Source organism: Phodopus roborovskii, unplaced genomic scaffold (genome assembly GCF_943737965.1).
Source record: "Phodopus roborovskii unplaced genomic scaffold, PHOROB, whole genome shotgun sequence".
NCBI lineage: Eukaryota > Metazoa > Chordata > Mammalia > Rodentia > Cricetidae > Phodopus > Phodopus roborovskii.
Window position 1 is genome coordinate 23,754,541 of NW_026126460.1, and position 288,358 is coordinate 24,042,898.

At 43.0% G+C, this 288,358-nt stretch overlaps 3 protein-coding genes across 5 annotated transcripts; 2 read left to right on the forward strand and 1 right to left on the reverse strand.

Annotated features, from left to right (window-relative positions):
* Positions 1 to 67,234: 67,234 nt before the first annotated feature.
* Sgpp2 (sphingosine-1-phosphate phosphatase 2) lies at positions 67,235 to 117,745 on the forward strand. The gene is made up of 4 exons (XM_051190537.1): positions 67,235 to 67,414; positions 93,938 to 94,117; positions 96,343 to 96,432; positions 116,722 to 117,745. The coding sequence occupies exons 1-4, from the start codon at positions 67,403 to 67,405 to the stop codon at positions 117,271 to 117,273; spliced, it is 834 nt and encodes a 277-aa protein (XP_051046494.1). The 5' UTR covers positions 67,235 to 67,402; the 3' UTR covers positions 117,274 to 117,745.
* A 9,012-nt stretch (positions 117,746 to 126,757) lies between these two features.
* Farsb (phenylalanyl-tRNA synthetase subunit beta) lies at positions 126,758 to 187,867 on the reverse strand. 2 transcript variants are annotated; one of them, XM_051190538.1, is made up of 17 exons: positions 187,756 to 187,867; positions 180,740 to 180,795; positions 177,788 to 177,942; positions 176,143 to 176,212; positions 174,967 to 175,082; positions 171,669 to 171,819; positions 169,973 to 170,081; positions 168,126 to 168,196; positions 166,764 to 166,825; positions 165,857 to 165,908; positions 161,019 to 161,080; positions 160,592 to 160,799; positions 160,056 to 160,136; positions 155,879 to 155,971; positions 152,156 to 152,273; positions 141,711 to 141,866; positions 126,758 to 127,037 (listed from the first exon to the last, which is right to left on the reverse strand). In XM_051190538.1, the coding sequence occupies exons 1-17, from the start codon at positions 187,811 to 187,813 to the stop codon at positions 126,886 to 126,888; spliced, it is 1,770 nt and encodes a 589-aa protein (XP_051046495.1). In that variant the 5' UTR covers positions 187,814 to 187,867; the 3' UTR covers positions 126,758 to 126,885. The 2 variants fall into 2 exon arrangements, with proteins under 2 accessions (XP_051046495.1, XP_051046496.1); XM_051190539.1 differs by lacking the exon at positions 180,740 to 180,795 and having other exon boundaries at positions 187,756 to 187,838.
* Positions 187,868 to 190,057: 2,190 nt separating this feature from the next.
* On the forward strand, positions 190,058 to 223,948 carry Mogat1 (monoacylglycerol O-acyltransferase 1). Of its 2 annotated transcripts, none has more exons than XM_051190185.1 (6): positions 190,058 to 190,120; positions 203,915 to 204,093; positions 204,808 to 205,012; positions 208,752 to 208,926; positions 210,493 to 210,692; positions 223,779 to 223,948. In XM_051190185.1, exons 2-6 carry the CDS (start codon positions 203,935 to 203,937, stop codon positions 223,931 to 223,933), a joined length of 894 nt encoding a protein of 297 aa, XP_051046142.1. In that variant the 5' UTR covers positions 190,058 to 190,120; positions 203,915 to 203,934; the 3' UTR covers positions 223,934 to 223,948. The 2 variants fall into 2 exon arrangements, with proteins under 2 accessions (XP_051046142.1, XP_051046141.1); XM_051190184.1 differs by lacking the exon at positions 190,058 to 190,120 and adding an exon at positions 196,809 to 196,909.
* The last annotated feature ends 64,410 nt before the right edge of the window (positions 223,949 to 288,358 follow it).

The window sequence follows — 288,358 nt, forward strand, 5'->3', positions numbered from 1 at the left end:
GCACCATATGGATGCTGGGAATAGAACCCATGTACTCTGGAAGAACAGTCAGTGCTCATAACAGCTGAGTCCTTGCTCCAGTACAAGAATTTGTGATGGTCTTAAACACTACCAGATGTATGAGCCACATGAATCCCTTCTTTCCTTCAGAATGACTACATCAAGGTACCAGTATGGCCTTTCTGGGGGTAGCCTATGTCTGGTGATTGACACGAGGGATCTCAGTCCCAAAGAAGATGCTCTGAAGAGCCAACCATGCCTGTTTTAGCCTCCACAGGCTTGGCTGGAATGTACCCAGGCAGCATCACAGTTTGACCTCTCCATCTGTCCAGTCCTACAGAGTGATTCACTGAAACCCCAAATTCCACACATTGATTGGCTCATCTGAAATCACACTGTGCATTAATAGATATCAATCACATGGCTAAAAACATTCAAGATCTAATGGGGAAGGATGAGTTTGTCCATAGGGAGGCCCACTGGGTTCACTATTCTAGAAAACACTCCCAGCACAGTCAGGACCCAAGGTACCAGCTCCACCCAAAATGCTTGATGATCAGTGAGAGCAACAGCCGTAGAAATCTCAAAAGAACTGAACATTATCACCAAAGTTACAACACCTAGGACCTCTGATTGACTTTGAAAGGATTCTCTTATCTGTGAACAATTAACCATTTTATTTTGGAAGAAGCAAAACACTACAGTATTCATCATCGGGCAAATATTTACAACCAATTACTTGTTTTATATTCAACTCAATTCGAGATTAAAAAAGAATGAGCCTAGTTTCTTTCCACCTTACCTTTTATAGACACAAAGGCTAGGACTCAGAATAGTGATGGAGATTTACTCTCTATGCAGGTAATACAGCTACCATAGTAACTGTATTTTCTGAATTTTCTTTGTGTACTCAGTGGGATATTCCCCATGTCTCTCTTAGTGGATATCACCATACATATACAGGCAGTACTAATTCGACACAATGAGTTAAAAACACACATGCACATGCATACACAAATGCACTCACAGATTTGGAGGGAGATAGGATAGGGAATCCTGAGAGAAGGAGTGAGGATAGATATAATCAAGATACATTGTATATACATGTATGAAATTTCAGAGAACAAATAAATGTAAAGCTAAGATTTAAGAAGATGTAGTGACTAGTAATTGAATATGTAGTGACAATAAACCATAAGCTGCTGCATCTGGTTTTATGGTATTGGCGGAAGTGCTCCTGGCTACAGTTATCCATTTTGAGGATAACCCACCTTCCTTGATTAGCAGATCTTGAGTTTCATGAACATTTCTCCCACTGTCCCATTGATAGCTTCTTGTTACGTCTTCTGATGTCCTTAGTAAGTGGGAAAGCCATACATATGGAGAAGGGATCTGACAGCCAAGAAACAGTGGTCTGCTGTTCTGTCTCAGGGCACCTTGCTGCAGTGATTATGTGAGGTATTATTAGCTTCACGCATATGCTCCTGTGTCAGCCCATTTGTTACTCAGTAGCCAAGTGCTGATGTATATTTTTGGCAATGTGATGATGTTTCTTCCTTTATATGCAAAGGATATGCCATTAGCTGATCAGCTGTCCTATGAGCTTTCACCTGTCACTCGACAACTACACACATTTTCCTTAAACAAAGTCCTGCCAGACAATACACCTAAGATAAACGATGCACCTGCATAACCTTCATTTAACTCACTAAAACTGACAGAGGGAAGAGTCCCCCCAACCCGTATATTTTAAGGTTAACATGTTAAGATTGGCCATGAGCAGAAGGCTATGGTTTGGATGTAAAGGGTTTCCCCAAAGATTCATCTGTTGAAGGTTTGGTCCCCAGAGCTAGCAGAATTCAGAGATGGATCCTTGAGAAAGGGACTGCATGTTGGAGATGCTGCATTTGTCAGTGGATTTACCCACTGGGTAAGCTATTGTGAGAAAGAAGAAATCCAAAAGATGAGGCCTAGTTGGGGAAGTAGGCCACAGGAGGCCTACAGCACCTGCGAAGGCCTTTGCCTTCCCTGTGTCCTGTTGTTCTCTCTCTGCTTGCTAGTGTAGTGAGGTTTCCTTTATGTTGTTTCTCCATGATCGTTCTGCTTCATCAGAGAGGCAAAGCCCCAAGCGCTGTGATTCTGTGAGCTCAAATAAACCTTCCTTTAAAAATGTTCAGATCCACGCCATCTGAGGGAAAGAACTGATATTCAGTCACTTAATGGTGTATTAAATGCATGATCATTTTGCTAAAACTACTCTGTGTGGGCCTAGAGAGATGACTCAGCCAGTGAAGTGCTTGCTGTATAAACACAAAGATCGAGTTCAACCTCTGAGAACTAATGAAAAGAAGAAAAAATGTGTTTATAATGTCAGTTCTGGGGAGGTAGAAACAGAGGTAGAAACAAGCTTCAGGGCTTGTTGGCCAGCCAGTCTAGTCAAGCTGGTAAGCTCTGGATTCGGTGAGAGACTCTTCCTCAGAAACGATGCAGGTGATTGAGGAAGACACCTAACACCAACCCTTGGCCTTCACCCATATGCATGCTGTGGTGGTTTGAAAGAAATTGGCCCCCAAAGGGAGTGGCACTATTAAGAAGGGTGGCCTTATGGTAACAGGTGTGGCCTTGTTGGAGGAAATGTGTCACTGTGGAAGCAGGCTTTCAGGTCTTATATATGCGCAAGCTATGCCCAGTTAGACAGACCACTTCCTGTTGCCTTTGAGTCAAGATGTGGGACTCTCAGGTACTTCTCCAGCACCATGTCTGCCTGCATGCCACCATACTGTCAGCGGTGATGACAATGGACTAAGCCTCTGAACTGTAAGTCTCCACCTCAATTATATATTTTCCTTTGTAAGAGTCTCCATGGTCATGGTGCCTCTCCACAGCAATAGAAAACCTAACTAAGACACATGTAAACTCATGCACACTGTGCATCCACATACAAATATGTGCATCCACAAAGAAAACCAAAAATAACTGGGGAAAAAAAAAGCCACACCGTGGTCATCACTGCCAAACAGAGGAGAATTTTCCATAACATATTCTAAAGTTATGTATGGTGGTGCCTGCTAGTGATCTCTGGAAACTGAGGAAAGACAATCGTGGATTCAAGGCCAGCAAGAGTACCACAGTAAGAACCTGGAAATAGATGGGACTGGAGTTCAGTGGTTAAGAGCATTTGCTGCTCTTTCAGAGGACTGGAGTTAGATTCCAGTACACACACGGCAACTCACAACTGTCAGTAACTCCAGTTGCAGGGGATCCAATGCTCTCTTGTGGTCTCTGTGTTCACCAGGCATACATGTGGTGCACAGACAAACATGCAGATCAAAAGGTCAAACATAACATAATTTTCTTAAGATACTCAGTTGGTACATGAAAACATAGTCTGGCTTCTAAGGTCATTACCGTTTTTACTTTTATGATTTTTAAACCAATACACGTAGGCTGGTGACTATGCTGTGTTGAATAGCCTTTTCCCCTGAACTACTACTTAGTGAAGAGATAGCAGAGTCTTTCTTCAAAATTAAATTTATTAATAAAAAAATTACTTGAACTATTGGGCATGAGAAAATAATTTACTATTTTAATCTCATCTGCATCACCTTTTACTGAGCACCTATTATGTACTAGGTGATGTTCTAGCAGCCCAATCGTGGATGGTCCTGCTAGCTCGGAAGATCAGGGGAATAAATGCAAACAAGCATCATCTATGATTGCCACAGAAACTGAAGAGTTAGGAAAAAGCACTTACCCTATTTGGTAGATGAGAAAACCAAAATTTGAAAAGGCTAAAGTGAATGCTATATAATATCATTTCGACCCATTATCAACCATCATCAACTCCTTTGCGGCCTAAGCATTAAAGAACACTCATACTTTAGAACAGAAATAGCTTTTCTTCCAGTAGGTTGTTATTTAAAAATCCCTTTTAGCCTTCCTATTTAGCAACCACCTATGAAATTACTGGGAAGGCCAATGGCATGTGCTGGAATAGTGAACAACTTTGAATGCGAAGTGAGGTAGTAGGTTGCAACATTTGGTCCATCTCAAATGGATGTCAGGAGAGAGTTTTATGACTGCTTCCCTGTGTGGTGTTGAATCCCTTCAGGATGTAGGACCAGCTCAGTCCATTTAGTGAACTTGCTCTCATCTGGTAAGACATACTCACAGAGTTTTTAAAATGCTATTTCAGGCATTTAGCCTAGTGGTAGAGAACTAGACAGCACATGTGAGACCCTAGGTTCAATACCCAGAACCACAAAAAGTAAAATAAAATAAAAGCCATTGCAACTTCAGGGTTTATTAAAAACATATAATGGAATTCAAAAATTCTACTAATGGTTTAAGGACAGAAGGTTGAAAGAAACTAGTCAAACCAGATGGCTATGAGCAGGCTGTTGGATACAGGCAGATACAACAATGAGTATAACCCTATCTCTGATCTAAGATGAAATACAATGGGGAGATAAGACAGGCAGGTGTCCATTACACCTGGGAGATTAAAAACAAAACAAAACAAAACAAAAAAAAAAAAAACCCAAGGCAGAGGAGCTAAGGATGGAGGAGACCCATAGACCCATTAGTAGTGTAAAAGAGTCTGCAGAGAGATTGTGGAAGAATATGATAGGAAGAAGACAGAAGGCTAATCACTAAACACAGACAGGGAACCATGTGGTAAGTCAACAAGGAATGTGAAAGGAGGAAGTGACATCAGATGAGGTAGCTGGGCCTGGTGGCACACACCTTTAATCTAGCACTGAGGAAGCAGAGGCAGGCAGATCTCTGAGTTCAGGCTAGCCAGGTCTACAGAGTGAGTTCCAAGATAGCTAGGGCTATACAGAGAAGAGAGAAAGAAACAAAGAAAAGATGATATAAGATGATCTCATTAAGGTCTGATGAAGATGCAAAAGGAATTCTTTTCACCGAGCGTGCTAAGTAGCTTCAGTAGCACAAACTTCCAACTTTCATTAAAGTCAGGCATTAACCAGAGCTACAGGAGACCTAGAGACTATCTTCCTCTCCATTGCAAGGTACAACACAGGTACAGACATATATCCACACATACATCATTGTCTTCCTGAAAGCTAAACGGATGACTGAACAGAGGTGGATCAGCACTCTTAGAATCTTAGGAATTTCATATATACTTTGTTAGCTTGCAACAATTCCCTAAAAGACCATTGCCTGGGGCTGAGGAGATGACTTTGTGGTTAAGAGCACTCATTGCTCTTGTAGAGGATCAGAGTTCAATTCCAGTACCCACAATGGCCAACTCACTACTGCCCATAACTCCAACTCCAGCGGATCTACATACTGGTTTGGGCCTCATATGTACATACTCCCACATGGGTGCAGGTGCATGCACACACACACACACACACACACGAGAGAGAGAGAGAACCTTTTAAATAAATTTTAAAAACCATGCCTGATATATAACCATTAAAGCCTAGCCTGAGACTTAGACACGTTCTCCTAGAGACAAATTCCCCTTGGACCTGGGGATTGAGTGGCAACAGCAAATTCTCTGCTAGTAGAGATTGCTGAGAGACTAATTAGGGGACTCTGACCAATGGATCCTTCTGAAATGTCCAGGAACACATGGTGGGAAATGGGACCTATAGCATGAATGAATGTCTAGTTCAAGTGTCAATCTGTGCCTGTTGTGCATGGATCCATTCCTGTTTAGTCTCTAAAGAGCTTCCCCTCCTTTTTATTTTTTTTTTCTTCAAAGGGGCAACCCAGGAACAAAGGCAACAAGGACAGAAAAGGGGACTTAGAACATGGCTCTCCCGTTCCCTACTTGCTTGCAGGTCCCTGAGCTGAAAACCTGCTCTTCTCCTCAGACAGGGTATTGGTACTGAGGTTGAGTGTTGGGTGATGGGGGATGTCCTTCTGTATATATGTTTCTCATATCGGTTGATGAATAAAACACTGATTGGCCAATAGCCAGGCAGGAAGATAGGCGGGGCTACCAGACCAAGAGAAAGTTGTGGAAAGGAAGGCTGAAAGAGGTGGCGAGAGAGACACCATGCTGCTGAAGGAGTAGAATGCCAGATTAGGGGTAAGCCACAGCCTCGTGGCAATACATAGATTAATGGAAGCCCTAGCCATTGGCCAACAATTTATAAATTAATATAAGTCTTTGTGTGTTTATTTGGGGCTAATCAGCTGCGGGACCAGGCTGGAAAGAAACTCCAGGAACAGTTGGGTTCATAAAATCATGTAGATACATCACAGACAACATGTCTTCATTCTACCTGCCAACATTATTGCAGCTAAAATCATGCATGTATGATGAATAAGGATATTGTGTTGAATTGGCAGAGATGTGGTTTCGCCCATCCTTTCTTTGCTCTTGCATTTTCTTTATGATGCTCTAAAACTTGCCCATTTTAATGCAGGTACTGGAGGCCTACAACTCTGCTGCCCAAACTTTCTAGTTTAGATTCCCCCATGAGAGATGCTGATTTGATGACACCGCCTGCTTTTAGCTGCATAGCCAGCTATGTATGAGGTTCCTGCAGATGGCAGACACATGAGGCTTAGCCAATGGCTTCCTGGCATCTTGTATGACTCACTGGCTTCCCTCTGACTCATCCAAGGATTCTATGATTCCTTTCTTTCTGAGGATGCAGATACTAGGGGGCGGGTTCCGTAACTGATGTACTCCACACCCTTTTATGTGTAATGAGTGCCTAATCCTCATGTGGAAAGAACCTCTTGATATTTCAAATACCAAGAGCAGTGTGTTAGTCAGAGAAACAGCCCACAGAGAAACAGGTTGCACTTAGAAGGGAGTTTATGGTAAGAAATTGGCCCTTATCATTTTGGAGGCTGCCAAGTCCCAAGACCTGCAAGGGGAATTGAGCCAGAGGCTCAGGAGAGCTTAAGAAAGTGTGAGCTCTTGTCCAAACGCCTGGAGCTCAGAGAGCGGGGGCCTGCAGTTTCAGTGTGAGCGTAACAGGCATGAGTCCCAGGAAAATCTATGATTCAACAGCAGGAAAAGCAGACACACCTGTTTCAAGGTGGTCAGGCAGAGATGCAGCCACTTTGTTTTGTTCAGTCCTTTAACTGAGTGGATAAGCCTCATCCTGCTGAGGAAGGGTAATCCCTCAATTCAGTCCACTAATTTAAATGTTAATCCCTTTCATAGAACACCTACACAGAAAAGCCCAGAATAGTTGGACTGAATATGAACCTGTGCTTCAGTCAAGTTGGTGCATAAGATTAACTAACATCACCTGGTCACCTGTAGATTCTAATGTAGCCAGTCTATAGTTGGTGCTTTTCTCCTGTACCACACAAGTAAGCCACTCTCCTACCTAGAATTGACTTTTTCCCTTACCCCGGATGGCTACATTCAATTTCTGAGAACTTAAAAGAAAAACAGGAAAAGCCCAATTGACTTTATGTGGAAGTAAAGGGTGACGGTGACCAGGAACATATAAACACTAATGCATAGTGCATTTTCTCTTCTAAAGGACTGTCACACAACCATGAAAGCCATCAAAACCCACTTGTCATGCTTACCTTTCCCTTTCCTCACAATCCTCCTCAGCTCAGTGAGAGGTGTATGCCTGTGTAGTCTGTGTAGCATACTTGGCTGTCTTCTAATCAACAAAATTATATATTTAGTATAAAGCATGTTTTGAAATATGCATATGATGTGGAATAGCTAAATCAAGCTAATTAAAATATGGGTTGTCTCATATCATTATTGCTTTTGTGGTGAGGATATTTAAACATACCTCCAGCCATTTTTCCAGCATATACTGTGTCACTGGGAGCCATAGGCATGTACAGTAGACACCTTGGGTTTATCTTAGCTCACGGCTTCAAGGGATTTCAACCCACCAGAGCAGGGCAGGTATGGCAAAGCTTCTCTCTTGTGGGAGCATGAAGTAACAGCTAGTCCCACCATGGGGGCTAGGAATCTGACAACACCAAAATCAGAAACCTAGCTGCAATTTCAAAGGCCCACCCTGAGCAACTTAACTCTCTTCCAGCTTGCTTTTTGCTGCTGTGATAAACACTATGACCAAATACAATTTGGAGAGGAGAGAGTTTATTCCAGCTTACAGGTCCATCACGAGGGAAGCCAGGGCAGGAGCTCCGACAAGAGCTGAAGCAGAAACCAGGGAGGACCACACTGATCCTGGACTCCTTCCTGTGTTGCTCAGCTCCTTTTCTTACACAACCCAGGTCCACTTGCCTAAGGATGGCACTAGCCTCACACAATGGCTAGGCCATCCTTTAGCAATTAATACTTAATAAAAATGCCAGTCTGATGGAGGCAGTTTCTCAGCTGAGGTTCTCTCTTCACAGGTGACTCTAGCTCGTGTCAAGTTGACAAAAACTAACCAACACATGATCCATCCCACACTCTCCCCAGACATTGTCTCCAGGCATCATGAGTCTGGGAACACATTTGAGGTCCAACCCAGGAGAGAATGTTTGTTGAGACTCCATCAGTTTCTTGCTCCAGAGGCCTTTGTACTGGGTCATATTTCCATTCTATAGGTCAATGACTTTTGGACAAATTTGTTCTCTGTAACACTCCAAAGGGGAGAGTTAACTGAGCAGGGAAAGGGATGCCATTTTCAGTCATAGGAAGGAGAGTTTACAATCACCGAAAAGTAGGACAAGTGCCTAGTTCTTGTGAACTCTCAGCTCATTTCTGTGAATGTGATCTGAGAGACAGCTAGAACTCTCCAGCATTCAGTCTTGGGTTTAACATATCCACATACCAATTACTATGTGAATGCATATGATATTTATAACGGCTAATACACTCAGCCCGTGACTATAGTATAACTTTATAAGGCTCCACAGTATTTATTAATGAAGCAATATAGTGGTATTTTAGTGGGAAATATTGTTAACACTAAAATACCTGTAGAAGCCACAAACATTCACGGGCATGATGGCCCACACCTTTTATCCCGGCACTCGGACACAGATGCAGGCAGATCTCTGTGAGTCTGGGGATAGTGTAGTGATATATACGCCTCCACATCTATAGCACTGACCACACCTTTTGGGCATGATCACAGGTTAAAAGAAAAAGGGTCAGGGTCAGAAACCCCTTCAGGTCTGGGAGAGCATAGAGGAGCAGGGTCTGTCTCCTTGGAGCAGGAACACTGCAGCAGTTATCTAATGCTTTCCATATAAGTTATTTACTAATAAACTCCACATCAGTTATACTGGGCCTGGTGAATCCTAATACCCACGCCATCAGGATAGCCTGACCTACATAGACTCATATACAGTTCAGAAATAGAAGTATGTCTAATTGTTCTGTTAGCCTGTGCGTATTACTATGCTGATTAATGTAACTATTGTATTCCCTTGCCCTGTATGCTGCTGGCTACAAATGTCAGCAGAGTTTCGTGGCATTCAAGTGAAGCTTTTTATCTAACAGGGTGGCTTCGACTATCAAGCCAATGCTTGAGTAGCATGCTCAGGGCTCTGGGTCAATCCCAGCACCACAGAAGAAAATGGAAGGAAGAAAGAAGCATCTAATGAACTAGGTGAAATAGTCCTCAAAGAATACACTCTGCTAATGCCCAACCTTGCAGGTGGATAAGTAGGCACGGAGAGTTAAATGGAATTGCCTGGGCTCCATGAGACCTGCTTTTGACCCAGGGTACGCCTCACTCAAGACTACACTGTCAGAGCTTTCAGCTCCCAGAATAACTAGTCACAGAAAGGGATTATTCTGCAATAAATCAAGTTATAGGTAATGAGAAATGCAAAATTACAAATCGGAATTCTGTTCATTATCTGTCCTGGAAGGTAGATATTTATTGTTTAGGTCAGACAGTATACCTCACCAGCACATATGCTGATATGTGCTACAAATGTCAGTATAAGTAGATTTAATTGCCTTTAAGGAAATTCAAATACACGATCACTTGCCAACCAACACCAACCTAAGGAAGGCAAGAAAGTTAGGGCCACATGCAACTAAATTGAATGATATAAGGGCTTACTCTGTCTCCTCCAGGATGCTCTAGGTTCCTAAGGGAGGTGTCCTGTGATTTAGTTTTGGACTGAACCCTAGAAGCATTCCAGATGACAGCATTGCTAATTGACCTTCCATGTATTAGATCTACTATTTGCAAATGTAAATGTTTCTGAGGCCAAGAAGGCAGCGCAATGAGTGACAGGTTGTACAAAAATGGAGCATTGAGGGCGTCAGAAAACCCGGGAGAAATGTGTTAAAGAATAAAATAGGTTCTCCCCTCTGGGGATTGTTCATGATGAATATTGGCCCAGTGATGTTAGATCTTCCAGCTTCTATAGGGTAGGACCACTATTAAATACACAAAAGCATCTCAAGTATTTCATTGATAAAATTATATACATATATAATTTTTATATGCACATGTGTGGAAGAGCTGAACTGAGCTAACTAACATAGACACTGTCTCATATAGTTAGTTTTTTTTTTATGGTGAAAAAATCCATTCTCGGCAATTCCAAGTACTGTGCGTTGTGAAAAACAGCCATTTAATATACAACAGAATCTTTGAATTTATTATTCTCATACGATCAAAAGTATTTTAAAACTAAAGTCCTTTCTTTTTTTAAAAAAATTGCACCTTTCTCTCTCCCTCCCTTCCTCCCTCACTCTGTGTGTGTGTGTGTGTGTGTGTGTGTGTGTGTGTGTTCACTGTATGGGTCTATAAATTGAACTCAATTCATCAGACTTGCCAGCAGGTCACTTCACCTGATAAGCATCTCACTGGATCATTTAATTGAAATTTATCAGGCTTTGATTCCTGTCTTTCCAACCTGTCTCTCCCTCAAAGGCCCTGGTAGCTACTACTCTACTCTCTGCTCTTATGAGTTTAACTTTTTCAGGCTTGACATAAAGTGAAATATGTGTATTTATCTTTCTGTGTCTGGCTGAGTTCATCCATCACAATGCCCCCCGTGGTCACTCATGTTGTTGCAAATGGAAGGATTTCTCTCTTTGCAACAGCTGACATGTATTCCAGAATGCTTGATTCCAGTAAATCTCAGAAAGCAGGAAGTATAAATACTATCCACAGATGAATCGAGTCCCAGGATCTCTCAGGAATTCTGGATTGTTCAGCCTACTACAAGTCCATAAGGGCTGAGGTAGAAAAGATTGGGCAGTTTGCATTGTAACCAAATGAAGGCTTAGGGCTAGAAAGATGGCTTGGCTCTTACAAAGGACGGGGACCCAGCTTCCAGCATCAGTGTCCGGTGACTCAGAACTGCCTACTATGACTCCAGGTCCAGGGGATTTGAGCACCTCTTCTGTCCCCCCATAGGCTCTGCATTCACGAGGCATAAAAGCAAACAGAAGATATAGCAAGATCTAGGAAGGGCTTTGGAGTTGAGCAACTGAGAAACACGGGATGTGGCTCTGATTGGTGCCTTAGAGTTTCATTTCTAAATTTCTGCCACTTCCTGGATGGCTGATTTAGGCCTGTTTGGGGCATGAAGAACAGAAGCTGGAATTTGGCTTACCTGGACTTGGAGGTAGCTCAGGGAACCCAGGGGAAGCGAGAGCCTCGTGGTAACTGGAATCAGGTCCCTAGACGCCTTCCCATAGCATGTCCTCATGCTCTCACATTACTCCTCCCCTAACACCTGGGAGTCACCTGCCTGACAGTGTAGCCTCGAGTGCCTGTCATCCTTCTGATTATTATTTCAATAGATACTGAATGGGGTCTCTGAGTTGGAGAAGGAACACTCGTGATCCCGAATTTGGTCAAGTGTGCAGTACAGCACCAATTAGCTCTGGCCAGGGGTTCAGGCACGCAGCTGAAACCTGAAGGTCATTTTCCTTTCTTAATGCCTTTCCCTCCTATGGGGAAACATTACATCATAAGACTGTTAGAAGGATAAAAGATGACTGAATAAATTATGGTATGAAAATATTGAGGCTAGACCTTTAAACCCACGACTCAGGAGGCAGGTGGATCTTGGTAAGTTCCAGCCTGGTCTACAACATGAGTTCCAGGATAGCCAGGGCTGTTACATAGAGAAACCATGTCTTGAAAGAAAGAGAAAAAAGAAATGAAGGATGGAAGGGAGGGAGGGAGAGAGGGAGGAAGAGAGGAAGGAAGAAAGGAAGGAATGGAGGAAGGAAGAAAGAAAAGAAGGAAAAAATTGAGCACAGACCTGACACACAATAAGAAAATAAGTCTTAAGATGACCTAGATAGTGTCCTTAAAGTTCAGGTTCACCAAAACATATGCATGTGAACTCATTATACATAGAATTTTGCAAGTGAAATCACATTAAGATGAGGCCATACCAGATTAAAGCTCGATGTGATTCAGCGATTAGTCTCTTTAAAAGAGGATCATCTTGTGGTTGTTGTTTTGAGACAGTCTTGCTACCTAGTCTTGGCTAGCTTCAAACTAACAAACACCCCACCTCTATTTCCCTGAGATTGTAGGTGGGACAGACAAATGCCTGGCAAAGGAGGGAGATGCTATATGACACTAGCTGAAAATACTGGAGTGACATTGTCACAAGCCACAGGATTGTTGGCGACCAGACACAGCAAGAGGCCTGTGACAACCTCCCACAAGAGTTAATGCATCACTCTTGTTTCAAAACCTTCAGTTTACAGAAACTTGAACAGTAGTCCTGCAAAACTATAAACTTTGGTTAATTATTATTATTATTATTATTATATTGTTTTTCAAGACAGGGTTTCTCTGTATTGCTTTGGAACCTGTCCTGGAACTAGCTCTGTAGACCAGGCTGGCCTTGAACTCACAAAGATCCTCCTGCCTCTGACTCCCGAGTGCTGGGACTAAAGGCGTGCACCATCAACACCCAGCTAATTAATTTTTTAATCAGGGTTTCTCTGGGTAACAGCTCTGACTGTCCTGAAACTTGCTTTGTATACCAGACTCTCCTCAAACTCACAGAGATCTGCCTGCCCATGCCTCCCGAGTGGGATTACAGGCACTACTACTGCCTAGCTTATTTCTTTTTATTTTTTGAGATTAAAAAGAAACTACATAGTTTGCCCCTTCCCTTTCCTTTCTTCAACCCCCCTCCACATACTCCCCTTTGCTTTCTTTCAAATTCATGGTATATAAGCAGATATACACATACTCCCAAATACGTAAATACAATCTGTTCAGCCTGTATGTTACTGAATTTAGCTTGTCTTATGGAGAATGAGGCAAGGAGTCAATGAATGCACAGTCTCCTTTACTGGGAGGACTCTCCACAGCTTTGAGGTCAGCCTCACCCAGTTCACCTGGAGTTGCAACAGGTTTCCAGACCACATTTGGTCTCTCATCCAACACCCAAGGTTGAACTGTGGCTCTGAAAACACTGACCCTGACACCTTGGTCAACAATGGGGTGAAGCTTCCTGGCATAGCTGGATAAATGTGTCATTAAAAGAAAAGAGAGAGAGAGATGTCATAATGTCTTCCTTGCTACTGACTGAACAAAGTTGATCTTCTTGTCAAGATCTGTTGTCATTCAGGGATAAAAGCAAACCTAATATTTTTATACATCTTACACACACACACACACACACACACACACACACACACGAGGAAGGGAGAGAGAGAGAGAGAGAGAGAGAGAGAGAGAGAGAGAGAGAGAGAGAGAGAGAGCATGCAGAGAAATGCCAGCTTGGTATGGTGGTTCACACTTGTAATTACCAGAACTTAAACTGCAGGTGTAAGAAGGGCATGGGTTCAAAGACAATCCAGAATACATACAATATCTAGGCCAGCCTGATAGCTACATAGCCAGACACTGTTACAGGAAGAGAGAGGTGGGGGGAGAGAACAACAAAGAAGAGATGGAGGAGGAAAAAGAGAAAAGAATGAAGAAAGCAAGAAAGAAGAGGGAAGAAGGGAAGAGAAGGAGGAGGAAGAGATGAAAATGAAGAGAGGGAGGGGAAGAAACCCCAAAGCTGTCCATCCTCATTCATAATAACAGATGTAAAATTAAAACTACCTTGAGATGTGTCTCAGTTAGGGTTCCTATTCCTGCGAAGACACACAATGACCACAGCAACACTTACAAAGGAAAACATTTAATTGGGGCTGGCTTACAGTGCAGAGGTTTAGTTCACTATTGCCATGGCAGGAAGCATGGCCACATGGCAGGCAGACATGATGCTGGGAAGGTTGCTGAGAGTTCTACATCTTGACCTGCAGGGAGTGACTGTCACTAGGCTTCGCTTGAGCCTGTAAGACCACACCTCCTAGTAGAGCCACTCCCTATGGGCCAAGCATTCAAACACATGAGTCTATGTGGACCATTCCTGTTCAAACCTCCACTAAAACCATCTGCTTGCCAAAGACCATAAAGACACTGTTTGTATGGCCAAGAACTTAGAAGGATAGGCAGCTTCTCTGAGTAAAGCTGGCACAGCATTCCTAAGGGTCAAATTAACAACATCTAACCTTGACAAATGCTATGCTAAATGTTATACTAAAAGTGGCATGTACCTTCTGACCTAGCAATCCCAGTCCTTGGTACAGTATATACTAGCAACCCAGGTGAGAACAAAGGTTACTCAGTGTACACTGTTTGGAAACAGTACGTTGGACACCATCCAAGTGTACATTGGGAACTAAATTTCAGCTCATAGAATGGAATGGTGTACAACTGAAAGATTTTAGTTTGCAGAGCAAGAATGTAGGAAAAAAATAATTCTTGCAAGCGGAATATAGAATACCATAAAGAATGGACATTAACATGGGAGGAAAGAACAGAAATTATGAGAAAAGAAAGGTTACTATGGTGATGGGGTTAGTGGTTATGTGCTAGACTGATCTTGTTAAATAGGGCTAGTTACAGCCAAGAGAAAGTCAGAGTATGAAAGAAGTTTCTCACAGGTCTTGGCCCTCTACAAGGAAATAGGCCCCCAAACCTGGAACAAATGATTCCAGATGAACAGCCCTGTTTGGGTCACTCCTGGCCAAGGGACAGTCTGGGGACTTTCCAAGTCATTCTATGGTTTATCCCTTGAATAAGAACAGGACATACCTGGGTGATCTCTCAAACATGAGATCACACTTCGTAATCAATCACCTTGTGCCCCATGCATTTTTGCTGATTGTGGTCTTTCTCTATAAAAAGAGAGCATGAACCCTTTGGGGGGTGTGCAGCTTTCCCCAAGATTGCTGACACCCGAGTGCACTCGTTCAATAAACACCTCTTGCTTGTTGCATCTCCTGGTTTTGGTGTTTGTGTCGCAGGGTTCTCCCATCGGCCCATCAGGACCCCGGAATTAGGGTCCAACACAACCATAAGAATTATACTCACACTGGACAGTGGTGGCACAAGCCTTTAATCCCATCAGTTGGGAGGCAGAGACAGGCAGATCTCTGTAAGTTCCAGGCCAGTCTGGTCTACAGAGTAAGTTCTGGGACAGGCTCCAAAGCTACAGACAAACACTGTTTGGAAAAACCACAGAAAAGAAAAAAAAAATCATACTTACATGGACTATCCGCTGAAAAGAAGAGAGATACTCATATGTTTGTATTTGCTTATGTGTGAAACTCTTTTCATCAGAAAAAGTAGCATTTCAGTTCGATATGGGCTACTGTATATAGGCCTCGCTCCCTTCTGTGTCTTACTCGCCTCCTCACAGGGCAACTGCCATCTCAAAACCTCACTTGCAGAAGCTGATCTACAGAGACTGAAATTGAATCTTAAAACTGCTCTAGTCAGAGAGCTGACAATCATAGACAATGGTGGAATGGCATCCCATAAAAGTCAGAAATCATTTCCAGACAGGGGATTATATAGGCAGAAGGTGGGTGGGGCAGTGGGAAGGCAATCTCATTCTGAAGATCACTTACCAGGCAAAGGCAGATGGACTTGGGCATCTGAAGCCAGTTTGGGCTCCATAACAAAACAAAGCCCTGTTTGTAAAAATAAAATGCAAGGGGCCAAAGGGAAGGCTCAGTGAGTAAGAGTACTTGCTGTGAAAGAATGAGGACCTGAGGATGTGGCCATGTGATGTTTGTGATCCCAGCACTCTGGAGGGCAGAGCCAGCCTCACCCCAGGGTCAGTGAGAGAGCCTGCCTCAAAGGAAGGAGACAGAGAGTATAGAGCAGGACACACAGCACAGTGCATGATGCCTCATGATTTTCGCAAGAGCCTTTTAAGAAAGACAAGTGGATTAGTATTTCATCACAAGAGAGAGAAAAAAAAAAAAAAAGCAATCCACAGTTCAGTTCCTGATCCGGGTCTCATGAATCACTGACAACTTGAGTCAGGCAAAAAGGCTATATATGAAATTTAATTTGGTACCACACTAAATGTGTCATATTTTATACCATTTTTTTCCTTCTAAACTAGAAGAAAGGTTGGAGTGACACATTTGGGAGACAGAGATTCAAGTGTTTTCATGGGAGAAAATATTATTTTTTAATCTATAAAAGCAACAGGTTGGGAGCTACTGTAATGCCAGCTGATAAAACCAAACCATAGGATTTGGTTTCAGTGTCTATAAATGACAGCAAGTAGCACTGGGGAGGGAGGCTACTGCCTGCCACCTGTGCTACAGGTGTCTGGGTGTGACATCCGCAGGTCTGTGACAGCAGCCCCATGCTTCTCTGTAAGAGGAAAATGGTATCAGTGGTATCTCTGAAGAAGTCACTGCCTCGTTCATCATCTTGACCATGTCTTCCAGATAGGACTAAAGAGCGAGGGAAGCAGAAAGCAGTAATGACAGGAGACCACACCATCCCCTTGGGCATTGGGAACCAAAGACCTTCAGCCTAGATGGGCAGCTGAATAAGCAATGTGGTGGCAGATGTTCATCCACGCCATTTATTCACCCAAATAGCAGATTTCACAAGGGCAGGTAGGAATACCCCCACCCCCACCCGGTAGCTGTAGCTGTAGCTTTCTCCTCCCAACTAAGTTTGGATTATAGTTTTGCTGCAGGGCAACCACCTGGGACTCATTTAACTGTTGCTTCTCACTCCTGCGATGAGGTGCAGAGGTCATGTTAGGATCTCAGAGACCCGGAAGAGAGGTTTAGGAGGGCTCAGAAGAAGAAAAAAAAAAAAAAAAAACAAAAAAAAACAGGCACATCTGCACGAGATTTCTCTTGCTGTTCTAAAGCAACTGGTCGGGGCAGGGCGCCTTGCTCCCTTTGGGTCTAAAGTCTCACCAAGGCCCAAGGTGGGGGCTGGGGGATTTCTGTTTTTCCATGACATCACTCTGGTTGACCCTAGCCTTTTCACATTTCTTCGATTCTTGAAGTTTGAAGCGGGTGACTGGCCTGTGAGGAGAAATATTGCATCAAGCCCAGTCTGGAAAGCACTGGGAATTTTCCCTAGGAGATAGATTCCTGGAAATTAATCTTGCAGGAACCAGGCAAAAGTGGGGACAGGAAGCTGAAGTGTGTGTGTGTGTGTGTGTGTGTGTGTGTGTGTGTGTGTGTGTGTGTGTGTGTGTGTGTGTGCTCAAAATTTGAAAGGAGGGTCACAAAGCTCCCAGGCTTCCCGCAGGGTTTGGAAGGATGCTCAGGGCAGGTGCACACGCGCACTTCCTTAGTGGTCAGTCTGTACTAGCCCGACAAAGCAGTGGGCGCGCAGGTCACGCACCTAGACTCTTCCAAAATATTGTAAGAGCGCCCTGGGGGAGATAGGTAGGGGCCTGGGGCCGCCCAGGTGGCGAGGAAGGGACCACGCAAGGCGGAGGTCTCACCTGGGTTTCCCAAAGTGAAAGGCGGGCGCTAGGACCCGGGCGGCGCACCTGTTGGCGGCCGCCGCGCCCCGCCCGCCCCGCGCTGGGAGCATCCGGCTGCGGTTCGCAGCGCCAGGGCGCACGCCGAGGACACGGACGCGCGTGGCTGCAGGTCGGAAGAGCAGCGGGGTCCCGACTCACCATGGCCGAGCTGCTGCGGAGCTTGCAGGATTCACAGCTCGTGGCGCGCTTCCAGCGCCGCTGCGGGCTCTTCCCGGCGCGGGAGGACAGTCCTCGGGAGAACGGCGGCGCGGGTCCTTCGGAAGGGGCGACGCGGGTCCCCGAAGTCGCGCATATCCCCGCCAAACCTCAGGTAACCGCGGGCAGGTGTCTGCCGAGGGGAGGAGAGAGGCGGCCGCCTGCGTACCTGCGATGGGGACTGGCGGGCGCAATCCACCGCCACCCGGCATCCACCCTAGGGAGGGTACGGCGGGGGCACAGCCACACGATGCCACTGCCTTCTGTCGCTGCAGGTGGCAGCTACGCCTTTTTTCAGACGACATTCAGAGCCTTTGCATGGATCCGTTGAGAGACGTTATACTTTAAATACTTTAATGAGTAAGTTCGTGTTTCAGTAGATTCTGCCCAAAGTGTGAGAGTTATGTAACTGAAAAGCGGAGTGGGGATGTCCTTGGCACTTCCCTGGGACACAGGCTGAGAACTCTCCGAGAGTCCTTAGGTTGTTACCGCATCCTCCTTTTGCTCCTCACAGACAAGAGTGGCACCACCAGCTCTGGGCTCCTCCTCAGAGGATTCACAGCCCCACCTCCAGCCACCCTCAGGGATGGGGGTCCAACAGGGTTCCCTCCCGATATCCCCATCCCTTAGTCTTGGGGCCTTCCAGCCTGGTTGGTGTTTCGCGACTGGCCCTGGTGGCCTTTTCCGTAGATGCTGTACATTCCCAGCGAGGTTACACAACTCTACTGCAGCTTCGCGTTCTGCAGTGCCCAGGGACGCCAGGCTGGAAGGACCAGGCTGGCGGCAGATGGCAGCTACGGAAGCTTGTCTCCCTTGAGCACCATCAGCAGCTGCCCTTTCCCTCAGCTAAGCAGAAAATGACAAACCAGGACAGAAGCAATTCTACCTCTACCCAGCCCCCCTCCCTCAATGCTTTGTTCTTCCTAGAAGATTTTGTTCACTGGAAGGTGACGCATCCTCGTGTATAGATAACTAGTTAAGAACTGTTGTGTAGGATAGAATAGAATACTAGATAGGATAGGATAGAATACTAGAGGCATTGAGTTACAGAATGCATTTGGAAAGGTGGCTTGTGTGTTCTCAGCTAGAGAAATTCTTCTTTACAATATTTTCCACTTTATTTCATTGTGTTGTGTGGCATGTAAATAAATAGCTTTTAGACTAACACTAGTCCCTGTCTTTCCTAGCACCTAGTCCCAAAAGGTGAGGGAGGCAGTGCTTAAGACGAATGCCCCACCCCCGCGGGAGGCATTTCCTGCACAGGCACCGGGCATCTCCTGTCTGTACCTGCCCTTCCTAAGGAAGTTCACGAAACTGAGGACTGAATTTTTCCACCAGTGTTTTTTAAACCGTTTTTGTACAATCCCGGTGATAATGTGGTTGCACACTCTAGGGGAAGGTTCCTGTTCCCCTTTAAAAACAATCTGAGCATACTCCTTGCTTCTTAAGTGGAGGTCTGATTCCCACCCCAAACTTGGATTCCTACAGCCCATGAAGTAAAAGAAAACTGAAAATCCAGAATAATAAATCCCTGTACCCTGTAGTGGCTGTAACAGGGGCAAAAAAAAAAAAAAAAAAAAAAAAAAAAAAAACTTGAGATCTTTTCATAATAGAAGGGGTTGTTGTAAGTTTAAGAGAGTGGGAAGGTTAGCCCCCAGGCAACTCACAGGGCTTTAAGGAGGCAATTGTGAAAACCCTTTCTCTTTTGGCTTTTACAAACCAGGTGGTGGCTGAACAGCCTTCCAGCAATTTTTTTTTTTTTAAAGACAGTTTCATTATGTAGCCCAGGCTGGCCTTGAGCTGGTAGAACTCCTGCCTTAGCCTCCTAAGAGCTGAGGTTTTAGGTGTGCACCATCAAGTAGGACACCCTTCAGCTCTGAAGGGCAAGCAAGCCCTTTGCTCACTCACTCCAGGCTGTCTCTGGTTCTGTCAGTTGTCCTTGCGATGTGTCCCTTGCAGAATGCACTTCATTGTGTAACTGCCTTTGTGTGGGGATCCCACGCAGCCAGCCTCCTCCTGTAGGTGACATCTCCAACCACGCAGGAGCTTTGTTTGTTCTGCTCATTGTCCTTGCTTGGATCTTCACCCAGTTGAAGCTCTGTGAATTTTGTGGCTATCTAAGCATAGATTGCAGTAGGAAAATCAATAGCTTTTAAGATTTTAAACAGAGACTACTAAAGATCAAATTAAAATACCAAATGATTTTTTTTCCCACATAGCCTAGAAGACAGCCCTGGGACATTGACTTAGGATCCTTCAAACAGTTGAGAAGTTAATACCTTCATTGGAGTTACTTTAGTTCTCAAGGAATCTAATTCATCTTCTGCATTTTGTGTATATTGTAACGCTTAGCACTAGGTGAGTAAGGAAATGGATAAGGGCTCCCCACACACTTTTAGGTTAGAGATTAACTATATCTTTTACAAACTAGGGTGTGGCTTGGCTTCCCATCCTTGAGAAAATGGGCTGGGTCTTAGACTTTGCCCAGTAGGTCTGAATCCCTAGGGTTGAATGACTTGTTGAAAACTACCCAGATAGCTTCCAAGTTTCAGGAAGTCAGATCTTTTGATCCTGGAGTCTAAACTTGAAATGTTCCTGGCAGAAATTGCAGGGTTTTGGTGCATGAGAGAATGAGGTGCCACCAGCTGCTGTTTACAAAGTAGCAAGTTTGCAGGGTTAACCCTCAGAGGGCTTTCTTGAATGGCCTTGGGAGGTAGTGTCCTGCTCCATGAAGGGATCCTAGGATCATATAGGAGGCAGAGGCCAGGATGGAACTGTGTCTATTTGTTCTGAGGTCAAGCCAACCTTCAATACAATGGTGTTTTGATTTCTGACACCCTTGCTTGCCCAACACAGTTGTGTTTAGGCTTTGTGTAGCCTTTCTTCATCATTACACTGGACTAGGCTTGGACTTTGCTATGCTCAATAAATACTTTTTGACAATTGCTCACACATAATTCTCAAGTTTGGTTGGGCATGAATCTAACATAGATTATTTTGAAAAATACTTTGTTCCAAGCTAGGCAATGGTAGCACATGACTTTAATCCCAGCACTCAGGAGGCAGAGACAAGTGGATCTTTGAGTTTGAAGCCTGCCAGGTCTATAGAGGGAGTTCCAGGACTTCTAGGGCTACACAGAGAAACCTTATCTCAAAAAGCCAAAACCAAGCAAACAAAAAACCCAAACACAACAACAGACAAACAAAACAAAACAAAACAAAAAAAACCCATAGTTCCAAGATAAAACATGTTATTTAACACATATGCTGATTTTAAAATACAAAAGAAAAATAATGTAGGAGAGATTATTAATATATTGTAAACTATTTAAAAATTCAAAGTGAAAGGACACCCCCATCATAATTTCTGATGAGCAAGAAGTCCTGGAACCAAAATAAATGAAAAGATCAAAAACTCACACGTCTCCCATTTAAAAACCAAAGTTTCACTAACAAGGAGGAAACACATTCTGGAGTAAAGCTCAGACCCACATAATTAAGTTCCAGAAAGACCATCGTGGATTTGTCTTTGGACTGGGTGGTATATTGTTTATTTTTCTGTTGCTGTGATAAAACACCATTACCAAGACAACTTATGGAAGAACATATTCATTTGGGCATATGATTCTAGGTGAGTCCCCATGGCAGGGAAGCACAGGGAGTAAGTTGAGCACTCACATCTACAAGCAGAGAGATGGATATGAGGCTTTAAACCTCAAATATAGACGCTCAGTGACATATTTCCTCCAACAAGACTGAGCCTGCTAAATGCCCCTCCCCCAAGCACAAACTAGGGTCTGATTCTTCAAATCCTGGAGTCTAGGTGGGGAAGTTCTCACTTAAATCACCAGGTTTTGCAGTCTTGTTTTATTTTCAATCCTGGTTACATTGTGAATATATTGTGGTATTTTGAATGAATGAATTTTGCAAAAATGCAAAGCAATGAAGCTTCTGTTATGAAACACCGAAGGAAAGGAGGGTTGTTTAGAAGTCTGTGCACTTCTGTTTTCTCCCTTCTAACTTTCTGGCCCACTAAGCCAACTGTAAGTCTACATAAGGGCTTCATCCGATTATTGGTCTGTTAACCCCCTGGGGACCGGAGCCTGGGACCTGCTCTTATGGTATCTTGTTGACTAGACCTCTCATCCTATCTGCACAAGAGCAGCGTGTGACAGAATTGGGTTTTGATAAGTGGCTTTCCATCAAAGTCACTTAAGGGAATGGAACTTTAAAACCAAGCCACACAAGCAAAATAATGTCTAGAGTAGAGCCCAGCAGGGTGGACAAATGAGTGAGAAGCTGAGTTCTCTTTCCTTGGGACTCTTTTCTTGGGACTGAACCCTTAGGATGTTCAGTACAAGGCTGGAAGTGAGCCAGGCAGGGTTCATGGCACCTGTGACATTTTAACTTCATCACAGCTGGCCTGGCTGACAGGTCAAACTTCAAGTTGTTGTTTTTGGGTTTTTGTTTGTTTGTTTTTTTCTGATTTTTTTTTTTTTTTTTTTTGAGACAAGTTTTCTCTGTGTAACAGCCCTGGCTGTCCTGGAACTTACTATGTAGATCAGTCTGGCCTGGAACTCACTGAGATCCACCTGCCTCTGCCTACCAACTGCTGGGATTAAAGGCATGCACTACCATCCATCCGCTAAACTTCAAGTGTTATCGTTTATAGGATGTTCAGGCTTGAAAGGGTAGAAACACCACTTAGAAAATAGAGATTTGATGACCTCCTCTTCCTTCTCCTCCTCTACCTTGTTACATATGGTATCATTGTTCAGAGGAGAACTTTTGAGAAATCATGAAGGAAAAATTTACCCATGCCGGTGTACTCCCTGATAACTGCTCGAGCAGAGTTCAACATGATATTTAATGGCTTCTCATTACTCTATCACACAGGTTGCCTATAATTCCATTGGTCTATTGCTGGGCCTTTAGATTGTTGCCAGTTTTTATGTGAAAAATAATAGCATCTTCATATAAATGTATTCCCACATAACAATTATAATCTCCTAATTTAAATGTCCAGACATGGATGAAAGATATAGGTACCTGTTGTGATTTTCATAGATTAAGCCAAATGATACCAGAGTCAGGCTATATGTAATAGAGTGAACAGCCATGAGCACATACTTCACTCTCCTTGCCAAGGTGACACTTTAAGGGGCTCTCTCCTCTTTGGAATAAATAGGCCACCTGTACTTATGTCTCCTCTTTGTTTCCCTGTTTATAACCACTTATTGATCTGCTGCTGCTATGTTTCTGGGACATTCATCTAGCTCGGAGACACAGGGTAAATGAAATTTAGACCCTTGGGTCTAAGAGAGCTCAAATGAAAATGGCAACATGAAGAAAAATTAGAAGGTGAATGCAGGGGCCAGAAAGATGGCTCAGCTGTTAAGAGCACTGGCTGCTTTTCCAGAGGACCTGAGTTCTAATGGCAGCCCACAGCAAGCTGTAGCTTCAGTTTCAGAAGAGTCAATACCCTCTTCTGGTTTCCATGGTTACCGGGCATGTGTACTTGCTGCACAGATATACATGCAAGTGAAGCACCCATACACATGAAACAAACAAGGTTTCTTTAATGAAAGAATGTATACAGGAGACAGTGGGAGGTAGAACTTGGCTCCCTAGCAGAGACCTTGATACCTCACGTTAGGGCTTAAAGAAAATAGATCAATGGCTGGAGAGATGGCTCAGAGGTTAAGAGCATTGGCTGCTCTTCTCTTGCCCTGGCCCGCGGGGTCAGTCGATGAGACCCTGAGGGAGGGAGTGAGAAGGAGGGGTCAAGAGACTCGAGAGATGGAGACAAGACAGTATTCTGATCGAGTCCCCTTTATTGAATGCAACCACAGGGTTTACATAGTGGAGAAATGAGGGACTGGGCCAAAGGGAGGATGTGAGGGAGGCAGAATGTCCTTCCAAGCGGAATGCAGCTGTTCTGCTATAAGGTAAGTTGCTATACGATAAGCCTGCAGCTGGGACTCTTCCAGGGTCAGGCTGCCTGCCTCATATGCTTAAGAGGAGAACAGTCATAAGGGAATGGAAAATTACCAGTGTGTTACTATCTAAGAGAGTAGTAGGAAGGATGGCTGTTAAGATGCTAACTTTGCTCTGGGGTTCCTGACAAATTCCAAGCAACAACATGGTGGCACACAACCATCTATAATGAGATCTGCTTATACATAATAAATAAGTAAATCTTGAAAAAAAACTTTAAAGAAATAGACTTAAAAAAAAGGAGAGAAACTCATTTACACAAAGTTCCTCGTGTGCTAAAACTTGACATGTGTCACTTGGGTTAATGACAAGATTAGCACGAGATCAGTGCCACCAGGAAGAGACTGTCCTACTTAAAAGGGGTAATTGAAATACCTAAAAAGTTAGAATGATAAGTCGTATGAATATCTTATCTCAATTAAAAAAATTCACTAAAGCTTTGCTCCCCATTTAGGAAGATAAAACATGCCTGCTTATGTTTTATTTTTTTAACTTTTTGCAGTGTTGAAGTTGGAACCCAGGGTGTCAAACATACAAGGCAAGCACTCAGCTGCTGAGTCACATCCCTAGCCATAGTGTGTGTTTGTGGTGTGTGTGTGTGTGTGGTGTGTGTGGTGTGTGTGTGTGTGTGTGTGTGTGTGGTGTGTGTGTGTGGTGTGTGTATGGTGTGTATGGTGTGTGTGTGTGGTGTGTGTGTGGTGTGTGTGTGTGTGTGTGAGATGTGTGTCCTTGTGCGCATGTGCACACACGCCCTCGCACACGAATGCTCTGGTGGATGTATACATGGGGTTGGGGGTGGAACTAGACAGAGTCTCAAGTGGCCTGGAACTTAGCAAAGAGGCTATACTGACTGGCCAGTGAGCCCCACGAATGTTTCTATTGTTGTTGTATCCCCACTGTGCCCATGCTGGCTTTACAAACAGGTATCACCCATATCCAGTGTTCAAGGGATCAAACCCTCAGGACCTGCAGTTTGCAAGGTGAGCTCTTCAGCTGTTAAGCTATTGCCTCAAACCCCTCCATCCCTATTCCCCGTTTTTAAATGTGGGCTATACAGAGGGGCTTGCAGAGAATGTCCTGTGGAAAGAAGAGCAAGGAAAGGAACATTCCAGTGTAGAAAGAGCAGACGCTATCTTGGCCGGGTGATCAAGGTCAGCGCCAGCAGTGAAAGTCATGTTGACAGTGTAGACTCTTGATGGTTATCTAAATTATATCTCTTAATACACAGTGACTGCCAGTCCGCAAAACCTGCTAGTATTCTTCGGAACTGTAGAGGTCATCAAAAACAAGGAAACCGAGAAACAGTCATAGTCAAGAGGAGCCTAAAAAAATCTGACGTCTGGAGAGAAGCCCTGGATGGGCCTGTGGGGCAGAATGCTAGACCTCACAGGAAAATTAAAAGAGTTTGCATAGAGTATGGGCTTCAGTTACTTAGAATATATCCATTTAAAACAAACATGCCATACTAATTTAGAATGTCAGTACCAGTGTAGATTGGCAGCAGAATGTATGGAGGGAATGTAGCCATTCTATCTGTTTTCCTTTTTTTTTTTTTTTTTTTTGGTAAATTTAAAACTGCAACCTATTTAAGATTCAATACATGGGAGTCTAATGAAAGGAGTTCAGATAGGGAATCCTTTATGAATATGTAGGCAGGTCAGGAAAAAAAAAAATCAGCGTGGGAAAGAAAATGAAGCATCTGAAGACAGCAGCCTCAGTGTGCAAGGGGAAGAGAACAGGGTTTGCTGAGCTGACTGGCAGTACCTGAGAGCCTCTGAGGCTGAGAGCTGAGATGGCCTGAGGTGGGGAATAGTTCAGTGCCTGGCTGAGCACGAAAGTGTTGAATTTGATCCCCAGAAACACGCACGCTCTCTCTCTCTCTCTCTCTCTTTCTCTCTCTCTCTCTCTCTCTCTCTCGCTCTCTCTCTCACACACACACACACACACACACACACAGACTTTGTAGAGAGAGGTAATCATGCACAGCAAAGCAAAGTGTGGGAAAATACATGCTGACTTTATATTCTGTGTACCCCATTTATCATACCCTGTCAGTGCACCCCTTTGGCCAGATTTCATTAGAATATGCGGTGTCTTAGTTAGGGTTTACTGTTGCTACGAAGAGACACCATGACCACAGCATCTCTTATAAAGAAAACATTTAACTGAGGGTGGCAGCTTACAGTTACAGAAGTTCAGTCCATTGTGATCATGAAGGCGAGCATGGTGGCGTGCAGGCAGTTGTGGTGCTGGAGGAGCAGCTGAAAGTCCTACATAATATCCTAAATATGTGAAACCTCAAAGTCCACCCCCCACAATGACACACTTCCTCCAACAAAGCCACACCCACACCAACAAAGCCACACCTCCTAAAAATAGTGCCACTTCCTATGAATTATGGGGATATGGGGTTATGGGGGCCAATTACATTCAAAATACCACATTCAGGGATATTGGACACCTGGCTGATACTGTCCATAAAACTGAGCTTCTCTGGCAAAAAAAAAAAAAAAAAAAAAAAAAAAAAATGGAGGTGGATTCGAAAGAGTGAATGAAAACTCCCCAGCATTGGTGCAGAAAGCATGGTGTAATGGTGTATCCCTTCTGACTGGCAGGTTGGGTTAAAGGCAGAGCCGAGGGCTAAAGTCTTAGGGTGGCTGAATTTGGACTTTGCCCTAAAGGACTCGAGGATGGTGAATCAGTTTCATTCCAGAGGGCAGGTTAGAATTAGTAACATAAAGCAGTGATTTAAGAAGGGATTTCAGGGTGTCTCCATGGAAGAGGGTATGTGATTTATGATAATGTTCAAGCAGGAATTAGGAGAGAGTTGTAAGATTCGAACAGCAGTAGGACTAACCTGAAACCAGACCTCGCTGTCTCTTTGGGGTTCTTTATGGTATGTTGTTTTTCTCATGCAAATGGATTCTTAAGATGTAGGCCATCATGTTTTGGATCACAGGGCCATCATGTTGCAGATTATGGGGCCATCATTATAGCTACAAGCTGATTGGGTAGCGAGCTTGTGGGCTGAACAGCATCTTTTGAAATGGCCAGGCATGAGCTTCATCCATTTGGGATCTGCCTGTTGGATACTGACTAATAAAATACATCAGATTGCTAATGAGAGCAATGGGTTAAATCCCTCTGCTGACTTGAGGAAGCCAGAGCACAAGATCCAGACACAAGGACTTACGAGGTCTTGCTGATGAACCTCGGGAAAGACACGCGGTGGCCAGCCATTCAAGAGGAAGCTTAAGGCCGAGAAGGCAATCCAAAAGCAGGCACTGTGATACAGAAGAGAGCTGTGTGTGTACCAGTAGGGAGAGCAAAGGGAGAGGCTGGGAGTGGAGATGGGGGCTGAGTCAAAGCTGTCGAGGCTGCTGAGAGTGGGGTGAATTAGCTCCATCCAGGACCCATGGCAAGGGAACTGCAGTAGGGATCTCCCTGTGAAACCAGGATGTGTTTGTCCCTGCCACCTGTATAGAGTTGGTTGTTTTTTGAGATTTTTTTTTTTTTTTAATTTGTGTATATATATGGGAACCCTGTGGAAGAGGAGGCAGAAAGAGTGTAAAACCCAGAGGACACCAAGAAAACAAGGTGCTCAAAATCAACATGAGCAAGGCTCACAGGAACTCACAGAGACAGGCAGCATGCACAGGCCGCAGAGGGCTGCACCAGACCCTCTGTGAATCTATTATGGCTTCCAGTTTAGTGTTTCTATGGGACTCCTGAGTGTGTGAGTGAGTGGGTCTCTGTTTCTTATGCCTCCTCTTGGGCTCTTTTCCTTTTGTTTGTTTGTTTTGTCCAAGTCTGATATGTTAGTTTTATTTTGTTTATTATCTCTGAAAAATAAGATTAAGTATATTTTTAAAAGGTGGTTTATAACCCAGTGCATTGGGGCTCACTAAACTTTCACTGAAGTGCAGTTGAAGAGATGTATAATAAGAAGTTGTTAAGAATAGATTTTAAGGAATCTGTAAAATGTAACAACTCTTCCTACCTTTAAGGAATTTCATGGAAAAGTCTTTGTGAAGCTGGGCATGGTGGTGTACTCCCTTAATCCCAGTACTCGGGAGGCAGAGGCAGGTGGATCTTTGTGAGTTCCAGGACAGCCAGGGCGACACAGAGAAACCCTGCCTCAACAGAAAAGGAAAACAAAAAGTCTGTGAATAAATGGAATCCTATGCCATATCCCTGTGAAAAACTATTGACTATAGCTACTGTATAAGAGGACACCCTCACAATTGTCTCCCTTCAGTTTTCTAATCTGTTCTCAGGTCATCCCACCATCACGCACGGTTCTTACTAAAGTCTCTTTCCTCAACCATGTACTTTTGTAATCTAATAATTCTGTAAAACCAACTTCTTTAACAATATAAAGAAAATAAAGATTTATTTACTTTAAGTGTTTGCATATACCTGTGCACCTGAGAGAGAGAGAGAGAGAGAGAGAGAGAGAGAGAGAGTATGTACACTGTGAACCCCTGGAGATCAGAGACTTTATTGGATCCCTTGGAACTGGAGTTACAGGTAGTTGTGAGCTACCAGGGGGTGCTGTGAACAAAACCCCAATCTCCTGTAAGAGCAGCAAGTGCTTTTTCCCTCTGAGCCATCTCTCCAAACCCACTTTATAGCATTGTATGAAATTGCGATGAAATCAGTCTCTCTCTCTCTCTCTCTCTCTCTCTGTGTGTGTGTGTGTGTGTGTGTGTGTGTCTGGGTGCACACGTGAGCTTGAGTTCACATATATACACACATGTGTGAGGAGGCCATGGGATAACCTCAAGGGTTATTCCTTAGGAGACCTCCACTTATTTTTGAGGCAGGATCTCTGACTGGCCTCTAGCTAAACAAGCAGGCGAGACTGGCTGGCTCGCAAGCCTCGGGGATGCATGGTCCCTGCCTCAAACATCTGCCTTTTATCTTTTTTAAAGTATGGTTTCTATGGCTCAAATTTAGCTCCTCATCCATGACATCCCCAGCACTGGGATCATTGTCTCTCCCACTTTTGTTGGGCTGGGCCTAGACTGAGGTGGAGAGGACTAATGGGAATCGATTAGGCTTAAATCCCTCTGCTTACCTGTGTACCCCCAAGCCTAATATGAACCTGCAATGTAGCAAATTCAATACAGGTGTGTGTGTTTCTAGGGATTAAAACAAGGGCATCCTGCATGCTAGGAAAAACTCTATACTGAACTGGGTCCCAAGTTCGATACTGCATAATGAATGGAAGCATGATGGATATGTGAAGCTGACCTTTCCCCTGCCCTCTCCTCTCTCAGTGGAGGGTGGGACTTTCTTCATGCCTGAACACTCCCCTGGTTGCATCTTCTTTTAGCTTTACAGTGTTTCAGGGCTGGTTCTATCTTTTCATCCAGGAAACCAAGGAAAGCTTTTGATTAATGAATGACTCTGAATTGTTTTCATTTCTTCCGTTGGACAGCAGGAAGGGGAGTGTACACATTGCCGAAAGTGGTCGGTGGTGAAACAGCTGTCAAACTGATAGAATGATAGTCAGTGACTATGCTTTAGGAAGTGCATTGATGGTAAGCCAGATCTAATGAGGATTCCCTTCACCTAGAATTAAGGTGTCGAACTCTCTACGTGCTTAAGAAGCAGTTGCATTTTCTGTTGCCATAGTTTTTGTTAATTATTAAATCTCCTGGTGCCCCGATTAGAGTTGATCTTAAGCCAAGGCATTCTTGCATTTGATGCAGCACACAAGTTTCTTTGGAGAAAACTCAGTCTGGGTTTCCAGGCAACTCGTTAAGAGTGTTCCTATCTGTGTCAGAGATCTATGAAAACGCTGGCATTTGGAGCATCCACTGGTCTTCATTATTCTGCTTGCCTGGTGAAATACATTCCACATGTTAGGAAAATAAAAGATTGAAAAAAATTTCCAGTCAAGACCACAATTCACATTTCTGATGTCTTCTCTTGCTTCAGTATGGGATGGGCTGGTTGGCAAAGTGTATTAGAGAGGGAAATCGGCAAGCTTGGGCTAGACGGTATGGGAAGAGCAGAGGTTGATTGCCCAAGATTTTGGGGTCGGGATTGGGAGTCTGGGGAAAGAGAAATAGTGTCTTGCAGCCATCTTGAATATTACTTCTGCATCCCACATCCTTGGAGTTATCCTCAGCTTCCTCATTGCTCCCATTAGTGCTGGTTATGTGGTAATAGTGCTGTTGCAAAGAAGAAGGAGGAGGATGAAGAAGAAGACCTGTCTACATTCTTTGGATATGTTTTGATTTCTCTAAATAGTGAAAAAAAAATGTTTCCAGAAAATTTTATGGGAAAGATGTAAGTAAAGCAGAGATTGCTGGGGGTCTGAAAAAGAGGGATAAAGGCAGAAAAAGAAGGCCCTGGGTGGAATGCTGAGAGCTGGAGCCTGGTGTTTAATTCTTGGGGAAAGGATTGATCCTCTCTTGACAAATGTCTTCAAAGGTGGCTGTGAAATAGAACATCAAAGGTTGTTGGTGTGTGTGTGTGTGTAAAGTAAATGGGTGCTCTGTTAATGTTTAGGGCTTTCCTTCTCTTTTAAACTCTGGTCTTTTGGTGATCGTTAGCTAAGACAATTTTTAAAATTAAGCTTTGCTGTCATTTAAAATAGACTTTGTGTAGCCTAGGATGGCCTCCCACTCAATAAGAAGTCCAGAGTGTCTTCAGATTCTGGTCCTCCTGGCTTGACCTCCAGCATGTTGGGATTGTAGACAAATATTCCCACCATTGGGTTAGATTTAGGAGGAACTAGGGATTGAATCTGGGGCTTTATATATGCTAGGCACATCTCTAGCCAGGAGATTGATTTTCATAATTTTTAGCCACTGAGATAATACATGTTTATCTCAGATATAGTGGAAGACACAAAAATATTCAAAGAACAAAATCAAAGTCCTCGGCACAACCCCAAGGAGAATGTCAGGACATTTTTCTAGACTACTGTTCTAACACATAGAACATATAAGTAATGAGCAACTGTGTAATATGAAATTTCATCTTCTACCTATATCATAAATGTTTGCCACATCATTGACTATTAATTGTATTATTTTATTGGTTTAATGTTTTCCTTTATAATGGGCTCATATGACTTTGAATCATTTCAGTGTGTATCTTTGGATCTCTGCTTCAGACTGGGATATCCGAAGACTTAACAGCTCTGGGCACTTTCACGTCTTACCAGCTGCCTTTTTGAAAATGTCAATCATTGCTCCCAGATGTTACTCAAGTTTGCTGGCTTCCTGTCAGGCCTTAGGAATCATCTTTCCTTGTCGGTTTTACTATTTAAATTATATGGTAACATTCATACAGCAGTTGCAAAGACTGTAGATGGACAGCTTGATAAATCAGCTATCTGTCTTGATCTCTCAGGTGAAGCTACAGAACATTCTGGAGTTTCAGAAGTCTCTCTGACACTCCCTTTAGTCACTGCCACTTTCCTCACCTGGTAACTTTGGCCCATCATTCTGTTTTGATGAATCCATTTCACGTTCTCTTGAACTCTCAAGAAGGGAATTGCAGGGACATGTAGCAGTAGTGTCTTTATTTTCCATGCTATATAGCATCCATTGCATGAATACATTGTCCATTTATCCATGTCACTGTGTGTAGCCATTTGGACTACTGTTACTAAAGGTCATCATCAACATCTTTACCTTTTGTTTGAGACAAGGTCTGTGTAGCCCAGATTGGCCTCAAACTCTCTTCTTAGCTTAAGGTAGCCTCAAATTCTGATCCTCCTGTGCCAACTTCCCATTGCTGGGATTATAGGCATGCACCACAATGTCCAGTTTGTATGATGCTGGGCTTTGAACCCAGGACCTTATGTAACTGAGCTACATCCCCAGCCTGAAGTTTTTCATTTTTATTTTCTTTTGAAATAACTTCAAGATTTGAGTAATTATAAAAATAGTTCCATAATCTATTGACCTAATGTAAAAAATTCTCTTCAAAAAATTTTCACCTCACATTAGTGTTAATATTCAGGCATCTGTGTACTGGCCTGCCCTTGGGGTATATACCCTCAGCTGCAGCCACTAAGAGCACCTCCTGTGCACATTCACTACTTTTCCTTTTAAAAGGGCCCTGCCTACCTCCCATCTCTCTTTGTCTTTTTCTCCCTCTGTCTGTCTGTCTGTCTGTCTGTCTGTCTCTCTCTCTCTCTCTCTCTCCTGCTTTTCTGCCTGTCTCTTTGTCTCCACCCCCCCCTTCTGCTGTTCCTGTCCTCAGAAGCCAGTCTCCCCTCTCCCATCCCTCCATTTACTTTCCCCCAATTAAAAAAAAAAAAAAAAAAAAAAAAAAAAAAAAAACCTCCACCCAACTTTTTCCATAGTGTCTTTTGGAGCATGTCACTTTTTAAAATTACAACAGTTAGCACCATATAAAACTATGGGGCAGGTAGAAGGAGAAAAGCAACTCCTGCAGGTTGTCATTGGACTCCACATGCATTCCCAGGCATGCGCATCCACTCACATACGATACACACAATAAATACATAACAAAGAATAGGAAGTCAATATAATTCCTAAAACATGGTGCAATCATCCAGATAGGGAAGTGCTGTGTGACCTGTGGGCCTTCAGATCTTGCTGATGTCATTTTCCTTTTCTGGGCTCTAATCCAGAATCATAAACCCTGCGGTGCTGGCACAGCCCTCTAAGGAGTGTGCATCACTCCTTCATTGTCTTCTCTGACTCCAATACTTTCAGAGTCCAAGCGAGTTCTCCACAGAATGCCTCTGCGTGGGTTTGCCTGCCACCGCCTCGATATTGCATTTCCGCATATTGGACGAGAGCACACTGGTTGGGACTTGTGTCCTCACTCATGGCATTGTGTCAGGAGGCACATAGTGTTACTTTAGTCTATTGCCAGCAATGTCAAACAACTTCCTACAAGCGACAGTAGTAGCCGTCCAGGTTACTTATTTTTTTCTTTTTGCAATTATTATCTTGTAGATAGGTATGATGAGCATAAAAATCTTTTCTCTTTGCATATTTCTGCCAACTAATTTGGGGATTCACTAGTGAAATATTATTTTTCTTAAAGGAAAGAAATGGGCAATTTCATAGCAAAATAAAAATATCCCATTACTTCATTTTCTTATATCTTTTATTTTTAGCAAGGTGGACTGACTAACTTGAGCAAACACTTTGCCACTCTTGCCATTGAGCTGAGCTGTCAGGCCTCTGCCTTCTTCTTTAAAAAACAAAACTCTTATACTTCTTTTATGTGTGTGGACGGGTGGCCTACATGTATAGTTTGTGTCTGTGAAGTCCAGAAGACAGTACCGGAGAGCCTGGAACTGGAGTTCCGGGTGGTTGTGAGACACTGTTGATTGCTACGAGTCAAACCCACGTCCTCTGGAGGGGCAGCTTGTGTTCTTAAGCGCTGAGTCATCTCTCCAGCCTCATAGCTGACAGTCCCAACCCCTTCTTACAATTTGAATTTTAGACAGAGTCTCTCTCACCAACTCGCTCACTCCAGTGTTGGGGATTGAACTTTGTGCATGGCTCTCTGCCTCTGTCGTCTCCTCCTCCTCTCCCCTTCCATCTGTCTGTTCAGAGTGTGCATGCGGTCCTGGATGCTCATCCCATAGCATCTACTGGCAGCACTGGCACTCTGAAATACAGGACCCACACTGCTCACCTTCGGCCAGGAAACCTCTTAAAAGAGCCACCCGAGCTCTGGGCGCTCTTCTGTTTTTGTACCTGTGTGGCTCTTGCTCATGGCGTTCACTGGTTTAGTCTGAACAACAACAAAAAAGAAAGAAAGAAAGAAAGAAGGGAAGGAAGGAAGGAGAAAAAGAAAGAGAAAAAAACTAGGAGAAAGAATTTAGCAGCAGATATGACCCTGCCCATGTGTAATTTCATCAAGGATGGCTAATTTTAAAACAAGTTATTAAAGAGATCATTGTTCTGTTATACATAAGCCATGGAAGTTGATTCTGCTGTATTTAAACTGAGCTCACAGTGAGTAGGCTGGGACTAGGCCAGCGAAGCTCACTCACCCAGTGAAGGCTTGCTCTGGTCCCAGAGTCGACAGTGTCCTGTCCCCAGATAGCAGAACTTCCAGTTCCTTGTGTCCTATTCTTCCATGGGTAGCTATTATAACCAGAGAGTGTTTACCAAATACCTGCATAGGAAGATTTTTCCCCAACTATATTCCAAATGGTCATGAAAGTACTTAAAATCCAGAAATGTCTAGGCATATAACAAAAAAAGAAAATTAAAAATGAAATTTATCAACATGGCATTAGCATGTGAACGGATGGGATAGAACACAGGACCCAAAACTCAACTCACACAGCTACATCCACTTGTTTATTTAACAAAGGTATCAAAACACACATTGGAGAAAATGGCCTCTTCAATAAATGGTGTTTGGGAAAACCGGATGTTCCCATGGGGAAGACCGCAACATCCCTCACCTTTCCTAAGAATCATATTCAAACTGGACCAAAGACTTAACCTAAGACCCCAAATTCGAAACCATTAGAGGGAAACATGGACAAAACACTTCAAGATATTAACAGAGGTAAGGAAGGAAGATGTGAAAAAGGCTCCAAGACCTCAGAAAATAATTCTAAATATTGACAAATGAGATTGTATGAAATCTATCCCCCACCCAAATCATCTGATCATTAAACAGGCAAATGAACTGAACAAACAGTTCTCAAAATAGGAAATACAAAAAGCCAATAAATATTCAAAAAAAAATAGTTCAACACCCTTAGCCTTCAGGGGATTGCAAACTAAAACAACACAGGGATTCCATCTTATCCTGGGGCAGAGTGACAGTCAATTAGAAAAGAAGTACCAACAGGCAATAACAAGAATGGAATAGGAAAGGGAATGCTCGTGTTCTGTTAGTGGGAGTGTCAACTGACTCTGCCCCCATGGAAAGTAGTGTGGAGACATCTAAAATTTAAAAACAGAACCCACCTTACAATCCAGAGGGAGCACTAGTGGGTGTATATTTCCAAATCATTGGACCACAGCATACCAGAAAGATACTTTTCATGGATACTAAACATAACCATGTTTACTGCAGGACCACTCACAATAGTCAAGGTATGGATGGACCCAACTAAGAGGGATACAGAAATGTGAACACACGCGCGCGCGCGCACACACACACACACACACACACACACACACACTGGAATTTTATTCACCCATAAAAAGAAATGATGTCATTTTTCAGGAAAATGGGTGGAGCTGGAGATTATCATGGCATGAAAAATAAACCAGACTCAGAAAGACAAAGCTTTCCACCGTATGCAGATTCTAGATTTTAAATACGTACATATAAAACAATAAAGTAGAATGAAGATTAAGGACTTAGAGGGAGAAGGGGAACAAGTCAGAGCAAAGGGAAGAAGGCAATGAGAAGTTTAGAATACAACCCAATATCAAACTTATGTAAATATGCATTTATATGTAAACTATTAAGGACTCTGAAATATTGAACTAGATGTTACCAATGTTTCTCTTTGAGTACAGATTATAAAGCTGTTATTTCCTTCTCTATATTTTTCTGTATCTTACATTTTTTGTTTCATATTTTATTTTTATTTGCACATGTATTGTGTGTACATGGTGTGTGTGCGAGCGCGTGCGCACTACGCGCGTGCGTGTGTGCGCATGTGCGCGCATGTGCTGCAGTGCACATGTGAAGGTCAGAAGACGGCACTGGATGCTCCTCACTTTCCACCTTGTTTGAGATAGGCTTTTTTGTTGTTGTTTTCTCCACGTGTATACCCAGTTCCCTGGCAAGGAACTTCAGGGATTCACTTATCTTCTGCTCCCATCTCTACCTAAGAGAGTGGAGATTACAGACATGCACATTTTTTTTTTTTTTTACAAGCTCAATGTTTCTTATGTTTAGGAATATTTTAAGCTATTTTTATTCTAATGTTTTATGCTTTTGAAAAACACGAAGTAAGTTCTAAGATTACTAATTATCCTGGCTAGGTTTTGTTTTGTTTTGTTTTGTCAATTTGACACAAGTAGAATTATCTTGGAAGAGAAACCTCAATTGAGAAAATGCCTCCATCAGAGTTCCTGGAGGCATTTTCTTGGTTAATTATTGATGTGGGAAGGCCCAGCCCACTGGGTGCAGTGTCACCCATAGAAAGGTGGTCCTGAGTGCTGTAGGAAAGCAGGTTCATCAAGCAAGCCATAGGGAGCAAGCCAGTAAGCAGCACTCCTCCATGACCTCTATTTTAATCTCTTCTGCCAGGTTCCTGCCATGCTTATTCAATTCCTGCTTTGGTATTCCCTGATGGTGGAGTGTAAAGCAAATAAACCCACTTCTCCCCAATTGCTTTTGGTTATGATGTTTTTAGCACAACAGAAAGCAAATAAACACCCTAACATCGATGCAGTTATTTTGTTGTTGTTGTTGTATTTTTGTTGTTGCTGTTGTTACCATTGATGTCTATTGTGGTTTGAATGACAAATGTCTCCCACAGTCTGTCATTTGAGTACTGGTCCCCAGGTGGTGGCAGTGTTTGAGGAGGCTGAGGACCTGTGGCCTTGCTGGAGGAAGTACTTGACTGGGTGAGGGCTTTGAGATCGAAAGCCCTCTGTGGCTTCCATTTCACTCTCTGTCATGCTTGCATTGGAAAATGTGAGCTCTGAGCTTCCTGTTTCTAACCCGTGTCTGTCACTTGCCACTGTGCCTCCACACCAGGAGGGGCTCTACTAATCCCTCTGGAATCATAAACTAAAATCAACTTTTTATAAGTTGCCATGGTCATGATATTTTATCACAGCAACGGAAAAGTAACTAATGCAACCTCTTTGCAACAAAGTCTGGAATATGAACTGTGGTCAAGACCCTAACCTTGAGGGAGTATTCCTCAGTCCCTCTGATGTCTTCCTGTTACCCGCTTTAATGAAAGAGAATGGAGCCCGAGGTCTTCACACAAAGACCCAGGAAACATGATGTAACAGTGTGTCTCCCTGGCTCCTTCCAGCTGCCACGGGAAATGCAGACAGCTTAGAAAACATAATGTCCTTCTGCACTAATGGGGATTCTTAATGCACTGAAGGACTCTGGTGTCAGAAAGGAGCTCTCTAAGCAAAATTAAAAAAAAAAGTTCTTAGAGAGCTCAGAAACAGCGTTTTAAAAAGCAGATGTTGATTATACCCCCCTGCCCTCCAGTACATTTTTGGCATGTATTTTTTTGTTGTTGTTGTTATTTCTTTAAAAGTTGCTTTAGGGTGTTCCTTTTTATAGTTGTAGGATCTACTTTAGCTGTTTGCTCACCCGCAGCCATGTCTGACACATGTTTTGTATTTGATCTTTGTCTCTCTTCATGGGGTAACAGTGAAAAAAAGGTTGGCAAAGGACTCAGTTTGGGAGCATCACATCACACTGTCATTATCCAATGTTATTAATTACTTCTTTTATTTTAAAACTTGAATGTTTTCTCTCTAAAAACTTGATTTTAGCCAATTGAGTAATATGAATATATTTTTCTTTTTCTTTCTTTCTTTGTTTGTTTTTCAAGTCAGGGTTTCTTTGTGTAGCTTTGGAGCCTGTCTTGGAACTAGCTATTTAGACTAGGATGGTCTCAAATTCACAAAGATCTGCCTGTCTCTGCTTCCGAGTGCTGGGATTAAAGACCTGGACCACCACTGACTAGGATATTTTTCATTTTTTAAATATAAAATAATTTATAAGTAGTATAAGTTATAATATAATTTTAATTGGAATTGAATTAACACTATGGGTTAGTTTAAGGACAGTTGACCTCCTTTTGGTGGGGATCTTCTGATTCCCAAACTCGGCAGGACTCTTTAATACCCATTAGTAGAATTTAATGTTTTCCTTGCTAGTTTCTTTCCCTAGATACCTTATTTCTGTTACTATTGGAACAATATCTTTGATATTGCATTTGCTATTTTCTGCTGATGTGTAGCAATGCAAGTGAACCCTGAGTCTTGACTTTGCAACCTTGCTTATCTAAATAAATTACCTCTTATTTCTATGAGCTTGCTATGAAATCAAGAAATATGAAAACCTCATTTTTCTTCCTTTCCAGTTCTTATGCCTTTCTAACGCTGTTCTCTCTCTTCTTTTTCTTCCTCTCCTCTTGTCTCATCTTGCCTTCCTTCCTGTTCCCTCCTTCCCCTCCTCTCCCCCCCCCATAGGTGACAACCCCTAGACTCCCACTGAATCATGTTCTTTTTTTCCCCCATAGCAGACAGCCCCTAGACTCCCACTGAATGGTAGCAATAGCAAACACAGATGTCCTGTTCTTGACTTTAAGGAAGTGGGTTAACATCTCACTACAAATATTTATCCTTGATATGTTGTATATTTAGTTTTTTTTCTTGGGGGAGGGCTTGTTTAATAAGAGATACTGCCATGAATTATGATGGTTTTTTATCTAGTAAGTTGTACTTCCATTCCCCTTTAATCTATAAAAGGAATAGTTAAAAGGGACCTTCTACTCTTGAACCAAGCTTCTACATTTGCAGTCCATTCAGTTATATATACAATGGATAATTATAATGCTTATAGGTGATAAGTGTATTTCTAATATACTATTAAAATAATGCTATATTTTAAGTATTTCTTACTAAAAAAAATCAGTTTTGCGCACACGTGTGTGTGTGTGTGTGTGTGTGTGTGTGTGTGTGTGTGTAGAGATTAACTTCAGGTGGTGTTTCTTAGGACATTTGCCTACATGTTTTTTGAAACAGGGTCTTTTCTGGAATACATTTCATTTCATTTCTTGTGGAATATGAGTGGAGGGAAATGAGAGGGCATACATCACACAGACAGTCCAAATCCTTTTTTATTCAACCATCTCTGAAGAGTAGACCCTGACATATGGACCAGTCACATGTTTTAAAATACAGCATTGTAGCTTGTTGAAGCATCCTGCCATACTGTTTTCTAAGGTCCCTGTGGCAGGAATTTCGCAGACTTTCTGCAGGTGGTCCATATCACTCAGTATTTCCATAAAATCATCTCCACAGGTCAAGCTTCCCCTCCTCTGAGTGCATCATGTTATGGAAAGCATGTTTTAGAGCAGTCATGCTCAACTCTCCTAATGCTGTGACCACCCCAACCATAAAATTATTCCATTTCTACTTCATAACTGTAATTTTGCTACTGTTATGAGAAGTAATGCAAATACCTAATATACAGGATATCTGGAGATCTGGATACACAGTTTGAGAAACACTGTTTTAGAGAACATCTCATTCTGAAATAGTCCGTAAACATTCAGCCAACATTTATGAGGTGCCTAGAATGTGCCAGATTCTGGATTAGAACCTGAACCCATGGGGTTCTAATCACTCATGGCTCTTAAAGAACCACGCCCCTGACTCTGTCCATCCAGAATGCCTAGTACAAGGGTGAAAAGGACAAACTATTTCTCAAGGATCATCGGAATACAACTGAACCAGCTCTTCCTTGCTTAGATTCCTTAACTCCCACAGGAAAACACTAAACCAACATTTTGGAAGAAGTTGATGCACAGACTCCTGATGGAAATGTTTAGAGGGTTTAGAGCTTACCAAACATAGAATTAGGTACAGCTGAAAGTCTTGGGTATAGGAAAGAAAACAATAAATGTAGACTTTGTAGGAGGAAAAAGTCCTTGGAGATTTTTTTTTTATTACAGTATGTGACATATGCATTTCATGCTTAGGATTTGAATATGGTAAGTTAAGAGAATTTTAAAGTGGGAAAAGGAATTGTGAGCATGAATAATCAGATAAAGCTTCAAGCATTCAGGCACTCTGCTCCTGTTAATTCTGGCCAAAACTTTCACCCAGAAAAGAATTAACTGTTCAGTGACCAGAAAAGAGGATCCTTCCAGATTCTGGACTTGGTACTCCTGAGAAAGAGGTCACCCTGGATTGTCTTACTCTGGACATGGACATTGCATGTGTGGGGGTGCTATGAAGAGCATAACTCATAGGGGGTGAGCTTCCTTAAGCCACAGAACAGGGGTCACAAGCCAAGGTCCACTGGACCAAAAGATGACCACAGACATATTTTACTCACATGTGGGTGGTTTAGTAGTGGGACCTTGTTAGATTTCTTGGTGGCAGCAGTCACTGCTTCCTTGACTCTGCCTCTTATTCCTATTCCTCCTCCTCCTTATTCTCCTCTTCCTCCTCTTCCTCTTCCATCTCTTCTCTTTTAAGAAAACAGGCAGTGTTGTGGTACTGGCTTATTCTTCAGGAGGCTTGTTTGCAATTGTAGCAGCCTGCTTGCCGTATCACTCCCTCTTGCCTTACTTCTAAAATGGCATTCATTGTCGATCTGCAACAATGCGTGCATGACCTGGGTAGGCATTTTAATTACTTTCGATCTAGAAAACTCTGGAGCAAACAGAATTCCAAGATCAGAAGCCCCTTGCTACACCAGGTGCTAAGGTGCCCCAATCTACTGGTCAAGTGGTTATCTCTACGGTAGAGACTTGAAATTTCTGTAGTATGATTAAGTCACACAAAGCCACTATTGTTGAACTACTGATGAGTACGGAGGGCTCTTTTGCTATTGTTCTGGGACACCTCTCTAGAATTTGGAGCTTTGCACTTTGTCACCTCCTTCAAAATCTTCCCACTGGCCACCTAGATGAGCTGACCACCTACCTGAGTCATTGAGCTAAGGCCTCCATTCTTGACAAGTCTTATGGGACAAGATGTGGGGTGGGTTTCATAGAATTAAATAGTTTAGTAAGCCAGAAAGTTGGAGAAAATATACCAGGAGTAGAGGACTACACAGTATAGGAACAGTGGTAGGAAGAAGTGTGCCATGTGGAAGGAACATCAAAAAGACCAGACTGACAAGGTATCTTTGTTAGGGTTACTATTGCTGTGATGAAACTCCATAACCAAAGCAAGTTGGGGAGGAAAGAGTTTATCCAGTTTGTGTTTCCCTAGCATAGTTCTTCATCAAGGGAAATCAAGACAGGAACTCAGCAGGCCAGGAACCTGGAGGCAGGAGATGATGCAGAGGCCATGGAGGGGCGCTGCCTACTAGCTTGCTCAACATGGCTTGCTCAGTCTGTTTTCCTAGGGTTCCCCCCCCCACAATGGCCTTGGACCTTTCCCATTGATCACTAGTTTAAAAAATACTTTAGAACTGTGTTTTACGGAGGCATTCTCTCCACTGGGGCTTTCTTTTCTTTGATGACTAATATGGGTCAAAATGACATCACACTAGCCAATATACAAGGGTATAGGAAGAGTATCTAGTCAAAGATGGATGTGTTAGATCCATTAACAAAAACAGTTTCCAGCCCTGTTCTCTAGTTAGCATATGTTGAACTTTGTTCCACATAAATAAATGCTCATTTCTAATTACACTGGTTCATCTTCATGTCTGGGTTTAGAATCACTTAGGAAAATGATGATGTACAACTTTTGGTGTGTCTATGAGGATGTGTCTGGGGAAGACTAACAGAGCCAGGAAGACCCCGCCTTAGATATGGAGCTCTTGTATGGGCTTGAGACCCAGACAGAACACAAGGGGAGAAAGTAGAAGCCCACAGAACACCAGCATTCTGTGTCTTGCTTCTTGTCTGCTGTGATGTGAATGCCTGTCCTCTACCATAGTTACTGTTGTCATTATTTTCTGCCCTGGTACCTGGGGCCATGCTACTATGGACCAAAGTCTCTAAAACTATGAGCAAAGTAAACACTATCCTCTTCAAGTACTGTTTCTGTTCATATTTTGTTAAATTGACAAGAATAATTAACAAGATGATGTTTCTAATCCATTATTTATCACACTTTATCTTACCATTCACTTAAAGCCTTCTCTGTCTAACTAAAGTAAACACTATGTGGCAAGATTTAGCAATGGATGTCTTCACTGTTCTTCATATTGAAATATTAATCACTCAATATGTGGAGCCTACATATTTGGGACATGATGATGATGTTGATATAAATGACACTGTTGGGAGGGGAAAGGCAGAGTTGTGGTTGTGATCAGTAGATCAGTAAAGAAATTTAACTTTGGATGAAGTAAGCAATGCCAAAAGTTGCTTGAACTTTTTCCCTATTCAATAACAAGAGGTCTGGAGATTGGTGAGTGCTGAGGTTTGTCCCACTCTTCCACAAAGTCACCAAGACTCAGACTGTTTGCTTTTCCAGCTCCTCTGGACTAGGATGGGTTGTCTTGTGATAGTAAGGAAGCTCTTGTTGCTTCAACATCAGAACTATGATCAGCTTTAGAAGAAGATAGAGTGATAGATGGCAAGCTCTCTCTCTCTCTCTCTTTTGTTTTTAGTTCGTTTTTATTTATTAGTTTGGCTAACAGGCTCTTGCTCTATCACCTTGGCTAGCCTTAAACTCATGAATCTCCCATCTAAGCTTCTTGATTGCTGGGATTATAGAAGTTCACCGCCACACCTGGTGTCTGTATTCTTTTTACAAATGAAACCAAAGCATGACCAAATGAAAGCTCTTCTTCCCGCTTCTCACTGACAAGACTGGGTCACATGGTCCCTGGGTCCCATCCTCGAAAGAAATATGGGAAAGTAAAGGTATATTGTGCGGGATTGACTCAGCACATTCCCTAAGGTCTGGTTTCAGTTTGAGTTCTGCTAGCAAGTCAAAAGGAGATGGGTTGTATCCAGTCATCATTTAATAGTGTCTCTGTGCTGTGCTGAGCTGCTGGGACACTCATGAGGTATGGCTGTACAAGCTGGAACCTCACTATTCAAGAAAGGGGATGGAAGTAGCTGTGACCTAGCTCTAAAGGAACTCAGCTGAGAGGCCAATGTCCCGTAAGAAGTGGGGAACACTCTTCTTTCCTGTTCTCCACACAGGCGCTCTGGTTTAATGCCCCCAGTGAGGACTTAGTCATTCTACAGATGTTCCTTGAGTGCTCACTACATGCCAGATGCTGAGCTGGGCATACGGCACACAGTAGTGAATATGACGGCAACCCCAACTTTGCTGTTGTGCTTCTAGACTAGTGAATATGTTGTGGTCGTCTACAGAAGATCACATAGATAATAGTAGTTCCATAAGCTTATGATGGTGCCGAGAAATCCCTGCCACCTAGAGATCTTGTGGCTGTCTTAGTGGCTGGTGTCACGCATCCCTGGTGTTTGTAATAGTGCTCGTGAATGAACCTCCTGTTCACACGAGAGTACAATGAGACCATTGTAGGCAGGACATAATGCTTAGTAAGGGTAATGATTGACTTGTTATTGGTTATGTGTTTACTATGATCTGTTTTGCAATAGAAATCTTGCTTATGTAGTTCAGGTGGGCCATCCACTACCTCAGTCTCCTCAGTGCTAGGATTACAGGACAGGACCACCATGCCTTATTATACTTTATTGTTTTAATCATTATTTTTAATGCTTACTCATCTATTTACTAAAATGTTGACTGCAGAAGCCAAAGAGATGGCTCAGCAGTTAAGAGCATTTACTGCTTTTGCAGAAGATCTAAGTTCAGTCCCCAGCACCTGTGCTAGGTGCTTCACAACTGCCTGTAAGTCCAGATCCAAAGAATCTGACACCTTCCTCTGGCCTCTGTGGCTGCCTGTGTTCAAGGACACCTCCGAGTATGCAGATACACACATAATTAAAAATAAAAGAAAAATCTTTGGTAGATGTGGTGGTCCATGCCTTTAATTCCAGCATTCCAGAGGTGGAGGTAGAAGCGAATGTGGGTGGATCTCTGTGAGTTCAAGGCCAAGTCTGTCTAAGTAGTGAGTTCCAGGTTGGCCAGGGCTACATACAAGACCCTATCTGTAGCAACATCTTGCCTGTGAACCTGTAACAGTGGCCACACCCCTTTGGGTGTGGCTTCAGGTGCTGATGAAAGAGGAAAGAGGAAAGCGAGAGATGTGGGTCTCTCTCTCATGCTCTCTCTCTCTCTCTCTCTCTCTCTCTCTCTCTCTCTCTCTCTCTCTCTCGGGCCAAGGATGGGCAGAGACAGGCTGCGACAGTTCTTTATTGTTCTCTTTAAGTTGTTCCCCAATAAAACACCCATTTATCATTTATCTTGGGTCTAGTGAAATCATTACACACATGCCTTCACCCCCCTCCACACACACACCCACACCCCCCACAGATTGACTGAAGTACAGTATATAGTGTTATATTAATACATCTGTGTGCACATCAGGCTTATCAAATGTGTGAGGATAAGAACATGTGTGTGTATAAGTACATGCCTATGTATATGCACATGCTCAAGTCACAGGAAGACATCAGGTGTCCCAATCAATTACTTACCATCTTATCACTTTGAGACAGAGTCTCTCACTGAACTTGTAGCTGGACTAGGGGCTAGCTAGCCCTAGCATCCTTCTGTCTCTGCCCTGCACTAAGTTTGGGTTACAGGCATATGCAGCTATGCTAAGTTTATGTGGGTACTAGGGTCTTCACACTCATACAGCAAGTTCTGGCACCCACTCTGCCATCTCTCCAGCTTCCTTATTACTGAATGTCTTGAGGACTTCTGGAGATCATGTCAAGTGGTTGACCTGAACCTTCCAGAGCATTCTATGAATCTATGACCCTTATGGGGTGACAAACTTGCCTAACAAAGTGTTTCTAAGAACAGCCCACTGTTGTTAAGGAGCTCCTTCTAGTCCAGTGATGGGTAGAAATATGTGTAGTAAGGAAACTCAGTTATAGCTGGACAGAGGTTAGAGAAAGGGAGAGAATGTGCCTCTAATACCATGAATCAACTACTTTCACAATGTCACTGCCAGGACACTGAGGCAAGACAGCATCCAAAATGACCAGTTGGTGTCTAGACACACCTAACTTCTGATTCATGTTTGTGAAACATATGCTTGGGAATTCCTCACAGACCTGAAAATTGGGGAATCATTTAGCATCTCCATCTAAGTGAGACTGGGGTCTCTCAATGGATTCTATATGGAAAGAATCCAACACAGCCCTTTTGAATTTTATTTTTGTTCTGTGTAAGGAGCACCACATTTCACACACACACACACACACACACACACACACACACACACACATCCATGACTGCTTAGTTTCTACTGACCAATTCAGGTTGATGAAGCAAATGACTCCATTTCTGTCATGTACTAGCCCTGTGACATTTGCCATCACTTGGTTCTTGTGTTGGATGAGGGATGGTAAAGTGGGCATAGATCTCTGGTCTGAGCGGTTGGGTTGGGATGTTTAAAATCACACTTGGTAGCATATAAATAGAGACAGGCTAGCCTCTTGAAGGAAACTCCCTCTCCCACAAAGTGGGATTAGTCCTGATTCATAGTGTGGCATTGTGAAGAGCATGGGAGATAATGCAGATGATGGGCACACAGAAAACACTTAATACATGCCCACTCCATGCTGTGTACATTGCTAGCATTAGAAGACCCTCCATTATCCTGTGTTATGTTCACAGTGTGGAACAAGTCTCAGAGAAACATGATGTTTTCTGTGCGGGAGTCTCACACTGGAAGTTTTATAGACTGTGAACAGCCTGGTGACATGACGAAGGCTGAGGCTCCCCTGATGGCGTGTCTCTGAAGCTCAGCGTGCAGCATGTTTTATCTCCCTGGTTTACATGCTTGTGCAGACAGCAGAATATGGAACCAGTCAGACTCCTCATTATGACAGCAGTCTAGAGCCAGGAGCCAATCATCCAGTGACAAAGAGCTTGGTGACCAGCTGTTCCCCATCTCCAGTGAGCCGAGAGCAGGAGGAAATGGGTTTAAGCTGCGTGAAGGATTGGGGTTATTTATGGCAGAGTTTCTTGATGCTGAAGGTTGCTCAACATTAGGACTGAATTACAGAGAAAGGCTGGAGAATTCCTGTTGGTGGAGATTGTGAAAATGTGCTCTTGTTTGCGACATGACTACAGAGGCTGTCTCCCAACTGGGTTCTGTCTTGTCTCTCTCCCTTTCAACCCAGATGGTCTAAGTGGACCATCCTCAACAGATCATAGACAGGGATGTTGGTGTGCAGAAAAGGGGAAAATGTTCACATTGAATTTGTTTGTCACAGCATCGTCCACTTTTGGGCACTCTGATCACAGGCTTTTGTATTTCCATCAAGGTAGGCGAACACAAATTAAATTAGCTGACACCTAGGATTGCAAAGTCTACCTACCAGATGAAAAATAAAAGGAGTCAAGTTTATGACTTTGATTAATGTGGATTGCACATTATGCTTTTTTGCTTCACTGCTGAGGGTGAAATCTAGGGCCCCATATGTACTGAGATACACCCTTTGCCCCATACTTCTTCCCTTCTTTTTTTTTTTTAAAAAAAAGACTTATTTATTTATTATATATACAACACTCTGCCTCCATGCCTACACACCATGTAGAGGGCACCAGATCTCATTGCAGATGGTTGTGAGTCGTGTGGTTGCTGGGAATTGAACTCAGGACCTGCAGAAGAGCACCCCTTCTTCTTCCTTTCTAATAGCACAGTCTTGCGCCAAGGGTGGTGACACAGGTCTATATCCCAGCACACGGGAGAGTGGGGCAGGAAGATCAAAGCTTCAAGGTCACCTGTACTACATAGAACATCTGTCTCAAAATAACTAAAAAGGGCCAAGGATATAGTTCAGTTAGCAAAGTGCTTGCCTTGCAAGCATGAGGACCTGAGTTCAATCCCCAAAACCCACATAAAACAATTTCAGCCATCGTTATCATCGTTATATGTGCTTGGAATCCCAGTGCTGGGAAGGTGGACACAGGCAGATTCCTGGGGTTCACTAGCCCACCAGCCTAGCTTGCTTCACAAATTCCATGCCAGTGAGAGAACCTGTTTCCAAAAGAAAAGAAAAGAAAAAAATGGAAAGCGCCTGAAGGTATTCTCTGGCCTCTACACGTATATGTGCACACACATATGGTACCCCTTCCCCATTCTTACACATCTGTGTACACACATGCATGGATATATGCACATCTGCACACACATGTGTACACACCTTCACACACATGCACCTGCACACTTGTTTGCATGCATAAAATGCATAAACAAAGAGAGAGAAACAACCCCAACTAAATAAAATTAAAAATATAGCCCTTATTGCGTCTGTCAAGTCTCATCACAGCCCCTGTGGGAATGCTATTGCCAGGATGCAGCTCTCAAGAGTAACACAAGCTTTGGGGCGCTTTTAAACTTTACCAGTCAGTGTTTTAAAGGTCAGGTTTGTGCACCAGAGTGTGCACATGTGTGGGCTGCAGAATTCCTCTTTTAAAATGAAATCTCTGTGTTTGTGGGCTGACCCATAGCAGTTTCTGTTTGCCGATTAAAATAATCAGATACTGTCAATTTTCATCTGCTTCAATCAAATCCTCATTTGCCCACTTAGGAGAAATAAGCATATAAAGCATTCTGCCTCCTATATTACAAAGCGTTCACGTTGTGTCTTACACCCTGAGTTACTTACTAGTAAGCTGTGCCCCATTACAGATGATGTCAGCAATTGCCTACATAACATGCGTTATCTTGTTTGTGATACATTGCAAGAATCTCTCTTCACGGGCTATCTAAATCCCTGAAACTCTTCCCAGTAGTTTCTGCATCTGAGGGAACTTCCCCACAGATGCAAGAGACTCCCCCCACCCTTTTACTGTTCCTTTCCATCCTTACTTGGTTACTATAGTACTTAAAAATACTGCTAGTTTGAAATGAACTGGACATAGATGAGAATAAGCCAGTTGCAACACACAGACAGGTAGACAGGTTTTCTGACCTCAATGGTGAAAGAGTTCCTAGCTGGAACCCATTATAGAAGTCCAATTATTTACTAGTGATGTCTTCTCTTAGGGGAAAAGTTGTATGAAGGAAATTGGGGGGGGGCAAGCCTTTGTGGGTTTTTTTTTTTTTTTTTTTTTTTTTTGCAGTAAAAGAGACACAAAAAGAACTACTGTGCTCTCTAGTTTTTCTATTCATCCTAGAACTCAGACACCAATGGAAGTATTTCCCCATCCCTCCCCGCCTCCCTCCCTCTCTTCCTCGTTTACTCCCTCCCATATTTAAGGTTGCTTCATAGGGATTGTTTACTCTCAACCCCTGTGTATGTTTCTTTCACAACTTGAAAAGTGCATTTTGCCCAAATGCACAGCGAATTCTTATTCTCCTAATTGGAGTTGCAGCTCTACTCCCTCTGTTTCTTCGATTTAAAATAAACAAACAAACAAACAAACAAACAAACGGGCCATGCTAAAGAGACAAGTTGGGGGTGAACTGAAATTGGGAGGATTTTTTTCTTAAAAAGATCCTACCCCACAGAAGGAAGAATTTCAGAATGCTTATGAAGTGGTATCTATGACGTACTCAAGATCTTCACGTGACCTCAAAATAGTGCAGATCACTCTTCATATCAAAAAGAACACTTTGAAAGTCACATTGATCCCATAGGAAACATTGTGACCACACAGGGCACTCTCTACCTGCCTTGTTTCCCAGCAACAAGGATGCTAAGAATTATCTTGATGCACTAGGAGCCCAAATCTTTTGTGTTCCTATCCATGCAGCTGGCTTGACACTGTAGGGCCACATCTGTAGGCCACTGTGCTAGGCTCTAAGCATTCTGTAATCTCCAGACCCAATGACCAGAATCCCGTGCTTGCTTTCCTGTTCATCACATTCTCTTAGCACTTTTGCTTTGCTGTTTCAGGTAAATGGAAACGAGGGATGGAGAGTGAGAAATAAGGGTGGTATGTTTAAAAACCTGCTTCCTTGTTCCATTCCGTTCGCACAGAGCTGGGCCTTTGTGGAAACCCCTTCACAGCAGCTGCTGTTCAATGAGAACATAATTGTGGAGAATCACCATCTTCCACTTGCCTCTCCTTAGCAGGGTCTGAATGTCAGACGCTATCCACGTGGTTCACATGCAATGATGCACTTTGGGAGATATGTCATTCTGTGAGATAGATACATTGTTGTTGTTGTTGTTATTGTAGTCAAGGCCCAGATAGATTCACTCCCTTGCTCAGACAATTGACTAACCAGTGTTCATTGTACAAATAGGCCAGTTTGGAACTCACCCCACTAGTAATTAAGATCTCAGGAAGGGGATCCATATGTGTGCATATTCCAAAGCCAGTCACAGTCAAAGGAGAGGCTCATGAGGCCCTGCTCCTCCCTGCTGAACTAGTGGCTACTGATGGATTTGGAGGGCTGTCGTCATCTTCAAATGTGTGCCCACTGGTGAGACCACCAGACTCCACTGAATGGCTCCAAACCCACGGTTATTCAGACAGCCCTGGGTAAGCTCACTGGATCACAAAAACCAAACAAAAAGACATGATCATAGGAAAGGAACCTGCAGGGAGGGGAGGGAGTTGACTGGCGTGGGAGGAAGATGAGATGGAATGGGTGCTGAGTAACCAGAATACATTATATACAAGAATGAAATTGCCAAAGGACAAATGAATTCATTAAAAAAAAAAAAAAAAAAAAAAAAAGAGGACAGTGAGATGGCCCTGCTGGGACAGGCACCAAGCCTGATTCAGTCCCCAGGACCCTCATGTGCTCTCTTCACACATGTCTCATCACAGGCACATGCATGTGCATTCACGTGTGTATGAAAGCACACACCACACATGCATGCACCCACACATACATACAAACAAATATGCAGTAAGTAAATATAATAATTTTTTAATGTAAAAGCATGAGGTCTTTTATATTCCAAGTGCACTGGGGTCCACAGTCATACGCCATACAGGGGTAGAAGACCGAGGATCACGAGGGCAGAAGATAGCTTTTATAGGGTTACAACAAAGCCCGCACATTGTAAACCAATCACCTCATAGCATCCAGAGCCCGTGCCGTGCAGACCAATAATTATAATTTAAACCATCCAAGCCCACGCTTTATAGACCAATCAGTTTCCTATAGCCCCGGAGGTTTGCATTCACTCGAGTTCCTGGGTGGGGTGATAAAGCTCACATACTCACAGGTCCTGCCCTAAATAGCAAAGAATGTGACCTTTTGCCTAGTTGCCACCAGGGGACCGGGGTTGGTATTTAGGGCATTTTTGACTTCTTATAATAAGTTTTTTTTTTTTTTTTTAAAAAAAAAAAGAATGAATGGTTTCTATTGACAAAACAAACATGTCACCCTGAGAAATCACAATACGATAACTCAGTGAATGAAAGTGGCTTTGGTGGAACCACAAAGAAATCGTCAACAGCACACCTTGTCCGTGTTCTGTGCCCCTCTGTCCAAATTGGTAACCAATGTCCACATGTGGCTGTTGAGCTCTTGTCACATGTGACCAGCATGACAGGGGAACTGGACTCTTTCTCATAGAATTAAATTTGGACAGTCACACATGGCTACCATATTGGACAGCACAGCCTTCAGCGACTTGAAAATTCGACCTTACCTGTGCTCATCCTCCCTACCACCTTCAGCAGGCCAGCTTCAAATACAATTGGAATTTTGAGGCGTGCACCATACAAATTACTGCATTTAACTTTAATCCTATAAAGAAATGTGTCGTGTTCTCACAAGGAATCCAGATGGCAAGAAAAAAAAAAAAAAAAAAAAAAAAAAAAGGCTTGAGTGACTGAGATGGCATGTCCTGAGGATCCAAGAGTATGAGAATCAGCCCTGTTAGTGCCCAGCACGAACAACATCTCTCTGCTCACAAGGGCAGAAATGACGTGAGCTTGACCATGGCTTCGCTGTTCACAGGCGCAACAGCTATTCTGAAGGCACACAGCAGGAGAGGTTATTTTTCCTGCTTAAGTTGTGGGTTGCATGTGACGACAAGAACAAAATTGCCCCTTCTGGGTCCTGTCACCAAATTATTAGTTGAGAAGAATCAAAGAGCCGTGAAAGGGTCTTCCAACTGTGGCGGTTAAACCCTTCCCAATCCCTGCAATGCTTCTGAGCTGCTGTGATTAAAAAACCAGTCTCCAGGGACCTGCATTTTTTTGGCCAGAGGATTTTTTCTTCCCATCCTTCAGAAGCATAAAAGTAGCCCAGGCGGAGCCTTATATTTTATTAATGCTGTAAACTATTCAGTGGGTTTTCTATTGTTCTCCATTTCCTGTTTCTTTTTTAACTACCATGTTTTCCAAACATGAGGCATACAGGATGGCAGACAAGTACACCAGTGTAGACTCCATGGCTCAAAAACAGTTCTTACTGAACAGCTAACTGATGGCTATGTTATTCTTGGCTTCCTACCTTAACCTATGCAAACTGGAAAGCTGGGTTAGAATTTATAATCCGTGGACTCTAGAATTCCCTGTGGGAATGTCGCTGGCTAGGGGGCCAGGATCACATTTAGGACGGGACATGGAACTCTCCAGTACATTCCTCAGGCAGCTTAGGTCTCAGGTCTAGAGCAGTGCTCACTGGAGCAGAACTGCTGTTCCTCTTAGACCTGACTTGAACTGTGTTTCTTATGGGCTTGGTCATTTGAGCAAGGAAAGCTAGGATCCCAGAGAAAGATCTGGCTGGAAGACTGGCCTTGCTGTGTGTGGAGTTCCACAGGACTTACTCTAAGAGTAGGGTCAAAGTGGAGCTTCTAAACCACACAAAAGCCAGGTTGTACATGCAGGAGAGGGTCAGGGCTGGCTCTGTGGTGTTCTCTAAGGAGCACTGACTGGGTCATCTTTCATCACCTCCCTGTGGAAATGAACTCGGAGTACTGACATTCCCTGTAAACCTACGGTGGAAAAACACTGGTCAGAGTTGCCCTTGAAGATCCACCTCTGATGATGGTGCACACCTTTAATCCCAGTACTTGGAAGGCAGAGGCAGGAGGAGCTCTGTGAGTTCGAGGCCAGCCTGGTCTACAAAGAGAGTTCCAGGACAGCTAGGGCAGCACAGATAAATACTGTCTTGAACATCTACCCCCAATATACTTCTGAAAAAAAAAAAAATACGAGAGAGGAGACTAGTTTCAAGGAGGAAGGGTCAGTCAGAGTGTAAGAGGGACAAAAGAGCTGGGGGCTGGTGAACAAGATAAAAATACATTATGTGCAGTATGAAAATGTCATAATGAAGGCCACTGTCTCCTCTTGCCTATGGACTTTTAAAGTCTCTTCCTGATTTTTCCTGGGAATATGTAAATAATTTCTACTCATCCTAGGTGAGGCATCAAGACAGACCAAACCAAAACAAACAAAGGAATTCCACTCAAGTCTGACTTGATGGGCCAGTGAATTTAATTGAAATTACTCATAGGAAAACGGGTGAGGGGTTTGCTACAGGGGTGTGGGCAGCTAATGAAGGTGGCTGCACTACTAAAGAATCCCACTCCTTGCAATCGTGAACTGCTTATCAGTCTTCAGAAGAGATGGTACCTCCTATGCCCCTCAAGTGCCACCTTATGACCCTCAGGCCAGAAGTCAGCTTTGGGTGTCATTCCTTAGCTGCTGTCTACCTTGTTTTTTGAGGTGGGATCTCTTATTGGCCTCAAGCTCTCTGATTGGGCTATGTTGGCTTCCCCAGCTCTGGGATTATAAGTACCTGCCAAAAAGCCTGGCTTTTCAAACATGGGTTCAGAGAAGCAAATCTGAACATAAACACAAGCCTGAGCTCTCTCTCCAGCCACAGGGTCACTTCTGACAGGGAATCACAGCTTCTCTAATGGCCAACAGAGAGAGCCATGCCATGCCCAGGAGACAGTTACGTAACACATCCAAAGACTGGGGAGAATTTTTTTTAGTATGAGTGGATCCCTGAAGCCCCAGAATGCCCCCCCAACTGAAAATAAAATCAAATGAATAAAACAGCACCTGTAAGCATGTTTGTGTTCACAGCTGCAACAGGATTCGGTGTGTTCTAGAGTTTAATGGGTTCTCCGTGGAGACAGCCAAGTTCTGCTCACAAGCTGGTCTCTTAGCAGGAGAAAAGCACCAGAGCCCTCTTTACAATTCAATCGCCAGGAACTCTGGAGATCCAAGTGGGACCATGACTGTGAATTTGTGAGTGACATCTATGCTACTGTCTGGAAGCCACACTTCAAAGGGACAAGGACTTAGATGTTGCTGAAATCATCGTTTTAACTAGAGAAACCCCATGGTTGAGCAGACATGTAGTTGGCTTAATGTGGCAAGTTCTCTATGCTGTGGAAAGGGCAGGGTGTGGGTGGGGCTCTATGTGCTTGGACCACCACCAGCCATCCTCTGTGTCTTGTTCTGTTTTTGGGATAGGGTCTTGAGTATGTAGACCTTGGCTGACCTGGACCTTGCTATGTAGACCAGGCTGGTGTCAAACTCCCCCAGATCCTCTGCCTCTGCATCCTGGGTGCTAGGATTAAAGTCTTGTATCATCACCTCTCACTCCACCAACCATTCTGACTTTGAAACTTCAAACATCCTTTTTTTCCCTTCCAAGTCTTCGAACCCATGCCTGATTTTTTTTTTTTTTTTTTTTTGGTCTTCCTTTTATGTGCAGAGACACCATTGATAGGGTCACCAAGGTCTAGTTTACTTCCATACCGCCAAGTCACAATACTCTGACCATCCCTGACACATCAAGGTCGTCAGCTGAGGTCAGCCAGGACTTTCTGGAAAGTGTCTTCCAGTGGAGAGAAATAAGAACCACATTTGACACAGTTGGCCAACCCCAAGGTCTGTTTCCGTAGGTGTAGGATGCAGTCTGTGTTTACTGATCAGGAATCCCAAGCTTGCTGTGTTGGTGGAGACAGAGCTTCTCTGAAGCCCAGAGCCTGTGGGTTAATTCAGGATGGGTCAGCGCTCGGCCTATGGCATTCAGTCGCCATGCGTGGAAGAAAGACTCACTTTCTCTGGGTTTCATCAAATTGTTTTTGTTCCTGTGGTTTCTTCCTAAATAACTATTATCAAATCCCACATGGCAAAGCCAAGGCCTGACACAGACACAAGTGTTCCTCATCTTCTCAATGGGCCACGAGGCTTGCTGAGTTCTCAGCTTTTGTTTCAAATAGGAAGTGGGAGGGATCACTCAGAGGTCACTCACAGGCAGAGAGAGAGAGAGAGACAGACAGACAGACGACAGACAGACAGACAGAGAACATTCTTCCCCCTTATGTCAAAATCCAAGTCGCCATTTCAGGATGACTTCCTCCTCTCCTTCTCTTCCGTCCTCCTTCCTTCCTTCCTTCCTTCCTTTCTTCCTTTCTTTCTTTTATTTGCATGCTTACTTTGCTGTATACCCCACCAAGAGCAGATACCCTTTTGAAATCCTTCACTTTATACTGTTAATAAAAATAATGCAAGTGCAGCTGCCATTGATTAAGCGTCTACTGTGTGTCTGATTCCCCACAAAGTGTTCACGGGTGTGTTCACTGTTCACGGGTGTGTTCACTTGGTCGTCCTGAAGGTCTGCCATTGGATTCAAAGTGTAACAACAGTCAGACCCTATGAGGTTCTATTCCCATTTTACTCGTCCAAAGGCTTTTGTAGCAAGTTAAGCAGGCTCATAGATTGCAAACCACAGAGGGCTTAGCCTCACCTGCTGTAAGAGGGATAAGGGTAATTCTTCTGCCCAAGTCCATGTTGTGGCCTGTACCTATTCCCAAGTCACTCTTCATTTCCTCAATAGCATGTCTGAGCTGTGGGCCTTTGATGACCTTAAAGTATATCCCCAGAGTTTTTGCAAAGCAAGGAAGAGAGCAAGTCACACATGGTGGTGTGGTATTGCAATCTTGTGGCTCTGGAGCAGTGGTTCTCAACCTGTGGGCGGAGACCATCAGAAAACAGGCATTTCCAATGAGCATATGATTGGAGATGCTGATTCTCAGTAGCAAAATTACAGTTATGAAGTTGCAATGAAAGTAAGTTTATAGTTGGGGATTCCAGTGGTAATCTGTTTTCCGTGGTCAAGACCCACAGGTTGACAACCGCTCCTGTGGGTACTAAAGCACAATGATGAGTTTGAGCCGAGGTTGGGTTACATAGTGAAACGTTGTAGCAGTGAGGAGGCAGAAAGCCCTGCGGAAAGATCTTAAGTTCTTCCAGGAGATTCAAGCAGGAGACACCGTCAGTGTGGATGTCAAAGAGAGTGAAGCGGACAGAAAGACAAGAAACTGTAGTGTTTCCATGCGCAGCACCAGACGTGGGCAAGGAACTCTAGGTGAAAAAATGCCGTGCCCATGTAACCACTAGTGACTCGGGACTTCTTGGGTGTGTTCCTGCTAGCCTTTGCCTCCTCCAGTACAAGGGTGAGAGAAAGTGCCAACAGCAAAAGTAGAGTCAAAACCAGGATGTAAAATAAGTCCCAGCACCCGGGAGGCAGAGGCAGCAGATCTTAATCCGTATCTTAATCTAACCTGAAGTTATTTTAAGGCTTCATTTCAGTTATGATGCACACTGAAACCTGTGAATATTAATAGAATTAGATATTAAAAGAATTTGAGCCAGCCTGGCTCCTGGGACCCAATTATTTTCCTTAATCATTAACCTGAACTGAGATTTATGCAGCTACTTAGGTGAAGCTCATAAGCCCTAGCTGTGTGATACTTCCTTGTATTTACTTTCAATCATTAAAACTCTATCTAAACTATCATTATTATTATCAATTAGACAGTACATCTTGGGAAGAAATCATCTTCATAATAATTTCACAGGTAAAAAAAAAAAATGCCCATTAGAATGGGATGTTTTCCATGAGATAATCACATTACATTACAGGCATGGGGTCATCCACCCCCATTCACATGAGAGATACCAGAGAAAGATGGCAGCAGCAGACATGTAAAGGCACAGCAGAAGCAAAAGGCATCCTGGCATCTGTGGTCTCAGGGCCTTCCCTATCTGAGTCATCCATCAGTGATTTGCCTCCTGGTGGACTGATACCTCAAACTTCAGTTGCCACCTGCTGCTCCTCTGACATGGCCATGGCCACTGGCAGAGGCCAGCCTGGTCTATGGAGTGAGTTCCCAGACAGCCAGGGCCACACAAGAAACCCTGTCTTGAAAAACAAGATGAAACAAAACAAAATACTTTCATACCTAGTGAAATGTTCAGGGTATGCTAAGTAGTCCTACAACATAGAAGACGAATGTAATCACAACTGTGTGAAAATGCCTATCACTGCACACAGCTTTGCACTAGGAGGAAACAAGAGAAATGTTCAAAGAGGCTAAGTCTGAGGAGTAGGACAATGGGTGATTAGGGTTTTGTTTTTGAATTTTCAGATTGTTTTTTCAAGTGAAATGTGTTAATCAGAAAATAACAAGTGGCAATCAGATACCAGGGAAGAAAATGCAATATGAAGGGGCCAAATTTTCATCTCAAAAATAAAATTAAAAAAAAAAAAAACAAAAAAAAAAGTCACAAAGCACAAAAAAATCAGAGGGTCAGCAACAGGCTGGGTGGAGATGCCATTGTCTGCTCCACCGCCCCCACCCCCCCAACACTGCATGCTGTCTCTTTGGTGTTCTTTTCTGTGTGTACACACAATTTCAAAGCTCTTCCTGAGTTTATTTTTGTGACTAGTGATTTTAAGCTTCCTTGGACCCACCCTTCCAGTGGGGAATGACAGCTTGAAAATGTGGAGGAAGTTGATGGGGATTATCTCACAAGTTTTCCATGGTGAAAAGACTTAGGAGGGATGTGGTTAAGGCCAGACCCTCTGGACAAAAATGTCCTCTCCCATTTCCTTCATGTTCTTTCCAGTCTGCTGCATCCCTGCTCCACCAGGATGCCTACTGCCAGATAACAAATGACAAGTCTTACCCCAGGGAGGGTGAGATGGGCCAGAGAGGGAAAATACTTCCCAAATCATGTGCTTACCAACCTGGGTTCCTTTAGAGCTGTTGGAAGTGGAGGGGAGATATAAGATGTGGGGGAGGGGGTGTACCACAGTGCACCCACCTTTATGCTACCTCCATCTCTAAGGCACACACAGTTCTCCCATGTTAGCCCTGGATAAAGAAAATAGCCAGCTAGTCCTGTACCCAAGAAGGAAGGAAGCAGGAAGTCCTCTGATAAAACCTAGACTTTGGCATTGGGTTTATTAGGTTTTGGGTCTGTTAATATTAATTTAAATGTTTGCTTTTAAGTCTATCACAGGCAAAAGGTTATTAAGGAGAGAAGCTCACATGCGTCTGAATAGCTTTTCTTATATTCTGGTGCCTTCTTTTAAAACTTTAGAAAATGTCTTTGAAGACTGCAGTGGGTGTCATGGCACACACCTGTAATCCTCACTCAGGAGGTTGAGATAGGCTGGTTTGAGGCCAGATGGGGCTTTATTGAAACTGCAAAAAACTGAGGCCAAACCAAACCAAGGAAATAAGGAAGGATGGAGAAAAGATTGAAGGAAGGGAAGAATGGGCAGTGCTCAGTGGTACAGTTATTGCCTAGTATTGCAAAGCCCTGGGTTTGATTGAAGGAAGGGAAGAATGGGCAGTGCTCAGTGGTACAGTTATTGCCTAGTATTGCAAAGCCCTGGGTTTGGTCATTGGAAACTTCTTTAGAGGAATTAGACCAAGTAGGGACATACTTGACATTAGAGGAGAGAACTAACCCTGCCATGTCTGTGTTCTTCATTCTGCACCCCACCTCTGCTCTGTCTTTCTGGGTCTCTCAGGGGTGTGTGTGTGTGTGTGTGTGTGTGTGTGTGTGTGTGTGTGTGTGTGTGCATGTTTGTGGGGGTGGTATTTTCCATATTAGAACTAATGAACCCAAGTTCCTATGACTCCTTCTTGAACATCGTTTTCATCTTCCAAATGTCATTTTGATAAGTTAATATGAATAAATCAGAAACATCTGCAGCAAACCCTCCCCACCTGACACACAGGGGCTTAACAATGAAATGGGAAAATGTTTGGCACAATGTTTTGGGTTTCAGCGGATCCAGAATGTTTTGAAAAATAGTCCTAAGATGTTTTGGAAGTCTGAAGGATAGCCGTGGTGGTTTCTGTTCTGGTCTGTGGAGGGAACGCTCTTGCACAGGCTCAGGCCTCTTTGCTCTGAAAAGTCTGTGCATTTCTGTCCCCTGCAGACACTGATGTCCCTCTCCCCTTACCCACTTCTCCATTCTGTTCTTAAGCCAGCCTAAAGCTCTGGCTTTTAGGTCCCACAGATGAAAAAGTCATGAGGAAGCAAGATGGTGTCCAATAGCAAAGCCCATTCCCACACTCGGGCCCAAAGCCACAGGTGACTTACATCACCATGTCCTCCTGTTGAGATTTTTCCCAGTTGGTAGCTCAGGCTTACCATTCTAATGATGCCCAACATAGTCCCTGTTCCTTGAGGAAAAGGACAGAAAACACTTCAGATATTCAGAAGATGAGCTGAGATCTGAAGGGTCAGCCAGGGAAAAACCACAGTTGGGTTGTAGAAAGGTGATAACTACCATTTTCTAAAGGTCACGCTATGCCCAGACCCCTTCACCCTCCCTGGCAGTCTTGGACCCAGACCAATAGATCTTGATAAAGGCCAACAAAGCAGAAGAAAATGAGTGGTGTGTAGTTTCCTTTCCAGATTTCCTTTGAAGAAGTCGTCCTTCTAGTTTTATTGACTTTGAGTCTTGACACCTGAAATTTTAATCACCTGTGTTCGTGGAAGATCGCCCAACCCATAATCCAAGCTGGACTCATGGATGAGAGGTGAAACCTTCACATGCTCTCATTCCTTCTACTTTGCCCCGGCCTTCTTTTTCTTTTCTTGGTAATCACCATTTTGTTTTCCTTATAGGCTAGAAGGCCTTGATTCCCCAGTGTAAACACACACACACACACACACACACACACACACACACACACACACACACACACAATGGAAGCATGTTAGCAGGTAGATGTGTGTCAGGCTATGACATGCCTGCCTCAGGACAAAATCAATGTGACTCCTCCGTGGTATTTTCCTATTACATTTATTTATTTATTTATTTACATACTTACTTACTTACCACTTTGGTCCTTGAGCTTGAGATCAGGCTCATTTTAAGTGTGCTTTGCTCTTGACCACTAAACTGTGGCCCATGTTACCTTTATTAAATTTAAGAAATAAGAGGAACCTATGGAATCCCACTATAGATTAAGTCACAACCCTTTTAACCTCTTTAAAAATGTTTCCACAACCAGGGTGGGATTACACACACATATAATCCCAGCCAATAGGAGGCCAAGGAGTTTGAAGCTAGCCTGGGCTACAGAGTGAATTCCATGATAGCCTAAACCTTACTCTGGAAACAACCATAACAAACACTCCAGCAAACTTGCTATTTGTTCCTTAAGTGTCAGCATCAAACATTGGCTAGATGTTGCATCTGCCTTTAACTTCATCCCTGTCACTCATACTCATCACCAGCACACAGAACCACCTTCTTTTTAGGGGGCCTTTTACTGAATGTCTACCTGTGGCCTACAGTTCCGGGCAGAGCCAGTGCCTGCCCCCATCCTTTGATTCCTCTAGCACACTGTTAGTGTTAGTCTTCCTCTAGCACACTGTTAGTGTTAGTCTTCTTATAGCACACTGTTGTCTGTTATGTTGTGCTAGGATGGCTAAATGAAACAATCTTGCGTCTTGTCCCCCTCCCATCACTAAACTGGTTGCTGTAAGTGAATGGTCTATAGACATGGCATGGCTTGTAAATGGCTTGCCATCTTCCTTATTTTATTTTATGTTGGGCACTAGGAGCTTGTATCTGGCATATTTCCATGCTAAGTTGGTACCTAATAGTAGCTAGGAGAGAGGGTTTGTTTCACCATTATTCCCTCCCTGTGTGAACTCAGTGTAAGGACTCAGGCATCACGCTGGCCTGCCCCTGTCACCTGGCAGAATGCACTCAGGCAGTACCCGGGCCAGCCCAGGGTTCCATGAGTACTAGTCTGCAGGCAGGTGTAAGGGACCCCTTTAAAAGTCAGACCCCTGCCCACTTACACTCTCTTTTTGTGCTCCCTCTCTCTCCTCTTCTATTCCCGGTGCCTCTGTCTCTTCCCTTCTCCCTCACTCCCCTTTCTAAATAAACTCCTCATTCAAGCTCTATCCGCCTGGCGTGTTATTCCCTCCGTCACCCTCACCTGCTATGGAACCTGCTATGCTCTCCCATGTGGTTCTTTACCTTGGGACCCCACTCACTTGGGACCCTCACAGGGGACCACCTCTTCCCCTTTTCTAGCTTTTATTCCTATAACTGTAACTAAAGAACAACACCCAGCCTCAGAAAAGTAGGAGGGTCAAGGACTTTGTGAGTATCTCCCTTCTCACATTTGACCTTCCCCGTGCCTTTGTTTTTCATAGAAAATCTGGCTGAAAATAGCATGAGTCAGCAAAGCCAGCAATGGAGAATTTCAAAACCCTTGGTCTCCTGTCTTTAGGGGCACCATTTCCCACAGGAAGGCTTTAGTTACAATACCTTGCGTTCTTATCTCCACTTGTAGCATCCTCTATGGCTGAAGGTTGAATCTAAGTCTTATTTTTGTATTTGGAAACCCCTCACACCTGCTCCTTATTACCCAGGATGTGACCTATGCCCACCAACATGCATCATCATCCCTTGGGAACTCAGTCCTACCCCAGGCAAATTTGCATTTTAACAAATGGTGATTTGATTGTCTATTAGAATTTAAATCACATTGCTGAAGATTTCCCTGCTTTCACCACAGACACCATCATCATCACCATCTTCTCAGTCATCATCACTTACAATCATCACAACTAATCATCATCATCATCATCATGGTAACAACTAGCTTTCACTGAGAAATTTCCTCTCTTAATCCTCCCAGCATCTTTTTGTGGCTTATTCAGTTACTATTCCCACTTAATGGGTAAATGGAGGCTTAGTGAGATCCTATGATTGATGTATTGATGTGACGCTATTCAGACAGTGAGCAGTAAGCCAGCCTGGCTTTAATCACAGCATCTTATATTCCTTTGGCCTGGGGTCCTAACCACCTGGGTCAGTGACCTGACCTCTCCCTCACCAGTCAGCCATTTATTTGACATTCTAATAATCATGATTGGGGAAAGAACACTCAAATTTCTCAACCAGGTCAGTGTCAACTACAGTGACCACCTAGATCCTGTTATTTACACACACACACACACACACACATATACACATTCATACACACACACACTCACACACACATACATTCATATACACACACATTCATACACACATACACACTCATACACACGCATACTCACACATACACATTCATACACACACACATTCATACACACACACTCATACACACACACTCACACACACATTCATACACACACACTCATATACACACATACTCAAACACACATTCATACACAGACGCTCCTACATACACACACACTATACACACACACACTCATACACACACATATTCATACACACACACATTCATACATACATTCATACACACACACTCACACACTCATACACACACATATTCATACACACATTCATATACACATACATTCATACACACTCATACACACACACACTCACACACACACACACACTCAAAAAAGCAAAGCACAACAACAACAAAAACAGAAGGGAGAAGTAGGTGTTTTCCTTTGTTCTGTCTGCTTGCAAGGAAAGTGACTGATCCATGTTTGGTTTTGGTTTCTGGCTTCTTCAAGCCATCTTCTTTCTATAGAACAGTGTTTCTCAACCTGTAGGTCAAGACCTTTTGGAGGATCAAATGACCCTTTCACAGGGGTCACATATCAGGTATCCTGCATATCAGATATTTACATTACAGTTCATAACAGTAGCAAAGTTGCAGTTATGAGGTAGCAATGAAATAATTTTATGGCTGGGGGGGCACCACAACCTGAGGAACTGTATTAAAGGATCATAGCATTAGGAAGGTTGAGAACCAATACTCTAGAATGTTCTAGCAGGCTCATGGAGCAATCATTCTTTGTTGTGGAATGAACTGTTAACCTGGTTCTAGAATAAAAAGTAAAGCCCAGTTAAGAATTTTAAATAATAATAGGCTCTCCTTTTGATAAACCATTGTTAAGGACAGAGTGCTGTTGGTGTGTTCTGTAAAAGACCTTTGGGTCTTAAGGTCATTTAAAAACAAGTGTATAATGGGTTTCTTGTCACTCTGTCTCTGTGAGTGAGCTCCTTCTACTGCCCCTGATGAAAGCTTGGACTGACAGACTGTCCTCTCGTGATGGACTTCCTTTAGCCCTGCTGTGATAGTGCAATGTCTTGAACTTGACCTTTGGAAGATGACACATTTATAATTCTAATGTGGGATAGTGCAATGTCTTGAACTTGACCTTTGGAAGATGACACATTTATAGCTCTAATGTGGGAAAAGAATAGACAAGTAACATGGCCTTGCCTCAAGGTTCTTCAAGAGTTCACTTTAGAGACCTCAAAGTTTAGGCTGGAATAGCTACAGCCCACATGCTTGGGGCCAAAGGTTAATAACAGGAAGGTGAGGTCTCTGCCAGGAAGAGACACTAAGCTCAGTGGTTTTCAAACTAATTGCCAAACTGCCCTGAAGGGTGTTGCTGAGGGCTTTGGAGGAGTAAGAGAAACGTGGCCCAAGTCAGCTTCCCCAGGCCCTTCCTCACGCTCAACCTATTAGGACAGACATTCAATTCAGTCTTATATCATTATGTAACAGTGTGTGGGGGGCAACATCTTATTTAATGAGCTCTTTCCTCCTCCCCCCTCCCATTTTAATCAGATAGAAAAAAGAAAGAAAAAAAGAAAGAAAGAAAAAGCAACTGAGACCAGGTGTGGTGGCACTCACCCAATAGTTAGATCAGGCAAAGCAGGAGGATGTCAGTTTGAAATCAGGGTAGATGCTTAAAAAGTAAGTAAACTGAGCCAATCTACTCTGTCCTTTACATTCTTCACCATTAAGGTCAGCACGGGTCAGAATGGCAAACGGACTTCCCCAAGGTCACACTTCAGTTGGCCTAAAAGCCATTTCTGATGTTCCTTCTCTGAAGACCTGGGCAAGCTGTCAGGTCTGCTGGGTATTTGCCTCTCTGCTGCCTGGGTTAGCCCTTCTTATAATTCAGTCATGCTGACCTGGGTGAATATCCTTAACATTTAGGACCCCTGGGTTTGTGTTTAGAAAACAAAATGCTGCTCAGATATTCTGAATAGAGCTGAGTCAAGAAGCCATTCATTCTGACCTCTGTCTGTCTCACTCAGGCAGTCACCCTGGTCCCTTCTCACCTTCTTATTCACTCACTGTAGCCTTGCAGAAGATGGACTGCCTGTGAACACCAGCAGCCCCCTTGTATCACCATGATGGGACCCTGATGGAGGGGAATATGCACTTAGAGAATTCATGGTCAAACAGGAAATATGTGATTAGGAAACTGAGATCTCTCTCTCTCTCTCTCTCTCTCTCTCTCTCTCACACACACACACACACACACACACACACACACACACACTAAAATGCCCTAGGAAAACACAAGCAATCCATAAAACATACTAATGAGAAAAATCAATGACATTTCGCAGTCTGGAGTAATGCCTGTGGGGGTAATTTCTATTTTATCACCCTTGTTTACCAGACACTCATTCTTATTTGGCTGTGTGACAGATGATATACAGCTAAAATGCATCTGGCTTTTTTTTAATAACAGAAAAAAAACCCTAACATGTATTAAACTGGAAGGGAGGGGGGAAAAAACCACAGTACGGAAGTCACACACCAAGGACAAACAGATGCCAAGGACAAGTACTCAAACATTTTAAGAGCTGTTCTCTGTCAGCCTGCATGTTCATGTTCAGTACTGCCTGACTCTTGTCTGTAACATGACAGGCTGATCTTTGTCTCCTAGACCAGGATCTCAAAACAGCGCCCAAACACCTGGGCTAAAGGGCCCCTTACATGAGGCAAAGTGGGAACAGGGAAGCAGAGATCTGTCCTCTCTTCTCATCTCCCTTTACCCACCATCTCTATTTCTAACCCTTGTTATTGCCCCTGTAGTGGTTCTCCAGAGGAGACCCACACACCCAAGAGATGGAATTCTGCTTCTACACACCGATATCTCCTTCAAGGGAAATTCATATTCTCCTACTTTAAAATAACATCTGTGTTTGTGTGAATGAGCCTCGCCCGTGCCATGGGGGTTGAGTGGAACAACCTGCAGTGTCTGTCCTCACCTTCCACTGTGTTTGAGACTGCATTTCTTTGTTGAGCACTGCTCTGTACTGTAGGTTCCCTGGTCCAGGAGCTTCTGAACTCTCCTGTCTCTGCCTCCCCTCTTACCATAGGAGTGCTGGGATTACTGATGTTCAAGAAACGCTTGGCTCTAAGTGGGTCCTAGAGATCTCAACGCATGTCCTCAGGGCATTGGCACAGCAAATGCTTCAGCCAGTGAACCACATGCCCAGCTCAGAAACTCAGATTCTGTTTACAAAAAGATAAGCATTTACCACATTACCTGGGTATCTACAACTAAGACTATAGTGGTAAAACCTGGCTTTCAAGTTATTTAGTTATGTATTCAGAGATGTTACCTGGAAAACTCCTTTCATGTAGCATTGTCTTTCTTGTTTAGAGTTTGTTCTACTTCCATTCTCTCTAAATTCATTTAGAAGTAAATTTCTTTTAACCTACAGGATGTGCTATTGCTACCAGGAGCCATATTCAGGGCAACCTTGATGGGAGATGTCGTTCTGTACATATGTCTGTCTTGTTAGTTAATAAATAAAGCACTGTTGGCCAATAGGAAAGCAAAATAGGATTCTGGGAAATGTAGTGGGAAAGTCAAGATGTAGGGACTTGAGAGAAAGAGGTCCAGACCCTCTCTGTAAAATAAGACCACGTGGAAACACTTAGATGAATAGAAATTGGTTAATATTTAAGATAGCCAATAAGAAATGCTAGTAACAGGCCAACAGCTTTATAGCTAGTACAGCATCTCTGTGTGTTATTTGGAGCTAACACAGCTCTGGGACCAGGCTGGCAGGAAAACTGCTCATAACACAACCCTTGTGCACTTTTTATTTGAGACTGAATTCTCACACTAACCATGCCTGGTTCTGATGACTCTAGATTCCCTCCTGATGCAAAAAGCCTTGAACTTTGCCCCTGGGTTCCAGGATGCTGTTGTGGAGGCTGAGGTGCTAGAATAAAAACCAGAGCCTTTCAGAGAGGAAAAGAAGAGAGAAACAAACCTGGCAAAGAACCAACAGTAATTTATTCAATTTTCAAGGTCATCTTTTTTAAAATGCCTAAAATATAAAAGTATTGTTGACTGTTTTTAAGTTCTCTAAAACACTAGCCTTTTAACAATTTATTTCCTCCAAATTATCTTACATAGTGCCCCTCGGCTGATGAGAATTCCTGCCATACCTTCTCCCAGGTCACAGTGTAAGCAGTGGAACCTTACAGGCAGGGGGTGAATGTCTTCAGAATAAGTGCATAAGACTCCCCACACACACACACAACACAAATAAGTCAAAGACCTCTGACTTGGCTAAAACGGAACAAAATTGCAGGCCTATATGTCTTCATGGGACCTCTAAGTCTAATGCTGTCCCCCTCCTTATGCTCAGTGTTTGCATTTCAATTTTGGAATGTGTATGACTTTCAGTTGCATTAAAATTCTACTTTTTAAATCTGGCATCATGTCTTACACCTGTAATCCTAGCATTCGGAAAGCCTAGGAGGCTCACTGTCAGGTTGCATATTTAGTGAGACCCTGCCACCACCAGAAAAGGGGGAGGGGGAAGACAGAGAAAAGAGATTTTTTTTTTTTTTTTTTTTTTGGTTCACTTAACAAAGTGAAATGTCATTACATTTGCCACTGATACGCTCTAATACAGAAATGTTTACCATGGTGTTCTACTTTCATTTTTTGTTGCTATGACAAAATACTATACCAAAAAGCAAATATGGAGAAAATGGTTTATTTCAGCTTACGAGTCTAGGTTATAAGTCTGTTGTTGTAGGGTAGTGAAGACAACGCCAAGAGCAGAGAGAATGGATGTAAACATCCTTGCTTGTTAATGCTGGGCTCCATTTCTCCACCACTGAACAGTTCAGGACTCCCTGTCTAGGGAGCAGTGCCGCCCACAGTGGACTTGCTTTCCCACATCAACTGATTTAATTAAAGACAATCTCACACAGGCCAACACGGTGTAGCGCCTAGATTGTGACAAGATGACAAATCAGTCACACATTGTATTAAGGTTCATTATCTGCTTAGTCCTGGCACTTTCCCCTTTTACCTGTTCCAGGATGAGGTGATGGCAAGGAGGTGACAAAATGGCAGAGCATTTTAACATTCCCCCACGTGGACTGTCTGCATTTTGACACCAATCCTGTGGTGTAACTTTTTCAGTCCTATTTAAAAGGTGAACCTAAGGTGCTTCTCCCAACACCTTATCCCTGGGTAAGGGATCTATTGCTACTGAAACTAGTTACTACTAATTTAGTGGTTTAAGGCAACAGGAACCTAATCTCTCAGCCATCTGTAGTGAGAAGTCTAAAACTAACCTTTTCTGATGGAAGTCGTGTGTCACCAAGGTCCTGATTCCTCCTGGCGACAGAAGAGGAATCTGTTTCCTTGCTTTAAGCTTTCAGAGAATACATGCCTTGCCCTCCTTGGCTCGTGGCACCTTTCTCTATCCTCAAAGCTAGCTGTGCAGTGTTACACCTAGCTCTTTGATTCTGACATTTCTGCCTCCTTCCTCCTCTTTATCTTAAGTGTTGGAAATAGAGACAGAATAGTAAGAATGGGAAAAAAACATGCCCAACAGTCAATATGGGCTCACGAGCTAGAAAGACAGACCAAAAAGCCTAGTGCCACACCCTCGCTCCATCTTGTGAAGGATCCCTGCGACTTCAGAGCCCACATGGATGATCCAGGAAATCATTCCTCCCTCTCCCCCTCCCCCGCCCTCTTCATTGCCCAATTGTATTTGCAATGCCCCTTTGTTCTATAAGGCAACATATCCATGTGTTCTAGAGCTTAAGGGATGGAGTCTGTAGTTATACCACCCTGCATGTGTCTGCTCTCACCTGATCTCAGAAACTAAGCAGGGTTAGGCCTGGTTGGTACTTGGATGGGATGAATGGACATCTTTGAGAGAAACCCCATTTTTTTCCCTCTGAATTTCAGCAACTCATATGGTACTGGCCCTCTCTGGATCTCCTACAGGTTTCTATCCTTCTAGACACACAAAATAGAGGCTCTGGTTTGTTTTATATGTGTAAACGGATGTATGGAGGGAGAGGGGAGCTTCTCCTGGTACGCCTGCCTTTGGTGCTACATATTTAATCTTAAAAACAAAACAAACAGCAACAACAAGGAAAACCCTACGTCTCCTATGTTTACAAGCCAGGGCTGGCAGATGTTCAGCAATGATACAGGCTGGTGGTAATGAGACCACAGTAACAGGAGGAGGCAGCACCCTGGTGGTGAGTTTCAGGCGAGGTTTTCCCAGACATGCTGAATGAACTCAAGAACTCCTGGCCTTTGTCTTGCAGGCTTACGTAGAAAAGCCCATTGTGAAGAACTATTTCTACTATTACCTGTTCCGGTTTTCAGCCGCCTTGGGACAGGAAGTGTTCTACATCACGTTCCTCCCATTCACCCACTGGAATATCGATCCTTACTTGTCCAGAAGATTGGTCATGATATGGGTTGTAAGTATTTTTGTCATTATTACTATTTACTCAGCACAGACACATCTAAGGTGACTACCAGCCTTGTTACTCAAGTATCTTGCACAGGTGGTCTTTCTTCCTTAAAACTACTTGCAGGAGAATTTGCTGGCTAGTCTGCTTCATAAAATGTAAGTGCATCTTGTTTGCAAGAACCAGAGTCAACCTGGGACTTCATGTTCTTTGATGTACCCCTTCCTGTAAGTAAACAGGCTAGAAGAGAGGTAAGATGATAAGCAGCAAACAAAGGAGCTTTGTAAGAACCTCAGTGGGGTGTGGGGTAAAACCTTCTAAGGCTATATTAATAAAATTTGGTCAGAATCTAACTGGAAGCTGTAGACCAGAATTCCTGAGCACTGGAAAGCAATAACTCCAGTCTTCACACACTGGAGAGATGAAAACATCCTAGGTGGAGTGCCTGCCTAGGGAGTAACACAGGGGACAGCTGTGACAAGTCTGGGAATATAACAAGAACCTCCTCTGTTTCCTTAGTGCCCTATCTCTTAGTCATGTTTTTGAGAAAGTCCTGGGTTGATGTTTTTGTTTTTTGTTTGTGGGTTTGTTGTTGTTGTTGTTTTGCATGGGCATTTGTGGGTGTGGCATGTGCATGTGCTTGCAAATGTACACATATGTGTGGAGGTATGTGTAATTATAGCTAAACCATTTCCATTTTTCTGATTATAGTATAAGCCCTTTGTTGATTCTGGAAGTTTATAAGCAACCCCAACTTCTCCCCTAATGATTCATGACTTTTGATTGTATCTCCCTGATCAGAAGCAAGACGACATGTCCCTGGTGGAGGGAGAAGAGGGTTTGTTCACACTACCATCACAGCTTGTAGGCTGCACCTGGCTGATGTGACAAGGGTAGTGTGGTTTTATTTTCAGCAACATGGGGCCACTCAAACTCATTCAGAGAAGTGGGGTCTGTTCTAAGCATATAGGGAATCCAGGAACCACAGCATCCAAGGACTGACAATAGAGAATGGTTTGGTTGTCAGGCACAACTCGGCTGTGACTGTCCCCTCTTACCTCCTGCTGTCAGCTAGGAATGTTTCAAAACAATTGTAGGTAGCTCATAATATAGTTCAGTCCCACAAAGCCATCCACGTCTGGCCAGTCCCTTAGACTGTCTGTTCTTGGTGCAAACAACTGTGGGTAGGGGTAAGGCAGAGATGACTGACAGGGCTGCCAGTGCTGTGGATCAGGCTCTGAAACAAAAGAGACTTGGATGATTGTCTCAGTTAGATTTTTTTTTTTTTATTGTTGTGAAGAGACACTATGACCACAGCAACTCTAATAAAGAAAACATTTAGTTGAGGGGGCTCACTTACCGTTTCAGGGGTTCCATCAATTATCATCACGGCGGGGAGCATGGCAGCATGCACACAGAGCTGGTGCTGGAGCTGAGAGTGCTGCAGCGTGCAGGCAACAGGAAGTCGACTGACCTCAAAGCCCGCCCCCACAGTGACACACTTCCTCTAACAAGGCCACACCCACCCCGGTAAAGCCACACCTCCTCATAGTGCCACTCCCTATGAGATTATGGAGGCTAAATACGTTCAAACTACCACAGTGATGAAACCCAGAATCGAAACCCTGTTCAAGGCACTTAGTGACTCTAGCCCACAGTCTCCACTGATTTAAGCTGAAAGGACACAGCCAGAGATCCCTGGAGGCTTGTCGCATGGTCACACACATGCCATGTATGTGGCATTTTAAAGAGGACCCTCTGTGGTGTGCAGGAGGAAGAAAAAGCATAAAGAATGGGTGGAATGACATAGATGCTTTTGCAAAGTGCTAGGCCATCATCGCTGACTTCTGTCTCGTATCACGAGTCCCCTGCAGTATCAAATAGTTCTCTTGAAATCAATGCCGAACTTAATGTTAAATAATTTGTGGGTTGTCTGCTGCTTGTACGCAATACAATTGAAAGGGCAGTTTAGAAAAAGCTTGATGACTTGGCAAGTGTACACCATTTTTTTCCTTATTGTCACAGCTTGGCAATAAGGAAAACCAGAAAAGCACAATGTTCTTTCCAGGGAGCCCTTGGGATCCTGAACTCTCTCAACAAATGAGCTTACAATGGAGAGCTCAGGTTAAATTACAGCATTCCTTTCTCTGTCTGATTACTCACACCTAGCTAGCTGATACCAGTAGCACAGAGCAGCTCTGAACCCCACATTTAACCAGAGCCTGCAAGCCTGGCAGGGTCTTACTGCTGAAGGGTGTGGTATGGTTTATAAAGCAGTCCTGCACATCACTGCAGGGTTGATGACGCCTTTCCGACGACTGCCTCCTGATTGTGTCACAGAGGAGCTTGCCACCTGCTTAGAGAGGTGTGGAAGAGGCCCTGCACCACACCCACACCCACCCCACACCCACACACACACACATACACATACTGTCCCCCTCCCCCTCCCCAGCCTGGGGTCAACTTTGTAGAGCCAAAAGATGACTCGAAATGTGCTTGTCTCCTAATCCTCTGTTTAAACTGCTCCCACCAGCCACTTCAAAAGACTTCTCAGCTTGTTAAATTGGTTCTCACTTGAGATTAATGAGTCTTTTAGCGGAGCCAACAATAGCCAGATTGAAACCCCCTATGACCTGCACGGAATGCAATAGAATCAGGCGTCCGGGATTCTGCCCCATCCCTCTGAAGGAGAATCTGTAATTTAGTCTTAGTTAAATATTAAGTTAAAAGTCTTGATGGGGTTGTTAGACTCAGTATATTGGTTTAGTCTTGACACATAACAGAGAAAAGTATTGGTTTTGGTGTAGGCTAACCAGGAAAAACAAAAAGCCTTAAAACTGATTCTTGTGGTAGACAAATACATCTGCCTCTCTGTAATTATCACATTATCTGAAAGTGATTCCTCCCCATTCCTCTTTGTTACTGGCATATACTCACTGTCCATAGTGTTAGATTTCACAAAGACATTTTCATGTAAGTCTGTAATGTACTTTGATCATGCTCTCTCCATATGACCCTACCCTCCCCTTTCTCTGCCTGCCATTAGTCCCTTTAATACCTCTAAAGAGTTTTACTTTTATGTCATGGTGTGTGTGTGTGTGTGTGTGTGTGTGTGTGTGTGTGTACATAAAATCTGGCAAATAATAAAAAACAAACATGCTGACTAGAAGCTGAGCATGATGGTTGTTCTAGTTTGGGATCCTGACCAAAAGCAAAGGGTTTATTTGGTTTACAAGTTACAGGTCATGCTCAAAAGAAATCAAGGCAGGAACTCAAAGCAGGACTCTGCAGGCAGAGGCCTTAGAGGAATACTTATTATTGGCTTGCTCCTCATGGCTTGCTTAGTCTGCTTTCATATAGCACACAGGACTACCTGCCCAGGGGTGGCACTGCCCCCAGTGGACTGGGCCCTCCCATGTCAATCATTACTCAAGAAAATAGTTCCATTGACTTGCCTATAGGCCAGTGTGATAGATGGAGGTGTTTTCTCAATGGAAGTTCACTCTTTAGAGATGACTCCAGCTTGTGTCAAATAGACTAAAAGTAACCAGCACTGTGATATAAAACTGTAATCCTGGTACTCAGAGACTGTAGCAGGAAGACTGAATTAGAGGCTAGTTTAGGCTATACCGTGAGGCCCTGGACAGGGACAGGAAGAAGGAAGAGGAGAGGGAGAAGGGAGGTTGAGCAGGGAAGGGGAGAGAGGAAGAGAAAGAGAAAATATGATGTGAACTGGGAAACAGCCACCTTTTCCACTATCACTCCCACCCCTTAACTATTGTCCTAAGACTTGGATGACAGAGATCTTTGCCCAACTCATTCAACTACTGCTTCCGATGTTTCACTGAACTTATGTGTAGATGGGCAATTGCCTTGAAGCTCAGGTAATTATAGAATTGGTTGAGACACGGAGTGCTGGAGGAAGACTATCTTTAAAAGAATGGCGTTAGGCTAGATCTGCATGAAGATGCAAAGCATATGCTTAGCCACATTTTGATGCAGACTTCTACCTCTTCAAGTTGGTTCACTCTAAGTTGTTGATGCTCTGTCAAGAAATGTAAGCTGAACATGACAGCTCACCCTTGTAATCTTAGACTCGTGAGTTTGGGGCCAACTTGGGCTATAGAGTAAGACCCTGTCTTAAAAAGAAGACAATAAAACAAATAGATGTTGCCAAGTCATATTCATGCCCCAAACTAAGGCACATCCCGACATGACAGAATGTTAGGAATCCTGATTCTCCACCTGTCCTCATCCCCATCTATACAGGCATGTCAGCATCTTTACAAAGGTACCATTCTGGACTGGCTCTTCCCAGAATCGATCCCACTTATTTGCAAGACAAAAGAAAGAAACTTAACTAGTCAACAGGAAAGAAAAAATTGCTTATTTTCAGATAATTTTTGTTTTGTTTTATTTTGTTTTTTCCAGACAGGTTTTCTTCTTTGTAGACCTGGCTGTCCTGGAACTCACTCTGTAGAACAGGCTAGCCTTGAACTCACAGAGATCCTCCTGCCTGTCCCTCCTGGGTGCTAGGATTAAAGGTGAGTGCCACCACTGCCCAGCTCAAATAAAAATTTTAACAACGCTTCCTTAAGATGAATACAAAACAAACAAAAAGACCTCATCTGAGTGAGTTTGGTGGTGATTCCTGTAATCCTAGCACCCGGAAAGTGGAGGCAGGAGGAGAGAGTCAAGGCCAGCTCCATGAGACTTGTCTCAAAATAAATAACCAGTTTTAAAATTTCAACATTTTCTTTATAAAGCTATATTTTTGAGTGAACATGATTCCCCCAGTTGCTTTTCATTGAGCACCTACTCTATGCCGAGTACTGTACATACCCCATTTTACAAAGAAAACTGATACACAAAGAGATAGACCTGCCCAAAGGGAATACAGCCACTAAGTTCAGTCAATAGTAGTCACGACGGTTCTTAACCCCCAAATCCATCCCATTCCTTCAATCCTCCTGTCCACCTCAGCTTGTCACATCAAATGGTCCTTCGGTCCCTCAGAAATCTCTTTACCATTCAGTTAGAGCCCCCCCCCTTGCATCACAGGTGTCCTGTGTGTTCTGTAGCCACAGGACAGGAACGCCTTTCAGTTCTTTGTGCTGTGGTTTCCTGTGACATCTCATCCTCACCACCACCTGCTGACTGCATGTCCCAGATTTTAACAAGCTCGTTGGAAAGCTAGATCATCCCTGAATGTGAAGGACAGGGAAGGTGAACAGCTTTGTACTGTGGCTTCTGAATTAAAGGCCTGCAGAGGGAAGGCTGCCTGCTAATCTTAGGCCCAGCTTCCATTTCCTTATCCTAATTTGCAAAGCAACCAAGTAGAAAAGACTGCCTGAGGCAAAGAATGGACCCTTTGTTCTTTCAGGGAAGTGGAACTTTGACCTGCTGGGGACTGGGCGGGTTTTTTTTTTTTTTTTTTGTGGAAAGTAGACTACTGCCAAGTGGCTGGCCTCTGGGTACCTTCATCCTCCTGTATTCCTGTCCTGTCCATAATGAGAGATGAGAGTGTTTTTAAGTCCCACATTGGTGCTGCTGTAGCCTGTGGGGATGGGAACTGTCACTTATGCTGGGGAGATGAAGGACAAGCTTCCTCACTCAAATGTTCTGCCCAGTCATCACTGAGAGGTTCTACTTCATAGTGCCTCTGGTATTTTCTGGAAACTTGAAAACCCCCAGGCCAGCCCATCGCTGGGATTGTAATGGCTGTCTTCTCTGATTTCCTCTCTCTTTTCACTGTGCAAGATGGAACTTCCCCAGAATCTTTCCATGTCCTGGGAAACAGCAGAGGACCCCCTCTTTAGAAAGAGCATCTTGCCACAGAGGATATCTCCACAGTGTATCTGCTGCCAGACACTAGCCATGTCTTTTTCTCTGCTGGCCTCTGTAACTGTACACGATGGCCAGAGGTACTGGGTTTTCTATGGGTCATAACCATCAGGAAACAGTCTTCCTGACCCTGGCTGCAGGTGTCACAGCCTTCACCTACCAGGTCTCCTTTTACCCCTCTTGATGCCCAGAGTCCCAGCGAGCTCTGTGCTCTCCTTGTCCGGCTGAATCTGCTCTTTACAAAAGAAAAGAGAATTGTCCTCGGCCTAAGGGAGATGGCTAAGGGGATAATGTACTCACTGTGCAAGTGTGAGAACTAAAGTTCAAATCCTTAGAACCAACACATAAGTGAGGCAGGCATGGCAGTGCCCCCTCCCCCCCCCCCCCCCCCCGCCTGCAATCTCAGCTTTGGGGGGCAGAGTCAGGAGATCCCTAGAATAAGCTGGTGTGTTAGACTAGCAGATCAGAAAGCTCTGGGTTCAATCAGAAAGCCTGCTTCAGTATATAAGGAAGAGAGTGGCTAAAGAAAACACTCAACATCAACCCCGCCAGCAACAACATGCACACACACGCCCATATAATACATATATGCACACATACATACATGGAAAAGAGAAAAAATAATTGCCGTGGGTCATCTACATGCTTTTGTATTGGGTTGGCTTTGTAGTCTTCCCCATGGGCCCGCATAAGGAGAAGTTAACAGTGATCATCTCTATACAAGGGACTCTTAGGGGTATGGTGACTGGCCCTAGCCTGGTCTTTCCCTAGGAAAGAAACATTTGTTCTTGTGAATATGTGTAAGCCAAAGGACAGCAGTTCAGTGACGGCACACTTAGGGCTCTTTTATATCCAAAGTTGATGTAGGTGAGAAGCAAGCCCTCAAGCCTTGCTGTCTAGGGGTGACAGAGAAGAGCATGCACATATAAATTCATTGTTTGCCTGGGTCTGTTCAGGTTTAACTGAAAAAAGATGTTGTATTTTTGTCCCTTTTAAAACTAAGTTTTTTCTTGCACTGAAATCAAGAGTCAGGCAAACAGTGGAGTGTTTTGTTTTGTTTTATTTTTGCTATTATTGTTGTTTTTCATTTGAAAGCGTTCTTCGGACATACAGCATTTGGACTCTGGCAGATGGAGAATGGCATTCGGAAGGCTTTCCAGAAACGTCTGACTTGGAATTAGTAGGTAGTGAGCAGTAGTAAGCTTGCTTTCTTTTGTACCCACACTGTGTAAACAAATAATGACTGAGTAAAATATGAGAGATGGCATCCTGGTAAATTTTAATTGTCAACTCGACACAGCCTAGAGTCATCTGAGAGGAGATGCTTTGACTGAGGAACTGCCTACAGGTTGGTCTGTGAGCATGAGTATAAGACATTGCCGTGATTAGCAATTGATACTGGGGCATCCAGCTCAGTGTGGGCTGTATTATTCCTTATACACATCCTAGGCTGTATAGAAAAGCTACCCAAGCATGACCTAAAGAGCAATCTCACAAACAGCCTTCCTCCATGGTTTCTGCTTCTAACACCTGAATCCCTGCACTGGCTTCCCCAAATGATGATTGTGACTTGGGATTGAAAGGTGAAACAATAATGGTTTATCATAGCAACAGACTGAAACTAGACCAGATTCTTTCTTTTATTAGACTAGGGAAGGATGAGAATGTTACACCCTCAACTTAACATAAACTCTACAATTGACAGCATGCTTGTAACCATGTGAGGGTTTCTTAAACAGTTGGAAATAAGGAAAGCCTGAGGGGCCAGAGAGATGGCTCAGCCACTTGTTCTCTGGGCCTTGGCCTTCATCAGTCTAGAGACTGGATTTGGAAATTTAAACCAAAATTGTTCAGAATGTGTTTTATTATGCTATCTCGGAAAGCCTACTAAGCAACAAGGAATGCTTGACTATCATGTAGGGCAGTCAGAAGGGGTTTGTTTTTGTTTGTTTGTTGAGAGGATTAAAGCATGACAACCTGCCAAGGTCTGAGTTACAGAAAACCAGCCGCCTGTTTTTAAATAAAGACATACATCAGTGTTGAAGGGTACAGTACAGTGACCAACCACCTAGCTCTCTCAGGATGCTCATGTTGAGTGCTTATACATTTATGAGACATGTGTCTAGGAGATTTTATGTGAGACATATGAAAACATTTTAAGGGACCCTTTAGGGTGTTTTCTTTAAAATTAAAATATAAAGAGCCACGCATGTGTCAGGCCATAGTTCAGAAAATGTGTGTGATAAGTGGGAACGAAGTCTTTCTTGTGAATGAAATGCTCTGAAAAGCTAAGGTGAATGGCATCCAAATCAAAACCTAGACAATCCTATAACAAGCCTTTATGGTCATTTGGATGTCCGTCAACATTTACTACCTGACATCGATGTATTATTGTTATTGATGATGCTGGGACTTGAACTCAGGGCACCATGCATGCTAAGCATGCATTCTGTCACTGCACTGTACCACCAGCAACTACACTGAGATTATTTGCACTTAAACAGTAAATGCTGATACAAACAAGAAAACACATCTCAGAACATTTTCCAAGTCTTGCGTCCAGATGCAGCAAGTCCAAGTATCTTTCTGTACTTTTGAAGGGGAAAGGTCAGGTGGAGCATGTCAGTTATTCACAGAGACACGTTGTTGCTAGACTCTGTCTGGCGAACTTCCCCTAAGTCTGAAAAAAATTGTTAAGAATATACTGGCCCTTTAAGGCAGGCTGTTTATAACAGGGTGTCCCTGCCAGCTCTTCTACTCCACCTTGGATACAGATATCTGTAAGCAAATTAGAATTAGATAGTGTCGCATTTCTGACTCTCCAGACAGGATGTCAAGAGCCTGTGTAGCATGGCTGTAGTAAAGGACACAGGAGCCAGGAGTCTGCCGGTCTTCTTTGTAAGGGTAATAGTTTAACAACCCGGCAGGAGCATGCACTTTCGAATGTACTCATGTTCAGCACATTTGACCTTGAGTTGTGTGCGTTAATGTTTACTGTGAAGGGACTGAGAATGGAATACTAAGAACTCCAGAGCTTGTTCCCAAGCCAGTCCTTTCCTGCTGTCATTGCCCTCCACTGGGCCCAAAAGAAATATTTCCCGGGCAGAAATGAGCCCAATGCTCTGGTTTCACCTACTTCAGCCTCACAAAAGTTCAAGCCTCTTTTCCAGAACTTACCTTGAACTACTTAGAGCAAAACTTTTTGGTTTTCTTTTAATGCTTAAACATAACAACAACAAGAGTTTCACTGTGTAGCCCAGGCCAGTCTTAAACTAGATTTTGTAAAAATAGACTTTTCCTAGCTTCCTGCAGGAATCCCTCTGCAGGAAGTCACTCACCTAAATCCTAATTTATTTACAGATGGTCTCTTAGCAAAGCATCTGAAATCCTTCTCCAGCAGAGTTGCATACAGGTGACAGAAAGAACCTCCTTAATATACTAGCTGGGAAAATGAAGTAGAAATTGTGAGATCATTGCTCACACCAGAGTGACCTTTGAATTTTACTGTTGCAAACTCATAAGCATTAGGTAGAACTATAATCAAGCAGTGGGAAAAGCATGCAAAATATTCAGTGGTTCCCTGCCTTTCCTCATAATGGGCTTCAGGACTGCCTTTTCCAGCCGTTACTGGAGCTGCCCAGTACCTCCTTCTCAGCTGTGTCTGGGCAGCCTGCCACCCAGCTTTGTTGCTTTTAATAGCTCATAAGCAATATTAATTTTTGAGAAGTACTATGTTGCTTTAAAATACACAAAAATTTAAATTCTCTTCATATATCTTTTGATTAACTGCATCTATTTGCAAATATGTTTTGCACTGGCAAAAGGTCTGCCTCTGAGGTAAACCTCAGTCTTTTCCTATATATGTGTGCATATATATGTGTTTGCAGGCATATGTACAGTCTCAGATGGATATATGTGTATATGTAGATAGTTAATTTGAAGTTGTACAATCTTGTTTCTTCATTTATTTGTATGTGTGTGTATGAGCGCATGGGCATGTGTGTGTGTACAAAATTTAAAAACATCTCAAATCTGAAACATTTATAGTCCCCGGCATTTTGAATACAAATAGTCAGCCTAGAGTAATTCTATGTATTTCTGAAGTGCTATAAAATCTGGAAACCAGAAACCTGGTGTTAACTGTTTTCTAAAAAGCATCAGCCAAATTTTTGACTGCCAGAGTGGTTACACACAGAAACTCTGTCTCAAAAGGAAAAAAAAAAAAAAAAAAAAAAAAACAGAACAAAATCATCACACAAAGTCCCACCCTGTGCTAAGTGCTATCGCTGGAGTGGGAATTAGCCATGCAGGTGGGGGCCACAGGTTCCATCATGCTCTCCTGGGACCTCAAGTAGGCAAGACAGACAGTGACAAGACGCAAAGCAATGGAAGATCCTTTGTGTCATGTTGGGGACATGGCCAGAGCCTTCTCCCCAACTATAGAAAACTGGGCACTTTATACAAGCTTTTTAAACTTAAGCCTTGATAGATGAGAAGCACCCAACTATGTGAACACTGAGAGGGGAGAGCATTCTAGCATAACAAAGCCTGGAACAAGAAAGAGCTCACCACATGGAGGAATGCTGAAGGATGATAATTACTGGGCAGATGAAGACGATGCATCTGGATGCTTCCAGTATTCCATATGCTTCTGATGTGCTTGCTGCCCATGGGATTCCTTCTGTCTCCTTGGACAATGTGGAGTGAGCTACTTGCAGCAGCAGACCTGAGCTCAGTTTTGTCTTCACTATAGACACCCCTGAGATCTTGCTTGTGACTTCCTTCAGTGGGTACCTAGCTTCTCAAATATGTGAAACGAGAGTAGAAGAGGGAGCCTCTACTCCAGACTACGATGCCATTAACATCAATGTCTAAACATATAAAAGTCACTGCCGTTTCGTTCAGTTCGCCAAACAGAAGTATTTGGATGCCTAAGGACAGCCAGGTACTGTTTGAGACTTCGAACAAAAATCAAGGTGCAGCATCCACTCAGGGTGGGGATGAAGCTATAATAGACCAGACATGGGGCTTGTATGCCTGTAATATCAGTACTTGCAAGGAAGAGGCAAGAAGGCCAGAAGTCAAGGCTGCTCCTGGCTTCATAGAGAATTTGAGACCAGTTGGAGGCATGAGACCAAGTTATAAGAAGGGTGGAATTGTGGCTCAGTGGAAGAAGCCCTCCCTGAGCTCATGTGAGGCCCCAGGTTCAGTCTCAGAAGCTGCAAGGAAAATATTAAAGCAAACTCATATTATACAGTCTAAGCGTGAGCAAGATTAAGTTTTATGAAGAAAAATGGAAGGAACATGGGGTGAGGAGTGAGATGTGTGGAAAAGGTAAGGGGTATGCTGTGCTAAAAATAAGCTGGCCTTTCCTAAGAGATGTCATTTGGGTACAGGCTTGACTTACAATGTATTTGTCACACTCAGATTATTCAAGCTAATCTAGAATGGCTGAAATTTATTACTATCCTTTCCCACTGGTTTCTGTTCGTTCATTGGGAAGCCAGTCTTTCCAAGTCTAAATAGACGGACAGGCAAACCTTGCCAGACAGCTAGATCTTAGAAGTGTCAGGCCATCTTTCTGTTGGTGTCACTGGTGTTTAAAATAAAACGCGTGCTGTAACTCAAATCTGGTAAGGTACTGCATCTGACAATGGTTGTGTTCAATTCCTTTCATTGCAACCATTGCATGAACCATTGCCTTATGGTGGACTGTTGGAGACACAGGAGGATAAGAATATGTCGCTGTGCCCCCAAGGCACATTCTGGCAGGCTCCAGTCAAACCTTTCTCATTAAAAAAGGGTCACGGGGAGGTTACTGCTCTGACTATAGCCCTGTTTGGGAGATGTGGGTGGTGTGACCAACAGCCTCCCAATAACCTCTCAATAACTAGAGTTAATCACTCACTGGCCAAGTAGGAGCTCAGAGCATCCTGGCTCTCCTCTGCTGCCCAACCTCCTCCTTTGCTCCCTGCAGTGAGCAGGCGTCAAGCTGGAGATCTTCCAGACCTTTGTCCATTCCTGCTTAAAGACTGGCTCTCCAGGAGGGAAGTCATCTCACCCCGTGGGAGAAGGGCTTTCTTCTCTACCCTGAGAATCCCTATCACAAAGACTAAAGAGGGGGTTGCAGCCAAAGAGGAGAGAAAGTGAGGGGGAAGGACACACTTTCTGAGCAAACATATTTGAAGCCAAGAGGAATGGGAAACTTGGTTTTCAGGGATCCCAGACTAAAGGATTTTTCAGACTTGCTGTCATCTTAGTTTTAGACTCTCTTCATTCAGGAGGTGGCAACTGGATGTCTTTTTCTTTTCTTCTTCTTCTTCTTTTTTTTCCTGGCTGGCCAAAAAAAGATGTTGCTGAGCAGACAGCATTAAGCCTCAGGGTCAAGGGGACTAGTCTTTTTGTTAATCTGCCTGAGAGATGTTCATCCCTGAGATATGAGAGCCTCCACTTGAACCTCAGAGCTCATGGAGGAGCATCACAAGGTTGAGGCAGTCCTCAGGAGAGAGGACAGATCAGGAACCAGCACACGTTGTACGCGTTCCTAGTGGGATGGTGGTGGAGAAACAGGAAGGAGCCTGTTGAGAACTGTGCATCCTAACATTTACCTAAAGGCCTCTGCTTTCACCTTGGGAGAACCAAGGGAGGGAGGCAGCAAAGAGCAGATGGGGCTTGATAGACATGCTGTTGATCCGAAAATCACAATTCTAGCACTCAGGAGGCAGAGGCTAAAGGATCGCAGAAAATTTGAAGCCAGCCTAGGCTATATGGTGAGTTTCAGGATAGCCAGAGCTAAATAATGGAGATCCTGTCTTGGGAAATCCCATATACCCAGTGTCTAAATTTTAAGATGTTTTTGCTGTCTGTAGCTGACTCGATCCTGATTGTGAATGTCATACTGACAGTGGTTGGAATGAGTTTGATGCTGGCTTTTCTCGGTGTTGGTAACATAGCAGACATCAAGAGAGGATGGAAATAGATGTCGGGTAAATCATTGGAGGAGTCCATTTGGCTGTGCCCCTAGATTGCCCGAGCAGACCCACATCCAGGGTGCCCTCCCCGAAACTGCATCATCTTAAGTGAATTTTCTTCTCTACTTCCTGCAATTATGCATCCCATAACCTCATTAGGCTTCATATTGAGTTTTTAATCCTCACGTATTCCCTTCGCTCTCCATTTCCGCTCACTGTCTAGCTGGTAATTCAGTTTGTTCATGGGCTGCTGATGGCCAAGCACCTCATCATACACTGACACTTCCCCCACATATATGTGGCTGTTTTAACATGAGGAGATGTGGCTGGTAACATCCGCTTTCTGGACAAAGAATATGTAGACCTAAGAGCCTGGAGATGATTGCCTATTGTCCTTGCCATCTGGTTCGTTGTTAACATTGGAAACCCCGACAGGCTGGAGTTTTCTCTCACAAGCCCCTGAGCACACACTCTTCTCCAACACTGTTTCCCTGTGGGAGGTAGTTTTAATCTTGTTGGTTGTAGCAGAAGTTGCATGAGCTGGCACCAACAGTCCGAACATCTTTCAGAGCAGCGCAGTTAGATGCTCATGGGAAAAGCAAGCCCTGCCCTCCCCTGCCCCCACCCCACCGCTCTGCCCCGAGGCACTGTGGAATTCAGAACCAGGATGGGTGGTATCGCTGCTAGATTCCTCAGAGTCTAATAACTTAGAAATGAACCTTTCTTATTTCTTTGGTGTGGCCATTCCTCAAATCTTTGTTGCCTTCCATTAAGAATATGGGGCTGTGACATTCTTAGGTGACATTCAGCTTCAGTGGCTCAGAATATAGAGCGTTCCTTAAACATAAAACAAAACAAAACAAAACAAAACAAAAACACCCCTTCATAAAAGGCTAGCCTGAAGATATATCTGATCAAGTGTACAAGGACAGTTGGTGGTTAGTCAGTGACTTGGTCAACCAAATCAGATTCTTGGTTGATGGAGTCAGCAATCATCTGGGGGCTTCCTCACAAGGAGATGTTAAAGTATGATAGGCAGGAAATACAGCTGCATCTCTTCTCATCTTGAGATAACTCAAGACTAGACTACCTTGGAAGCTAGACCAATTCTAAGATATACTGATCTGGAATCCTATTTGATGATTTGATATTCATGACCCCATCCCTTGCAAATTTGAGACATCTTACAAAAACTCAAATAATTTAGCCTACAGAGTTATTTTCTTATTTTGTGAAGAATTGCAGATGTTGCTGCTTATGTTGAAATGGGATATGAGGAAAGCATCTATTTTTATGACCATCTTAAGACACAAATATTTTCTCAGTCTTCACAATGAACCAGAAGTTTCCCTGAATACCATTGGATTCTAACTGGATTCTAAACGTCAGATAGCAAGTAATATGAATATTTGCCTTTTGAGACCCTATCTCATTATGTGTAAGGCTGGTCTCAAACACAATTCTTTTGCCTCAGCCACCTATCTAATCATATGAGTTTTAATAACCAAAAATGTAAAAGATCTTCTAAATCTACTGAGCATCAGATTTCAGGAAACCAGAATTTGGCTAATGTGGAATGTGTGTACATTTCCTGCTTGCTTGTGCTAATTCATTTCATAGCCTGGGCTTGTTGTAGGGACTGAGAGGTAAAATATCCATACACTAGACATAGTCACATGTAAAGATAAGTTACTGATAGTCATAGGTGTTGTGATTTAAGAGAAGTGGCATGCTAGAGAAAGGAGCCATGTGACAGAGTTCAAGCAGAGGTTTTTTTTTTTTTTTTTTGTTTTTGTTTTTGTTTGTTTTAGGGAAAATGGTCATAAAAGGGGAAAGGGAAAGAAGGAGACCAGCCTCTGGAGACAGGAGTAGCAGGAGAGAGGAGGAAGAGAAGAGGGGAAGAGAGAGGAAAGAGGAGGAGAGACAGAGGGAGAAAGGGGAACAGGCAGAAGGAATAGAGAGAGAAAGAGAGAGAAAGAGAGAGAGGGAGGGAGAGGGAGAGAGAGATGGGAGGTAGGCAGGGCCCTTTTAAAAGGTTTTTTTTTTTAGTTTAAATATATACATTATATTACTCATACATTTCATATATGAACTAACAGGGGCTGGGGGGATAGCTAAATAGGTAAGTGCTTGCTGAGCAAGTATGAGGACCTGAGCTTGGGTCCCCAGCATCCAACCAGAAGTCAAGCATGGGGGCATGTGTTGACAACCCCAACACTGGAGGATAAGGTAGGTCCCCAGATCTTGCTGCCTTCAAGTTTCAGTTTTAGTGAGAGATTGTGTCTCAAAAGCCTGAAATAGAATAAGACACAGGACATTGAGCTCTGGCTTATGCATGGGCAACTCACACATGCGCATGTGTGCACGAACACTCACCACATGTAGAAGCCCATGGTTTCATACATGCTTCATTAACTGTTCTACCAATTTAAAGAACAATGTTAAAGGAACATGCCTGTGGAAGAACATGGAAAGATTTTGTGAACAACTGCATTTTGAGAAAGACTCGGGACAAGTGAACTAGGAGCTCATGTGTAAAACCTCCTCAGCTAAATTGGTAGGAGACCCACAGGAGAGACTCAATCTGAGGTCTGTACATAATCCACTTAAAACTTTGCCAAACCATGCTTGACAATACAATACTGCTAATCATTATGCTGTTCTTGCTTCTTGATGACCAAGGATGAACTTGGCTGTTTGGGGGGGGGGGCAAGGCTGGTGGTTGTTATGTGCACAAAAATCTCTTAATAACCCACAAGATATACACCATACAAGGCATGCCTCTTTGCTACCCCAGATGCCCATCTAAATTCCATCAAATGTATCATCCATTTTCTCCTGTGCCTACACACATTTATATGTAGATCTATTTTAAATATGCAAATAGAAGCTAAATATATTCTCACAGCATCTTGGTTTTCTCATTTAGCTGTAATTATGTTTAAATGTGCATAATTTATTTAGCCAGTGTCCTATCATGCATATGTACAGTTTTCTGGGTTTTGTGGGTGCTCGATGTTTGCTCATTTTGAAAGAGGTGTGCTTCTGTGTGGTTTTACTTTTGTATGTGTTACATATGACTCTGAGGACTGAAGACCTCAGTGAGGGTGGCTTTAGATGTGCTGTATACCCAACAGGGAGTAAAGGATTGGCCCCAGCCTTCTGGACCATTCCTTGGTAGGACAATGGTGGCAGATATTTGGTAGGTTTCTTACCAGATGTGAACATCTTCCTCACTCAGCCCCCAGTGACCTCCAGTGAGCTCCAGATAGCTCTACTGCATTAAGATAGAACTTGGGCTACTTTTTCAGGTCCTGCATTTGCTCCCATCTGATTTAGAGTGTAGTAAGTCTATCAGGTGCTAGATGATGGGATGTAGTAACAAGACTGTGGCATTTGAAAGGTCGAGTTCAGCTCCTCTACTCAACTCTACTGTTGGCGAGACATGTCTACGTGTCAGATTCTACACATGTGAACATTATAGTAATGTCTGTGTAAAACTCTACGGAAAACAATCCCTACACAGGTGTCCAGTGTTGTATGTCCGGGGCTTTGGATGTGATTTTTGTGATGTGCACACCACATCAATGCATTATTAATTTTTGTACCTTTGGTGTTTCTCTTCAAAATTTCATCTGCAATTCTGAACTTGATCAAATGGAGAACTGGGAAGAATAAGTGTCAAAGCTGAATTAGTTCATTTCCTTTTTCTCACCTGCCATGTGTACTTTGGCTATATATTAATGAGACAGTGTCTCTCTGTGTAGCCCTGGCTGTCCTGGAACTAGCTGTATAGATAGATCAGGCTGGCCCTGAACTCACAGAGATCCACCTGTCGGCCACTTTATGTATTTCTGTAGAACTTGGGTGTGTAAGCCTGGCTTTCTGGGATCCCCCCCCCCCGCCCCCGTGGTGTAAGGTGTTTCTCCATTTCCTTGCTTTGATGCTTCTGGCTTGAGTATAGTTTTTATTAGTCTGAAATGATGTTTGTCTCTTCCATTGATTCCCACACACATACCCCCACATGGGTACAGACCCCCATCACACACAAAGTTAAAGGGCTCTGTTTTCTTTTTAATTATTGTTATTAATAAAATTAAATCCAGAAGTCAGAATGGATAGTCACCATTTGAAAATTTCTCCTGGTGGATGGTAGGCCTTTAGAATGTTCTAAAGAACTGTTTTTAATTCATTCCCTGAAGGAAAACGGGAGCCTACAGGCAGTGTGTATTCCAGGAGGGATACAGACAAACAAAACAAAACTGAACTCTAAGCCAGCAGGACCACCAGCTAAGGAGGCCTGGGAAGTTGTGGACTTGTAGACTCCATAAGTACAACATGATCATTAAGAAACTTCCACACTCCTGGAGCTGAGGAGATGATTTCTCAGGGGGCGGATCCCATGTGGTCCTGTGCTCACCTCTTCAGTGCTCTTTGGAACTAGGTTCTAGGGGAGATGCTGAATGGGGCTGAGGAGATAAATATTAATAACCCCAGTTGCTTGCTTCTAGTGACATAGGGATTTACAGGCATTGCCAATAGCAACATTGTCAGTTTTGGAACAAGGGAATTCCAGAACACGTAGAAGAGGCCCATTCCGATCTCTGATTTCTTTCTCCCTTTATTATTATTTGTATCGGAGCATGTGTAAGTGTGGAACACACATGGCATTCTATGCCCATTGAGGGCCGAGGACAACCTTCAGGAGTTGATTCTGTCCTTCCACTTTGCCAAGAAAGGGTTACGTGTTTATTCTACACACTATACTCTAAGGTAGCTTAGAGTATAGTGCCCGGGAGCTTCCGGCCCTTTCTGCTGCTCCACCTCCCATTTCACTGGATAGCTGCTAGGCTAGAAATGTGTAACTCCGAGTCTGAGTTTTTAATGTGAGTTGCGGGATCATAGTCAGGTTTTAAGGTTTGTACAACACACAGAACCGTCTCCCCTATTCCTCTCTCCTTTTCCCTCTCCCTCTCTCCCCTTCTTCATCTCCCTCTCCCCCTTCCCTTCCTCCCCCCTCTCTCTCATACACACACACAGACACACACACATGTTTATCCCACAATAATAATCAACTTTATGGTCTGAGTATTTGCTCTACTTCAATGAAAAGTCTTTATAGAACCCACCACATATACAGGGAATATATATGATCATTACCTGTTAAAGTGTGTCATTCAGTACATTCATGAAGCAATGTGGCCACTCACCATTATTTATCTCTGGATTGCTTTCATCAGTTCCAGAAGAATCTTCCCCACCCCAGTGCTCCCATCCCCAGCACTAAGAAAGGGCTAACCCCTCTCTCTTTCTGCTCACTATGGACATTTCACATTAGTGAGAGGGTTTTTGAAAAAGACAGATAACGCAAACATCTGTTCAAATTTCTGTGTTTTTGTTCTCTTAAATCAGAAGCCAAGGAGTGGGCTGGTCACTGACTCATGACCTCTGTCAGGAATATGAGGAGAGTGAGCCTGATTTGGATGCACTAAGAAATGGGACGCAGCCCTTTGTGGTGGTGTGCATGCCTTTAATCCCAGCACTCAGGAGACAGAGACAGGCAGATCACTGTGAGTTCGAGGCCAGCCTAGTCTACAGAGAGAGATCCATGTCAGGCTCCAAAGCTACAGAAAAACCCTGCCTTGAAAAAACAAAATAAAACAAAAAACAAAACCAAAAAAAAAAATAAATAAATAAAAACAAACCAAACAACCAAACAAACAAAAAACAGAAAGAAGAAAAACTTTATCGAGATGTGTGCAGGTGTCATTTGGAAAGAGCCCTACAGCTACTTTGGGCTTCGCCGACAATGTGGGGCCAGCAGTACTCTGTGGGAAGGACAGGCTGGGATGGCCAGAAAGATGTGAGTGTGTGGCTCTGCTTTACTCGTCACAAAGTAGTTTCAAGAATTCTGTTTCCTAAACAGTGAAAAGTAAAGCCAGGCCAAGTGAGGGTGTGTTAGACACGGTAGAGTTGTCATTTGAGTGGTAATAAAGAGAAGGCTGGCACACTAGGCGAAAGAGAGTCAACTTCTCTCCCAGCTTCTTGTTAAGTTCAACCTTACAGATGTATGTTGGATGCTCTTTTCAGTGTGAAGATGAGGTTCACACTGAGACAGTTGGTCCAGTGGGCTTCCATTGCTCTGAGAACCATATCTGTTCACCTGTGATTTATTCATGCTGTAGGCAGAGTGAAGTAACAGAAGGGCTAGGGACAGGAGAGCACTCAGTGGGTTGATGGTCATGAGTGTGCTCAACTTGGAACACAGATGAACACATTGTGTCTTTCCATAATGTCAGTAACGTAAAGGCAGCAACTTGTCTGATAACCCACTTTCCTTGGTGATCCAGCCAAGGTGAACACACAAGTTCCTTTACTCCAATATTAATTGCTAATATTTACTCACATATGGCATCATACAGTAAATACACACACACACACACACACACACACACACACACACACACACACACACACCTGAGTTACAAATGGATGCAGAAAGTTAAAGAGGCTGCAGTGGAGTTTCACGAGTTTCCAGAAGTAATTCGACAGAAATGGAGCTGAAACGTGCATTGACAAGAGAAGGAGCCTAAACCAGCTGCAGGAGAGCAGCTGCCTCTATAAGTCAATCAGGCTGCTTTGGAGTCAGGACAGAGAGTGAGGATGCAGAGTTGAGGCCATTTGTGAGGTAAAAAGGGCAGGACCCAGTCCTAAGGCAGAATGGGCAGAATGGGCAGAATGGGCAGACTGATGGATGGCAGGTCCAGGCCAGCAAACAGGATGCTGAGCAGAACAGCAGTTGAGTATGTCAGCAACCAAGCTGAGCTGTGGGCTTTGGGAATTATGGAGTCCTTGATGTCAGATAGCAGGTTGGTGGGACTGTTTCCATCATAGCAGTGGATGTTCACCAGCTTATGGGGTCAAATAAAGGAGTTTACCCTTTCTTTAGTCTCGTGTGTTCAATAAGTTCTTGGGCAAGTTTTCTGGGATGTGATTTTAATATGCCCATGTGCCCCCAACTATCTCTGAGGAAATAGTCATTTATCAATCTGTGCCACATGGTTGGTGCCAGGCAGATGGTGTTGTTTGCAGGTGAATCCAGGCACACGGTCATCATCTACCCTTAAAACTCTAATGAAAAGCTGCTTGTAGATTGGAGTCTCTCGTGGCACGGGACAGCCTGAAAAGCCAGTCTTTCTCCCAATATGGAATAACTAAGAGCATGGCACAACCTGATCACAGTGATAAAGGGCTTGCCACACATGCACAGAGACCTGAGCTCAGTTCTCAGTACCCACATAAAAACTGGATGTGGTGTATGCCTCCAACCCCGGTACTGGGTCTGGAAAGAGACAGGTGGATCCTGGGGGCTGGATAGCCAGCCAGTGTAGGGGAAGATGTGAGCTCCAGAATTAGTGAGTGATCCCACCTTGAAAGATAAAATGAGAGCAACTGAGGAAAATACCCATCATTGACCTCTGGCTTCCCCATGTGCACACTGCATACATGCACTGCATAATGCAATCACTACATACATAAAAAGAGATAGCAAGCAAGAAAGGAAAAAAAAAAAAAGAAATAGGAAACGGAAGAGGATTGATGTCTGTCATCAAATCCTACCAATCCCCTGGCCATCTCAAAGCAGCATAGAGTGTGACCTAGCTGGTTTGCTGAAGCCATTAGTGACTGGAAATTGCTTCCTGTGTTGCTGCCTCCTGGATTTTTGCCTTTATGGCCAGGCCTTTAGGGCCTTATCCCAAAGGAACAGGATGGATGGTAGCAGTTAATTGGATCCCTTTAGGTAGGAGGGCCTTCAACAATACAGAGAGAAGTCCTTTCTTCATGGTGAGCCCTGTTGAGTTAATCATTAGACTCTTTAACTGAGGCATAAATGAAGAAATAGTTGTCCTCTAATTTTAAATAGACTTTAATTTTTTAGGTCAGCTTTAGGTTGACAATAAAACTGGGCAAAAATTTACAGAGTTGTCATATACGCTCTGAGCCTACTGAGGGCAACCCACACCACAGTGATAACTTGTGACCCCCACATTGACACATCCTAGTCACCCAAAGTTAATAGTTGACATTAAGCTTCATTCTTGATGGTTTTTATTCCTTGGGTTGTGACCCGTGGACAATGACACACATTCATCATCAGAGTATCAACTAGAAGAGTCCCACTGCCGGAAAGAGACTTGCTCTGCCTGCTTTTTTTTTCCCCTGCTTGTCTCTACCCCCAGCAACCACTGATCTGTCTACAGTTTGGCTTCTTCCTGAATGTAATATAGTTAGAACCACATGTGGAGCCTTTTTTAGAGTAGCTTCTTTCACTTAGGAATATGGATCTAAGGTTGCCCCATGCCTTTGGGGGCCGAATCACTCATTTCTCTCAAGTACTGAAAAATATTCCATTCTTGGAATGTACCACAATATTTTTATGTGTGTATGCATGTATACATACATATATACATGCATATTCTAAAAACCATCTAATTTGTTCCTAAGTTTTGGTCATTATGAATAGACTTTCTATAGACACTAATGTGTAAAGTTTTTATGCATATACATTTTCCTACTCGTTTGGATAAGTGCCAAGTGTTATCCCCAAATTTGTATGTTTAACTTTGTAAAAATAAAATTGCAAATCGTCTTCCAAAGTGCTCTTGCTATTTTGCTTTCCCACCAGTAAAGAGCGGGGGTTTCTTTTACTACGCATCCTTGCCAGCATGTGGTATTGTCAGGTTTTTGGACTTTGGCCACTCTAATATGTACATAGCTGTGTCTCACTTCTAATTTAAAGTATAATCAATGACATACGATGTTAAACATTTGAAGTCTCAGACTCAACTTCTTTCCCCTCAGTTCTGTCAAATACACCACCTCCATTTGTTTTCTTCAGGGCTGGGAACCAAACCCATGGAGCATGAGAGGCAAACTCTCTACCATGGAGTCAGAGCCCCTGCACTCTGTGTTTGTAAAGCATAACGCTTCGTATTAAACGGATCAAAGGTAGTGAAGCCAAACATCCTTTGGGCCATATGCGTTCACTTGCTCTGTGGGAAAAAGACCTTGTCTATATTGTTCTGCATATTATTTCCCAAACCAGTATAGTGTGTTTTTCTTAGTAACTCACCAACTGCTTACTGAGTTTTGTGGGTTGAAGAGTGATCTCCCAAAATACAAGTCCACATCCTAAACACCAGAACATGTGAGTGTTATCTTTTAGGGAAGAGGGTTCTTCTGATGGACATAAAGTGGAGGATCTTGGGATGTTCATCTTAGATCCTCTGGTTAGGCCAGTTCAACAGATTTCCTCAGAAGCGCACAAGGGAAAGACGGTTGGAACAGACAGGAGGAAGCAGTGTTACACCAGACTCAGGGACTGTAATGAGCTGGCCACTCATCAAGAAGTGCTCACAGCCACCAGAAACTTCTATAGAAGAGGCAAGGAAGGGGACTCTGCCCAAGAGCTTCAGAGTAAGCCTGGATCAGCTGACTTCTGATATCAGACATGTGACCTCCCTGCTCTAGGCGACCACTAAGCCACTTTCTGTCTCTGCGCTTACTTAGTCTAGACATTTATATGAAAAGCATAATACAGTGTGTTTGCCTTTTAGGACTAGCTCTTTAAACGACATACTGACACTTTTAGATTCTAACTGTAGATGTATTGGGTGGCATAGCCTACTACACATTTTTTTAACATGTGTTCTTTTAAGCTTGGACATGTCTACATATGAAGTAGACAAGCCTCTGAGCCTGCTCTTCTGCTTGGGGCATCCTGAGTGTGCCAACTGCAGTTCCTGGGGCACAGAAGTATCAGACAGAAGACACAGACCCAATGGACAGCATTTACCCCAACAGTGACAAATCCTGCTAAATCTCAAATAAGCCAGTGCCCAACCTTCCTTCAGGTCATATCAACAGGAATATCCTTCAAAATGCCATGCCCATTCAAATTGTGTTTTGAAATATATTTAGTATTTATTTGTCCAACAGAGGCTTCAGACTAGAGTGCTGCATTGGACTTTTTACCTGGTGGAAACTCAAGAGTCACAACCAGTTTTTTACCATGTAGCATGGTCCTGTTTATTAGAATGAGGTTTGCATCCCCAGCCTTCTCCTGTTCCATGCTAGTGGTACCTATGGCCACAGTGAAGTTGGAGAGCATCAACTGATATTGAGAACTAGTGGCAAATTCTTCTCATCCTGAAAAGCACTTCCACATACCTGCTAGGCTCTAGGGTCATATTCTTTCAGTTTCTGTCTTCTGTCTTACTACCATGATGTCCCCTAGTTGTTGTTCTGGCAGTTATAAATCTACTTAACCTTTTTATATTGTTAAAAAGAAAAGCAACACAAAACATTTTCCGAATCTCTTTGCTGCTGGCCTGCACTGCACTGGTATCTCACCCAGATTCTGAAATATTTTCTTAATTGCTCTCCCTCCAACCATTCCTGAGATTCTCTACCCTAGCTATACCCTTGGTATCAAAGGGATCTGTTAGACATGGACATCGCCTCATGTTGTTAGGAATATTATATTAATAGAGGCAGTTAGCTGTACCCCTTGCTTTGTCTATTGCTTTATTCTGCAGCATTGTTTGGAGCTTCATATCTATTGTAAATATGTGTCAACAGCTCAGGTTTTTGTTTTTTCTTATTAGCATTCAATTGTATGATAATACCACATTTTACTCACCTTCAGGTGGAAGTTGAGCTGTTTCCAGCTTGGGACTATTATTTAAAAAAAAAAAATACCTGTAATGAACATTCATATGGAAACCTTTGTGTCACATATGGTCTCATTTGTCAGGAGTAAATTTCTAGGGTGGTTTGGATGAATCACATGGTGAAAGTATACTTAATGTTTTTAAAGACTACCAGACTTTTCCAGAGTGGTTGTACATGTGGATTTCCTCAGTGTGTAAGAAGAGCTCCAGAATGTTTTATTCCTGCCACTGCTGGCTGTGTCTGGTTCCATTTGTCTTAGTCATTCTAGTGGATGTACGCTGGTGTGCCTCGTTGGTTCAGTTCAGTGGTTCTAGTCTCCTTCTTCCTCCCACTACACTCCCCAGTGTCACCTATGGAAGCCTCTGCTCATCCTGTCCTTGGAACCTAGATATCTCTTTCCCTTCACTGGTCTGAATGAAGCCATTTCCCTTGATGTTCAGCCCCAGGGTCTTTCAAAGTGTCTTTCTACATGTACTGTTGGGGTTAGCTTTGTGCTACTGTAACAAAATACCCGAGATAAGCAACTTAGAGGAAAGGTTTATTATGGCTTAAAGTTTGAAATCTATGAACCCTGTTTTTTGTTTTTTTTTTGTTTTTTGTCCTTGTGGTGGGTGAGGCAGCATGTGTTGGTAGAGGAAGCCGCTCACTTCATGACCAGCAGAAAGCAAAGAGAAAGAGGGGAAACGGCACACTCAAATGACCTAACTTCCTCCCACCAGGCCCCACAACCTAAGGTCCCATCAACTCCCCATAGGACCCCAGCTAGAGTGTGCACCCTCAGAGCTCTGTGGATAACTCTCTGCTACAGGGTTCGTGTTGGTGGTGGTGGTGTTTGGTGAGACTGTGCAGCCCTTTCCCCTACTGGAGGCCAAGCTGACATCAGGTTGTCCTCAGCTGCAGTTGCAGGGACAGAGCTCTTCTGTGAGCCGGTTCTTTTCCTGTGTCATGAAGATTGTGAGTCTGTTTTCTCTTGTTGAAAGAGAACTGTCACTGTACGCATTTTTATTTAGATTTTTTTTTAATTGGAAACAATGTGTAGGTGTGGCAGTGTTTTTTAAGAGAAGTGGACAATTGTCCTAATTCTAATTGTCCTTCAAGTGTAGAAAGGAGAACAGAAATGAAGTCAAAGGGACTTGTGAACTTCAAGAAAACTGAATTTGGCTCAAGCACGGGTTACCCAATCTTTCTCCATGTCATGATTTTCAGGCTTCTGGTCTGTGAGAGTCTTCAGTATTTCCAGTGAGCTAGAATTTGTCCTTCATGCCTGCGATGGTTTTATTTGTTTGTTTGGTTGGTTGGTTGATTGATTTTTTTCTTTTTTTTATGTTGGGGGTGAGGAGGGATGTTTAAGAGGCTGTGTTTCAAAGTTCATTGGAAAGCACGATGATGGAACTCAGACTGATTGTCTCTGAGGCTTTACAACCTGGGGATTTGTCCTGCTGAGAACCATAGCCTCTGCTAAGTTTTAACCCAGGCATTGTGCCTCCTGTGGGGATACAGCTCCACATTGACCTGCTGCTTGAAGTGTGGAAAGAAAGCACCAGAATGTGGAAGTTCCTGGCAATCAGTTGGCTAATCCTAATAATTTAAAAATAGTTTTTCATTAAGGGTTCCATTGCAAAGCAAGATGACTCCGTTCACCACAAGCTAAATGTTAGCTGCGGCAACGTGGACACTATTGCCATAGTTACGATGAGAAGGTTCATGACTAAAGCCATTGACACGCTGACCTATGCAGGAGAGTCTTTTGCCAGAAAGAGGTGCTGAGCTCCTGCAGTAGCAAAGACTGGAAGGGGAGGTATGGAGGAAGAAAGGGAGGGAGGGTGGGAAGAAGGAAGGAATGAAGGGATGGAGGGAGGAAGAGAGGAAAGGGAGAGTAAAGGGGCAGAGAGGGGCCCACTTTCAGTGGTAGAGTCCTTACAAACCCTCGGACTATGAGTTGCAAAGGTTGGGTTTGGGTAGCCATGCTGCTCTTATCCCCTCTATCGTAGGTCATGGGATGGCCATATAAAGCTCTTTGACAAAGCAAATGAGGCTGTGGTTAGCAGCCTCACTTGCTCAGTGTTAGAGAGTGCGAACAGCAAATCCAGGCCGTGTGGCAGCTGGATAGATAGTTTGACAGTTAAGTGCTTCGGAGGACCTGGGCTGGTTCACAGCACCTGCAGGGCAGCTCCCAACCATCAGTAACTCTAGTTCCGGGGAATCTAATGCCCTTTTCTGAACTTTGCAATCACCAAGCTCATAGTACAGATATATACATGCAAGTAAAACACTCATATACATAAAATAAATACACCAATTTTTTTTTAAAAAGGTTTTAAAACAATGGGGAAAATCTCTTCAATCAGTGGCCTCATGGGGAAAAAATTGTTTTGAACAAATTCCAGGTTGACTAGTCATTTTTATCAGTTTCAGAATTCCCCCACTACTTATTTTATAGCTTTCTAAATGAAATTTAATTATATCTGGCATCTTCCCTACATCTACCAGGAGTGACAACAGCTTGTGAAAACAAAAAATGCTTAGTGAAATGTTCTAGGAGAACAGTTACTTTTGCGGTTAAAGCTTAAAACTGTTAAGAAGACAGCTACAGTGAGAGCATTTAAAGGTTACACGATTGTTGTCTGACTTGAGTACAAGGCTCACTCTGGTCCAGACTACTCCTGAGCTGGAGGTAGCCTCAAACAGTAGCTTGAGGTGTGATTTCTGAAGACTCCCGGCTTGGCAGAGAATGGCCCGTGACACACACATAAGCTACGGAAGTGTTTGTTAAGTATAAGTAAAAGAGGCTGAGGGAATGACACATGTGACAAAGCGCTTGCTGTACATGTATGAAGACCTGAGTCTGGATCACCGGTACCCTACAAAACAATACATCCCCGGAGATTCGAGCGGGTACACTGGAACTGCAGATAATGGACGTTTAGAGGTATAGTTACCATCCTTACTGGGGTATATTTATCTCAGGTCTTTGGCTTTACAGTTGGTGATGTACATTGGTCAGGTGGCCAAGGACATCCTGAAGTGGCCCCGGCCCTCGTCCCCTCCCGTTGTGAGACTTGAAAAGAGAGTGGTTGCAGAATACGGAATGCCATCCACCCACGCCATGGCAGCCACTGCCATTTCCTTCACCCTCCTCATCTCTACCATGGACAGGTACCAGGTAAGGTGGGGCCCCCTCCATATTCCTCCCCTTCTAATTGTAGCTTGAGGAAGAGAGAGAGGAGCTTTCAGAATTTCTCCTAAAGCTATTCTGAGGGGCATTAAGGAGTATGAGGTTAAAAAAAATGTAAGTAGTCTGGAACCTACAGGGATGTTGATAATTTTTTCATAAAGGGACTGTCTAATTTAGCACCCAAGCACCCCAATCAGACTATGCCTTTGGGTGAGGATGGGCCCAGAATGGAGAGCATAGTGTGGGCTACCTGCCATCATCTCCGCATGAACTGTTTCCCTGAGTTCTTGCCTAGACAGACGTGCAACAGACACAAAGGGTTTATGATCTTCATAAATGATCCTCCAGGGCAAAGATGATCCAACCAAATCCTTCTGCCAGACTCTCCTGGCCTGGGGCAGAAGAGAGTCAGGTACTCCAAATTACCTTCCAAGATGACTCTGCCCCTGGTTAGGGACCAGTTATTAGAAATGATGCCTTGGTGGTTTTTTTTTTAAGAACCATATACATGACAGGAGATTAATAAGTGTTGAAAATAGAAGAATTTCATTTAATATCTGCTTAGACGATAATTATAGTAAGATCTTTTCAGAGTTATGAGATTGCTTCGAGGAAGATTTTTTTTTTCTTTCTATTATTGGAGACACATCACTTTAACTTAGAGTTTAATTTCAAGAATTGTATTTCACTAGCTGTTGCAAGTTTTAAATTTCATCCAATCTGGTGGTCTTATAGCTAAACAGCAATCCTGCTCTTTACCCCAGATAGCCGCAGCTGCTCCATATTCCAGGGTTCATCATTCAGCCAGCGTGGTTGGAAGAGGCCAGAGCTGGGTCAGATCTCAGCTCTACCTCTAGTTTTCTTCCCGATCACATGGACAGAGATGCGCTTCCTCAGTGGGACAAGGACATTCATAAGGAGTGTATGCAGCTAGCTGTTTGACTGCTGTGTTGTAAATTGTTAAAATGCCATGCCAGGACCCGAAGTATCTGGGGTTCCCAGAACTGTTTAAGTTGAGCTGGGTTTCACACATACTCTACTACCCAGAAGGACACAGTGGGCTCAGCCCAGTATGCAGAGTCAATGAAAACTCTTGAAAGAGAAACTGCCAGCTAGGGTACATACACTTGTAACCCCAGCACTCAAGAGACTGAGATAGGAGGATCGTGTTTAAGGATATTTTCAACCAAGAGTTACCAGACTTAGTGTCACCTGGGAAAGAACAGAAGATAATGGCTACTGGTTCTAACTGAACCACTGGCTATGTGATTTGGTGCACATCTTTCTGGCTCCTATTGTGAGGAGCAAATGTCATGACTAACTGTGGCATTGATTTACCATCATACCATCGTATCAGGCATCACTGTTTATACAACAGGACTAATATGGAACCTACATCCTAAGGTCATGTGAAGACCTAGTGAGTGGGTGGGCCAGCACTGTGTCTGCTGCAGATGCTGGTGTGTCTGTTCATATCACTACGGATCAGCACGTTAGTAATCAAACCAGGTATATTATATGTCTCTGTCCTGGTTATAAGAGAGAATCTTTGTAACGCAGCAGGCTCCATCAGAACCTCTCTGGGCTGCCCTCCTTAGGAAGCTGGAAGTATGAGGAGTGTTCTGTGTGGCCATAAGGGTTGGTCATCAGGGTATAGGTGATAACTCTGATTCCAATATTCAATAAATATTTTTAAATGGCTAAAAAGAGAGAGAGAGAGTAAAATGCTGAACCCTAGTTCTTCTGTGTATTATTTACATTGTTTATCTATTGGGAAACTTTCCCCCAGAGCTGTATTTGTAGGCATATTCTCCTTACCTGCCCTGATTTTAAAATGTTTTCAGATGATTAGATTGCTAGTCTAGGGAAAATAAGATTCAGACTAGTAATTATGTACAACGAATCCCATTCCCAGCTGTGACATCAACTCAGTTAGTTCTGACCAGAGTCTTGGCTACTCAGGAGAATTCACGAGAAAAAAAAATCACAAGTTCAAGCCACACCACCAGTAACCATCTCACGGCAAAAAATCAAATAAAAAGGGGCTAGTGGTAAAATGCCTGCTTAGCTCTGAATTTAATCCTTAACACACACACACACACACACACACACACACACAGAGAGAGAGAGAGAGAGAGAGAGAGAGAGAGAGAGAGAGAGAGGCTTTCATCTAAACATGATCTAATGTTCTTATTTTCTCTTCTTCTCTGCAGTACCCTTTTGCCTTGGGCCTGACAATGGCTGTGGTGTTCTCTACATTGGTGTGTCTCAGCAGACTCTACACTGGGATGCACACAGTCCTGGTAAGGCTGTGGGGTCAGGCCTTGTGACTGAACAGCATTTGTTCTGGGTGTCCATGTGTGCCTTAAGCTGCTTACTGAAGGGTGGCTCATTGGTGTGTATACCTAGAATCCCAGTTACTTGGGAATCTGAGCCAGGAGGATCACAAGGTCTATGCCATACAGGGATTATTATCTCAAAGTAAAAAGAGGGCTGGAGGCTTCAGTGTCCAGAACAGCTTGTTAGATAGGGCAATAAGGGAATGGAGAAATGAAAGATTCTGAAGAAATGACAGGCATTCCTAGAGAAAGCTGGGATCAGATGAGCTATGCTCATCCTGATGGAGATATCACCTACTAAGGTAGGCGGCTGGCACGCTGTAGTTTGAAGTCCCAACAAATAAGTTCTCCTTCTGAGAAGCCCCAGGAACCATAGGATGAAGAATGGACATACAGATGTCAGGAATTCGTCTCAGTGGGAGGTCTCTGTAAGGGGACTATTTCATGGGGTGGGGTGGGGGTGGGGCTCTAGTTTCTTGTGTTTGCACACTCTGTCAACATCAGAGGAAGACTTCGCTGTTCCACGGTTCTAAAGCGTTAGGGTCCTTGACTTGGCCACACCGCCACCACCAACAACAACACACACTCACCCAGGACTACCTTGGGTCCTTACACATTCACTGAGGAGTTCCTCTTTTTCCCACAAGAGATAGGTCTCAGAGGCAGAGCCCTTGTCTTCCATGCTCAAAGCTCTTGGTTCAGTTCCTAGTACTGCAAAAGCAATCAATCGTGGAAAGTCTCAGCAAGAGGGAAGGGGAGGAAGGGAAGGGAAAGGGGAATAGGAAACGAAGTATTAAGATAAAGCCAGGCTTGGCAGGACACACCTATCATTTCAGTACTTGGGAGATGGAGGCAGGAGCTTGGGGTTAGCTGTAGGTACATAGTGAGTTCCAGGCAGACTCGGAGGTACATGAGATTACGTTTTGAAACAAAACAAAATACATTAAAATAATGCCACCAGGATGAAATACATTAGTTACTGGATGTTAACACTTCTCAGTAAGACAGAATTTCTTACTGAAACAACTGACGGGAGGGAATATTTCTGTTGGCTCATGATTTGAAAGCATATACTCCATTGTAGCAGGGGAGATGTGGTGGGATTCACGCAGGCAGGAGTGTATGGATGCCCTCTCCACCTCACCCCACTCTAGCATACCCGGAGTCAGAGAGAGGCTAGGCAAGAAGCAGGCTCAGACTACAACCTTCATGGCTCTCCAGCAATCCATTTTAGACAGCCAGACCCCACATTCTAAGAGGTTCCACAACTTCAGAAAATAGCGCCGCAAGCTGGAGACTAAGCGTTTAAATACATGAGCTTGTGGCGGGTATTCCATTTTCTAGCCATAGTATGGAGCTAGAATCAGACACCGAAGACAGCCTAAGGGCAGCCAGAGCTCAGGCAGTTTCTTATCAGGTTGCTTCTCTCCTGACATGGCAACCGGGACAGAGCAAATACCTAGGCTCAAGGATACCAGCAAATCTGCCTTGTCACAGAGCTGACCTGAGATACCGGGGTTCCTGTTGTCCTCACTAGTCAAAGGGGTTGAGGTCATAGCTTCCTTTCTTTTCATACTTCCCTAGGTTAGAGATGGTGTTGCAATCGGAGAGTTACATATGCATTTAGAAGCGGGCCCATCCTTTCACCATATTACAATTTCTCCCCCTCCAGGGTTGCCACAGTTGGTATGGTAAAAAGTCCTTGAGTATTCGGGGCCTGATGCATCATCTAGCCAGGAAGCTGCAGAGCATAAAGCATAGTCACGGTTGGCTGCGGGGCACCATTTCTCATTCTGCTCTGTACAAGAAAGATGCCTTTAAAAATAAATGAGCTTTGATTGTTGTTATTATTCATCTCAATGGTGAAACTGCAAGATGACATTAGCAAAAGGCCATGTCAAGGAAGGCCATCTTCCCAGACCTTCTTGATTGTCTCCCGGGTGCCAGGAGTGAGTTATCACTTAACAGTAGAAGGATGGATCATCATGGGAGAATGTAAAGGGAAGGCCAAATGGGAGCAACTGGAAGCATCGGGTAAGGCAGAGAAGGCATAAAATGAAGTGGGTAGGGTGTGGGATGAGGTTCAGATGGTGAAATGCTTTCCTCGCATGCCTTTGTTTCTATCACCAGTACTGAATAAACCTGGGTGTCATGATGTGTAGTTGCAATCCCAGCAGAAATTCAAGATCAGAAAATCAAGGTTGTCTTCAGTTACATAGCCAGTTTGAGGCCATCCTAGGCTACAAGAGATTTTTTTTAATAGTTCATGCTAATATTTTTATTTAAAACAATCTTTTTTTTTAATTTTACATACCAATCCCAAGTCCCTCTCCCTCCCATCCTTGCACTCCCCCCCACCTTTCCCTACCCCACCCCCATCCACTCCTCAGAAAGGGTAAGGCCTTCCATTGGGAGTCAACAAACTCTGTCACATCACAGTTGAAGCAGGATTAAGGCCCTCCCTGCTTTTATCTAGGCTGAGCAAGTTATCCCTCCACAGGGAATGGGCTCCAAAAAGCCAGTTCGTGTACCAAGTATAAATCCTGGTCCGACCACCACTGGCCCCATAAACTGCCCAAGCCACATAACTATCACCCACATTCTTGGGGTCTAGTTTGGTCCTATGCAGGTTCCCAGCTGTCAGTCCAGAGGCAGTGAGTTCCCAGTGGCTCAGGTTAGCTGATTCTGTGGGTTTCCTCATCATGGTCTTGACCCCTTGGCTTATACTATTGCTCCTCCCTGTCTTCGCCTGGACTCAGGGAGCTGGGATCAGTCCTTAACTGTGGATGTCTGCATCTGCTTCCATCAGTTACTGGATGAAGTCTCTATGATGGCAATTACAAGAGATAATTTTAATGCAGTATTTTAAAATCAAAATCAGTGCAGCCATTTCCACAGTAAACAAAACAGACAAAGTATAAATGAAGACATCTGCTGTATGTTTTCCCAGGTATGCCCCAGCTAATCTGGCCCCAAGCAGTTTATTGTTTGAGTGTAAGGGAGCCCAGATGTTAGAAATACCAAAGAAGCAGTTAAGAGTCAGTGTTACAGTCTACCTACCAAGCCACCATTCTTAGTTCCTGGTCCCAGCACACTGCATCTGCTGGCTTCTGAGATGGGGGGGGGAGGGAAGGGGAGGGGAGCGGAGCGGAGCATTCTCAATTCGCCACACCACTTCTCCACATGACAAAGACCCTCTGCAAATCCCTTCCTAGACCTCAGTGTGGTACTACACAGGACTCTCCTGGGTGTTTTGGCATGTCTTTTATCTAGTGCTACTTTTTAATTTCCATAGGTTTCCATTTTGAAAAAAAAAAAAAAAGTCGATCTCAGGTTAAAATTAAAACCAAAGAAAACACAGGAATGCAGAGCTCCAGACATACAGAGAGAAAACACACAAATCCACTTCAGTTGAAACCCAGTTATATATCTTTCTCTTTTCTTTTTAAGTGGCTTTTAGTGATGGAGAAAAAGATATTTTCGGGAAGATTGATTGGGCCTCTCATTTAGATGCAAGGAATGGGTTGCAGCCCATTCCTCCAGAAGAGAATGGGGTGAGGTACCGAGGCATCTCATCTCCTTCCCTGGTCTCGATCCACTGTTGGAGCCCATTGGCTTTCTCATACTTGCAGCTCTGCCTCATGAAGATCTTGCACCCCTATACGGACTCAGACCCAGAGTGCACCAGGCTGCAGGTCTAGAGCCAGGCTTGGGGCACAATGAGTCATGACATCCTGGCAGTAAAGGCAATAGTTGTTTGCAGAGTGGGATGGTGGAAAATTATAGGTTACTGTAGTTCTTTATTCGGCAGCAACTCGATAATTACGATGGGCGTCAGGCTTGGAACAAGATCTAGGCATATTGAGGGGAGCAAACCCACTCACTCTCCTGGGTCTCCAAGTCTACTGCAGGAGGCAGATGTACACACTGGAAATATCTTGGCAGGAATGCTATAATTAGCAAGGCACAGCTGGGCGGAGCCAATGAAGATAATATGGTCTCTTCCCAGGACCCCTCAAAGCAATCTACAGGAAGCACACTGACAATCAATATCCCCACTCTTTCTGCCTGTTCTAGTCTTATAGAAATCCTTTTTTTTTTTTTGACAGTTGCATTCACATGTATAATAAGTTTTAGTTGTTTTTGCCTCTATCCCCTTCTCTAACCCCTGCCAACTGAAACCCTTCTTGTCCCCAAGAAGTCTCCCTCTCATTTTCACGTCTTCTTTATGTGTGACTCTCTGAATCTAATTAGAGCTCCTTATCTGAGGTAGAAGGTTATCTACTGGGGTCCTAGACAACTTATCAGTGGTTATACTACAGAAGAAACAGACTCCTGCTCCTCTAGCAACCTTTAACAGCCATTAATTCCTCAGGAGGCATGGGGCCTCCTGGATCCCTCTGTAATCCCATGGAAGTCTTAGGAAGTCTTAAACTAACAATTTGAGCAACAGTGGAAAGCCTACCATAAATGCCCTTCCCTAATAATGAGATCCGACTAACTTATCCACCATCATGGAGCCCTCATCTAGTACCTGGTGGAAACAGAAGCAAACACCCATAACTAAACACTGAACTGAACTAGAATCCAGATGCAGAGGGTGAGGACAAGACCAGGCTGCAGAAACACATAGAGACAGCTTACCTGAACAAAGAGGAGCTAACGCCCGCCCCCCAGATTGATAGCTGGGAATCCAGCATGGGACTGACTCAGGTCCTCCGGAACATGGGTCTCAGCTAGAAGGACTGAGCAGTCTAAGGGACCTCAGACAGTGGAACCAGGATGTATTCCTGGTGCACAAAAGGACCTTGCGGAAACATCCCCCATGGAGGGATACTCCCTTAACCTAGAGACAGGAGAGAAGTCCTGGTACCTACTTCAAATGACTTATCAGATTTACATGACCCCACCCCACAGCCCTCATGTGGAGTAGGGGGGAATGGGAGGGGAGGGTGGCCAGGGTGCATGTGAGGGGAGAGAGAGGGTAGAAGGGAGGGAGAGAGAGTGGGAGGGAGGAGGAACTGGGATCGACATGTAAAATAAAAATAATTAATTAATTTAAAAAACTACCACTGGACATATGTACAGACATATGTAGATATATGCAGATGCCCACAGACATAATAGCATTAGTCACAATAACGAAAGAAAAAAAAAAAAAGTAGAAGCAACTTGTGTCTACTGGTGAATAAATAGATAAACAAAATGTAGTATATATCTATAGTAGAATATTATTCAGCTTAAGAGAGTAGAAAATTATGATTTGTGCTGCATCATAAGTACCAAAGGTATCATGTTAAGGAAACAAGTGAGTAACAAGGACAAACACTGTATGATTCCACTTACCTGGAGAACTCTGAGTAATTGTTTTAAGAGGAAGGAAGTCCACTAAAGTTGCTGCCTGGAGCTGGGTAGGATAGTATAGAAATTATTTCTTGAGCGTAGAAGATTAATTTTGTTCTAGAAAAAAGTTCTGCAGATGCATGCTAGGGATGGTTGCACCGCAGTGTCAGACTTGACACCACTTTAACTTGGTGAAGATAGTGAAATGTGTATGATGCTTGTCTATAGTAAAATTAAATTAAAAGTTTTACTTGGGGGTTGGGAAGATGGATTGGTGGACAAAAATGCTTGCCACACAAACATGACCTGGGAAATCCTAGAAACCATATAAAACCGGACGTAGCGATCCCAGAATTCCTATGGGGAGGTGGGAGAGAGAGATGGAGAATCCTTGAAAACCCACTGAAGAACTAGCTGGTGTAGGCAGCAAAAAACAAAAAACAAACAAACAAAAAACTAAGGGACTGTCTCAAACAAGGTGGAAAGCAAGGACTGATGTCCCAGGTAGTCTTCTGACCTTCATAGTGTACTGTGATGTTTGTGGGTGTACTCTCATTCACATACATGAACACACACACACACACACACACACACACACACACACACACACACACACGTCTTGCTCAGAGCATGGGTCCTGAGCTATACAAGCAGCTCTCTGGTTTATTTTAATTCAGAGTTGAGAGGCATTGGCTGGATCAAGGGTGATCCAGTCTGGTGTGAGGTGGACACAAACCCAACAGGATCATTTGTAAGATGAAGGGGAGGTGGAGGCAGCTGCAGTGCTTGGAGCAGATGAATGTGTCATTGAGGTGGTTCCTGATTTATATTAATGGTCCTTGGCACATACTTGGGAAGAGTGACTTCCCCTGCAGGACCTCTTGTCAGGTATGAAGGCCTTGTTGTCCAGGGCAAGGTTTGGTTGACAAGCCCCAATTAAACTCCTGGGCAGACCCACATGAAGCACAGAGAGCTGGAAACCTGCTTAGGTATGGCACCATCCTTGTCAAACCAGCTCTGGCCCTGTCTCAGGAAAGGACCTCCCTATTTCCAATATACCCATAAAAGAAATGTCAAAATCCAAGACCTTCCCTCCCATACCTCTGCCATCCAAGTAGTTACCACGATGAGTCAATTCTGACTCCTAAACGTGTCCTCACACCACTAACAGGATATTGTTTAGGGTTACCTGTCCCACACACGGAGAAGTTGCTCTCTGCTGCTGGGTGTACTAGGTTGGGCAGCTATATGATGCTTTCGGAGCCTTTGGAGGTGTCAGCACAATTAGACCAAACATGGAAATAAAACACAGGGCTACCACTGATACCCTTGACTAGTTGATGGTGCCATGTCCAGGGCTGTCCTACCTGTCGGCTCACCATTCAAGATAAAACAACTAATCAGGGCTCCTTCCTGCTTACGGCAGTTTGTATCGAGTCTTAACATTTCCCGTTCACTGCAGTGAAAAGCATTTGAAGTGATGCACTCATTGGCTTGCAGAATCTTTTTTGTCCCTTTGGTGTTGAATTCTCTTCGTTTGAAGAATAAACCAGTTCTAGACAGTTGGAGGCAAGTGGGGAAGAATGGGAAAGAAGAGAGAGGAGGAGGGGCTGGCGGGGAAGGGGAGAAAGGAGAAGGAATATCTTGAAGTGACTGGAGTAGTTCATAGACAGCTAGTTCACACAGCTGGATACCGGTTGCCAGCAGGTGGTTGTGAGGAGGCTAGCTATCTGTGCCATGTCACCGTTGTTGTATCCTGTCTCCCGATAGCTCTCAGGTCAAAACTTGGACATATGTGTGAGACATTGGTTGTATCTGACATTTGGCTTTGGGGTAGGGTCCAAATGAAAGATGGAATCTTAGGAGTCATCCCAGTGGGCTGCAAAGGAGTGCCCTGAGAAGAGAGACCGGAACGAACGCAGTGAGGTCAGACATCAGCTGGTCACCATCTGCCTAGTCAGGAATGCAAATAGAAGAAAACTGTTGAACCCACATAAGCCAAAAGGAAAATGCATTGGCTTTTGTGGAAAAAAAAAAAAAAAAAAAAAAAAAAAAAAAGAGGCAGTTGCAGCCATTGCGAGAGAAAGACTTGATGTCTGAACCTTCCAAAAGACCCTTCCCTCAGCTTATCTCTGCACAGGGGATTCCTGTTCTTTGGCTGCTCTTTAACCTGAAGCCGGAGCCTGGGAACTCTGGGCTTAGTTAGATTGCCTCACTTCCTCTCTGGAAAGGATGCCTGTGATGAGAGTTTCAGGAGACATCTCATTGGACAATGACTCCCTCTGCTGCATCCCCAGGCCAAGGGCTGTCTGTGATTAGCCCAGCTGATTCAGGAGCCTGCCTGTTTAGTCACCACTAGAACTGACAGTAGGGTCAGGGTTAGAGCCACCATGTCTAAGCAGAGGCCGTTCTCCCAAGTAGAGCACCCTCAGTTATCAGAAGAGGGCAAAGTTCAGTGTGGCATTTTCCTTTCTCTGTCTAAGGCTCAAAAAACAGACACAGCATCGTGTCTGTGCTTGTGCAGGAGGCTGGCCACACTGTATTATTTGTGATGTCCTGAATGATGCAACTACAAAGGACCAGTTTTAAAGCCACTGACTGATGAAGCAACATCCCAATGTACTAACAGTAAAAATTAGTCTGATGTTTTTGGTTGGTAGATCAGCAAATGTGAGAACTGTGAACAAAAACAGGTCCTTATTTTGTCTTGGACTAGTCTAAATGCTGCTGGTTTTCTGTTTTGTTTTGGGTTTTTTGTTTGTTTGTTTTTTGTTTTTGTTTTGATTTTTTGTCTCCAAATTGTTTGATCTGTGGGTAATTATTTAGATATTAGGTTTTATTGCTTACTTCTCTCCACCCACCCACCCATCCCCAAGTAATGTTTTAGTTTTGGTTGGAGTTGGAGGATATTGAAAAGAATTGTCAAATATTAAATTATCTGCAGAGAGGAGGGCCTAGGTCCTCCCCCAAACGATGTGGCAGACTTTGATGATACCCATGGAAGGCCTCACCGTCCTTAGGGAGCGGGTCAGGGGTGGCATCAGAAGACAGCATCACCAGACACCCTCTCTTTTGCATCTCCCTGGAGGCCCCACTCCCCAGGTCAGCAGCACTGTCCACTTGTGTAACTTCACATAGCCAGGAGTGTCTCATATGCTGCCTGCTTCATCGGTGTCTGTCACTCTCCCTTATGTCTGGGAAATCATCCCTCTTACTGCATGGAGCTCTCTGTTCATCCGCAGCACGCATTAGTAGTAGTACTTTTGAGACCAGGTCTTCTTGCTGTAGCACCCAGCCTGGCTTCAAACTCTTAGGCTCAAGCAGTCCTCCTCCGCTAGTCTCCTGAAACTGCAGGCACAGGCCACACGTCCAGCAGTGCTTATTGTTACCTAATACTCAACTGTGTGAACATGCTTCACTCTTCACTCCTTATTGATGCATATTTGGGTTTTTTCCAACGACACAGTTACAAACAGTACTGCTTTGAACTTTCCTTTCCACGCCCTTACTGCAGAGAGATGCATTTTATCTACGTCTGGATGCAAGAACACAATGTGTCTCATAAACTGTGGGAGTGTACAGCTTCAGGATTAGCCATTGTGTTGTGTCACACACTCTCACCGGACGCATATGGCATGTGTCCCCCTCTACTGTCTCTTTCATCGTAGTCATTCCAGTGAGCTGTCTCAGTCTCTCATTTGATTTTGGTTTCTTGGATGATGACACTTGACCCCTTTTATATGTTTGTCAGCCACTGGGTATTTTTCTTTATGAGGTCCTAGTTGTCTTTACCCCATTTTAACTGGATCACGTGTCTTTTTTATTAGTATTATCAACACATTGCTAGGTAGATGTAGTATGCATTCTCTTTCCAACTTTGTAACTTGCTTTTTTGACTTGTATGCTGACATTTTTGGAGAAGAGAAGTTTGAAATTTTCAGTGGAGTCTGATTTATGCAACTTTTAACTGATGGTTACAATTCTACATCCTAAGATATTCTTTTGCATGCCACAAGTCAAAAAAAATTATTTTATATTACAATAGTAAAGATTGAATTGTTTTACCTTGCTCATTTTTATCTATACTCCACTTGGAATCAGTTTACTATATATGACTACCAGGTCCACTCTGTACTTGGGAGCATTGCCCTTTACATATTTGTGAAGAATCACCTTCATCATAAGTCAGGTGACTACATTCTCTCTGTCTACATATACTCTATGCGCTTTCTCATTCTCTATCCATCTGTCTTCTTGCTATGTTCTGTGAGTTTTGATGGCAGGGGATGGATACCCTGCAGCCCTCACCCTTGCTCTTCTTGCCTCTGTATTTCCATATTAATTTTGCTCTCACCATAGCTTATCATGTTCTCCACTGCTCGGCTCTTACTGAGATAAAATGGAGTGTCTACAGCATCTTGAGAGAAATGGCACTTTGCAATGCTGGGCATTCCTTCCCATGGATGTATTCAGATCTTTGGTTTTTCTAAGGATCATTGTAGTTTTCTGAATATATATCAGGGCATATCAGATGTGTTTATCAGTATTACATCTGCTAGGCAATGTTCTAAGCCAGTGGTTCTCAACCTGTGAGTCTTGACCCCCTTTGGAGGCCACATATCAAATATTTATATTATCACTCATAACAGTAGCAAAATTACAGTTATGAAGTAGCAACAAAATCATTTTATGGTCAGGGGTCACCACAACATGAAGAACTGTGTTAAAGGGTCGAAGGCTGAGAAACACTGTTCTAAGTGCTCAACATGTATTAGCTACCCCATAGGATAGGATGGTTCCCAGCAACCTTGTGGGGGAGATCCCAGTTCTACTCCATTTTTCCAAATGAGGAGAAGTTAAATAAACTGATCAGAACTCTCTGTGATTGAGATGTCCAGCCTCACCACAGGGAGAGCATGGCCACATTTACATCTTCTTGACACTCTGCAAAGCAAGATGCCAGGAGTCTGACTCTCAGCTGGCAGGGGAGCTGCACAGTACTCCCTTGGGGAGCTTAGGTATTGCTCATGGACCCAGCATCCAGGGCACAAGCCAGCATTCCCCAGGAGCATGAACAAAGGACAACAGTAGACTTTCTTTCCTCCATGACACCAAGACCCCCAAGAATTCAGATTCCCCTTTATCTCAGTGTGCACAGGTATCACTATATCTGAATTTCATTTTCAAAGATGACCAGATCACTTTCCAGCACATTCTGAAGCTTTCATTCTCATGTGTGTTTCACAAAAGAAAGTGAGAGGCCCCTCCATGCCGCATAGACATGGCCCTGTGATGGCCTCTGTAATTTAGCCAGGTCAAGACGGACTTGGTCATCAACCAGTGTGACCCTCGTTCCTCAGCATCATTTGAGAGTTCGTTAGAAATGCAGTCTCTGGTCTCACCTGAACCTACACTATCAGAAGCTGCACTCACCAAGAGCTTCCCTGTGGGGTTCTATGCAAGGTGCAGTTAGGAAAGCAGTCCACACACATCCCCAGACAAGACAGCGACAAGGCCGATTACACACAGCCTGCACGGGCCTGTTGGACACTTGCATCACATGGAACATGATTCTGCTCTGTTCTCTGGTTACTCTGAGGCCCTGCTGCCCACCCAGGCTTGAGGAAGATCATTTAAGAGTTTGACAGTGTCTTTTGTGTCTCCCGGCTGATTGTCCTTCCTCGTACCTGCCATTCTTGTGAGCTCCTTAGCAGTTGTCAGAGATGATGTTAAAACCTGCCTGGAAACATGTCTGAGCTGCTGTCATAATCCTACTGGCCTGCCAAGCCCTGCCATTCCTCACAACTAGACTGTTCTTACACATGGGAATTCGGGGTGGGGACGTTGGTGTGACTCATGAAGAATGACTGCTTAGACTTGCTAGACTCTACAGAGACAAGAGAAGCAAGGATGGCTTCCTAAATCTGACTAGGTACAGGAAAGGTTTAGAAATGGACGCTGTACCCCAATATCTTCCTAGTCAATACTGAGATCATACAAAGCTATCATAACACCTGATTATATAATTTCCTTATGAAACATAATGCCTGCCTTACTTTTCAGTGTCCCAGAACCATTTAAAGAACACATGCAAAGGTTGGAGAAATGACCCAGAGGGTAAAGTACTTGCTGTGCAAGCATGGGGGGTCCTGAGTTTGCATCCCTGGTGCACACATAAAGGCCAGGAGCAGAAGTACATGCTGATGACTCCAGTGCTGGTGAGGCAGAAAGAGCAGGATCCCAAAGGTTGAGTGGCCAGCTGGTCAACTGAAGCACAAGTGTAGGGCCAGTGAGACACCCTGGCTCTAAAATTAATGTGAGAGGCCTGGAGACACGGTGAGTGAGAACTTTCTTTTAGAGGACCCAGGCTGGGTTCCCAGCATCCATGTTGGTTGGTCCACAACCACCTGTAATTTCAGGTTCAGGAACCCAACACCCTCTTCTGGTTTCTGTGGGCACTACATGCACACATACATACACACAAATAAGTAGTAAAAGCGAATCATATATAAAGAAAATAGATGCAAATATATTCTTTAACATGGGACACGCAATCATCAGAGACAGATTTACATACAAATATTTCAGTCATCTGAATAGCATCAAATATTTGTCTGCTTAATAGAACATCTTTTTAAAACCTTTCCAAATTTTATGTCTTCCAAATACAAAATTAACATGGGCCGAAGTTTTTTTAATGTTTGTTTATTTTTATTTTGTGTGTAGACATATTGGTTTGCATGTATGTATGTGCACCACGCATGTGCCTAATGCTGGTGAGGCTAGATTGTGAGCCACCATGTGGGTGCTGGGAGCTGAACCTGAGTCCTCTGCAAGAACAGCCAGTGCTCTTAATGGCTGGGCCATCTTACCAGCCCTGGGTCAAAGATTTTATTCAACTCATTGGATAATAAATATGCCAGTAAGTGTTAGTGAAGGAATCTCTAGAAATCCTCGGAAGTGTGATAAGGAAGTACATCCCTATGAGGTCACAAAAGCAACAAGCTCTAATCGTTAGTCCAATCATTTTTAATTAATTACTTTTTTCTTTTATTGAAAACACATTTTTGTTCTCGCATAATATAGCCTGATCATGGTTCCCCCCCATTCCCAGTTCCTCCCCCACTTCCCCCCATCTAGATCCACCCCCTTTCTGTCTCTCATTAGAAAATAGACAGGATTTAAAGGATAATAATCAAATATACAAATAAAACTAACACATCAGAATAGAACAAAACAAACAGGAGAAGAGCCCAAGAAAAGGCGCAAGAAACAGGTACAGAAACAGAGAACCACTCGTTTGCACACTCAGGAACCCAATAAAAACACTAAACTGGAAGCCATAGTATATACGAAAAGGACCAGTAAGGTAAAATATGTATGAAAAGTGGGGGGTGGGGGTGGAGATCTAGCACAACACTATGGACAAGTAACCTCCAAAGATGCTGTTTGGTTCTTTTTCTATTACCCATCTACTGCTGGGTATGTGACCTACCCTTAAAAATTACTTTGTTTCCCCAGTGAGAGTTTTCCCCTTGTAGAAAACTAAATTTCCATCTGCAAGTGGTTATCCGCTGTGGATTGTTTCTGGGTTAGGGATGGGAGCATGTGTCTGCTTCTCCTTTCAGCTCTGGGACCCCATGCAGTAGAGCCATGCAGACCCTGTGCATGCCGCCTCGGTCTCTGTGAGTTCATATGTGTGCTGATCCTGTTGACTTAGAGAGCTTTGCTTCCTTGGCGCGCTCCATCCCTCTGGCTCTTCTGCTCTTTCTGTCTCCCCTTGTGCAGGGTCCCCTGAGCCCTGAGGGAAGGATTGGATGGAGACATCCTATTTAGGGCTCAGTGTTCCAAGGTCCCTCACTCTCTGCAAAATGTCTGACTTGTAGGTCTGAGTATTTGTTCCCATCTGCTGCAGAAGGAAGCTTCTCTGATGATGGCTGAGCAGGACACTGATCTATGAGTGTAGGAAAATGTTATTAGGAGTCATTTTATTGATACTATTTTTTTTTTTTTTGAACAGTAGTGTTTGGTTTTATTCTAGGCTGCCAAGCTCTGGTCCTCCAAGCTGTGTTCCATCTTGTGGAGTGGGCTTCAAGGCAAACCAGAGAGTGGTTGGTCCCTCCCACAAGCTTTGTGCCAGCATTGCATCTGCACATCTTGCAGGCACGTCACCATTGTAGATCTGTGACTGGGTTGGTTTACATTTCTCCGTTGATAGCATGCAGAGTATCTTTCTATTCCAAAAACACTAGCATGTAGAGGTGAAGGCTCTGTGTAGGCACCAGCTTGACTCTTTCATGTTTGGTGAGTTGTATAGATGTTGTCTTCAGCAATGGGATCTTGCCATCCATTTGTGAAGAGCAACCTATAGATTCAGCGACAATCTGCATTGTTTGGGTGTTCCCATGGAGCCCCTTTGTTCAACAACTCAATTAGATATAACCCACTCATGGCACTGGGTACTTCATTTGGTGACAAGAGATTTCCACCTGGGACCCTGTTTCACCCATTATTTGGCAACTTCATTGTGTGGCATTAAAATGAGGCTTTGCTTTACGCCCATGTTTATAAGACAGGATTCCATGTAACCCAGAAAGGACCCGAATTCACTGTGGCCAGGGCTCACCTTGAACTTGATTCTCCTGCCTCTACTACCTGCATGTAGGATTACAGGCCGAGGCCATCACACTCTGCCTACTGCTTTTCTTATTTATGAATTTTTCTTGCAGGGATGGCACTTGCTAGGCAAGCCTGAATTAAACCACCCTGCTCTGCTGTCCACACTTTTAACACACCCATAGAAAACCATTCCATGTCAAAATTATCAATATGGCTCTGTTGAATCTTTAAATATTCTCACTATTCTAAAACTGCAGCCGCTCTGCTCCTTTCTGTCTGCTGTGGTTTCCTCTGTGGGTTTTCAGACGGTCTTTTCAAGAAGCCTCTTTGTGGGCTGGTCCTTAGATTCCTGATGATCCTAGGCCATGTAATGTGACGCCAGGGACAGCCATGACACACTAAGGAGCCACCAGTGTGGAAGAGCAGCACCCACCTCCCAGATCCCATGACAGCAAAAGATCCTACTGTTCCTGTCCTGTGCCATGGGCCAAGAGACTTACTTGCCTTCCTCTTGTGACTGGTCTCAGTTTATTTTTTTAATTTGTATTTTGAGTGTGGCGTTTGCCTGAGTGTGGGCACATGTGTGTATGGGGCACACGTGTGGTGCACTCACGGGCTTGTTGGGCATTGTGGAGTGAGGCCAAAAGTTTGACACAGGATATTTTCCTTGATTGCTCTCCAATTTATTTACAGAGGCGGGGGTCTCTTGCTGAATGCAGAGCTTCCAATTCAGCTAATCTAGCCAGTTAGTTGTCTCCAGACTCCCTGTTTGGGATTACAGGTGGGTCTCCAGGGATCTGAACTCCAGTGCTTATACTTCAACCGTCTCTCCGTGCCCTTGTTTGTCTGAGATTTCTCACACTAGAGTCCAGCTTGACCTAGAACTTGCAATACTCCCGCCTCAGGCTCCTGAGTGCTAGGAGTGACATGTCACCCCACCTGGCTCGTCTGTGTGACAAGTGGAAATACTTTTGAACTTATACATTCACTTTTCTTCCCCCATACAAATGCTAATTACGTAACACATGGGCTTCTCAAATCACTGGTATGCATATTCATGAGCCCCGTGGCCTCGCCTCCTGCTTGCTCAGGCAGCTATTGACGTCTGTGTTCATTATTTTGAGAAATCAAATTAAACCTGTGCTAGCACAGGAAAGCATATTCTGAGATGTTCAGGAGGAGAAGTTGGCAGATTTGTAACAGTTATTCTGGAGACAAAGGCCAGGTCTGGCTTGTTCATTGTCAGAGTAGCAGCGCACAAAGCATTCATCATATCTTGGCTTTGTCTGGGTGCCTGGCTTCAGCTCACTCTGTGAAGCCATCAAGGGCAGAGCAGGCCCTTCACATTCTCAGCAGGGGACCTGGCAGAGGGGGAGATGCTAGAGTCAGAGTTCCCGGCCTAAATGCCTAAATAGTCCAGGGACCTGAACGCTTTCTTTGCAAACAATTGAAGGAATGGCTGGCTCTGCCTCTCTCTAAGCAGATAACTTTGGGCAGTCTAGCCCCTCAATAGTGTTCTTCAGGGGGGATGCTGGGAGATAGGATGAAAGATTTTCCCAGTAAACCACACATGGGAAAGGGGTGGAGGGTCAGAATTCACAAATATAGACAGTTCTTGAGTATGGGTACACTGTAGGAATTTCCAGAGATGTTCACCGAAAAGCGAAGGAGTCCTTCCTGTTTGGCTAAGGATAAGGATGCACAACGGCACATGGTAATAGCCTTCTTCACTAAACTTTGTCCTGATGTTGCTTTCCTGTCACTGTCACGTTGTCTATTTTACTTTATTCTCACTTCTGCACATGACAGAAAGCTTGTGAAACTCATCTTTCTGTATCTGGTTTATCTTGCTTAAGGCAGTAACATCTACTGTCCTGAAATGACATGATTTCATTCTGCTTTTTGGCTGGATGAAACATGTATATATGTATGTATGTATTTATGTATGTATGTATGCATTACACACACACACATCACACTTCTTTATCCATCCATCTGTTGACAGATACCCAGGCTTGACTACTGTGACGAGTCTGAGGGCATTTTTATTAATATAAAAATACTAAGCTGGGCATAGTGATGCACACTGTCATGCCAGCAGGAGGATTAAGAGTTCAAAGTCATCTTTGGCTACATAGCAAACTTCAGGAAATATTTTCTTTAAACAAACAAATAATACTATTGTGATAGAAAAAAGAAAAGGGTATTAATTGCAGAATTATTCAGAAAAATATGGCAGTGAGTCAGTAAAGGGAAGATAGAAGTTATCTGTAATATTCCCACACAGGAAGCCCACCCTTCATCATTTTATTTCCTTTTGATAGTTCTTCTATGGCTAAAGTGTTTGTGTGCATACACATACGTGTACATGTGTGTATATGTATTCATATACTCAAGAATAAACTTTGTACTCTCTTCAGTGCATCTCACTAACTGCTAAAGTTGAAGCCATGGGGAGGGAAATGAGATTTTCAGAAATGTGTCTTTTCAAATGGAAAATGTTCTTCCCCTATTATTTAATAAGGAAGCAGTGTGTTTGCTCATCTCATTTTTTTGTGTGTGTGAGCCACAGAACACGCTCAATTCCATCCTTTTCCAAGTCTGTGATATATGTATGCCCTTTCTTTATACTAAGTTTGCTTGCTTGTGTTTTCTGCCTTTTCTCTAGTGGATCATGTTACCTTTGGTGTCAGTTGCATGAAGTGAAACAACCCAACAGGAACCATCTTTAACAGTAGATGAACCCTCCCTCCGTTCCTTCCTGAGACTCGGTCTCATATATTCTAAGCTGTCATTGGACTCACTCTGTGACTGATGATGACCTTGAATGTTTGACCCTCCTGCCTTGGGTGCCGGTTTTCTGGGATGGCCGGGAGTTTCTGCATGTTAGGCAAACACTCTCCCAACTGAGCTGTCTCCCTAGCACCCTATGTGATGGGGACTTTGGTGAACAATTTTTCTTCATTTTCTTCAAATTCCGTTAGTAGAATCATAGGTCTACAGGGTTATATAATGTAATGTGCTTGTAGTTTAATTGTCTTTATCTCTGGAAACATTTTTGAAATTTTTGGGGTTTTTTTTGGGGGGGAGAGGTTGGACCACTGATAGGGCCAGCCTGAGTTACAGAATAAGAAGACACTGTCTCAATAAACAGTTACTTAAAAATAAAATTTAGAGCATTTATAGTTCTTCTATTTAGAAGCATTTAGAAATACTTTTGTTATAAGAAATTCTCAAGTATTTTTCTTAGAAATACCTAAATATTTTTATTATACTATCACCTTTCATGGATGAAAATCCAAGTGTATAACTAGAAGGGAAGAGAAAAACTCCCATCTTTGGCCATGTTGGCTAAAATTAATTTTACTTCAAATGCTGGGGATGTGGACCAAAGTAATTTAGTTTGGGTTGAAGATGAACACAATTAGTTTATAAAGACTATTCCAACCAGATGTCAGGGACTTTGGTAATTGTAATTACAAAAGAAGATAGAAGGAAATAGGGTGTATTCTTATTTCAACTTTGAAACAACGGGTAGCCAATATCGGAGACATTCTGGGATGAGAAAGCTATTGCCTCCTGACTGTAATGTAAGCCAATGTCTGCTCTGCTAGCCTAGAAGCTTTGAGGAAGAATGCAAATAAATAAACTGCCTTGGCTCAACCTTGACTTTCTGGCCAGACATTTTTAGTGAGCCCAGGAGAAAGCATCTCATCACAGCGAAGACAAAATAAGGAAAGTATAAGTATGACTCTTCAGCTTCAGTTTAGGGAGGAGGACAGTCATTGCCGCCTGTGAGATACAGGACAGCGTTTTAGGGACATTGCTCTACAGGTGAGCCTTAGAGAGAAGTGCAAAGAACTTGACAGGTAGCAATGGCTTAAGCACATTGCTAATGCAGGCAGTTAAAGCAGACTCCATCTGTACATGTTGCCAGGTGGACTGAATGTAATCAGCGGGCCCACCTTGCTTCTTTAAACTGCTCAGAGAATCCTCCTCTCTCACAGCTGCATAGAATCCCATGGTGTGAATAAACCACTGTTAAATGGAATGATGTTACCACAGGGAGACTTGGTGAGCTATTTCCAGCATCTTGCATTTACCAGCAACACTGCTATGAAGAACACGACACCTCACTTCTGCTGTGGGAAGTTACAGCCCCCAGGCTAGGTCCCTGGGTGAGGCTTCTAGGTCAGAGAGACAAATGTGTCTCTCTCTCCCGCGGGCGCTCCCCCCCACCCCCAGACAGGGTTTCTCTGTAGAGCCCTGGTTGTCCTGGAACGTGTTGTGTAGATGAGGCTAGCCTCAAACTCAGAGATCCGCCTGCGTCTGCATCCCAAGTTCTGGGGTTAAATTTGTACTTTTTAAAAAGCTTGTGGGATTTTGCATACAGGTAATGAGTAGAAGACAGCTTCATGAACAGATTTGAGTTTTCCTCTTGAATCTTCTTCCTTGCTTTCTCCCTCCCTTCCTTCCTTTTCCGCTTTTTGAGACATGGTTTCTCTGTGTAGCCCTGGCTATTCTGGAATTCTCTCTGTACACCAGGCTGGCCTTGAACTAAGAGATCCACCTGCCTCTGTCTCCCAGGTGCTGGGATTAAAGGCATGAACCACCCCTGCCCAGCCCTTTGGTTTCTTAAATCAGAGCGTAACTGTACAGCTCACGCCGATCTGGACCTGCCCCCCCCCCCCCAAATCCTCCTGCATCCATTTCCCAAATGCTGAGACTGCACACAGCACCACCATGCCCAGCTAACAGGATTTGTCAGAGGGACTGGGTAAGGAATGGTCTCGGGATGCCCAGCACAGATAGTCTGAGAAGATTGAGTATGAAGTTAGGGACTTCTTAAGCTGCAGCAACTGGCACTTGGCAAGGTTAGTAGATGGGAACACAGGGGCCCACTAACATTTTCATTTGTTTGAAATGTTTAATTTAAAAAGTTGACTGTTATTGGGCAAAAAATGTTGTGAATTTGGGGCTGGTGAGATGGCTCAGGAGGCAAAGATGCTTGCCACCAAACCTGATGACCTGAGCAATCCTTGGGACCATGTGTTAGAAGGGGAGGACCCAGCTCCATTTGACTTCCACAGGCCTGCTGTAGCATACACATGTGTGCACATGCACATATGAAATCATGTAGTAATTGTTTAAAGTTTTGTGACTTGTAGCACACATACATCTTTATCATCACCATCTCAGTATAGAATTGTTTCATTGTCCCCAGACTGCCTCTTGACATCCTTTATGGTCACAAAAGATAACCCAAGTCCTCTAACAGTAGCTGATACCCTTCTCAGTCACTGTGGTTTTGTCTTTAGAATTGCCATATAAATAGAACCGTGTTGTATGCAACCCTTGGAGCTTGGTGGCTTGTTCCACTCAGCAGTATTTCCTGGAGATTTTATCCAAGCTGTACCATGCATCAGTAGTTCATTGCTTTTTGATTGCTGAAAAGTGTTCAAGGACATAAATATACCACAGGTTATTAACCCCTCCATTCAGTCAAGAATCTGGGGTATCTCCAGTTTGGGGATTAATACAATCTCTATAAACATTCAAATACCAGCTGTTATAGAAACACAAGTTTCATTTCTCTCCAGTATGGTTTGATTCTTCTATCTTATTATGAGTTAATATTGGAATATTTCCTTTGCTATAACTATCCAGTACCTTACTTATTGGCGCATACATTTCTGCTGTGGTTTTTATTGTGGACAAGTGGATTTAAGGAGCTAATGGGTCATCCAGTTGGTAAAGTTTAATATTCAGTTTTTTTTTTTTAATTCAGTACTAGCATCTTCATACTGTCTGTCAAGAAAGAATGATGCCACATCTGTGAAGACTATGACAATTCTTGTGACGTGAGGTTTATATAACAAAGTAAGATTCAATGACCACAGACTATTACCACTCAGAAAAAAAAAAATCAGAATTTATTCTAAAATACAGAAACACAGCCAGGCGCTGGTGGCGCACACCTTTAATGCCAGTGCTTGGGACACAGAGACAGGCAGATCTCAGTGAGTTCAAGGCCAGCCTGGTCTACAAAGGGAGTTCTAGGACAGCCAGGACTGTTACTCAGAGAAACCCTGTCTTGAAAACAAACAAACAGAAAAACCATAAACTCTCCTGTAAGGAAGTATGTAACACATGGTGGCTTTGTATATCATCTCCTATTTTCACTTCAAATTCTTTGCTTCATATTTCCCCTAAATACATTTGATAAAATAAAACAACGCAAAGATTGTACTTCAAGTGTCACCCAACCATCATTCCTTTCTCTCCTGGCAGGATGTGCTGGGTGGAGTGCTGATCACTGCCCTCCTCATTACCCTCACCTGCCCCGCCTGGACCCTCATCGACTCCCTGGACTCAGCCAGCCCCCTCTTCCCTGTGTGTGTCATCGTCGTGCCGTTCTTCTTGTGCTACAACTACCCCGTGTCAGACTACTACAGCCCAACCAGGGCGGACACCACCACCATCGTGGCTGCTGGGGCTGGAGTCACCCTTGGATTCTGGATCAACCATTTCTTCCAGCTGGTGGCCCAGCCCACCCCATCCTTTCCTGTAATTCGGAGCATCCCGGCCCTCACCAGGGACATGCTGGTTCTGGGTCTGACCAAATTTACAGTGGGAATTGTGTTGATCGTCTTGGTTCGTCAACTCGTACAAAACCTCTCCCTGCAAGTGTTATTCTCCTGGTTCAAGGTGGTGACGAGGAACAAGGAGGCCAGGCGAAGACTGGAGATTGAAGTCCCTTACAAGTTTGTCACCTACACGTCTGTTGGCCTCTGTGCCACGACTTTTGTGCCAATGTTGCACAGGTTTTTGGGGTTGCTCTGAGCCCCAAACAGATGGAAACTAGTCCATGAATGTGGAGAGGCAAAATGTGAGAAACTGTCTGTTGGGGCAATCTCAACCGCGCCTGTTTAAGGATATCTTAAGTCTTATTTTTGTTTTGCTGATGCAACATAGATGCCACTGCTGTGGTGCCAGCAGTGAGACTGGTCTATAAGGACTAGGCTTCCATTGACCCCGGCCTGAAACCACACCTGATGTCTGTTGAGCCACCCCTCCCTTTCTGTTACATGGACTTAGGAGGCCAGTCGTGGGTAGACTGGAATTGTGGCCTGACTTGGAATGGCTACAAGCCCTACTGGGCTCTAGAGAACCAACAGACTTCAGGTAATATGGAGGCAGAATACTTCTTTTCAGGTACAACCTTGCCTAATGCCTAGTCTCATTCCCCAAACTGCAATTCGGTGGCACCATGAAAAATTGCACTCCTTGGGCAGAGTGACATCTTGAGCTTTAATTGGACTGAATTGTGTCTGAATGGATGGTGAGACCATTCTGGAATAAAGTTTCCTGTGAAGAGACTGCAGACAGTAGCAGAGCTAAGAAGCCACCAGGAAGAGCTTGCTTTCTTTAGCAGCCCATCTCCTCCAGGCGGAGGGTGGAACAAGAAGCCAATGATCTTCCTTCCATATAGTTTGCAGCATCCCAGGTTTCAGCACCTGCATCAGTCTGAGCCACACTTGGCGGGCTGCTACCTCCTCACAGGTGGAAAGGAGGACACGCTGGGACTCCTGCTCTCTCCTGCTTGGTCTTCACACCTTCAGTTGTTTAAGCTTCAGTATAAACTCAGAAGGCGCTGGATCAGCATGACAGTGGATGAGCTTCAACTTCTGGAAGCCTGACCAAAAGATGCTAGGCACCTCAAACATTGCCTCATCCTCCTGGTGTTACCTCATCATTGCTCAGCATATATGTATGTATGTAGATATGTATATGTATGTATATACATACATATACATATATATATATACATATATGTGAATATACATATATATTCACCTGCTAGGCAGAATCAGGGACTCCCTCTCAGTCTTCCCACTTCTTTTCTCTTGGCAATTTTAAGGGCCTTAATGTAAGAACAACTTCAGCCTATTTTGGGAAAATAAGCCAATTAAGTCTAATAGTTCGTCTTAATCTAGGGTAGTTTTATGATAACAGCAAAGAGCCCCTTCCCTGGACTCCTCTTCAGAATAACGATCAGGATGGTTACCAACCCATCCTGAAAAGTTGGTGCGAATGCATAGTTACTGATCCTTTGATGGATGGTGCCACTGAATCCAGTGTTTCATGATCCTAACACCTCATCACTATCCACGCATACTGGACAAAATTAACCCCCCTTAAAAGTTATGGAGACTCAGGCTTTTGCACTCAGTGTGAAAACCAAGACCAATATTTTCTCTGATTTTAAGTATGCCCTGTGGCCTAGGTTGGAATGATGTTCTTTGGTACTGAACAGTATTTTAATTTCTCAAGAATAGTTCTTGAACTGGGCATGGTGGCGAGTGCCTTTAATTCCAGCAGCAGCAGGCAGATCTCTGAGTTTAAGGCCAGCCTGTTACACCACAGATGGATTTCTAGGATAGCCAGGGCTACACAGAGAAACCCTGTCTTGAAAACACAAACATAAAAACAAATGAACAATTCTTAACAAAATGCCCATTTTTAACTTAACAAGTATTCTCTCATTTACCATAGTTAAGAACAAGGATTAATGGAGAAGGGGGGAGGGAGTCAGGAGAAAGAGAAGGGGAGAAGAGATGGGGAGAGGAGGACATGAGGGAGCAGGAAGATTGAGTCAGGGGAAGAATAGAGGAGAGCAAGAAAAGAGATACCATAATAGAGGAAGTCATTATAGGTTTAAAGAGAAATCAGGCACTAGGGAAATGTCCAGAGATCTACAAGGATGACCCCAACAAAGAATCTAAGCAACAGGGGAGAGGCTACCTTAAATGGCCTCCCCCTATAACAAAACCAATGACTACCTTATATGCCATCATAGAGCCTTCATCCAGTAGCTGATGGAAACAGAAGCAGTCACTCACAGCTAAGCACTGAGCTGAATTCCTGCAATCTAGTTGTAGAGAGGGAGGAGTGATGAGCAAAGGGGTTAAGACCTTTTAAGGCTGAAGAAACCCACAGAAACAGCTGACTTGAACAAAGGGAATATCATGGACCCTAAACTGCCAGCTTGGAAACCAGCATAGGATGGAACAAGGCTCCCTGCACATGGGTGACAGTTTGGAGGCCTGGGCAGTCTATGGAGCTAGCATTTATACCTAGTGTACGAATAGACAGTGGAACCCCACTCCCCATAGAGGGATACTCTCTCAGCCTAGACACGTGGGGAAGGCCCTAGGCTCTGCCCCAAATGATGTGACTAACTTTGATGATGCCCCATGGAAGGCCTCATGCTTTCTATGGAGCAGAAGAGGGATAGGGTGCAGGTCGGTGGGAAGCATAGGAGAATGGGAGGGAGAGGGAACTGGGATTGATAAATAAAATAAGATTGTTTCTAATTTAAATTTTAAAAAGTTGAAAAGAAAAAAGAGCAGGAATTAAAATGACCCACCATTTGCCTGGTTTTGCTCTGAGGGTATTTCATTTCCCTGGCTGGGGTGCTGCAAGCCCTGGCTTACAGGTTGTCTTGCCTCTACCAGCTCTCCAGGGCATCCCTGTTGATGAGGTACCCCCACCCAGCTACTAAACTCGAGCTTGTAATACTGGCTGATATTTACACGGGATGATTTGAGTTGGTTTGTCTGAAGCCTAGTGACAAATGGCTCAGCTTCCTTGAGTGTATCTCTGCAAAAGAAGGGCTGTGTCTATTGTCACATCAGTGGGGTGCGGGTAGTTAAGAAGTTTAAATCCCAATAGCGGGGAAGCTGACAACTATATGGGTGGGTGCACTTAAAGCTCTGTTAACATAATTTAGATGGAGGATGGATATATTAGCCACACGACATTAAACAGCGGCCCAAGAATTTGTTGTGAGTGGTCACCCTTTGATGTACTTGATAACCACAAATATAGGGAGAAATTATTTACTGGAGATGCCAAGTTTAGTTTTGGATTCCCACTAGTGTTGGTTTTAAAAGCTTGATCCCGTTTTTTTTTTTTTTTTTTTTTTTTTTTTTTTTTTGCCTTTGTTGATCCCTCTCAGTTCACTTCCTTCACACTCTTCAGAGAAATTTTACCCTTAGTAAACTTTCTTTCAAAACACTTGGATTTCTCTCTCTGGGGAAAGACTGACCCCTGGCGGTTAAGATCCAGTCTTAGTCCAAAGGCCCTCTTGATCTGGGCAACTGTAATCAGAGCAAGAATGTGCCCACTGTAAACCTAGGCCAGGCCAACCTTGACACCAAAGCTTTTAGGAATAGTGACCTCTCTGGGAATGGGAAAGAATGGCACACCCTTTTCCCATCTTGCTTCTACTTCAGGCCAAGTAATCCATCTAGAACCTGCCTTCTAATTCGCTGTCACTTTTGTGTCACATTTGCTCAGACCCGTGCCCTAGCTGAATATGCTGGAAGGAGACATTAGCAAGACCCTTAAACTAATACCCTTTGATGGAAGCCACTAAACCTACTCCACACTGTGCCTGATAAAGGGATTTTCTTGCCCAAATACACAACTCATCTTCCCAGGGTAATCACAGCATGTGGTATTTCAGACCATATGTTTCAGGTTTCTATTTTGGAAGTCTTCAGCTGTCTCGCTTATGCACTGTATGTAAATTTATTCTTTTTAAAATAAATTCTTTTTTGTTTGACTGTGATTGTTAAATGCTTTAAAATCTAATGTTCTGTTTCTGTGGATTTTTTTTTTTTTTCCTTTTTTCAGTCAAGGTCTCATTCTATAACCCAGGTTGGCCTAGCGCTTACTATGTAGTCCCAGCTGGTCTTCATAACACATGCTAATTCTCCGGCCTCGGTCTCCCAGGTGCTGGAATTAGGATGCCATCCACTCTACCCAGGTAGTTTTTTCTTAATTTGGGTGACAAGCAGTAGAATTTTCTGCTGCCAGAACCCATCTGCATGCAAATATTGGTCAACTTCATAGTGGCTACAGATTTGTCAAACAGGAAATAAGTGTGTCATGGCAGTATGCTTATGTCCTAACTCTGTGATAATGAGAGGTCCTTTTACTGTTTGGAGATAGGTGCCACTCTCAGTGTTTGAAAGGAAGTTGTCATAGGCCTTGCTACTGAAATGTTTTCACAGATGACTGCCTCAGTCAGTGGCTGAGACAACTGAGCCATTCCTTTCCTGAGTCAATTCTGCAACAACAAATTCACTACGCATCTTTGCCTGCCTTTAAGCACCTCAGTTTTGTCTTTAAGGTGCTAAACTAAATCATGTTCAAGGACACATGTGAGGCTGCATTTGTGACACATCTGTCACTCACACTTGCTGGGCACCTTAGGGACGTAAAGCTCCAATCGATGCTGTGGAGTCCTCCCAGGTCAGAGAAGTCACAGGCTCAGAGAACTCAAGGTCAAGATCTGTAAGTGTCAAGGTTGTATGGAAAAGACCAGGCCATGGAATAGGGCAGGGCAAGAAAAGGAAGAAAAGAAAGATTATTACAGGAGCCAGACTTAAAGAAGAGACCAGGCTGCCCGAGGAGTGGATGACAAGGTACAAGAAGATACCGTGCCTAGGGACCAGCTGGATGGGGGCACTTCCCCCTGCTCTTACAGGGAAAGCCCAGACCAAGTCACTATGTAAGAATTGGGTGATGGATGTGATGACATCACAGGCTCCATCCTTCTAGCATCCTCATTCAGATATTTCAGTCTGCCTTGTATATCTTCCCCCTACACCCCTGAACCATCCAGATCCCCTTGTTTGTTAAAACAAACCAAACCAAAAGAAGCACCTGTGTGTCCCTTGTGCATAGCACACTTCAGTCTTTGTTCCTCAAAGTACTCCTCAGACACTATAAATTGTCATGCTGTGATCAGACCGGGAACCCTCACTGTCCTCCATCTCTCTGATGATTGGACCCATTTCTCCAGCACACCAGTCACGTGGACCAAGCCAAGCACATTTCATTTTAGACAGCGTCCACTTGCGCTGGTTTTGCTTGTCTGAAGGTGTATGGTGGCATGGATGGCTGACACTTCTTTTTCTACTGCTGGATTTGAAAGTCCCCCCCATGGAACCTATAGCTAGGCCAGCAGGACCCTAGGATCTTCCCATCTCCACCCCCTAGTATTAGGGTCACAGACATATGACATGATGCCCCACTTTTACATGCCTTCTGGGGATTTAAATCCAGGTCCTCTAGCTTTCACAGTAACCACTAAGGCAGTGAGCCATCTGCCCAGCCCTGCTTAGATTGTAAACTTTGACTGTGCTGAAGCTTTGCCGTTTCAAAGTCATATGGTAATTCTTCACTCCTCACCAACATAAGACTTTAATAAATTAGTTTGGGCTTACGATACATCCGTTGTTTTCTTCAAGTGGGGCACCTGTAGTACAGACTCACATACTTACATCCATACTAAGAATGAGAGCTGAATGTGGGCCACGAATAGAATGTTAAAATCTTAAAGCCATAGCCACATGAGACAAGGGAGCTATGTGAAGCCAGAAATTCCTCTTCCTTCTCCACGCCTGTCTATGTGGCATGCAAAAACAAATAAGAAAAGCAACGGTGGCTGGAGGAGTTCCGGCTGTGATGCTTTTTTACACACTCAACACATCTGCCAACCTTGCTGCTGTTCCTCTTGCTGTGACATCAGGGTCCCCTTGTTGGCGCAAAGCCAGTCTTCCCAGGGAAGGTGTTCAGAGAAAGCCAACACTTCTGAAACAAGCCCAACTTGGTCCTCTCCTCATCAATGGGGGTGGCAACCTGATTCGGCCTTAACACCCCTACTCACAAGGACTTTATAATGTCCCCAACAAGCCATGAGCCAAGAGAGGGAGAGGGGCTGCTAGGGCCTCTGGTCTGCTGCAGCTGTCACCTGGAAACCATATGGGTGGCCCTGAGGGGGACAAATTATGCAGAGCCCACAAAACAAACACCATCTTACCCATCTCAATTTGACACTGATAAAAAGCTGTTGAAGGGTTGGGACGATCAAAGAAACACATCCATTATGCCTCACCCAAATCCTAGCCCTGCAACTCCTTGTGACTCAAACACCCAGAGTTTTTCTTGAGATCTCTGCTTAACCCAACCCTTTTCTGTCTGGGCGTTTACTCCTTACCTGCCCACAACTAAGGGAGTTCACCCACCCAGACTCACCTCCAGCAGAACTGCCTTCTTGCTGAATCTCAGGAAGGGCTTGTGACAAAAAAGTGGCTGTTCCTGGAAAGTGAATTCCTTTGCTACCAAGTTTGGTACCAAAAAGGCACATTGTGTCCCTATCGTCACTTCTGTCTGAGAGGGATACCTTCATCAAATCTGACAAGGCCTCTGATTCCTCCCTCTCCCCCATGCTTGACAGGAGCTGTTTCAGATGCTAACACACAGCCAAGGCACAGCCCTAAGCCGGCTTCCTTAAACAGAAATAAAGGGCAACCCTGAGAGGAAAACACTTGACTCAGCACTGGAGCAGTCACAAGAGGGCCAGGCACGATCCCACTCAACCTGCTGCTGGAGGTGCTAATTCAGCCAAGTCTGGCTGCCACGTCCACACCATCCTTTCTGCTTTTGGGAAATTCAAAGCCAAGCATACCTGAAACTCATTTTGTGCCTAGTTGTTCTGCTTGTCATGCAGGGTTTAGTTCCTCTGCTTTTATCCAAGGAGGCCATGGTCCCCACCGCAACTTCTGGCAGGTGTCTTAGGGAATTGCTGGGGTTCCCAGAGGTGGACTGCCACCCTGAGATGTAGTAGCATGCCAGTTGCTATTTCCTCATATTCCTTTGCTCGGGCAGCCAAGATGGCACAGAGACAACAGCTCATAAAGAAGAAAAGTTTATTTCTCACTGTTCTGGAGAGTGAAGGTCCAAAGTCAAGGTGCCAGCAAGTAGATTTAACCATAGTGTTTCTTCTGGCTTGTAGGAGGCCACCATCTGGCCTATGCACACCAGGACCTGCGTGGGGTGGGGAATGGGAAAGCAAGCTTTCTGGCATAACTTCTGAAGACCAATAATCCCACCAGGAAGGCTTCATCCTCATGACCTCATCTAGCCTTGGCTACCCGCAAAGACCTCATTTGTAAGAACCAGCACACTAGGCCTATTAGAGAAGGGCATGCAGTTCTTCAGAGGAATGAAGTCCTGGCAGCACAGATGAGTGCAAGCACGCTAAGAGAAAGAGCACTGCATTTGCTGAGGACTTGGGTTTGATTCCCACCTACATGATGGCTCACATCATCTGCAACCTGATTCCAGGGGATCCAGTATCTTCTGACCTGCGCTGGTACCAGATACATACATAATAAATATCAAAATCTTCAAACAGGAGTACACTGAGAAGAAACAAGCCAGACACACTGCAAGACAGGCTCAGTGGCTCAGGAGGGAAGCGCTGCTGAAGGTCACCTTTGAAGGTCACCTCTATCTGTGCTTGTTTGGTATCAACAACCCTGACACTTTCATCCTGACTTTGGCTCTTCCTTACATTTTACCAAAAGGAGACTAATGACCTGAATAGGGACATTAATTGCCTCAAGCAGAACAGAAGCTCTCATTTAAAGCATTTGACCCATCCGATAACTGCCAAGTCCTAGCTGGTTGCATTACTAGAACTTGGAGCAGCCTGATGTATATTACTATGGGCTGAAGCCTCTTAAGAACTGCACGCTCTTCACAAGATGCCTATGTGGTCTGTGGCTACTATAAATAACACTGAACATCTGCATAAAAACCGTTGCATGATCATGTGAGAGAAATAGCTAGTGTTTCAGGTTTCAAGAAACTACCAAACTACTTTCCTGGCTATATCATTTTACGTCCTCACCAGCAGTACCCAACAGTTCCACTTGTACCACCAACATTTGGCCCATCATTTAAACACGAACTCTTAAAAAAATTTTTTTTAATATGTACTGGTATGTTGCCTACATTATGTTTGCATACCAATTATGTGCCCGGTGCCCTTGGAGACCACAAGAGAATATCAATCTGGAATTACAGATGGTTATGAGCTACTATGTGGGTGATGGGAAATAAATTCAGGACTTTGCCAAGAGCAGCCAGTGCTCTTACGACCTTGCCAGCCCCAACATTAGCCATTTGAATGAGTATGAATAGTTTATCATTGTGGTCTTTATTTATATTTCAATGAGGACTAATGTAACAGGATTTTTCTTTAGGCCACCAGCTCACAAAAACTACATGGAGACTTACTAATTAATAAAATATCCAACAGGCTTGCCTACAGCTTGATCTTATGGAGACAGTTTCTCAATCGAGGCTTCCTCCTCTCTGATGACTCTAGCCTATGTCAAGTTGACATAAAAACCAGACATCACAGCATGTGTGTGTGCAGTTTCTTATAACATAGTAAGATAAGGTTATTAGTCTGTTGTGGAATATTCCTTTATACTGTGTGAAAGTATGTCACTGTGATTGGTTTAGTAAAGAGCAGAATGGTCAATAGCTAGACAGGAAGTGGTTAGGTGGGACATCTGGGGACAGAGAGGTCTTGGGGAAGAAGAAAGGTAGAGTCATCAGCCAGACAGAGGGAGCAAGATGTGCAAGAGGAGAGGTAAAAGCCGTAAGCCACATGACAGCACACAGATGAACAGAAACCGGTTAATTTAAGTTACAAGAGCTAGTTAGAATCAAGCCTAAACTATAAGCCAAGCTTTCATAATTAATAATGATTGATGTAGGAGGATTACCTATGGGGCTGGTGGTTCTGGGTTCTGTAAGAAAGCAGATGGGTGGGGAAGGAGGGCAGTAAGCAACGCGACCCTCCCCCTATGGCCTCTGCATCAGCTCTCTTGCATATAGGTTGCTGCTGTTTTGTTTTGAGTTCCTTTCCTGACTTCTTTCAGTGATGGACCCTGATGTGGAAGTATAAGCCAAATTAACTCTTTCCTCCCCAGCTTTCTTTTGGTCATGATGTTTCAACATAGCAATAGTAACCCTAACTAGGATGGACAGATGGACACACACACACACACACACACACACACACACTACATCATATGCATATATATTCACACATAAATTAATCTTTAAAAAAAATGACTTGAAAGGTTATCACTGCTTGACTACCACTGACTCTTACAGATTCTTAAAGTGCTGATTTTATTGACTAATACATATCAAGTGTAGAAAAGGCTTAAACATGTATGGTGTGTGTTCTTATCAATTACTTGTTTCATCAATAAGGAAAACATGGGATCCTGCTATACTGGTGTCATGAGTAACAGTGACACTCTGATGTGCAAGCAATACTTCCACTTCCAGAACTCACCCTGCCTGTCCAGGGCACCTCTCCCCAGAGCAGTGCAAACAGATCCACACTGGCTGTTCGACAAGCTGGCCTAATGCAGCTACCCAAGGAGCCAGACAGCACATTTTTCTTTATTAAACATTAAAGCACAAATGGATGCTCCTCGTAAAAGAGGGCTGAAGGACACCATAGAAGGGAAAGGGACATTGAGGGACAGAACCTCACAGAAGAGACCAACTTCATAAAAAGGGCTCAATATTGATTTCTAGAGAAGAACAGGGCATGGTCAGCTCAAATTTGGTGATAACATCAGGATGAAGGACGCCTAGCTTCCCGATGCTTTGACCCCGGGCAAAGATTTCAGCACATCGCCCAGGGAAGAATGCAGAACCTGAAACAGAGTGGGAGAAAAATCAATGTTTCTTTGGGAAAAAAAGAAGAAGTCAATAGCCATTTGACACTAAAAGCCTGCAGGTCTCCTTTAAAAATAACCATTCCTCTTTAAGCCGCTGGCTATGAAAGTGCGTTCTCACACTTTCTAGTATTAAAAAGCACTTACTGTGTTACACCAAGGAACTCCTGCAGGGGAAAAAAAAAAATCAGGATCAAATCTGAAAATGAGAGCCCTATACTTGATCATGGGGGGAGCTGGGAGGAGGCTGCAGGACTGTCATCAGAGTCTTAGGAGAACTCAGTCCCCAAAAGGACACAAGGAACAAAAGGAAAATGACCAGCCTGCATGGATGGAACAGGCTGAGAAGCAGGTTCCCCCACATCAGTACCAGCTGGATAAGAAGTCTACTACAGCGCCACTCACTCCTTACAGTGTCACACTTCACTTTATTACACAAGGAACCCACAACAAATACCGCTACCACAGGGACTGCACATGTGATTACAGGCCACGTCACCAGAATGCAACCTGTGCCCCTGCCTGAAAAGAGCCCCCTAAGCATATTGGAATTATGGTCTTAAAGCCCCGCTGAAGGCCCACCCCATGCCAGCCCCACACCAATCCTAGCTGCTTCTTTTACTTCAAGACAGCCAGAGAGCTTTCTTCATCTGTTGCCAGAGCACTGCTCCATCTTCCCACCCAGTAACCATTCTTGGGGCTTAAACAGCTGAAAGGAAACCAACAAGCCCGGAGGCCTACTCCCTAGCCACTAAGTTACCAGTGCCATGGAAGGCTTATCAACACGCTGGTCTCTGCTGTAGTTTAAAAACAACGCTGATTCATTTCTCTCAACACCCACTTGAAAAGGGATCAGGCCCAAGGCTCCTGAAGGATTCAAGCAAAATGTTTACTGGCTTGAACTATAAATACCCAGCAGAGCTGGGCCACAAGCCTGCAGCCTGCAGCCTGCCACTCAGAGTGAGTGCATTATTTATGGTGGAGCAAACTGCTGCATCTCTAATAGCTCCAAGGTCAGCATAATTAAGAACACAGAGTTGGATGGGCAGACAGGGAATCTGCCACTGTTGAGTTGATACCATAGAGACAGACTACACAGACTTCTCAATCAGCGTGGAGAGAAACTGCTTTCTATTCTCAGAAAAGAATGGGAAAACATTTTTGTCATTCTCAACCCCAAAGCAACATGGCTATGTACTTCTTTCTTCACATCTCATCAAGCTCAGTGACTCTGCTTCAGAGTCCAGCATGCTGTCCATTTAAGTGCTGCAATTGGCTCTGCACTAATCCACACCCAGGACGGGGTGAAGAAAATAATGATATAAAACAACTCAGGAACCAAGCTGGATAGATAACAGAGAGCCTGGCAGGGATAATAATTACAGTTAAATCTGATAAAGATGAAAACTTTCATCCTTTCAAAATGAAAATATAACTTAAAAGACAACACTACCCACTACAAAAACAAAAAACAAAAAAAGACTGCCAACTACAGCCTCAACAACAGGAAAAACAGGGAGGGAGGGACATTGGCTGTCTTAAAGGTAGAATGAAAAGGACTTTTCAAATGACAAGCCAAGGACCTTTCAGTGCTCTCGAGCTCCTGAGCTAGGGTGTGCCCAGACCGCCCCTCCCCTTCCCCGGAGACGGAACTGGGAGTACACACAGGCACTCACTACTTGACAAGGACTCTGGCCTGTCGGAAAGGCCACCAGGAAAGGAAATGCCCAAGACCTTCCCAATAGCCTTGCTGTAAGGAAAGAGTTCCTTTTATCTACTTTCAATTCCAATTTGATTGGATTCATTTTTACCGAAGCATAAAACCAAACTATTTTAGAATCTAAGCCAGATGTGATAGTTTTGACAATGTTAGCAAAATAAAGCCTAAGATAAGAAATCAGAATTTTTACCTCATATAACATTTTGATTCAGCATTTTTAAAGTAAAATTCAGTTACATTCTTCTTCAGTTGCCAGGTTTACCCTGCCTATAAATGTGGACCTAACTTTGCTATATACTCAGCTGGGTATATAGTAACAAAAATATTTATACCAGTAATGTAATTTTCTCTTTTCAGAAAAAAAAAAAAAAACAAAGAAAATTCATGTTCAAAGCTAGGTAAGATGTTCCAAAGTAAAAGTATAAAAAAGTGATCAAAATGTCAGAAGTTCACACTTTCACATGGGCCGGAAGTCACTACTGCTGCTCAAAGGTGAGCCCAGGGCGGGGTCCCCGTAGCAGTCGGCTCAGTTTGGCCACCCTGCACACCGGGACTCGTGGGCACAGCTCTGTCTGGCCCCGCCATTTTTTCACTTCTACCCAGTTCAGATGATGGCATAAACACCTACCAATGAGTCTCACGTTCCCTGTTCAGTTAGATCAAGCTGAGGGTCTGTCCCTCAAATACACAAACTGAAAAGCATGCAAAAGGGCCTCTGACATCAAGACACCCTTAAGAAACAAACCCTCCACTTGACTGACGGAAATGGGGAGGCGGGAGTGAAATTACAAAAACAGAAGCATTGTCGATAGTTTAAAACTTGGAACAGAGCAAACCAAACTCCAAGGGCAGAATTTCCTCACTAACAAAACACAGGGCCAGAGCCCACAGTAAGGGCCTCCTGGATGTGAGGATGTTGTCAATGGAAAAGGTCACAACTCTCAAAGGGAATCAGAGATAGTTTATTCTGGAGCATTTTTAGTGACCATTGCCTGGGAACACAGATTTAGGTTACATTCCATATTCTAATGCAGAAGTAGTTTCATGGTTTTGTCTGTTTGTCTGTTTGTTTTTAATAGTTTTACAAAACAAAGAAAGACATAAATCAAGGTCAAATTTAAAATGCATTGGTAGGTATGTATGCCAAAGAGGCAGGTACGTTGAGATGGGGGAAGCTTTTCAGTAAGCCTAAAATAGTATCCGAGAATATTCTTGCTTTTGGATTGGTGGGAGCTAGTGTTAACAGCATCTATGAGGTTTTTATTTATTATCCTAAGGCGTTAGTTCAGATGCAGAGTTGGCCAAGGAATGGCTGCTCCAGAAGGATACACTAGCCCATGATAAAGTAATTAATTAGCCTCTGAACCTACAAAATTCCAATCTACACACTACTGAAATTCCAATCGGTCCATAAGTCTCTGCAGACATACAAACTCCTTGCAGAAGCTTTATGTTTACAGTCACAGTTTCTTTTCAAGAATTTTTGTCCACTACTGGCCAAGGGAGGTGGTTCAGCTCAGTACCCAGGTAGATGGATGTGACCCAAAAGCTCCAGCTAGAACTAATACATCATAAAGCCTGTCTGAAAACAAATGACATCACATCTGAAGGCCACAGCCTAGGCTTTCCCAAAGTTAGACTTGAACTGTAGCCAAAGCTGCCTTTCTCAAATCACAAACAAAAATGTATCTCTGGAGAAGAGGCAACATGCTGTGTCTACAGAAAAAAACCCTGCCCACGCACGCCTTATGGAAACTAGGATTCAGACTCTAGAGTCCCTTCCCTTCTGCGGAAGAGCCCGGAAAGAAAGGTGCAGCACACCAGCCCCCATGACCTCTGCCTCAGCAAACTCTAGACTGCTCATGAAATCTGGCCTGCTTATCAGCTTCTAGGGAAAAACACATTTTGGGAAAATGTTGCTCTATTGCAACACACGTGGGAGCCCAGACAAAAGAAACACCAGTTAGGCACAAAGAAGAGCTTAATTTCCCAAACTTAGTGGGGTGTGAATAAGCCCCTGAACTAAAGTCTTTGTGTCCTTGGGGTCATCCCTGGGCCCATAATCTAGCACAGCACCCCGTCTTTAGCATGTTTTCTGGCTAACTGACCATCAAAGCGTTTGGGAGTTCCTTCTCTTGCCCGTTGCCAAACACTTTTCACAGTTTCATTTTGCTCCCATCTTTAGAGCTATATTATAGCCTAGAGTTGGCAGAAGCTTTCCATACATTCACTCGTTCCTTTAATTTCAGGAAGCAGCGGAAGTATACGCTTTAGGTGGTAACTGAGCAGACCCGTCATCTGACAGCACCAGTGTGTGTGTGTGTGTGTGTGTGTGTGTGTGAGAGAGAGAGAGAGTTGCATGGACTGGTCTGAGCACTCGGACCTTACCAAGCATGAGGCCCTGTCTCCCACTCCTGCCACTTGCTAGAGCCAGGTCCCTCCTTAACACTTTACTTCCCATGCTCTGAACTATCAGCTGCCCATTTAATTTTACTCTTCCCTTTCTTCATTTTGTCAATACAAATTTTGAGATTACCAAATGATTGCAATTGGCTACTTTATTATCCAAATGTTTAAAAAAAAAAAAAGAACATCATCACCATTATCATCAACAAGAACAACGAACAACAAAATCAACAGGGCAGAGAACACTGGTAAAGTGGTGTGCTGTTGCTAATAACAGAAACTATCCTCATTAGCTTTCGCCACACTCATCCCCAAATTCAGGGATGAAATGGAAAATGTGTAACTATAGATGCCAACTGAATCTGTCTTAAGTCTGTTCAAAATGAATGATTATGTAATATGGGTAAAAGAAAAACTGTCAACAGTCTAACAGCTTTAGGGCTGGTGCCCATCTGAACCCTACAGATTTCTCAAGGGATAAGTCAATAAATAAGTAAACAAACAAATAAATCCTACTCAATTATACCCTCCACAGTCACACAGTTTCATTCTTATGAGGCCACTGTTCTCAGGTTTCAGAACAAGATTTTTGGAGGACACAACAGAATCACATAAGAGGAAAAGAAGTTCACCATAGTCAGGTGTTAACTTGTAAAATAAAAGGCTTCAGGGCTCTAAGGAGCCAAAGCATCACAACCAAGACATGAACACAAAACCACTTTTCCCCCCCCTGATCTCAGTACACTCGGGAGAAAATGCCTCTGCAAAGGCCATTTAATCTGTAAGGGGAGACTGAGTACTTTCCGACTGGTAATGTAAAACACTCATTTTCTCCCAGATGTAGACAATTCTTCACCTTGCATTTGAAGTGAATATTTATGGTACCTAAAGTCTATAAAGAGAGGGGACCTAATCCTTTGAATTCAATGGCCATCTTTCATCCCTTTCTGAAGATCAAAAGAAAGAAAACCCCCTTATACAACTTTACAGTGCTAATCCCAACACACCTGCAGACACCATTAACTCTTACAGGGAGGCAGCCGGGCTAGAGAGAATTGGAACTTACCAACTCGTGGCTTGGGGGGGGGGGGGGGAGCGCCAGGTTCAAGAACTGGCACCACATACTCTACCACAAATGAGGACAGGGATGCTTACAAGAAACCAGCCAAACCCATCTTCTCATAGAGAAATGTCCTCAACAGAGAACCGTCTTTTGCCAGGCAGCCTGTCTTCACTAAGGAAGCAAAAGTCTGAACTCCTCAGTGGACACTGTCAGAAGAATAAAATCTTATAATGAAATACTATAAATTATAACACCAAATCCAGTTTTTGCTTTCATGGCTGACACTTCTTAAGAGTTAATGAACAGAGGAGAAAAGGTGCTTGCTGTACCCTCCTTTCGGCTCAGCTCCTCCCATCCCCCTCTCCCTGCAGTGAGAATAAGAGGTCTCAGAGCGTGGATCTGGCCAAACCCTTGCACAAGGAAAGTTACAGATGGGAAGAAGAGAAGCACTAGGAGATTAGGAACCTTGCCCAAGGCAAGCAATAATACAGGCTAGAGAGCAAGCCAAAGGTGAAGGGCCACAGCTCACGAGGCTGCAGCAGGATGCTTCTAAGCTTCGGTTAAAGCTGCCCATATTTGCAAACTTCCTCTGGTTTACGATAAACAAATGCAGTTTAAAGAGGGAATAGAGCAGGCTGGCAGTTTGTCACCTTTAAACTAGGCACATACCCAGGTACACTCTATGATGCTGTTAATATCACAGAATACTAGCAACACTGCAACCACAGAATACAACCCATATTTGGGGAAATAAAATTACATTTAAAAATAGTCATTTTTAAAATTTCTAAATGAGTGTTTTACCTGCATACATGTATGCACTACATTTATGCCTCAGAGGTCAGGAGAGTTACAGAGGGTTCTGAGTCACCTTTGTGGATGCTGGGAAACAAACCCAGGTTCTCCAGAAGAGTAGCAAGTGCTCTTAACCGCCAAGCCATCTCTCCTACCCCAGAACTGCATTTTTTAAAGGCCTCACATAACAAAGAATCTTTAGGGAATACAGTTTAAAGTCTTAAATCAAGGCTAGCACTACAGTAACACCATGTAAAGGGTGAGCGGTAGGAAAGGAGCAGTCAGATCCTTCTGAACTCAGCTACAAATCTTAGAACTGGAAACAACCTCACAAACCTCACAGTCCTGTCCTGCAGCTGACACAGGAGAGGAGAATCATGAAGCAGATAAACTTCAGGTTCCAGACTAGAATCCAAGTCCTAAATTCTGGCCAGAAGCCCTCTCTCTCATGCAGGGCTGCTTTATCTGGTGGCAGACCTAAAATCTCTTAAGTTTACTCCAAGGAGTAATTTGCCCATCTCTGATACTCTCGTCCATTCCTGCATCTTCTTTTCCTAATAGAACTATGGTATGGACAGGACACACGCGGTTCTCATTTTACAAAAAGAAAAAAGAAAGAAAGAAAAGAAGGGAGGGAGGGAGGAAGGAACTAACAAAATCCTTTGAATTCAACAGCATCGCTCACTGTAGTCCCAGCTACTCGGGAAACTGAGGCCAGCTACTCGGGAAACTGAGGCAGAAGGAGTCTGAGTTTAAGTCCAGCCTGAGCTACAACAGTGAAGACCCTACCTAAAAGCAAATTAAGAGCCCCTAAATCCATGGTTAAGGTGAAAATCTATGGCAACATCCAATGTTGTTTTACTAGTCCATAGCTGGGGGTCATGCATCCTAGGGCTAATAGGCAGTGTATCGTATTGCTTTCATTTTACACGTTCATCTGTTTTGTAGGGGAGCATGCTTGTGTGTGTGTGCACGATGTGTCACAGAGCAGGTCAGAGAACAACTTGAAGAAGTGGTTCCCAAGGATCAAGCTCAAAACTGTAGGCTTTATTCACTGGCCCAAGCAATGTGTTATTATCATTATAGTTAGTATCTATAATAGCTTGGACTCTACATTTCCAATTGTGTTTACAGTCACATGTTTAAAAACATTCTTGTCATGTTCCATTATGTTTACATATCACAGTTTGACAAATAATTCTTTAAGTACTTTATATTAGACTTATTTATTTACTGTTGTAAATGGGCTTCTATAAACAGGTATGACTTGCTGTTCTTTCTAAAGTTTCCCAAAAGTTGTAGTATATAAGTAAAAGAAAAATCAAAACAAAAAAATAAACCACTACCCCCAAATTCACAATAAAATATATTTCTATTTTTTAAACAAAGCAGATTATGAATTAATAAAAATTTTTAAATCAGAATAAAAGTAGCTATAAAGGTTTCTAGAATGTAGCTTGTTAAATATATGTGATATGTGTGTGTGTGTGTGTGTGTGTGTGTGTGTGTGTATATATATATATATATATATATATATATATATATATATATATATGCATCCTTGTGGCATTTTCATATATGTGCAGTACTTTGGTCTTGTCTCTTTTAAAAGCTAGATTCTGTGGGTGAGAAACCATGTAGCTGAGTCTCACTTGTTTCACTTAAAATGAGGTTCAGTCCATTTTCTGGTGATCAATTCTAGTCTTCCTTATGGGTAGATAATAACTCCACCACCACACTAAACTTGTAGTTTGGATACACATACACACACACACACACACACACACACACACACACAACTTTTGAAGGTAGGGGTGAAAGGGTCAGCTTTAAGGCCAGCCTCAGCTACCAGAGAGTCTGAAGCCAGCCTGACCTACAAAAAATCCTGTCTCAATGTCCTCTAAAAAATGTGAAAGTCGATCTTTAACAACTTCCTAGTTTCCTAAATAAACTACACCAGGTAAGCTGCTAGATTCTGGGCAGTGGGATTACCAAAGCAATTCCTCCTTTGAGTAGAGAGAAAACAAACAGAAGTGCTGGAAGAATGGATGACTTCAGCTTGCTGAGGGGGAAATGGCAGAAGCTACATTAGAAGAGAAGGAAGGTGGTCCAAATGTCTTGCTCTCAACAAATCCCTTGAATGAGGAATTGGTCTATTGGCAAAGTGCTCTGAAAAAGAGGTGAGGATGCTGACATTTGCTCCAGCTCCAGTGTAAACACCAGGGGACCTGTGCACAAAGCTGCCATCTGGATGCAAACTATATCCATGAAACTGCTACAGAACTCCCAGCAGCTAAGAGTGCAGCAGCTCAGATTTAGCCCTCTTTGGCTGTAGCATAAACACTATTTCATAATCTCTCTGAATTTTATACTGACTACATTATTTATGGGAAATCTGAAAATCACAGGTTAAATATGTAACTGAAAAACAAGCTCTCAGCTCAAATTACACTTGAATTATGGATAAACTTACTTTTAATGCTGGGGAAAGGGACTTTTAATGGTCTGTGATGGATTTGGCTGACTAAAGACCTCATGATATAAACTCTGATATATATCACAAGTTATTGAAATACTTCTCAACAAAGAAGCTGAATATTGGAGGCCTTCATAAATGAACCAGGTCTCTAACAAGCTATGTAATGCCGGGGACCTGTGCCCTTTACCGTGGTATAATTTAGGTCTTTATTCTAATTCTTACCTACTTTCAGTATTATCATGTTTCCTTTTGTTTCTATAACCAATTTGACTGAGGACCTTTGAAAGTTATTTTATCTTTTAAACATTCAAATTGAATGTGATCATAAGACACTGTCCCCTCAATATCTTCATGAATTTCAAACGGCATTAACAGCAAAATAAGGTAAAATTGGGAAGCTAATTAGTACAATTTAACAAAAATTACCGTAATGACTGCAAATAAATACAAACAACCTACAAAGCGCTCTGTGAGAAAGATGGAGCCCAGTCTTTGTCACTGTGGTCAGAGTAAACGGCAACCGTCTGGGAGCCTGGAATGTGATGCATGGAGGAGCATGGGGGCTCCTTTCTGAACAAGAGTATGAGAAACTTCCCAACAGTCAGACAGTCAGATTCCAGAAGGGAAGACATGAATGACTGACTATATGATCTTTAAAAATTTACATAAATGATAAAATGTGATCACATTTGTTCATACTAGGAAGATCAAGGTCAAATGTGAATGCAAGACTGGAAATAGAATGGAAAAAAAAAAACCTACAATTTAGTGTAAACAAGGCTTTCTTATTTACAGTGTGAAAATCAAAAGTCTAAAAATAGTGTAAACACCAATGTGTCCTTTGTCCCAATAACTCCATACTTGTAGGAATCTGTTCCCAGAACTCCCACAAAAATAAGTAAATAAAAAATATAGTTTAAGACCACCAGCCTAAGCAACAAGTTCAAGCCTAAGCAACAAGTTCAAGGCCAACCTAGGCTATGAGACCTGTCTCAAAAATCAGAACCATGCAACAGTAAACAAAATAAAAACAAAAGCCAAACTTTTTCAACAAGTACTTTTTAAATCTGACTTCCAAACTACAAGGTTAGCGTGGTGGTGGAGTTATTATCTACCCATAAGGAAGACTAGAATTGATCACCAGAAAATGGACTGAACCTCATTTTAAGTGAAACAAGTGAGACTCAGCTACATGGTTTCTCACCCACAGAATCTAGCTTTTAAAAGAGACAAGACCAAAGTACTGCACATATATGAAAATGCCACAAGGATGCGTACTATATTATATAAATAATAAACACAATTTTAAAAGTTTACATTTGTTTGGTCAATGTTAACTCTTCAATGAACAAATATGCTATGTATCTCTGTGTCATACATAGGAGCTGGCCTAAGCAGAGGGTTAAAAAGGCAGTTCTGGATTTTGAAAAAAAGGACAATGTTTAAAGAAGGTCTTTAGGGGATATAGTTATACTAATACTACCACCACAAAGGTCACCACACTGTGTTACAACTGTATCAGAACACTGAACTAAGTCACTTAGTGTGGGATTTGTGGTTATTATAATTTGCAGAACAAAAACACACAGATAGTTAAGTAAATGTCACCGAGTGCAGAGACCTTTACCTTATGCACAGACATGAGGCAGCAACAGTGAGCATGCATTCACAATGAGTGAATCATGAGCTAGGTGCTAGGGCTTCCGGGGTGCCCTGCAGCCCTGCTGTCCTGCTGAACCCCAGGCTTTCACTACTTCAAAGCAAATGAACAATGTAGTACTGGGAGGCCTCAACACAGAAGAGGTCCTTTTTGTCATAAGGTTCCAAGCTTCCAAACTTTTTACCGATGTCGACACCTTAGCAGAATGGTCTTTGCTGCTGATGGTATTGGGTGTGGATATGCTCTTTAGAACATATATAGTATAATGCAGGATGCTCTGTGTAAACCAAACCATAAACTGAAAACCTTTGCATTAACAAGCTCTTCAACAGATACTTTCCCAATGAATTTCCAAGCTCATATTACACTAAGACAGAGTGACAAGGGAAACAATTTCCCCCATGTAGTTTAGCATCAGAGATCTTTCACAGGTGTCCTGAAAGGGGAGTAAGGTCACGACCTCAGGTCAAGCTAATGACCACTAGGTGTTACTGTAACAGAAGGTACCTAATAACCAGGGTGAATACATATGGTATTGGGCTAAATGCAGGCAAGACAAGGTCATTTTTCTTTTCCTGAAATGAATTCTAAGCAGCATGAAAACTAAAGCTGTTCATTCAGGATCTTATCTCAAGTAAAACTGAACTTTCTGCAGAATTGTGTAAAGAAAAAAAAAAAAAAAAAGAATCAAAACTGAACTAGGTAACAAGCTAAGGAGGAAAAACCACATTGTGAGTCAATGAGACAGTCACACATAAAGCCCACCACATTCTACAAGAAATTATTTTTGCCACCGATTTGCCCAGCAACCACTTTACTGTTCTAAACACAAAAATGTTGAGAATTTTCCTTGCCCAGGAGTGTTTTTTTTTTTTAAAGACTAAGTGCATCTTAACATACATAATTTAGTTTGCAACAAACCACAGAAATGAAGGGAAAGCTGAAAAGAAAAATAAAAACATATATTTGCTATAATGATCTGATCAAATGCCACTAAAACACTCTGTGCTGAACTTTTGAAACCCTTAAAATGCTCTGCCATCTGCTAACAAGTTAAAGGTTCTTTTTTTTTTTCCCCTTTTCACTCAACTTGGCCCCATTCTATCATCAACTTGACAATCTACATCACTGTATGGTCTTAAATCGAAAAGGTGCTCAAAAAATGAAAACTGTGTATGGTTAGCTTTTCCCTCTGGCTGCAGTCACGGCTTTTGGAAAGCTGCTGTGGACGCCAGAGCTGCAGAGAGCTGCTCCTACATGATCAGCACAGTTACAGTCTAACGTCAACACCTTCCTCGGGATTGATGTGATGATCAGCCAGATCTCACATAATAGGCAGGGCTAAGTTTCTTACAGGAAGACTAAGCTCCATTCTACTTACCCTCCCAGCAAAGCAGCAGAGGAAGCTTGGGGGCACACATTAAGAAAGAGATAAGGCCCAACCGATGTGAACAAGAAACTCTGCTAAACAGACCAAGCTAAATTATAACTGTGAAACCACTAGGGATCTTTAATTATTAAAAAGTAAACCATATGCTGGGATAATAGAAGACAGCTCAGGAATCAAAAGTGCCATGAAACAGTAGTTCTTATTCTGGCTGTACTTGCCTTCCTCTGAAGATCCCTTCCTAACACATATATTTTTCCTACTGTGTGTGTGTGTGTGTGTGTGTGTGTGAGAGAGAGAGAGAGAGAGAGAGAGAGAGAGAGAGAGAGAAAGAGAGAGAGAGAGAAAATGCAAAATAACAGTAAGCTTGAAGAAAAAATATAGCTACAAACACAAAAACAACTAAATCCCGTGCATACAGACTGACTCAGGTGTGGGAAAAGAGTTTTTGTTCCTTAGTTGTGGTATATATGCATACATATCACACAGACAACAAATCCTGGCTTTCTGCTAACTTATTTTGACAAGCTATTTATTTAGACTTTGATTGATCTGATCATAAAAAAGACAATCACATTTGTCATTAGATAATCAAAAGACTAAGAAATCCTTACAAAAAATGAAGAGCCATTATTTATAATGACAATAATTGTCCTTGGCTTGACGGCTCTTTACAAAAAGCATCCTATGAAAGAAGCACCCAGGAATTAGCCACATGCCCCAGAATCCAGGGAGCTGGATGTAGCCACTGATGGTGATGGGAAACAAAAGTAATTTCCCTATTCATTGCAAAGAAAGCCAGTTAGACACATTAGAAAATACTGATCCAGGCTACTCATATGTAGAAGTTCTATCAAAGCTTTTCAAAGTCAGAAAAATTTAAAACACTGGTATTTGACAGCCAAATACAGATGCAAAAAGAGAATTAAATCTGAACCTTAAAAACCCATATGGAAAAAACCAAAGTAAGCTAGGTGTGGTTGCTCCAGTCAATCACCTCTGCACTCAGAAGGCAAAGGAGAGAGGACTAAAACTGGAAGGCAAGCTTAGGCTAACCAGGCAGATCCTGCATCAAAAAGCCAAGGGCTGGATCATAGCTCAGTAGGGGAAAGTTTGCTTAAACTGCCCAAGGTCTCTGGTGTAATCTCTAGCACTGAAAAGAAGGGAGGAAAAGGGTAACAATTTACACTAACCAAAAGGCACATAAAGATCTACAAGTAATTAAGAAAATTATAATTGCTGGAGGGTGTGGTAGCATAACCTTTAATCTCAGATTCAGCAGGAGGCAGAAGCAGAATCTCTGTGATTCAAGCCAGGCTGGTCTACACAGTGAGTTAAGAGTTACAAGGTGAAACTGTCTCAAAAAAATGAAAGGGGGAGGAAGAGCTACAAGTTATAGATGTATTTTGTACTTTAAAAACAATTCAGGGCCAAAAGAGCAAATTATTTGCTATTAGTGAAATTAGATGCTAATAAGTTCTCTATTGTTTAAACTTTAATATCCACAGCATTCAAATTACATAAGTTTGAAATTACAAAACTTAAATGTTTAAGATCAATACCTACTGGCTGTGTCATACGTGGCTCTCAGTGGTATGGACTGTGAGATCTTCAAACCCTGGACACTGCTGGTTTTATCTTCTGGTGGATCAGTCTTCTTACTCATCCCACTCTTCCCCAGTGCCCCCTGCAATGCCTTTCCCACCACTGTTCTGTATGCCTCCCGACCCACAAGGGTTAATCCCACTGAAGTACGGACCGACTGTCACTCACCTGCTTCAAAAGAAACAGTGGCCTCAACCCTTTCCTCTGGGTAGCTGAAGCATCTTGCCAGTACTCAGAACTCCTTCCACAGCCTGTAGTCCATAAATGGCACTCTGCTCCACCCACACCCTACAGTACCCATCTTTACATTTGTCTAAGGGCTCTGTTGGGCAGAACCCCAGATCCACCATTCTTTCAAAGACCCTACCACTTCCCACAAACTCACTAATGTTTTGATCTTGGAGGAGATTTTTAGATGGTAAGCTGCTGATTAAGCATGTACAACAAGCCCTGGAAGCAACTAGTAGAAAAGCCTGGGTTTGACATGAGTAACCAGGCCCAATTCATACAACTTGTCTCCCTTTAACTCCTTCACTTGTAAAGCCCAGATGTTACACTGGATGGATTCTAAGAGCCAGTCTGTATTCTATTCTGTATGCATAACATTTCTTCACTGGGTCATTGTATAAAAATGCCCAATGTCTCCTACTATTAAACATCTCAATTTATTTGAGCAAATAACCCGACATAACTATGTATTTCAAAGCTATTTTCAAAAAAGGAAAAAGGAAACAAGCCACAAAAAAAAAAAAAAAAAAAAAAATCTCTGAGGATTAAGAAAAATATATGCAAAACCCAAAAATTTTTACTCACCAAATCTCACTATAAATAACACTATTAAATAATAACTTAACCATGAAGGTTCTGGTGAAAATTTAGGATGCCAAATTCAGACATAAAAAAAGCAGGAATGAGTGGTAAGACTATTAGACTATTTTGCTTCAATTGTTTTTAGGCTCTTGTCAAAGAAAATAAATTTAAAATGAAGCTACAGTACAACAAAAAACAAAAGCTTCAGCCCTCCTCAGACAAGGAAAAACGTTAGGGGCACACAAAGCATTTAGTTGGCCTGAATTTAAGGCCAGAGACTGGCCTGGGCTTTTGGGCAGTGGATCCCATCTTGCACCTTAAGAGTTAAGTTCTCACAATAGTTTCCTTTTTGCCTTGCCTCAAAGCTTCAGACACACAGCTCTTGAGTACAGACTGCTCTTTCAGGTCATGGACTGGGCTTTCCAGCTTACCAGTGCTGGGACATAATGGTGACAGGGGGGCTATCACAGCTCAGCTACTGCACAAGCAACACTGTGCAGTTACCAACAGTTCTAAAAAACACCTCTTGAGGGGCTGGAGGAAAAGGAAAGAATATTTTCTAGCAAATACTATTCTTTTCTAGCAAATACTAACAATTAATTGGAATAAAGTTCTCTCCCCTTCACTGCCCATGCTGTGTAAATCAAAAACAAAATGAAACCAACAGGACTTCATCAAAACCAGGATGTGGCCTTTCATCGATGTTTCCCCAACTCCGGCATCTTACCTGTTGATGCTTTGATCACGTAGCCCCCTTTCTCCTCACTAGGAGGCACATCAAGCAGCTGCATAATTCTGTCCAGAAGCCCATGGATGATCTCAAACCCAGGATTCTTATTGTAATAAACAGCACAGAGATGCCTGTAGTTTTTTGCACCTACATCTACAAAAGCAAAAAGAACTGATCAGCAAGTCATAGTAACCATTATTTAAGAAAGCAGCTCATTTCAAACGTGGACAAAGCTAACAAAAAGAGACAATAGATTATTCGACATGAAGAGAAGTGTTCAGCCTCAGAAATTCATGGTCAGATCAAACTTTTCAGCCACTAAATTCTAAATAAACCTTCATAATTAAAACATGGAATGAGAAGATGGACAAATGACTCAGTGGTTAAGAGCACTTGTTGCTCCTACAGAGGACCCAGGCTTGGTTCCTAGCACCCACATGGTAGCTCACAGCCAGCCATCTGTAACCCCAGTTTCTGGGAATCCGACACCAAAGGCACCAGGCATGTATATGGTTCATTGACAAACATGCAAGCAAAACATTCATACACACAAAATAAAATACTCTTTCTTTTTTTTTTTTTTTTTTTTTTTTAAGATGGAAGAAGTAAAACAAAGGATATGAAGCTATTGTGATATGGGTCAACCCTGAAGACATTATGCCAAGAGAATAAGCCTACACGATCCCCACATATGAGGGACTGAAGTTTTGTGTTGTTGTTGAGATGACTGAAAACAGGACCGTGTGTACAAGGCAAGGACACTCCCCCGAGCTCACACCTCACTCACTCTCACCTCATTCACACCTCATAGTCACACTACCACAGGAACAGAGTGGGAGGGCAGCTTCCAGGGCTCATGGGAAGGAAGAGAATTGCCACTGTCTGTCAGTCACAGGGCTGCAGCCACGGACAATGAAGAGTTTCAGTGGTCTTCCACACAAGAACATGTAATACTGCTGCTGTGCTGTGCACTAAGGAGGTAGCTTGCATCTGTGTTTTAAACTACCACAATAACTTTTAAAACAGTGGGAAGAACCGTCCACTGGGGAAAAAGACTCAAAAGAAACAGATCTACAGGTTATGTTTGAATGGGATCATTTTTGTCTACTTTTGACTATTTCAAAATCTTTCCATGATTAATATACATTACCTTTTATTAAAGTAAGACAAACGAAGAATCACAAGCTGAGATGAACTGGGCAGTGAACTAGCGTATAAAGACAGTGAGACAGTACTCACCGATAAAAACCTCAGAAACTGCCAATGGTCGTAACAAGTGGATAGCGCTCAGAGACAATGCGTTGAGTGAGAGAATACAGCCACAAAAGGCTGCAGGATCCACAAAAAAAAAAAAACGTAGTTTTGTACGTAATAAGACACGGGAGAAATGGGGGGTTTTCAAGGGTGGTGGTTTAAAAAGGAAGATTTAAAGCCAATAGCACCATTTAACTTTAAAACTGGCATAGAACTTAGGTATATACCATGACCCTTAGGCAGATCCTAGAGACACACAGCTCTAATATAAATAAATCCTGAATGCATTTGGCCTCACACTGCTTTTTAAATTGGAAAAAAAAAGATGATAATGCCTGTCTTTGGAAATAAAGTGAAAACAACAGGCCGTTTGTTGACTGTTGACATGGACTGAGCAAAAGCTCTTCCACAGCTTTTCCATAGGTAAGAGCTACTAGCCATGGCTGCCACAAGCAGCCGTTTATCTTCCAGAAAGCCAGACACTGCGACATTCACAGCACTAGTAATCTCCGGCCAGGTACAGAGTGCCTATCAGCCAACCCTCAGTGCTCAAGATATTCCACAGCCAGGATTACTGCTGCTGTGGAACAGATGGGGAAGCCAAACCTCAAGGCAATTAAGTAAAGTTGCCCCAAGTCAAGCTAACTATCGAGGGCTAATCATTATCAATTCCACAGCGATGAAGTTACAAACCAGACTTGCTCAGGACTGACTAAAACCCACACTCTCCCCACTGCCCTAAGTGTGAGTGTGACACAAAGGATTTAGAAGGGAAACCGTATAAGGGTAAATGCATGTGTGGCCATATAGCTGCTTACTACAGTCAAAGACGTGCATTCTTGAAACATTTTTGGTACAACGAGCAGATGTTTTACTTCTCCAAAGTTTTCATGATTTCATTTAAGTCACTGAAAAAAAAAATATTTTTTGAAATCCGGAATCTGTGTCCATCAACAGTATGTTAATTTATGGAGATTAAGTCTGAGTAAACTTCTGACTAAATAGACACAGCGAAAGAACTGTTCTCGCCATTTAACTCTTCTTAGCGCATGCTATGCTATGGCACTCCAGTTTTCCTTAGATAGTGGAGGTCAATGCCACTACAGGGCTCACACAAACTCAACATTTATTTTATAAATACATAACTAAAGTCTGGAAAGAGAGACAAGCACATGGAAGCAACTCCCACACCAGGCCAGGAGCAGTGAGTGGGCCATATTCCAAGGCAACACAAGAGACAGCTGAGGTGACATGACTGCCATATTGCCACCCCTAGTTATTGTTTCCATCTTCAAGGACAAAGAACTCTGTTATCTAGACTCTATAATCAAAAGGGCAAGGATAAGAATCAATATTAAAGTCAGGCAGGCATAAATGCGGGGTAACCCAGCAGCATGCATAAACTGAGAGGCCTAATTCTGCTGCAGGAACGTGAACAAACACACACACACATTCTCTCTCTCCTCCTGAAGGGAAAAAAATTAAATGAAACAGAACTAAATTATCCCTTTCATACTACTGACTTGCTTCTGGGTATCCCGCCATGTGGTACCCATTTGTTGGTGTCACATGCTTCCACTTTAACACACAGGCACGTATTGAAACGACTTTGTAGTTCCATATTCACTGTGAGAGCAGGCCCACAGTAAGCCACCATTCAGAGAGCTTACCAATGCAAACGAGAAGCCGCTTGATTTTGGGAATCTTTGCCTTGAACCACTTTTTCCTAATCTCCAAATTATTTAAAATGAACCTTTTTGATAACAGTTAAATATCTAGACCAAAATCATAGAGTTTTTAGGGCAAGTTAAGTGCTTTGAGTGATCACAGCAGAAAAAGAAAAATTACAGTTTAAAAAAGAGAGAGAGCTGAATATGTGGCTCAGTTGCTAGAGAGCTTGCGTGCCTAGCAGTGCATAACCAAGGCATGGTGGCACATGCCCATCAGGGGCATCCCAAATTCAAGGTCATCCTTGGGGACAGAGTGAGTTTGAAGCTATCCTAAGCTATATAAGACTTTGTCTCCAAAAAGACAAAAATTAAAATTAAAGTTTATTTCATTTAAGAAAGGTTTCAGGATGTTTTCAACATGCCTAGAAAACAATAAACAACTTCTAAGTTTAATTTTGCAATAGGCTTAAGAAAAGACACTGAGTTGTAGGACTAATGTATTAAACTTATTATGTAGGTGCCCCCTCCCTACTCTACCACTGACTCGTTTTCACATTCCTCAGAGGTACCATCCCCTTTATATTTGTTTCTTTACATTTTCTTAAGACATTCCACACCCTCCATTCCTATCATCCACCTACAGAAAAATGGCTAGGTAGGCTACAGTTCCCATCTCTTTGCCTTCTGCACAGAGAGGCCATATTACATCACAGGAAGTACAGACTGCATGCCATAAAGTAAGAACTATTTAGATTTCATGCCAAAGCTAGGGTTTGTTGGAAATGCCTCAGTTCTTTATAACTCAGTTAACAGACCTCTTGTGTCATGCCATCAAACAATCTGCTATTTCAATGGGCCTGCCAAGTATGTCAGCCTAAATTATCCGTGTATTTCACAGACTTCAAAGTACTGCCCGGAGAGAGCGGATCTAAACCATCCAAAGGAGGGTGGCTAGATGCAGTTCTGTGAGCTCAAAGGATACAACAAATGACTTTTTTTTTTCCCCAAAGATAAAAAAGGGGGAATGGTACATAATGTCCCTAGCATGTGACTCACACATATTTTCTAGGTTTGGCATAGGCTCCCGAGCAGGCATCTCCTGTTTGCACCGATGATTAGAGGTGAATTAGTGGTTTCTGGTAATGTGCACCCAGGGCACAGAGTCTTCCTTACTCTCACAGGTACCCAGAACCCTATCAGAAAGAAAGTAGATGTGGAGAACAAAAGAGCTCCGAGAATAATCAAGGGCTGATACAGTGCTAGAGATGAACAGCCTTAAAAACAAAGTAAATCACCTTCACCTTTAAGTCTAGCCGGCCCACAATTTCAGTACTGACACCACAAAACCATAACTCATGCTTCGAATCTATCTCCTAAAAAATGTTAGCACAATCTAAGTGACCCACAAAAGCACCAAGAATCCCACAAAAGTATAGCGCCATGAAAAGCCACAGCTAACACAGGAAAACAAGAACCTGATATACTATAGACTATATTCATAGTCCTATACGATAGGACTATAAATTAGTGAGACAAAAATAAATAAAACCTAGACATGGAAACGCAAGAGGGACTAGATGGGACGATCGGCAGCAGTGAGACAGGGACAAGCAGAGCTGGTAACAAAAACACATTGCGCGAGTGTATGAAAACGGCATAATGGCAGGCAGGGTGTCTTAATCCCAGCACTTGGGAGGCAAGGGCCATCAGATTTGAGGCCAGACTGATCTACATAGCAAGCTCCAATCCAGGCAGAGGTACTTGTCTCAAGAAAAAGGAAGAAAGACAAGGAGAAGAGCAGGAAGAAAATAGCATAGTTAAGTCCATTTTATAGGGATAATCAATATATGCAACATAGTAACATATGCAATGTATCAATATACACTGGGTATGTTAGCTCACACCTGTCATCCTCCCACTCAGGGAATGGAAACAGGATGTAAATTTGAAGACAGTCAGGGTCCCACAGCAAGACCTATCTCAAATCCAACAAAATCAAAACAAACAAACAAACAAATCAGTTTAAAAGACTTTAGGAAAGAATTTACTAAGTAATCAGATATTTAAATGTGTACACTACACCTAGGGACTGGCAAACTGTACAAGGGAAGAGGATACTCACTGTAAGACATACTTTAGGAAGTCTTGTAATCTGTCCCTTCATCCTCACAGTAAGCACATTCTCTGCTTCCATATGGGAAGATGTTATATAACTATTACAAATGCCGTCCGTTCAGACAGGCTACATGTACAAGTACATTTGTGTAAAGTATAAAAGCATCGCCTATCTCGACAGCTGTACACAGAAGTGTAAATATGACTGCAGGTATGTACGAGGTCTGGCAATGAATTCTAGGTGTGAAATAAGGGAGAAGTTGAAGAAATCCCCCCTACCCAGAGACAGAGTTCCTCCTCTGTATACCATTGGCTGTCCTAGAACTTACTCTGTAAACCAGGTTAGCCTTAAACTCACAGGGTTCCACCTGTCTCTGCCTCTGCCTCCTGAGTGCTAGGATTAAAGACCTGAGCCACTACCACTTGCTGATCTCTTTTTTTAATTAAAAAATATTTTTAAATCAACAACACATATTCAAGAGAGTTTAAGAATATTACAAATATATGCTCAATCATAAAAAAACAGCAACAACTTCCCTTAAATGTGTCTATATTGCAGCCATACTTTTCTTTTAAAATGATGCTGAAAAGCCAAGAAACAAACATGAAAAGAAATCTCTAAAATTCTCAATGCATACAAAGAAAAAATTATATTCCTAGGGGTTGGCTTTTAACATAAACCTGGAATGGATTTTTATCTATTAAAAAAATACAGTACTGGATGCATGACAGGGTATATTATACTCACGTTAGCAGATCTTAACTATGTGGAACCAAGCACACTAAAATAACTTTCTCTATTAAAAATGATTTATTTACACAGCTAAGATGCCATCACATATGCGAAGGATGCTACTTCAAAAATCGTTAATGTCAGTTTCCTTACACCCATGTTTTTTTAATTATTAATTGGAAATTCTACATGCCAAAAATATGAAATGGTGAAATTGAATTAATGCAGACTGATGACGTAAGCCCTCTTCAGAAAACCACATTCCACATGTGGATGAAGATAATCTTCCATTATCTGAAGCTCCAGAATCGATGGACAGTGTCTCAGAAGATAGGTATTCACGGCCTATAATAAAATGTTCTTATTGAGCCTTTACCAAGCACATAGTCATACCAAAAATTATAAGGACCTGACCTTTTACTATACTCAGTTATATCTATTTTTGTGGTGCTAGGGACTGAACCCAGGGCCTTATGCATGTGCCTATATTTAATATTCAGTAACACAAGACAGATAAACACTCACATCCATGTATGTGCATTTGTGCGCACAGTAAGGTGAGGAAAAAAACAGTTACGTTCTGTGGCAGCCAAGGAGCTCATGGGAGGAGGAAGAAATGGTTTAAAGGCTTAAAGCCAACATTCGTTATTTCCACATCCATTTAGGAAGGTAAGGGAAACCAGACCATCCTCTCACTTAGAGAAGCTGCCCGGACAGTGCTGAAGTCTGGGAGCTATTTAACTGTAACCTGCATGCAGGGGAATGGAGTTCAAAGCAGGGCCACTAAGCCACTCTTGAGGATGGAGGAAGGTCTGGGCGAGTCACAACTAAGAGCAATCTGTTTCGAGAAGAAAGGGAGGGCATCGAGAGCCCCAGGTGAGTGTTCTAACCCTGTGCTCTTAGCACAGCAACTATGCAAGTCCAAACTTTCTGAAATGGCTGTCACTGAAAACAAGTGTAGGCGACTGTGAGGTGGCCACAAACACGTGTCATGCAGAATCTTGGAGGAGGGGGTCCTGTTGGTCCCATTCTCCTGATAGAAATCACTAAGACCCTTTACAAAGCCAAGCTCATGGTAGGCTCTTGCTCCTTTTTCAACTTAACGCAGAGATCTGTTTTCTCTTGTCATTTCAGAAAGGTTCTAGGCATACTGGCAGTTTCCCTGAGCACTGAAGGAAGAACTGTGGTTGCAGAATTCAATTGTGTCTTTAAAAAAAAAAAAAAAGGGATGGCTGGATTGAGCAAAATGAGCTAGCTTTTCCAGGCAGGCAGCCCTTTGCTCATCCCTGCAGTTTTTCTAGCTTTTAAAATATTTTGTTTACAGTTTGGTTATTCCTGACATTGAAACGAATGAGCTATTAACATCTGAAACCAAGCAGTAACTCACAGGGCAGCCTGGCATGCTCTCCACTGCTACCCTCCCTGCTACAAAACTGAAAAACTTACCCTAGAGCAGAGTCTGTACTCAGTTTCTTGTTGCAAAAACACATGCCACTCTGCCCAACAAAAGGGATAAATCAGCTTAGTCCCCTGAGTCATGACTAATTTTTAAAAGTGTTACAGCAACTTCGGATCTTGAGGCTCAACAAATGCAGTGGCTGGCTCAGCCTCAAACAAGCCAAATGTGCCTGATTTACAGTGCAAGTCTTAATGCTTGAAGAGTGTGCCTGACTCAGTTTCAAAACTGGCAGCCTGACAGCCTCATTCATCATGATGGCCACTGAGAGACTCCAATCTAGAGTGAATGTCCGACTAGATCAAGCAGGAAAATGGCAGTTGTCTTTTGCCTGCTCTCAGGAACATGGGTTAGACGGGAAAACACAGAAATCCACTAAGATTCCACTTGCATTTTTATTTTTGAAGCCATGTTTGCCAAGCAGACGCTGAGGCGGCTTAGGAGTGCTAGGGTTTTTCAACATTACAGAATGAGTTACTGGCAGGTGTAGCTCCATTCTCTGCATTCCCAGGACGTTTTGCACATTCCCTCCAAACTGAACTTGGGTAAGCTGGGTGCCCAGTGAGCTCGTCTCTGCCAGCCTCTGCCTCCTTAGCCCTGACATTACAGGCACACGTTGCCATGTTTGATTTTCACACAGGTTCTGAGGATCCAAACTCAGATCTTCATGCTAGTGTGACAAGCACCGTCTCATTCTAAAACAGTTTCTACTGCCCTATCACCATGGTGAATCAGACAACATGGCTCGTGCTTGCCACACATCTGCACTCTTTTGAACCTTATAATTTGGGGATTGCTCACTAAGGAGAATTTAGGAAATTTCATATTAATTGGAAAATTCCTCAGTCATTTAACTATTGGTGGTTTCAACTTTTTTACTCAAAAAGTTTCATTTAGGAACACATGACTAGAACTTAGAACACATCTAAGAAAGAGATTTCTAGTTTGGCACCAAAAAAAAGAGAGAGAGAGAGACATGACATGATAAATTACTCCAAAGACAGTATTTGTGTGATTTATTTTTAAAAGTCTTATATTAGTATGACTTGGCTTTCTCATAAAGGGAAGAAAAAAAAAAAAAAAAAAAAAACCAAAAGAAGAAAATGACACAAAGTCCCCTAAAGGTTAGGATAAATATCAAGCCCCATTGCCTCAGCAAAGCACAGTAACACCGCTGACCATCCTGAACTTTCAAGCACAATGGCAGAAGATGGGCATGACCTAGGTGAGCACCATCTGGCCCCGGAACTGCTACCATCCCAGCAAAAACAGCAGCCACCACTTACTATCTGACTGAAACTTTGCAGATGCAGTTCCACTGGATCCTTGCAACAGCTAATAAAGTAAGTGCTGTCATTACCCCGTTGTGTAGATGAGAAAACAGAACTATAACTGTACACCACAGAAAGCCTTGTGCTCCAGTCTGCAGAACTCACTCACTGCTGCTCCCTCTACAGATGCTGTGGACCCCTTCCTGTAGGCTGGATGATTAGGAGGAAATCCACATGCACATACTTAGAATACTGCATCAGAGAAGGTTTTGTTATAAGATCCAGCCCCACCTAAACGGAAAACATACTCTATCTCAATGAAAGGAAATGTGTTTTCGTGATCGAAGACTCAATGAGCAATTTACTTCCCTTCATTTTTCAAATGCTACTGATATGATAGAAAATATTAAGGAAAAAGTATAAACCAATGCAAGACAAAGGGTAAAGTTGAATTGGACGGAAATGAACCACGAAGAAAATAGTAAGTAGGACAGTCCCAACTAAGACAGGCACAACAGAGGTCGGCTACAGAGAAGTTCTTCCTAATGAGAAAAAGGACAACAGAATGCAAACGTCTGAGCTGAAACAATAGCAAAACCCATCTCAGGCACACACACCCAGGCCTGAAACACAACAATGTATGTAGTAATCCATGGCTACAGCCAAACATTACAGCAAGTGTGGTCTCCATGGCTGCTCTTCACTCTCACTCAGCCCTGAAGAGCCACTAGGGAGCCCTGCATGGGCCATTACTGAAAGAGTGCTGTTACCTTAATCACTTTACTTATAATTACGAGGACACCAGAGAAGATCAAGACAATGCAAAGCTAAAAAAAAAAAAAAAAAACCAAATGTGGAAGGAAACAGTCAAAATGAACAGATAGATCCATAACACCCACACTCTCAGTATCTACATAGTGGAAAAAGTGAGTGAATCCTCAAAACTCTTTGCACCTGACACTAAAAAATATTTCCTAGTTTTTAGTATAGATTTGCCACCACTAGAAAATTCTATAGACTACAGCCCGGACTTAAGGGCCACTCATAATCATAGAGACTGATTATGAAATCAAAGGACCGAGGAAGGCTACCAGCAAAGTCACTTGAAGCACTGCTCACCCAGGGACCACAACACTTGAACTTGAGTTTGCATTAGGAAGACAGACTTCCAGGAAAATCAGGGTTCCAAAACTCCTACATTTATATTTATTAGATAACCATGCATTCCAAATGTTGGACCAAAATATTTGTTAGACTAAGTTAAGTACTTTGGACATTAAGTATTTAAAAAAGAAATACTATAAACAATTCACAATCACTGTTACAGCAATAATGTTGAGCTACCAAAGCCCGACAACAATGACATGCTAGGTGTGCCAGAGTGAAGGAAAGAAATGTTTCACAGTGCTCTGGTGACCTGTCCTTTCTTCCTTTCTTCTTCCCCCTCCCTCTCCCCGCACCTCTTGGGGTGGGGAGGTAACTGAGGTGAATTCAGGGACCCATTCATACTTATTTGCATACTCATGTCTCAAACCAACACTGAACTACATTTCCCACACTCTCTATGGTCTCGTTAAGGTGAAGTTTCATACTTATTAAATTCTTTATGAAAATGTGCTTTCCATGTGTTTTCCAAGAAACGGGAGACACAGTCACCAAAGCCTAGGCACTCCTAGGATTCAGATTCAAATAAATCAATCATTAGAAGAAACTGACCAAACAGTGGGAGGAGGGTCTGGGACACTTAAATGGGATATCTGGTTAGTACATAAAATGGTATACTAACTCGACTGACACTAAAATACTATGAGGGTAGTAGCAACATAGAAGAAAGAAACCTGTTGTGTGTACATGTGTGAGCATGCTAACTTCTCCATATACAGCTAAAATTCACACAATAAAAAAAATGCCTATTATGCAAATCAGAGGTCTCCCACTCTTACCTTTGCTAGAATCTTTTACTACAATGTCAGAGATTTCAAACAGTTTGAGAGGAAGTGGCATCTTCCGGTTTGCTGCAATGGTCTTTAGAAGGCCAGGAAGAAGGGTAGTGCGCGCCACCTACAGGAAAAGATGGGAATTTACACTGACTTGAGAAAAACCAACAAACTCACTGTTAAAGGAGACAAAGCAGGCCAACTCCCTGGCTTCACAGGGAAACACTTTTGGATAGGACAATGCCTTAAATACCTGAGTCATTTTAAATTTTCAAATTCAACTCACTGAAAATATTCTCCATTCCATATTAACAAAATAAACACCAATAAATCTGATTAAAATCAAAGTGAGAAGCAAATATAACTCAATAATTATCTTACCTAAAGATTGGTTATTTCATTAGAATTTCTCAAACTAAATTGGGCTTTCAAGGTTTACATATGGAAATTTTCATATCCTGTCTCCTTCCACAAAGCAACTGAAGTAGCCCAGGCTGAACCCCCAAGTGCTCACATTCAGTCTATACTTGGTTCTTTGAACTAACTCGTTCAAATCTTCTGCTTCAAAACTGGCCTTTATTATTTTCAGCTTTCTTCTCTTTCCCATCCATTTATAGTAAATGTAAAATAAACAAAGTAATGTAGTTAAAAAAAAAAACAAAATAAACAAATCTGATCCTGGCATGGTTGTGAAGCCTATAATCCCAGTGCTTAGCAGGCCAGATAGTGGGAATTGTGAGTTCAAGTCTAGCTTGGGCAACAAGATTTAAAGTCGGTGTCCGTTGCTTAGCAAGACCTTGCGTCTCCAGCCTGCCATAGTGGAGTCCCCTCCGTTCTACATCTTGCCATCTCAAGTAGCTACATTTAAAAGTAACTTTTTTCTAACTAGATGTGCTAGTGCGTGTCTAATCTCAACACCTAGAGGTTGAAGCATGAGGATTAGGAGGTTTCAAGGTCAGCTCCATAACAGTTCCAGGCCTCCGTGGGCTAAATGAGTGACTCAGTTAGGGTTTCTATTGCTGTAATAAATACATGAACAAAAGCAACTGGGAGAGGAAAGGATTTATTTCATTTTATATTTCCAATTAACAGTCCATTGCTGAGGGAAGTCAGGGCAAGAACCCAAGCAGGGCAGGATCCTGGAGGTGGGAGCTGAAGCAGAGGCCATGGAAGGTGCTGCTTACTGCTTCTTCCTCATAGCTTGTTCAACCTTTCTTCTTACAGCACATAGAACCAGCAGCCCAGGGCAGCACCTCCCACAGTGAACTGGGCTCTCCCCACCAATCAGCAATTATCAATCAAGAAAAAGCATCACAGGCTTTCCCACAGGCCAATCTGGTGGGAACATTTTCTCCATTAAAGATCCATCTTTTAATGATCCTAAATTGTGTCAAGTTGGCATAAAACTATCCAGCACAATGAGGCTGTCCAAAAACAAACAAAAACCTCTCTCTTTTTTTTTCTTCTAAGTTTGCCATCCTCCTTGGTATAGTGGTACTTACTATCCCCAATTATCAATATTTTTTTGTTGTTACAAACCATCAACAACATAAAAATCTAAAACCCAAATCTGGTCAAACTTCTACATCTAACTACTAATTTATAAGAAATATGGGAGACACCAGAATATAGTCAGTAAAATCCTAAATGTGGAAATCATAAAGAAGAAAGGATCCGTATTTTTTTAACAAAAAGTGAAAGGATGAATATGAGAAAGACCTAGGGATGTGGAGTAAATATTGGACTAATAACCTATAGACTAATTAATCAACTTAATACATAACCTTAAATGAATTCCAACTAAAAAGAAAAACAACAAACACAGGTAGGAGGACTTACAGTGATAGCCACTTGAAGGCTTACTATTACTCCTCACTGGGGGACAAGTGAGGATATGCAGTAACATTACTTATAATAATTACAATTAAAACTTACACATTTTACCTAAGTGTTTTTCTTCCCCTGCTCATTCTATAACAACTTCACTGTTAGAGAAGAACCCAAAGTTAAGAATTACACAGGGAAAGAACAGTCTTGTAACCAAATCATAAGCCACTTTACGTTCAATTTAATTTAGCCATAAGCCAGTACAGACTGTTCACTGCATTAGTAATGGCAGAATGGTGAGGTGAAGCAGGGGTAATGCAAAAGCTGCCAAGTTTAAAGGATACTCTCTGGCATCTCCAATGTGTTTATGCAGAAATACTGACTCTTGAGTGCACTAAGCCACAGCTATTTATGGAAGCATTTCTGATCTGCTTTCCCTCCATTTATATAAAGCAGAGCAGACAGGACACAAAACTCTGAAGAATGTAAGTTACAGAAATCTTAAATACAAAATTTGTGTCAGAGTTGATAAATGAAACTGGGGGAGGGGAATACATTTAGCATAAACAAGTAAAAATCCACATAGATTCAATGAAAATGTGCTGAGTAAATATTAGTATAGCTCATTTGCCACAGTAGGTAGTTCTATACATAAAATTCAGAATTTTTAAGTGTAAACATTTTTTAGAGCCTTCTGAATGTCCCAAAAAACTAACCAAGAGACACAAAGTCAAGGAAACTATCACAGATCACAACTGAGGCATGCTCTACCCCGGTGTTAGTTTCCTAAACGCAGATCCTTTGTCTCTAAGATTTTGCACACACACAGGACTGCATATGCACGAAAGCAAGTAAAGATGTTGCTTAGAGTCACTCATTAGTGAGGTGTTATAACTGGAAATGCACTTCTATAGCTAATATCCAAATCTGTACTGGGAATCATTTAACACTGACTACCATTACAACAGCATTCTCATTTACCTCTTCCTAATCTCTGTCAGAAACTGCCAATAAACTTAGATGACAATGAAAGACACAGAAAGCACAGTCAGTGTTGTGGGATATCAGTACAGTGTGAAGATGTAATCCTGTGATTGGTGTAATAATAGCCAAATGGCCAACAGCTAGGCAGGAGAGATAGGTGAGACTTCCAGGCAGAGTCACCAGTCAGACTTGGAGGAAACAGGATGGGCAGTACAGAGTAAAAGTAAGGCAGAGTAAAAGATATGGGCTAAGTTATAAGAACTCGTTAGAAACAAGCCTAAGCTAAGGCTGAGCTTTCATAATCAGTAATAAGTCTCCATGACCTTATCTGGTGTAATGGCTTATGGAGATTCAAGGAATGCATCTGGTCCATTTACAACAAATGAATGGGAAGGAGAAGAAACTGAGAACAGTAAGTAAACATCACTTATGAAGTGGAAAATGCCAGGTTAGAGTGGCTGAGTCGGCTACTCAAAGCATTTAAGAACTAAGAACAGGCTGAATGTGAACAGGCTGAATGTGAGCAGTAGGGAGCCCAACCTGGGCTGCCCAGTGAGTTCCAGGGCAGCCTGCAGTATAGTGCAAGATACCATCTCAAAGACAGGAATAATAATAATAACTAATTATATATATATATATATTAAAAAAAAAAAAAAAAAAAAAAAAAAAAAAAAAAAAACAACAAGCCAACTTCTACCAAGCACAAGGCTCTGGGTTCAATACTAATATATACACAGAAAGGAGAGACAAAGGGGAAGAGGGATTGGGCGGGGCTGACCAAATGCAAATTATCTAACGAAAGTTCATTAAAATGTCCTAAGGATTTACCCTGAGGCACAACAACTAAAGAGAGTTTTCCTACATCATTTACCACAAACTCGACTTTTATCCCAATTCTTACCTACTTCCAATTCTTACCTGGAACTCAGCAGTTTTGGGATTACTTATGTGAACTGCCTTTGTTTCAGAGATATCCAAGCCAAGTTTATCAGCAATATCTTCTTGGGAGCACTTAAGAACATGTAAAATAGATTAATATAGGGTTATGCCTAACTCAAAATGTAAAAGTATTCAATGCTATCATTCATTTACAGTGGTTTCTTAGCAATGTACATGCTCTATATAAATCAGTAAGTTAATAATAAGCTAAGAATCTTATCTATTAAGTTTGAAAATTAAAATTCATCACTTGTAATTCACTTAGTTTAGGCCCACAGAACACGCAATTAACCATGAAAAGTGATAGTCACAACATGGAACTGGTTAAAGCTTCCTGTAGAGGGGGGGGGGGAGGGTTTCAACCTATACCCAGGTCCTTTTTATACTAGACCCAAATTTACCTTTCCTGTCTAATTTCCTGATTCCTATCTGTTTTCTGAACATTATGTTTTTACCTGCCTTTTGTAAAATATCATCCTAGTACCACATTCAGCCAAACCCAAGGCTCCAATGAAGTGACTTCTCTTGCACCTCTTACATAAAAATATATCTAGCAGGACTATTAAGAGTCCCTGTGGAAGCCGGGCGCTGGTAGCACATGCCTTTAATCCCAGCGCCGCTTGGGAGGCAGAGGCAGGCAGATCTCGTGAGTTCCAGGCCAGCCTGGCCTACAAGAGCTAGTTCCAGGACAGCCTCCAAGACAATACAGAGAAACCCTGTCTCAAAAAACAAACAAACAAACAAAAAAAGAGTCCATGTGATGGTTTGAAAGAAAACGGCCCCAAAGGGAGTGACATTATTAGGAGGTGTGGCCTTGTCGGAGGAAGTGTGTCGCTGTTGGGGCAGGCAGGCTTCAAGGTCTCTTTCACTCAAGCTTCCATCAGTGTGACAGCCAGTCAACTTCCTGTTGCCTCTGAGTCAAGATGGAGCACTCTCAGCTCCAGCCCCGTGTCTGCCTGCACACCGTGCTCCCCACCATGATGATGGACTAAACCTCTGAGACTGTAAGTTGTCCCCTCAATCAAATGTTTTCACCACAAGAGTTGCCATGGTCACAGTGTCTCTTCCCAGCAATAGAAACCTAAGACACATCCCTTCCATAAATGCTACCTTAACTTTCCTTGCACATGACTTTTTTTTTTTTTCTTTTTGGAGCCTGTCCTGGAACTAGCTCCTGTAGACCAGGCTGGCCTCGAACTCACAGATCTGACTGCCTAAAGAGCTGTTGTTTGCCAGACACTGCACCAGGAGGAAGCCTGGAGTGAGAGAAGGTAACAGCCAGTTCACTTGAGAAGCAGTTTTCCTTCACTGCATGCATGCTGTCCCTGCCCTGGCAACCCCTGCCTCAGCTCACTCAAGGCCCAGGCTGGCATAGAATTCACCATCCTACCTCAGCCTGGGAAATGCTGGTATTACATACATGCCTGTGTGTACCACCATACCCAGCTTTGCAACACTTTCTTGAAAAAGTCTAAAACTATCAGAACAGAGCCAACACACACACCTGCTGTGCTACAGAAGGAAAGCCTGTATCATACTGGAAACTCCATTTTCTTCAGTGCAGAGGGTAGTTTTGGTAACAAGATTTAGATACACTGTGATCAGTCAATTTAAAAATGCATTTACATGATGCCACTCACTCTCAAACAGAGCTATTTGAAAGAAAAGGCTCCCCCAGACACAGGTTAACACCCAAGAGCATCAGCGTGGCTTTGTGCTTCATAATGGTGATGAAAAAAAAAAATCTGAAGCAGTTTTTATTAAGCTTCTTCAAGCTACAGTAGCTACTGCCCAGGAAGGAAGATGTTCTTAAATATTAGCATTTATGTGTCTACTGTAATGTTAGGGACTATTGAAAGTATAAAACCTATGATCATAACCAGCACCCTTAATTTCAGCACTCAGGAGGCAGAAGCAGGTGAATCACTATAAGTTTGAGGCCAGCCTGGTCTACAGAGGGAGTTCCAGGACAGCCATGGCTAAGCAGGAAAACCCTATCTCAAAAAAAACAAAAGAACAAACAAAACTCAATCATTATAAGTGTTACACTTCAGGGTAAAATAGACATTTAATTCTAAGACTGAGTCAAATTATAAGGAAAAATATTATAACTAGTGTGCAGTGCTAATGAAAACCCATAAAGTTGAACTGCTTGTTAAGAAGTAAGGATGAGCTTTTGAAGACTGACTGTCATCACTCTTGTGCAAACTGGATGTACCAACAGAGACCAACAATGCTAAGCTCTGTTTAGAAAATACAGAACTTTAGAGATTTTTAAATTATTTATTTATTCATTTTATGCATATAGGTATTTTGTCTTGCATGTATGCCTGTACACTACATGAGTGCATGGTGCCCACAGAAGCCAGAAGACAACACTGGATGCCCTGGGACTGGAATTACAGACAGTTGTGAGCCATCATATAGGTGCTAGAGATTGAACCTGGGTCCCCTGAAAGAGTAGGCAGTGCTCTAAACCTCCAAGCTATCTCTCCAGGCCCTATAAAGACTTTTAATAGGAATGTATGTGAAGCCTATCCTCTCTAGCTCCTCACTCCTTTCCTCCCAGACAAAGAGCATAAATGTGTGACTGGACAGCTAGCACACAGCTCAGTGTTACACTCTGGTGCTGTAATTCAGTCACAAGCTTTGGCTCCTAATAGGCCTGGGCTGGAATCTTGGGTGCATACCTGTGGTTGCATGGGAAATGGAGGGACTGACAGAGAAGTTACTCTAACTGCTGTGGAGGACAGGAACATTTCCTGAGACAGACTGGTACCATGTGCATAGAGCTATCAGTGGTGAGTGAGCCCTCCCTGCAGAGCAGCCCCTAGCAGAAGGCAACTTATGTCCTCCTACAAGATACATGGACTCAGTTACAAAGTCAAAAGGCATTAATAGAAGAAGTGAGAACTACAATCAAAGCTTTAACTGCAGTTAGTTTGGGGAAGAAAAGCAGAATCACAAATAGAGAGAGGAACCGGTGGTTACTTTGTATTTTATAAAGCTGAAACCCTTCAAAATGATATTGCATTGTTTCCTGTATCACTTTCACTTTAAAAAGCACATTTCTCAATGTTAAGTTTTATATTTCAACTTGTATAAAACGGTGACTGCTCACGAAGAGAAATGAATGTCTCCATATGAGAGACATGGCCCTCTAAGGCTAGTGCACACACAATGAGACAGGGGTCAAGTACAAAGCGCTCTAGCCCTGACATCATCAGGGCTGCTGTGTGCAGTGGGTCAGCTCTCTTCTTTCCTGCTCAAGCATCCTCACAGGAGCAGTGCCTGCTAACAAGTGCTGCCTCAGAACAATCGCCTAAACACTCTAAAGATAGGAGCTGGTGGTGCACGCCTTTACCTCAGCACTTGGGTGGCAGAGGCAGGTGGATCTCTGTAAGTTCAAGGACAGCCTGGTCTAAAGAGCGAGTTCCAGGACATGCCCCAAAGCTACACAGAAACCCTGTCTCCACTCCCCCCCCCTCCAAAAAAAAAAGAACTTCAAGCATTGGCCAGGGATCAGGAAGTTAGGCAAGTTGTTAAATGAAGCTCACTGGGATACCCAAGCATTGCAGTCTGGGCACTGCAGACATTCTTGCCAGTAGTAGCCATACAAACTACTTCTTCAATGGTCAGCCTGAGGAGAGAGAGGCCGAGTTCCTTCTGATTCTATAATAACAGTCATTTCCTGACTTGGGCCTTTTATGTCAGCTTTTCAACTGAAAGCAAATGTTTGTGAACATGTTCAAAGACAAAGAAATAAGTCTAATGTGGAACAGTTCCCAAGACCTTAACCAGGGCGGCATCTAGTGGATACAGCCACAACAAAATTAAGACCAAATATTCTAACCTAACAAATCTTTTTAGGAAATTCATTGTGCACTTTCCACATTCACATCAAACATAAAGCATGTGTTATCTGTAATTGAGACTTTTTCCCTAGGCCTTCATGACCTTCTATGACTATTAAAAGAACAACTCCTCATTTTTCTTTACTAAAAAGTATACTATCTGAAGGAAGCAAGTTTCTCTTCTAGAATCTGGAAGTTCCAGCAGTCTAGACATTATAGGTTCACACAAGGAATCACAGAATATACAAGTCAGGGAGGCCAAGGAAACTTTAGCCAGACAGAATTGAGGGGAAAAAACGTACCAGGGCAAAAGTAAGAGCTTCAGTGAAGCCTGCAGCAGCCATGTCAAGTCTGAGGAGCTCCGTGAGCTTGTTGAGAGGAAACTGAGGGAAAAGCAACATGCCATGACATCTCAAACCTGCACTGTTGTTTTAGACATATTCATGCAGAACATACCATTAAAGGAAACAAACTCCTGCCCTCAGCAGCATACTGCCAATATCCCCACCACAGCCATCCAGCAGCCTCCCACCCCACCTCTCCCACAGAGTCCGCCTTCAGGCCCAAGCTGAGAAAACTGAATCTTCCACTTAAAGAGATTCAACAAGAGCTCCACACCTGAAACCTGTCTTTCTTCAAAGAACTAGTCACCACAGGTTCTCAACCCACTCTAATCACTGGGGCATCTGTTTTGCATCCTTCCCCATAGCAAATGCCTCTCACAACAAAGCACATCCAAATGCTGCTTAATTCCCAGGTTCTGTTTGTCTCCAAGCCTTCCTGGCATTCAAAAATCAGTTGCTAACAAGAGGAGTGTTTATTTAAGGTGCAATCTCACTTGATTAGCTATGGTGTATGTTTTCGGCAGAGTCATCTGAATGTTGTTATATCCATAGGCAATAGCTGCGTCCTCCACGATATCACATGCATGGATAACGTCGGCTCTGGTGGGAGGAATTTCAACCTCGATCTGATTGCCATCGCCTATGACTTCTGACTTCAGACACATTCTGGTCAGGAGCTTGGCAAGGTTTGCAGGAGATTCCCTAAAAAGCAAATGCACAAACCATAAGCTTCCCGGGAGTAGGTAAGACACAATAACCTTCTGTTTTAAGGCAGTTTCTACCTGAAACAGTAACGGCTCTTTGAGTTCTGTTAGTCATCAAATATCCTAGCTTACACTCTTACAAGGAAAAAAAAAACTCATTGTACATTTTATGCCTGAATTCTCTTCTCTCCCACCATAAATAAGTTTCAAAGCATACCTGATTCCAACTTTCTTGTTAATTAAATCAGCTCTCACCATCTCCTTTCTGTAAGCCAGCTCCTGAGAGAGAAAGTTTGAACACTTCAATCATTCCTCATCAAATGCAGTTTTCTAGTCTTTCTCATTCAATCAGCTATTTCAGCTTTAATACCCTGTCAAGAGACTGTTCTTAGTGCCACACACGGAAATAAACCCGTGTGCTTTTCTGGTTTTTGTTTTCGTTTTTCCAGACAAGGTTTCTCTGTGTAACAGCCCTGGCTGGCCTGGAACTCAGAGATCCACCTGCTTCTGTGTAGCTTTTCCCATTTTGCTCTGGTTGCTTCGCTGCAATAGGGTTTAAGTGGGTTTGTTCTTACATTTCCTTTTCCTAGAGCATACTTGATAATTGCTATCCTTGTATATAGTTTTGTATCAAGCCTAAATCTTTTTCTTTACTAAAAGGGGAATTGTAGTGAGAGGTCCACCCAGCCACACCTGTGGCGCTGACACAGGTATGTAGGTGAGCCTGTGGGATTTGGTCAGGGGTCTGGGATAGGCTTGCTCTCTCTTGCTCCCAATGTGGGTCCTTGGAGCAGGGACTTGCAGTCATCTGCATCTCATGTAAGTGATTTCTCCCCAATAAAATGATATGAATCTGTATTTGAGCCAGTCCCATGAATCTTGTGCCATGCACCAATTATCTCTTTCACTTCTGTCTCTGTGCTAGGATTAAAGGCATTCACCACCACTGCCCAGCCTGAACCTGAGGTTTTTAAATATTATTATAGAACCAATTTGTTATACTTGACTCTTCTGAATATTTTTTGTCCTAAATTATTTGATTACTGCTTGGAAATAACATAATCCCAAACATTTTCTTTTACAAGGCCATCCTCAGACCTACAGCACATTATCGTATGCATCACTTTCTAAGAAGTTTACAAATGTTTGGTCTTATGCAAGTAAAGTATATGACCAAGGAACAACAATACAATGTCACAATGAACCATCCACTGTAATAGTGAGATTAGGAAGCACGTTTCTCAGGTCAGCCAAATAGCTCCATGGGTAAAGGAGCTTGTTGTCATGTCAGATGACCTGAGTTCAACCCCCAGGACCCACATGATAGGAGAGCTGTCCTATGACTTCCACTTGGGTGCTGTAGTTCACACACTCCAAATAAAGACAATTGGTTTACTTATTTTCTGGGACTGGGGAGCCTTGTGCTTGCTAAGCACTGAGCTAAATCCTCAATACCCATAATTAATTTAAAAAAAAATAAATAAATTTCCCTGATGGGAGATGTGATTCTGTAAATATGTTTCTCATACTGGTTAATGAATAAAGCACTGTTGGCCAGTAGGAAAGCAAGATAGGTGGGACTAGGAGATAAGGAGGATTGGAGGAAGTACTAAGGAGGAGTCAGCATGGAGAGTCTGGAGAAAGCAGAATGCCGGCCGGTAAGAGAAATATACAGATCAGCAGAAATGGGTTAATACTTAAGACAGAGCTAGCCGATAAGAAACTAGTACCGGGGCAACAGAATTATATCTAATACAGTGTCTCTGTGTGTTAATTGGGGCTGGCACAGCAGCGGGACAAGACCAGGCGGCGGGTAGGAAAACCCTTACTCCTTACATTTCTCGTTACCATTTCCCAAGCAGGACACTATGATGTCCCCAGACCGGCCTATCAATCTGCTCCAGAAGACAGTAAAGTGGATAGGACTATGTTATAAACTGGCACTCACTCTCCTTCAAATGGCACACAACCTTACTACCTTAGGTGAAAGCACACATGCATAAAACTGAGCCTCTCCACCATCTTTGCAAACAGCTTAGGAACACTTACCCCAAATTACTCTCGATGTGCACACTTAGTAAGTGCATACAGGCATGCATGAAATAATGAAAGGAAACAGAAAAGCCCGTTCCGAAGCTCACACTATTAATCACTGACCTCTAAACCTTACTCCTTTCTATGAAGCAGCTCAGCTAGTGAGAGACAACAGCCTTCCCAGTGTTTTGAGGAACTCCTGAATTTCATATACGAAAGAAGTACTCACTCCCCCTTGGGGCGTCCTGCTCTGCAGACAGCCTCAGCACTGTTCTAGGACACATTCAAGAGAAACCCTTCATAAATGCCCAGCACTCCTTTTTAGAAACCCATAATTTTAAATTTACAAAAATGGTTTATAATATATGAATGTTTGCATGAGGCTATACACACCAAGAAAAAGCAAACAAAACCTTAAAGCATATTTTTCCTTTTCTTTACAAAAAAACATATTAAAAAAAAAAAAAAAAAAAAAAGGTGTGATGTCAAATGCCCTTTAATCCCAGTATTTGGGAAGGGGGGAGGGAACACAGTTGGACCTCTGAGCTCCAGGCCAGCCTGGTCTACAGAGTGAATTCCAGGACAGCCAGGGCTACACAGAGAAACCCTATGTTGACAAACCAAAAAAGAAGAAAGTTCAATGGAGTATGGTGCAGTGGTTGATGGTCTTACAGGACCCGAGTTCAATCCCCCAGCATCTACACGATGGTTCACAACCAAATGTAACTCCAGTTCCAAGAGATCTGATGTCCTCTTCTGGCCTCTACAAGCACTGAGCACACCTGGAGCACAGACACATGCTGGCAGAACACCCACACACATAAAATTCTTAAGTTGTTTTTTCCTAAAGAATGTTCTTCAGATCAGACATTTAAAGAATTGTTTTGAAGTTGTGCACACCTGGGTCACAGCACTGAGAAGGTGAGGTAGCATCAGCTAATATTTTGGCCTCAGAAAAACAAACAAACAAAAAAGCAACCACAAATTCTTTGTCCACATGCATACCCTTGGAAAGAAGCACTAAAAATTTTCCTACAACATAGAATAGTACCTAGTTCTCAACTCCACAAACCCCTCAAACCCAGCATAGCGCTGGACATCCTGTTGGCAAAGCACTGGACTTGCTCTTTTATAATGGGTAGCCCTGAAATGTCACCTTTAAAAAAACCTGTCCCTCATCTTAGAAGTGCTGCTTTGGTTGCTGCTGTTCCCCAAGTTCTGCCCTGACACCCAGGAGGCCACGTCCCAGTGAAAGCCTGGGCTTCTTCTTCTTCTTCTTTTTTTTTTTTTTTTTTTTTCTTTCTTGTTTGGTTTTGTTTCTTAATAAAAGTTAAGCAACAATCACCATTGAAACTCAAATCAAGTGAAAGTGTAGTTTACTAGTATAGTCCTTGACTCACATTTGTGGTAGCTTGGGTTGCATGCCCAACATTATAAAAAAGCCCAAACAAACTACAAAATCTCTTATCCAATAAAAGTGGATACTGTAATTTCAGCTATATAGTGCATCCCCACTTTCTCTATTAAACTAGAATAAAATGCTGCGGCAGTGAGATGGCTCGGTTGACGAAGGTGCTTGCTGTACAAGCTCGGCAAACCCCAAAACCCATATAAAGGTGGATATAGAGAATGACTCCATGGCATTTTCCTCTGGCCTCCACAGACATCGTCCATATGCGCGCATTCGCGCACGCACACACACTAATAACCAAAAAATTTTAAAAGATACTATACTAGAAAATAATGTTTTTAAGAAGGGTAATGTTTTTACCTTAGCAGATTTATCATACTTTTAAAACTATTTTACTGGCTAGGAGGAAGTAGAGAGAGATAGACACTTCCCACTTCCCACAAATAACTTAAGCTCCATCCCTGGTACCCACATAGAGGAAAGAGAGAATCAGGTTCTATAAATTGCAGGGCACACACATTCACAAACAAATGTAATTCTGGGGCTGGAGAAATGGTTCAGGTATCACAAGCACTGGGTGCTCTTTGACGGGACCCAGGTTCTGTTCCCAGCACCCACATGGCAGCTCACAACCATCTGTAACTCCAGTTCCAGGGATCATCTACCCTCCTCTGACCTCCTTGAGCAATAGGTCCACAACACACATGGTACACAGACATACATACAGGTAAAACACTTGCATAATAAAGCTTTTCAAGTTTTAATTAAAAAAGCAATTGTATATTCTGATTCACTTCATAAATATCAGAACAGAAAGAAATTAAGAAAGGAAGGGAGGGAGGGGGAGAGGGAAAGAGGGAGGGAAAGAGAGAGAGAGAGACTCACAAAGGCTGATCAGAGAATGGCCTCACAGAACCAAAATCACAACTAAATGATAGTGACAATATCCCATTTCAAAATGACCACCTTGCAGTGGATGTGGTTACACACTCCAGTTGTTGAGGACAGGGACAGGAGAATCATGAATTCAAGAATAGCTTTAGCAACATATTGAGTTCCATGCCAGCCTCAGCACAAAGCAAGATCCTGTCTTAAAAGCCATCAAAAATAACTAAAAAATACTAGCTTAGATGTTTTCTACCAAGACCCCATGTTTAACAATAACTGCTTACGTCTAATCCAGTCTGAACACATTCAGGGTAACTACACTGAAGCCTTCAGCAATTACAGATTCCAATGTGAACACACTAACTCGAGTAATTGTAAAAAGGGATGAAACTATAAATCACCCAGCTGTTAGTCAATGGAGGACAGATCAGAGAATTATGTTACTAAGTAATACACCGTGATGACAGCTACAGTCAGGAGCCTGTGCTTAAATCCTTGCCACAACACTTACTAACAGCCACCCACTAAACAGGATCTCCCTACAGACACAGCATACTGCTCACCCTCACTGAGAACTGAATCCCTGAGACATGGTGCAGGGTGTGCTACAAGGCTGGGTGGGCGGACAGATGGACTAATCAACATAGAAACACAAACACTCAACAATCACTACGGGAAATACAGCTAGGACTTACTATTATCATCATCTTTTAAGAACTTACTGGAAAAGTACTTGATTTTCCATTAGGAGAAATTACTTCAGCTGCTTCAACTCTAAAAACAAAAGAAAAAAGGTCATAAATAAAATGCTTAAGAAAATGAGCTATAAATTCTTAAAATATACATGATTAATAACTATTTTATAACTACAGATTCAACACATTTGATCACTCACATCCTAACATGGCTACACAATATTATTCTACCACTCCAGTTCCCAAAGCTCCCTGCCCAACCCCTTTAGACAGTGGCCACCTGCAAAGCTTATTTCCCAGTGTATATGGCATGCATCCTACATGGACTCCTTAACAATACCGATGTACATCCCAAACTTTACCAGGATATTAGGTTGCAAGACAGAAGCTAACATACAAATTCCTTGAAATGCAAATCATAAAAGGAAACTTTACAACTTTATTCTTATGGATTTACTCTGATTTATAACTGAGTCTAGAATAAGCTGATGCAAAGGATATGTAGCTCTGTCATATTCCTCTACACCTCTGTTTAGCTATTCCTCCACCTTTACATCTTCAAGCCTACTGGTCATTTAAATACCACTGAAATTACATTGCCTCCATGAGGCCTTGCCAGATTGGCCTTACAAGCATCAGAATATTTGTGTATTGTTTAGAGCTATGTCATTTCCCCAGATGTGTTCTAGCTACAGAAAGCACATCTAAATCCATGCACTGACAGACCTTAGCTGCCCCCAAAGCTTATATCTAAGCTATGCATACAAGAGTAAAGCATAGGTCCCAATAAGGGCTTGTTCTGTTTGTTTATTTTACGTATATTAGGGTTCTGCCTGCGTGTATATATGTGCACTACATTATTATAAATAGTACAGACAGGTCTTAGAGCCTTAGTTTCAGAGCACTGGCCAACAGTGGTGCTGAGTCAACGTACGTAAACTGATTTTCACAGTATTCACTGAACATGGCGACAATAATGTCAAGCACGATTTTTGCCTGCAAAAGAAAAAAAATACAAATATTATGGTAACTTATAAGTATATTCTCACTCACTTCAGATGTAATGAATATTTATTATAATTGAGTCTTCAAACACCTAAATATGAACCCTTACACACACACTCTGAGAAAGGAAGTAAAGTAAAAGCGTAGGAGCAGGCTCGCTCTTATCTTCAGGTGTTCTCTATTTACGCAGCTCTCTGAGAGTTACAATCCATGACTGAAACAAATCGGTTCGTTCTCCCACCCCAACCCTGGATTATGAGGTTTCAGGAGAGACAAATGGCTAGTTACTGGAGTAAATGTTATCAATTTCATAAGTCTCTGAAGCCAGACTGCGGAACCCTGGCTCAACCATTTATTCACAATGTGACTTTAGATGCTCTACTTTATTCTCTCTTTGGTTAAGTAGAGATAATAAAAATTCCTAGCTTTGGCAACTATAAATGAACAAACAAACACAAAGCACATGGAGAATCCCTAATATGTAGTAAGGACCATATACGTTCTTAGGGTAAAACAAATCATTATTGGGGGGAGGGGAGTCTCTTAAGGGTCCCGTTTGCACATGCCAACCTCCTATTGCTATAGGATCTCTATTTGCTTATCTGCACACCCTCTCGGCTTTCCTTACCATGTATAAAGAGGTCATATGTCACAGAACAAAGCTTTCCTAGCAATCAAACCCAACATTTGCAGTAATTCAAAGTGAGTGGACAACTAGGAAGCTGCATAGTCTAGACACCGTCAGGAATGTAAGCTAAAAAGTAAAGATAAAGGTTCTTTTTACCCAATTCTTCTGCTTTGGTTTTTTGACACAGTGTCTCCAGTAGCCCAGGCTAGCTTTGAAATTATATAGCAGAAGAGGAACCTGAATTCCTGACCTTCCTGGGCCTTTTAAAGGCTGGGATTCTAGGCACACCACTCTCCCATACCCAGCACAGCCAGTTCTTTTTTTTTTTTTTTTTTTTTTTTTTTAAAGAAAAACTTTACAAGTACACAGAAGCACAGACTACTCACAATACTGTAGCCTCTACAGTCACATATTTATCTTGCTAAGCCAAGAAGCATATACTTATAAAGTTCCTAGCACTGGAAAGATGAGGTACTCAGTAAGCATTTGTAAATTAAGAGAAGTACCATAAACAAGCTGAATATTATCCACATCATTTTTATTTTCTAAGTTTCAACAACATGTTCCCACCTCTTACATTTTAAACTTGAAAAATCGGTCTTGGCCCAGAAGTAAAATGTATCTTGTCTGAAAGTATAAGAGTTAACAAAAGATTTTATTTACCTTAGTGAAGTCAGTTCCTGTGCACTCAATAAATATATTCCTAGTATTTACTGTTATTTTTGAATGATTCCCTGGAAACAATAACCAACAAAAATGTCAGAGACATGGCATAATACAAACCTCAATTTAATTTAAAAATACATTTTAAATTTAGAAGAGGATATACAACTTCTTTTCCTTTGATTTTTGTAGATTAGGGTATCATTAGCCCAGCTTAACCTAGAATTCACTATATAGCCCAGACCACAGTGATCCTCCCGCCTCACATCCAGAGTCCTGGAGTATAGATATGGGCCACTATGACTGGCTATAGGACATGTGGCATTTTCTTTATACAAGTATTTATTTAGTGTGCATGCCATGGCACATGTGTGAAGGTCAAAAGACACCTTGCAAAAGTTGCCCTCATCCCGCTATGCAGGTTGCAGGGATCAAACACAGCTCAGAAGGTGTGAAGTCAAGGCCTTTACTCTTCACTGAGCCACACCACCAGACCTGGGATACAAGACTTTGAAGGTCCCATTACAAGTTGGAAAATACAGATAATCTCCACCATCTTATAACATAACTGCAAACAATCCTAGCACTTAGGAAGGAAAGGCAGGTGGACTTCTGTGAGTTCAAGGCAAGCCTGCTCTAGACAGCAGTTTCAAGACATCTGTGGCTATGTGGAGAAACCCTGTCTCAAAATGTAAAACAAACAACAACAAAAAGATAACTAAGACTTAGAAAGATAGAACTACCTGATCATGATCACAAACTATGAAACACTAAGGTTAAGGTTAGTTTGGATCTAGTTAACTTGGACGTCCACATTCTTGACCATCAAATCCGCAGTCATGCACAATCTCAACATTTCCTTCTTATCCTGTGTCAGCTAAACCTCCTTCTGATCTCCCCAAAGACGCACATCTGTGGCTTAGACGTCATTATATTGAGTAAACACATTAAACCTGCTTCATAAGCTTCCTTCACAAGGGAATTAAGAGTGCAACATTTAAATAACAGTTTTAGTTTATAAAACTATAAATCAGAGCTTGAGTTTAACAATGAGACTTGCTGTTAATAGCAAAACATCTAAATAAAAGCAAACAAACAAACAAAAAATGTCTCTCTTTCTCTTTTTTTACCCAAAGGGCCAGTGCACTTGCTACTTAATCCTGGCAGCCTGAATTCAATCCTGGAACCCACCCACATGGTGGAGGTGGAACCGACTCTTGAAAGCTGTTCTCTGACCTCCACACGTGCCATGGTATGCATGCTCCCACATAAGCCCAAGTACATACACTAGCCAGACTCTAAAAAATATCTAAAATATTAATTACCCTGAAAGAATGTGACAGAACCCATAGTTTTCAAAATATACTTAAACATGCATAAAGATTTTTACAGTTACAAATTAAATGCACACCCTATATCATTCTAAATAATAAAGATTTTTACATAAAAATGATCAACTAAAGGTTTTGGAAAACACATAACATAAAAAGAACTATTAAGATAAAAATCTATGGGACTGGACAGAATGTTCGGTGGCTTAGAGCACCTGTTGCTTTTGCAAAGGATCTGGGTTCAGTTCCCAGCAGCCTCATGGTAATTCAAAACCATCTGTAACTCCTGTTCCAGAGGATTTGATGCTCTCTTCTGGCCTCCAAAATACCAGGCACACATGTGGTACAGAGACACCATGCAGGCAAAACATTCATACACATAAAAAATATTTTTTAATTTTTAAATAACAAAATCTACCAAAGACCTGAGATTCAGCCACCCTATTGAGAATTCTACAAAAGCACTAATAACAAGAAGAAACTGCAAAGATCCATGCTCTTCATGAAGTTCTTTACCATTTATAATTGGAGGCATCGAGAGGACCACACCATTGCTGTCATAGATAACTGGATACAGGGGCTTATTTTCAATGATATGTAAATAATGCTTAAGGTGGTTGTCAGCCTGAAAAGAATTCAGTCAAACAAAATTATTTATTTCTACTTTAACAAGCTGACATTAATCTATTCTTACAAAGTCAGAAAGATACCAAAAATGTTCTAATAGACAGAAAGCTATAAACTCATAAACGTTACCAGTATAAACGGGCATCTTACTGTTTGCATATAGTCTCTCCTATCAGACTGAGATGAGAAACTGGTCACTTTCCCAAAGGGAAAGTAGATTTGCATTGGCACTGCCAAATCATCACAAACAAAATGCAGGCATCACCAAATTCAAAAGACAAATTAAGTCACTGGCAAATTAAGAGAAATGATACTATTTCTTCTTGTTATTTTCAATGTTAGGTGATGGCTTAACCCATTCTCACTGTTGAGGTCCTAAGATGCTAATGGTATTCCTTGAATATACAAAATAGCTAAATTTCTAGTTAAACATGTAAGAATTAGCCCATATAAAATTATTTATCCTTAAATTATACTGTGTCAGAATGGATTCTGGCTTAGGAGTAGACTAGGATTACTAAACATTTCTGAAATGCTCTGAACAAATTTCTGTCATTCTGTGTTCTGTATTTATATGAAGCACTGACCATTATAAAATCAAACTATCAATCAACTCTGAAAAACACTGAGATATCCCACATCATAGAGTATCAAATATTCATCCGGGATTTCAATCTTTAAGTAGAAATAGCATATCAAGCTCATTAGTATGTAACTTGCTCTTAGCTTTAATAAATGTGTGTGTGTGTGTATATGTATATATATATATACACACATACATATCTATGTCACAAACTATATTTAAAATAAGTTCAGTTATATAAAATAAGTCATTTAAATATGGAATAATTATTAATGCTCATAAACATTTACAAAAATCATAATTTTATTTGATGCATATTATTACTGAATATTCAAATATATGTTCCGATAAATTATTTAAATAAATGAATACGGAATGGGGTTATTTAAAATAAGTTCCTTTATGACTTTTTAATCAGCAAATACTTGATTTACACACCTGTGTGCTATATCTGTATCCCTACAGTCATGTGAGAAGAGGTCATTGAGTGGGAAAGCACAAAAAGCCCCGGTGCAGACCCTTTTCTAAATCAGGGGAACCCATTTCTTTGGGACAGAGTCCAGACATTCCTCTGCTTCTTAAAAAGCATTCACTATCTTTTCCTAATTCAAGACTTGACATTAAAGGCATTTCATGATTTATTCAAAGCTATGGGATGATAATAATAATAATATAATAATAATAATAACCTTTTATATAAGGTAAGGATAGTGACTCCCTCAAACCACTGTGGTAAACCATGTATGTTAACTGCAAATTGAAAAGGGACACATAAATGTTTATTTCATTTTTTGGAAAAAAATAATAATAATAATACTGAGTCAGTAAGACAGCGTAGCAGGTAAAGATGCCTCCCACAAAACAGGCAATATGAGTTCAATCCTCAGATCCATTCTGGAAGGAGAGAACCAACTTCCAATAGGCCACTGATCTCTACATCTAACTGTGAATGTTCAAACACATACACACACACATATACACAATAAAACAGAAGACTTTTACCTTGTATATATTCATTAGCTCACAAGCTGTATACTCCTTGGTCTTATTCAGAGGCTTGAATTTAATATCTGAAGGACGTTTTGCAGTGAAAGTAAATGGGCCTGATAAAGTGTCCAAGTCATGAGTGCCAATAGCAACCAATGCTCTTTTTCTAAATGTGAAGAGAGAAAGGAGGAGGAAAAGGGAAATGAGAGCGAGACATCTTAATATTCTTGGAGATAACAGACCATATGTGTTAAATTTTTATTTTAAACACTTCCTTAAAATAGCCCATGGAGGCTACATAACATCTTCACTGCAATATGACAAATTCTCACAATCATTAAAATAGTGAGAACAAAGTGTTGGTTAAACATTAATAGCAGAAACAAATGCTTTCCCAAGGACTGTGTTCTTATGGTATCTTAAAATTACTTCAGCATGGAGGGGCACACATATTTAGAGTTATTTACATATAAAGACACATTTATAAGCCAGATAAAATGAATAATATTAGATAAAGCTGGAGATGTGGTTCTTTGGCAGAGTTCTTGCTACATGCACAAAGTCCTGGGTTGAAGTCCCAGTACTGAACCAAAACAAACAAACAAACGAAAAACAGTATAAGTGAATATCTGTAATATCTATGACTGCACTGGGCAAAATCGCTGGCAAGCAGGAAGGACACAGAATGAACACAGAACATACAATGAAATACACTGGTCCCTGAGTTTAGACAAATGAACAAATCCATGGATAACAAAGTAGAAACCAAGCAGACCTTTAGAAAAAACATAAAGGAAAAGGGCAATGTTTGATCAATGAAAATCAAGAAAAAGAAAAAAAGCTCCAGGAAACTACGAGTGTGTTCTGTGGAAGAGTAAGAAAACTAACAAACTAATAAGCTCCTACACTGACAAAAGCGGAAAGAGATAATGGGAATTAAGGAGGCAGGACTGCAACAGACAGTACAAGTCAAAGGCCAAGAGAAATAACTTCATGGCAATCTCTGACAACCAGGGTGTCAACTTCCAAAACTCTCTGAAGACATTGCTTAGGAGTTACTGGCAGCAGCTGCCTCTACATGCCTGAGGGTTAGGATGCGCTCTCTTCTCCCAGTAAAGTTCATGATTCCAAAAACAGTAAGTAACACAGAGGTTGAAGTGGATCAAAGCAAGTTTCAGGCCAGCCTGAGCCACAACCAGACAAAAGGGAGGGGGGAAGGAGGGAGAAGAATTTTATAATATGTCCAAAATAAATAATCTGCCAATCATTTCCTAGCTTTCACCGCTTGTCAAACCTTGTCCCTTATTCCTTTAAAAACATATTCTACTTTGCTGCAGGTAGGTTGTTCCCATTGTATTGCCCTTGCCAACTATACTCCTACAATGTACAATGAACAATTTTTCTTCAAAATAAATTCAGTTTATTACTTTGCATATATATATATACATATACATATGTATATATATATATGCACATGCTAAGAATGTTATTTAGAATCCTAGGAACATGTTTCTACGATTGAAGCAGACATTTTACAAAGAAGAAAACACATAAGCACTAGCTGCCAAGTTTGGTTTGTAGTTTTAAGCATTTTTCAACACTGAAGAAAATACCCAGAGTTCTCCTAGACTGTCGCTGGCCTGTCCCACATAATACCACATACACATCCCTCCAGTCAGTGCAGTTTTATGAGCTTCCATTATTAAGAAATAAAAATTCACTTTTCTGTTTTTTTTTTTTCAATTTTCTATTTTATTTAAAAACATTTAATGTAACTGTCAATATTGTCTTTGGATCAACATAACTTGTTTCAAAATAAACACAAAATAGCTAAAACGAGTTTCTCACCATTAATAAATATACAATTTTCTTTTTTGTTGTTTGTTTAGACAGGATCTATCCACACAGTCCTGGCTAGCTTGGAACTAGGCTTGCCTTGAGTATACAATGAACTTCTGTCTCTGTCTCCTAAGTGTCGTCAGAATTATAAATGTGTACTCCATACCTGTCCATGAATTCATTACATTTCCACCCCCTTTGTTAGACAGGGTCTCACTATGTAGCTGGCCCCAAACTCAATCTTTAGACTGTACTGGCCTCTAACTCCCAGAAATCTGTCTGCCAAAGAGGTTACTTCAAGACTCCCTTTCTTACCTTCCCTGACTATTAGGGTTGGGGAATAAGAGGTTTAAAGATCACTGCACTAGAGAAAATGACATGGGAAGTGATAAGCCATAAGAAGCTCAGCAAGGCTCAGGCTAGGAGACAAAATAAAGCAAACTACAGTTACTGAAGTTCAGGTTGCTTCTATTTAATTTTTTTACAGTGTTGTGATCAAACCTAGACCCACACTACATGTCAGGTCTTTGCCTATCCCTGCTCAAGTTTTATATGTCAAAATTTAATTATACTTATTCAGAAAGTAGGCCAAGCAAAGACACTTTCCATTTTCTACATGCCAGACTAACCTTCAAATTAGCATGGTTTATACTTGGTAACATAATTAATAAGGATATAGCTCAAAATGATTTGAACAAAAAGAAAATAAACAAGAAAACTTCTAGGAATAAATATTCTCTATATACCACATATACACCATTCTTAAGACTCTTGTTTGAATTTTATGCTTTAAATATTTGTATATACACCCACATGTGCAGGTCCCAAGAAGGCCTGAGGCTGTCACAAGACCGGGTGCTACATCATGTGGGTGCAGGGAACCCAAAGCAAAGGCAGCAAGGACTCTAACCACTACACATCTCTCCAACACCACACACACCAGTTTTCAACAGCAACACACATCCATCTGGTACAGCAAAGTGAAAATCTCTCATGACCAGTGTATAGAAATGTTAGGTTGTATGGTGTTTTGAGTGAGACTGGCTCCAATAGGCTCATGTTTGAATGCATGGTTCCCAGACAGTGAAAACATTTGAGAAAGATGAGGATGTGTGGATTTGCTGCAGGAACTGTGTCTCTGGGGATGAACTTGGAACTTTCAAAAGCTCATGCCATGCGCAGTGTCTCTCTCTACCTGCTGCCTTCAGATAGGATGTAAAGCTCTCAGCACAGTGTCTACCTGCCACCATGCCACCATGTTCCCTCCATGATGGCCACAGACTAACCCTCTAAAACTGTAAGCAAGGCCCCAACTAAACGCTTCCTTTCGTTGTAACTTGTCTGGGACATGGTGTCTCTTTTCAGTAATAGAATAGTAACTAAGACAGGTAGGTACATGAGTCAAGGAGATGGGAAACGGAAGCGAGGAAAGGAAGCAGAAGGGGCCCTTGAAACAGGATGAAGCCCTACCAACCTGCAAATATTCTGGTGTAGTTTCTCTTGAAGTTCAATGAAGCTGTCGTATCGGTCTTTAGTGAACTTGATATTCCTGAGAACTGCTGCTACAGCAAAAGGACGTACTTTAGCTGTCTGGGAGTCAGAAACAACCATCAAGACAGTTAGTACTATGGCTTTCCTTTACCAAAACATTTTACCACAGAAAAGTGGTTGCACTCCTGACAAGGTCACAAATTTTGATTCAAACAGTCATATATTCTGTAGTCAACCAACAAGGAGTTAAGTAGTAAGCAGGAAGGAGATACAGGTATTATACAAGTGTATGTACATTTCAGTATGATTTCTGAATACTAAATAATTAAAGAACAATCTTTAAATAATTTGTTCATAGACTTTACCTTTACCAAAAGAATGCCTCCAGATTTTACCTTTATAAATTTTGTTAATGTACCACAATTTAAACAACTATATCTTAAATGTGTCTTATTTATTTAATCAATTTTTTTTTAATAGCAGACATTGAACATGGGCCATCTCTCAGACTAAGCTAGTGCTCTACCACTAAGCTACATCCCCAGCTCTCAAGCATTTTCTTCGTTTTGGTTTGGACTTTTTAACAACAGGATCTCTCTTTTCTCATGTACCCCAGGCTAGGTTCAAAAACATTCACTGCACGGATGATGCTGGCCTTGAGCTCCTCGTCTTCCTGCCTTTACCTCCCAAGTTCTGGAATTACAGGCTTGCACCAATGTACCTGGCTCAAATGAGCTTTATAAAAGCAATTTACTTTGTTCTCTTTCCTATCTTAGTAGTAAACTGACCATCGTTTAAAAATTATTATTTTATTTTATATGTACAGGTGTTTTGCCTGCATATATGCATGGGTGTCACATGTATGCTTGGTGCCCACACCAGCCTGAGAGACCATCAGAGGTTGTAAGCTGCCCTATGGGTGTTGGGAATGGAACCCAGGTCCTGTGTAAGAGCAGCCAGTATTCGTAACTGCTGAGCTGTCTCTCATAAACTGACAATTTTTAAGAGCAAGGAACTGAAAATGCACCAATCTTAACACATGGCCACAGGAAATGACATTTGGCAGAAAGGTTGGCTTTGTTGCTTTTTCCTGCCTTCCTTACTAAAACATGCATAAAGGGGGAGGGGCTAGGAGAAAAATAAGAATTTTTCTTATTACCTCTTCTGTGATAATCAATTTTTGGATTTCTCCCTTAGGCATTACTCGTTTATATACTGGAGCTTTTATCCTAAAATAATATTAAAACAAAGTTATTCAAAAGAGTAAGATTATTTAATAATTACATCTTATGCTTATAAATATAAAGTGCACATATACATAAAAATCAATAGGATTAGGGAAACAGGTTAAATTATAGTAAGTCAGCTTTGCCTGAACATTAAAAACAAGAAGAAGAAGAAGAAAAAACTGCAAGCTTCCTAACATTTACAATTGCCCAAAAACACACAGAATACCTTATAGTAATGAGTCTTTCACTGGAGTCCCAGCAAAGACCACAAATACATTAACAACAAGTGTTCAAGGCCCTGGACTAGACAGTGTTTAGGTTTCACTGCAACCAGAAGATTCTAAGTTTTTAATAAATAAAGTTCATTGGTGTTGAGAATAGTGCCATCACTGGTTCTATCCAAAGTTACTGAATCAGAGAAGGCAGTGTGAAAGTTCTTAACTAGTGCAGTCTGAAGGCATGACTAGCAGCCTGATACCAAGCAAAGCCAGGCACTGCTGTAAGTCAGTTCTTTTACAGCCCACTGAGAAGTTTGTTGTAGCTAAGATCCTTGCTCTCCTGTGACACAAATGCTACTGGCTTATGGGCCATACTTCTAATTGTAAAGGTTGAAATCACATCCTAACTTTGTATAGATATAAACATTCACAAGTTGTTTATTGAAAATATACATCCTAGACCGGAATGGTTGCAGAAGCATATAACCCCAGCATACTAAGGTTCAAGCCAGCCAGGGATATATAAAAAGGTCACCTTTTTCAATACACACACAAAAAACACCCATATCCATGAATTTAAAAAAATTAAAATAAAAGATCCTGACCTGTGGTCCTAAACTCCAGTCATTTAATTGCCAAGTATAAAAGCAACCGAACAAACCCCCAAACTCAAAACACTTAACCAAATAACCAAACATCACTTCAAATATCTACATTCACCCAAGCATTTCATAATTTTAGAATGCCCAGCAACCAAAGGCACATTCTCTTTTGCAACTGACCAGATGATGAATAAGTAAATAAAAACAAAAATAAATAATTCTGATAGCTCTATTTTTGTCTTCTTTATCTTACCTATTTATCACCATCTACATTTACTGCATGCTGAGTTTGAAGGGCCTTAAAAATCTTCATTACACATTAGGGGACTAAAACTAGAGAAGCCACAATTACAGTGCCCAAGACCATACACCCAGCATAAGATATTCAAAGTTTCCACAGGGGTCTCTACCCCAGGCTCCTCATGATTATTAAGGTAAAGGCAAATAAAGCTAACTGTCACTCTACTTTTCCCTCATGCTTTAACAGATCTCATGAACTATCCATCGCACTGGCATTACTGAGGGAAACCACAGGACCTTGCTGAAAGACTTTCACGGCATCCCTAAAATCATGTATTCCCAGCTTTACACTATGTTTCCCAATTTTGAAATGGCTACAATCCACATGACTCTTATCTTCCAATCACCATTTATGCTGACCCATATGAAGTTTTTCCTAGAAATTTAAGCCTGATTGCTGATAACAACTGGGAGAAAAGAGGAGAGTCAACTTAGCAATGTGCACAGATCCTTACCTTTCTTTGAAGACTTGAAGTCCCCGAGCCAATCCTTCCAGACACAGGAGATCATATCTGTTGGCAGGGACGTCAACCTTGTAAAGCACAACATCTGAGGCCCCTTGTGCCTTTACATTGCCTTGTTCCTTACTTATGATTTGCTTCTCAGAAGTCTAAAGCAAGCCAAAGAAGTTCAACAGACCTAGAATATATCTTTTCTACAGCAACAACAGAAAAATGCTATACATGTCATAAACACAGCAGACAGAAAAATACTGTACTTTCACCCCAAAACACTATAATCCATCGAAAGCAACATTAACAAACAGTGGCCCACCAGCCAAATCATGCACCCCACCTGTTTTTGTAAATAATGCTTTACTGGAACACAGATAAACACAAGTACATATGTTATTATCTACTGTCACACACTGAGACAACTTAGTTATGGAAGAGACACTATAACTCCAAAGCCATGGTCAGTATCTGCTATAGTGATATATTATGTATGACTTATTAAAGCTTGACTGAGAATTCAGAAAAGCAAAGTCAGCCTCAAGCGATAGAGACTGCAGTGGTGATGCACACCTTTACTCCAGCAGCCAGAAGCTAGGAGGTGGTGGCACACACCTGTAATCCTAGGACTCGGGGTTAAAAAGTAGATAAATCTCTGTGAGTCCAAGGCCACCCAGATCTACACAAGACTGAATCCATCTAAAAGAGAATTATAGCTCACACCTTTAATCCCAGCACTAGAAGGAGATAAAAGGCAGGAGCAAGTATTCAGCAGAGGCATCGTTCTCCAGCCACACTGAGGAGAGGCAGCAGTTGAAGACTCATGAGTGGATCAGCCCTTTCAGCCTGAGCTAGCGGTGAGAGCTGGTAACCTGCTGCTTTGCTTCCCTGATCTTGAAGTTAGAACTCTAATATCAGTCGCTGGGTCAATTATTTTTGTGTTACAATCTGCCACTTCAGACAAAAAAAACAAAACAACAACAACAAAAAAAAAAAAAAACAAAAAAGCACCTGCCATCCAAAGGAAATGGAAGACATCATCAAGAATACAGAGAACAACGAAAGTGTCAAAAAGGCACAGATGAGTCACTGCATGAAAGAAAACACCACTGCACCACTGACAACCCTGGCAAGTAGCCTCACGGCACACATGCCCCAAAGGGACGTAAGGACAAGACTGACAGTACAGAAGTAAATCAGAGCCCCCAGAGGGCAGAGCTGTGCTGAAAATTAGAGGGATAGCAGGGCCATGGAAGCCACGGAGAAGACAGCAAACAGAAAAGCCAAGGAGTCCACCACAGCAGACTCTAATACAGCAGCAGAGCTTAGAAGCCCTTAGACATATTACTGCAGACAACAACAGAAGCTTTAAAAATGATAATCATGGCCAAAAAGTCCAATTCCACTCCTATTTTTTATGTTTATGTTTTATGTTTATAAATTTTATGTTTATTATTTATAACAGTGGGGCACTATAAATACATTTAAGAACATTTCAGTCACACTTGACCTTAGCCAAAAGTTTGAACAGTGATAAAAGTTAATTCCAAGTGTTACTGTTACCCTTTATGTAGAAATGCTACTTAATGGGAATCCCACAATGACCTGCCAAAGGGACACAGGGGTTCTGCAACATGCCACGCTTTTTGCTTTTCATGACACCTGCCTGCCACACACTGACTAATCAAGCCTATCAACAGTAAGACTTTCAACCTGCTTCCTGGGGAAAGGAAAACCATCAAGATGGACAGAGGGGGACAGGAGGGCAATGTACATGGCACATGCATGAACATGTCACACTGAAACCTATTTGTTCATATGCTACTCAAAAACGGGGAGGGGTGGGGGAACGACAATCTGTATCTGCATGGGTGGGGCTGGGGGGGAACTTCACTTTGGTCACTAAGCACTTCGGGACCTGTCACCCTTGAGAAAGCCATGGATCCACAGGGTTGGGACTGTTTAAGGTTGTTCCAGGCTCTAAAACAAATCTAACCTGGTCCTCAAACTTAGGGGGCAAAACTGAAAAATCAGAGAAAATGATAAAAATGAGGAAAGGAGAAAGAAAGAGGAGTGGAAAGGAAAGGATGGAGAGAGGACAAAGAAAAATAATTAAAACTGAAATAATGTTGGATGGAAACAGTAATAAGGTTAATGTTTTCCAATGAAGAAAGCTTAGATTCTTGCTGGGACAGCAAACAGCAGAAGAGCTGTAAATAAAGAAGTAGAAATCACATGATAACCAGAGAAATGAATGTTTCTTAATAAGAAGTAGCCTAACACAGGGGACATCAATGTCATTTTCAGACTTGGTTCATGAAGCCCATGGGTGAAGGCTAAGCTTGACAGAAATCCAAGAGCCATTTCAGAGCCGGAAGATAAGGTCACATAAAGCAAAGCATCTGCTTCTCAGAAATGAGGCCTGGCAAGACAAATTCTAAGATCAAAAAGGCAAGTTATCCTCCTGAAAACAGCAAAGAGATTCCCAAACTGCTAGAGTCCAACCCATAAACAACACAGCAAACACTAAAAAGAGAGAGAGAGAGGTCATACAAACCAACTGGTCATCTAATACCAAATGGCTAGCCCTGAAAGTACATACATACATACAAGCAACACTATCCAGAGTGAGGTTATATTTATGTATCTGAATATAAGTTTATGTGTGTGCATACACATATGCATATAAGAACAGTTAAAGAAAAAAGAAGCCATGTATTTAAAAGAGAGGAAGGATGGATACATCAAAGGGTTTAAGAGGGAGGAAAGGGAAGGGGAAATGATAAAACTGTATTATAATCTCAAAAGTGAAAATTCTTTTAAAGATTTTTAAGGGATAAATTTGCAACACAAATTTGTCAAACAAAAAACTTCAGAGCTTATTTAATAGTAATCAGAAAACATTTTTTAAAATGAGCTCATAGAAAGAATACCTTAGAAAAGTCTGATACATACAATTTCATCAAGTTCCAAACCAAATTCAAAACATAGCTCGTCAAATTCTTCATCAGCTAGGAAAGAAAAAAAAAAAAAAAAAGAATGTTAAATTTTAATGTGTTTAGTACAAATGAAAACTGCATATGAATTGATGAACCTCACCTACTGCTTAATTTCCTAACCCTGGACATTCTATCAGGCATCAGATATCACTATTTAAAAAAAAAGTTTACCAGTGGTTTTTGTCTTTGTGTGTGTGTGTGTGTGTGTGTGTGTGTGTGTGTATTTGGTTTTTTTGAGGGCTTTTCTGTATAACCTTGGCTGTTCTGGAACTTGCTCCATAGACCAGGCTAGTCTCAATTCACAGAGATCCACCTGTCTCTGCCTCCTGAGTGCTGGGATTAAAGGCATGCACCACCACTGCCCAGCTTACTAGGTGTTTGTTTTGTTTTTAAAGAACCAAGGTGTAATCGCCTGAAATATATAAACTGTCCATAAACTGACAAAGTTCTCTTGTGTGCTTTGCTTTACTAACTAATACAGCATTTCCAGGGTTTTCACATTATTGAACACTGAACACAAACCATCAAAGCCACCACATGTTAATAAAAAAGCTAGACAGATGTCTTAAGTTCCAAGGTAAACGGTGGGACTTAGTATGTCAAAGGATTTGAGCTCACTCTCTAGCATCAAAACACAAGAAAGAATTTGTCTGATGCAAACATCAACCAACAATTAAAGGGCTGATTACTCTAGACTAATGTCAACTATAGAATTTGGGTATCAGTGCCAAGATGTCTGTTCAGACTCCAGGTAAAAAAGAATCATTAAGTAGTATCAAATGAGAAAGCAGGCTCAAAATCATAAGACATATATATACACAAAGGAATGCCACTAAACCTTGGTATTTATCTGAGGCAGCCTGATATTTGATTTCAGAACCACACTAATCAGGGTTGTGATTCTACCTCACTCATTTGGAGGGCTCAGCATCTTATGTAAACTTCACCAACACCCTCATCTGCAAAACAACCTTTTGCTGCCATTTTTAGCAAGAAACTTTAAAAATATGTAAATGGACCTGGCATAGTACCCTGAAAAACAGTGAGTGAGTCTGCAAAAACTAATAGTTCTCTGCCTTATTTCACTTTGCCTTGTTACCTAATGCAGCATTCCCAAGGTTTTCACTTATCAAACATTGAACACACACAATTACCACAATATTCTAGTGAAGAACTACATGCCTTAGGTTTCCTGAACCAACACTAGAAATTGGCCTGGGTAGCAGAATGCATGCTTAGTATGTCACAGACCCTAGGTTCAGTTCCCAACATCAAAATAAAACAACACAAAAGACTTGTCTGATCTAGACATCAAACTTCAATTCAATTTAGCAAATATTTACTGCCCTATGTGCCAAGCAACAGTACTAGATGCCAGGCCTACAAAGATAAATAAATTACAATTCCTGCCTGAACTACTTCCTTCTCTAGCAAAGGAATCATAAGTGTAAATAAATATAAGTAAATATACCCAGTACAAGGTGTAGGGTGGCACAGAGTTCCTCTTAGGTCCACTTATAGCTACATAAAGGATGTCTTCATTAGCTAAAGATTGGAGGGGGTGAACTCAAGAGCTTGGCAAAGCTGGGAACTCCTAAGTAGTTCAATATGGTGAAGAATAAAGTTTGTGTTAGGAAGAAATAGGATATAAGAAGTAGAAAAAAGGTAGCTCATGACATGCCAAGGGATCTGCCCTCTATCCTACCCACAGGCAATGGGAGTTGCACTCCGGAGCTTTTCAGCAGGGCAAACAGGATTACATTTGTTTTTTGCTTTTTTTTTTTTTTTTTTTTTTTTTTTTTTCCTTTTTCATCCTTAGCTCTAGATCTCTGGTATTTTCTGAAACAAGGCCTTATAGATAAGTAAGGCCAACCTGAAGCTTACACATATACCAGGACTGGTCTCTAACTCCAGATCCTCCTGCTTCAGACTCCCATGTGTTTTTATCATAGGCATGAGACACCAAGCTTGGTTCCCTACATCTGTTCTTTTTAACTGGTGGCAGGGTGGAGGATGACTGAGGAAAAGAGCCTACTACAAGTGAAACACAGAGGCATACACTTAAGCCAACAGCATATGGAGAAGGAACATGAGAAACATCAGAAGCCCTAAAAGGCTCAATGGCTGGCTAATTACAGGAGGAGCAGTGAGGGAAGGAGTGGGCAAGAATAGGATGGCTCCCAGCTCTCAGGCTTAGGTTAAAAGGGTGATGCCACCATTAAACTGTGCATGGAGTAACGGAGGTAGCTAGCCTCCGACATGGCCTGCAATGATCCTGTCTGTGTGTAAGCTTACGCATGGTGCAATCATCTGAGTGAGCTAGGAAACAGATGTTCAGGCTCAGCCAATCCTTGAGGCGACTGCAGTTCTAGATGACAGTTTGCTTGCAACCTAGCAAGGGCCCTAGAGCCAGAACCACCCAGCTACACCACTCTGGTTCCTGTCACTCAGATATTGTGGGAAGCAACAAAGGCATATTGTTTTCTACTCCTAAGAACTAGGATAATTTGCTATGTAGCAATAGATTACTAATACAACTCTTAGCCTGAGTAAAGGGAGCGGTACTAAAACCAGAACTGGGGGAATGGCTTTGGAGTCAGACAGCAGGCTTTGAAAACCCAAAACATAGGAAAACCCAAGAGAAGGGCATCAAAAACACTACTAGCTGAGCCTCGTGGTCTTGAATCAGGATACAGGGGAAGGCAGGGAGGAGAATGAGATAACACTGCAGGAAAATAGAAGGGCATTCCTGTTACATGAGGGAGAAACGTGATCAGTACCATTCCTGCAGGTAAATGGACTGAAACAAATGTACTTACCTGACAAAATTAAGACATCTAATCAATGCTCAAAGAGCAGCCTGTTTGTTGACTAGTTTTATTTTTACCACATATGTAAAAAGAGATTAACATAGGAAGAGCTAGTAAACAGAAAAGAGCCAGGATGCTGATGGGTAAAAAGTTTTTCCTTCTGAATGTAAAGCAGTGCTAAAATTAAGTAAGTTCTGGCTTAAGATAGAATCAAGGGTATGCCTGAAAACCTTCAGTCAGATGAAAAGCACAATTCATTCAAACAAAAGGTGTAATGAAGAAATGAAGGGTGTGCCTCACAAATCCTATTAATAAAAACAATAACGCTTAATTAAAAGCACTGTATGAAAAAGCCCAAAGTACTGAAATAGCTAATTTCAGAGGTTTTTGGAGTCTGTGGTTTTTAATGAAAGGAATCCAGCAAAAACTCACCAAAGAACTAGAAAGTTTTTAGAAAAAACACTTAGGCAGACATAACCAGCTTGAACTGAAAGGGGCGGAAACAAGACAAAAGGAAGTCTTTGAGCCCCTAAAATTCTATTAACAGGAAGTAGACTGAGAAAACTAATCAGCTGTGAAGCACATGCTTCCTGGGGATCACTCAGAGGGTGGAACCAGAGCCTAGAGGGCAAGGCAGAGCCATGGAGAATTATCCCAGGCCGGAGACCTAATCAAGACCATCCAGCATTTGCCATTTGATTTCAGAACTGCCATGGACCAGTGGCTGCTTTGTGAGCTCCATTTTCTACCCCTTAGCAGTTAGTTACCCTAGGCCTGCCCCTCTATGGCATCTTGGACGTATGAGAGACACCTACCTGAGTGCTCGGCCTTCTCAGGTCATTAGTTAACTTGTCACAAGATGCTAAACTCCGAAAGAACTACATCCCCAGACCCTCATCCACCTCAGAACCAGATTTGGATGATGTGACTGTGAACTTCGAGTTGCTGCTGCTGCAAGATGACACTTCTGGGCTAAGTATATTTTGCATGTGGATGAACATGAACCATTTGGGGGTTGGCAGAGAGACTATGACACCAATGATACCTAACTGCTTATCTTTCCTTTCACACCAGATCAGGACTGGTCTATGTGAACAAGAAAAGATGGAAAAGGATGGAATAGCACGTCTGAGTAAATATCCATCACTGAGAATACTACTTGAGCTCTCCCATTTACCTGCTCTCTCAGAGTTCTCTCCTTCTGGCACAAATTGACAAAAGCTAAGGCAGGTAAAACCAAAGCTCTGGCCAAGGGTCAGCAGGTAAAAAAGCCTGCTTAAGAAAACTTAGGGGTGGGAGAGATGGCTCAGCAGCTTAGAGCATGTTGGTCTTACAGTTCAATTTCCAAAACTCACATGGTGGCTTACAACCAACTGTAACTCAACTTTCAGGAGATCTAATGTCTTCTTCTTGCATCCACAGGCACCAGGCATATATGTGGTGCACAGCAAAGCACATAAAATAAAATGGGTAAGTCTAAATAATAATAATTAAAAAAAAAAAAAAACTTAGTTGGGTGTTGGTGGCACATGCCTTTAATTCCAGCACTCAGGAGGCAGAGACAGATGGATCTCTTATGAGTTAGAGAACCAGCCTGGTCTATAGAGGAAGTTCCAGGACAGCCAGGTCTACACAGAGGAATCCTGTCTCAATAAACAGAAAAGGAAGGAAGGAAGGAAGGAAGGAAGGAAGGGAGGGAGGGAGGGAGGGAGGGAGGGAAAAAGAAAAAGGAAAGAAAACAACAACTTAGAAGCAGCTTCTCCAGTCCCAATGAGCTCTTGAGTTGACTACAGATCTGCAATCTAGAGTAAGATTCAGACCAGGACCATCAAACCTTGGTTCTTGACCATAAGAAACTAAATAGCAAGCAATTATTGCTATAATATACAAAACATTTGTCGGCTAAACAGCAATGAAACAAATTGAATGGATCTATTAAAATATATAGAACCTTAATTATGCCTTGTTCCTTTACGCTATATGTGTTTTTTAAAAGACAAAAGAACCAACAATAAAATCATGAGTAATTTCCTCCAATAAAATGGTATTCCTAAAACACTATCTGTTGATGGGGCCCACAGATGGCTCCGGCAGCACTACTATACCAAACTAGAACAGGGCCCGAACTGAAGAGCGATGATAAGAAACCAGCTCTGAGTAGCAAAAGAAAACAAGTGAACAGAAAGGCAATCAAAACGGAGACTAAGAAAACAGAGCCCTTCCCAGGAAGGCAGAGGAAACAAGTGCCCTGAGGTGCCCTGAGTAACAAAAAAACCAGAGAGAAGTGTGCTCCCTAACAAGACATGGAAAGTGACGGTGGCAACTGGAAATACCAATGGAATCTTAGGTAGACAGCAACCCTAGGAAGGTCTAAATAAGAAAATGGATCGTAAGAGCACAAATGACACATTATCTGAAACAAGAAAAAAAGAAGGAATGAGAAAGAAACAAGTGGGACCCACGCTTCATTTGGAAACTAGATGTTTTGGTGAGTAGGCTTTTCCAACTTCAGCCACCACTCAATTGACACAAAGAAAGGTTTCAAGAAAGAACACACTGAAGAGTATCACTAGCCCATCTGATGAATACCTCAGTAACATAAGTATTAAGGGTAAAGAATCTCAAAAGATCTTGTAGTTAACAATCTGTGTGGAAAAATCAAGCTTATTTGATCACTCGCCATTTGAAAGTGGGGGGGGGGAGGAGACAGAGAATTTATTAAAATATTATCTGATAATAGCAAACAGGTTATCAGTCCCATTATCTTTTAAAATTCAGATAATCTCTTGATTTTTCAGAGATAAGGGCCTGGCTGGGAACTGATTATAAACCTGTTAAACTTGCCACACAACATCTTGTGCAGTTCAGATATAGCAAATACCACTAGAGAGAATATGGTGTGGAGTAAGTGAGGCATATACATGACCATATTATATAATGGAGAGTGGGTAAGAAATGAGGGCCACGTTCCAAAGGCAAAGCTATTTCCTCTATTTCTAAGGCCTTGGGACAGTTACTGCTCACAACTCTAATTGTATCGCTTAGGAGACTGAGTCAGGGGGATGGCCACAAGTTTAAGGCCAGCCTGGACTAAAAACAAACAAACAAACACCTACGAACAGCTAAAGGAAGATTAACAGGGAATGAGTTAACTCTAAGAATACGTCTTTAGAAAAAAGTTTCAAAAGTTTATTTGCACAGTGTCAGTACAGTGTTCTTGCAAGCAGCTACCTTTTGCTAAATACATCATTAAATACAACTAATACCCCCCAAAAGCGCGCTCATAAATCACTTGTTATAATTTTTATACAAGCTGATAATTACATGATGGAGCACACATCATTTCAACTACTACATCTGTGTAGGAAATGATAATTTGCTTGATATTTACCTCCCTTTTCCCCCAGTGGTTTAGTTTTAGAACTGAGGAAGAGATGAAGTGTATCGTGAATACTAAGCCCATAGAGGAGACTCTCTATTCGTTTCTCAAATTAATGGTACCTCTAGAATGCTGCTCCCGCACACCATTTGGTTTCCTTTCCTAGAAAACACTTAACATTTCCAATAAATCGTCTTATTAATGTTCTGGTTTATTACTGTCTCGCCAAAACGAGATCTTACGTGTCACGTGCACAGCTCTACTCTCTGAGTGTCAGACACGCAACGAGTGTCAGACTAAATAAAGTGAATGCCGGGCTTGGGGGGCATAGGCTTGTTATCCCAGCCCTCAAGAAGCTGAAGACGGCGGGATCGAAGGCTGCCTGGGCTGCATAGTGAAACCCATATATTTCTCAAACGTCTTTCCTTCGCTGTCAATCTGATTCCACAGAGCTGCCTACACTGGTGATGCAACCCAGAGCACCCTTCCTAGTCTGGGTCCCGACATCAAAGTCGGCGCTAGGCACGCAGGAAGAGCTGTCTCGGAATGAATGGCATGGAGATCCCGACACCGGCGGATGATGCAACGGCAGCCGCCGTAGAGCTGGCTCCGAGAGGCTACTTCAGCCCAGCCCAGCTTCCTCGCCCGTCAGCGCCCCCCTGCAGACTCCCGCCGTGCAGGGCCAAACCCCGCGTGGAGGCATAAACGCCGCCAGCACGCCCTTCTGCCGGACGAGCCACGCTGCCCCAGGCACCGAGCCCAGGCCACGGGGCGGGCACTCACTGTAGGTCCGGCCCAGAGCTTGGAAGAGCAGGTCCCGCTTCACGCTGACAGTCGGCATGGCGAATCGCGGACACTGCGCCTGCGCCACGTGCGGGGCCTTAGCTACCGTGACGCGAAGGACCCGCCGCTCTTCTTTGAGGCTGTTTCATGCTATGCCTGTGTAAATCCAACAATTTGAGCTCCCGTTTTTCAAATGAACACAAGAAAAAATGCCACCCTCTGAACCACTTAGTATAGGCATATTGTGGTGCTAGCTAAAAATCTAGGAAACTAGACATAATTTGGTGGAATTATTTCTATTATGACAGGCAATGGTACGGACAGACCCCAGAGGCCCGGATACTCCCAAAACCCTAAGGAAGTTGCGGAGTTGGGTGGGCGGAGCACTAGGGAGGCAAGTCGGGAGGTGGGAAGGGCTTCCAGGTAGAGAATCGTGACCTGAGGTGAGGAAAAGCTAGTTAACCTGGTGCTCGGCTTCCTGGAAAGAAGAATGTGTAGATACTAATGGCGAGGTCTGTTAACAGGCCAGTTTATACTTCATTCTTTAGCCTTGAAACTGCAGATTTTGCACCCGTTTTGTTTGAACGCAACAGAAGCCTTACAGGTGGACGTTGTTAGAGACCTCAGAACTGCCCACTGTCCCGTGCTGTACTCAGCCTAATGCCAGCAGGAGCAAATTTCCTCCTTAGATCAAGCCTGAGTGAGAGTATGTCGAACAGTGTCAGGAATTAATCCCGGGAGCCAGTAAATGCTACTTTATGTAGTAGCCAGGGTTATTAAGATGGGTCCTAAATGCAAATGCATGTAGCCTTGATCAGTGGAAACCGGTGATTGGAGTAATGTCAGTGCCAAAACAAAAGCAAAAGTCAGTGGGCGTCAGAAACTGGAAGGGACAAGAAAGGATTCTCTCCTGGCCTATGGAGCAGTCCCCGAAACATCTGGATATGGGCCTATGAATCTGCTTTTGGGTTTCAGGCCTCCTCCAGAACTGAAATACAACAGATTTCTGTCCCGCTTTATCTATTACTGTTTTCGTCTTGAGATGGGAGTCTCAACGCTGTAGCTCAAGCCAGTCTGGAACTCATCTAGCCCTGACTGACCTGAAATTTTCAAGAGTTTCTCCTGCTTCAAACCCGTCTGGAGACGACAGTATGAGTCACCTCACCAGGTTCAAGTTTCTGTGTGAAATCAAAAGTTTGTGGCAGTTTATTTCATGGAAAAGCAAATACGCCAAAGCATAGTATTATAGAATTAATAGTAGCGCCCTGCCCTCCACCTCCCTTAAGAGATAAACAGACATGGACTGTGGGACTCACCCAACCTGTAAGGCCGAGCAGAGACATTGCCTCCTCAAGGGAACTTTACCCTTTCTACCATGCTGCTGGTGCCTGACACTTGAGGAAGGGCCACCATAATTCTTACTTTTAAAGAGTTTTTCACTATACTAACTTCCACTTACATCAAGTCCATTGTGTAGTTTTCTGCCCCCAAATTACTGCATGTTAATGTGCTCTTTGGGGCACTCACTGCAGAATTTTCCATAGCCATAGCCTCAGCTTTCTTATCTGTAAAATGGAGCCGGTTATGTGTACTTCAGAAAATTAATGTAAGGGTTAGAAATGATTCTCTTCCTTAAGTAGCACAGACCTTATGTCACTGATCATGAAAATAGGGCAGGTATCATGTTTATGTTCCCTCATCAACTGCCTGTTCTCAGAACACCAGTGACATTATTTCCATCTGTCATCTCTCCCCAATAATACAGCATGCTTTTTTTTTTCTTACTATATACAGTCACTTTGTGTCTAAAAAAGCTGCTAGAAGACTGTAGAGGAATAAACAAAACTAGGTCATGAATGCTTATCACAAATGACATTAGCCAATTGATAGAAAAGATAATTGGGGAAAAAAACACTGAAACAGTACATCACAAAATACAAATGGCTGTCATTGTTTTGTCTAAGTTTGGGGCCAACCTGAAATCTGCAATGGTGTTACAGCATCAGGCAGTGAATGCACTAACCTAAGACCATATTTTCAGGTATGTATACATGGTGGAACTATAAGATAAAAGCCTATAGTGCAAACCAGTTAGTTCTGAGTGTGATGGAAAGCATGAAGCTTGGAAAGGTGATGAGTATTAGCATTCCTACAAAGAAACAACACAAGCAGATAGGCAGGGAAGACAAACAGGTAGTAAAGAAGTGGCCCACGAAAACCAGGAGGCTGAGAAGTTCTACAATCTGTTGTCTACAGGCCAGACACCCAAAAAAAGTCAATAAGCCAGTTTGAAGATCTGAAAGTAAAGAACCTCTCTGAAGGTCTGAGGACCTCATCTGAGCATCTGAGACCCAGAAACACTGAGGTTGGGAAAAGATCAATGTCTTAGCTCAGTCTCAAAGGGAGTGATTTCCCACTCCCTCCTCCACCTTGATGAGTTGAATGGTGCCCACTCATGTTAGATGGAGTATCTTCCTCATTTAGTTCACCAACTCAAACGCTTATCTCTCAGAAGCACACAACCAAGTATTTGACCAGTTATCTAGGGATCTTTGAAATCGGGCATATGACCATGTAATTTACCCTTGGCTGGAGAGATGGCTCAGCCATGAAAGGCTAGGCTCACAACCAAAACTAACACTCACAATTCATTAGAGGTTTCAAAGCATTGCTTTGTTTTCCTGATTGTGTGGTCATAGGTGTATTTAAAGACAGTATAGGTGGGTATGGGAAACAAAGGTCGTAAGTAATGCTATTAGAAGAGGGATAACCCTTGATATTTTACTTTTAAGGTTTGTTACCCCACAAAGGGTTATTTATAAAGTTTCAACCCAAATTAAATAATTTTTTCTATTGATTCTGGATTTTAGGTTGTATTTCTAAAAGTCTTCCTCCACACAATTTTTTTTTTAAAATCACCTTTTCCTCTTTGAGTACATCAGTAGGATTCCTTTCCATTGAAATCTCAGATCTTTTTTGAAATTTGTTTTGGTTTTTTGGAGTTTACGAACAAACCAGTTTTATTTTCTTTTCAAACAGAAATGCCAATACCACTTATTAAAGTGCTTCTTTCTCTCCTCCACTTTGTACTATTGCACATTAAATTTCCACATACATTTGGACCTACTGCCAAAGTGTCTGTTCCAATGCCAGTACCAAGCTATTTTAATGAATATGGTGTTATTTTCCAAATCCCTCCTGGAAACCAATTTCAAAGGCCCAAGAACCACATTGTCATTTAGTTACACCAATGACCCTACTTCTCTAGTTACTTTTCACATTGCTGTGACCAAAAATACCCAACAGAAACAATTCAAGGGAGAAAAATTTAGTTTGGGCATGCTTTCAGAGGGTTTGGTTCGTCATGGTCAGCAAGGCATGGAGAGCCAGGAAGGAAAATGTGGGTGCTCTCTTAGCTTTCTCCATTCTTTCCCTCCAGCCAGGTCTCTAGTCCATAGAATGGTGCCACCCACATGCAAAACAGATCTTTCTCTGTCTGGAATTGGCCTTCACCAGCACAGCCAGAGGTGTGCCTCACCATCTCCTACTTGCACTGGCAGTGATAATAATGTTCATAAGCATGCTTCTCTTTCCTATGAAATTCCACTCTTGGGATTATTCTAAAGAAACAAACTGACTGGGCAGTGGTGGCCCACGCCTTTAGTCCCAGCACTTGGTAGGCAAAGGCAGGTGGATCTCAGTGAGTTTGAGGCCAGCCTGGTCTGCAGAGTACCAGGATGGTCCCACAGAGAAATCATGTCTCAAAAAAAAATTTAAAATATATATATATATATTTATTTATACACACACACACACACACACACACACATCTTTTCTTTGTAACATAGGGAGAAAAAGCTGAAATATCTAACAACATGGTTTGGTTTAAGTATTTCAGTACAACACTAATGAAAACATTAAACATCCTTGGTTTGATGCCCAACACTCCAAAGTAAAATATAAGAAAATAATGTTGACTGTTGTGATGGTGAGTGTTAACTGTCAACTTGACAGACTCTAGCATCACCTGGGCGTGGGGGTGGGGGGCAGATGACAAGGTGAGCATTGCATTCAGCCCTCTCTAGTTCTTTTTTTTTTTTTTTTTTAAGATGTACTTATTTATGTATACAGTGTTTTGCCTGCATGTTTGCCTGCAGACCAAAAGAGGCAATAGATCTCATTACAGATGGTTGTAAGCCACCATGTGGCTTCAAGCTCTTGCTAACTTGATTTCCTGTCTTCGATGGACCTTGAACAGTAACCTAAAATGTACATATTTTATCAAAGCAACATGGAAAAAACTAAGATAACTGTTTATCTTAGATCACGTATAGTGCTGAGGATTTTTTTTTTCCTAAAGAGAGGGTCACTCTAAGTAGCCCTGGCTGTCCTGGAACTTGATATCATAGACCAGATAGCCTGGAGCTCATAGAGATCCACCTGCCTCTGCCCCGCAAGTGTTAGGATCAAAAGCATATGCCAACACACCCATTGTATGCTATGAAATTTTTACCCTGAAAAAAAAAACTCTTCAACAAAAATAAAGAAGCAAAGTTATTAAAGATTACACTTAAGTGATTTTGTCTAAATGTATGAATATGTGAATATGAATAAAACAGACTAGAGCATGAGCTAACACCTAAGTGTTACCAACAGCTATCTTTAGGTGGTGCAGTTGTTTCCTTCCTTATATATTTTATAGATTACAGAACTGTAATTAATAGTTAACTGTTTTTTCTATGAGGAAAAATGTCATTGCGAAACATAACACAGTCATTATTTTTTTCCATGCCTAATCACTAATCTAGCTCTCTCATCAACACACAGTGTCAGGGACCGATTGGTTTTGCCTGCCAATGCTTTAGTATTCACAGACAACATCACTGAGAAGACCATGTAACTTTCCTTTAATGCTTGTGGCCCAGGAAGTAACTGAGGACATGATAGCGTTAGGTATGAAATGCTTTTTGCATAGGACCTAGAACACAGTACATTTCAAACTAGAGCAGACGGAGATCAACATTACTGAGATACTGTATGTGTTTTCACATGTATGTTGTCTACTGCCAGCCTTCATTTCATCCTTCATAAGAAGGGCAAGCACTTCCACTGATGACAGTCAGAAAAAAAGTATGTAGAAACAATTTTAAAACTGCAAAATGCTATTTGAATATTAGATATGTACACTTAAGCTAAGTCCAAATGATCCAAAGCTATAAAACTCTCTCTACTGTTAAGTCAAATGAAACTTGGTCTACTGTCTTCCAGGAGTGAGATGATGCAGGTAGATTATATAACTTACTATAATTGTCTAGCTTGTACTCACTGTGTATCTTAATTACCTGTAATCAAACTCTCACAAGCCTTTTCTAGGGATGTATCTTGGTGGAGAGTATTTACATTCCCAGCAAGCATGAGGCCCCCATTCCATCCTGAGTACCACAAACAAAACAACCTATATACATTCCCTTAACCCTAGCTACTCACTCAGGAAGCTACAACAATACTGTGATTTCAGTGTTAGCCTGGGCAGCACAGTGAGGCCCTGACCCTAGAATAAGCCCAAACTAATTTTCTGTGGAAGAAAATGACTGACAAGATAGGAGGCAAATGGTCTGAAATGCCTGGTTGTTTTTAAGACACACGTACCCCTTTATGCTTCCTGAAACCTCTTTCAACAGGAAAATGTTCAGAGTGGTAAAGCCCACAGCACTGCAAGCTGGAAAGTTACAGTTGAGAATCAAGAAATACATATGTGATGTGTAATGTGGGAGTCCAGAACACTATTAAAAAGCTGAAGAGCAGGAGCGATGGCTCAGAGGCTAAAAAGGCTCACTGCTCTTTCAGAGGACCCAAATTTGGTTTCCAAAAGTCATTTTGGACTACTCACAGCCCTTGCAACAGCTCCAGGGGATGTGACAAGGTATGCACAACATGCATAAACACATAAAAATAAATCTTCTTTTAAAAACGGATACTTCATTGTGAGAGCAATGGAAAAAAATTCTGGGCTTTTTTATGGATGACAAGATTAAAATTTGGTATTTTGAAAAACTCAAAGTAATCGTGGTTTTTGTTTCTCATCATTCTAGCAAAGTACCTGTGGTGTATGATCCATAGGTTTGGCCTGTTTAGTAGAACTGTTTGGAAAGGATTGGAGGTATGGACTTGTTGCAGGAGGTGTGTCACTGGGGTGGGCTTTGAGTTTTCAAAATCCCAGGCCAATACATGTTTTCCCTCTGCCTCATGGTTGTGTTTTAAGATGTAAGCTCTCAGCTACTGCCCCAATGCCCTGCCTGCCTGCCTGCCTGCCTGCCTGCCTGCCTGCCTGCCTGCTGCCTGCCTGCCTGCTGCCATGCTTCCGATCATGATGGCCATAGACTCATCCTCTGAAACTGTAAGCCCCAGATACACTCTTCTGTAAGTTGCCTTGGTCATGGCATGTCTTCACAGGCATAGAATAGTAGTTAACATGGTTCCAGACATAGGTTTACATTGGCTCACATCGCAGATCATCAGGCTCAGGATCCAGCAGCCCCAGTTATTTTCTGATAAGGGTGGTGACTAGTGGGAAAGATGGCAGGAGTCTACACTGAGATGACCGTTCTCATCTTGAGTCAGGAAGGCAAGGGAATTGACAGGGTGCTACTGTTTAAATTTGAAACATCACCCAAAGGCTCATTTTGAACACTTGGTCCCTAGTATGTGGCACTAGTTTGAAAGCTGTGGAGCCTTCTTGAGATGGGAACTGGCTGGTTTGAAATGGGCCCCTGGGAAAGGACCATCTAAGGCATGTACTCTTGGGTAGCACCTGTATTTTCTGCTTCTTGTTCGGGGCCATGTGAACAGTCATCCACACAGTTAAGCGATGGAAGATATCTCTTAACTGGTTCCAAACAAACCTTCCTTAAGTTGTGTACATTAAGGATCTTGTCACAGCGTCTACAAAAGTAACAAATAGAGAAGGTTTTACAGTTCCCTTGGAGTTCATGCCATAATACTTAGAGACCCACAAAACCTTCTTTAAGGTCTAAGTACCTCATTTAAAGTATTCCCCACCCCAGAATCAATCCTTTGACATGGGTCTCTGTGGAACATTCATCCAAACCATAGCAGGTATACTATGGAAAATAAATCACAGGATAGTTGAGAGAAAATTTCATGGTGGGGAGACCAGTTAAGGCGTTGCAGTAATATAAGGGAGACATGATAGTGGCCAGGGCAGGGGAAAATATATGTAGAAGAAATACAATGATGATGGTGATGATGGAGGGGGATCAGGGAAGGCGACATGTCATATACAAGAAGGCACAAGCAATTAGAAAGACACAAGCACAAGCTTCATCTTCTGGGTTGGACTGTCTCAGATGGTTCAGATGGTTCTGGCTGCTATAACAATGAACTATAGGGACAGCAGCATATAAATAACAAGTTTATTCATCACAACTCTGGAGGCTGGCAAACCCAAGATCCAGGTGCCATTGTTGGGTTCTGATGACAGTCCATGGGTTACTACATACAGCTGACTTCTTGATGAGTGCCCACACAGCAGAAGGGGTAAATGAGCTCCTTTAAGCCTCTTTTTTTGGGACAATATCCCATTCATAATGACTTTTCCCCTAATGGCTAATCAGTAAGATTGCTCAACAGGTAAACGTACTTGCCACTAAGCCTGACAACCTGAATTTAATCTCCAGAAATCACACAGTGGAAGAAAAGAACCAATTATTTCAAGTTGTTTTTTGACCTTCAAACACATGCAGTGGTACATGTACACACATAAATACACATACACGAAACAAATGCAATAATAATTAAAACGATTTAATCATCTACCTTCACCTCTTAATGTCAGGTTGTTGGGAACCAGCAGTCTGCTGACCCCAGGTCATATCCAGCAAGAAAGAGATCTTCACAGAGTGTGACATAGTAAACAATCACAGTATCCCCACCTAGCATGAAAGATGACTCAGAAAGAAAGCTAAGAGAGAAGAAAGTAACTCTTCAAGGAGAAAAACAAAAACAAGCCAACAAAAACCAGTTTTGCCAAGGCTTCCCCTCCCCTTTTCTTTCTTAGGAAGACCTTTATGCACACATGTCCCTTTGCTGGGTAGACCTCCTCCATCAATTAGTCATTTAAAACTCGGTCAAGGGCTGGAGAGATAGCTCAACTGTTAAAATGCTTGCAAGCGTAAGGATCTCAGTCTGGTGCCCAGACTCAGGAAAAAAAAAAAAAAAAAAAAAAGTCAGGCTAGGGATGTAATGGAGGATAGCCAGCATACATACCCCGTGTAGCCTGATTGGGTGAGCCCCAGGTTCCAGTGACTATCTCAAAAATATAAAAGGGTCTTGTAACCGTATACTATTCAGTTTGTGCTTATTTTGCTTAGATCTGTCTTTTTCTCTGAGTCATTTTCTCTGAGAACAAGGAAATGGTGATTTGGTGGGCTTTCAGTAAATATGGACTGAGAAATGAACGAAAGAAAATTATCCAAAACTTGTGTAAGAAGTTTAGGACACAAAACACACACACACACACACACACACACACACACACACACACACCCTGAGGGTAGTGTGGAGACCCAGACCAACAAACACACACACACACACACACACACACACACACACACACACACACACACACCCTGAGGGTAGTGTGGAGACCCAGACCAACAAACGTAAGGTCACTCCTACCTCCCACTGGTGCTATCTAACCAAACTAACTATTCCCCAATTGGGTTTGAAGAAAGGGGTGGGTTTAAGGGCGGATGCTAGAGCCCAGTGCAAGGCGTTCGATTAAATGAACAAATGGTAAACCAGGGTGGAGACCTAGGCCTTAGCGAGTCAGGAGAAAGCAGGTTGACATTTCCACGGGTCCCCACGGTCCTGCCCGGTGCTGCGCACCCTGATCCGCAGCACCCTACCTCAGTCTGGCTCATCCTCCCTCACCCTCCCGCCCCAAAGCGAAGTCTCGTCCCCGCCCACTGGAGCCACCGCCTTCGGAACGGTCGGTACCGAAACCGCGGACCCTGAGGAAAGTGCTGTCCTGGTGAGACCATGAAGCTCGAGTTCGCGCCTCTCAACATCCCGCTGGCGCGGCGCCTGCAGACCGCTGCGGTGCTTCAGTGGGTCCTGACCTTCCTCCTGCTGGGTGAGAGCCGCTGTGCCACACTCTCCTCCCACCCACATTCCTCACCCTTCTGATTCCCGGTCAGCCAGATCAGACAGGGCATTCACCTACCATGGCTCGGATTCTTTCTCACTTGTGACAGACAACTTTGCCAACTTTATTTCCCTTCTGCTACTTTCTTTTACTTTCTTTTTCTTTCCTTCCTTTCATTCTGGTTTTTTTTTTTTTTTTTTTTTTTTTTTTTTTTTTTTCAAGACAAGGTTTCTTTGTGTAGCTCTGGCCATCCTAGAACTCTCTAACTCTCTGTAGCCTCAAACTCAGAGGTTCTCTGCCTGCCTTTGCCTCCCAAGTAAGTACTGGAATTAAAGGCGTGTGTCACTACACCTGGCTTTATTTCTAAAGTGAGGTGTGTCTTACCTACAATGGAAGACACAGGTTTTTAAATATACTGCTGCGTGAATTTGGGTAATTATACTCTGTCAAATGTAGCCATAGCCCCATCTAGAAAATTGGTGTTATAGAAAATTGCAGTTTAGCATCTCAAAAGCTGTCAATTCGTTTCTGGATCCCTTGACTCATAAATGGGCAATTAATGCTTATGGGTATTTAAAACCTGAAGCCTTTGCCACCTCGATGTCACAACAAAAAGCTGCGGTTATTTTTTCAGTTGTTATCAGCTCCTGGGTGCAGAATCGTGTTTTTCTGCCCTCAGACAACTGCATGCTTGAGTTGGGTTTATGAGCCTTCTGTGAAGTTAAAGTCTAAAAACTCCATGTATTGTGCTGTCCCCCCCCCCCTTTTATTTTTAGGATATCCAGAGTAGGTAAACCTGAAGAAGCACAGTGCAGATTTGGGTTGAGGGAAGGAAAAAGGGGAGGGGGGGATACTTAATGGGCACAAAGCCTTATTCTGAAGTAACGGAGAAGTTTGGGAACTATTCAAAGGAGCAGGTTCAATATCCCCAATTTGCTAATCCAAAACCCCAAATCCTCCAGAATAAAACAAAACCAAGCAAACAACCCGAGCACTGACAGGATAACACACGTGGGAAGCCCACAGTGGCCTTGTGAGATTGTTGCAGACAAAGTGTGAGCACACCACGTGCTTCACAGTATGTTTGAGGAAGGTTAAAAAAAAAAACATATATACATCTGTCCCATCCCCAAGGTACGTCATTATATATAAGCAGATATTTGTGTGTGACAAAATCCAAAGTTTTAAACAATTTTTGCGCCAGGCATTTCTCATAAAGAACACTCTGCTTGCAGCAGTCACAAAGCACAAATGCATTAGATGCAACTGGATTGATTTCTTTACATAGATTAATTTCATCTCAATAAAAATATTGAATGAGACACAGTACCTTTTTTTATGCATATAGAGTATTTTTTATTTAATTTTATATAACAAAGTCCAATTAAATGAAAACAAACATTTATACACAATATTTGGGAATTTGGGCATCGTTCTTTCCAAACTACTTCCTGCTGGTAAGGGGCGCTGTCTTGGGGGATTCGAAGAAGATTCAGATATCCTAGCTGTAGTCTGTAGGGCTGTTTTGTCCAGCTGTTTGGAATGTAGGATCAGCTTGTACTCTGTTTCAGGCGGTCTGGTGTGATCAAACCACATTAGTCTGGAAGGAATCCACATCTTTTCATTTTCTGTGGAAACAAAAATAGAAATACTTTTCCCCAGTAACTTGTTCTTCAACTTAAATTTTGGAGTCAAAGCGTTTTTTTTTTTTTTTTTTTTTTTTTTTATTTTACATGTCGATCCCAGTTCCTTCTCCCTCCCTCCCTCCCTCCCCCCAAGCCCTCCCTCCCTCCTTCCCTCCCTTTTGCCCTCTCTACCCTCTCCCATGCACTCTAAACACCCTCCCCTCCCAACCCCCCACCACAATACAATATGTAGGGGAATGCCATCCAGTTGGGGTCATGTAGATCTGACAGGTCCTGTGAAGTAGGGACTAGGGCTTCTCTCCTATCTCTAGAATAAGGCAGTTATCCCTCCATGGGGGATATGTTTGCAAAGTCCTTTTGTGCACCAGGGATACATCCTGGCTCCACTGTCTGAGGTCTCTTAGACTGCTCAGACCTTCTGGCTGAGACCCATATTCAGGGGAGTCCGAGTCAGACCCCTGTTGGCTTCCCAGCTATCAGTCTAGTGGCCCTTAGCTCCTCCTTGTTCAGGTAAGCTGTCTCTATGTACTTCTACCGCATGGTCTTGTCCTCTCCATCTGCTTCTGGGTTCTAGTTTGACTCAGTGTTTATGTATGGGTGTTTGCTCCTGTTTTCAACAGGCATTAGTTGAGGACTCCATGGAGAAGTTAGTTGTTGATCTCACTCTCCGGGAAGGGCATTTATGATAGCCTTTCCACGGAAGCTGAGATTGTTAGTTGGGAGCAGTCTTGTAGTTCCCTCGACCTTTCTTTGTGTTCAACTTTATCTTCAAACCAATATTGGCTCGAGACACAGTACCTTTAAACAATAAAGCAAATGTAAAATCTACGGGAGTTAAGTAGTATATGGTGATTGACTTGTGACTTTTAATTCCAAATACACTTAGATCAATCATTAAAAGTCAGGACATAGTGGGCCATGGTGGCTCACAACCTTCAACTGTAGCACTTGAGGCAGAGGCAGGTGAATCTCTTCCTTTGAGTTTGAAAGCCAGCCTGCTCCACATACTGAGTTCCAGGACAACCAAAACTGTGGAGTGAGAACTTGTATCAAAAAAAAGTACATAAATAAAAAGTAAAAGTCAAGCCATCGATTCATACAAGTCAGTGAATTTTTACAGGTCAAAGGCATCTATCTGTTTTAAAAGCTGTTGAAGTAAACATTTGTGTTCATCTCCTTTTTGACTTCCAGTTTAGGAGAATCAAGTTACTCTGGATTGCTTAGGGAGATAAAAGCAAGATGGATGCTACCTAGTCATGTAGTTTGTATAATGTTTTCTACTCTCAAGCCAGTTACAGGTAGACTATTTTAAAACTGCTGTGATCTATTTCTGATATAAACTATGAAGGGTACAAGCAGTGTGAGGCATTGGCTTTAACTGAGACACAGACTCTGGACAGCAAAGCATCAGAGCAGGTCATGTGACTAAGGTGTGCACGGTGAACTAGTTGCTACTTTTTGCCCCGTGAAATAAGTAAAAATGTAGGGAAATACGCTGATACACATTTATAGAGAAAATTTATTAGTGCTGACAGTCATTGCAATAACTTCATTAAATATAATGTTTGTGAAGAAGTTAAAATACCAGACTCATAATACCTAACAGCTGGCATAAGAGTATTCTAATTCTTGAAATTTATAACATGTGATCTTCCATGTCCCCATGAAGACATGATGGCTTGCTGGACAAAGCATGCTTATTACCTGTATAACAGCAGTCTGTGCACACCTGTAACCCCAAGAGCAGTAATGAGCGGATAAGGAGGTTCCCTAGAGCTTTCTGGATGCCATCTTAGTGACCAGCTAGAGATTCAGGTTCAGAAAGAGACCCTGCCTCAAAGGAATGAGGTGAAAAGGACACCTGACACCCTCCTCCAGCCTTTGTGTGTGCACAGGCACACAGATCTATATACACATGCACACATGCATACATCACCAGGAATAAGGCTGATACTCTCTGCTTATTGTTTCCACCCACCCACCCATTCTTCAAAGTAAGATGGTAAGGAAGATTTTGTGATAATGGTTCAGATTTGTCTGTCACTTATTCTATGCCATGTACTTGCCCTCAGCAGCCTCTGGAAACAGATGTTGTCATTAGCTCATGTATTTTATTTATTTACTGTTTTTTGTTTGTTTGTTTGTTTTTTCCAGACAAGTCCTCTCGTGTAGCCTTGGCTGTCCTAGAATTCACTCTGTAGACCAGGCTGGCTTCGAACTCTCAGAGATCTGTCTGTCTATACCTCCCAAGTGCTGGAATTAAAAGTGTGTGCCAGCACCGCCTGGCATGTCAGTAGACCATGTATTAATTACTCTGCCCTGAGACAAAGTGCCCAACAGAAGTGACTTAAGGGAGGCAGGATTTACCTTGGCTCACAGTTTGAGAAGGTACAGGCACTGTGGCTGATCATGATGGCAGGAGCATATGGCTAGGACTTGTTACATCTTGGTGGAACAGATGGCAGAGACGGCTTGGACCTCATCTAGAGTGGGCTTTAGCCCACTTCCTCCGAGTAGAGACCACCTCCTAAAAAGTCTACGATGTTCCAAAGCAGCAGCACCACATGGGAGCCCAAGTGTGCAGACACATGTACCTATGGGGGACATCCCACATTCTAACCTGAAGACCCACTTCACAGACAGAGGATTTGAGACTCAAGAGGTTTAGAAACCCACACCTGGCTAGGCAGCTTGGTCAACGGTGAGGTCCACCATAGGAAGTCCAATTGCAGACTCTTCGCTGTTGCTATGCATATGAAATGTGTGGTAGATGTTAAAGAGACTGCTGTGTATATTCAAGTGGAGCCTGTGCAGCTGGTTTGGGGTGCTCCTCATTTGAACGTGGGGGGTTCTGTTTCTAGACCCCTTTTTGGATCACCCTGCAATAGAAGTCAGTTTATTACTGAAGTCAGTTTTTCCATCTTTGTGGAAACAAACAAGTTTCTACGTGCCTGATTCTTAACGCTATGATCCCACATATGAACTCACAATAAATGTGTCTAAGCTAAATTATAGGGAGATAGTGGTTTGGGTGTTTTGTGCTTTTGATTGGTTTGGTTTGGTGTTGTTGTTGTTGCTTTAAGTGCTCGGATTTAAGCATTAGACAGATCCCAGGCCAAATCCTTTGGACATTCCGATTCCAAGGGCATCTGATTCACAACTGTAGACTATGAGCAGTGGTGTGAACCTTGAAGGTTGTAAGGGGGAATAGATGAGTTTCCTTATATAAAATGGCAGGAGTTGATTGCTGCCCAATGCCTGCTCCTTCCTTTCCTGCTTCATCTCAGCTTACCCACTAGATAGAACTCTGAATACAGAATGAGGTGTGTTTACATGCCTTGCAAATCTTTCACACAGCTTACTGAAGTAAACAGAAAATTCATCAAAGGTGGTGAATTTTCAGTACTCCAACCTGGGTAGATAGAAGAAGATAAGAGGGAACGGCTCTGCTAGGAATGGGAGCAAAGGGCAGCCTCTCTGCCTTGCTTCTGGACGCGCTCTTGGTAGTTCTACAAAGCAGTGAGACAGCCCGCAAAGGAAAGAGGGTGCAGGCATCCACAACCTTTATAGTCTGTTAACATTTAACATTGTTGACATTGGAGACAAGTAACAAGCTAGTCCTCAGCTACATTCATATGTGCATTTTGGTTAGAGCCACAGTGAGAAAAGCAAGTGTGTGTGTGTGTGTGTGTGTGTGTGTGTGTGTGTGTGTGTGTGTAAATAGAAATAAAACTCTAGTTTGGGGTGTTTATGTATAGTATATAATAGTCCCTTCTAATCTATGTGTTTATATGTAGTTTTCACTTCTCCTGGTTTTATTATCTAGTATCAGCCAAGATCTGAAAACACTCCAGAAAGGTTTAATAGTGAATAAAGAATTATTAATTATTGAATAATCTTTAATATTTTGTGTATTGCTTTAATTGTTCTGTTTCATTGATAGTGATCTTTGTTAGTCTCTTACTGTGCCCAATTTATTAGCTGAATTTTTAGCACAGAGACGTAAACCTTAGTTAAAGCACATTACCCTTGACCAGCATGGCCAGTGGCTTCAGGCAATCACACTGAGTCATGGAGAAGAGAGAGCTGTATCGTCCCAGGATTAGATGCAGTGGCCATCACCGAGATGCCTTGATGTATCTATCCTTGGTACAGGACTTTTTTTAAAACAAGGTTGAAAAGGAGGAGATGGGAGTTTGGGGTCTGGAGAGCACTCTAGTTGGAGGCCTCACCGCATTAGAGAAAGCTGAAGCATCACTCCCTAAAGTGACCTGCACTTGTGAACACTCATCATCTACTAGGCTCTAAGATTTTATTCTGCCCTCCTCTCTCTTCTTGACATATTTCTTCTTATTATTCATTTCAAAACAGGGGTTCACTATGTGGTCTCGGTTGCCCTGGAATTCAGTACTCTTATCTCAATCTCCCAGGTTCAAATAGCCACACCTGGCTTATACATGTATTAGTCTATGTGTAAGTCAAACATGTAAAACTGTATTCTTTGCCAAGTATGGTGGCACAAACTTTTTAATCCTAACACATAGGAGGCAGAGGCAGGCAGAGCTCTGTACGTTTGAGACCAGCATGGTCTGCATAGTAAGTTGCATACCAACCAGAGACCCTGCCTCAAAAACCAAAAGTATACCTTAAACATAATGGGTTATTATAAAGGTATCTTCTTTGTTGTCAATATTCAAGTTTTCTCTGCCACCCCTATTTTTTTTAAGCATTATTGTTAAGTACACAAAAGATTGGAATGACTCATTAAACATTGCAAATGGTTATAGGCACTAGAACCTGAAATGCTCCCGTTATGCTGTGGTGTGATGGATGAGAATGGCCCCCATGGACTTATTTGTTTAAATACTTGGCCCTTAGTAGAACTGTTTGGGAAGGACTAGAGGTGTGGCCTTGTTGGAGGAGGTGTGTCACTGCCAGCAAATTTTGAGGCTCTCAAAGCCAAGTGCTATTCCCAGTGAACTCTCTCTGCCTCCTACTTGGAGATGCAGGCTCTCAGCTGTCCTTGCCTCCATGCCTTTGCTCCCCAATGACAGCCTGAAACAATAAGACCCAAATAAAACACTTTCTTTTATAAGTTGACTTGGTCATAACATTTTGTCACAGCAGTAGAAAAGTAACTAATACAACACTATTTCTGTTTCTGACAGTAGAGTTCTTGAAAATGGAGGCTGTGACAACACATGCCCTCTTCATGGGTACATGAACTGTGATGGTCAGTCAAAATAGGAAGATAAGATTTCTGACAGTAGCGAATTTTCTACTTTCCATGACCAGGGAGCAGTGACTGATGGACCGATTCCACCTGGCTTTTTCCCCTCTCTTACAGCACAGGTGTGCGTTGGGATCATGGCGATGTTGATCATATACAACTACTGGTTCCTTTACATCCCATATCTAATCTGGCTCTACTTTGACTGGCAAACCCCAGAGAAAGGAGGCAGGAGATCCGACTGGGTCAAAAGCTGGACTGTGTGGAGGTATTTTAAGGACTATTTCCCAATTCATGTGAGTAGAGCTCTGCTCTAAAGTATTGTGAGTTGGGAGGACAGTGGGGGGTGTGATTTCATCTTGTGTACCTCTACCTTACTCCTTTCCAGACAGGGTGTGCCTCAGTCCATTTTATGTTCTTATAATGAATACTGACTCTTCAGATCCATATAAAGAAAATTTATTTTTCATAGTTCTGAAATTGGGGGGCGGGGAGGGGGCTCCAATATTAAGGTTCCAATAGTTAAGCAGTATCATATTGCCCCATGATCTCAGGGAAGATACAAAAGGCATAGTAAAAGGGGGCCAGCTTGTTCTTTTAGGAAGAACCCATCCACACCAGCAGTAAGGGTGTTAGTCTTTCTGCTCTCTTCTACTCTCATGATCTAACCTCCTCTCAAGAGGCCCGGACCCCCCCACTGTTGCACGGGAGATTAAGTTATCCTTGTTTTGTGGTGATTTACAGGCAGATTCAAATCATCCCAGAGAAAGCTTACACTTTGGTCCAAATCAATAAATGAGTCTTAAGCCAGGTTGACCAAGTCTGGGAGGCTGTGTATGGGACCCGGGTTCAGTGGATGGTTTAGAAATGTCAAAGCAGCTCTAACCCAGGGGAGTAGGATGAATCATGTTCTCGTTTCCTGCTGCCATAAGGGGTAGAGGGGAACCCTTCCGCTTCCCACTAATGAGGGCAAGTTCCCATTTCCTTATCTCAATGTGAACGTGCTGTAGCTCATCAAAACCCAGGAGTTGGATCCAGGTCACAATTATATATTCGGGTTTCACCCTCATGGAATACTTGTGCCTGGAGCCTTTGGAAATTTTTGCACAAATTACTCAGACTTCAAGAAATTGTTTCCCGGTTTTACGGCATATCTCCACGTGACCTCATGCTGGTTCCGGTGCCCGTTTTTCCGAGAATATCTGATGAGCTTGGGTAAGTGATAGAACCACTGTCCCTACAGTGCTCAGTGACATAGCCACTGCTCCCGCAGCATTCAGTGACACAGCCACTGTCCCCGCAGCATTCACTGATACAGCCACTGTTCCTACAGTGCTCAGGGGTGACCGCAGCACACATAACACCCGCTTGATTTTACACTTCCTGTGCTCCGTGGCGTTTCTCATACCCACTCCTGCCTTCTCTTCTTATTTCCATCCCAGGCATTTTGTTTTGGATAGAAACAGGAATTTTCAACAAAACACTAACCCAGTGGAACAATAAATTGGTGAATGCAGTTAGTCTATTGAAATGTGGAAAAATAGTCCTGGATCAAATAAGTGAGAAATGTATTTTGGAGAGGCACTTTGCATACTTTTATGGATGTTAGAACTGAAAAGTGTCCTCCATTGGGCCTTACAGTGAGGATAGTGCCATAAACTACTCAGTGTGCTGGCTTTGTCCTCCTAGGTTATGTGTACCTCCTGGGGGCTGTGGATGTTGTCAGTGGTACTGTGTTTATCTAGCATGAACATGGCCTGGTTCTATCTTCAGATCTGTAATGAAAGAAAAGAAAGGGAAGAGGAGGGAAGGGAAGAAGGGAAGGAAGGGTAAGGGAGGGAGGGAGAAAGGGAGGGAAGAAGAAGAGAAAGAAGAAAAGAAAAAAGAAAAAAATCACCCCTCTGTAATTCTGCTACTTGATTTGGTTTGTTTTGGTTATGGTTTGCCATTTTTTGAGACAGAGCCTCACTCTATAGTCCAGACTGGCCTTCAGGCCCTGAATTCCTGACAGTACTGCTGCTAACCCTCAAATGCTGAGGTTGTAGCTGCATGCACTGTTCCTGTGAGTCCATGCAATACTCTTTAATCACTGATTCTGAGAGAAGATCCAGTCTGAAATGCTTCAGAGATGCTGTATAAACACAAAGAAGCCTAAGTTCAGGCCAACAGCCTTCATTTCAACTCAAGAGACTCTAGTTGCTTTTCCAGACAAATCAGCTTTTTGACTGTGTGCTTCAGTAGCTTACAGAGTATTTTACAGCTGTCAACATTATGTAGGGTGGGTATAATCACCTTTGCAGCTCCTGAGGATAAAGAAAAAAAAAAAAAATGAGTAGACGTTTTAGAAAAATTATAACTTCAGTATCTTAGTGACCTAGTTAGGGAAAGATTTTTCTATTGCCTTCCAGATTGACATGGTTTCCTACATAGTCCCTTCTGTCGTTATGTATCTGTTTGGAAAGCATTACAATACAGAGCACTAGGATCTGATCTGCGCTGGCTTTGCTGCAGGGACTGTGCCTATTTGTGGTCTCAAAACTCAGTCCAGTGAGTGCGGCAGGGCACACTAGAGGGCGCCATATCCACCAAACTGCCGAGTGATCTATCATACGGCCTCTAGAGGGTGCACTAGCACCCCAAACGACCAAAGAAAATGATCTCTTCTTGTGGGTTAATTTTATAAAAGGAATAACATTAAAGATGATTCTTTAATTTCCAAAAGTCACAAAAATAAACTTTAAATTGACTTTTTTCTGACTCAAAGTATAATCACCAGGAAATTTGGGTACTTGAGAACAGGTGTGACAGAGACAGCCAGGCATTTGGCTTTCCACGACCACATCAGACACAGTCTCAGAGTCTTTCTTAATATAGTGACCACAGCCATTTCTGTTTGCTAGAGTTGGCACCGATGTTAAATCTGTGTGCTGTGTGCCATCATTGTCATGGTTATTTATCTTTTAAGACTCAGTCTCTCTGTAGCCATGACTGCCCTAGCACTTGCTGTATAGATCCGACTAGTCTCAGAGAGCCACCTGCCTAGGTGTGTGTCATCATACTGACTGTTATTGGTTTATAGTATCATAAAATGGTTCCTTTTGCTGCAGCCTTCATGCTTTACAAGATAAATAAGAATACCTCAATCTACAACCAATGAGGAATTAGGCAGTTACTGTGTATATGTTCTCGGCAGCATTTCCCAGTACTGTCTCCAGAGAACAGTGGGTGGTCCAAGGTTTCCTCCTATGACCTACCTCCCACATATGAAGTTTCTATGGCTACAGATTCTCTTAAACCTTAAGTGCAACCCACTCCTCTTGGCCCAATTTGGAGGGTAGGCAACCACCAGATGACAGCCACAATGGTATATGTTTCAAGGCTTATATTTGGTCTGTATGGCTATTAAGCTGGCACAGGTAGCGTAGTGCAGAAGACTTTAGATTTTATCCTGCATGTCAGTCACAGGGAACTTGTGACTGGCTTTGAGCAAAAAAAGCTATCTGTTTGTTTTGTGATAGAGATGGGTAGAATCTGACAGGCCTATGGTAGAGTTCGGGGAGATCCAACGAGGGCTATGCCGGCACAGTGCTGCTGTGGGATAACCCTTCTGTGTGCTGTGAATATATATATGCTGTTCTCACTGGTTGATAAGCAAAGCTGCTTTGGCCTATAGCAAGGCAGAGCATAGCTAGGCGGGAAAAAGAAGGGCAGAGAGTTGAGGGAGACGCAAGCCAGCCACCCAAGAAACAGAATGCCAGCAGACCAGTAAGAGCCACAGCCATGTGCAATACATAAATAGAAATGGATTAATTAGAATGTAAGAGCTAGTTATTAATAAGCCGGAACCATAGGCCGAACAGTTCGTAATTAATATTAAGCATCTGAGTGATTATTTAGATGCAGCTGCGGGACGGGGAAGGCAGAGAAAGCTCCCTTTACACAGTGTTCTGATGGTAGAAATCCAGAATGGGACAATGTTTGAGAGTGTACCAAGACTTCATGTTAGATTCGTCTTCGAGTAGGCAGCAGCTGCGTGTGTGGTTATCACTATTATCAGTGTCTGATATTATTAGCAGATGTCCAATAAATGCTTTGGACTGAATGAGTCACCAGTCAAGTGGTGGCTGGCAGAAGGGAATTTACACAACAGACTGATATTTCAACGTGGATGACTAGATGGCTAATGGAATCTTTTGTCTTGATCGTTAATGTTAGAAGAGGTACCTGCTCTGAGGAATAACTTGATACACTGGATTTGGAGACATGAACTTGAGGCGTCTTTGAGCTGTCAAAGTGGAGATTTCTATTTGGTCATTGGTGATGTGGCCCTGGGAGCTGAGGAATATACTCCAGGAGATGGGTTTCACAGAATTCAGCTCACATATGTGGCAGTTGAGTCCATGGGTGTAGATGAGGTTAGAAGGCAATAGAAATAATGAAGGGACTCTCAGAAATAGGAGCTTACAGAATGGGCTGGAAATGGAGCCTAGCAAGGCATGCGAGAAGAGAGCTAGAAGGGTCATGTGCCAAGACCCAGGGGGCTATCTTTGCAAGAGAAGAGATGCCCCATGTCTCACTCAGGTTGCTCTGAGCTAAATGACAGGTCTTGAACTCAGGGAAAGTTCAGATGCATCCACCCAAGGTCACATTCTCTCATCCTCTCACCCGTCAGGGCCTGCCTTTTCTCTCAAGGGCCAGTCAAATCCAGATGTTACCCCAACACATTGGATGGAGGCTGAGGTGGAATGATTGCCATGAGTTTGATTTGAGCTTAGGCTAGTGAGTTGAGGGCCAGCAACAGAGACAAAGGAAACTGAATCATTCAGAACCTTATATTTCTCTGATAGCAGGGAATCATAATAAAATCATCACTATTGCTATAGAATATTATTTTTTAAAAAAATCAATCCTTCAGAAGGAATGGCTAGTTATACTTTCCATTTGCTTGACTAAGGGCCAGTTTCTGTTTCTAAGAAGAGCATATCCCATGTGTTGAGCGAGGCCAGAGGTGGGAACATTTCTGTCATTGTCGTTGGGGGTGCAAAGGAGTCACTGGAGGCCCACCCAGGAAAATATAACCTCTTTATCAGCCAGCGCAAAGGATTTGTGAAGATTGCCTTGACCCATGGGTAAGTGGCCTCCCCCCCACACCCCAGTTTTGTTGGAGACAGGGTCTTTTTATGTAGCTTATGCTGGCCTGGAGCTTACCATGTAGCTCAAGCTGGCCTCAAACTTGTGGTGATCTCACTGCTAATCCTGCCAACTCCTGGGATTACAGGTATGAGCCACCATGCCTAGCCTAGTTAAGTGGCTATTTGTTTAGGGTAAGTATGTTTTAAAAGGATAAGACATTAAATAAGCACAGAGAATAATAATAATTGTTCTAGTCCTTAAAGAACATTCTCCAAGTCAATGTTCCAATGAAGTCAGGCGTACAGGTTCTTGGGAATGGAGGATGGATTTTCAGCCAAGGCAGCTGCAACGTCCCAGCATGCAGCAGTTAAAAAACAAAAACAAACAAACAAAAAAAAACCCAGTAGACCTAAAATTGTACATACTCAGTGTAAATTTACAACAAAATGAATAGAAGCCAATGAAAAGAAAAGCCTACCCCAAACTTGACCTTCTACAGAATAGAATTCTGGCCATAGCTAGCTTGTTGATGCACTTCCTGAAGATTTCAATACAGCGTGAAGTGTCTTGAGGTTTGTACAGCTTTAGTGTCTCCGCTGTGGATAGTGCATTGGTGGCATAGTGGTGAACATAGCTGCCTTCCGAATGTGGATAGGATACAACATGGGAAGGGTTGGACACTGAAGGAGTTAATTTTCCCATTGCTGAAAAATACCTGACTAATGCAATTAAAGGGGGCTGGAGAGATGGCTCAGCAGTTAAGAGCTCTTCCAGAGGACACGGCTTCAATTCCCAACACCCACATGGCAGCTGTATCTGTAACTCCAGTTTTAGGGCTACTGACAACCTCACACGGACAATACATGCAGGCAAAATACCAATGAACACAAAACAAAATAAATTTAAATCAGTTTGAAGAAGGAAGGGTTATTTGGGCTCCCTGTCTCAGGGGATATAGTCCATCTTCATGGGGAAGGCATTTGGGGAGCAGGAAGCCACGGGTCATGTTGCACCCACAGACTATAGGCAGAGAGCCCACTTTCTCGGCTCACCTTCTTTTTCCTCCCTCTTTGTTCAATCCAGGACCCTGGCCCATGGGATGTGACCACTCATGCTCAGGGTTCATCTTCTCCTCTTCATTTAAAACATCTCCGAATACACCTTTACAGGCACACCCAGAGATGTGTCTCCTAGGTGGTTCCAAATTCAGTCCACAATGAAGATTCAGTGTCATTGGCACATTTAGAATTTGGGAGGTTTTCTTGAAAATAAAGTAAATTATTTAAAATCATATCTTTGAGGCTGGAGAGAGTCAATGGTTCAACAATTAGATAGTGCAATTATGAAGACTGGAGTTTTGGCCTCAGCACCGACCTAGCAAACCAGGCATCCTGCAAACACATATGGCCCCAGCTCTGAGGGACCAGACACTTTCTTTCAGCCTCTAAGCCTGTACATGTGTGTGCACCTGCAGACACATTGGTGCATACAATTATACAAACAACTGAGAAACATTTGGTGTCTATTTGTCAAACCCATGTCCTTCCTTTCTGTTTCTTCAGCGCCAGTTTGGTCCCTGTGATTTCGTTTGGAGAAAATGACCTTTTTAAACAAATCAACAACCCTGAAGGCTCCTGGCTTCGAACTGTACAATACAGAGTGAAGAAATTAACAGGACTTGCCTTGCCACTGTTGTATGCCAGAGGACTTTTCCAGTACAGCTTTGGTCTAATGCCATATCGGAAACCGATCCATGCCATTGGTACGTACATGAAATAAATAAAATGATCTTACCTCATACAATGTTTACTGTGATTGTCCAGGTGCTAATCGTTCAAAAGAAGTAGCCTCGATTGTGGACTTCCTAATGTCTTAGACCAGTGGTTCTCAACTTTACTAATGCTGCTACCCTTTAATACAGTTCTTCATGTTGTGGTGACCCCTAACCTTAAGTTTATTTTGCTTGCTGCTTCACTTCATAACTAATTTTACTACTGTTTATGAACCATAATGCAAATATCTGTGCTTTCCAATGGCCTGAGGTGACCCCTGTGAAAGGATCTTTCGGCCTCCCAAAAGGGGTGGTGGGTTGAGAACCACTCTTAGACCTTAACTGAACTTCAACCCTGGTATGCACATCTAATGAACTATCTCTATTTCACATTTGTGTGGAGTTGGTTGCCTTGCGAAATTCCACTGTTGAACTCGAATCCAAATTTAGACATGAAGTCTCTAGTGCTCCTTAGTGGACCTGTTTCTCTGTTTTTGCCTATAGCACAATGGTTGACTGATAGACAAACCACCTCAGAGGCTAACATCACACACTCCCCAATATCAGTTTCTTACTAAAAGCATGCTTTGTGCCCCAACCGATCTTATTTATGTTCTGTATCAAGTGATTTTATTTATAAAAGGTGCGTGTTTGAATGACTAGAGATGGGGAGAAGAAATTAAAAAGAAGGGAGCAGAGCCCAGCTTGTGCTGTTCATGTAGTATCACCCTGCATAGGATACTGAGGCAGGAGAGATCTAGGGTCGAGGCCAGCCTGAGCAACACCCAAAGCTGTCTCAAAAGATAAACAAATAAGTAAGTGGCAGAAGTGAAATAATTTCCTTCTGAGGCTTGGAAGAGATAGAGAAGTTGAGAATGAAAAAGTCCTGAACCATGAGGAGTTAACCATAACTTTGCATTTTATATTAAATGGAAATAATATTTTTACTACAATAATTAGTAACGAAAATCTGAATACAGTGACTTTTTTTTAAAGATTAGTTTCCCTAGAAAATATCCTTTATGCCTTCTTCTCCTCTTTCCTCTCCTCCCTTCTCTTTTTCATAACAGAATCTCATGTAGCCCAGGCTAGCCTAAAACTCACTATGTAGCCACGTGTGATCTTAAACTTCTAATGTTCCTGCCTCCACAGGAACCCCTTCTGCTAGGAGTATACACACAGCATTTTCTGCTGTCAGTTTATTTGAGCTTCAGTTCAGATGTGGTCACATGGTGCTATTTTTAGCTGCCATATTTAACTCAGACGGAATACAGCAGCGTTTCAGAGTACAACTGTACTTTCATGATCAACTGGCTCATTTCGTTGGCATCATATGAGTTACTTTTGTTTCCTTATGTTATGCAGTCGATTTGAGGGAGAGATACAAGTTATGAGTTGGGGAATAAGTTTAATTAGATGTAGTGCATATGCTCACATAAAATTGTAAATACTGAAAATAAAGGGCATTCGATTGAGTTAAAGGACTGTTGTTATTATCTCGTTGCATTAACTTTTTCTTTTAAGTAGAGGGGCTCTGGTATCTGATGTAATTAGATTCTGCTTTTCCTGACAAAACCAGAGTCAAATGTGAGCTGCTGAATGGGAGCTAGCTGTCAAGATGTTTTCACTCATACAAGGCGCTTCTTTGGAAGGCTCAGAATAAGGGGACATATCCCCTTGGCTCATCCCTCTGCTTACTTCCCATGGTTCTGAGTCCACAGTATCTCCAGCAGCCTCTTGTTTTTTGAAACCTTTAAATAAAGTCAACAATATGAACATTTTGCTGGGCAGTGGTGGCACACACCTTTGATCCCAGCACTGGGAAGGCCGTGGCAAGTAGATCTCTGTGAATTCGAGACAAGCCTGGTCTACAACAGCTAGACCCAGGACAAGTTCCAAAGCCACAGAGAAACCCTATCTCAAAAAACAAAACAAAACAAAACAAAAAAGCAATAATAATAATAACATGAACATTTCATAAAGGCCCATAATCTTAGCACAACAGAGGGGGAGTCAAAGATTCCAAACAGCCCAACTTGTGGGAACCAGACTAAGCATAGGCCTGTAACCCCAATTAGTAGGTAGCTGAGGCAGGAAGATCACAAGTTCAAAGCTGGTCTGGGCTGCAGAGTGAGTTCAAGGCCAGCCTGAACATAAGCTACATGATTAGTTAGATTCTACATAGCTTAGTGGTAGAGGACTCATCTAGCATGTGAAAGACAGATTCAGTTCCCAGTACTGCAAGAAGGAAGGACAAGAAAGAGGGAGGGAAGGAAGAAGAAACAAAGGAGAAAGGAAGGGAGGGAGGGATGGAAGGAGGGAGGGAGGGAGGGATGAGCTGGTTCTTGGCAGGCATGCCATAATGACCTGTGGCTAACACAGCCTGGCTGTACACAGATTGACACTGATTAAGAACCCTCATCATTCGGATGGGCTGAGGGAGGGGTGAGGCTTGAAGTCTGACTCTGAGTTACTGTGAGTGTTTGCTTTTCTCGAGGCTTAGGTTTTCCAATTCTAAAAGAGAAGGTACGTGTAACTGGCCTATCTTCTCTTGGGCTTCTCCAGGGATCACATGTCAAGACGTGTGCAGAGCTGTGCCACCCTGGTGCTGGGAGTCGGGGGGGGGGGGGGGGGGGGGCAGATGCACAGGGCGGAGCCTTCCTGACCGGCTTGCTGGGAGTTTAGAGCTTTCCTTGAGCAGGGTGGGATTCCTGCCAAAGTGTTAACGGGAATCAAAGTGTGAGGAAGTAAACAAACGGTTCATAACCAAAACAAAAAGCCCTCAGTTTCCGGGATAACAGAGAGGAGGTGACACTCAGACACACAGCTGTCAAGGGTTGGAGAAGCAGATGCAAATGTGGCTAAGGAAGCCTTTGCCAGAGTTTGAATGTGGATTATGTGTAAAATGTCCATTGATGGTACTTCTCTGTGGGTGTGCTCGTGGCGATGTCGGGGATGATTCACGTTACTGAGTTAGTGCCATCTGTGCCCTGCTTCCAGATGCTGTTAGAGATTAAAAAGCATGCTTGGCACTGTGGCAATGTCTACAGTCCCAGCATTTGGAAGGCAGAGGTGGGGAGATTGTTTGAAGTTTAAAACTCTCCAGGGCTACATACAAGATGCTGCCTCAAAATCAAACAGACAAAAGAGCGAACAAACAAAAATCCTAATAAGGGACCAGGTGGGTAACTTGGTTGATAGAATGCTTGCCTAGAAAGCACAAAACCTAGATTTGATTACCTCCATAAAATGGGTAGGGTTGTAATCCCAGCACTTGGAAGCTAGAATCATGGCCATTCCCTGCTACATAATGAGTTCAAGGCCAGCCTAAGCTAAATGAGACCTTGTCTCAAAAGAAGTTAAAAAGATAATAATCCTTATGTATGTCGATGTGTTTATGCATACAAAGCACACAGGAATGGTTGGACGTAGCTGAGGGGATGTAAGTGCTTATGGTAGCCTTGAGATTTTAAATAAAAAAGATATGGAAACAGGTTTCTTTATAATTCTAATCCACCATATACTGGTGGGGGAAACACGGGCTAAGGGATCTCTGAAACTGAAGGGAAGGAAGGGAATGCAATTTGTTTTATTTGAAAAACAGGAGAAATTAAAAGAGTGAATGATGTCCTAGGGATGAATACAGAGGCAGTAAAACTCTCCCTCTGAGGTTTTAGCATTTCCAGCAGGGCCCAAGCTTTCACTGGCATGAGCAAGAGCAACAGAGAAAAGTATTCAATCTCCCACGTATGAAGGAGCCCCACGGAAGAGGAGGGCTCTCCGAAGTAGATAGGGGACACTTCTGTGGGTAGGTAGCTATGGAAAAGTAGCTAAAATGTACTAAAGACAGGCAGAGACTAAAGTCAAGAAAGGCCCCGGCATTGGTGGCACACACCTTTAGTCCCAGCACTCCGGAGACAGAGGCAGGTGGATCTCTGTGAGTTCGAAGCCAGCCTGGTCTACAGAGCGAGTTACAGGACAGGCTCCAAAGCTACAGAGAAATCCTGACTCAAAAAAAAAAAAAAAAAAAAAAAAAAAAGACAGGAAAGAGTTCTTGTTACAAGGGCCTCTCTTGGGTAACTTCCCCTGTCTGCTGAAAAGACTGTTTCTTCCTGGTCTGAGGAGAGCATCACTTTCAAGGGAGCTTTAGCTCCTTCTCTCAGGAAGCAAACGGAGGCGCATAATGCTCTTCTCCCTTCACAGAAGTACCATCTGTATTGTTTTCAGAGCCAGCTCAAAATAATTCCCATACCAAAGTGACATAGCACACTGCATACTTTGTGCACTTCAGTGCCTAGTACAATATGCTAACTGCTCAGTGAAGGTTCATAAGTGACAGCATGTGTACCTCCATGCACACAGAGTAAACATATGCATGCGTGTACATACACTGGCCATCCTTTGAACATCCATCAGAGACTGGATCTGAACTCAGTTCTTCCAGCTCCCAAGTTTCTCCACAACCCCACCTGCTCACATAAGCTCACCTGTTCTTTCTGGGGATCTTTCTACTTGAGACCAGACTAGGAGAGTTTTGCCTGATGTGATGGCATAGGTTTGTAATCCTAGTGCTTGAGAGGCTGAGGCTGTTTGAGGCCAGCCTAGGCTACTTAGTGAGTTCGAGGCCAGCTTGACTACACAGAGAGAATGTGTCTAAAAGCAAACTAACCCATGCGGGTTCTAAACTCAATGGAATCTTTCTAGCTACAGACAAACGGATTAAAGATAATGCTTTTATTTTGGGAGATATATTCTTTACTTCCATAAGAAAAAAAATGGCATTAATTTCCAGTGCCTCCTGCTGCTGTCTGTACTGGCTCACGGAGCTCCTCCTCCTCCTCTTCTTTTTCTTGGAAAATGTTTTAATGTTTTATAATAGAAATGTGAACTGTACAGTTACAGTAAGTTTCATACATAATACAGCAGGCAAATGCATCTACACAAACTGACCATTTCATTCTGATCCACTGGCATCCATACAATCTCTCCCAAAGCCAGTGGCCCCTCTGGCAGCCCCAGAACAGGAAATGACATGAAGGGCACTTTTAAAGAGACCAGATTTCTCATAGTCCCCATCACTTCCTCAGGCTTCTGAAAGAATCAGCTAATCCCTAACAAGTAGAACTACTTGTGTTTCGTGTTTCCCAGGGACACAGATAACAAGGACCAGTGCTCCCAGTTTTCAGCTGGTTTTTATAAAACATTCCCCTCGAGGAGAAATGACTACAGACACTCTGGGGCAGGGAAGCTACACAATAGCCACCCATCTTGAGAAATGTCAGAGGACATCCAATCAACTATTCAGGAAGTGCCACTGACTCATTACAGCTGCTGGACAATTCTGGAAAGAATCATGTACATCATATTCTTAGTTCCCACAAAGAAGAACTCAAAGTCACATTTTAAACACACAAACATAACTTTGGGAGGTCGAGGTGCCAATTCACCTTGCGTTCCTCCCGTGACAGCAGTGAAGAAATGCCCTTGAATCAATAATAATTACAAGGAGGGGGAGTGGGGGAAGGTAAAGTGGAGGAGTTAAGATATTTAAAGACAGAAATAAACATCTTCAGAAAAACACAATCACTGTCACTTTAAAACCAGACCCCAGCTGGGCAGTTATCTGCGAATCCACACTGGAGTACCCACCCCAGTTCCACTGTTTTCTGTCCTCCGAGGATGCACATGTGGTACATAGACATAAATGCAGACACGACATACATACACATCATCATCATCATCATCATCATCATCATCATCATCATCATCACAAACATTTTCAAAAGAATTAAATCTTGGCTGAGCATTTGATACTAGAGGGTGAGCATCTTCAACATTTTCCCGAGTTGGTTGATACTTAATTTTGTATTTATCAGTGCCAAATGCTTCCCACATAAATATGTAATGCTGATTTTCACAAATTGTCAGAAACCCTATCCTTATCCAAATTCAGAAGTCATTGAATGATTTTATTAAACTCAAGTCAGCAACTCAAACACCAATTTTTAAAAAGACTTATTTTTGTATTTAACTCTGTATAGATGTGTGTGGATTTGTCTGTGAGTTCACTGCCCTCCTATACTAAAGGCATTGGTTACCCTGGAGCTGGAGTTACAAGTAGTTATGAACTAGCTGCCTGATATGTGTGCTGGGAATTGAACTTGGGTCCTCTGGGAGAGTACTCTTTTTTTTTTTTTTTTCTTATTTTACATATCGATCCCAGTTCCCTCTCCCTCCCTCCCTACCTCTCTCCCACCCTCCCATACCCCCCAACAGCCCCCACACTCCACATGTAGGGTGATGCCTTCCAGGAGGGGGTCATCTAAATCTGTCAGGTCATTTGGAGTAGGGACTAGGTCCTCCTCCCTGCCTCTAGGTTAAGGGAGTATCCCTCCATGGGAAGTGTGCTCCCAAAGTCCTTTTGTGCACCAGGGATACGTCCTGGTTCCACTGTCAGAGGTCCCTTAGACTGCCTAGGCCTTCTAACTAGACCCATGTTCAGGGGGTCTGAGCTGGTCCAATGCTGGTTTCCCAGCTATCAGTCTGGGGGCCCATTGGCTCTTCCTTGTTCAGGTCAGCTGTCTCTGTGGGTTTCTGTAGCCTGGTCTTGTCCTCCCTCTCTGCATTTGGTTCCAGTTTGGCTCAGTATTTAGCTGTGGGTGTCCGCTTTTGTTTCCATCAGCTACTAGATGAGGGCTCTATGACGGAGGATAAGTTAGTTATCAATCTCATTATCAGGGAAGGACATTAGTGGTAGCCTTTCCACTGTTGCTCAAATTGTTAGTTGGGGTCAGTCTTGTAGGTCTCTGGATATTTCTCTAGAGTCAGTTTTCTCTTCAAACCTATAATGGCTCCCTCTTTTATGGTATCTCTCTCTCTCTCTCTCTCTCTCTCTCTCTTGTCCATTCCTCCCCTTACTCAATCTTCATAGTCCCACATGCTTTCCTCTCCTCCCCTTCTCTTTCTCCTAGCTCCCTCTTCACTTACTGCCCCCTGACTCACAATATGCTCAGGCGATCTTGTCCCTTTCCCCTTCTGTGAATGACCTTGTATGAATCTCTTAGAATCCTCCTTGTGTCCTAGTTTCTCTGGCAGTGTGAATTATAGGCTGGTGATCCTCTGCTCTATGTCTAAATTCTATATATGAGTGAGTACATACCATGTTCCTCTTTTTGTGACTGGGTTACCTCATTTAGGATAGTTTCTTCAAGTTCCATCCATTTGCCTATGAATTTCAAGATTCCATTGTTTTTTTATTTTTCCACAGAGTAGTACTCCATTGTGTAAATGTGCTACATCTTCTTTATCCATTCTTCAGTTGAGAGGCATCTAGGTTGCTTCCAGGTCCTTGCTATTACAAATAACGCTGCTACAAACATAGTTGAACAGATGTCTTTGTTGCATGGATGTGGATCATTTGGGTATATGCCTAAGAGTGGGATTGCCGGGTCCTATGATAGACTGATTCCCATTTTCCTGAGGAACCGCCATACTGATGTCCAAAATGACTGTACAAGTTTGCACTCCCATCAGCAGTGTAGGAGTGTTCCCTTTCTTCACATCATCTCCAGCATAAGTTGTCATTGGTGTTCTTAATTTTAGCCATTCTGGCAGGAGTAAGATGGTATCTCAGAGTTGTTTTGATTTGCATTTCCCTGATAGCTAAGGATGTTGAGCACTTTCTTAAGTGTCTTTCAGCCTTTTTGATTTCCTCTATTGAGAGTTCTCTATTCAGTTCTGTACCCCCTTTTTAAATAGGGTTATTTGTTGTTTTGGTGACTAGTTTCTTGACTTCTTTGTACATTTTGGAAATCAGCCCTCTGCCAGATATAGGATTGGTGAAGATCTTTTCCCAGGCTGTGTCCTTTGCCTTACAGAAGCTTCTTAGTTTGGGGAGGACCCATTTATTAATTGTCTATCTCAGTGTCTGTGCTAATGGAATTATGTTCAGGAAGCGGTCTCCTATACCAATTTGTTCAAGGGTACCTCCCACTTTATCTTCTAAGAGGTTCAGTGTTTCAGTGTGGCTGGATTGATGTTGAGGTTTTTGATCCATTTGGACTTGAGTTTTGTGTGTGGCGGTAGACATGGGTCTATCTGCAGTTTTCTACACCATCATCCAGTTGTGCCAGCACCACTTGTTGAAGATGCTTTCCTCCTCTCATTGTATACTTTTAGCTGTTTTGTCAAAAATCAGGTGTTCATAGGTGTGTGGGTTAATATCAGGATTTTCAATCTGATTCCATTGGTCTACCTGATTATTTTTGTGCCAATACCAGGCTGTTTTCAGAATTATAGCTCTATAGTAGAGCTTGAAATCAGGGATAGTGATGCCTCCAGAAGTTCCTTTATTGTACAGGGTTGTTTTGGCTATCCTGGGTCTTTTGTTTTTCCATATGAAGTTGATTATTATCCTTTCAAGGTCAGTGAAGAATTGTGCTGGAATTTTAATGGGGATTGCATTGAATCTGTAGATTGCTTTTGGCAAGATTGCCATTTTTACTATGTTTATCCTACCTATCCAAGGGCATGGGAAATCTTTCCATTTTCTGGTATCTTCTTTAATTTCTTTCTTTAAAGACACAAAGTTCTTGCTATATAGATCTTTCGTTTGTTTGGTAAGCGTTACCCCAAGATCCTTTATATTGTTTGTGGCTATTATAAAGGGTGATGTTTCTCTGATTTCTTTCTCAGCCCCTTTCTCATCTGTATATAGTAGGGCTACTGATTTTTTTTTTTTTTTTTTTTAGTTTATCTTGTATCCTGCTAGTTTGCTGAAGGTGTTTATTAGCTGTAGGACTTCCCTGGTAGAGTTTTTTGGGTCGCTTATGTAAACTATCATCTGCAAATAGTGACAGTTTGACTTCTTCCTTTCCAATTTGTATCCCCTTCATCTCCTTTTGTTGTCTTGTTGCTTTAGCTAGAACTTCAAGTACAATATTGAAGAGATATGGAGAGAGGGGGCAGCCTTGTCTTGTTCCTGATTTTAGAGGAATCGTCTTAAGCTTCTCTTCAGTCAGTTTGATGTTGGCTGTTGGTTTGCTGTATATTGCTTTTATTATGTTTAGGTATGTTCCTGTTATCCCTGATCTCTCCAAAACCTTTATCATGAAAAGGTGTTGAATTTTGTCAAAGGCTTTTCCAGCATCTAATGAGATGATCATGTGTTTTTTTTTCTTTGTCAGTTTGTTTAATGATGGATCACATTGATATATTTTTGTATGTTGAACCTTCCCTGCAACCCAGGGATGAAGCCTACTTGGTCATGGTGGATGATTTCTCTGATGTGTTCTTCGATTCGATTTGCCAGTATATTATTGAGTGTTTTTGCATCAATGTTCATGAGAGATATTGGTCTATAGTGTTCTTTCTGAAACTCCTCATCTTCTGTCCTAGATGTATATTGCACAGCTGTGGAGTGGGTTTGGAGCAAGATAGGGATCTTTGGAGTCATTGTCCCATGGACTGGACTTTTCCCATTCTCTATCCCAGATAAACTTAGCACAGTTCATAGAGATGAACAGCACTGTTATGAAGAACACAGATGAACAGCCAAACTTGAATTATTGCACAACATCAAAAGCTGCAATGTTGGAGCATCGCAGCCACAATGTAATGAAAACTTGGAACACACCAGGTGGGTTTTGCCCTCCATTTTTCTGACAGGGTCTTACTCTGTAGCCCAGACTGGTTTGGATCTTAATCCTTTCTCATCTGTGAAGCAGAGGCAGTTACAGTAACCTCCTGTCTTAACTAGGGTTTCTATTGCTGTGATGAAACACCATGACCAAAGGCAAACTGGGAAGGAAAAGATTTATTTGGCTTACACTTTCAGATCATAGTCCTTCACTGGAGGAAGTCAGAACAGAAACTCAAGCAGGGATGGAACCTGGAGGTAGGAACTGCTGCATAGGCCATGGAGGAGGGCTACCTGCTGGCTTTCTCAGCCTGCTTTCTTATAGAACCTAGTACTACCAGCACAGGGATGGCATCATCTACCCTGGGCTGGGCCCTCCCCAACTGATCACTAATTAAGAAAATGCTTTACAGCTGCATCTCATGGAGGCATTTCCTCAACTGAGGCTCCTTCCTCTCTGCTGACTCTAGCTTGTGTCAAGTTGACACACAAAACCAGCCAGCACTCCTCCCTAGGTTGTTCTAGCATTGGATTTTCTGACATCTGATAAACATCCACAAGCGTTAATGTGTCCAGTATGAGCACAGTTCAATTTCAAGAAGCAAGAGCCAAAATGAACCCATAAAGGATCTTGCTCCCCCTGCTACTGGTTGGGAACTTTTGACTTCATAGCTGCTAGATTAACTTTTTGAGTTTTTAGTCTAAGTATGGTCTCCATGATCAAATTTTTTGCTCGTTACCCTAAATAGCAGTGGAGCTTATCCCTAAATAGCAGTGGAGATTTTTTTTTTTTCCTTCTAATAAGAATACTAGGCTATCGTTAATTGTTTTTGTTCTTTTGGCTTTTTGAGGGATGCACCATCCAGATCCCAAATAAGTCACACTCAGAATCTCATTCTTGTGAATGCCTGGCCTTAGCTCAGCTTGTTTCTAGCCAGCTTTCCTTAACTTAAATTATGCCGCCTACCTTTTGCCTCTGGGCTCTTCCCTTTTCTCCTGTTTATCTTACTGTCAATCTTACTCTGTGGGTGGTTGGCCCCTAGTGTCCTCCTCTCCCTGTTCTCTTGCTCCTTCTATTTATTCTCTTTCCTGCCAGCCCCACTTAGCCTTTCTTCTGCCTTGCCATTGGTCATTCAGCTCTTTATTAGACCAATCAGGGTTTTTGTTGTTGGTGGTGGGTTTTTTTGAGTTTGTATAACAACTATGGCTGCCCTAGAACTCAATTTGTACACCAGGCTAGCTCAAACTCCCAATCAGTTTTTTGTTTGTTTGTTTGTTTTTTAAGACAGGCAAAGTAACACAGCTCCACAGAGTTAAACAAATGCAACATAAAAGAATGTGACACATCATTAAACAAATGGTTCACAGCGTAAATGAATATAACACATATTAATATTCCGCAACACTAGGCTCAACACTAGGCTTAACTATTATCTTCCTGGGGATTAGGGAGCAGGTTTGGAACTTTTAGCACCTCAGAGAAAGACAAGTGGACTATGGGCATCTTATAAGAGGAGGTCTTATTATTAATTCATTAGAATTAATTCATTTGAGTGCCTGGAAGAACCCACTGAAGTTTAATGGTGCTGAACAAGAAGGGAATAGGACTGAATTTAACCTTGGTGGCCTTCTTAGGAAAGAAGAAGCCCTGACTCAGAGATCACAAGTGTGTGAATGAGCTGGGAGCAGCTCACTGGCTGGACACACATAGACAGCAATGCCTCTCTATTAGTCCCTACTGCATCCTGCACCCTCACTCTGGCCTCTGTCACTGAGACACTCCACTAGAAACTAGAGCTATCCTATGAAACTATAGTACCAGTCAATCTGGATACAGATTTCTCAGTTTTCTTCCCTCAAAGTTCAGAACTGCCAGGAAGCTTTGAGAACCTCGAGGCATACTGTCTCATCCCGTGCCCAGAGAGAAAGCTAAGATAGATCCAGGCTACCCCAAGGCAGCCCTAGAATTCCTGATCCCCCTGCCTCTGCCTACTGAGTGCTAGAATTACAGGCATGCACCGGCATACCTGGTTTATTTCCTCCGGTTTTCACTGCTGTGTATCAAGGGACTGAGGTCCACTGTGCAGAAATTTGACTCCCAAAAGATCAAAGAAACCCATCCCATTGACTCGACTGTTGAAACACTCTGCAATTTCCGATGTGGGTGTGTCACTCCTTTCTCTGTTCCCCTCAACTTCTATATTCATGCTTTTTAGGGCCTGCTGCCTGCTCTATTCCTTTGCCTTTGTTTAATTTTTTTTCTTAAATAACCGCCTTCTGTTATTGGCACGGTTTCACCCTTGTATGTAGCTTGGAGAAAGACAAAGAAGGTCCCTCCCGAAGTATACTCCCATTTTCCCCTTAAGAGTCACAAGCACAGGCCTCGCGCCCAAGCCAATGACTTTAGAAGAAGCAGTTTGCCACAGGATTTGAAATGCCCGGCTTGTCCGGGCCTTCGAGCAGTAGCAGCATCTGGCCAGCAGATGGCGCAGTGTATACAGGCGTCAAAGACTGGTATTTCTGAACTCTTTAAAATTCCGAGGTTGCTTGTTATATAAACATTTTAAATATGTACAGAAACCACCAGATTTATTTACAACTAATCGGCATTTTTGTAACTGTACAGGTGAAGTAATGCTTTTTTCTTTGTGGAACATTCATGATACAGATAAGACGAACCTTTCTGTCTCCTTCCCCAGAGAAAAATGTTGATCTTGCCAGATTTTTTTTTCTGTACACTAAAAATACTGGTGCACCTAGAAATACAATTTTTTTTCATAAACAGGGTCACACTTGATTTCGCATCTTTCCTTTGACATTTTATACTTATGTATCCCACGTTATTTATTTATTTTTTAAAAATAGCTGTTCAGGGTTGTAGTGAATAACCTCGCGCAACTTATGTGACTGGTGTCCTATTGAGCTGTGGTTGCTTTCAGTTTTTATGAATATATGGCTTTCTGTCCTATAGATGCTTCGCTGTAAAGATATGTGACACTTTCAATTGTTTCGAAAGGTTGAAAAAGAAAGAAATGAGTCAGAATAGAGGGCTGCCGCGTGACCTGAGCACTTCAGTCAGTCATAATAAGAACACTGTGGTCTGGCTGTCAGCTGTGCCCAGGGGAAAATGAGGGTGACGTGGTACATAGCAATGCCTCCTCTGCTGGCAGCTGCAGCCCGCGGGTACCGCAGCCCATTTGACTCAGAAGTCAAACCACTAGGAGAATGACAGCCAGTGTCTGCCGAGAAGGGAAACACGATTTGCTGTCCAGGCGGATGGTGTGACAGAGGCAGGCAGCCAGTGAGCTGAGGAGAGGCTGGAGCCAGCGGGCTGGAGGGATGTGGATTGGCAGCCCAGCCTTCAGACGCCCACTGGAGACACAGGCTCTGGCCGAGCAGCGGTTGTTCCTCGAGGGTGATGCGTGTTCTGTTTTTCACAGTTGGCCGCCCCATCCCTGTCCAGCGGACTCTGCACCCGACTCCAGAGCAGACTGAACAGCTGCATCAGACCTACATGGAGGAGCTAAGGAAACTATTTGATGAGCACAAAGGGAAGTACGGTATTCCAGAACACCAAACTCTGGTTTTTAAATGACTCTCCCCCTTCAAAGCATAAAGACAAAAGAGCACTGTTGAAAAAAAAAAATAAATATTTTAAATAAGTTCACTGTGGGTTTCTTTGTTGGACTACAGAATCAAATTGCAGCTGAAAGGTTTTAGTAATGGAAACAGCTGCAGTTATTTTATACTGTGATAAATAAAAATACGGCAAATGGAAGCCCCTGGTTGTAGCCCAAGGATAAATTGCTTACCTCCCATGGGCAAGGCTCTGAGTTAGCTCCTTAACACTGGAAAACAAAACTACAGTAGATGATCACAGGATAGGCTTGAAGATCATATCATCTTAAACCCTGACTTTAGGCAGACTGGATGGCTTTCCCAGTTCCTAAAAGAGTTAGGATTAATCAAGTGCTCAGAGCAAAAGCAAAGTACCTACTTCAGAGAGCCTCCAGACCCGGCACCAGCACGGCAGCTGATACTCAGCACAGCTGAGCACTTACAGACCATGTAACTTGCCTTGTAAAAATCGGAAGGGGTGGGGCTCAACTTGAACACTTTTGTTACTGAAAATTGCCAATTTTAATACTGGATGGTGTAGGTCCAATCAGTGCTTTTTGCCTTGGGTGGGTGTTTTGTTGTTGTTTTCACTTTGGTTTGGTTTGGGGTTCTTTAGTTTTTGTTTTTATCAGTGCAGAATTATGCCATGTTTGAAGCAGAATGAGTCTGACACTTGGAGTCCCAGATGGACAGGAGCCTGTGTCATTTCTCTTCATGTATTTGCAATGGAAAAGCAAGCCTATTTGGGAGATGGCCTCCTCCCTGTTTTAGGACATGTCAGAGGGTTGCTGGAGATATGCTACACAATAGAGTACTTGTCATTTTTCTTCCCCGGTGTACTTTTCACTTAGGACAAGCTCTGAAAGAAAGTGCCCTCTTTTCAGTTGGCCAGAGTTGAGTCTTCTCTGTTTGCTGGTACCTGGCACGGCCGGGTGCAATCAGAGGATGGAAAATAAGCACTTGTCCAGTGGGTGTAACAAATAACTTTGCTATAACGTGAAGACTTTTCTGAAGCTATTCCATAGTAATGAAACCTGTTAGAAGCCAAGATCTACACCAAATAGGAAAATTTCCTGTTATCTAATCGGCCCACACCAATAATCAACAGTGCTACCCATTGTCATAAGCAGGCCAGGTTTCTACTGTTTAGTCACTTATCATTAGGGAAGAAGAATGGCACTAACACCAGCGTCCTTTCCAGACACCTCCAGCACAGGATGCTTGCTTCTTTGTCTTCTGCACGGTAGCGACTAATGAGTCAATCTATCCAATCACAGTTTGTTCCAATATTCCTATATTTTCAGGCTTCCAGTTTTGATTTTTATCCCTAAAAAGCAATGGAGACTTCTTTTTTAACTTTCTAACAATAGTGCTAGGCTTAAATATTAACTTCCTGGGGAGAAGAGGGTGGGGCTGGAACGTTCAAGTGGGCTATGGGTATCTTACAGGAGGAGGTCTTATGATTCATTCATTAGAAAAGGGTGTATTTGAGTGCCTGGATATGTTTTTATTTTTAATTATGTGTAGCTCTCCCACACACACACGACACTGTATTTGTATGTATATAAATGACTACAAGTGCCTGTGGAGTCCAGAAGACCAGGTTGGACCCCCCCCCTCGCCCCCCCGGAGCTGAAGTTACAAGTAGTTGGGAGCCACCTACCAAACTCAGGTCTTCCTGGAGAGCAGCAAGGCTCTTACAAGATGAGCTATCTGCGGGACATTTCAGAAGGGGGGCAGAAAGACTATAAGAGACAGAGGAATTCACTGTGAAACCAAACCTCCCAAACAGGAGCTGAATAAGGACAATACTAATAATGCTAAAGCTGACAAAAGGAAGACTATGTGGCCCCAACCCTACATAAAAGGACAGGTAGCTAAGGAATAGTAAGAATGGGAGCAATAGTCTTCCCCAGGGAAGAGCACACCAACTGGGTATCCAATAGCAAATGGTCAGCCTTGAAAACATACGTACAAGTGACATTATACAGACTAAACGAGGTTATATGTATTTAGGAAGATATATATACATGTACATATATGCATATAGTAAGAAGTAATGGGGGAAAGGCCATGAATTTGAAAGGGAGCATAGAGAGGTATCTGGGAGGGTTGGAAGGAGAAAAGGGAGGGGAAATGTTATTATAACATAATCTCTAAAATAAACAATAGAATATTCAAATACTTTAAAGATTAAAAAATGATGAGCTGTCTTAGTTAGGGTTACTATTGCTGTGATGAAACACCATGACCAAAAGCAAACTTGGGGAGGAAAGGGTTTATTCAGCTTACACTTCCATAGCACTAAAGGAAGTCAGAATAGAAACTCAAGCAGAGCAGGAACCTGGAGGCAGGAGCTGATGCAGAAGCCATGGAGGGGTGTTGCTTATTGGCTTGCTTCCCCATGGCTTGCTCAGCCTACTGTTTTAAAGAATCCAGGACTACCAGCCTAGGAATGGCCCCAGCTACAATGGGCCATACCCTCCTAGTCAATCACTAATTTAAAAAATGCCCTACAGGCTTACAAACAGCCCAGCCTTGTGGAGGCATCTTTTCAGTTGAGATTCCCACCTCACAGATGACTTTAGCTTGTGTCCAGTTGACATTAAAACTATCCAGCACACTTAGGCTTTCATGGCAGGCACTTTACAAACCAAGGTGTCTTTCTAGCCTCTATTTTTGTTTTTTGAGATAAAATCTGGAATATCCCAGGCTGGCCTTGAACTTAGCTGCCTTCTTGTGTAGCTAAGAATGACCTTGCACTTACAGTCTTCCTGAGTGCTACTTAGGCAAGCACTTAGCCAACAGAGAGCCAGCTAGATAAGATACTACACACAGGCCTGGGGATGGTGCTCCATTGGTAGAGTATTTACCTGATTATTCCCTTCCTGTGTGGGTAATAGCTAATCTTAGAAAGGATATGTAAATTAGTAGTTATTCATCTGAAAAACACCACTAGGGGCTAGGGAAGGAGCTCAGCCGTGTAGACTCTTTTCCTAGCATGCCCAAAGCCCTGGATTACAACCCCAGTCCTGCATAAGCCTTTAATGGTGGTGCATGCCTGTGGTCCTGGCACTCAGGACTTGGTGACAGAAAGACCAGAAGTTTAAGATCATCCACAACTACAGTGAGAAGTTTGAAGCCAGCCTGAGATATGTGAGACCTTGTCTCACAAAGCAAACAAACAAAAAGAATAAAAATGTCACTTCTACTTTTCAGAAGTAGTTCATATTGAGAGATCAGCTAACTTGTTGATTTTAACTATTTTTTAAAAAGAATATGTGGGTTTTACTGTTTTGTAGATGAAAACACACATCTGTTTGTTTGTTTACTGGGAGCAAGGCAGGCAGAAAGGGACATGCATCTGGACTGAGTATGGAGGCCATGGCACACATGGATAGGGGACCAAGAACCACTTCCTAGAATCAGTTCTCTCCCTCTATTGTGTGGACTCTGGGGATCAAACTCAGGTCATCAGTCTTGTCAGCAAGTGCCTTTACTCTCTGATACTCTCTGAGCCTCCCCCGCCCCCTTCAGAGGATGTGGGCAATAGCATCCCATGGGCTGGGGTCCTGGGCTGAATAAAAAAGAGAAAAGAAAGAAATGTGATCTCAAAACCAGCTGGTTTGGAACTCGCCATCCTCCAGCCTCTACCTCTCAAGTGCTGGGATTATTGGCGTGCTCTACTACACCTGACTGAAATCATCTTTTTAATATTTTACACATGTGTGAGATTACATGGCGCTTGTTCAGTTCCTGGCTATTCCTGTCATGTTCCTGAACCCCTCCTACATTAGCAACCCCATGGACATGGCAGCCACCCTCTCAGCTCTGGGGACAGCACCTGGGATTCACTTGGGTAGCAAAATGTTTTGCACACCACTAAAAATGGGTAGGGTGAATATTTTTATAAATGGACCCATTTGTTGATAAAGCTAAAATGTGTAGAAGAAAACACCTGTTTGATTAAAAGTCTCGATTTCCCTGTCGTCAATATTGCACCATTAGTTAAGCAAAGGTTCATATTTCCCAAACCATATTTTAAAGTTATATTATTTCCTCTCTCTATATATGTATACCTCCAGTTACCTTTTGACATTTTCTTTCCACAAGACAATTGCTCCATATTCCAGTTTTTCAAAAGGAATTCTCAGGTTTCATATGTCCTTCTGAAAGACAAAAAAGGTAATGTTAATGATGGACTAACCTGGAAACCAATATCTGTTCCTTGGAATTTGCTAACTTCCTCTCACAAGGCCCTGAGATAACAAGAATTCACACTGCCCCTCCTTTCCTGTGAGTCAGCAGGTGGTGAATAGGGTGTAGTGAGATAGTCCTTCTGTGGCACTGACCACGCCCATTGTGGGGTGGAGTCATGGGCAGAAGTGACCTGTGGAAGGAGGTCGGAGAGAGAGCCGGGAAAAGCTCTCTTGCTGGCTGACTCGGACAGGAGAGCATCGGGTGGAATTCCCTGGTGTTCATCTGTCTAGGTTGTAAGTTATTTCTCCCTGAATAAACATCTATTCGGCCTATTTGTTTATCCTGATCCTTATTTAACTGTAATATCTGGTGTCAGAAGCTAGATTAGGATTTTCACGGGACCTGGGTTTCACCCAGGCGGCAGATGCCGCTCCCCTCCCCCACCTTCCCCAATGGGCAGGGTCCCTTGCCTAACCAGGTGGACTCAACACAGCTTTGGGACATTTGCCTCTTCCTTACGGCAAAGGGGATCTTTGCCGCCAAAGCGGACCTGAGAAGGCACTCACCGCTTCTCATTTTTTGCCCATTTCCGCACTGCACTTTGCATTCGAGCAGAGCTGCTCAGCACCCGCCCAGCTTGCATGTTTTCCCGCCCTTAGTCTTGTGTTCCCCGTAATTCCACAAGTTTCCTTTTATCAAAATTTTGCTTGTCATAGTTTGTTAAGAGCTATTCTACAGGGACCGTAATCAGAAGGATCGTCTGCTGCCGGACCATATTTGGCGGTACACTTCCGGGCAGAACCGGGATCAGACTGGCCTCGGCTGCTAGGCGCCATTTGTGGTATACCTCCAGGCGTAACTACCACAAGCTGAGATCTACAACTAAAAGCATCAAGAAAGATGTCAGCCCACCCTGCATCTCCTCTTCGGCCTTTTTACACACCGCTGTTTGCTCTGCCCATAGTCTAGGATGAAGAGGAAAGAAAGGAAGGGAAATGGGAAGAGGGCAGTAGAATCACAAGCATCAGGTATAAAGTCATGGATGATGATGGTGAGGAAGAGGAGAGGATGGTGGGAAGGACAGATGATGAGAAGCAGAAGATATTTGGGCTTTAAGCATTTTACGTCGACTGTTACACATTTTACAGTAAGGAACCTAGCACACCCTTTTCCACAGTGTCCTGGTCCCCAAAGACTTTCCTTCCTCTCAGCTACACATGATAGGAACATACTTGGTGCTGCCTGTGTGAAATGTTATTTCATTTTTAAATTTTTTTCTCTTTTGAAATTTATTTTTTTGCCAGCCAGTAAGTTGTCCATCTTGAGGCCACTTCTCAAGAGGGAGCCCACCCTAGACACTGACTAAGGGACCAGGAACCAGAGGCTAGACATCTCAGAGGCTCCTGATTGAACCAAACATGACTGGCATAAGCAAACAGACAAATACAAATGTAGTAAAGAGTCAGTGAAATGGTTCCAATGATATTCTGATATCCATAGATCAATGCCTAGTCCAATTGTCATCGGAGCGGTATTATCCAACAACTGATGGGAACAGATGCAAAGACCCATAGCCCAACGCTGGACAGAGTCAGAGGAGACCCCCAGAAGAGGGTGAAGGATTGTAGGAGGAGTCAAGGGCACCACAAGTGCTAGCCATAGAGTCAACTAAGTAGTGCTCATAGGGGCTCACAGAGCCCACATGGATCTAAGCTAGGTGCTCTGCACACATTATGGTTGTTTAGCTTGGTATTCTTGTGGAACTCCTCTAACAGTGGGAGTAGGGGATGTCTCTGATGCTTTTTTCCTCCTACTGGATTGCCTCATCCAGCCTTGACGTGAAGGTTTGTGCCTAGTCTTACTGTAACTTGTTATAACATCCCTGGGAGACCTGCTCTTTTTTTTTTTTTTTTGCCAGCAGATAAAAATACACCAAGAACACACTAAAGAAATGGTTTAGTGCTTAAGAACTTGCTGGTCCTCCAGAGGACCCAAGCTGTGTTTTTAGCACAGCAGTCAGCAGCTCACAATTGCCTCTAAATTCCAGCTCCAGAGGATGGATCTTCCCGCTTCTGAAGATGCCTGTGTATACCCACACAGATGCATACATGTAAATTATATGCATGCATGTAGTATGTATGTGTGCATGCATGCATGCATATTTTAAAACACACCAAGAAGCCAGGCTTGGGGATTTACAGTGTTTTTGTGGATTGTTCATCTCCCATTCCTACACAGAAGGTGGAGCCTTGGATGATGGAGGCCCTGTTCTGCAAAACCATTAGGTGTTAGAAACAGAATTAGGAAGTCAGTTTCCTGCTGCAGGGGGGGAGAGTCAGGCTCTCAAGCTGTACTTCCCTCATAGTCAGGCTGACAACAGTGGACTTTCATTGCCAAGAGAAGGTAGTGGGAGGAGGAAGTGAATGAGGCGATGTGATGTAGGATGTTCTGACCAGCACAGAGCCAAGAGCAAAAGGGTAGCTCAGCCAATCTCTTTTTTTCCTGTGGCCTCTAATATGTGGCAAGACTAGAGAATCCAGACAGAAGACAGTGGCCACATTGTCCTGCTGAACTGAGGCCGTACTTCCTCTCCAATTGTTTCTTTAGCCTCCTGAACACCACTGTAGGGCATTGTGCTGGTCCCCTGTGCCAGCTGCTCCCGGTAGGCAAAGTGGGAAGGAAGGGTTTGCTGGGAGCAGGCTGAGCAGCTTGCAAGCCTGTGTGGGATTTCTACTGGAATTTGTGTTTGGTTTTGTCGACGTCATGAAATTCTGGGCAGCCTGTTTGAGACTCTGCTCTAGGTCTACTTACTGAGTCAGGGTACTTTATCCACTGGTCTGTCTACTCTGATAGGGACTGTGAGAACCAGGAGCACCCAGGGGACCAAGCAGCTGCCTCAGCTTTCTCTAAACAGGTGAGAAAGATAACTAACGCCTATGCCAGTTAGTATCAATGGACAACTTAACAGGACCTGAACTAACGTGAGAGGGAGTCCCCTCTGGGCGTGCCCATAAAGTATTACCTTGGTGGCATTCATTGATGGGGGAATCCACCTTAATTCTGGATTTGACCATTCTCTGGATGGTGGGGCCTGGACTGTTTAAATGGACAAAGAAATTGTCAACAGCTTGCATTCCTGAGCATGGGTGATGTGAGCTCCTGCTGCCTCAGCTTACCCACCACGAAGGACAATAACCCCGAACTATGAGCCAAAATAAGCAAAATAAGCTCTTGCCCTTAAGTGTTATTTTGTTAGGGTGTTTTATCTCAGCAAGGGGTTGGGGGGGGGAACAAAAATACAACAACGCTCCACCTGGCTGAAGGAACTTTCCAAAACACAAAATTAGCTGTAGTTGATCACCTACTGAGAGACCAGCAGAGGAGCCCTAGCCCAGAGATGTGCTTGTTTCTCCGATCTGGAGTTTCCTCACCTGTAAATAGGCATTATCTAAGTGATTTTTTTTTTTTTCCTCTGTAGAAATGGGAGATGTAGTTGAGAGTATTCATGTCAAGAGTGAATTCTGCTTGAGATATTTGCCCTGTGGTGTCGGAGAAACTGCAGCCAGCCTACTCAAGCCGCAGCTGCAGCCGCCCTGTCTCCAGTGCCCAGGCCTGTATGCATGAGCCTGCACAGCAAGCGCTTCCTCCCTGAACCAAGCTGCCAAGCCTGCCTCAATACCCTCAGATGCTGATGGTGAGACGCCTGACCAGAGACACCAATGAAGAAAGGACATACGGCAGAATCAGCCGCCTGAGCCAATAGGACCTTGGGAGAGGGTGTAAGGGCGGGCCTAACTTCCTAAATAAATGAGTCTGCAGCATGCCCTGCTACTCACTGGCTCCCATTGCCTGCTTCCTTGGTGCTGTGTCTTCTCAACCCCTCCCCCAACTGGGACACAGTAGTAGAATGGGTTTCAGCACTGCCCAGCTGATAAAAGGAAGAGCCAAGGTCTTCCATTGGAGTTAATGTCCTCACACTCGAAGGTTTTGTTCATGTACTCAACCCCCTGAATGTGCCTTAGCTTAGGTCTGGCAGAGAGAACCCGAGCAGGGGAGTAGGGGACAGCTTAGGCTGTAGCTCAGCATGCTGCAACAACAGGACATTTGAAGGGGAGGTGAAGCATGAAAGTTGTCCAGGGTTCTCCCTGAAAATGGGCTTCTTGTCACATTCTGGTAAAGGGGATTAAAATGGGGGGGGATAGTAAAGCAGAAGCATTGAAGTGTATGTAACTGGAGATGAACATAGGGGAGGAATTAAATCAGTTTTAGAAAGACAAACATCACATGGCTTCTTCCATTTGTAGGTCCTAGACTTCATAAATATAGTAGAATCATATTCTTGTCAAAGACAAGAACATAGAAATGAAACTGGAGAGAAAAGAGAATTGATGGGAGGGAGAGGCCAAAGGGGGCAGGTAGTGAGGGATGTCGAGGATGTCTTCAAAGTGTTTTATATAATTGAGTAAAAATGGCCTTATATAACCCTGTACAATAAAAAGTATAAAGTAAAAATTTAAAAGAAAGCATTTTCTTTTCTGTTGCTATAATTAGTCAAGAATAGCTTAGTCTGGAGGACAGGTATTTGCAGCCTATAACAATGCTGGGCATTCAGCAGACACTGGAGTGATGGGTGTAATTACCTCTTTCCATTTTCTCCCCTCATCATCATCCTGAGTATAACATTAAGTCATTAAAGTTCATTGTGCATGTATGCCTAATTCAGTCACGTGGCGATTATCACAAGGAATTCCCTGGAAACCTCTGGGTGGGAGAGATGGCAATCCAGTTTGATTCTGAGGTGCAATGGTGAGTGCTGCTTGAGCAGCCACAGCACCCTGCCGTCCTGCTGAGGAATCCTTCAGAGCCCTGTGAAACCCACTACCTCGGTCCTTCCCAGTTCACGCAGTATGATCTAAGCCCAAAGCATCTTTGAATCCAGGCTTCCTGAACAACACAGGCTGATGGTGGGGAATCTTGAAACACAGGGGAGAAGTCAAGAGCTTTTGCCAAGTAGATAATGAAAGCCGAGGCCGACAGCTTCTAACCAAAGAGGCCCTTTCCTTCTCCCCTCCTTTCCCCCAGACTTCCCTTTCCTCTTGCTCTTCTGTGCACAGTGGAGTATGGAAGTGCATGGTCTGGGAGCCTGGCTAGCCTGTGCTATGTCTCTGATGCTTGCCTCAGAAGCACAGGACCGTAAAGTCGCAGCCCCCCAGCTCTCAGGCTCACGGCTTGTGCCTGCACCCCAGTCTGGATGAGTCTCAAGTCTCCTCCACAGTCTGGAGACCAAGAGGAAGGGATTTGGCCCACAGTTTCGAGCCACATGCTGAGATTTCATCAGGCTAACCTGCTCAGGACCCCTCTACTTTCTCTCTCTACCCCGCCCCCAACCCCACTTCCTTGCTTTGGTTTCTCTAATCCTTCCTGCACTCTATGGTTTCTCTTTCCCGACCCACTGGCCCCTTCTTTGGGCCACCTCTCATTTTTGCCTTTATTTGGTTTGTGAACCAGCAGTTGCAGAGAAGATGGGAAACAAAGCAGGTTGTCTGTCATCCTGTTTGAGTGTGTGTGTGTGTTTGTGTGTGTGTGTGTAGGCCAGAGGTCTCGGGACACAGTCTCACTTTTACCTGGAACTCAACAATTCAGTTAGGCTGGCTGCCGGTGCACACCAGGGATCCACCTCTCTCTCTGTCTCCCCAGTGCTGAATTTTTTTTTAATACAAGGGTTTTTGTTTGTTTGTTTTTAATTTAAATTAGAAACAGTATTGTTTTTCATGTCAATCCCAGTTTCCTCTCCCTCCCCTCCTCTCCTGTCTCCCACGGACATTCCCCCCCCCCCCAAATCTCATCCCCTTTCTGCTCCCCAGGGAGGATGAGGCCTTCCATGGGGGATCTACAAACTCTGTCATATCATTGGGAGCAGGGCCTAGTCCCTCCCCCATGTATCTAGGCTGAGAAAGTATCCCTCTATGTGGAATGGGCTCCCCAAGTCCATTTGTATACTAGGGATAAATACTGATACCAGAGGCCCCATAGATTACCCTGTCCTCCTAACTGACACCCACATTCAGGGCGTCGGGGTTGGTCCTATGCTGGTTTCCCAATTATCAGACTCGGGTTCATGAGCTCCCCCTTGCTCAGGTCAGCTGTCTCTGTGGGTTTCTCCAGCCTGGTCTTGACCCCTTTGCTCATCAGCCCTCCCTCTCTGCAACTGGATTCCAGGAGTTTGGTTCAGTGTTTAGCTGTGGGTCCTTGCTTCTGCTTCTATCAGCTTCTGCATGAAGGCTCTAGGATACCTTAAATGCCCTTCCCCTATAATGAGATTGATGACTACTTTATATGCCATTCTAGAGCCTAGTGCTGAGATTACAGGTATGGGGCACCATGCTTGGCTTTTTATGTGGGTTCTGGGGGTGCAGCTCCAAGCACTTTACCTACTGAACTGTCTCTCCAGTACCTTGCTTGGTTAACTTTTATGCTGACTGTATACCAACCCTAGAAAAACACTTTGTCTTGGATCAGATACTCAAACACTGCAAGCATGTAAGCTTGAGGAAGCTGGGGGCCAGATCATCAGTCAGAAGAGCAGAAGAATAAACAGATGACCTCTATCCACACTGCCCCATGGATACATATTACATGGTGCAAGGGTTGAAAATGGAAATATTCTCACCTTAATGCTAATTTGGGGCATGGAACCCAGGACTGTGTACATGGCAGGCAAGTGCTCTACCAACTGATCCACATCCCCCAGCCTTAACCATTTCCAAAAGTATAATTTGGTGACATGTACTACATTCATCTGGGGAGAAGTCTCATACAGCTCTGGCTGGTCTTGAACCCACTACTTAGTTGAGGTTGACCTTGAACGCCTGATCCTTTTGGTCCACATCCCGAGTATTGAGTTTGCAGGTCTGTGCCCTATCACCTGGCTTTGGTCCATTTATCACATCTTGTTACATGTTATCATATGGCTGCACACCTGTCACCACCACAGCCAAAACATTTCAGTACTCTAAACAGAGACTATAACCATTATGCAATTAGACCACATGCCTCCCTCTAGTCTGCTTTATGAATTTGACTGTTATAGGATGTCATATAGGTGGAGTCCCACAATATTTGTCTTTTCAGTCTTGTGTTATTCCACTTGATGCAATATCAAGAGGGCTCATCCATGCTGCAGTTGATATTAGAGATTCCTCTTATGGCTGAATCATAGTGAGTATGGGCTTCATCCGCAGACTCTGAGGTTGCTTTCTTCTTTGGTTATTGTGACAAATACTCTATCACCTGTCTTTGCCTGTATCCCCAGTGCTAGGGATTACAAGCACCTGCCACCACAGTGAGCTTTCTTTATGCAGGTTCTGGGGGTCCAATTCAGGGGCTCATGTTTGTGTGGCAAGCACTTTACCCACTGAGTCATTTCCCCAGCCTCTGTGTTGAGCCTTTTAAGGAATCACAGACTACTTCCACAGAGGTCTGTGCCAATTTACATCCCTACCTGTAGGCTTGAAAAACAACCCGTTATGTCTACCCTGGAAGAGAGTTTCATTTATTTGATTATTTTCCCAAGCTTTTCAAAAGAAATACAGATCCATGACTGGAACTTCAAAGGGTCTTGAGAAAAACATGCTGATCAGATTTTTAGGCCAAGTACAGAGAGAAAAGGAGAAAGGTAGGGAAGGGGAGAGGGACAGCGAGGGAGGAGAGAGGGGGTTAAGGAAAGGAGACTGAGAGAGAGAATCTTAGCAAAGTCTCTTCAGGTAAAAGTCCAGGGAGGTTTAATGGAATTTGGGGCTGAGGCCCTAGTAACTTGCAGGCAGCTCTAGCAAGCCCAGGGAGTAATTGGAACAGGTTAGAGTTTATTACCTAATGTCTCCAGATTTGGTGAGTGGAGTGAAGCAGGAGTCCCAAAGCTACCCCAGGGGCAAGCAGTTACTTTGGGCTTTTACTTGACCCTTTGTCTTACTGCCCAGGAGCAAATGTTTACCTCCTGGAGCAAACTGGTAGATTTCCTTTGTCACTAAAGTATGTACAATAGTCCAGTATTGTCTTACCCAGACATTGTGTGGGTTTCTATCCTCAGCAAGAGAAATATATCTTTATTTCTATATCTATGTATTTATAGTAGAAATCCTCCATCCATCCTCAGCCTCCCAAATGCTGGGATTACAGGGTAGCAGGACCACCTTTGAAGGAGATGGCAAGCTTTGGATGAGAATTGTAGCCTAACATCCAGTTCTTTAAACTGTGGTTGAGCTAGTTGTCTCTATTCTTCTCTTGAAATTCTCATTTTGCTTTCTGAGACATGGTGTCCCCTTAACCTGCTGTGAATCTAGGCTGGCCTGGAACCCACACTTCTCCACCTCCCTCACGTTAGGATTATAGACATGGGCACCATGTCTAGCTCTCATTTAGAGTCTAAAGTCTAAAGTGTGTATGTTTTTTTTTTTTTTTTTTTTTTCCCTATCTGTATCTAAATTGTGTGGTAAGAAATTTCCACTGTGTTTTTCAGTCTTCTCAGCTTTGGAGGCAACAGGACCCCCTCCCCCTCCACTACCAGTATCTATCCACCCACATGCCACATGCCAAAATACAGACATGCAGGAAAGCACATTCGGATGCATGAAGCTCCTTTCCCCTCCCCACATCCCCTTATCACAACCTCCCCTTAGTCAAAACTTGACAAAGAACAGCGAGGAAAGCAGGCCAGCTTCACAAAACAGTGCATTGTTTGGGGAAAGCAGGAGAAAATAGCCCGTTTGTTCCCTTTGGTAGGGATGTGTATTCTTTCTTGTGTGCTGCTCTTTCGGTATACTCTATGTATTAAAACCCCTTATCTCTAAAAATCAAAATACAAAGGCTATGACAAAGATCCATGGCTAGTGTCTGCCAAATAAAACTTCAAATTTTAACCTAATCAGTAGGAACAACAACAAAATGTTAGGGAAATTATCGGGATTCCTTTGTGGGCTGCCTATTATTGAATTGAAAGAAATATCCCAATACGTCATTTGAGCTGAGAGGGTCGGATATCAAGGACAAGATTAAATAATGATATAATAATAATCTGTCTAGTGGAGCCGGAACCTTGTTCCAGGAAATCATTTGTCCTGAGAGACGAGGTGGGTACACAGAAATGTTTACATACACTCAGGTATCTCCTGAGTGTAAATTTTGCCCTGGTTGAGAGCCACTGTGTTACGCATTTAGCCAAATCTACTTTTCTTTTTAGTTTTTCTCTCCCCATCCCGCCCCTGAGAAAACTTGATTGGCCTTTTGGGTAAAATTTATTTGCCAGGAGAAACGGTCCCAGCATACCTCTTAGACCAGCACAGGACTTCCTCTTTGCTAATTCTGTGTTTGGCTCTGGTGCAGCCTGTCCTGTGCTTCTTGTCCATGATTCTGTATCGTGGCCTACCCAGAACCACACAGCTGTCCCAGACATACTCCAACTCACTGGTTACATTTAGTGCCCGGGCCAATGTGTTCTTGGATATCAGCTCTAAAGTTGCCAGTAACTGGGAAGTCATTTTCCCATAATTCATGCCCCCTCACCTTCAGACCTTTCCCTGGGATTTCTTCTGCCTTAGTTAGTTCTGCAGATGATGAAGTGATCAGCAGTCTGTTCATTTCTCCTGATGCCAAAGGACCTGACAGTATATTTAGCTTTGGAATACACAGGTGCCTGGCGTGTGAGCTGCTCCAACACCTTGGCTGCTCAGGTCAGTCTGTCTTGGCTCCCCCACCCACGGATAGTGATGGAGACTGCCAGGGGACTCAGTGACGCATGTGCAAGTTTCCCTTTTAAAGCAGGCGCACCAAGAGTGCCTCTCTCTCTCTCTCTCTCTCTCTCTCTCTCTCTCTCTCTCTCTCTCTCTCTCTCTCTTTCTCTCGCTCTCGCTCTCTGTCTCTCCTCTTCTCTTCTCTCTCTCCCTTGCTCTCTTTCCCCCTTCTCTCTCTCTCTCCTGCTTTCGGTTGGCCACCAGCTACCCCTCCTTTTCTCTCCCCCCATCAATAAACTCCACGTGGGTGCTGAGTCTAGAGTTTGTGTTTCTTAGGCAATACTTTTAGCAAAAGAACAACACTGCTGACAACAGGCAAAAAGCCATCTTGACTTCAGACTCTATTTTACCTGTAGGGTGAAGCAAAGTTCAGGTTTCCGAGCCCCAGGGGAGCTGGGAACCTTCCAATAGCTGACCCACCTCCTCCTAACACCATAGAAATAATCGTTATTCACCTTTAGTTCTCTAGAAACATCATGGCTGTTCCTAACAACAGAAAGAACAAATGAATCTGATTGGTTGGACTGAAAAGCTTGCATTGGTTGTCGACTGATAAAGATGGAACCCTTAGCTGGGCATGGTGGTTCATGCCTTCAAACCCACCTGGGCCCAACCAATCAGAAGCTTGCTAGCCCCTATCCCCAGACCCCCTCTCTCATTTGCAGTTTTTGTCTTTATAAGCTCATGTAAAATTGGGCGCAGGGCTCTCTCTCTACTCCTCTGTGTGGTACGAGTTGAGCCCCAGCTGGCTGGAATAAAAAGGCATCAAGTCCCTATTTCCATGGTTTGTGGAACGATCCTTGCATCCCAGAATTCGAGTGGGGGGGGTCTCCCCAGTGCGGGGGTCCAACAGGTGATCCCACACGCATGCACGTAGGGTAGCACACGGCCTTCTGTAACTCCAATTCCAGGAGATCTAATGCCTTCCTCTGACTTCCATGAATGAGCACATGACACTCACCGTGTGCAGACACATACACACACAGCAGACATATTTGTACACATAAAATAAAATAAATAAAGACTAATGTGGTTTGATCACGCCAGACCGCCTGAAACAGAGTACAAGCTGATCCTACATTCAAAACAGCTGGACAAAACAGCCCTACAGACTACAGCCAGGATATCTGAATCTTCTTCGAATCCCCCAAGCCAGGATATCTGAATCTTCTTTGAATCCCCCAAGACAGCGCCCCTTACCAGCAGGAAGTAGTTTGGAAAGAACGACGCCCAAATTCCCAAATAGTGTGTATAAATGTTTGTTTTCATTTAATTGGACTGTTATATAAAATTAAAATAAAATAAATAAATCTTTAACAGTTTATTTGTGGTTTACCACGGCAATAAAAAAAGGTCACTAATGGAGTGCTAGGACCATGGACCTGCACATGGATCTGTGTGGCGCTTTGCCTCATTTTCCCTCAGGTTATTTGTTGTGCCTCTTCCCCCTTCCAAGTTGTGCGAGTCCTATTGCCCACATACACAAGGAGAAGAACAAAGGGAGAGGGGTTTTCTTGCACCCCTTCTGGCCTGCTGTCAGCACTGCATAAGTGAAGAGGGTCCCCTGAAGCCTGTCACTCAAAACATCGGCCACTAGCACATGTGGCCTATTGAATACAGGAAGTGTATCTAGTTTCACCTAAGTGAAACGCTGTGAAATACTCATGGGATTTTGGAGACTTGCTAAAAAGAAAAAAAAAAAAAAAAGATGACAGTTGTACGCCATATAGGGAAAAACAAAATATTAACTGAAATTAATTTCATGCACTTTTTTTCTTGTTTGAGAGGACTAGTGGAAAATTTAAAATAATCCTCGTGGTTCACATTCCATCCTAAAGGATGCTGTCCTCTGGAGGAGAGGTGCTGGCTGTACTTAGCCTTTTCTTTGTTGTTTCCTCCACAGATTAAGTTGCTATTTGGGGTTTAGGAAGGATTTCCCAGCAGGATGGAGGAGGTGTCTCAGCAGGCCTAGGTGATATACCAGACCCTAATGCCAAAGACTTAACTGGGCTAATCTGCTTGAGCTGGAATTTAGCGGCTTTAGTCATTAGCATCGCCTTGGCCTTTGCAAACCCTACCTGTGTCTTTGGATTACATTTTAGGGAATTAGAAAAGGATGGAGAATGAAAGAGTGAAGGGGGGGGGGGGAAGCAGATCCTCCCTGAAGGTCCTGGGATGATGGTCCAAGTTATAGGATTTCTAAATTTGTCTTGAGTTTACCTGGACTGCAAGCTGAGAGCTATTTCTGTGCTTGCCTTGTCTATAAAGGAAATGTCTGTGACTACAATCTTCTTTCTTTCTTTCTTTTTTACTGCTGCAGTTGAAAAGGGTTGGGAAAGTACATTTGTTTTGGAGAGGCCTAGAAACAGATCGAAACCCTGCAGGGAGTATCCCGTTACCTCCTCCAGCTGGGAAAAGACTGCTGGCCCCAGATGGGATTTCAGCCTTTTGAGTTACATAAGTAAACAGGCTATCTGTACCGTACAATGATAATTATATGAAAGGGGCTAGATAGATTCTTGCTAGAGATGCAGAGGCAGAGAGTGGCTGGGCTGATGGAGGTCACTGCCCTTTATCGGCAGTTGGTAGGGTGGGACAGAACTTCACATATAATCTAGCTCAGGGGCCTCACTGTGCTGTGGATATTAGAATCACCTGGGGACTGTTAATGATCCCCAGGTTTGAAGCCCGACTCCAGACCAATGAAGTCATCCATGTCTGGAAAGCTTCCCAGGTCCTTCGGATACTCAGCCAAGTTTGCAGACCACAGATCTAGGTCACCCCTTGTTGTTATGACACTGAGATACAAAAGATCAGGGGACACTGCTTCACGTTCCTCCAGCAGAGCAGGGACACATCCCTGGTTCTCTTGGCTTTACTTTATATTCTTCCTTTTCCCAAAGTTCCAGCTCACCACCCTCCCATGACACTGATGCTGCCCTGCTTTCCTGTACAATGTGCTTCCCCGAGATCTTTGCAGAACCATCTCAGCTTCCAGGCAACACTTCTTCAGGACAGTGGCAGCTGCAAGCCATGTCAAAAGTACATCATCATCTGTCTTTGGGGCACTTCTCATGCTCTAAAGGCAAGGGTATATATGTGTGTTGGCTGCTTTCCAGCATCTTATCTGCCAAGCTCTGCTCTCCTGGAAAGATCCATAAATATTCATAGACGGGTTGGTCGATTCTTAGCAGTGACATTTAGCAGAGTCTTCTTCAGAGAGCAGTAGAGCTAGCCCTTTGTTATCCATAGGCTTCATGTCCACACAGCCAATTTACCTTGAAATTACCGGGGGTGGGGGTGGGGAGGTTGGGGGGAGACATGGTGGCACAGATGTGTAATCCCAACACTTGGAAGACTAAATCAGGAGGATTACAAATAGGAAGTTGAGGCTAGCCTGGGCTATATAGCAAGTGTAAGGCAAGTCTAGTCTACATATACTGAACTATGTACTGAATCTCAAAAGACCCCCCCCCAGAAAAATTAAAACAAAATAAAATCTATCTGTATATAACAATTACGAATGTTTTTCTCCTTTAAAAAATTGTATGTAAGTATCTAGTGTATGTGGAAAATATCTTCCTCCATATTTGCCCCTTTCCTTCCCTTTCCTCTCCCCTCCCTGCCCATTCATCCCTCCATTCCCCTAGATAGTTTGTCTACTTTCATGTCTCTCTATATATAAGAGAGAGAGGAGAGAGAGAGGGATTATATGTATGTACATAAAATCAAGGAACCACAAATTAGGCTAATTTAGTATAATCCTCTCCAGTCCCACTCATTTTCCTGCAAATGACATAATTTCTTTCTTCTTTAGGGCTTAACGGATTTCCATTGTATATAACAAAACTTTTCTTGTCATTATCCTCTAAGGAGCATGGTTTAAACTCTCATGTGGCATTTACATTTACATTGTACTGGATATTTTACATACTCTCTATATATGACTTAAAGGGAAAATGAGCAGAAATTATATGCAAATAGTACCCAATTTTATATAGGGGACCTAAGCACATGCAAGTTTGAGAATTTATAGTCTGAAACTCAATCTCTCCCAGATTCCAAGGGATAATGGTAGGCGGATTTTTTCTTCCCCCTGTCTGTCAGTTACCAACATAACCACGCAGAGGCCTAATGTTAATTATAAATGCCAGGTCAATAGCTTACACTTGTTACTTTAAGAATTTTGATGGCTCAGATGGAATGGACAGGGATTCTGGTACTTGGATGTAAGAATTAAGACCTTAGTTAAGAATGCATTTCCCTCTGCTGTCCTCTGGGCAGGCAGCTATAACCTCAGGAAAAGAAAATCAGGCTTACTGAGGCAAGGTGTGCCTTTGTTCTCCTGCAACCTTAGGTTGGCCCCTTGCAGGCACCCTCACTGGTCCTTGGAACCTGAGATGACAAACTGCTCCCCTTTGCTTCCCCCTCCTCCATCTGGTGCCCGGGTATATAAGCTAGCCCCCGAAGTAAAATAGAGGAGAGCCTTCTTAACATCAAGCAAGAGTTCAGTATTATTAATCTCAACACCCTCCGCAGTTTCTCGGGCTTCTACAGCAGCACAGGCGCCGCACTCAGGAGCCAAAGAATACTGAGTGTTACAAGATGGAAAGGTATTCTGGCAAAAGGGGAAGACAAGGAATACCACAGGTCACAGTAAGCATAGCAGCATATAGCCCTGCTTCAGGGAAAGGCCCAGTGTATCTGCTCTGCTCTGGCAGGAGAGGGTTTCCCTGGGCGAAGTTGATAGAGTTCTGTTCCAGTCCCCTGGAGAGCTGGGTGTAACATCTTCGCTTCTCCAGCCGAAGATTTCCCCAGCAAAAAGTGTTACATCCCTGATCCACTCCACCCAGGGTCATCTCTGCTCCAGTGAAAGAAGGTCTCACCCAAACCTCATTCAAAAGATTTATTGGGAGGGAAAAATCCAAGAGAGTGGTTGCCCTCTGCCAGGGTGACAGAGGACAGCTGAGCAGCCACAAGCTGTACAGACACAGGGTTTATATAAGGATTCTTAGGGGCGGAGTTTTTTCAGGGTGGGGATTGGTCAGATTTCAATCCTTGAGCTCAAACTGGCTAGATTTCATGTTCAGGAATTGGTTGGTTTTCTGCACAGGTTTAGGGTCAGATTTGGTTCTGGTTGTAGGGCCAAAGTGTGTTTCTTTCACTGGTCCTTTTTAGTGTTTTGGCTCTAATTTTAGGGCCAGAGTGTATTTCTTTCACTGGCTCTGAGTCCAGGGGCAAAGTGTGTTTCTTTGGCACTGGTTTCAAGGTCAGGGTGCATTTCTTTGGTTCTTGTTGCAGGGACAAGGTGTGTTTCTTTGGCTCTGCTCAGGTTGTGTTTCTTTAGCTGGTCCTTTTCCCTTACAGTTACTAACTAGCTCTTATGATTTAAATTAAGCCATTTCTATTAATCAATGTGCTGCCATGTGGCTCACAGCTTGTTACCTCATTTTGTACATGCCCTGTTTCCTTCCCATCTAGCTGGAGACTTCTCTGACTCTGCCCTCCTTCCTCCCTGCATTCTCTCAAAGTCCTGCATAGCCATGAACCAATCAGCTTTTTATTAACAATGAGAGCAATACATACTTACAATGTACAAAGATTGTTCCACAGCAGATAATCTTGGCCCAGTTATATATGATGAAGAAGAGAGCATTCATTAATTTTGAGAAATATGGTTTCCAGTTCACTCTTCCAAACCATGTCTGTTCTAATACATGGGGCTTATTGGCTGTAAGTTTGACTCCTAAACTATTTAAAGGGACAACAATTTTTTTTATCATCCCAAATATCCTTCGGATAAATCATATAGTGTGATTATATTAAGGAAGCATCCCATGACATAATAGAAGCATTTGCTGTTAATAAAGATCAAATTATAATTCTTCTTCTCATAGCTGGAAAAATTTGTGGTGTGGCAATTAAAGAAAGGGCTTTCCAAGTGAATGACATCCATATACAGATGAATGCAGCAAGAGCTCCTGGCTAGGATTATGGTGTCAGTGTATTTGTGGGTTCCTATAAAATGTAATAGGAGGTCATGGCATTGGAAAGTGTGATACACATAGTCCTTGTTAGATTCAAATCAGTACTTACAATGGTGCTGGCTGTGTGCAAGGATTAAAATCTGGTTGTTTGAAGATGTTTTCTGGTTAGCACTGGTGGCATTACCTTGAAGCTTGTGACAAGGGCAAACTCTCAGGTGCCATAGCCAAGGCCTGCTAGGCATGGACCTGAATTTTAACAATATCCTCGGGGAACCCAAATGCATATCATTTGAAGAATTGGTGTCATCTTCAGTTTTCTATAGCTATAACAGAGCACCACAAACTGAGTAATTTAAAAGAAAAGACATTTCTCAGAGTTTCTGGAGACAGGGAAGTTCAAGAAAACGGTGCTTGTGTCTGCTAAGGACATCCTTGTTACATGCTGGGAGGCAAATGGAAGGACAGGGAACTATAGAGCAAGAGAGACAATGGGGCTTAGGGCTTGACTTACCCTATTATCAGAAGCCTGCTCCCATGATACCTACTTAGTTCTTTTGGGTAATAGTATGAATTCATCTATGAAAGCAGAACCCACATTCCCTAAGCACATCTTTAAGGTCCACTCAATTAAATTTCAACATAAGTGTTGGAGACATAGCTCACTTGGTAGAGTACCTGCCCGCACACGAAGCCTTGTGTTTGATCCCTAATACACATAAAACAAGCTGTGCTGGTACATGCATGCCCGTAATCCCTGTCTTTGGGTACTGGCAATGGGAGGTAATCCAAGGTTATCCTTAGCAGATAGCAAGCTCAAGGCCAGCCTGGAACACTTGAGACCCTGTCTCACCAAACAAACAAATGAACAACAGCAACAAACTCACAAGGTTTTGACATACATTCGGAAGGGATCATTGATGTCACAGCAATTGGTCTAGCCTGAGACCCAGGATCTCTAGACTAGTGGTTCACAATTGAGGATGAACTTGATCTCAAGGCAGGTGATTCAAAAGTGGCTTCTCATTATCCTTTGGATGGGATGTGCATTACACAGACACAAGACAGGTTAACAGGAGAAAAGCCATATTTCATTACATGTATATACACAGTAATCCCCAGAACCAGGAAAGCAACAGGAGGGTCACATGACCTATAGAAGCTGAGAGAGGAAGGGGGTGGGGAATTCGGTTGGTCACCATATATGATGCCAACCTCCATGTCTCCTCGCCTGTGACCAGGTTGATTTTCCTTGATGAAAGATTCTGGAAACCCTTTGTTCCTTTTGGAGAGTCCTCTTGAGGCAGGTGAGTGGTGGGCGGAACTTGGAGAGAGCCTCTGCTGCTTTATGCCCTTGGTACTCAGGAATAGTACACCCTAGCTGGAGATTTTGGGGTGTCATCTTCTGAGCTGTGAGTCCAAGCTTCCCAGGCAGGGTTACAAGCCTTTGTTCCTGAGGCCACCCTTTACTCAACCTGTTTTTAGTGTCTTAGGTCACCCTCAGCATGACGGTGGTTTAAATGAGAAATACCCCATGTAGCTCTACACACACCTCCATTCTGGCTCTGGTTGCAGGGTGCTGTCATTTTCCCCAGGGACAGGACAGTCTGAGGGCAGGGAGGCTTTTCATGTTTGTTTTGTCTTTTGGGGACAGAGTCTCACTCTGGCCTTGACTTCCAGTCACAAGTGCTGGGTTTACAGGCATGAGGGGCCTTTTCTTACTTGAGCTTTTTGCTTAATTTCTGACATGTGGAGACAGATTTGAGAGCCGTTTATTGACCTGTTGAATTTGCTTCTACAATGGAAAACAGACAGCAAAATGTGGTCCCTGGTGAAGCCAGTTTAGAGACTGGCGCTGCAGTGATTGCTGGTTGCCCGTTGCTTTTTATGTTTCTTCTAGATTACTTTATTCCTTATTATCCTCAGTGTGGTTGACTTCTTTGTGCCTGGGTGACTTTTGATTGAAATCAAAATGACAGAGAGCAGTACATTTTCTCCTGCATTCAGATTGTGTGGAATTGACTATGGGAAGAGTGACTATGGGAATTGACTATGGATCAAGAGTAGCATAAACGTAGCAGCTTTGCTTTTTAATAAGGAAAGCATACAGGTGAAGCCCGTTAACATCCAGGCACACCTGGGCCCCCCCCTTGGGGAGACCTAGCTGAGTGCATCACCCTTTGTCAATCCCCTGGCCGGCTGTGTGGTTCCTTTAAAGGTTGAACTCTGCCTACTCTCTCCTCTCCCTCCCCCTCCATTCCTTTTCCCCCTTTCTTTCTCTCTCCCCTTTCTCCCTTCTCTTTCCTTAGTAAAACTTCCCATGCCTGAATGGCTTGTTTGTCTCTTACCCATGGCAGTTTGGACCCACCTGCCAAGGTCCAACTCAAACCATATTATAACGGAGCCCCTCTATGCCCCAGAGGTGGCATTTGGCAGGTACATTTTAAATACATCTACTTGGCTTTGCCTGGGAGCGATGCTGTTCCTGAACAGCACAGTGGAGACCAGAGGCTGTCTGAGTGCCAAATAAGCTAACAATTACTTCAAATAAAGCATCAACAATGGGGCTGGGGAGATGGTTGAGTGGAGAGAACCCTTGCTATGCAATCAAAAGTACTTGACTTTAAAGGACCTGAGTTCAGATCCCTAGTACCCTGTAAAAGCTAGGCAGGCATGGCAACTGTAGGTGCCTGTGACCCCAACACTGTGGGCTAGGGTCTCTCCTAGAGGCTCTCTGGTCAGCCAGCCTTACCAAGCAACAAGCTTTATTTCAGAGACAGACCCTGTCTCAAAAAAATACAACAAAAAACAAAAAACACCAACATCCTCCTCTGGCCTCGGAATACACATGCACAGGCAAATGCACTTACGTACCACACACGCACACACATGTGCACACACACCACACATCTATACATACATACATGTGGACAAGCACACACATACATGCAGAAACATATGCACATGTATATTTACACACACACACACACACAGATGAATAAGCAATAGCTTCATGCATATTCTCACCTATTATCTGAATAGTATTATAAAATCCTGAGTGGCAATAGTGAAATTTGTATTTGAAATCAAGGATTCAATCTGCCCCCAAAAGCAGATTTTAAAACACCGTGGGGGCAAAAGAGGTGTTCCACAACTTCAGAGGAGAAAACCAAGGCTGAGTTCTGAACAGGCAGTGTCCTCACCTGAACTCATCTTCTCTGGCAATTGGGGTAGGGAGACTGGTAAGGAGCCCTCCCCCTGCTTCTTGTCACCCAGACTCTGCAGCCCTTGTGTAAGAGCTGTTTTCCACTGTCTGCAGACAATTTGTTGGCTCACTGGGAGCTAACTGGGTTCTAAAAAACAATGAGCCATTTCAATTGCCTTTCAGCAAAAATGGGACAGCGCTGCTTACGTCTCCCTCCAAGCTGGACTTGAGGTGACATCATGACTGACGGTTGAGTATCAGCTGTGTGAAGCCTGGCTTTTGTTCTTTTCTATCCTGAGGAAAGGTTGTTCCTAAATCAAGCGTGGTTTTCTAACTTTTTAAAAACGTAGCTTCGGAGTCAGACAGATCCCTCCCTTTCTGTGGCCTCAGCGAGGCAGAATCTTTCTGAGTTTTCACCTCTTCTTCCGATACATAAGACATTATACACAACCTGTTTCCTGTGTCTTTGGGTCATGGGAACTGTTACATATGAACATTTAGCATAGTGCCTGCAGGTTCTCAATAAACATTAGCGACTGTGACAGTTCCACATCCCAATCTATTTGTAAAAGTTTGGAGTATTTTGAGTTTCCTATGAACATCACCCACAGGTAGACCTGCTTGATTCCTTCCTCCTGTCTGGAACTGGTTTATGAAGGAATCCAGAAGCCCCACATGGTGTCAAGTGAGGTAGGAGGGTCACTGCAAGAGAGTAGCCTGGGCCACATAGTAAATTCCAGGGCAGCTAGGGCTACAGTGTGAGTCTTTGTCTCAAACCAAACAGAATAGGATTATAAAAGTAAGACACAGGGATGGAGAGCTAAGGAACCTTACTGTTCTAGGAGAGGACTCCAGTTCAGTTCCCAGCTCACAACAATTTAAAACTCCAGCTCTGGTGACTCTAACACCCTCCTGCATTCACTGGCACTAGGCACGCATGTGTTACACATACTTACATACAGGTAAAAACACATACAAATAAAATAGAAAAAATAATATCAATAAAAAGGAAGATATGCACTTCCTATTTTTATTGGTCATACAATATACCTTCTTTTACACGGAGAGTACACAGGGGCAACTACCCCCATTCTGTAAAGAGCAGTAAGGAAATCTAGTACTAAACATGGCTCATGTTTACACCTCTCAAAAGCTCCTTCCCCTGTACTTCCACTCTCAAACTGTTGAAAGCTCAGCTCAAAGGTCTTCCATCTCAGCCAATCCTCTTCCATACCTTTCCATGTTCATTTCGCCGGTTTTCTTTTCTCCTCCAAGCAGGAGACTGGTGAGGGAAAGTAAGAAACAAAGACAAGGTCTATCTGCAGACAGAGTCTATTTTCCCAAAATTCATATCTCTTCCTACCACAGGACAGAAACCCATCAGTTTGCAGCTCAGGGGAAGACCCTCACAAGTACCTAACACGTGGCTGAAGCATGGGGACCATACACTTGGAAAGTTTCTGTGCTTTCAGATCCTTTTCTCTTTCTTCCTGTAAGCCCCTCATTTTATGCCTAAGTACATTCCCACAACCCATCAAGGCATTCTTTATCCTTTGAGATTATCCCTTCTATAAACCAAAACAATACAACACAACTGGTAGACCAGAAGGCCAGCCTATATTCCGCTCTTTCCCTACCTGAGAAACAGATGGAAGAAATCTCAATGTTTTTGCTTTACGCCACTGTAGCTAGAGGTTCCTGTCCCGCCCGGTCCCACAGCCACTTTGCCCCACTAAACACACAAAGACTCATATTAAGTAAAAATTGGCTAGCTCTGTCTTAATTATTAACCCATAATTACTAATCTATGTATTTCTACATGGCTTCATCTTACCAGAGAACTCCTGGTGCATCCTGTCTTCCTGGTCTCTACATGGCATCTCTCCCTGGTGGCCTCTCTCTGTCCCCTCTCCCCAATTCTCCTCATCTCATAGCTTCGCCTATACTCCCTGCCTGGCAACTGGACAATCAGTGTTTTATGCATCAACCAATAAGAGAAACATATATACAGAAGGACAATGCCCACCAAGCCGCAGTAGCAATAGCTACAAGTCTTCATTAACTCACAGAGCAAATTGAATTCCTTTGCAATCTAGTTCTTTCTATGTGCCCCAAATGGGCATCTGTCCCAAGGACACACATCTCAGTGGCAGTCACTCTCCTTATATCTCTTCTTTGCTTCTCAAGAATCACTGCCCAAAGAAAGTTCCAGAAAGAGCCCGACTCCTGCTCTGATCTGGCGCTACATTATAAGATGGTGCTTTTGCTGAGGTCCATGGGGATGCAGGAAGAGCTGCTCCTACCTCTTGCAGGGATACTTACTTCCCCCCGTGTTGCACAGCAGCTCAGTCCATACCCTAATTTCAAAAGTTCCCTCCTCAAGTCAGTTCCTTGGTTTCTAGCACTCATTGCTCTAACCAGAGGGCTAGAGCCCAGCATCCCCATTGTCTCTGACATCCCTCTTCAGTTTTTCCTCTCCAGGGAAGAATCTCTAAAGCAATCATGCCCATTCATCCCTGTGCAAACAAGGGACAATGTTGGTTCATGGCACAAAAGGGACCTCTTTCTTTGTGCTAACATCTTTGGCAAAACATCTCAGATTTCCTCTTTTCTTTGCTTTAGAGAGAAGGAGGTCTCATTCCATAGCTCAGGGTATCTTCTTGCCTCACCTTTCCCTCCCAGGTGCTGGAATTATAGGTATGAACCGTGGTGTTTACCTTAGAAATATTTTTGTTTTGTTTTCTTTTGTTTTGTTGAGGCAGAGTCTCTAGCCCAGGCTGGCCTCAAACTTACCATGTAACCCAAAATGACCTTGAACTTTTCATCCTCCTGTGTCCAACTCCTGAGTTCTGTGGTTACTACACCTAAGTGGTATATTATACAAAGACTTGTCTTGGGTACTGACCCAAGAGGTAGAATCATTCAGACGGTGGCTAAGTCCTATTTCTGACTTTCTCTGGGACTCTGCTGTTTTTATCTCTGGATCCTCAATCTTAATTCTTCCTTTGGGAGCCATAAGTTTTACTGGTTCATTTTGGACATGCCACTGTGGCTTGTGTTCTAACGTGGGCTATGTCTGCACTTTTCACCCCATAGTCACTCTTAAGACCCTCCTCCTAATCCTAACTTGCTCTCCATCTGAGCTTGTATATGCAGGGCAGGGGGGGGGGCGGTGAAAGGATCCAACAACAAAGGGAGTTCCATCATGGGCAGGAGCCGTCAGCGGGTAAGTGAGAACCATGATGGTGGCAGGGAAGAGACAGAGGACAAGAGAAAGAGAAGACAGGTCAGAGGGTCTGGATTTAGTGACTGATTTTATTTGAGTGATGAGTGACACAAGGGACTCATAAAGAGGTTCACGGTCCACATATGACTAGGCAGAAACTGAATGTCCTCTACTGTATGGTGGACACCCACCAAACTCTGATAGCCTACAGCTGCTGGGCTGTTTTTGACATTTCAAGCAAGCTACACCCCCATCAGCAAGACTATGAATGAAGAAAAATGGATTATGAATGGACGGAATGAACATGATAGATAAAAATAAAGCATATTTGAGTGCACCCCATTATGATTTTGTTATGTGCCCCAAGCATTCAGGTATTGGAAATTAATCCCCAAATTCATACGTCAATGATATTTTGGGCTGGAGTCTTTGAGAGGTGGTTAAGACTGATGTGATATTGGGGTTGGAGGTCCAATGATGGCATTTGTGGCTCTATGAGAGGAGGAAGAGAAAAGAGCTGGCATACACATGTCCTGTCTTCCCTGTGTCGTCTTCTGCCATGGTATGATATAACAAGAAGGACCTCTCCAAATGACAGACTCTGGATATTGGACTTGTCAGTCTCTGGAACTGTGTAAATCTCTAGTCTTCATAAATGAACCGATATATGACACCTGCTTACAACAACAGGAAAAGGACTCAGCCAGCCTGCTGCCTCTCCTACTGAGAACGAGTTTGGCCTTGCTCAGTGAGTCCTTGCCCAGGCCTTCAGCAAGGCTGCCCTTGCATAGCATGATGCTAGGTGAATCAGCACAGGGGCTGGTACAGCCTTCCTGGAGAGCAACGACACATCCATGACTATAAACTACTCTGGTTCTCACAGTGGGAAGCAAGGGCAGGTCAGAAAGAGGGGAAATGAAGCTGTGCTTCCTCCCTGCAGGGTCACAGCAGAATGGATTCGCCCCACAAGCTTACAGCTCCTGTGATACGGCCTGATTTACAGAGAGGTCTCCGAGAAGTCCAAGCTCTTTCCAGCTCCTCCTCTTGCCCTTTTGGGCTGACAGCAATGTCATAATCTGCCATATCTTCTGGATGTCCTACACTTTACCTGTACCTTTCTTATATATATTTTTTTCTAAACTTTTAATTTTAGTTTAGGGTTTGGCATGGGGGGTTGTTGTTTGTTTGTTTTGTCCTTTTGCTTTTAATATTTACTTTTATTATTTTAAAGAGATGGCCGAGTGTGTGTGTGTGTGTGTGTGTGTGTGTGTGTGTGTGCGCGCAGGTGCCCCCCAGAAGCTGGAGGTGTCAGATCTCCTAGAGCTGGAGTTATGCAGTTTGTCATTTGACAAACTTAACCACTGAGACACCTCTCCATCTCCTGGTTTTTGTTGTAAAATAGGGTCTTGCTATGTAGCCCTTGACTGGCCTGAAACTCTCTTATTAAATCAGACTGTGCTGGATTTCTGAGGCAGCGGAAAGAAACCAGGGTCTGACCTTCAACAGGGGGCAGTGTGTTTACTAGTGCACACGCAGAGGGGGCAGTTTCTCCCCCCCTTGGAAACTGCCAGGGGGAAAACCTGGCTGAGACCCTTTACAGAGGCAGGGGGATGGGCTTGGGAATAAGGAATTGCCACAGCTGTGTCTCTCCTGCAAGCCATCCTTCCTGAAATGGTCTGTCCAAGGCGAGACTATCTTGAAGACAGGCTGTCTCAACAGATGTCCCCTTCCATGCTGAAAGCTATGGTTGACAAGGTCATCTGTGATCTCACAGGATCCCTGTTTGTACTACCGAGGCACTCTCTCAGGCTGCTCTCAAATTATCTGCAACCTCTCTCGCCGGTCTGCAAGCCACCATACCTTGGCACTGTTTAGTTTTTTCTGTCAAAAGGGGGCTGGCTATGTAGCTCAGGATGGCCTCCACCTCACAACTCGGCTGCCGTCTCCTGGGCTGTGATCGCAGGTGCATGCCGAACACGTCTAGTATCAATCAAACTTTTAAAACAGTCTAGGTTTTCCTAAACTGTCTTCAAATTACCCATTTAATGTTCCACCTGTTTTTGATGTGGGTATATGGGAGGAACTGAAATGTCATTGAGTAAATGAATGAATGAGTGAACGAATGACTTTATAGGTGGGGTTAAAGGGGGGTTTTTGATGTGTGTACCTTATTTATTTATTTTACCTCCCAGTCACAGTTTCCCCTCCCTCTTCTTCCAGCTCCTCCCCCACACCTCTTCTGTTTCCTCCCCACCAATACCCTCTTTCTCTGTTCTGTTTAGGAAAAGGCAGGTCTCCTTCGAGTACCAACAAAATATTACACATCAAGTTGCAGTAAGACTAAGCACCTTCCCGTGTATAAAAGCTGGGCAAGTCAACTCAGTAGGAGGAGTAGGGTTTCAAAAGCCAGTAAAGGAGTTGGAGACACCCCCTGTTCACGTTGTTAGGAGTCCTACAAAAAGAGCAAGCTACACATATGCACAGGGCCTAGGTCAGTCCCATGCAGGCTCCCTGGATGTCCGTTCAGTCTCTGTGAGCCCCTACGAGCCCAGGTTAGTTGATTCTGTGGGTTTTCCTGTGGTGTCCTTGACCCATCTGGCTCCTGCAATTCTTTCTCCAGGTGGGTAAAGTTTAAAACTAGCCTCAGAAGGTAGAGTTAAGGCAAGCCCATCCACATCCCACCATTCCTGTCAACCTCCATGATATCTTGAGGTGCAAAATAATTGCAAAATTCTATGAGTCAGAACAATTACAGAAGCCCATTGTGATACTCCTAACTTACAATCCCAGCAGCACCCCCACAGGTAGAGGCCAGAGGAATGGGAGTTCAAAGCCAGCCTTTGCTAACATGGCAAGTTTGAGGCTAGCCTGTGCTATATGAGACCTTGTTGATACCGGGGAAGTCAGGGTTTACTTTTTTTAGTCTCATTAATAAAAGAATTTAAGAAAAGACTCTAACAGAAGCTCCAGGGGGTTCATTTGTTTGTTTTGAGACAGGGTCTTCCTATGTATCCCTGTCTATCCTGAACTTGCTGTGTAAATCAGGCTGGCCTCAAACTCAGAGATCCATCTGCTTTTGCCTCCAAAGTGCTAGTGTCAAAGGTGAGTATCACCATGCCTGTCATTCCAGAACATCATAAATACTAAAAGGAAAACCCCAGGATGGGCAAGCTACATATCCCGGCAACTTCCCAGAGACTAGAGAGGTCATTTGAGGCCAGCCAGGATGGAAGTGAGATACATGGTGGTTAAATAGTCACATGGCAGGGAAGGGGCTTTAGGCAAACAGTGTACAGGCTCAATGTACCGGAGAAAGACACTTGAGTTCTGATCAGCATCTGAGAGAAACACAGGACAGAAGAAGGAAAAGAATAGTTACACCTTTCTGAGTCAAAAATCAGAAAGGCTGGCAAACCCAGTCACACCTAAGGGAGATCATAGGACTTCTGAAGGGCCAAATTGTGGTCATATTCAAGAAATAATTCTTCCTGTCACTTTAGCATAGCTTAAAGGGGAGCCTGCTTCTCTGAGAGGTGGTGTCTCAGCCAGAGGGTTGACAGTTTCAAGTGGATTAATTTGTTTTCTTTTTTCTTTTGGTTTTTCAAGACAAGGTTTCTCTGTGGCTTTGGAAGCTGCCCTGGAACTAGCTCTTGTAGACTGGACTGGTCTAGAACTCACAGAGATCCACCTGCCTCTGCCTCCCGAAGGCTGGGGTCAAAGGTGTTGGCCACCACCACCCCGACAACTGGATACACTCTTAAGGGAGGGGAACATGGAAGGTTTCCACCTAGAGGCAGATTCCACTCTTTCCTACCAAGGCAGTGGTTCTTGACCTGTGTGTTGAGACCCCACAAGGGTCACATATTATTTACATTACGATTAATAATGGTAGCAGAATTACATTATGAAGTAGTAACTAAAATAATTTTATGGTTGGGGGTCACCACAACACAAGGAACTGTATTAAAAGTTTGCAGCATTAGGAAGGTTGAGAACCAGTGCAGCAAAAGGGTGTGGGAATTGACGGGCCAGGTGAACTGAGAAATGAAAGTCACAGGAACAGAGGTGGCGGCAGGCAAGTAGGGAACTTGTAAGCTCCTCCAGTTTGTGACCTTGGGGATTTTGCATATTTATTGTTGAGGTAGTTGATTCCCCCCCCCCCCCCCCCCCACTGACCTAGTTTTCTGCAACTTCTCCTGTTACAAGCTTCTTTATTCTCCTCCTGATAACAACCTTCCAGGTCACGGTCATGAATATTCACCTTGTCAAGATTCCGGTCAAGAGATTTTCACGAAGCCAATAGTGTTCCTTGGAGCCTCTCAACAGATACTTTGGTCTCCTTCAGATTTTATTCTTGGTATCGCTGACAAGAAAATGGTAAACCAAAATACACTTCCATGCTTGAAACTGTCCAGGGGAACAGAACTCATTTCCAAATGAGAACCAGAAGGGATGCTTATGTCATCAATCCAGTGACTGCTGTTGCGGAAAATATGACAGTCTAATGTGAAGAAATGCTGATGTGTGACTGGGGGTGGGAGATGGCGTGGAGGAGATGCTATTTTTAACATAGTCCTCTTATTTAGAGAAAAATCCCCTAGCCTGGCAAGCTTGCACCTGTCTATCAACCCTGCTGCCCACATCGTTCCAGTCTGATGCCCACTGCTGATCATGGAGATTGATTTTAATTCTGTTCTAGTTGCAATTCCTAATTCTCAGACACGTGCAGGGGATGGTAACCTGACAGGGGTGAGGAGTACATTGGTCTTCTGGCGGATCTGCTGAGCTCATAAGAAACATCTCCTTGAAGGTCATGTGCTTGGAGTTCAGTTTATGGCTTTGGGGACAGATTTTCCTCCTTCAATTTTTCATCCATTCAGTCTCTCTTGTGATTAACACTCACTCTGAATGGAAAATCAAAGTTACAGGTGTGATCAGAATCACGAAGAAGCAAGTATTTCTCCAGCATCCCCAGAAACCAGACCTTTGACCATGGTATAGCAAACACCAGACATTGACAACAGGTTGACAGGCACTTCTTATAGAAAGACTCTTGTGCTGGGGCTGGAGAGGTGGCTCAGTGGATTAAGAGCACTGACTGTTTTTCCAGAGGGCCTGGGTTCAATTCCAAGCACCCACATGGCAGCTCAAAACTGTCTGTAACTCCAGTTTCAGGGACATGCATGCAAAACCAACAATGCATATGGAATAAAAAGTAAATGAATTATGTAAAAAAAGAACTATTATTAACTCTGCATGTGAATAACAATGGCACTAGCTCCAGGTCCAACAAACTAGGCTCGGCCACCCCTCCCTATATGCCAATTAAGGAGATGAAAAATGTTGACAAGCAGAGAGAAGTCTAAGGAATACTTTGGGAAGTTGGTCAGGGATGGACACAAGCTTTAGGTTTAAACAGAGGAGGAACTGAGGTATGGGACAAGAGTGTGGACAATGAAGCAGTCCTTGCTAAAGTGTGGTCTCATGATCAGCCTTGTCATCCGGTGACCTGTTCTCACCTGACTAAGCTCTGGCTATCCAGAATCCCAGAATCCAGGATGATCACATGTTTGGGGACAGGATTAGAGACCTTAGGTGTTATAAGAGGAGGAAAAACAGATGTACAGAGCTGACAGTTACATGCCTCTCTCACTCTTAGAGGCCATGGGATATGTTAGATAGACAAACATCCCTTGAGTGATTCCTGTGTCTAAACAGAGTCTAGCAGAAGGTTGATCCAAAGCAAAGGAGACAGACAGAGTGAAGGCAGAGGCCCTAGCTGGTATGATAGCAGAGCAAGCACAGCTATAATCTTAGCAGCCAGGAGTTGAGGACAGGGAGATTAGGCAATCAGGGTCATCCTCAGCTACTTGGAAAACTGGAAGCCAGCTTGGGCTATCGGAGACTCTGCCTCAAACCAAACAAAATGCAACAAGTCTAAAACCTATAAATGATTCTTGCAACAAAGTGGAGAACAAAAACCTGTGTTGGGTTGTTCAGGTAAGCAACTGACTTTTATCTTCCTGTGGTGCGGGTTTAGTTGATGGAAGCTCTGAGCTTCTCTATGGCTCATTCCAGTCAGCTAGTCACTGGCCCCACTCCCTGATTCAAGGTTAACTTTATTAACACAGTCTGGGATGCCACAGCATAATCAGATATCCTGCAACAGGGAGTGAATGAAGTCTTGAGTGAATGTGTATTATTGACCTGGGTACAACCACATCAAGGACCCCAACGCTTCAAGCTCATAGGCCAGCAGAGCCTTCCCTAGGTTGTGCCCATAAAATGGCCAAACCTTCCTCTGGTCCAAGTACTGATGCTGAGGAACTTTTAACCTTTAGCTAAAAGCAATGTGCTCCGAATGTATCAACTGAGGCTCTTTCCTCCTCCTCCCAGAAGGCTGGATGCAGCCTGAGATTGCTCCCTACAGGGATTCTCTGCAGATAATAGCTAACCCTTGGTGGTACTGTATATAATAAATACACTGAGCTTCCAGGCCACTGTCGGTGTGCCTCCATCAAAGCATACTACTCATCTGTCCCCAGCCTTTCTCTACTAAGGTCTGCTGTGTCTTCATTCCCTGTCGCCCCAGTAGGTTAATTCTCTAAACTGTGCAGGCTGTGGCACCCGGACAAATTCAGGTGGTGTTCAAGACCAGATGGGCCGTGAGAAGTGATGGCACTTCTGTTAACAGTCATGGAGTTATTGCCTAAGAAGATGAGTAAATGGCAATAGTTTAACAATTTGCTTCAGGAACTTCCTCCAAACTGACTTCTACTGAAAAAGTTGTTCCTTACTGGGAAAGGGATTGCTCACCCTACGAGAGAACTGGCCTGACCAAAAACAGCTGTGCCCAACAATTCTCCTCAATCATGCCACTCACCGGGCCTAGTGTCCTTGGTTCCCTGTGTTGAAAATCTGCTTATGTAGGTTGGGTAGATGGCTCAGCAGTTAAGATTGCTGGGCTGCTCTGACAGAGGACCAGAGTTCAGTTCCCAGCATCCACATTGACAACTCAAACTGCCTGTAACTCAGGCTCCAGGGGGTCCAATGACCTCTTGGGGACTCCATGGTGTGGCACTCACACATATATACAATAATTTAATAATTATTAAATTATATACACATATATACAATAATAATAATTTTTTTAAGAATAAAAATCAGTCTGTGGCCACTTGAGTATGATCCAGGGATTCTGGACCTTCCTTTAACACAGTTCCTCATGACCCCCAACCATAAAATCATTTTTGCTGCTACTTCATAACTGGAATTTTGCTACTGTTATGAATTGTAATGTAAATATCGGTGTTTTCCAATGATCTTAGGTGACTCCTGTAAAAGGATAGGTCTCCCAGGCTCACAACCAACAGGCTGAGACCACCGGTCTAACCCCATCTTAATGATCTTCCTTGAAATCTTCCTTCTAGTTCATTGTCAGTTATTTGTTAAAGTTCTGTCCTCCCTTCCTCCCTTCCTCCCCTTCCTTCCCTCTCTGTAAGAAATTGAACCTAGGGCTTTCTGCATGCTCGACAAACAAGAGCTTTGCCACTGAGTTACATGCCCAGCCCAAGGTTTTACTATTCTCTGCTGCAACAAATCTAACCAAATTAGCTTTCGGGGAGTCAACAGTCAATAGCAAGAAGGAAAGCAGCTAATATTTGTTGAGTGTTGTGTAGTTGCTCATTATGTGTCAACTGATCGGGGCTGTGATTCATTTCACAGGAAACACATTGGCTAGTAGCCAGAGGTAAACTGTGCTGAGATTTCAAATTGAGAGAGCACACTTTGTCTGCATGTCCTGATTTCTAAGAGCCACAGTGACACATAAAGTAGCGTGACAAAGAAAGCTTGCTTAAGTATTTGCTTGCTTGTCTTAGTTTTGCTTTCTGAGACAGGATCTTACTCTATATCTTAGGCTAATTTGGAACTCACTATGGAGCCCAGGTTGGTATCAAATTCCTGGTCAATGCCTGGCTAAGTATCCAAGTGCTGGAATTACAGATGTGAGTCTCCCATTCCCGGTTTGCTTAAGTGTTAAAGGACTAAACACAGCAGCTGGGCAGGGGTGGTGCACACCTTTAATCCCAGCACTTGGGAAGCAGAGGCAGGAGGATCTCTGTGAGTTTCAGGCCAGCCTGGTCTGCAGAGTGAGTTCTAGGACAGCCAGGGCTACACACAGAAATCCTGTCTTGAAAAAAAAAACAAAAACAAAAAAAGAGGACTAAACATAGCAAGATATTAAGGTATTAAGTCCTTACAAATGCTGCCACTACTGCGCGCACCTTTCCTCCACAGATGTAATGTTGGTTGGTAGGAATGGATGAAGGGGAAAAAAAATCTTCCTTGCTATTTGTGCCTTCTGCACAAGCCTCACTGCATCCTGAGGGTGGATTCTGTGGCTATGATTTATCTTCTGCTATCTTAGGGTGACCCCATAATCTGTGTTCTTATTGGATATGAACTGGACTGTGTCTCTGAAGAAATCTTAATACCCAGGATCTCAGGATGAGACTATTTGGAAATAGTGGTTTTTTTTTTTTTTTTGTTTTGTTTTTTGTTTTTTTGTTTTTTAACAGAGGTAGTCTTTTAAAAATGAAATTGCTGGAGTTGAGTCCCAATCCAAAACTGACAGGCATATTTATAAAAGGAAAAGATTCAGATACAGGAACAGACTCATATACAGAGAAAGTGCTGCTGTGTAGACACGCACAGAGAAACCAGCTGGACAGATGCATTTTAAAGGGACATCAAGCCCATGTAAGAGATGAAAGGCAAGAACTAACTTTACAGTTGTCCTCTGACCTCCACATGTGTGCTGTGGCATGAGCCCTCCCCCATGCACACACATATCCACACACAATAAATAAAAATAATAAAGTGAAGAAATTAAAGAGAGAAGGATTCAAATTAAGCCAATACAAATCATACCTATCAACAAGCAGGAATACTCTGAAAGTCTTCATTTTCCAGATATGATTTGATGAAATCCTTGAAATGTTTAGTGACAGCCATTTGAACCTTTAGCTTAATGACTCTCTTTGACCACTGAGTGGAGGTTTACTATGCAAGATCGTGTTGAACACAATAGTACAAGACTGTAATCATCGCTAGGAGGCAGGGAAACAGGAAGATAGATACAAGTTCACAAGTTGGAGTCCAGGCTAGTCTACCTAGCAAGTTCCAGGCCAGATAGAGAAAGACCTAGTCTCAGTAAACAAAACATTGCCCATGGCACACCATACCATATGTATTTTTGTAAGTCACTGAGGAGATTTTCAAAGATTACTTAAATTATACATAACTTCTGCTTTCGTTCTAACCCCAATTTAATGTGCAATTTTATAACTACTTGTGTGATCCAGCTCCAGATGTTATCCTGGGTTTACAGTTAGAAAGATAGCAGGATCATAAAAAGGGATAATTTGAAGAACACAGAGGGGCACTTCCTCCTGTCTGTCTCTTTTGTCTTAAGAAACACATGATAGGGGCTGGAGAGATGGCTCAGAGGTTAAGAGCACTGGCTGCTCTTCCACAGGTCCTGAGTTCAATTCAATTCCCAGCAACCACATGGTGGCTCACGACCATCTATAATGAGATTTGATGCCCTCTTCTGGCCTGAGGGCATACATGCAGACAGAATACTGTATACATGATAAATAAATAAATCTTAAAAAATAAAAGAAAGAAACACATGATAAACAGGGTATTGCCAGGTAGCCCAGGCTGGCCTGGAATTCACTATGTAGTCTAGACTGGCCTCAAATTTATAACCCTGCTAACTCTGCATCTGGGATTATAGGCAGGGGACAGGGATGGAACCGGCCATTTCTCCATTCCACCCCCACTATATTGCCCTTAGCTTCCTAAGTCCTGAGATTATAGACATGAACACTATGTGCACACGACTTGCTTTTCATCTGAATTTTTTACAAAGAGATTAAAAGAGAGTCTCCCAGTGTCCTAGGACAAGGGTGGAGTGTGAGCTCAATGGTCACGAGGCAGATTTATTGAGTGCTGATGTACTTAATGACAAACCAGCTTCACTTTATAACGAGTATTAAGGGAACAGGTTGAAAGACTCTGTGCCTTTCTTACTGAAAGTATTTACTGACTCTGGATGTGGCGGTGCACACCTGTAAGGCCAGCACTAAGTGAGCAGAAGCAGGAGAATCCTGAGGTCGAGGTTAGCACAGGCTACAAAGAAAGTTCCTGGCCAACCCAGGCAGGTAGGAGATGCTCTCTCAAAAAATCAAATCTCTCTGGGCATTCATTGGTGCACTCCTTTAATCCCAGCACTCAAGAGGCAGAGTCAGGGGGATCTCTGTGAGTTCGACACCAGCCTGGTCTACAGAGCTAGTTCCAGGGCAGGTTCCAAAACAATACAGAGAAACCCTGTCTCGAGGGGTGGGGGGGGGAATCAAATCTCAAACCACATTATCAAAGGCAAAACCTGACAGTTTATGTGCAAATATAAAGAGCATAATACATTAGTCATGTTTGCAGGTAGTATCACCTTGGAAGTAATAACTCACAACTTAGAAAATAGAACCAATTTGAAAATAGGGCCAGTAAGATAACCCAGCAGGTAACTCTGCTGGCTGGCAAGGCTGGTGATTCAAAGTCAACACCCCAAACCTGTTTCTACCACAATGCTGTGGCATGTGTTTTCCCCAATAAATAAATATTAAAAAAATAAAATAACATAAAAATAACTCAGCAAATTAAATACATAAATGAAGCCTAATAACATAGGACATACTACTAAAAACTGGGTATAGTGACACATACCCATAATTCTATCTGTTGGAGGTGGAGGCAAGAGAATTGGGAGTTCAAAGCCATCTTTGGCTACATATGGACTTTAAGGTCATCCTGGGCTATGCAAAATTCTGGCTCAAAAATTAAATATGCATAGGCTTGGTCATAGTGGCACTTGGCTTTAATCCAGCATTTGGGAAGCAGAGTCAGGTGGATATCTGTGAGTTCGAAGCCAGTCTGGTCTACAGATCTAGTTCCAGGACAGCCAAGGCTATGTAAAAAGACCCGTCTTGAAATAAATAAGTCTCTCTCCCAATTAGTTTCTAGGTATTAACTAATATTTAGATCAACTATATAAGTAGAGGATGGTAAGGATGTAGAAAAGACTTATAGCCTTTAGAAGCAAGATCACCTGTAGGAAATTCATAGAGGGCAACACCAAACTCAACCTAACAACTTGATACCCTCCCAGAACAATGGCAATCAGCATCTGGCTTCCCTGGCTTTGCTCCATACCTGTTGAGGTGTTATCTGGGGCACTGGAGTCTAATAGGCACATTGTTCAACAAATATGCAGAGGGGAGCAAATAAAGAGGAGAGAATACTGGACTTCACATCACCCAAGGACCCAACAGGAGATGCTTCCTGTGTTTAATAGAAGACTCAAAGGAGCTATGGTTGATATCTTCAAATATTTGTACATCTCTTACCACTAAGTAAATGAATTTATGTGCAAAGTTGCCACAGGGCATAACCAGTAGCCCACAGAGACCAGTCAGAAGGAGCCTAGTTCTGACTCCAAACAAAAACATCTTTCTAGAACTGCCAGGCATGGAACAAGCTGTCCCTCTGCCCTGAAGAGTTCTGAGCTAGCATGAATGCCCCTGACTGAAGAAATCTGGCTGTCCCTCCTAATTGACCTACTTAATATTCACCCTCTACTTTCTGTCTTTCCACACCTCGGCTTTACCCAGTGGTGAAAAGATGACCCAGTGAGAAGCTCAGATCTTCGGGAAATACTCTGCTGGGCCAGTTGGGAGAATATTGGTTTTCTACAATAGGGACTGATGTAGTAGGTGTCCCCTTAATTTTGCCAAAAATGAAGATGTGATGGGATGGATGGCGGAAGGCATCTTCCCAAGAGGAGGAAAAAGCCAAGAGAGTCAATGATGACATCACTGAGTGGCTTCACCCAACCAGCAGCCTTCCCTTCAGACTCCTTCCTGTGTAAGAAAACTACTGCCCTGTTTGAGTCACTGCACTCAGATATTCTGTTATTTCAAAGCAAACACATCAACCACTGATCCAGGAAAGTAGAATGCAAAGAGCCAAATGGTATCAGACTAGATTAACTATAGCGCCTCAGGCCCTGAGATACTTTACCTCATAATCTAAGTTAATGTGTTTAAAAGTCCCTATTCTGAACCAGCAAGTGTTCTCCTAAGCACCCCCTTTGTAGATGTAGTGAGCTAACAAAACTAGTCTCTCCTTGCAGATGCAAGGTACAAAAGTCTCTTACTTTTGGCTGAGTTCAGGAGGATTCTAGAAAACCACAGTGATGTCAGAGTGAGGAAAGTAGACTGTAATTGTGGGTGAGGTTTTTGTATTGTTTTCCAGTACTGTATATTGATACAAGTAACTAGTACAACCACCAAGAAGAAGACAGAGGGGAGAGGGCCTCTGTCCTGAACTCCCTGCCCTGTTTTGCCAGGAACATGGCTTTCCCATGAAATTTGGAGTAGGGGCAGGAACCACTTTCCCATGAGAGGGAATAAAACCTCAGGAAGCATATCTGGGAAGGCTAGTTCACATTCCAGGCACTCTGCTTATGGGTTGGGGCTGAGTAAAGCATCTTTTGTAACCAAAGCACAAGGTTTCTCAGCATAACCAGAGCAGGTGCGCCCTCATCACTGGGATATTGCACACTAGGCCAGCCAATAAATAGTTTTCAAGCCTGGACAGGTGACTCATGCTTCTGATACTGATATTCAGGAAGCTAAGGCAAGAGGGCAAAGAGTTCAAAGACAGCCTAAGCTTATAGTGAGGCCCTCTGTCGAGAAACAAATATATTTTTCAGAGTGTGAACTGCAACCCACTAGTGAGTCATGAAGTCAACTTAATGTGTCTCCAATAGTATCCAACAAGTGAGAGTTAGAGGGAAATGAAATCATCCAAGAGGAAACATTAAGTACCCACAGTGATACTCTGATCTGAATTGTGAATGAAGGTTGTTTTGTTTGTTTGTTTGTGGTTTTGTTGTTTTCCATTACTGAGAATTGAATGTAGGCCCTTGTGCATGCTAGGCGAGTACCCTCCACTGATCTGTGCAACTTCTATGTGTGTGTGTGTGATTGCACATGTGTGTGTATACACCAGATTTTTAAAAATTTTATTGTGGTAAAATATACATGATGTTTACCATCTTAATCATACTTAAAAAACAAGTAACTGGCCAACAAAATTATATCTAATACATAGTCTCTGTACATTAATTGGGGCTGGTGTGGCGGCGGGATCAGACCAGTGGCGGGCAGAAAAACCTTACTCCTTACACTTAAATGTGTGTATAATGCCATCAAATGCATTCATCATGTTCTTCAACCATTCTTCATAATCTGTCTCAAAAATGGAAACCACCCATTAAACAAAACCTCTGTACCTTTCCTGGCCCAATCCTTAGCAATCACTATTCTATGTTTTGTCACTAGTCTGGGCTGGCAAGATGGTTCAGTGTGGTAAAAGCATTTGTCACCAAGCCTGCCTGACAACCAGAGTTCAATCCCTGGGACCCATATGATGGAAGGAGAGAACCATGCTTTGTCCTATGACTTCCACATGCATGACTCCTTCAACACATGTACTCACAAATATGTACCTACAAATAAACAAGTGTAACAAAATAAATTAATTAAAATATATTTCTTCCAATGAGTCAGAGTCAAAAATATTGGAAAGCCACTGTTTATGACTCTCTCTGCCTAGATAAACAGTTCATTTTAATAACATACCTTTCAGGATATTTTGTATCTTTCTTCATTTTTGTGATTGAACTCATGGGTAGCAAATCGATAAAAGGCACCAGCCAATATCAATTAAACAAATGATTCTTGATCTTGGGATGAATGCTCTGGTTTTCCATTGCCTTTTCCACATGCAAAGCTTCATATTTTATTAGGTGAGAGAATTGTTGGCTCTTCTGGTGGTTTAGTTTCTTCTTTGGCATCGGTAGTGATATATTTCTGCAATGTTCTCTGCTTTCACTGGTTCCGACATTTCCCATTTCCATCTGATATGAATTCTCTGGTGTTTGTTAAGCTATTTTTTTTCTGCACATGTCAAGGGTTACATCGGTCTCCCTGGCTCTTTGTTTTCTTACTTAGTTGGGTCAAAGACCTTGGTTGACTTGCCTTTCTCTTTCCAGATGCTTGCAGAAGCTATGAAATAAGAATGTTGCTTTTGGATCCTGCTGTCACATGTCAGCTGAGGATTCTGGAGACATGGAAGTGGAGAGTTTTGCTGAAAACGTACTGCTTCACCAGGCATTGGTGATGCACACCTTTAATCCCTGCACTCAGGAGGCAGAAGCAGGCAGATCTCTGAGTTCGAGTCCAGCCACAGGCTCCAAAGCTACACAGAGAAACCCTGTCTTGAAAAAAAGAAAAGAATAAAAAAAAAAAAAAAAAAAAAAAAAAAAAAAAGAAAAGAAAAGAAAAGAAAAAGAAAACATACTTCTTCTTAGGAACTATAACACACATTATAACAACAAGAGCAGTCCAGATACCTCCTAGAAGATGTGTTTTGGGTATAGACAGATCACTGATATTCCAGGCTGGGTAACACGCTGGTACCCACATAATCTATAGGTTTGAATTCTATCATTATCTCCTAGGAACGCCCAATGATGACTTCAGTTGTTTCTGATGACACAAAACAAAACAAAAACCAAGTCAGGAACAAACTACCAGCTTCCATCAGAGATTCACTATTCAGCAACCTGTCCTGTGGTATGTAATACATTCAACCGGATGACACTTTAATCAGCTACTGTGGCTCTCCTGATGACCAAGTTTGAGCCCAGTGCTGACCCAATCTTCTACTATTCTCTTACCTTCTGATTTTTCTCCTTCTAATAGTTCCAGGTCAACATCTATGGAACATGGACTAGATTTCTTTGTCTGTCAAGCATTGTACTTACATACTTTCATATAATCCCTTTGCCATAATGTCATTTGCTTTATCTGAGAGATGAAGATGGGAGTTTGGAAAGTTTAAGTGGCCTGTCTCAAAATTGCATCACTGGTGTGCAATAATAAAGGCAGCAGTCAGAGCACAGACTCTTATTCAATAGTGGACAATAGTTAGAACTAAGTAGGACATGACATGCTTAGCACAGGGAAGGACCTGGGTGTGATTCCCAAACCTTGCCACCTTCAGCTCTGACATCCTGTTCCAAGCAAGACCAAAAAATGACATTTAAAATACAAACACACACACATACACACACACACACACACACACACACACACCTGAGCTGGAGAGATTGCTCAGTGGTTAAGAGCACTGGTTGCTGTTGCAGAGAACCTGAGTTCAATTCTCAGCATCCACATGGTGGCCCACAAGCATCTGAAACTCCAATTCCAGGCAAGCCAACACCCTTTTCTGACTTCCATGGGCATGTGGTCCACATACATATATGTAAGCCAAACATTCAAACATATAAAATAAAATAATCTTAGAAAAATGACATACTGCTGAAAGAAATGCCCGAGTCCCTGAAGTAGAGCTCTTGGCTTTTCAGATCCTTTGAGGGGCATGTAGGAGTACGGCACCTCCCTGGATACCTGGAAAAGACGAGAAAGACTAACACTGTGCCCTGGACCAGCAGTCTGATATGGGGTCAGCACAGGTGACCAGAGACACCAGCACCACAAACAGGGTAAGCACTGAATCCCAAAGGCACAAAGAGATCAAGGCAGCTCAGTTCTCAAGAAGACCAGGGAGGAGACCAGCCCAGTCCTTGGCCATGATCAGTGTGGTCCGGCAGGCACAGTGAGGTCCATTATCCACCCCAGGATGTAAACTATACAAATCCCATAACTCAGATGCCGTTTGGAGAGCTGACAGGAGAAGAGGTAGAAAATATCAAGAGCCGGTAATGGAGCGGAGGGAGGGAAGTGAATGCATTAAGACAAATGACTAATGAACAATCCGTTCTCTCCACTCTCATTCAAGCTCTGAACCTCCAAACTGCAGGTGCTGACTCTGTAGTCCTGGGATGTGACTGGTTTTAAAGGTTTATTTGTTTCTTTTGAGGCTGGTTTCATGTGACTCAGGTTGGCCTCAAATACCATTATGTAGGAGTTGGGGAGACAGCTCAATTGGTGAAGTGTTACCACCCCAAGCATCAGAACCTGAGTCTGCATGCATGTAGAAAGCAGGGAGAGTGGTGCACCGTTTGATCCCAGCACTGCAGAGGTGGTGATGGGCAGGAAAAACACTAGAGCTCACTGTTCAGCCAGTCCAATCTAATCAGCAAGTCCCCCATCCAAGTGAGAGATCCCATCTCAAAAAACAATATGGATAGCTACTGAAATTGACCTTTAACCACTACATATGCACACATGAGCAGTTGGACTCGATATAAACACAGACAGACAGACACACACACATATACACACACACACACACACATTCACACACACACACACACATTCACACACACATACACACACACACACACACACACACACACACACACACACACACACTGTAACCAAGGATGACTGTGAATTTCTGATCTTCCTGCCTCTATGTTCACAGTCCCCGGATAATAGGCATGCATATCCATACCTAGTTTATGTGATGCTGACAATTGAACCCCGGGATCCATGTATGTTAGGCAAGCATTCTACAAGTAGACTACCCCTCCTATAGTAAGGAGAATGTCTTGAAAGAGATGACTCAGTTAAAATGCAATCTGTAGGATGGATTTATATCCATTCTGACAGTGCCCTTAGAAGAAGAAATTTAAATGCATGGAGACATCTGGGGTGCAATCACAGAGGAAACACCATGTAAGGACAGGATGGGAAGGCACACATCTGCAAGTTACAGTTGCAGGCCTTGGCAGAAACCAAACCTGCCCACACCTGATCTTGAACGTGGACTTCCAACACTGTGAGAAATAATTAGCCATTGTTTAAGGATCATTCTATGGGCCTTTGTCACAACAGCTGTGTAGACGATGCCTGCTCCAACCCACTTCTCCAAGTCTAGCTTCGATGCCATGAGAACCAAACCATTAAGGAAGAAAATAAACAGGCGAACAAACAAAAACCTTGTTCAAATCATTTACAAAATATATTTTAGAATTAAAGAATAATAATTTTAGAGGTTGGGCATGGTGGTATACCTGTGTGATCCCAGGACTCAAGATATGGGGAAGTTATGAATATAAGACTCTGTTAAAAAACAAAAACAAAAACAAAAAAACCAAAAACCCCCACAACCCCCCCAGTAACAACAACAAAACAAACAAGCAAACAAAACCCCAAGTAACTAACTAAGCAAAATAAAAATAATAAAATGAAGACATCTGAAATTACTCTTAGAAGCTTGCCCCTACTGTTAATACTTGAGTCCATTTGCCCCTGTTTCTGGCCCATGAGTCTATTTTACTCATTAGATTAAAAACAGAGATGTGGAACTTTCTTGTGCATGTTTTTCTCAACAGGAACACTCTTTGAGCAGAAATGGCCAAACACATGGGGTCCTTCAGGGCCACTCTGTCTTTGTTCAGACTAGGGCCTTTCTCCTCATTGTAAATAGGACTGTCTGTGCCTTAGCCAGTTGCCCCAGAACTGCACAGAACCAACCCCTGCCTCTGCCCAGGAACACACAGCCTGGACTCTGTGTACCCCTGGCTGTGCCATTTTTATTTGGCACCCAAAGAAAAGCTTCGCCAAGCCTTGAACAGTTGCCGCTGATTAGGCACAATCTCCAAGCATTCACGGTTTCCTTTCTGACTCATTAATTCATCGCAGATGGTTTCTGACAGGTGCTAGGATCAAGGCCAAATTGTGTCTTGAGGTCTGAAGAGTTTCTAAGGAGGGACTTGTGGAGATCTACACACAGTCAAAGGTTGACAGGGGAGGGAGACATTTTCTTCAGTGGTATAGTCACTGTTCTTGGAAGCCAACTCCTATGCAGGTTTCTCTAAACAGCTATAAACTCCTGGGAAACACAGGCACACACACAATGCAGGTGAGAAAGGGGACCGGTTAGGAGGACATGAGTCAACAGGAATGAGTGACACATGAGAGGGTAAGGAGGCTATGACTCAAAGACATCATGCACATGGATGAAAATATCAGAATGAAAACCATTATTATGTATAATTAATACATGCTAATAAAAACGTTCTTAAAAATTAGTCTTGGAGGCTTTGCTCCTTCCCCACAGAACAAGGTTTCCATTGCTCAAGACAGACTTAAATTCCAGAAGCTGGGCCTTGACTTTGAGGACTTTTCAGGGTGGTCACAGTCACTCCTCTTGTCACTCTCGAGCTGTAGAGTGTGACTACACTGGTGTAGCTCAAGGCTCCCTGGAGACAGGCAAATACCGTCAAGGAATGAACCTTTGGGCATAACGTGTCAAGTCAATGAAGATGATGGTGACAGGATGCCTGGAGGGTTACCAGGCTGAGGAACTTTCTGGAGTGGCAGGAAAGCAGGTCATCCAAGGCCCATCCACACAGCTGCTTCCTTCTTCATTCTAAACTTATCCCTCTTCCAAAAAGAGCCCCAGAGTTGAACCCATGATAGAAACTGCTGTGTCACTTTTTTTATTTATTTGAAAATAATTTTAGTCTTTATTTCCTCCTTGTTCTCCTCCTCCTCCTTCAATAAGAAGGTATTTTGGGGCATGGCTGACAGTCAAGATCGTATCAATAAGAAACAACCATAATGTAGAACTTCTTTTTGGGAAAGTGTCTAATTTTTTCTTAAAACCACAAAGTAATTGAAATAGTGATCGCTAATTTTATTCTATCCCTGATTTCCCCTGAAGATAGCTTCTTGTGTGTATTTCTAGATGATGTATACAGGAGTGTTCCCTGGCATGTTAACTTGAGTCTCACAAAAATGACAAAATTTGTAATTCAGAGAAAGTGAGTCCTACCGTTTCCCAGGAGAAGGGAGGCCATGCTGTATCTTGTGTACCATTTTGAAGCTCCCAGGCTATGATTTCCCATAACCTTCACTACAGAGGGCATCCCTGGGCTCATACCCATAGGTCAGAAGACATGTCTCTCTTGCTCATTTTAGGCACAGCTCTGAACTGTGGGCCCAAGTTGATTGCTTTGGGGATTCGATCTTCACAAATGTAAGTCACTACAGCTTCTGTCACCTTGGGGAGAGCTAAGGAAAGGCTGTGGACTGCATGATGTGATTTTTAAATTGGCATTTATTTGCTAATTTTTTGCCTGTGTTTGTGTGTGAGAAAGTGCCAGGCATGCCATGCGCAAATATGGAAGTAGGAGGACAACTTGCAGGAATTATTCTTTCTTCTGCCATGGAAGTTCCCAGGAATCAAATTCAAGTAACTGGGCTTGAGCTCCCATCAGGAGCGGTGACCTTGACCTGCCTTTTAAAACTGAGCCATCTTGACCATTCTAGACCAGGTCATTTAAACAGCAGATTTCTTTTCTCGAAAGCCTAGATTTTGGAAAAGTCTTAAGATCTGGGTGCCAGAAGTTTCTGGTGAGGCTCTCCATTGCTGGCTTACACATGGCTACCTTCTCCTGTGTCCTCACATAACCACAGGTTTTGTTCTGAGCAGGTGAGAAATTACCTGTTATTTCTTTTCTTCTTGTCTGGTTTGGGTTGTGGTTTATTTTATCACTTGGTGTTTGTGACAGGGTTTTACTATGTAGCCAAGACTGATCTCAAACTTCTAATCCATCCTCTTGCCTCAGTTTCCTTGGGTGCTTTTGAGACAGGATTTTGCTACGTGGTCCAGGCTGGTCTGGAACTCACAGTTCTCCTGATGTAACCAGCAGGGCAGGAATGAAGATATTCCGAAGAGACCCTTGTGTCAGGGCTGGAGAGATGGCCTAGTGGTTAAGAGTACTTGCTGTTCACAAGAAGACACGGGTTTGGTTCCCATCACCCACGCGTCCGTTTACATTCATCTCTTTCCTCCAGTTCCAGGGAATCTGGCATTCCTTGTGTGTCTCTCGAATTTGACTGTCAGATTATTGAAATAACCCCCCCCCCCAATGAGAATGTCCCCAGGAATCTCATTCTGGTAGAAAGTAAGGGATCCAGCCAGAGGGGAACTTGTCCCCCTCCCCCAAACCTTTCAAACAGTTCTAACTACCAACTTATAGTGAGACTAAAAACCAGATAGTGATGAGTCAAGGGTGGGTGGGCAAGACCACACATTGGGACTGGAACTGCTTGGATGTGCCTATCCCTGGCCTTCTGTTTACACTTTGATTTCACTTCAGCATCCTGAAGATGGACCCGAGGTGTTTGTTGGCGCCCTTTGTCCCTCTTCTGAATATGACCACACTGAATAAGTTTCCCTTTTCTGCTTTCCATGTTTAATTGGCTTATTGAGGATAGGTGTCCAGACCTGACTTAGGGCATAAATTGTGATCCTAAAGTTTGAGACACTAACACAGCCTCCTAAGTGATGAGATTTCAAATGTATGTCACTATTTCTGACTTCATGTCTCTTCTTTTCTAAAAATGTATCATTTAGAAATTTTACACACACACACACACACACACACACACACACACACTAGCTTTGATCATCTCCTGCATTATCTCCTGTCATCCCCCCATGTTACTGACTAGTGTGACTGGATGCCAATCAAAGAATTAAAATGTAAGGTGCAGGGTGTTTTGATCTCAACAGGTAGCTGCAGGCAAAATCTCAAACTTAGCAATCAGAATCAATAGATGAAAAATGCTTTTATTCAAGGTGAGGAAACACATGTACACACACACACACACAAAGAGAGAGAGGCAGAGAGAGAAAGAGACAGAAAGAAAGGCCCCCTATGCAGCATTAGAACGATCTAGAAAGCAGTGTGCCATGTTCTTTTCATAGGACATCATCCTCTGGCCAGACCTTATGATCACATTCATTTCCATTGCCTCTTAAATATAGTCAAACCGGGCACTAGGGATACACTGGGAAGCTGTATGTGTGTTGTGTTGGGGCAGGCATAATCCAGTCCATAGCGGTGTGAGAAATGTTGTTGTTGTTGTTGTTTTTTTTTTTTTTTCTGTCAAAGTAGCTACCCAGCCAAGGGCAAACATTCCACAAGTCTCCCCCACCTTGTGAAACGTTTATGTGAATCTCTGAATTTCTCCTAATTAGTAAAACTTTTGTTTAGCAAAGCTTCCTTCCCTGTCTTCCCAGAACTTGGTGGCCTGGAGAGGTAGGCCCCCTCCCTGAACCTTTCCCTTCATTTCCTTTGCAGCAATTCTTTACAAACCAACAGATCACAAAGGCTATTAGACTGGGCCCAGCCCAAGGGGAAAAGACACAGCCATTTAGCGTATTAGAATGAAAACCAAGTGAACTTTCTGTCCCAGCGTGCTTGCTAGTCTAGATGGGACTGTGGCACCTCCCCCACCCTATCCCCACCCAACCACTCCCCTCACAACTTGCCTAGTTACTTTCTCTTCTGTTCCTATGTTTCTTGCATGAACCTGGGAATATTCGCTTCCTACACCAGTGAGCAATAGTAATATCAATTTTAATAAAACAGTAATAAAAGCTGCTATGGGTTTATGTGCCTACTGTATATTAGACAATGCATACAGCATGCTTTTTTGTGTGATGTTTCTTTCTCCAGTTTGTTTTTCTAAGATGACTCCACGTAGTACAGGCTGGACTCAAACTCATATAGCCCAGGGTGATCTCAAACTCTTGGTAATCCTGCTCCCACTGAGTACCAGAATGACCTGCCTGAAGAAGTATCAGGCTCCTGTGTAGTCCTATAAAACCCCCAGGAACAAGTGTTACTCCCAGGGTGATATGCAAAAAGAAATTCATTTCACCACTCAGGGTGGATCCTGGCTAGAAACAAGCTGACTGACTGCTCTAGTGCCTGCTGGCTGAGAATGAGCCCCCAAGTAATCTCATTACGAGGACAAACAGGGGAGCCTGGGAGAGAGCTGGCCATTGAGGAAGCAGAGATAGCAAGACAAGCCCCTGACTCAGTTAACCGCTGTGCTTTGCCAGGACCTGTCGGCAGGAGGTCTCTGTATTTTTCTGCCCCAGTGAGTCTTTTAAAGTATTTTCCCTCATAATTACAGTGTCTGTCCTAAAAGAGGCTGGCTGGGTATCAAGGTCAGTCCAGTTCCGACTCCTCTGAGAGCTGACTCAAACCCAGGCAGTGTGTTATCCATGCAGGTTTGCATCTGACACAGTTTCCAGGGATTCTGTGTCTGCGTTTTTACGCCTGAGGCTTTAGGGTTCTTTGTGTTTGAACTTGACCTCCATGGTACTGGCTGATCCCTGATCACCCGAGGGATTGTGCACAGTCCTTAGTTGCCTTATGTGATCCTATCTTAAGGCTCAGGCTTCAGCCTCTTCTATCACAATGCGCTCAAGCACCAAAACCAGTAGGGGTGCTCCTTTTCAGGTCACGCCCCTTTTCTGATTTGCTCCTACCTTGGCTGCCGGCTGCCAAAGCTTTGCTTCCTTGGCTTTTACTCTCCTCCTCGGGAAACTCTTCTTACTCAGCGCTTCTTGTACTTCCCTCTCTCGTTCTTGTTTCCATGTTTTCCATTTTCTCCTTCCCTCTGACTGACAGCTGTGTCTGCGCATCGAGCAGCATCACTTTTCCCATGAAGGTGTTGGCAGTACCCCTGTCTCCTGGACTGTCAGCGACAAGCTGCATCCTTAGTCACAGGGAAGAAGAAATGCCCGTGGTTAGTGTACCCATCATCCCTGTCCCATGTGGATGTCTGTAGCAGTCTTTGGTCCTGTGTCCCGTTACACACATTCTTCATAGAACAAATAATTTAGATCAAGCAGAATTTTGTTCTGAAACATAAACCCAAAGGCTACTTAGAACTCCGACAAATACAAAAAGACATTTTTAACTGCCCCCTTCCCTTTAAAAACAGTTTCCCTATGTAGCCAGAGCTAGTAACAACACACTGTTTAGTTCAGGCTGGTCTTAAACCTGTCTCCTGAGTGCTGGGATCACAGGAACAGAAAACCATACCTGGTCTTTGATATACATTGCTGTGTGTGTGTATGTGTGTGTGTGTGTGTGTGTGTGTGTGTGTGTGTGTGTGTGTGTTTTCTGCATATTAGACAAATTATAAGTACTCTTTGATAGCGTGATAATAAATTGTCTCATGCCATGCCATGGTCAAAGAACCTTTCTCTTCCTGAGTAAAGTCCTTCTGGGCCTTTAAGCACCTCAGTGAGGTCCTTCTTTCTTTTCAAGACAGCCTCACTGTGCAGCTCTGGCTGTCCTGGAACTCACTATGTAGACCAGGCTAGCCTTGAACTTAGAGATCCACCTGCCTCAGCCTCTCAAGTGCCAAGATTAAGGGTGTGTCCCCACACCCAACTCTGGCTTCTGTATAAAATGACAGTGAAGACACTGGCCCCGCCACATAGGAAAATGACCTAGGATGCTTCCTGGAACCACAGAAAATATCTGAGGAAGCATGAGATTTACCTGCTAAAACATCCTCGAAGGAGCATGCTTCACCTCCTCAGGCCTGGGATTGAGACTCAATTCCATTCTCTGCACAGATGCTAGCACTCTGAAATCAAGACACCCTGGAAAATGTCATGGAAGATCTTGAACTAAAAGGCTCAGAAGTGGCTCCATGCTGCTTATCTGTTGGTTCATTACCCAGTAGATATACCCAGTGCCACTTGGGAACAATATCCAAAGTAAAAGAGTCAGCAGGATCTCTGGGAGCTCCTCCCGGAAGGTGGCCCAGGGATGCTGTGGGTCATCACCTTGGGTGGTGATGGAAACATGCTAAGCTAGAGGGCACTGAGCTGCTCCTGTAAAATCTATTGCTCAGGCCTCAGGGCACCTCCCCTGCTGCCTAGATGACACCTGCTCTGAGCATCAAAAACCTTGACTGTTCTGCTTGGGAAAAGGTTTTTCCTAGGTGAGGTGAGGAACAGAATCACCCCTTCCCCGGCAGTACCCATCACTAACTTTAAAGAGACAAGCCTAGTGTCCCTGCTTCAGAAATCATTTCAGACATTTTTGATCTCTTTAAGAAGCATTTGATTGTTGCCAGAAGTTAAGGCTGCCTTCAGAAACGGGATCACATGTCTCCACATAACGTTCTCTTCCCTCAGATCTTTCCTGCTGCCTGCCTTCTGTGGCATGCCTTCCTGTCAGTTTTTTATACTTGTTTTGTTTTTCCAGACAGGGTTTCTCTGTGCAATAGCCCTAGTTGTCCCTAGTTGTCCTGGAACTCGCTCTGTATACTAGGCTGGCCTCGAACTCACAGAGATCGGCCTGCCTCTGCCTCTTGAGTGCTGGGATTCAAGGCGTGATTTTATCCGTTTGAACATCAATGCCACCTCCCTTTGCTGAGAATTGTCCTATTATTACTTTTGAAAGGGACTATTTGAAACTTTGAAAACCCTGTACCCATTGCTGCCCATCCCCCTCCTGCTGTGTGTCCCCCCTGCCCCCCTCCCAACACATCCCTGCCCACTGGGCCCTTGTTTCTTTCGTTGTTGTTGTTTACTGTAGGTGTTGTTCCTTGGCAGCCATCTGCCTTGGGTCTGTTTATAGTTGCTATTTTTATCTGTTGAGGCTTCCACACACTATATTTTGATTATATTCTTTCCTTTCCCCCAGCTCCAGGTCTTTCTCTGACATCTCCCACCTTCCTGGTCTCTCTCTTAAAGACAACAGCAGCATCAAAAATCACCTATAGAAACACCCCAGGACTCGGTCTGATTTGTGCTGACCACCTACCCAGAGCAGGAGGTTGGCCCTGGTGACAGACCCACTGTCACTCCACTGAAGAAAATTGATGCGGAGTCCATGACTGCATGAACAAGTTCAAGCCACACAAAATTGCAGCACCAAGAAAAGGACGTGAACAAAACTCCCACCTCTTAGCCACGAAGCTATGTGCAGGGCTCCAGAAATGACTCAGTGGGTAAGAGCACTAACTGCTCCTCTAGAGGACCCACATGGCAGCTCACAACTGTCTGTAACTCCAGTGGCAGGTACCATGCACCCATGGCAAAACACCAATGCACACAAAATAAAAATAAATTACAAGAAAAAGAAGCTGTGTGCAACTGATAACTGGTGGGATAGGGAATCCACCTTTTCCTGAGAGATAGATATAGAGAGTTGTGTGTGTGTGTGTGTGTGTTAGTTTTCCACTAGACAACAGGGCTCCTCCTACCTCTGCCTCCCTCCCCAGATCTTGGATTACAAGTGTGTGCCACTCACCACTTTTTTTATGTGAGTTCTGGGGCTCAACTCAAGGTCCCCATGCCTGCATACTCTGCCTGCTGAGCTGCCTCCTCAGAACCCTCCACCCCCGCCCCAGATTTATTCTCAACCTCTATTTGCCATCATCATTTATTTGCTTTAAGTAACTGTAGTTCTTAAAAATAGGGGGGCTTAAACTCATCAAGAGGAAGATTATGATTCATTTTTCTCTGTTGTCACAAAGTGAACTTTCTTTTTCATAAGTGACACTTAGACAGAAATATGATTCCTCCCGTTCTTTTTTTATCATCCCCATTTTCTAGACCCTTTTTAAAAACTGAGTGGGCTGGTCTTCTGCTAGGTCCCTCAAAAGTTCCAGTCTATTCACTTCCAGGCAAATCTTTACGTGGTATGTTGACAGGTGACTCAGAAGTGTTGGCGGGTGGCAGGCACTCGTCACCCATGCTTGTACGGGAATGTTGAAATAAACAGCGACTTGAAAGGAGTAGACGAGACCCAGGGGACAGCTCACTGGACCAGAACCCACTTGAATTGTCAGACCAGCTTCTTTCAGGGCTGCAGGAGACATCAACACAAAGCCACCCCGTTCTGTGTGGAACTCTAACAAGTACCCAGCTCGGTGCCCTCTAAATCCCAACCCCCCAGGGTCTCAGGAGTGAGGTGGGACTGGGTGTCCCGCACATCGGACACTGTCTAAAGACATCTGCTGGCATTCCTTGTGGGGTTAAGAGCTGAGAAAAGTCATTTGTATCCATTTCAGCCAGCACTTTAAAAGAGCTGTGTGAGTTCTAGGAACAAAAGCTGTGCACATAGCATAGTGGGTTCAGCTTTGTTTGGTTTCTCTTGAAGTTGTTGGCAAATTGCTGTCCATAGAAAAACATTCTTTTGGGCCATACACATCGGGGTTTCCCATTTCCAAGTTCAGAGAATCCCGTGCTTGTGCCTTGAAATGTTTGAGGACTGACTCATTAAAATGTTACTTAATCTGATTGCCTGGCATTGCAAATCTAATCTGGAAATGATATTACAATACCAAATAACTAAATTCTTAATAGAGAGGACATTTCTTAGAGGCTTTTCCAACTGTTTTCTCCATACTACTTTATGATCCCTGTCCCGGAAGCTTCTATTGCATTAATTGAGAGCTCTTGACTCTACTAAACATTTTCCTCTTATTTAAAAACAAAACTCTTTAAATTAAAAGGGGGTGTGTGTTCTTTTGCTACAGTTTTAGGAGAAAGCTGGAGAAGGGACCAGTGGTGGTCCCCAGTGAGTGGGGTCCCGAGTGAGTGGGATCCCGAGTGGGTTGGGAGAGCATAGCAGGATCCACAGCAGGTAAGGGTGACTGAGGCAGAGGGAATAACACGCCAGGTAGATAGAGCTTGAATAAGGAGTTTATTTAGAAAGGGGACTGAGGAGTGGGGAGGAAGAGAGAGAGAGAGAGAGGGAGAGAGAGAGAGAGAGAGAGAGAAAGAGAGAGAGAGAGAGAGAGACCAGAACTGGAAGGCAAAAGAGAGTGTAAGTGGGCAGGGGTCTGACCTTTAAAGGGGTCCTTTACACCTGCCTGCAGACTAGTACTCATGGAACCCTGGGCTGACCAGAGTACTGCATGAGTGCATTCTGCCAGGTGACAGGGGCAGGCCAGCATAATGCCTGAATCCTTGGGGAGGGGGGGCTTTCAAATAGGGTTTGTAGAGATAGCTCTTCAGAGGATTTGAGTTCATTTTCATGACAACATGTAACTCCGGCTTCAGGGTATCCAATACCTCTGGCTTGTGTATGCACGTGAACTCATGTGCGCACACACATACACACTTTAAAAGAAAACAAATAAACAAACAAAAAACTAAAACACAAAGAGAAAAAATAACCACACTTTAAAAAAAAAAAGAGTCATGTGTTGCTATGTTCTTTGCTTGTTTCGTATTTTTTTCCACAGCAACCTTGGCTGGAAAAATGTTTCTGCCTGTTATTTTGTAAAGTTCAGATTACGTGCATCTGGGATAAAAATGGTTAGGAGACTATTTGGGATATGAAAGGAGAATTGAGGGCTAAGAATGGCACATTTTTCTCAGATGAAATAAAATAAGTAACAAACAAAAACAATGGCTTTGTTTCAGAGTTTGCTTCATCTGCCCTACACATCCCCAGCCACCAGAGTTAAGTGGGTCCTGGCAACGTTTACACAAGGGCTAATCATACAGATTTAGGAATCCAGAACTCAAGATGATTTTTTTTTCTTTAAATAAACAATGATGTAACTTGCACAATTTAACTTAACTCCAAAACATGCACTTCCTGCCCATCCATCCCTCACTGCCAATTTAACATGCTCTTCTGCCATTTTTAGACCAAATTTCATTTGAAGTCATGCTTCTGTGGTTCTAACAGCTGAACAATGTTCCTATGAGGAATGGCCTGCTATGATCCTGAGGATGCTATTTTTGAAGGCAGAGAATCCAATACAATGTCTAGGAAGCACTCTGAAAACAAATGCCTAGAACAGAGAGTCAAGGACAGCATTAGCTGAGCCTGTGTGAGACAGCATGGTGCCTCCCACCAACTACTACACATGACAGGATTTGGTGCCAAGTTCTAATCTGCCTCCATTATGGTGATAGCTTGGAACTGATTAGAAAAACATGAGATTGTATCAATATTTTGAAGCCTGTGAATTATAACTTCCTCTTAGATGTGTGCAGGGAAGAAGCTGTACTCCATGGCTTATACTTCCGTCTTTGGGGCAGTGTCTTTAGTATGTTCTCTGCCTCTCTCGCCTTCACTGTGGGTGGCAATGTGTAGGTGCTACGAATCTTATTGTGGTGCTGGGAAGGGCTTCTGCACACAGTCTTCAGAATTAAGCCCAGGGAAACATACTCCTTATTTTATGGCTGCCTCCATGGGCCCATCAGACCTCCAGCCACCAAGAGTTAAGTGGAGCCCATCGATTTACTTATTTACAACTGTACAAGCGGCCACACTATCAGGGCAACCTGTCAATCTATCTGCCGGGAAAAATTATTTATTGTGTTTTATTATGTGTTTGGATAAGTAAAACATTGTCCCAATAGGGTGTTGAATGTGTACATTGTCTTAATCATTCTCAGCAAATTAATATCCATAGCCTGGCACTTGAGTTCTGTTTACACCCTCCCTCCCCAGTGAATATGTTAATTAGCTTTGTGTCCCTTCCCCTCCCAGGATCTTTTTAGGACCATGATAACTTTTACTTTTCCTCTTTTGCTCAAGATAACTCTAGGGCTGTATCAGAGGACAACTTGTGGGAGCCATTATCCTCCTTCTACCATGTGGGTCCCTGGGATCAAACTCAGACTTCACAGCAAAGGCCTTTACTCACTGAGCCATCTCACCGGCCCGATATCCTGATTCTTAGAACAGCTTTACCAAAAATAATGCACCCACTGAAATTCACGCTTGGCTCAAATGTATCATTTGATGGCTTTTTGTCACATTCATGGGGTTGTGCATCCAAATGCAATAATTGATTTTACTGCATTCTCATTACATTTAAAAGAACTCTTGAAGCCCTTAGCCATCACTTACCCACCTCCCGCTGTGCCTGCGCAGCTCTGTGTACAGCAACTCTCTATTTTTTTGTCTCTATTGACTGCTTTTCTGAACATTTCAAACAAATGGAATTATACAGTACATGGTGTTTTGTGACTGGCTCCTTTTACCTAACATAATGTTTTCAAGTTTATTTGTGATTACTACTTGTTCCCTTTATAGATAGTCCCATAGTTTTTTGTTATTGTTGGCTTGGTTGGTTCTGTGAGCGTGTGTGTGTGTGTGTGTGTGTGTGTGTGTGTGTGTGTGTGTGTGTGTGTGTGTTCACTTGTTTGCTTTGAGTCAGGATCTCACTATGTACCTCAAACTGGCCTTGAACTTGAAATCTTGTGGCCTCAGCATCCTGAACAGTGGGATTATAAGGCTGCACCAGTACAACTGCCTTTATATTTTATTTGCAGAGATAGTATAATTTGTTAAGGCACCGACTCCTTATCAGATTCATGGGTTGAATCTAGTCATTGCCCTTTTGAGTGAGGCTTCAATGGGTAACTCTGAACATTTGTCTTTTCCTGTGTGTACTGGTGCATATGTATAGCACATTCCAAGAACTGAAGCTTCTAGAGCAGAAAATAAGTGCAACTATACTTTTTTTTTGGATTACAAAAGTACTCTATTGCATTCCCAACAGCCAGGTTTGCAAAGCCTATTTTCTTTGCTCTTTCCAGAACTGCATGTTGCCAAAATGATACATTCCTGCTAATCTATGGTGTGGGGTAAGGAGAGAGGGAGAGGGAGAAAGAAAGGGAGAGAGAGAGGGAGAGAGAATATGAATCAGATACAGTAGTGCAAACCTGTAATCCCAGGACTTGAAAGAAGGAGGTGGGGGCATTGGAATTCAAAGTCAACCTAGGTTTCATAGCAAGTTCAAGACAAGCTTGGGTTAGAGGAACCTCTATCTCAAAACAAAGATACAAATGAACATCTCTGTCATCTTTGCATGGCTTTTATTTAATTGTTGCTTTTTTTTTCCTTACACAATATGGAATGTTTCACAAAGTTGTGTGTCATCCCCTTTCAGAGGCCATGAGGACCTCCTCTGTATCATCCTGATTTCTGTGAGCTGCTGAAGTGAACATGTCTGTGGATATTTTTTTATGGTTGAGACTAAGGTCTATACTCAGCTGGCAGCTCTGGTGAGCCCCTTGCTGGAGCCACAGTTCCTTGATTTCATAGAGTAGTAGTAAGGGTCTACCAACTATTGTGTTCTGGCTTTCCAGTGCTAGGTCTTTATATCTTTGGTACTTGGCACTTTTGTACTAATATAATATACACCAACAGTATACATTTTAAGTAGGGATAATTAGCTTTGCAATAAAAATACTAAGAGGAATGTGATTTATTTATTTATTCCCAAATGGTTTTCCTAGATCAGTTGAAAGAGGACTTGTCCTTCACTGTGATAGCTACTTTGGTTGGCAACATCACTGTTCTTATGAAACTGCATTTCATATAAAATAACACATCCCTTTATAGCCAGCTGAACTACTCATTATATGTTAGATGCCTGCCACCAATTGCACTTGGGTTTCTTAGAAATAATAAGCCCTAGGATTTTCTCAAAGAGGAGTACCAAAGGCAAAGTAAACAAAGCAAAACAAAAAAGCCCCAAACAAAAAATTAGAAAATGTTACTTTGAATAGTCTTTTGTGTGTGTGTGTGTGTGTGTGTGTGTGTGTGTGTGTGTGTGTGTGTGTGTTTCATTTTTGGTTTCCCATCACCTAGGGTAGCCTCTAACTCATTTTTTTAACAGAGGAAAGCCTTGAACTCCTGATCCTCTTGTTCCCACTTCTGAACTGCTGGGATTATAGGCATGTGTCACCAAAACCTCATCTTTCTACTTGTTATTTTACCAAGTGTCCTTATCCTTTTAGAACTAAGATGGTTTTGAAGTAGTAAATGGGGGTCAGGAGGGGCAACTCAGTGGTTAAGCACACTGGCTGCTCTTGCAAAGGATCAGGGTTCGGTTCCCAGTGCCCACATAGCAGCTCATAACTGTCTATAACTTTAGTTTCATCAAGTTCCAGGAATATGGTACCCTCTGCTGGCCTCTATGGCCACTGAATGCACTTCCATACATGCAGGCAAAACACTCATATATATAATCTTGCTTTTAAAAGAGAAGTAAGTGGATGTATATATGTTCTGATTTACTTGAGTTCACCGAACGAAAAAGCCTGAGACTTCTGCAAAGGGCACAAGGGTTTCCCTTTAAACAGCACTTCCTGACAGGCGACCTTCACCCTTTCCAAGAGCACTGTCCAGCACAGAAGTCTCACTGCATCCTGACAGACTGAGATGTCAAGGCAGGATAGCAGGAATGCTCCTCCGCTGTGTTATCTATGCCTCATCAAAGGCACAATGGAGACAGGCAGGGCTGGTGGCCAGGCCCTCCAGACTGACACAAACACTCCTTAAACAGGAGCCTGTCCTGACTTGTAAGATGCCCCAAGCTCTCCCAGAGATTAGGGCATGTGACTAAGGAACCGCAGATAACTGGTGCCAGGGGTCAGATCCGGTGATTCATTGCTCTGCTGGGACTGAGATGGAAGAGTTCTTCAGGTGTGGTTCTGGGTGTGTGCTTGTATGCTCGAGCTCTTCAGTGAGCTAGGGTAGTGGCCAGGAAATGCCTAAGCTAGTTGACCAGCACTGGTGACAGAAGTATGATCAGACCCTCCTGTAGAAGCTGAATTCTCTAGCAGCAGCTTCGACACTGTTAAATAAGAGTTTGCTTCTGTTTATTTATTTACTCATTTACTTAATTTTGTTTCTCTGAGACCAGGTTTCATTCCAGCCCAAGCTGGCCTGGAACTCTCTAGCCCAGGCTGCCCTCAAATTCACAGCAATCTTCACAGTGATTACGGGTATACGCCACCACATCCCTCCCCCAAATTCTTGGAAAGGAAAACCAGTCAGATAGATATCCTGACACATGTATGCAATCTCAGCACTTGGGAAACAAAAACAGGTTGATCACTGGAAAGTTCAAGACCAGGCTAGTCTACAGAGTTCCAGAGCTACAAAACCCCATTTCAATCAAACCAAGAATAAGGCACCCCTTTCCCTCAACAACATAAATGTGTGTGAAACCGCTTTGAGGAAAAAAACGTAAAGATGAGGGGGTGTTCCTTTCCCAAGATAAATTGACATAAACCCTCGAGTAAACTGAGATGAAATTCCGACCATTCCCTGTCATGAAGGGGAGGACAAGTCCCACCTGGCTTGAGTTGCTAATCTTGTTAAATCACTTTCCTGGGAGCCTTTCTTCTCTTCACGTGATAATGTGATAAGCTCTGCCTCTGTCTGGACTTCACTTGTCTTGAAAGGAAAAGAGGAGAAAGGCTAAGGCACTCTCACAGGCTAACAGAGGCGGAGTGTACCACAGCATCTGCAGAGGAGACAGGGAGTCTAGGAGAGGGAATTTGGCAACTCACCTAAGAGTTTTTGGAATGCACAGGCTTCCCTTTGATTCTATGATTTTTAAGGATGTGGGCTCCTAGGCACTTTCTCGTTCCAGGAACTAAATCAGCTCACTGTTTCTGAAACTGGTTTCCTGGGCACATTTGAAGAAAGAGCAGGCTTATCTTATTCAAGAAGAACTAGCCTTTTGCAAACAGACTCGCTATCCTGTTTCTCCTCATTGGTTTGGTTGGACATGGGATTCCTTTTCACTTTCTAATCCACACTAACCTATGGTGTGGGGCCTGGCAATTCAACAGCTAGGATGTTTTATGATAGGGATGTTTGGTTCTCCTCATTAAGTAATGTGATCCTAAAATAGATTAAAAAGAACAGCTCAAAGCTCTTTGGCTCTCCTGCCTGACTTACAGGCAGCATAAACCTGGTTAATATACTTTAATGATTGTTTTTAAAGAAAGCAGGTCCCTTGAAAAAGTCATCAAAGGCATCACTGGGTAAAGATGTTTTTTTAAAAATTTATTTGTTTGTTATGTATACGGTGTTCTGTCTCCATGTATGCTTGCACACCAGAAGAAGGCATCAGATCTCATTAGATGGCTGTAAGTCACCATGTAGTTGCTGGGAATTGAACTCTGGAAGAACAGGCAGTGCTTTTAACCTCTGAGTCATCTCTCCAGCCGCTGAGTAAAGATTTTAAATCATTTCTATATGTGTCAGGAAAAAAAAAAAAAATCTCTGTAGAATTAACAAGGAACTACCTATCCGATTACTGTTTTTACTAATAAAAATGTAAAGCTATGTGTAGAAGAGTGGAAATTGTTTTAACGTTAATTCCACCAACATCAAACACCCCAAGAACACTGGATTTGGAATGTTAACTGTCCCTGCTCTGTGTGGATTTTATAGACCATCTTGCAAAAGGTCACTTCAAGGATCTTAAAAATGCTACCTGAGAGTTGGGGAGGGAGCAGAGAAACAGCAGGAATTAAGGTCAGGGTGGGCTGCTGGATGGAATAAGAGACCATTGTAACACCTCAGGACCCATTACATCAGACATCTGAGGTAAAAGGCGGACAGCTGGCAAACTGAAGTGGATCTTGCTGAACTATTAATTAAAACAGTCAAAGCCGTGTGGGCAGAACTCAAGTTTAAAAGGCTTTTTGAGTTTGGAGCGACTGGGAACATGTGAAACATCCATTATTGTCATGACGACACTATTCAAAGGCCCAGTAATAAGTGTCACTGCACCCTTTAGATTGCTGTTACTTAAGATTTTTCTCTGTACTAAGAAGTACAAGAAAGCCAATTAAACTAGCTCAGATTACTAAAAGGGGACAGGTGATACAGCAGCTGTCAGGCTCTGACTCAGTGTTGTTACGAACCCAAAACTGTTCTACAAGTGAAAGTGTGGCTGGGGGCGGGGGGTGGGGGGTGGCAGTTCAGTGACTAGAGAGTTTGCCTTGTGTGAGTGAAGCCGAGTTCAACCTTCAGAACTGTGTGGTGGTGACACACGCCTTTAATTCCAGCACTCAGAAGGCAGAGGCTGGTGGATCTCTGTGAGCTTGAGGCCAGCTTCGTCGATGGAGTGAGTTCCAACAGACGGAGCTGTTACACAAAGAAACCTTGTCTCAAAACAAAACAAAAAATTCGGGAATTTAGTTTATAGTCCCTCACCTAGGCTGGGGAGACTGGCAGAACCTTGGGACTTGCTAGCTAAAGAGACCTAGTCTTGAAAAAGCAAAATAAATAAATAAAGAAGTTGTCTGAAAAGACAGAGTGATTGTACAATTTAACAACATTTTAAAAATGTAAAGCCATGGATGCTGTACAAAGGTCAGGGGTGGTGATGATTAGAAGGGACAGATGAACAGATTTGGGGGACAGTGAAAATATTCTGCATCACATTGTGTTGGGGGTGGTCTTTTTTACTACCCGTCTATATAAACTCGCAGAATTTAAAGTGTGAGAATGAACTGTTAACTAAGCGTTGGCTGTAACACGTGTCAGTGTAAATCATCTAGTACAATGTAGGTCGTCCTCTTGTGTGGCTGTTGACTGTGTGTGGTGGGGCTGGAGGATCACAAGAGGAATCAGAACCATCCTGTCCATGGGGCTGTGAATCTAGAACAGCTCCAAAAACAGAATGTTTTTGTTTGTTTGTTTTGGAAGAAATGTGTAAAGAACCAATCAGTTGTGGCTAGAGTGATAGCTCACTGGTTAAGAACACTGGCTGCTCTTCCACAAGACCTGGATTTAGTTCCCAGCAGCCACATGGTAGTTTATAGATGTCTGTAAGTCTGGTTCCAGGGATGCAATATCCTCTTCTGGCCTCCCAGGACAGTGTTAGACATGTACATGATACAAGACATACATACAGACAAAAACCTGTACACATTCAATTAATTAATGTAAAAAGAACCAAACTAATCCATCAAAGTCATAAACCTTGAAAGGAGGAATTGTTGGAGAAAGTCAGAAAAGGCTTCTGATTGACTCATATTGAAGATGCTGTTTTTTATGTTTTTTGTTTGGTTTTTGTTTGAGACATGATCTCACTCTGTAGCCTTGGCTGGGCTAGAACTTGCTATGTAGACCAGGGTGGCCTCAAACTCACTGAGATCCATCTGTCTCTGCCTCCTGAGTGCTGGAATCAAAAGCATGCACTACCAGGCCCAACAAGCTAAGTTTTACATTTTAGTTTTAATCTCAACAAGTTTAGTTTACTACCAAGAAAAGTTTTTCTAAGATATATAAATGCTAGCTAGTAAAATGATGCTGAATGTCCCAAATATTAATTAATTTACCGGGTAGATTTCTTCAAGCTTGAAAGACCTTAGAAATCTTGACTTAAAAAAAAAAATCAAAATTGTTTTATAGCTTTGGGACTGACTATACTTTTATGCCAGCTTCTCAGTCCATAGAAAGGATAATAAAGTTACCCATTAAAGGTGACTTGAAACAAGTATTCCTATGACTAATGAGTTGATGATGCTAATGTACCCCTGACATGAAAGACAGGGTATAAAAAAATATGCAATGCCACTGATGTAATTGCTATTATTGCTCACCCACCAGCAACAAATGCAAGGATACCAGATTCTTCCTTTCTTTCTCTCTCTCTCTCTCTCTCTCTCTCTTCCTTTTTTTTTTTTTTTTTTTTTTTTTTTTGATAATATAATGAAGTACCTGAGGCAAGCTAACTTTATAAAGACAAGAGAGTTGCTAATAATAATTTCACAGTCTGAAAGATTTAAAGTGTCAGCAGACTTTGGCAAGGGCCCCTCTTGTCACTTCTGGCAGACAGCCACAGTAGAAGGAAGAAATTGTCCAGCATTTGGAAAGTAGAGGCAGGGAGATGAAGAGTTAAAGATGAGTCTTGGCTACATAGTGAGTTCAAAGCCAGACAGGGCCATGTGAGAGTAAAACAGGAAGCAAACAAACTGGGACCTCTTAATCCTTTCTGATGACCTCCAATCAGGTCCCTCCCTTTGCACATACATAGCATATACACATAGAGGCACATATACATAAGTTAAATACTGTTGTAAAAAGTGAGCTCCTACAGGCCTGGCTTCAAAACTCAGGAGAAAACAAGACCAGAGACGTAGAGAAGAAACTACCTAAGAGATGATGGATTTCACCAATAATGCTCATTTGTTCTAGTGTGGGAGACATTTGGGTCCAGCTTTTGTTCCTGCCTTATGTAACAGCCTTACTTTCAGGGGCTGAATGGGGCTCATAAGTGGTTCTTAACCCCATTCGCTTCCAGTAAAAAGCCAGGGAGATGAGAAAGCGGCCCTATAAGCACAATCTAAACAATAATGCAGGAGATAGAAGGCTAGCAAGGAAGCTAAGTCTAAAGTTGTTCCCTAGCTTTCTGTCCTTATTCTTCTTTTTGTAGTCCTTTGTCCCCATCTGCATCTGCAGGTTACAAAGATGATATGTTTGTTTTGCTCACAGTTGGCATTGCCAAGAAATCACATGGTGCAGAGTTCACAGTGAAATTTCAATAAATGTGTCTGCGTGAGTGAATTCTATCTCCTTTAATGTCATGGAAGCTGAGGTTCTAGTTGGGTTTTTTTTTTTTTTTTTTTCTTGCCACTCTGCAAAATACCTTTTGAAATTCTGCCTCTGTTACACTTATTAGTTGAACATGTGAGGATTTCATGGGGCTAGAGAGATGGCTCAGTGGTTAAGAGCACTGGTTGCTCTTGAAGAGGACCCAGTTCAATTCCCAGTATCCATAGGGTAGCTCCCAACAGTCTGTAATTCCAGTTCTAAAGGATCCACATTTTGCTGAAGTACTTGGATCTTTCCACTGTCTCGATACCATCCATGGAACCCAGCAAGAGTATTGCTATTAAGCCCATTGGATAAGTGGCTATACATTTTATAAATTAGATATGAATATCAGCAATATTGAGTGAGCTCAATGGCACAGCTGTCACTGCACGATGCCACCTCTCCGTAATCATAATTGTCACTTCAGCTTCCCAATAAAAATAGTATTTTGATTACCGTTTAGGTGGAAGTCCCATCTTGGACCCATCTCTCTCTCCAGACCCCATCCCTGAGAAAGCCCACCAAGAATTGGCTCCTCCCCTAGATGGTATTTAAGGCCCCTCCTCAGGAACAACCTCGTGGTTTCCCCTCTTTCTGTAGACCGCCCAGGATGCTTTGCTCAGATTTAATTCGGCTTGATTGGCTTATTGCATCAGTGGAGTTACCCACTACCAGGGGATTTTTTACTTATCAATTACTATCAGTAATCATGGAGGAAAGTCTTAAATTACAACAAAGAAGCCCAACTAGCACCCCCAAACAGAATTTGTCACTGGATCATTTATGAGACTCAAGTGACATATCATCTTCACAAAATGTTAAAACAAACAATATTACCTGAAGTATTAATTAAATGTGATTGCTCAGCCAGCTGAGTATATTGACTCACTGCTACTTCCCTCAAATTCTGAAGCCAGGTAGAAGGGTCTCCAAGAGTTCAGGCCCAGCCTGGGCTACATAATGAGTTCCAAAAGAGCCTAAACGTTTTTTGACATCCTGAGAGTGAAAGAAGGGGAGAGAAGAGAAAAGAAGAGAAAGATCCACCAGTAAGACTGTTTTTAAAAAAAATTTAAGTAATATTTTTAGCCAGGTGTTGTCCCCATGTTTGTAAAGTAAGGTTGGTAACTGTGTTGGCTTGAATGAGGATAATTCCTATAGGTTTATATATTTGAATGCTTGGTCCACTGTTGGTGGGTTGTTTAGGAAGGATTAGGAGGTCTGTCCTTGTTCGAGGAGGTATGTCACTGGGGGTAAGCTTGGAGGTCCCAAAAATCCAGTCCCCCTCTCTCTGTCTCCTGTCTGTGGGTCAGATGTCAGCTCTCAGCTGTTTGACTCCAGCGCCATGTCTACCAGCCTGCCTCCACAATTCATGTCACCATGATCATGAAGTAACCTTCTGAAACTGTAAGCAAGCTGCCAATTAAATGCTTTCTTTTATGAGGCACCTTAGTCATGCTTTCTCTCACAGTAACAGAACAGTAGCTAAGACAGGACCCTTCTGTTACTATGAGTCATTGAATAATTTATACTATTTCACGTGTACATTCAATATACGTCTATATACCGGCTGATGTGCTTTGCTTCCTAACGGCTGTTAGGACTGAGCGTGCTGTCCTTGGCTGAAGGAGTTGGACCCAGGCAGATCCAGTATGCCGAGAGGGGAATGGGTACAGAAAGGATGTTTCA

What these genes read in the sequence shown, in the direction of transcription:
- Mogat1 (XM_051190184.1), top strand. Translation starts at nt 196,816, where the DNA reads ATGAAGCTCGAGTTCGCGCCTCTCAACATCCCGCTGGCGCGGCGCCTG. An exon ending in CCTGACCTTCCTCCTGCTGG is followed by an intron (nt 196,910 to 203,914) that starts GTGAGAGCCGCT and finishes CCTCTCTTACAG; the next exon opens with CACAGGTGTGCGTTGGGATC. An exon ending in GAAACCGATCCATGCCATTG is followed by an intron (nt 210,693 to 223,778) that starts GTACGTACATGA and finishes TGTTTTTCACAG; the next exon opens with TTGGCCGCCCCATCCCTGTC.
- Farsb (XM_051190538.1), bottom strand. Translation starts at nt 187,813, where the DNA reads ATGCCGACTGTCAGCGTGAAGCGGGACCTGCTCTTCCAAGCTCTGGGC. An exon ending in CTTCAAGTCTTCAAAGAAAG is followed by an intron (nt 176,213 to 177,787) that starts GTAAGGATCTGT and finishes ATATTATTTTAG; the next exon opens with GATAAAAGCTCCAGTATATA. An exon ending in AGCTAATGAATATATACAAG is followed by an intron (nt 170,082 to 171,668) that starts GTAAAAGTCTTC and finishes AATTCTTTTCAG; the next exon opens with GCTGACAACCACCTTAAGCA.
- Sgpp2 (XM_051190537.1), top strand. An exon ending in CTACCATGGACAGGTACCAG is followed by an intron (nt 94,118 to 96,342) that starts GTAAGGTGGGGC and finishes TCTTCTCTGCAG; the next exon opens with TACCCTTTTGCCTTGGGCCT. An exon ending in CTGGGATGCACACAGTCCTG is followed by an intron (nt 96,433 to 116,721) that starts GTAAGGCTGTGG and finishes CTCTCCTGGCAG; the next exon opens with GATGTGCTGGGTGGAGTGCT.